The sequence below is a fragment of the Anabrus simplex genome, chromosome 7, assembly GCF_040414725.1.
Source record: "Anabrus simplex isolate iqAnaSimp1 chromosome 7, ASM4041472v1, whole genome shotgun sequence".
Classification (NCBI taxonomy): domain Eukaryota; kingdom Metazoa; phylum Arthropoda; class Insecta; order Orthoptera; family Tettigoniidae; genus Anabrus; species Anabrus simplex.
In genome coordinates this window covers 32,093,264-32,381,621 of record NC_090271.1, presented here as the reverse complement: position 1 = coordinate 32,381,621, position 288,358 = coordinate 32,093,264, and the positions used below count along the sequence as shown (strand labels likewise).

The window sequence follows — 288,358 nt, the reverse complement described above, 5'->3', positions numbered from 1 at the left end:
GTCTAATGAAAAAGATGAAAGCTCTCCATAAAAATCATCCAGAAGTTCAAGCGTAGAAGGCCAGTATAAATAATCATTTATGGTGGGCACCACAAACATGTAATGGAAACAGTTCTGTGTTAATCGATAAATTTACGTCAATTTTGCACCACGTAAAAAATGAGCATAAGTGGTTAGAAAACGGTGAATGGAAATCCTGTGAGCACGATACATTAACGGAGGAGGAAGAGAGAAAGAAAATGTGGATTAAAAGAAACTCAAGTTCATATGAAGTCTTAAAGAAAGTTTTAGACAAATCTTTTTTTAAAAAGATGTAGAACATATAAAACACTACGTTCACACTGGAAGCGTAGAAAGTTATCACAACCTTCGTTTGAAATGCGCTCCTAAAAAGAGTTCATTTCTCGTACAGAGGCGTAAAGCTCAGGTCAGTGATTGCTGCATTGGACTATAATTGGTACATCAATAAATTGACAGCTGGTATCAAAACTCAGTACTCAAAATCAACAGGAGCCTGGGCGATAAAACAGAAATATGAGGCGTCAAGCGATGGATGGAAGAAGGCAATAATGAACAAAATAAATCTCTTGAAAACTAACTATAATAGAACCTCGCCTGAAGATCAAGAGTAGTATAATTGGATGGTTCTGCCGCACCTCCGCCGCCGCACGCCTCCGCCCGCCTCCTCCTCCTCCGCCGCCGACTCCTCCGCCGCCGCCGCCCGCGGGAAATTTGAATTTTGGCGGGAAATTTGAATTTTGGCGCGAGATTTGAATTTGTAAACAAAGCCACGTGCTTTTTGACAGTTGTCATCGACAACAACGCAACGCTAACCTCACTGCTGCCATCTTGACGGGCCTAAACCTCACTAGTGCCAACTTAACCTAACTAGAATGAGGTAAACAAAGCCACGTGTTTTTTGACAGCCACGTGCTTTTTGACAGACAATAACGCATCGCTAACCTCAGTACTGCCATCTTGACGGGCCTAAACCTCAGTAGTTCCAACTTAACCTCACTAGCGCGAGGTAAACAAAGCCACGTGCTTTTTGACAGCCACGTGCTTTTTGACAGATTTGTAAACAAAGCCACGTGCTTTTTGACAGCTGTCATCGACAACAACGCATCGCAAACCTCAGTACTACCATCTTGACAGGCCTAAACCTCAGTAGTGCCAACTTAACCTAACTAGCATGAGGTAAACAAAGCCACGTGTTTTTTGACAGCCACGTGCTTTTTGACAGATTTGTAAACAAAGCCACGTGCTTTTTGACAGACAACAACGCATCGCTAACCTCAGTACTGCCATCTTGACGGGCCTAAACCTCAGTAGTACCAACTTAACCTAACTAGCGCGAGATAAACAAAGCCACGTGCTTTTTGACAGCCACGTGCTTTTTTGACAGCTGTCATCCGCCATCTTTAAACTACAGAGCACCGTGCTGCCCTCTTTCATCACCTATCATCGGCAGTGCTGCCATCTTGACAGACCTAAACCTTAGTGCTACCAACTTAACCTCACTAGCTCGAGATAAACAAATCCACGTGCTTTTTGACAGCCACGTGCTTTTTTGATAGCTGTCATCCGCCATCTTTGAGCACAGTGCTACCCTCTTTAGCTACTTACCTTTGAAATGTGGTGGCGGATAATTTGAAAAATGCTTTTCGACAAGCAGCCATCTTTAATCCAGAGAGAACAGTGCTACCCTCTATGTGGTGGCGGCAAATTGAAAAATTCCACGTGCTCTTGTTTGGAAACAAACTCACGTGCTTTTTCGACAGCTACCATCTGCCATCTTTAATCTATAGAGCACAGTGCTGCCCTCTTTAGCTACTTACCTTTGAAATGTGGTGGCGACAAATTCCACGTGCTCTTGTTTAGTAAACAGACTCACGTGCTTTTTTGTCAGCTGTCATCCGCCATCTTTAATCTATAGAGCACAGTGCTGCCCTCTTTATCGTAGTAGATGTAAATTCGTCACAGCTGTCATCCGCAGTGCTGCCATCTTAACGGGCTTAAACCTTAGTGCTACCAACTTAACCTTACTAGCGCGAGATAAACAAATCCACGTGCTTTTTGACAGCTGTCATCCACCATCTTTAATCTATAGAGCACAGTGGTGCCCTCTTTAGCTACTTACCTTTGAAATGTGGTGGCGGATAATTTGAAAAATGCTTTTTGATAGCAGCCATCTTTGAGCACCGTGCTACCCTCTTTTGTGGTGGCAGGCAATTCCACGTGACAGCAGCCATCTTTAATCATGAGAGCACCGTGCTGCCCTCTATGTGGTGGCGGCAAATTCTACATGCTCTTGTTTGGAAACAAACTCACGTGCTTTTTTCTGACAGCTGTCATCCGCCATCTTGCATCACAAACCTCAGTGCTGCGCTCTTTAGCTAGATACCTTTGAAATGTGGTGGCGGCAATTTGAAAAAAAATCTATGTGCTCTTGTTTAGTAAACAAAGCCACGTGCTTTTTATGACAGCTATCATCCACCATCTTTAATCAATAGAGCACGGTGCTGCTATCATGCAGGCAATTTCATCACCTGTCATCCGCCATCTTTTAATGAACAGAGCACCGTGCTGCTCTCTGTAGTAGCGGGCAATTTGAAAAGTTCTGTTAGCTGTCATCCGCCATCTTTAATCAAGAGAGCACCGTGCTGCCATCTATGTGGTGGCGGCAAATTCTACGTGCTACGCACAGCTGTCATCCACCATCTTACATCGCAAACCTCAGTGCTACACTCTATGTGGTGGCGGATAATTTAAAAAGAAAAATTCTACATCAGTCCTCTCTCGACGCTAATTGCACAAGATGGTGACTATACATGACTCCTTAAAGGTGCTTATGCAAGATGATCGCTATACATAGACGCCCTTGGGATGCTTGCGCAAGATGGCGGTTATACAAGGCTCCTTATGAGGGATGCTTGCGCGAGATGGTGGTTGCTCTTATGAGGCGGCTTAAGGATCCATGACTAGAGACGCCCTAAGGATGCTTGCGCAAGATGGCGGATGCAAGATGGCGGCTATACATAGCTCCTTATGAGACAGCCAGTACTCGATACAACATGTGATCAGAACATTGATTGATGTGTTCAGAACACTGTACTCGATACAACATGTGATTAAAACATTGTGTGGTGTGTTCAGAACACTACATAAGTAGAATCGAACGCTGTATTAGGGGATACCTTTGTTTAGATTGAAACATAACAAGACTAGAATTGAACACTGCACATTGATTGATTGATGTGTTCAGAACACAAAATAAGTAGAATCGAACACTGTACTCGATACAACATGTGATTAAAACATTGTCTGGTGTGTTCAGAACACTAATCGAACGCTGTACAACATGTTAGGGGATACCTTTGTTTAGATTGAAACATAACAAGACTAGAATTGAACACTGCACTCGATGTCGTTACATGCGATCAGAACAATGATTGATGTGTTCAGATCACGAAACAAGTAGAACCGAACACTGTACAACATGTTAGGGGATACCTTTGTTTAGATTGAAACATAACAAGACTAGAATTGAACACTGCACTCGATACAACATGTAATCAGAACATTGATTGATGCGTTCAGATCACGAAACAAGTAGAACCGAACACTGTACAACATGTTAAGGGATACCTTTGTTTAGATTGAAACTAACAAGACTAACACTTCAAATGATTTGCTTAGTACGAAAATAAAAAAATATATACCGCGTAGCTAACTCGTTCATCACACTGCTAAGACGCTTAGTAATTGTGAATACACTCATACGAAAATCAAGAAAGCACACTGCGTAGCCAACTCGCTCGGCTCACTCGCTTAGTATTTGCAACACACACGGATAAGAATGTTCCGAGATACTTACATGTTTTTTAAGGGAGGGTGAAAGATCATAAATTATATGTACACATGTTGTCTCCTCCAAGTTGTAAGATGAAATAGACGCAGTACTGCGAGTTTCCGCTCTAGCTGGCGAACGGAAGTAGCATGATATCTCAGGAAAAAATAATACGCGTGAGCTTGCAAGTCAGACACAATGATGGATACCGCGATTCAAATCCTGGTAACTTATGCCGTCGGGAAGGGTATCCGGCGAGCATCTAGCTGTAAATCCTCGATTCTCGACAGATTCTTAATCCGAGTTCTTTGACGTCAGGAAGGGCAACTAGTTGAAAACAATTATCGAACACGCAGCGCGAAGGCAAGAGTGTGCAGCGATATGCTTGTTTAGACTTGCAGATTACGAAAAGAAACATAACAAGACTTGAGTCTTAAAACAAATTCTTGCGATTTAAAATCTTAGTCAGGAAGGGCATCCAGCAGTAAAACAATAGTTCGTGATTTAATATCTAGCAGAAAAACCCCCGATTCTCGACAGATTCTTAATCCGAGTTCTTTGACGTCAGGAAGGGCAACCGGTTGAAAACAATTATCGAACACGCATCGCGAAGGCAAGAGTGTGCAGCGATATGCTTGTTTAGACTTGCAGATTACGAAAAGAAACATAACAAGACTTGAGTCTTAAAACAAATTCTTGCGATTTAAAATCTTAGTCAGGAAGGGCATCCAGCAGTAAAACAATAGTTCGTGATTTAAAATCTAGCAGTAAAACCCCCGATTCTCGACAGATTCTTAATCCGAGTTCTTTGACGTCAGGAAGGGCAACCGGTTGAAAACAATTATCGAACACGCACCGCGAAGGCAAGAGTGTGCAGCGATATGCTTGTTTAGACTTGCAGATTACGAAAAGAAACATAACAAGACTTGAGTCTTAAAACAAATTCTTGCGATTTAAAATCTTAGTCAGGAAGGGCATCCAGCAGTAAAACAATAGTTCGTGATTTAAAATCTAGCAGTAAAACCCCCGATTCTCGACAGATTCTTAATCCGAGTTCTTTGACGTCAGGAAGGGCAACCGGTTGAAAACAATTATCGAACACGCATCGCGAAGGCAAGAGTGTGCAGCGATATGCTTGTTTAGACTTGCAGATTACGAAAAGAAACATAACAAGACTTGAGTCTTAAAACAAATTCTTGCGATTTAAAATCTTAGTCAGGAAGGGCATCCGGTACAAGACTCTAGTCTTAAAACAAATTCTTGCGATTTAAAATCTTAGTCAGGAAGGGCATCCAGCAGTAAAACAATAGTTCGTGATACTGCGATTTAAAATCTAGCTGTATAACCCCCGATTCTCGACAGATTCTTAATCCGAGTTCTTTGACGTCAGGAAGGGCAACTAGTTGAAAACAATTATCGAACACGCATCGCGAAGGCAAGAGTGTGCAGCGATATGCTTGTTTAGACTTGCAGATTACGAAAAGAAACATAACAAGACTTGAGTCTTAAAACAAATTCTTGCGATTTAAAATCTTAGTCAGGAAGGGCATCCAGCAGTAAAACAATAGTTCGTGATTTAAAATCTAGCAGTAAAACCCCCGATTCTCGACAGATTCTTAATCCGAGTTCTTTGACGTCAGGAAGGGCAACCGGTTGAAAACAATTATCGAACACGCATCGCGAAGGCAAGAGTGTGCAAAGGACAACTCAACAAATTCTTGCGATTTAAACACATTTTTATTCCCAAGAGAATCGAACCCGAGACTACCGGGTGAGAGGCATGCATACTGTAGGCTATGGGTTTGTTCTACTGTCCATGAAGTCGTATCAGCGCAGAGCGAGCAGCGGAATGCGTGTGTTAGCTGAAATTGTACACGTATCTTCCGGCTCGGCCTTGAACGAGGACACTGATAAGCGGCTTGTAACTCGCGAACGTCTTCTTAGCTGAGTACCATTCAAGCTCTTAAAACACAGTACTAATTAAGGTTGTAAAATATTCTGAAATAGTCCTCCTCTGTAGTGTAGTAGTTAGCTGCTACCCTCGGAGGTCCGAGTTCGATTCCCGGCTCTGCCACGGAATGTGTAGCATTTAGCCTATGTAAGTTCCTAACGTAAAATATCATGATTGTACGGAGAGGTTAAAACACACACAGTGCCTACTCCTATCGAAAGAACCTGCACGGTACCGGCATGTATGCTTCTCCTGGTGAAGGAGCATGCACATGGTTTAACGCCACCTATCAACAGCCCTTACTTAATGCTGGCTTTTCGCACACCCCGCCTCACACCATAGTTTTACGACCGGCTGCCCTTCCTGACTAGGATTTTAAATCGCAAGAATTTGTTGAGTTGCCCTTCCTGACGCAAAACTGGCAGTATCTAACCTCTTACACGGAATGTGTAGCATTTAGCCTATGTAAGTTCCTAACGTAAAATATCATGATTGTACGGAGAGGTTAAAACACACACAGTGCCTACTCCTATCGAAAGAACCTGCACGGTACCGGCATGTATGCTTCTCCTGGTGAAGGAGCATGCACATGGTTTAACGCCTCCTATCAACAGCCCTTACTTAATGCTGGCTTTTTTGCACACCCCGCCTCACACCATAGTTTTACGACCGGCTGCCCTTCCTGACTAGGATTTTAAATCGCAAGAATTTGTTGAGTTGCCCTTCCTGACGCAAAACTGGCAGTATCTAACCTCTTACATCATACACTATAGTTTTCGACCGTTTGCCCTTCCTGACGTCAAACAACTCGGATTAAGAATCTGTTTTGTTTTAAGACTAGTTGCCCTTCCTGACGCAAAACTGGTAGTATCTAACCTCTTACATCATACCCTATTGTTTTCGACCGGTTGCCCTTCCTGACGTCAAAGAACTCGGATTAAGAATCTGTCGAGAATCGGGGGTTTTACTGCTAGATTTTAAATCACGAACTATTGTTTTACTGCTGGATGCCCTTCCTGACTAAGATTTTAAATCGCAAGAATTTGTTTTAAGACTCAAGTCTTGTTATGTTTCTTTTCGTAATCTGCAAGTCTAAACAAGCATATCGCTGCACACTCTTGCCTTCGCGCTGCGTGTTCGATAATTGTTTTCAACTAGTTGCCCTTCCTGACGTCAAAGAACTCGGATTAAGAATCTGTCGAGAATCGGGGGATATACAGCTAGATTTTAAATCGCAGTATCACGAACTATTGTTTTACTGCTGGATGCCCTTCCTGACTGAGATTTTAAATCGCAAGAATTTGTTTTAAGACTCAAGTCTTGTACCGGATGCCCTTCCTGACTAAGATTTTAAATCGCAAGAATTTGTTTTAAGACTCAAGTCTTGTTATGTTTCTTTTCGTAATTTGCAAGTCTAAACAAGCATATCGCTGCACACTCTTGCCTTCGCGATGCGTGTTCGATAATTGTTTTCAACCGGTTGCCCTTCCTGACGTCAAAGAACTCGGATTAAGAATCTGTCGAGAATCGGGGGTTTTTCTGCTAGATATTAAATCACGAACTATTGTTTTACTGCTGGATGCCCTTCCTGACTAAGATTTTAAATCGCAAGAATTTGTTTTAAGACTCAAGTCTTGTTATGTTTCTTTTCGTAATCTGCAAGTCTAAACAAGCATATCGCTGCACACTCTTGCCTTCGCGATGCGTGTTCGATAATTGTTTTCAACCGGTTGCCCTTCCTGACGTCAAAGAACTCGGATTAAGAATCTGTCGAGAATCGGGGGTTTTACTGCTAGATTTTAAATCACGAACTATTGTTTTACTGCTGGATGCCCTTCCTGACTAAGATTTTAAATCGCAAGAATTTGTTTTAAGACTCAAGTCTTGTTATGTTTCTTTTCGTAATCTGCAAGTCTAAACAAGCATATCGCTGCACACTCTTGCCTTCGCGATGCGTGTTCGATAATTGTTTTCAACCGGTTGCCCTTCCTGACGTCAAAGAACTCGGATTAAGAATCTGTCGAGAATCGGGGTTTTACTGCTAGATTTTAAATCACGAACTATTGTTTTACTGCTGGATGCCCTTCCTGACTAAGATTTTAAATCGCAAGAATTTGTTTTAAGACTCAAGTCTTGTTATGTTTCTTTTCGTAATCTGCAAGTCTAAACAAGCATATCGCTGCACACTCTTGCCTTCGCGATGCGTGTTCGATAATTGTTTTCAACCGCTTGCCCTTCCTGACGTCAAAGAACTCGGATTAAGAATCTGTCGAGAATCGGGGGTTTTACTGCTAGATTTTAAATCACGAATTATTGTTTTACTGCTGGATGCCCTTCCTGACTAAGATTTTAAATCGCAAGAATTTGTTTTAAGACTCAAGTCTTGTTATGTTTCTTTTCGTAATCTGCAAGTCTAAACAAGCATATCGCTGCACACTCTTGCCTTCGCGATGCGTGTTCGATAATTGTTTTCAACCGGTTGCCCTTCCTGACGTCAAAGAACTCGGATTAAGAATCTGTCGAGAATCGGGGGTTTTACTGCTAGATTTTAAATCACGAACTATTGTTTTACTGCTGGATGCCCTTCCTGACTAAGATTTTAAATCGCAAGAATTTGTTTTAAGACTCAAGTCTTGTTATGTTTCTTTTCGTAATCTGCAAGTCTAAACAAGCATATCGCTGCACACTCTTGCCTTCGCGATGCGTGTTCGATAATTGTTTTCAACTAGTTGCCCTTCCTGACGTCAAAGAACTCGGATTAAGAATCTGTCGAGAATCGGGGGTTTTACTGCTAGATTTTAAATCACGAACTATTGTTTTACTGCTGGATGCCCTTCCTGACTAAGATTTTAAATTGCAAGAATTTGTTTTAAGACTCTAGTCTTGTTATGTTTCTTTTCGTAATCTGCAAGTCTAAACAAGCATATCGCTGCACACTCTTGCCTTCGCGATGCGTGTTCGATAATTGTTTTCAACCGGTTGCCCTTCCTGACGTCAAAGAACTCGGATTAAGAATCTGTCGAGAATCGGGGGTTTTACTGCTAGATTTTAAATCACGAACTATTGTTTTACTGCTGGATGCCCTTCCTGACTAAGATTTTAAATCGCAAGAATTTGTTTTAAGACTCAAGTCTTGTTATGTTTCTTTTCGTAATCTGCAAGTCTAAACAAGCATATCGCTGCACACTCTTGCCTTCGCGATGCGTGTTCGATAATTGTTTTCAACTAGTTGCCCTTCCTGACGTCAAAGAACTCGGATTAAGAATCTGTCGAGAATCGAGGATTTACAGCTAGATGCTCGCCGGATACCCTTCCCGACGGCATAAGTTACCAGGATTTGAATCGCGGTATCCATCATTGTGTCTGACTTGCAAGCTCACGCGTATTATTTTTTCCTGAGATATCATGCTACTTCCGTTCGCCAGCTAGAGCGGAAACTCGCAGTACTGCGTCTATTTCATCTTACAACTTGGAGGAGACAACATGTGTACATATAATTTATGATCTTTCACCCTCCCTTAAAAAACATGTAAGTATCTCGGAACATTTTTATCCGTGTGTGTTGCAAATACTAAGCGAGTGAGCCGAGCGAGTTGGCTACGCAGTGTGCTTTCTTGATTTTCGTATGAGTGTATTCACAATTACTAAGCGTCTTAGCAGTGTGATGAACGAGTTAGCTACGCGGTATATATTTTTTTATTTTCGTACTAAGCAAATCATTTGAAGTGTTAGTCTTGTTAGTTTCAATCTAAACAAAGGTATCCCTTAACATGTTGTACAGTGTTCGGTTCTACTTGTTTCGTGATCTGAACGCATCAATCAATGTTCTGATTACATGTTGTATCGAGTGCAGTGTTCAATTCTAGTCTTGTTATGTTTCAATCTAAACAAAGGTATCCCCTAACATGTTGTACAGTGTTCGGTTCTACTTGTTTCGTGATCTGAACACATCAATCATTGTTCTGATCGCATGTAACGACATCGAGTGCAGTGTTCAATTCTAGTCTTGTTATGTTTCAATCTAAGCAAAGGTATCCCCTAACATGTTGTACAGCGTTCGATTAGTGTTCTGAACACACCAGACAATGTTTTAATCACATGTTGTATCGAGTACAGTGTTCGATTCTACTTATTTTGTGTTCTGAACACATCAATCAATCAATGTGCAGTGTTCAATTCTAGTCTTGTTATGTTTCAATCTAAACAAAGGTATCCCCTAATACAGCGTTCGATTCTACTTATGTAGTGTTCTGAACACACCACACAATGTTTTAATCACATGTTGTATCGAGTACAGTGTTCTGAACACATCAATCAATGTTCTGATCACATGTTGTATCGAGTACTGGCTGTCTCATAAGGAGCTATGTATAGCCGCCATCTTGCATCCGCCATCTTGCGCAAGCATCATTAGGGCGTCTCTAGTCATGGATCCTTAAGCCGCCTCATAAGAGCAACCACCATCTCGCGCAAGCATCCCTCATAAGGAGCCTTGTATAACCGCCATCTTGCGCAAGCATCCCAAGGGCGTCTATGTATAGCGATCATCTTGCATAAGCACCTTTAAGGAGTCATGTATAGTCACCATCTTGTGCAATTAGCGTCGAGAGAGGACTGATGTAGAATTTTTCTTTTTAAATTATCCGCCACCACATAGAGTGTAGCACTGAGGTTTGCGATGTAAGATGGTGGATGACAGCTGCGCGTAGCACGTAGAATTTGCCGCCACCACATAGATGGCAGCACGGTGCTCTCTTGATTAAAGATGGCGGATGACAGCTAACAGAACTTTTCAAATTGCCCGCTACTACAGAGAGCAGCACGGTGCTCTGTTCATTAAAAGATGGCGGATGACAGGTGATGAAATTGCCTGCATGATAGCAGCACCGTGCTCTATTGATTAAAGATGGTGGATGATAGCTGTCATAAAAAGCACGTGGCTTTGTTTACTAAACAAGAGCACATAGATTTTTTTCAAATTGCCGCCACCACATTTCAAAGGTATCTAGCTAAAGAGCGCAGCACTGAGGTTTGTGATGCAAGATGGCGGATGACAGCTGTCAGAAAAAAGCACGTGAGTTTGTTTCCAAACAAGAGCATGTAGAATTTGCCGCCACCACATAGAGGGCAGCACGGTGCTCTCATGATTAAAGATGGCTGCTGTCACGTGGAATTGCCTGCCACCACAAAAGAGGGTAGCACGGTGCTCAAAGATGGCTGCTATCAAAAAGCATTTTTCAAATTATCCGCCACCACATTTCAAAGGTAAGTAGCTAAAGAGGGCACCACTGTGCTCTATAGATTAAAGATGGTGGATGACAGCTGTCAAAAAGCACGTGGATTTGTTTATCTCGCGCTAGTAAGGTTAAGTTGGTAGCACTAAGGTTTAAGCCCGTTAAGATGACAGCACTGCGGATGACAGCTGTGACGAATTTACATCTACTACGATAAAGAGGGCAGCACTGTGCTCTATAGATTAAAGATGGCGGATGACAGCTGACAAAAAAGCACGTGAGTTTGTTTACTAAACAAGAGCACGTGGAATTTGTCGCCACCACATTTCAAAGGTAAGTAGCTAAAGAGGGCAGCACTGTGCTCTATAGATTAAAGATGGCAGATGGTAGCTGTCGAAAAAGCACGTGAGTTTGTTTCCAAACAAGAGCACGTGGAATTTTTCAATTTGCCGCCACCACATAGAGGGTAGCACTGTTCTCTCTGGATTAAAGATGGCTGCTTGTCGAAAAGCATTTTTCAAATTATCCGCCACCACATTTCAAAGGTAAGTAGCTAAAGAGGGTAGCACTGTGCTCAAAGATGGCGGATGACAGCTATCAAAAAAGCACGTGGCTGTCAAAAAGCACGTGGATTTGTTTATCTCGAGCTAGTGAGGTTAAGTTGGTAGCACTAAGGTTTAGGTCTGTCAAGATGGCAGCACTGCCGATGATAGGTGATGAAAGAGGGCAGCACGGTGCTCTGTAGTTTAAAGATGGCGGATGACAGCTGTCAAAAAAGCACGTGGCTGTCAAAAAGCACGTGGCTTTGTTTATCTCGCGCTAGTTAGGTTAAGTTGGTACTACTGAGGTTTAGGCCCGTCAAGATGGCAGTACTGAGGTTAGCGATGCGTTGTTGTCTGTCAAAAAGCACGTGGCTTTGTTTACAAATCTGTCAAAAAGCACGTGGCTGTCAAAAAACACGTGGCTTTGTTTACCTCATGCTAGTTAGGTTAAGTTGGCACTACTGAGGTTTAGGCCTGTCAAGATGGTAGTACTGAGGTTTGCGATGCGTTGTTGTCGATGACAGCTGTCAAAAAGCACGTGGCTTTGTTTACAAATCTGTCAAAAAGCACGTGGCTGTCAAAAAGCACGTGGCTTTGTTTACCTCGCGCTAGTGAGGTTAAGTTGGCACTACTGAGGTTTAGGCCCGTCAAGATGGCAGTACTGAGGTTAGCGATGCGTTATTGTCTGTCAAAAAGCACGTGGCTGTCAAAAAACACGTGGCTTTGTTTACCTCATTCTAGTTAGGTTAAGTTGGCACTAGTGAGGTTTAGGCCCGTCAAGATGGCAGCAGTGAGGTTAGCGTTGCGTTGTTGTCGATGACAGCTGTCAAAAAGCACGTGGCTTTGTTTACAAATTCAAATCTCGCGCCAAAATTCAAATTTCCCGCCAAAATTCAAATTTCCCGCGGGCGGCGGCGGAGGAGGAGGCGGGCGGAGGCGTGCGGCGGCGGAGGTGCGGCAGAACCATCCAATTATACTACTATCAAGCAATGGATCTGTCACTGCCTAAAAACATCGCTCCAATACCTCAACCTTCCAATGACGACCTGATCAAGAAGCACTTCTCACGATTTCACTCGCAATAATAAATGAGGTACCGTACTTCATGTCAAAATAATACATTATCTACATTTATCATACAAACAAGCTTAGGAAACTCTTACATAATTCTACTGTTTTAATTTCACTTTTTCATTTAGAGCTTGAAGCCCACATAGGTGCCATCGGGTTCCGGAAATGTGTTGCTTATGGTGTTGACAACACATGATGGTATGACAACTCTGTTCTTTTTACCAATCGCAGTCCATGAATTTACCCACGAAGTGAACTGTTTGTAACAAATAAAACGCCAAGCTCTATTTGATGGATTTAAAGCTGTCAGTAAACGTTTCCTTGTCATGTTCTTTGTTTTAAAGCTCATGTTATGCCTTGTCATTGTCAATACTTCACGGTCTAAAATAAGCCTTGTAAACGAGGGACTTCTTGTTATACACATAAATTTCTCAGATTTCACTGCTTTTACATTGTCTAATTCACAACAGCATACACTTTCTTCATCCGTATCCATGATGGTACACTCACTACGTTTAGTCCGACTCGTTGGCTGAACGGTCAGCTTACTAGCCTTCAATTCAGAGGGCCCCGGGTTCGATTCCCGGCCGGGTCGGGGATTTTAACCTTAATTGGTTAATTCCAATGGCACGGGGGCTGGGTGTATGGGTTGTCTTCATCAACATTTCATCCTCATCACGACGCGCAGGTCGCCTACGGGAGTCAAATAGAAAGACCTGCACCTGGCGAGCCGAACCCGTCCTGGGATATCCCAGCACTAAAATCCATACGACATTTCATTTCATTACATTTGCACCAAATTCGCGTGCCGGCACGGCCTGTAGTGTTTAGCATATCCATGTCAAGATCGCTATCTGAATGTACATCAGCAAACGTCGTTCGTTCTAGCTCATACTGATACGGACGAATGGTATTTACATCCATTATAAATAAAAATAAGCCCACTAACACTGGCAACAAAAGAACACGGCAGCAGCAGAAGGAGTGCGGGAAAAGACTGCGCGAGTTTACTCCCAACGTCAAGGCTGTCAGGTAGACTCTACAGCGCAGTGACGTCACGACCAGTTACTACTTTCGCACATAACTTGAGAATGGTTGGACATAGAGGCACCCGATTAACGGCATTGTTATTACATTCCCATAATACATATTTAGCAATGAATAAAGAAATATGTGTTTCCTGGAGAATTTGGAAACCACGGAAAATCATTTCGAGGATGTTTGAGGAGGGAATGGAACCCCCCTTTACTCAGTTGACCTTCGGAGGCTGAGTGAACCCTGTCCCAGCCCTCGTACCACTTTTCAAATTTCGTGGCAGAGTCGAAAACCGAATCCGGACCTCCGGGCGTGGCAGCTAATCGCACTAACCACTACACCACAGAGGTGGATGGCTTCCTGCCTGTCGTAATGTCTACCTCTGTAGAATTTGTAATCACCTGATGTATTCATTTATCGTGTCAGAAGCGAGAAGCATTGCATTAAATAGAGAATAATCCATACTACATTTACATAAGAAACTTAAAAAAAAAGAGCAAACACACAAACTATACTGTATGGTGGCCTGTCTCTATTTAATTCTCGATGTACCGTGAAGTGCCTCAGTAGAGCTTAAGAAGCTTAATCACCCAATGAAGAATCGTCCTTAAATTAATTTATTGCGGTGCAAAGTCATGTAGTATTTGCACTATTTCGGGTGCGTTTCAGAAGGCTGGAAGATGTTTCATGTTTGTTAGCATCGTCCATTTTCGTAAGCTCCCCTCTGAATGCATATTAGGCCGCTATTAGCCGAGGCCACTAGTTGGCAGAGTATTTAATTACTGGGCGATCAGTGGCGCAACTTGTCAATAATTGCTCAATATAAAATAAAATTACTTCATGTTATAATTTTAAAAAACAATTTACTTAAATGATATAGGTAATTTTTGTAAGACTTAAAGTTTGCCTGAATGTAACAACGAGCTTTTCTTCTGGAGACACACAGATCGTAAAGTTTGATGGTCTCAAGATTAATTCAGTTATTTTTCCAGGATGAAATAAGAATCAAAGACAAAATTCGGAAATACCGAAAGAACTTTTCCGGTTCTTTGAGTAGACCAGGAAAAATACGTTTGTGTTCTTTATCTTCTTCTATCAGTAAAATATCAATTCACTTATTCTTTTCTTATTGCAGCTGAATCCATAGCTAAAATCGATCAAATGAAACAATATTTTCCATTACAAAACTCTCATCGTCCGATGAACCTATTTTGAAAGCCTACGCGCGACCGTGTTGCATACAGAATAATCACTTCACGCGCATGCAAGCCACTTGCATACAATCGCATCACCAGTTATTCGTGCAGGCGTGCGTCCAATGTAAATGAGCCCTTAGCCGTGCGTTTAGGGTCGTGGAGCTGTAAGCGTGTATTCAGAAGATAGTGGGTCCGAATCCCACCATCGTCAGCCTTGAAGATGGATTTCCGTGGTTTCCCTATTTATACAAGTCTGCAGCCCGTGCACCTCTTAAGGTAAAACATTTTGTGATGTCACTTATGCTTATACATTTAGTCGCGTCACGTCGGATGAACTCCGCCTCTAAGAAATACCGTACTCATGTCACTGCAAGGCCCCAAAGTCGCCCCAAAGTTCACCAGGCACTTTGAAGTTCTGTTAAGTAATTCACTCCACAACGTGTTTCGGAAGTTATGATCCTATGATCCGTCGTCAGATGTTGAAATGGTGACAGACCTTGTTATTCTACTGACAAAAGACTATTTCCAAAGAATATTATAGTATTTCATTTAAGGGCAGGAGCAATGTACTATATAAATACACTACATCTATATTTGGTCAGCAATATTTCACGGATAATTTGATATTTTCTTAAGTATTCATCCCGAAGGCTAGGGTCAGCTCCGCTATCGGCTGACATGGATGGCCTACGCATCACTGAAGAGGCATACTAGAAAAGTGCGGAGTCAGGTAGTTTCCCGCTGCTTTCCTCATCGAGCCAGAAGTTACTATGGCATATGAGTCTGCCAAGCCCATTGAAATGCACTCGACAACGGACCCATTGAGCGACATTTTCTCATTGGGACTGGCTGTAAAAGGCAATCATGCTCGACTTGTGAGGTGAAGCCTCAGAGATAGAGCTGTTAACAGGGAAGACGGTGTCATGCACGGAAATCTATTCTCTACAAATAAAGACGTAACACCACCACGGCACAGCACGACGATCTCTGAGTCCAGATAGTAGGGGGTGTTGGATAGCTCCACCTCATGATTCGCCAAACGGACTTCCAATACACGTTCCACGAAGCATTTCTATAGTTACCGTCAGCAGCAAACCATCAAATACATACCCTGATGAAAGACAAGGAAACCAACCTGGAGGCTCGACTTTTTTACATTAATATGTCTTATGGTTGGTGGGTCATTCAAAAAATCGCGTTACGGACGTAGCGTGACGAAAGTGTAACCCTAGCAAGCATGCAGGCTGTGATGTAAGGTATGGATGGATGGTCAGACAATGTTACCTAGCAACCGTGTAGGTTGTAATGTAAGGTATGGATGGATGGCCCGACGATGTTACCTGCCGAGAAGGTTGTGATACATAGTATTGATGGATGACCAGACAATGTTAATACCCTGTGGGTGGGGGCAGTAGAATGGCACCCACGGTATCCCCTGCCTGTCGTAACAGGCGACTAATAGGGGCCCTAGGTTTTCTCAACTTAGGAGCGTGGGTTGGCAACCACGAGACCCGTAGCCGAGTACTGGCATTGCTTCCACTTACTTGTGCCAGTCTCCTCACTTTCATCTATCCTATACAACCTCGCTTCGTTAACCCTTGTTCTTTTACGACCCAGACGGTATTAGAGCATTCGAGGCCTAGGGAGTATTTCATGTTCACGCCCTTCGTGACATTCGTCCTTCTGTGGCCGATACCTTCATTTCTCGAAGTGTCAGAACCCTTCCATTTTTCTCTCTGATTACTTTCATAAAGAGGATAGTTGCCTAGTTGTACTTTCTCTTAAAACAATATTCACCAGCAGACAATGTTACCTAGCAACCGTGCAGGTTGTAATGTAAGGTATAGATGGATGCCTAGACAATGTTACCTACCAATCGTGCAGGTTGTAATGTAAGGTATAGATGGATGCCTAGACAATGTTACCTAGCAAACGTGCAGGTTGTAATGTAAGGTATAGATGGATGCCTAGACAATGTTACCTAGCAGCCGTGCAGGTTGTAATGTAAGGTATAGATGGATGCCTAGACAGTGTTACCTAGCAACCGTGCAAGTTGTAATGTAAGGTATAAATGGATGCCTAGACAATGTTACCTAGCAGCCGTGCAGGTTGTAATGTAAGGTATAGATGGTTGCCTAGACAATGTTACCTAGCAACCGTGCAGGTTGTAATGTAAGGTATAGATGGATGCCTAGACAATGTTACCTAGCAACCGTGCAGGCTGTGATATGAGGTATGGATGGATTGCCAGACAAATGTACCTAGCAACCGTGCAGGCTGTGATGTGAGGTATAGATGGATGGCCAGACAAATGTACCTAGCAACCATGCAGGCTGTGATGTGAGGTATGGGTGGATGGCCAGACAAAGTTACCTAGCAAACGTACAGGCTGTGATGTGAGGTATGGATGGATGGCCAGACAATGGTACTTAGCAACCGTACAGAATGTGATATAAGGTATTGATGGATGGCCAGAGAATGTTACCTAGCAACCATTCAGTCTGTGGTATAAGGTATGGATGGATGGCCAGAGAATGTTACCTAGCAACCGTGCAGGCTTTGGAACAATGAACTGGAACATAAAGATTCGTGAAATATTATTTTTGTATTCTGTGCTCTCACTAGGCATCCTGTTATAGTAATGAATAAACAATCTAAGTACACAACAAACCGTGAGAGAAGAAGTTGGTCCGTATAAAGCATGTGTGTTGACATCAAAAGTACTGCGTACGACCAATTATATCTCACACTTCTCCTGGCACAAACCTCTACTCAGCATCGCTGACAGGTCCTGAGACGATTTAAAAAAATACTTCTGTACCCGTCTCTGTGAAATTATGCAATGAATTGTTTGTTACCAACTTGTGTTTCATTTATTAAGAGACATATTCGTGATCAGTTGTTTACCGCAAAGGAAAGTAAAGAACTATCTTATGCTAAAGGTTTCTTAAATAAAAATACGTAGCTCTAATTCAGAAAGTATTTTTACGTAAAAAATATATTTACATACAGTCGACGTCTGGAAAATACTCGTTAGAGGAAGGGGAGAAGCGTCAATTAATTTAATACTCTTCGATTGGACGATGGTTCTTTCCGATTAGGATTATGATATACCGAGCGAGTGGCTGGGCCGTTTGAGTAACGTAGCTCTCGGCTTGAATTCGGAAGATAGTGAGTTCGAACCGTACCATCCGCAGCCCTGAAGGTGGTTTTCTCTGTTTCTCTGTTTTCTAATTTTCACGCCAGGCAAATGCCTCTTCCTTCTCACTCCTAGCACTTTTCTATTCCATCGTCGCTATAAGACCTATCTGTGTCGGTGCGACGTAAAGTAAATTGTAAACAAATATATAAATTAGAAATTAAAATATCGAATTATAGCTTCCTTATAATGAATCGTCTCAGTTGCCCCAGTCAAGGCTGCTACTGCAAGAAGAGAGCTGTAATCTTCTTACTGACCATAGAGCGGGTATTTGTTCACGGCAAGGACGCTGCAACTGTCTGCAAGTCAGAGGTTATCATGAGAATTTTACTGACCCGCCTACACTGACAAGTACAAATTGTATTATATCCATCGCGATGACAAATTACATATCTCGTAAACAACAAGCATATCAGCTGCACTTTCCTGCACACTATTAGTTGTCCTCCTGAGAACGTCTTATTACAGCCACTTCACTGTTTGAAATTTTATCGATAGATAGATAGATAAATGTCTTTATTGACGTAGTTAAGGCCATCAGGCCTTCTCTTACACTAAGCCAATTAGTATACACCAGAGTCATAATTAGTACTACCGTAATTAATACTAGATACAGCACAATAAAACACAATCAAAGTATACAACTGAAATAAAACTCCACCCCAGTGACACATGCATACTTACAGAAGCGATAATAATAATAATAATAATAATAATAATAATAATAAAAGCAACAAATGCCAAATGGACGAATTTAGTTCGGAGAGACCAACAATACCTAAACATTGATCACATTGACATTTACAACCGGGATAATTTCAGAAAGTTAATCAAGACATCTGACTCTCTCCAGTCACTAACAACTAAATCACTGCGTCCAGGAGTAGGAGTGAAATGGACTCAAGAAAGAAAAGACATCCATAGCGTTAGAATGAAGGAATACTGGGCTAAGAAGAAGGAAAAAGCTCACTAGAGTTAAGAACCATGTGGTCAATTGTAGACCTAAACGAATAATAATAATAATAATAATAATAATAATAATAATAATAATAATAATAATAATAATAATAATAATAATAGCTAGTAATGACATTGTAATAGCACGATCAGTGAAAGACTAGAACTGCACAATTCACTCGCATCCTACTGTACTTCTTAACGCTCTTTTAAATGGCCCTGTGGTTGGTATTTCTCTGACGTCATCCGGCAAACGGTTCCATTCTCGAGCGGCATATACAGAAAATATGAAGATAAATAAACTTATAATTACATAAAGCCTACAGGACCACCTGGAACATATGTAAAATATCCTGGAATGCAAAACTAAGACACTATAACACAGAAATAAACAGCATTATACGCATCGAAAACCTTGATCACTCTCAAAGTGAGAACAAAGAAGAGAAATACAAATACAATACGGAGAGCTTTGAGTAACGAGAAAGTGAAATAAAAGATAATTCAAGATTAAATATGGACAGTTTACTTTTGATTTCGATGCACTGAACTTTGATGATCAGCACAGAGCAGCGTTGCCAACTTCTGAGATGGTCAGGATCGTACAATAACCCCAAATAGATCGTATTTCTTCAAGAGATGATCGTACGAATTAAAACAACCATTACAATATTCGCTATTTAAGTATCTTTACAACAGCAATAGCTCACTTACGCAGCAGCTTGCTTCTCAGGAAGCTGACTGGTTCGATTTTTGGTTAATATATGAAATTTCCGAAAAGTCGAGTACCTCTGCTGAACCCTTGAACTTACCATTCCATCGTTGGTCGGCTACAGCTGCTGCAGTAGAGCAATATCGGACTCTTAAATCTTGGAGTCGTAGCGGGAATATTTCAGTCACGATCTTAACCAAACGATGGGGTTCAGAAGAGAGCCTAACTACTTGAAATGAGGAGCAAATATGTGCTTACTAACTTTTATTGAATGATCAAAATGCAAAAAAGAATTATGCTATAAAATCATTCATCAAGAAAATTTTAATCATTTTACGTTTCAACGCAGTCACATTAAATTGCGTGAGTTTTATCTTTTACATTCATCGAAGAACTTTCTCCGGAGAAAGGTAGAAATATCACAGATTAGTGGACAGCGAAAACTAGAACAACGAAAATAAAACCTGAAAATCGGGCACCTAATGATCCAAACGATAACTGAGAATTAATCCACACGATCCGTGGAAAATCTGACCTTCAACAAATAGAGTTCCAGATTTACATTTAATTAAGGTTATCCACCAGTCAAATACCCTATCGGATATGGGAACACCCGCCGAATGGACCCTTAATCGAACCAAATTGACTATCAGTTGCTTTGGATAGGTTGCGAAATACTACTGGAAAGCATGGTGTTCACTACAAGTTGACGGCAGCAGTCATAACTAAAAATAATAATAATGTTATTTGTTTTACGTCCCACTACCTACTTTTTAAGGTCTTCGGAGACGCCGAGGTGCCGGAATTTGGTCCCGCAGGAGTTCTTTACCGTGCCAGTAAATCTACCGACACGGGGCTGTCGTATTTGAGCACCTTAAAATACCACCGGACTGAGCCAGGATCGAACCTGCCAAGTTGGGCACTCAGCCCGGCTAACTGAAAATAAGATTCCACCATGTATTGCCATCTCGTGACGCCCTTAAGTTATAGAATAATCCCGATGCTGAAACGTGCATCACCCAAACAGCTGTTCAGAAGGAACCAACAACAATTCGATCGGAGAGGATGTTATGTTACGTCGTTCTGAAGGAACAAAACTGCGAAATGCAGGAAATACTTATTCATCATGCATTTAGAAGAAATGCTAAACACTGAAGTTAAAGAAAAAGTGGTAAATCACTTGAAAAGTGTTCTTATAAAACCAACTTTCAGGTTATAAACGGTTACGTTAAGTTTAATAAACTTACAAGTCCACATGATAAAATAAAATCAAAAATAGCAAAACAATCTAGGGAATTCTTTCCTTTACAACTATGACTACCATTACAGATCAATCTATTTATTGTTTGTCCCAATAAACTACAAGTATATTGATAGACCACAGTCAACTATTATAAAAATGAAAGAACGAAAATTGAAAATAAAATATATTCCCAGCTGACAAATCGAAACCACATTCGTAACTCAAGTCTCACATAAATAAGCTAAGTTTCAACACGCACACTAACAAAGCAATCGGACGTCTGAAAGACAAAACAATTAAACCAAGAACTAAAATAAATACTAAAGTTCAATGAACTCAAACGCGCGTGGCAAACAGCAGTAAATAATCGATCATCGTTATCTCAGTATCCAATGCTGCACAACCCTCACGTTCATGCCACTAGTGGTTTCATAATCTTATGTAAACACCTTCCAGCTGGTAAGGGCTGTGCCGAAACATGGCCTCAATATTACTTTGATAACATTCTTCGCATTACATACACTACTGCAGACACTACCATCGTTCAAGCCACTTCGCAAAAACACCTAGCCTAATACTTGAATATATACAGACGACACCCTAAACCTATCGTCCGGGCTGAGTGGCTCAGACGGTTGAGGCGCTGGCCTTCTGACCCCAACTTGGCAGGTTCGATCCTGGCTCAGTCCCATGGTATTTGAAGGTGCTCAAATACGTCAGCCTCGTGTCGGTTGATTTACTGGCACGTAAAAGAACTCCTGCGGGACAAAATTCCGGCACCCCGGCGTCTCCGAAAACCGTAAAAGTAGTCAGTGAGACGTAAAGTAAATAGCATTATTATTATTATAAATATATCGTCGAGCCTACATAGTGTCTACACACCCTAACAATAACATCTATATACACATACCTTCCTAAACCTATCCTATGATACGCATAACGTCCTAAATCTATTGTCGAGCGGAAACTGGGATGTCTACTCATCCTCTAACATGTCAGGCGAAATCGTAACTTCAAACACACTCTTTGACATTTAGCTGGAAACCTTGTCGAAACTATAGCACACAATGAAACGAATTTTGCCACTGAATGAACGCAAGTCTGGAAATGCAACTAAATCCCTATCTTGTCCATAAACGTGAAATTGAAAATAAATAACGCACGGCTATACAATCCACGACTCAAACATGATCTCGACATACGCAGTGAAGTTTGGAAAAAATAATAATGAATTTCAGCACACGTCTAACGTTACGTGAATATCGCCAAAACAGTAATCATCACCATCGCAAAAATCCACACTGTAATTCTAGGGTGAGGCCCAAAATCGCCAACAATCTCACTATTCCAAACATTCATATCAACGAAATATCCAGTGAAGCGAAATTCTATGAATCTACACAGCCAAACTATACTTTCATAACGTCCAATATCCCATCCCACAATGTTTGCGATTTAATGATAATTTATCGTCTCGTAAAATATGAAATTTACTGAATGGAAATTTGTTAGAACAGTCAAATAACACCAACCATGTATTCAGAATGCCCTTCTATCCTTGAGATCGCGTACTATAACATTAATTATGCTGACTTTACATAAATCGTCATTTGGACTTTACTGCCAAGAGCTACATTCTTCTACAGAAATAGTTTTTGACTGGGAGTTCTTGACTTGAAATCATAACGTGGTCACAAAGCACTCGCTTTGAATCAACCTTCACCCGGTCAGCTGTTCCGGATTGCTAACGGAATTTCAATACCGCCTGCCTCAGAAATATCACATTTAATATACAGCCTGTCTCAAAAATTCTTCACCATCGACAAATATAGCCTGTCTCAAAAATTCATCTTCATCGCCTATCACGGCGGCATTACTCATGAAATACAGGCTTCCTATGCCTTCAACATCTACACGACTATTCTCTCAACATATCATTCCGGCACAATCCATTTCTTCCTGTTTCAAAACCTCTCAAACCTCAATACTCTCGTGACGAACATTTTTATAAGGATGTTTTCATTCATTTTTACTACAACTTTTAGACCTCAAGAACACAATAACACACCGTGATTTCCTATATCACCGACATACACGATGTCACAAAAATGAACTTCCCCCGAATAAATATAACTTTGTCAGACTTCACTGGATTTCGACACGAACGCAAATCTTACTCAACATATCTGTTAAATACACGTTTAACATAGAAAATTTTTATCCTGTTGTAATTATTATTATTATTATTATTATTTCGACAAAAAATTCTGAACTCATACGATATTCGAAATTATTGCATTCACCACGACTACATTATCGTTATCACCTTTCTAACTTAACTCAGTTTGAACAATATCTCAAAGAATTTTAACACATTATTTAAACTTCGCATTTTACAGTTTCTCGGCGTGAATTTTACTGCCATGAAGAGTTTCACACGACGACCAGAAATATCACACATTCGCCTGATCATTATTTAAATATTAATTCGACACACGCACTGAAAATTTTATTGGGACAAACAAATTTTATCTACAACATTAATACAAATATAGGCACAGGCTTGTAAAAGTAGTCATCTTGGAGATTCCGGCTACATCTAGCTAGTTGACCTCGTATTTAGCCGTTCATGTCTACAGTATACATCATCTTCTTATATACAGGGTTACTCACCTAATACGTTACACTGAAATAACTTCTAAACCATTAAAGATGTCATCATTTTGTTTTCATATTCGTACATGGTACGCCGGGTCTTGTAAAATAACGTGCTACTTAGTCTCATGGGGTGATTGACAACCGAGATAGTGATACTAACTCCATATTTTTAAATGGAACGGCACAAATTCATACATCTGATACAGAGGTTCTTCTACGTACAAGTTCAAATATGTAAGTATTTTCAAAATCGGATAATTACTTTTTGAGATATAAGTAAGAACAGCATGCGCTATTTTAATGCTGCATCAGACGGCGTGAAGTCGGGCAAGAACATATTGAGGCACAAGAAGTTTCCTGGAAGTGAGTTCAGACACAGAATGGATACCAGGCGTGTAAGCACCTCGTACACATGTGATGGGTTTGCAAAGTGTGCATGACAGACGAACACATGACAGGACAGAAAGGGTTGATGTGTTTAAAAGGAATAAAATAAGTACTCTGCCTTGAAAGGAACAAAACGAAAGCTATAATTGTCACTGGTTTTAGTGTACAGTTCATACTATTCTATGAATTGAGAAATAATCATAACACAAAACACCGGAAGACCTCTTTCTAGACAAGCAAATGTCCAGAGCTGATCGTGGTGAGATGGCAGCAAAACTATTATTTATGTTTTAGTTTACACGCATTAATCTCCGCAGAGCTCCAGAGCGACTATAGTAGCGTGCATTCGGGAGAGCGTAGGTTCGAGTCCTGCCTCGCCCAACCTGAAAGTGATTTTCATGGTGTCCCATGTTCAACACCAGGCAAATACCAGATAGGTACCTTTGTGACAAGCCACGGCCGACTTCCTTTTCAAAACCTTCCCATTTCCATCCGTGAGAAGAAACGCTCAACCGAGCGCAACCTATTACATGTCAAAACAATACAACTTTAATCTCCCTTGCCCGTTGTGTGTTCGCCAGTCATACAATAACATTGCACACCCAGGGTATGTTACGGTACATCACATTATGTTTACAGTGCATGCCTGGTATCCGTTCTGTGGCTGGAATCAAGGCCAGGAAGCAGCTTGCGCCTCAATATGTCCTTGTCCGACTTCACGCCGTCCGATGCGGCAGCAAAACCGCGCATGCTGTTCTTATTTATATCTCAAAACGTAATTGTCCGATTTTGAAAATACTTACATATTTAAACTTGTACGCAGTTGATCTTTCAGGCCAGCTGGATGAATTTGTGCCGTTCCATTTAAAAATATGGAGTTAGTATCAATATCTCGGTTATTAATCACCCCATGAGACTAAATTACACGTTAGTTTACAAGGCCCTGGGTACCATTCACGAATATGAAAACAGAATGCCGATATCTTTAATGGTTTAGAAGTTATTTCTGTGTAACATGTTGGGTGAATTACCCTGTATATATATATCTTAAAATACACAGATTTTACAATCGCAATCGATTAACAGCGCAAATGACGCACTTTCTTCGCGTTTTAACATGCGACGAACCTTCTTGTTTATTGGCGACTGCGACTGTTTCCCAGGACTCAGCTTTAGTTCTCCCTAATAACCAACCAGGTGTTTCAATAGATAACAAAAATCAGACCTCACTGGCTAGCCTCCAGACTCTCTTTTTGACAATATTAAACACACACAATGTAATATGGAGAGGAAATCAGCTACATACACTGACTGACAGAGCAAATGCAACACCAAGGAGGAGTGGTTCGAAAGGGATGAAAGTTGGGGAAAAAACAGAGACGGCACGGACGAATAATTGATGTTTATTTCAAACCGATATGCAGGTTACACAATGCGCACGGCATCGACTCAGTAGGATGTAGGACCACCGCGAGCGGCGATGCACGCAGAAACACGTCGAGGTACAGAGTCAATAAGAGTGCGGATGGTGTCCTGAGGGATGGTTCTCCATTCTCTGTCAACCATTTGCCACAGTTGGTCGTCCGTACGAGGCTGGGGCAGAGTTTGCAAACGGCGTCCAATGAGATCCCACACGTGTTCGATTGGTGAGAGATCCGGAGAGTACGCTGGCCACGGAAGCATCTGTACACCTCGTAGAGCCTGTTGGGAGATGCGAGCAGTGTGTGGGCGGGCATTATCCTGGGCAGCCCCTGAAGGTACGGGAGTGCCACCGGCCGCAGCACATGCTGCACGTAGCGGTGGGCATTTAACGTGCCTTGAATACGCACTAAAGGTGACGTGGAATCATACGCAATAGCGCCCCAAACCATGATGCCGCGTTGTCTAGCGGTAGGGCGCTCCACAGTTACGGCCGGATTTGACCTTTCTCCACGCCGACGCCACACGCGTCTGCGGTGACTATCACTGACAGAACAGAAGCGTGACTCATCGGAGAACACGACGTTCCGCCATTCCCTCATCCAAGTCGCTCTAGCCCGGCACCACGCCAGGCGTGCACGTCTATGCTGTGGAGTCAATGGTAGTCTTCTGAGCGGACGCCGGGAGTGCAGGCCTCCTTCAACCAATCGACGGGAAATTGTTCTGGTCGATATTGGAACAGCCAGGGTGTCTTGCACATGCTGAAGAATGGCGGTTGACGTGGCGTGCGGGGCTGCCACCGCTTGGCGGCGGATGCGCCGATCCTCGCGTCCTGACGTCACTCGGGCTGCGCCTGGACCCCTCGCACGTGCCACATGTCCCTGCGCCAACCATCTTCGCCACAGGCGCTGCACCGTGGACACATCCCTATGGGTATCGGCTGCGATTTGACGAAGCGACCAACCTGCCCTTCTCAGCCCGATCACCATACCCCTCGTAAAGTCGTCTGTCTGCTGGAAATTCCTCCGTTGACGGCGGCCTGGCATTCTTAGCTATACACGTGTCCTGTGGCACACGACAACACGTTCTACAATGACTGTCGGCTGAGAAATCACGGTACGAAGTGGGCCATTCGCCAACGCCGTGTCCCATTTATCGTTCACTACGTGCGCAGCACAGCGGCGCATTTCACATCATGAGCATACCTCAGTGACGTCAGTCTACCCTGCAATTGGCATAAAGTTCTGACCACTCCTTCTTGGTGTTGCATTTGCTCTGTCAGTCAGTGTATTTTAAACAGATATCTATGCCTTCCCAGTTTTCGTCGGCAGAAGCTCAGGAAAATGTCTATCACCTTCCATTTAATACTCTACTTGAACTACTGACACGAATATATAACAAGTTATTTTGAGAAATAAGCCCCGCACTTTCTTGTAGTCGAGCGACGTGGGTTCCACCGTCCAGACCTTCAGATATAATGTGTAAATGTAGGTGGAGGGGATTTCTTTTATACCCTCTGAGAGGACGCCACCCTCACCATGAAGCTTGGTGGTGCAATCTGCTAATTCCACATCCACTGGACCAACTTTCTTGAAATTTATTCCACAAATTCAGACAGAATTATAATTCATTATGGTATTAATTTTATATTTTCTCCATACTTGTAAGGGGCATAATGAATTTATTTTTGACATGTAATTTCGCGGTCTTTCTTCAGAGATGACCTCGACACGCGTCGCAAATCCGCGAGTATGACGCCAACTTTTCTCCAGGCTTAATTACATTTAAATTCACCCTGGGGATTCTATTTCCACATAATGTTAATTAATAATTTAGATCCTTTATTCCTGGATTAACCATGTCGCCAAAATCTCTCCTTATGGAGGATTTTCCAAAATTGGTAAATTAGTCAGTACTTGATGTCAACCGAAGTATCCCGGCATTTCACGAGATGGTGGCTCTCTTGGCACGGTGAGTTCTGTTCCCACGGGAGAGCGAGACTCTTGAAATAAAACATGGCTACTCTCAAAAAAGTTATTTTTAGCAGAAATAAATATCTTCAATTATTTTTCATCGTAGAATTATGGGTTCTATGCTTCGGGCCGCACGTAAAAATGTACGTTCCGCGGATTACTTATAACACGATAGCTTGGTGTCCCACTGCCGCAACTCCACATTTAAACAGGATCGGGCGGAAAATAAATATATGTCATTGTGCTAATTTGAGAGAAACAGTATGAAGGATACGATTTTTTTTATTTAATTACTCAAGAATTGGGTAAATTGTTAAGTAGTCAATGTGAGATATAAAGTCACTGAAGTGCCTTGCCTCATAGCTGGAAATGGTCATCACCGTCATCATGATCTTCTTCTATGGAACCTCTAGACACATTCTCAGCAGAAGGTTTTTGCCCTTTGATTACACAACTTTGCTTTAGTCATTCTTATGACCATGTTCTCCGGCGGTTTAGAAATATTTACACGTACACGTACAAGTATCCATTCACCGTTGAAGTAATTAGCCTATTCCTATTATGTCTTTCGAGTGAAGAAGTGACAAAACAGAGAGTGCACGTATTTTTCACCTTCTGTAACTTAACCCAAAATCAATCTACTTCAGAGCAGGCTTCAATATCAACATTGACATTGACGAAAGGTATTTTTCTCCAGTTATCGCCAATCTGCTGAAGGCGAATACTATGATCCACTGATTACAGTATAGGCGTGAGACCGCGAAGTAACTCGGAATGAAAAGAGCCAATTCTTCGTAAATTCGAAAGGTCTCTCTATCGAACATGTTATCTATGATAAAGCATGACTCGCACGAATAAAAGAAGGAGCAAAATTTGGCGCATTTTAAAGGGGAAACAAGACCATTTTTACGATACGTCATAGGATCGTACAATAGGCGTACGGTCTGCAGGTTGAATCGTACGATAGTACACAGCATTGAATTATCGTACGTGTACGATACAGATCGTACGCTTGGCATCGCTGGCACAGAGATTCATTGTTCTTTCGCTGCTCATAGAACAAATCAAAAGACGTGCGTGTTCATTTCGTGAACTTGTGGTTGTGCTGATGATTATTGTTTCGAGAGGAAGTACAAGTGAGCGGAGGAAAATACAGATGAGGCTCAACCCCTAGAATAATTAATAATCTAATCTAGTTCCTAACTTCTTCTTGTGAAGCAAATGGCATCCAGGAAATCTCTCCATTCAGTATGTTCTGTAGCCAGGTCTTTTACTTCAACCCACGTTGTCCAATTCCAATCAGTTCCTCTCTAACTGTTCGCCTCCAAGTGTTCCCAAGTCTTCCACACTTCCTTTTTCCTTTCGGATTACATTCTAAGACTGACATTTCAATTACTTCGTCCTGTTTTTCTTAATGTGTATCAATCCATGCCCACTGTCTTCTCCTTATTTCTACATCAGTGGGTTTCTAGTTGATTTCTCTCCATACGTTTTCGTTTGTGATATTGAAGACACGCCGCAGACAGCGATTCACGAACACTTAGACGTAGTGTGTGATTTATTTACTGAACTTATGAACTTATTTGATTCACAGCCCTGATTGGCACTGAAAAATCGGATCTTGGTTTTTCCTGAGAAGTTACCGTTCATTTGTTTATTCATTTTCGTAAAGGGCACCTGAACCGCAGCTTATATAGGTCCAATACATAATCTTATATACAAGTAACAGAATTGAGAGACTGCAGATAATTTTAATTACATACAGGGATGCAAGTTGCATAGTTCAGATAACACAGATATTTTACAAGTTTGTGCTTAAACGTAGCAAATGAAGCACCCTATCAAATATGCTCAAGAAGTTGTTGCCATATTTAGTTGAGTTAATTAAGTCTTACTTTTTCTTTCTTTCTTTCTTTCTTTCTTTCTTTCTTTCTTTCTCTCTTTCTTTCTTCTTTCTTAATCCATTTACTCCCCACGATTTATTTTTCCCTCGGACTCAGTGGGGTATCCCACCTCTGCCGCCTCAAAGACAGTGACCTGGAGCGTGAGACTTTCGGTCGGTGGTACAACTGGGGACGAGGATCAGTACCTCGCCCAGGCGGCTTCACCTGCTATGCTGAACAGGGGCCTTGTGTAGGGATGGTAAGATTGGACGGTATAAATAAGGAAGAGGGAAGGAAGCGGCCGTGGCCTTAACTTAGGTACCATCCCGGCATTTGCATGGAGGAGATGTGGGAAACCACGGAAGACCACTTCGATTATGGCTGAGGAGGGAATCGAGCGGGGGTGGCAGCTAATCACGCTAACCACTACACCACACAGAGCGGACTGTTAATTAAGTCAATGGGAATGTATTGATACCTCTAGTATTGTGTGAATGAATGTTAGAATTTGTCACACATACCGTATTGGAGTGAACAAAATTATTTCTTTATTTATAGACCATCACTGCTGAAGTTTTCTGAGGTAAAGCCTCAAGTGCAAGAGTATTACAATATTTGTTTGCAGCCCTACTCTAGGTATTTTACAGTCAAATTTTTGGAGTGTAATTTCAAGAGAAATCCTGCAAACTGGTTTATAAAAGACGATATAATTTCTTCTTCCAAATAGAGTATAGTAAAACGAATGAGCTATTTGCTTTTCGGACTCGATCCGTGATGTTGTCCTCTGCGCCGCCAATCTTCGCCATTGCGCTCCCTAGGCAGACTAGAACAAAGCGTGGAATGGTAGAGTCCACCGTATCTCACCTTTGTAGATTTTGAAAATTCAGTTGACTAGGTTAACTGGAACGCAATATAGAAATACCCTCTGTCAAGGCCGTACGCAGGGGATAGGGGAGGATAGAGGGGTTCAAACCCCCTCCGAATTAAAAGTGAACCTGACAAATTTATATAGCATATATGGGTTTTGGCTTACAATAAATTAGAAATATTATACAAACAAGCATTTGAAAAATAAACAAGCAAGTTTAACCTATAAAATTTGTGCCAACTGTGAATGTTTCTCTATGAATACAGTTAACAAATTTACTGAAAACATAAATGTAAATTTTAATTTTGGTGAGACGTTCTGATTGTTTGTTTGTTTGTCATGTTCTTAATATATTTTGAGCCAAAAAATCAATTTCAATCAACATAAAGAAATATTTTCATGTTATCGAGCCACAAGAAGATTGAAAAAATTAAACCTCTAAACTTACAGTGAAGCATATTGTTACCTCCATTTTTTAAACAATTCTTTGTGTCGCACTGCACGCACTTGCGTGTTCTACCCACCAAACCGCTAGGAATTTACCTTTCTACTTCGCCCGTTGAGTTGAAAACGATACTGCTCTAAAATTAAAACTTTTCTTTGTGTAAAATCTCTTTTGTATCAAAAGATAATTGTTACTACAGTTTTTGTTTTCGGAAATCCCCGCCCCAAATCATAACCCCCCTCCATGAACACGGAATTCTAGATACAACCTCCAACATAATCTGTGAGATGTATGATGATACGAATGCAGCTAAGACAAAGGAGACGAGAGTCATTGATACTGCAAACAACCAGCTCACCATCTCTGGCAAGCAAATAGAGCAGGATCAGCCAACTGGCTGGCATGTGGTGTAAGAGAGCCCGTGTGGCGTCGGAGAGCCCATGTGACGTATGAGCGCAGAAGGTGGGGAGACGCTGTCGTAGACTGAGACGAAGAGACAGCCTCGCTTTGTAGTGGTGATGGTAGTGGTACAGTACAGTACATAAGTATGGATGAACCGGGCACATCACGGTGCGACAAGCTACCTACCCCTCCGATCTTTTTATCTTTCTGGGAAGATCTATATTTATTTGTTGAAAATGATAGGAATGCTACAGCTAAATGTTTAGTTTGTAGAAAGGAGCTACAATATGTAAAAAATATATAATTTACAACGCCACTACAGTTTGTGTCACGCTGCAGATTATGATCGGTATCAAGGTGAGGAAAGGGTACGTGTAATTACAGAATTTAAAGGTAAATTAAATAACCCTGTCAAGCATTCGATCAGTGAGTCAGCAATTTGACTGAGTTATAAAATTTCATCTTTAATTGCAATGAAACTTAAACCGTTCAGTGATGTTGAATTCGTAAAGGAATGTTTAATTCTAGCAGGTGAGGAGTTTTGTCCAAATATCATTGCAGAGTTAGAAGCTACCAGCTTGTCCGCGCACATGGTGTCGAGAAGAATTCAAGACCTATCTGATGATGTCCAGCTACAATTATTAGAACTGGCAAAAAGCTTCCGGGCATAGTCCTTAGCAATTGAATCGATTATTTCAGAAACCAGTCAAGTATCCAAGTCTGTCATTTTGAGAAAATGGAAAAAACTGCCTAGCATCAGACAAAATGTTATGGTAGGGTTGTTAATATTTTAGTTTGAAAGTATTATATCTCTTAATACTTTCTATCTAAGGAAAAATATTTTTTGCTTATTAACTTTGCTGTAAAAATCCGACAAAAAATTCCACTTAACTGGTTTATGAAATAAACGAGTGTTGCAAACATGTTTTTATGGGATGATTCTTGAATTTTGAAAGGATTTTGTCATAAAACCCATATTTATGGAAATAGAAAATATTTTAATAGGTTTAGACTGCATTGCTGATACAAATATAATTATTAAAAGGATGAAATCAGCAATGCCTGCTCATCATGACAGGAGATCGTTGTGCCTGCTACTGAAAGGAAATGTGGATCAAAGGATCATCTCAGGAATACATGCCCCTTAGTAAAGAGGAATACTACCAGTAAATTAAATCCTAATGTGGATCTAAACAACATGTGAAGAAATTCTGTCCTTTGGACTCCCGAAATGGTTCTCATAATTCCTAGTTTAGACCACAAATCTCACTTAAAGAAACATGTAGGAAAACCAGAAACTGATACCCTACTTAATAGTAAGGAGCTAAATAATTTCTCTGCTAGTGATGATACTATATGTCATGCTGATTGTCAAAGAATTTCAGTTAATGTGTATAATCTACTTTATCTACCTTTTATTTCAGCTGAGGTTAACAATGAACATATGTAAGCGTTGGCTGACTCTGGCAGTTCTCTATCCTTTCTTAATGTGTCATGATATAACTGCTTTAAGTCACCCTGCAAACTTCTTTCAATTCAACCTTTGTCAATAAATTGTTTCACTGCTAATGGATCAACTGTTTCTGTGTTAGGTTGTATTAAAGTCAAAATCCACATTGGGAATTTTACCTGGAAGTTTAAAAGTATTGTTGTGAAGGACTTCTGTTATGAAATGATTTTGGGGGCTGATTTTTTATCTCATGTTGGTTTGACAATTAACCTTCAGGAAGGGGTGCTATTTTTCAAATTTGTCCCTAATACTGTAACTCCAATAATTGGTAGAGACATTGTTGTAGCCAATCATACTTCATTTACTGAAATTGAGGAATAGGTTACGCCTCCTAAAATCAATTTAGATAATCTACCCGAGGTCCAGGCTGATCACGTACGTGCATTATGTGCCAATTTTCCTAATGTATTGACTGATCGTCTTGGGTTAACAAATATTTAGAATAAAAATGGATGTTTCGGGCAAAATTCCAATCCCTTTTCGACTGGCACCCCCACGTATGAAATTATTAAAGGCAATGATTGATGACTTTCTAAAGGAAGGAGTCATCCGTCCCTCAACCTCAGCTTATTCATCCCCTATTTTCCTAGTTCCAAAGCCTCAAGGTGGTTATAGAGCTGTTCTGTATCACAAAGCTTTGAACTAAAAGATAATTCCACAATCTGTTCCACTTCCTGATATTCATACTTGCTTCTCCTGGTTCCATGATGCTAGATTTTATACCTCATTTGATTTGAACCAATCATATTACCAGATTCCGCTAGCTGAAGAGTCAAGACACCTAACTGCGGTTTGTACAGACTGGAACCTCTATGAATTCGTACGTGTCCCACTTGGTCTATCGACAGGTGCGGCGGTCCTCACTAGACTTTTAAATTCCATTTTATCGGTTATTAAATTCTCTTATGTCTATTATTTGGATGATTTAATCGTGTACTCGAAGACGTTTGAGGAACGTGTGCAGCATCTTGAGGATGTCCTCAGTAGACTACAACGTGCTGGGTTAACCGTAAAATTGTCTAAGGTATAATTCGCTAAGCCACAGAGTTCCTTTCTAGGACACATTGTGTCTCCTAATAGGATAACCATCGATAAAAGTCGAACTCAAGCTATTTACGACTTTCTCCCACCCAAGGATGAAAAGGGGTTTGCTCATTTTTTGGACATGGTAAACTTCTTTCGGAAGTTTGTCCCAAATTTTGCTGAGATTGCTGCTCCTCTAAATTCCCTAAGACGTAAAAATACTAAATTCATCTGGGAGCAATCACAGGAAACGGCCTTTGAAACAGTGAAAATCGCTCTTGCTATTGTTCCCATCCTTGCTATCCCTGACTTTAACAAACCCTTCATTTTACAAACTGATGCGTCCTGCTCCGCTATTGCTGGTGTTCTCCTTCAGGAAAATGAATGGAAGGAGACCCATCGCATGCGCTTCTAGAGTACTAAGTTCACTTGAATCTAAGTATTCAGTATTGAACTGGAATGTTTAGCTGTGATCTTTTCATTGGAAAAGTTTCGCTCATATATTGAGCATTCTCATTTTCTTTTGGAGACCGACAATCAGCCATTGTCTTGGGTACTCGATAGGCCCCGTCGTTCTGGTCGTATGACCAGGTGGGCTATTCGAATTTGATCCTTCAATTTCGATATTTGACACATCCGTGGCCCAGATAATGTGATTGCGGATGGCTTAAGTCGTATGTTTGGTGAGGTTTCGGACAATACCAACGAAATTCAAACCCCTAAACTCCATGATTCTTGTATGTGCTCATCTGGGTGTGTTAATGCCTTATTGATTTATTTTCCCCTGTTGTATCAATACATTACTAAGCTCAATATGCGGATTCAGAGCTGAATCCAATCATTGACAGTATTAACGCTAGTAAACCTGTTAAACCATATTTCATCAAAAATATGGTTCTGTGTTGCAAGTCGCGAAATGACCATAAGATGAAAATCGTTTGCTCTCATATTCTCATCCCGGTTGTCTTCAAATACTATCATGATACTCCTTTGGGAGGGCACTTGGGTGTGCTTAATACTAGGCAAAACATCAGGCATTTCTTTATTTGGAAAAATATGGAAACGGAAATGAGAGAATTGGTGAAAACATGTAAGCAGTGTGCTATTAGTAAACCTGTGGTCAACACCCGTGTTGGCTTGTTAGCTTCATCTCATGCAACTCGGACCATGTGGGCCCGCTACCTACAACGGTCCGGGGGCACCGGTTTATGCTCTTCCGCGTTGATGGTTGTACCCGTTTTTTCTGGATCTTGCCGACTCGTTCTACTATCGCTCTCACTACTATTGGTTGTTTGAACTCAATATTTTCATCTTTTGGACCTCCCAAGTTTATTGTTTCTGACAGTGCGAAATCTTTTACCTCTCATTTGTTTAGAAAGTTCTATAGCTCATGTTACCACCACACCATATTATCCTAAGCCTTCATTTAGTGAGAGAGTGAATAGAAACCTAAAATCTGTTCTAATTGCATTTCATATTGACAAGCATGCCAAGTGGGATACTTCCATCCACTGGTTGCAGTATGCGTTTAAATCATCCATCTTCTCCCTGATAACAGTAATCCTGATGAAATTTTGGAAATGTGGCGTAAGGCTAAGCATAGATTAGTTGTTTCTTCCCAAAGAGTTGCTGAAAGATACAATAAAGGTCAGCGACCTACCAAACTCGCCATCGGTGATGAAGTTTTTGTAAGAACGTATCCACATAGCAAGGCCGTAAATAAATTTGCTGCTAAATTAGGCCCTCGTTTCAGCGGTCCTTGCACTATCCTAGAATTTTTAACCCCTGTTTCACTGTTACTTAGTGACCATAATACCAAGCGTATGAGGCGAGTTCACCTTAGCCAAATCAAATCTACTTGAAATGTGTAGATAAATAGGTTAAGATTATCGGTCCAAACCAGTATGGTCTTTGATCCACATAAGATGAACTTCCTTTCCGTTTCCTTAGCTTGGTATATGCTACTTAGGATCCCCATGATGTATTTATTCGAACGAGTGTTCCTGCATGGTTGTTCTAGTTTTTGAAGTGCACTCTTGAAGTCCGTGAGAATTAATATTCTGTTGAAGTGCTGGACGCCGTACGCGATGGCTGAGTTAATAGCAAGTATTTCAGCTGTGAATATTGAAGCTTTGTGGGACAGGGAGAACATTTTGCAAGTGTTGAGTGCAGGACAGTAGTGCGCATACCCGACTCGTTCTTCAGTCTTAGACCCATCTGTGTATATTTGAGGATAACTGCCCCAATATGCATCGATGAAATTTGTTACTTTTTCGTTGATATTTGTATTGGAGATAATAAAATCTGGAAGATGAAATGTGGACGGTTGAAATACTGAAAGTTCATACCTCTGTAAATACTGGAAGCGATGTATCTTGAAGAGAAATGGATATTATGTACTGTAATCTCTTGATGCTTTTGACCAATAGAGGTGTCCGTAGTCTTCTGTTTGTTCCTCTGTCACACAGTGGAAGGAGGGCGCAGTTTCGATGGACGAGCTTTACAGAAGAAAGTTGTTGGCAAGCAGATCTCGTCTTATCTGAAGGGGCATTTCTTTAGCCTCTACCAGTAGTGCGTTAATAGGACTCGAATTCGTGGCTCCGAGACATATTCTGAGTGCGCGGAACTGTAGGACAACTAGTTTTCGAAGAACATATCGCGGTGCGTTGCCGGAAAATATGGAACCATAATCTAGTACAGATCGTATTAACGATCGATATATTAGTAGTAGAACGGATGGGTCAGCTCCCCACCAGACTCGACATAATGCTCTGATGATGTTTAACGTTCGGCCCACTTTAGTTGCCAGGTACTCGAAGTCGATTTTCCATGTAAGTTTACTATCGAGGTATAAGACTAGTAGCTTGGCTGAAGTCAGTAAGGGGTAGGAATATGGCCCAAGCTGTACAGATGGTGATGTTGAGTGGAGTTTCTTTGGAGTGCAGAAAATAATAGAGGATTTTGTTGGGGATAAATTAGGACCTGTTTGAAAGGTCCAGGTGTGAAGTTTCCTTGCAGTGTCATCTAGCCATAAACATGTGAACCAAAGTGAATGAGATGATGCGTAGATACATACGTTATCTGCATACTGTAGAACTTCGACTGTTTGTCTAAAGATGTGATCGAGATCTGCAATGTAGATGGCATACAGTAAAGGACTCAGTATAGCACCCTGAGGGAGTCCTTTTGTTACTAGTCTGGGCCCATACAAGGTGTTATCTTGGGTTCGAATAAAGACTGTCCTCTGAAAAAGTAAATTATATATACCTCGCACGTATATTTCGGGAAGGCCTAGGTCTTGTAGCTTTTCGGAAAGTACTTGTATAATAACGCTGTCGTATGCCCTAGATATATCGAGGAATATGGCGGTAAGGTAACCATGGTTTAGAAAAGTACGTTCGATGTCCGTAGTCAGAATGCTGAGATGGTCGTAAGTAGATCGACTTTGCCGGAACCGATATTGAGAGCGAGGCAATAAATTGTGAAACTCTAACCACCACTCCAGCCTAAGTTTCAATAGCCGTTCAAAAGTTTTAGCGATGCATGAAGATAGAGCGATGGGTCTGTAAGAAGCTTCGTTCGGATCTTTACCCTGTTTTAAAATTGGGACAATAATCTGCGTCGTCCAGTCGTCGGGGAAGATTTTTTAAATTCCAAATATGTGTGAAAAGTAATTGCAATATTTCCTTCACGTTGCGAGATAAGTTAGAAAGCATGCAATAATGTATATGGTCATATCCAGGCGCAGAGTTAGCAGTAGTTTTTAAAACTTGTTCTAATTCATGTAACGTGAAAGGTGATGTAAGAATATCTTGCGCAGGGCGGAAAAGTTTCAATTGTTGACGCTGTTTTTGGGGAAGTGAGGTCGTAGGTGGAGCAATAAGGTCTGAAACTCTTCTGTCCAACATTGAATTGCTTTAGGGGCTGGCGGTTTTTACTTCATTTTATTAACAATTGACCATATTTGCGATAGGGGTGTATCCTTGGTTAGTTTTTCACAATAAGATCTCCAGCTATTCTTTTTTACCCTTTTCAGAAAGCGTTTGACTACCGCATCTATATTGTTGTAATTGAGGAAATTTTCCATTGTAGTTGCCCGTTTTAACTTGCCGAGGGCCTGATTTCTCTTCGCTATCTGTCGACTGCATTCGGAATTCCACCATGGAGTAGGGAATCTTTTGGAGATGTTGGTTTGTTTTCGTTCAGGAATGGATATGGCGGTAGCTAAATTAATGGTGTGTACGAAGGCGTTGTATTTATAGAGCGTGTTTTTTTTTTATGTAACACAGAGTGTATATTTGCGTCTATCAACCTTCTGCACTTGGCCCAGTCAGCGTTTTGAACGTTCCATTTAATAGTGGGTTTGACCGGTGTAGGACTAAATGGTAAAACAGGCGAAATGATGATAGCATAATGATTAGAACCCATTGGATACGGCAAGATTTTCCAATGAAAATCAGAGGAGATATTAGAAGAACAAATGGTTAGGTCGACAGCGGAGGGACGTTGTCCCGGTGCTGGTAAAAGGGTAGCCGATTCATCGAACACAAATAAATTGAACTCATCTACTATTTGTAAGACAGCCTCGCCATATCTATCATTTATCTCGCAACCCCATGTTGTGCTATGTGCGTTATAATCACCACAAAAGAGGAAAGGTGGCTCTATCTGCTGCGTAAGCCGATACCATTCTTGAAGTTAAATTTTTGTTCGTGGTGGGCTATATAATGAGACGAATGTAATATCTTGGTTGTTAATGCGAACTCTTGCGGCAACGGCCTGAAAACTTGCAATCTGCGAGTGATCAATAACTGCTTCTATGTATGGAATTGTACTCTTTATTTATATTGCTACCCCTCCATAACCGTCTTCTCTGTCCTGTCGGATGACATTATTGCCAGGAGTGGTTGTATTAGAATCGTTCTTAAGCCAAGTTTCACTCGAGATTGCTAAATCAATACCTTCAGTGTATAAAACTCTCCGTAAGATCTCTCTATTCGCAAGTAAGGATCGTGCGTTCCATTGAAATATTTTATTCATTATCTGAAGTAAGTATACTTGGGATCATGTTATGTATTATGGCGGGGTTAAAGGCCTCAGGCATTGTAGATTGAGTTTGAATAATGAGGAGCATGATAAGGTTAAATATCTTTCCGATCACATGCTCATAATTTTGGGAGGCTGTTGTCATGATATTAATGATATTATGTGGTTGGGGGGATAGGGATTGTGGGAAATTTGTGTTACAGGCAAATGTGGTGGAATATATTGACCTTCTTGAATTGATGGATAAGTCGGTTTTGGTGTAGATGGGGGAGGAGGTCTCTGGGGCCGATGGAATTGCTGTGGTGTGCGAGATGCACTCTCATCGGCGTTTGTTGTCTTTGAGGAGGCATTATTTGTTGTTGATGGTGCTGTGAGATTAACGGCGAGTTTGTCAGGTTATTTACTTGCTGAGAAACCTGTTCTGGATGCTGAGGCTGCATGTTAGCCGGCGAGATATCCATGCGTGGTACATGTGGCTGAAAGTCAGCTTGAGATGGGACCTCTAATTGTGAAAGAGGAGGGAATTCTTCCCTGCTTTGCCAACTGATAGATGGGGCCATTACAGCAATAGAATAATTCCTGTTATGGTACATATGTATTGCTACTTCATGAGATCCATTATTCTGAGCCATAAGGTATTTGATTTCGGACCATTTCTTGTACTCGGGACACTCCCTATCCGTGGCTAAGTGTGGACCGTGGCAATACATGCATGTTTGTGGTGCAGTGTCAGTACAAGTTCTTACGTCATGGGGTCACGCACACCTACAGCATCGTTGTTGTCCTCTGCATTGCGATACTTAAACAACGGTGACACTGCATCAATGGAAAGATGTAGGGTTGAACTTCGCATCATGTTCCTAGGATATAAATATGTTGAGGTAGGTGTTAGGCACGAAATGTTATGTGGCAGACTGGAATTGGTCGCGTGTCTCCATTGGGAAGCTTCTTTGTAAATCGTTTCGCTTGGGAAATGGGAATAGCACTCTGAATTTCCTTTAGAATTTCGTTTTCACTAAATGTCGTGTCGAAATTTCTGATAATCCCTAGCCTGTGCACAACACTACTTGGAATATAAACATCAAGGAGTTTTTCCTCCAAAAATTTTGATTCAACTAGCTTGTTTGCTGCCATTCCGGATAAAGTCTCGATACGAAGTCTATTCTTCCCAGGAGGTTTAATGTCCAGAACTTGTTGACGGGGAATTATATTTTCACTAAAGATCAGTCGTCCTATTGATCTCGGATATACCTTCCCTATATTATCCTTAGTCTCTTCAACAACAACAAGGAACGGCCCATTATCAGTATTATTTTACCTATTATTTTGACTGAGACGGGATGATGGCGGTGTTGTACCCCCGGTAGAAGTTGCTGGGACAGCTAATGTGGTTTTAAGAGAAAGTGGATTTGATGCATTTCTGTAATTAGTTTTGTCGGAAGAGTTATTTTCATTCTTAGTATCCATATCTATTGAATGTTCCATATGTAAATTGGGATCAGCACGAAAACGCTTAGTTTTAGGGTCTAAATTATGCTTCATATTAGAACTATTATGACTATGTGTACCTGTACTTGATTCTAGTTCTGTTGATAAGTTGTCGGTGCTGACGTTGCTCTCTTCATGACGTCTAGTATGTAAAGGGTGATGTTGCTCCACTGGGAGGGCTGGTTGATGTTGATCTTAAATAACTGATTGAAAATTAAGAGGATTTATTCGTAAAGGTGTTGTAGCTGGATCTGCGTAACAAGTCTGCAAGTTAGAATTAATGATCTGCCCCGTATCGAACGGATCATTCATAGTCCAGTTGATAATGTTAACTGCAGTTCAAGGAATATAAAAATCCTACACTAACAATTAAGTCCGTACGACTGGAACACTGGGTAATGGAAGGAACACTAGGTTATGGATGAGTCACACGTAGCGATCAAGAGAGTTACTGCACTCCACGAAGCTATCCGTTAAATATTGTATTTTAGTGTAAATATCTGTGTGAACACAGAATTCACAATATATTCGCACGAATTTTTGTTTATTGCATTCTTATCTCCGACAGCGAGAGCTTACTGCATATCCGCTGCGGCCATTTTTCAACAACGATTATTGTACTAGTGAACATTTCGGTTTGAAATTTTACCCCTTGCATCTCTTAATTGAAATAATTTGCTTATTATGTGCAATGTTTGGAACATTAACTAGAAAACTTAATTTACTCTTCTGTACATTGAGATAAACCATGGCAGTTCCCTAGTCTGACCCTCGTTCGAGTTTTGCGGCAAGAGAATGTAACATTACTAAGGAACTTGGACACTTTGGCAAATAATTTGAAATCTGTGTAGCGTAATTGATTAAAGTTACAAGAAACGTAGCTGATGTGCATCGCAACGCTTCCTGTTGGCGTAACTATTTACTGGAGCCTCATCTAGTTTGTGGCGCTCCTGGTGGTTGCCAGCCTAAACTGCGATAATGAATATCGTTTCGAGCACGGATTATATGTTGTGTAATCTCTTGGCTGGATGTTGACATGATAGTGGTTTTAGATCAAGTGGTGACTGTAACTCTATGTTAATGCACATAAAATGACCAAAACCCATGCGATACCGTCCATACTGAACATCACTTTCTTTGTAAATGACTAAAAAGCCGTAACGATGTGATGACCAACATGTAGCGCACACACGTTCAAAGTTATTGAATGTCATAACATTGTTAACATGATCATCATACACATGTCGCATGTTGCGCTCATCTTGGCGGAGAAAACAATAATATTTGCGTTGTCGCGTATCAACTGCTTAAGAACACGAGCATTGGCTTGACATACATGGATGCAATCTACATATTCATGTTATCCCATACTAAAGTATGCGCGAATAACGTTTTGCTGTTCTGTAGCGACATCGTCAAAGATCATAAGAGAATTGGGAAGCACATCATCCGGTGATGGTACTTGCTCATGTGCATTAAATTGAAAATATTTCAAACCATCTTTAACCAGATTGTGCATTAGAATTTGTAGAATAGTATGTTGCGAAAACGTAAATATTCTCGAAGCGTATGCCATTTAAAGAAGTAATGAGTGTGAGTAAAATGTTTGTCTTCCCGTACTGCGATGGGCTAGTTATAATACATCGAATAGTAAAAGGAAACAACATTCTACGACGTCTTTGTGTAATTGTACCAGAACTAGGTAAGAGATGTGGCACAATGTCACTAACAGGTAGAGTTTCTTGCAACTTTATAATATTCATGGTAACTGAATAATAATGTAGCCCATAGTAATATATATATGAAACAACAAGTAACTGTCAGTTTATAAGTCACTCTTGACGAGTGAAGTCGTGTACAGGATGGGTGAAGCAACGTTATAAAGAAGGAAACTAAAACTGTTGGATGGAAAGGAATTGTAAAGGCTGCACGGAAAGCTACTCGAGGGGAATACAATCCGCGAGTAGCCATTATTAAGGCACTACGCGCAGCAAGAGCGAGAATTTCTCCAAAGTGTAGAGCAATGTTTTGTAGACGTGCACGAATTATTCCTGAACCAAACCGAAGAGGATTTCTTCTTGCGCTGTTTGCTGGACTAGCAGTGTTAGGGTCTTTGCTGGGTGGTTCGAGTGCTGTAGCAAGCACTGGTAAGGCTGTAGAAGAAGCGAAGTAACAGTTGAAAGAGAGCGAACGTCATAACAAGACAATGGAGGCAATTGCAATACGAGGCAAAGGCGTACACATGAAGCTAGCGCCAGCATGCCCACGTGAACGTGAGAGTGCTGTAATTAACTTAGACAACAGTCGCGGACGTGGAACTCATTACGTTGCCTACGTAAAACATAAATCTAAAGTTTAGTATTTCGATAGCTATAGAGACTTACCACCTCCATTTGAGCTCATACGTTATTTCAGAAGCAGTGCAGACATTGTTTACAACGAAAACCGTGTGCAAAAATTCAATAATTGCATGTGCGTACGATTATGTCTTACGTGTTTATATCAAACCCAGACAGTAGACAAAGAGCATCAGTGTGCACTTGATGACTAACAGTGAAGGAACGTTCGCTGTACATGGAGAAAGACCTGAAACAACCGTCTACTTTAATCTACCGACTGAACTCGTTCATCAGCCACATAGTCTTGGACTTGTGTCGTTTGATAGCTACAATAAAATCTATAATGCGCGTGATGGCGTATACAAATTCTCTTACGATGAGTATGTGCTAACGCTGCCGTCAGGCAGTTATTCAGATGATTATATTCATGACTACATTGAAACTGTGGTAACTGAACTGTATGCTGTTGAGAGTAATAATAATTACAAGTTCTCAATCATTGTGGGTAACATCACTCATAAATGTGTTATTGAGTCTTTATTCAAGATTGACTTCAAATCACAACCTGGTTCGATTGGACTATTGCTCGGATTTTCACTAAGAGAGCTCATACCGAACGTACGTTATGAGTCCGATCGACTATAACACACTTCGATGATCATCATGCAAACATCACTTGTAATATTATTACAGACTTGTAAAGTAATCAACAACCTTCACACGTCCTGCACGACTTTATTATTGAAGAGGAAATTGGTTATACTATTCGTGAGAAAACATCAGTAGTTCTTTATCATCCTGTGTCTGTGAAACACATTAGTAACATCACTCGTAGACTTGTGAATAAACATAATCCGCTTATTATTTTATATCGGTACACGTACGAAGCTTACAAACTTCATTTTAACCAGTATGAAAAATCTATAAAACTCGAAGTACATTCAGGAGACATACTACATGTTTGCGAAGACTCAACGAGCTAACAGATGAGCATAAGCAGATTCTCCTAGATTTAGGTTATACGCTACTACAACAAATTGGAAGAAATGCTATACGTTATGAACACAGTAGAAACTCATGAAGGTGTAGTAAGAAGTGAGCTTCATTCCTATTAACCTTTTACGTTTGGACTCAATAACAATGAAGATACTCGCTTTATCATTAATCTGCAAGATGTATACACACTATCACGCGAAAGCTACCACTATATTGAAGGACGCTTAGATAAGTCATATGGAATTGGACCAAGCATATCGCAACTAAACAACCATGGTCTAACTTTTCTCATTTCTGAAGCGTGTTATGAAGTAAATAATGTGGAAATAGATAGATCGAAGAATATTGGTATTACAAATGCAATGCGACTCTACCGTTCTTATGGTGATGAAGAAAGTTATCTTTTACGAATGGCAGGATGGTGTCCGAAAGCTAATAACAACTGGATGATTAATCAGGACGGTACTTTTTCTGCTGTCGCCATTAAAACATACTCTCGGCTTTGCTGATTATCTTAGACGTATTATAATCAACGCAAAACAAGAGCTAATTCGGATCCGTGATCGAAGTTATTACAATTCTCTTAAAGCAGTAGAATCACCTGTACACACGGAAATTACTCTTCGTCGTATGTTTTAGAGGATTCCACATGTAACATTATCCGATAGAGAAAACTTCGTTTGCTCAAGATTTTAGAAAATGATACACCATTACCTATACGTTTTCGAAGTTGGGAGCTGCATGAGTATCCTGTGTTACCACCTACAAACAAGCATAGCTGGGCTGTTAAAACGTCACGTTTTGCTGAAAAGCCTTTGTATGTTATTCGTGGATTTCAAATGAGTCGTAAATTCCACCAAGAAAATTATAGCTCACAGTTTGGTCACTGTAAATTAAGAAATATTAGACTATGTCTCAACGGAATTACGTATCCCTACGAAAACATGGACATTAATTTTAAGAAAAATAAATTTGGGTTGCTATATGACAAGTTTTGTGAATTCCAATCATCGTATTAACAGAAAGACGATCGTCGGCTATTTTCACCTGAAGAATTTAAAAATAAAGCACTGACTGTAGTTATAGACTGCTCTTATCATGAAGAATCTATAAAAGAATCTCCTATCGATATTCGTTTAGAATTTGAAACATCTGAAAATATCCCTACTAATAAAACAGCCTATTGTCTTATTATGAGTGATTTTAGTTACCATCCACTAACGAATAATGTTACAAAACTATAAGTAAGCATAGCCGTTCATCATGTTCGTTAGTGTGTGTGGCTACACCGTACACTATGGAACGGAGAGGAGAAAAGAGTACACGGCTACAGACAATCGTCTTGATAACAAACAAAACTTGGACTTGCATCCTGTTCGCCTACCAGCGAAACTTTTTTCATGCTATTTGCTTTACGTCGCACCGACGCAGATAGGTCTTATGGCGATGATGGGATAGGGAAGGTCTAGGTGTGGGAAGGAAGTGGCCGTGGCCTTAATTAAGGTACAGCCCCAGCATTTGCCTGGTGTGAAATTGGGAAACACTGAAAAACCATCTTCAGGGCTGCCGACAGTGGCATTCAAACCCACTATCTCCCGGATGCAAGCTAACAGCTGCGCGGCCCTAACCGCACGGCCAACTCGCCCGGTACCAGCGAAACTAATACGCTACATGTTATTTACCTCACTCAAGTGAGTGAGGCTATTAAGATGTTCTATAAAGATAGAACCTTACATCAGATGCCAAAACATCTGACCAGAGTTTACCACAAGGATGTTATCTACGTACGCTGCTCCTATCGTAGATGCTTTTGGGACATCCTACTTCTTCACAGTAAGATGTCAATCGATGAAGCTTCATGCAGACGCCGTCGACGACATTAAAAGCATCAAAGTGAAAATCACATCGAATGCGATTGCGATGGACCTAATCCGAAGATTGTAAACTGAAGGCAGCGTTTGGATGAACATTTTCCCTTCTTTACAGTACCTGATAATGATTCAGAAAGGAACTAAACACATTGATGACATTAAGGTAAGAACTGCATCAACTTCTTTGCGATAAATATTTTGTTTAATTTGAATGTTGCAGGGGGGATTACAGTTTTGGAAGCATGCTACCTCTTCACAGTAAGATGTTAAGGAGTACAGCACCCTTGCCAGCAGCATAAGCAAGACTGAAGTATAACCTGCGGTAGTTTGTTTAATTTTGTAAATAATTACACAATAAATATTTCATTAAATTTCAGATGTTCTACTTACTGCATTCCCTTTCTGTACTCACACCTACCAAATATTTTCCTAGTCGTCCTCATTTTATTTTTATGAAAATGTAAGGCTGAAAAACTTCTAGTTATGAGAATTTACAGAAGCCTGAAGTATTCAGTCAGCATTATGTAAATATGACCGAACCTGCGAAGTTTGCGACGGAAGGTTAGCCTCTCAACCGTCTGAGCCATTCAGTCTGGCAGGGTAAGGTTGTGTGCGCGAAAAAGCCTTGATTAAATTCCAATCCTCTCCGCAGTGCTCATATGGAGTGAGGGAATATAACGCCGTTGATGGTTATTTGATCGTCGGATGGAGACATTAAGGCTTGAACAGACCTCTCAATACTGTCTGGCAGGAGAAGGCTATGTGGCACTACCGTCTTTTAGCCTCTCCCTTCCTACTACCATATATCAAGTCATTCATATCATCTTATTATCTTTCCTGATGAGGTTGACGTCAGGAAGGGCCTTTGGAGGCACCTGCTTCCCCTAGTACACCGTCACTGCATTGTCCTACATAAGGTGTCTCAACAACGCACTAGCCGCCAGCGTCTTGGAAAGGTGTAGCAATCCAACTGATGATCCCACTACTACACTGGGGCGAAACGCTGGTAATTTCATGATTGAGAAAGCCTAAAGAAAAATGTATTCAAAATATTATTGTAAACATTTTTTCAGTTCTCTTCAACCATATCATTTACCACTCTCACTTTCCATGAAAGTAAGTGAAACCGGGCGAGTTGGCCGTTCGGTTAGAGTCGCGCATCTGTGAGATTGCATCCGGGAGATAGCGGGTTCCAATCTCACTGTCGTCAGCCCTGAAGATGGTTTTCCGTGGTTTCCCATTTTCACCCAAGGCTGTGCCTTAATTAAGACCACGGCCGCTTTCTTCCCACTCCTAGGCCTTTCCTATCCCATCGTCGCCATAAAACCTATCTGTGTCGGTGCGACGTAAAGCAAATAGCAAAGCAAAATAAAATCTTAAAGCAAATAAAAATTTCACGAAAAGCTAAATATACAACTCCATAACAAACTGAAACCACAAACGAGTGTCATAGTTCGATTTGTAATCACGTTTTGAAAACAGTGATGAAAATGATGATGATAACAGTAATAATAACAATAATATGTTAGTCATAATTGTTACGGGGTTTCCCGTGGAGCAGAAGAGGTTAAAGAAGGTGCGGGCTGGAATGGGTTAAACTACAATGTCAAGAATACAATTTAAAACTTGAACTGAAGGTTATATTTTCAGAACTTTAAACTCAACAATTTTTTTTTTCATGCCAATATTACAGGTACAAGTAGCAATCATTAAACAAGAACGGGAAAATCCAAGATTCAGAATCTTAACACTTCGGGCTTTAAGCCCTTAGCTTTACATTTCCTGAGCTACTAGCTCAAATTTACAAAAGAGCACAAATTTATACAAGGGCAGAAATCCCCTAATTCAAAGAGCACTTGCTCCCAAAATTACAACATCTAGGCCTTCAAGAAGCATTCATTAATCTTACAGAAACTTTGAAAAAGAGCTAACAGGCTGTCAGTTTTCCAAGCCCACTCAAGGCAACATCAACTTACAATTCCTGGCCTCTAAAGGCACAACTTACAATTGGAAAAGGATTATACAGGGGTATTTAATACCCAACCTAATGGGCCTTCATGGAAAAAGAACAACGGTTAAACAAATGGCCCGAACGAAAAATGAATGGAGGCGAAACTAGCACTCCTAGGTGTGAACACTTAAAACCTGAAGGGCACTAGGCCGATGAAACAGGGGCTATTCCCAAACTACTGAGGTGACTCGTATAGAAATTACATTACCACGTTACAGAATGAAAAAGTTATGAAACGTAGTCACCACAAACCAAGATGAAGGGGAGCTCGAGAGGGTACATCACTCTCTATCCCCGATTTACAGTTAAAAATTTGTGAAGTTTTTACATTTGCTGGCAGTAGTTACTTTTTTAAAAGGAGGTTACATAGTTAACGATTCGGACCTTTCCCTCGGGTTAACCTGCGGAGTTAGCAAGAAAGAAAGATGTAATTATCTGGCCATACCTTGTAGCAGTTCTAGTTACCGACGAAAAGGCCGCCCGCCTCCTGCTTAACATACACACACAGATGTCGATCAATTGACCAAGAAATGAGAAAATCCACAGTTTATAAACCCTCAGGGAAGGTTGGAGATAATTCGCGATTAATCAAGACACACCCACTGAATTTTATTGGTAGATTTCAAAAGTAACACTCAGAATCGGAGAAGAAGCCTGTGATAGGTGGAAAATTAATTACAGAAATTAGTGATTGGTTGGATTTAAAACTGGCGGAAAGAAAACGTAAATATTGCCAACCCAAAAATAAATGAGCATCAAGAAAACTTAGAAATACAAAACTTCTTTAAATTACAGGTTCTTTCACTTCGCACCAGAGTACATCATCATAGTTTTTAGTGGTGTCATCTGGGGAACAGTGTCCTAACTTCTTGATGAATGTCAAACAAAACAAGTAGAAATTCACTCAGGTTAGGAAACTGCACAATAACAAAATTACATCATATTTCTATGGTGACATCTTCAGAGTAAAGTTCTAAGTTCGTGTAGTTTCAGTTTCACTGTTTTGCCACTAGAGGAGGTCGTTTAGGCGCTGAATTTAAATGCGCGGCGTTGGGGAGTACCTCCCAGTACAACAATAATAATAATAATATTAATAATAATAATAATAATAATAATAATAATAATAATAATAATAATGTTATTGGCTTTACGTCCCACTAATTATTTTTACGGTTTTCGGAGACGCCGAGGTGCCGAAATTTTGACTCATGTGAGTTCTTTTACGTACCGGCAAATTTCCGACACGAGGTTGACATATTTGAGCAACAAATATCACCGGACTGAGAAAGCCAACGCCTTGACCGGCGATGACATTATGTTGTCTACTTTGCTCCAAAATCTCGCCAACGCTTTTAGGCCTAATAACTCGCTTAATCGCAAGAGAGAGAATGTTTTCTGTCGTTGAGCAGAATTGTGCCGAAGTCCTGTCCATCGCAAAAGATAGCGAAATATACGTATCCCCTTCTAAAAGTATACTGTTAGAAGCACCGTCGTCTCAATCCTATATACTGCCTGCTCTATGCTATGCGGTTAACATGCCACTCAGCGTGAGCTCTTAATGTCACAAACCTCCGCTAGGGGCGTCAGCTAACGCACCCAGTTTATCTCCGTACCCACGTCGTGTTCTGTGCGTTTGCATCGAGTTTTTATGTGTTTGTCTCTGGTTGTAAAATGATCAATTGTTGTGTACATCTCTGTATATCATAGCAAGGTATCCAAATACTTCAGGTGCGAGGTTCCATGAAATTCCCACCACCCCAAGTAAAGAATTTTGGGGAAATTCGCTAAATGCTATATCAAGTCAAGGATAAACCAAGAATAGTTAATGGATTCGATCCGATTATTCTCCTGTTTGTAGCGTGGATTTTAGAGACGGTGGTAAAAGATAAAGCTAAAAGAAAAATATATTGAAGCCGGAGAGTATGCCTAGTCGGTTTTCGAATTATCCCCATTACATTCAAACCAGAATAATAGCTCCACGAAAGACACGGCGGCGACAAGATATTTCTTTGGAAAAAATCTATGAGGAGACAGGCTCTTCGACCGCAGGAAATACATTGGATGACGAGTACGAAATTCATGTGAACAATGGTGTGTAGATCCAAGTCAATATTCCAAGGAGTAAAAATATCAGCAGTCATCAGAAAATTAAACATCAGAAGTTCCAATCGAGAATTCTGAGACTGCGATAAAAGCTGATGACTAAATATAATGAATTTAAAAGACTACGGACTACGGAAGAAATTCGAAGGCAACCCAGAAATTGATCGTCTGAATAAAGTAAAGGAAGCAGCTAAATATAATGAACAAACGACGCTAGAAGCCCTATTTAGTGCAGTGAGATTGGGTGGTGGATATAATGACACGACGAACGCACATCCTGCGGTGTGTGTTATAAGACGTACCCTGAAATCTGGTCATGAAGAAAGGGTCAGCGAATCAGTGATAGAATTTGTGCGTCCTCTGCTGGTAAATAACAGTAAGGAAACGGCTGAAAAGGTGCTCCATTATTCCCGTCGAGAAAATTCTGAAAAGCTTATGTGTCATGCAGCAGTGGGATGATCTTAATAAAGACTCTGTTCTATAACTGGTAATATTTCATTCAACTTATTTTACGTTTCTATATCTTAAGCCAAGCTCAAATGTGAAATGTTAGTTTCTGTATGTGCGTTATCTTCACAATTAGTAACGTGTGAAGGATTATTTTTCATTTTATATTGGTGTTATGGACGAACTCTCATTTAACCAAAATGTACTGTGGGTGCGGTAAGTGCTGCCATCTGCAATGTTGCTGTAAACGCAATTCTCGCGGCACAGAGCAGGCAGTATTTATAGTGATTGAGACGGCGGTGGTTAGAAGACTTAACGTGAAGAGTAAATTGATTTTGTTTACTTAATTGCAATTGAACACCGTCCCCTCTTATCAAGCATTTGTCGTGTATTTCTTCTTTTTTAGGCTTCCTTTCTATTGGAGAGAAACGTCGCAAGTATATTGTAGTCTCCGAGAATGTTTACATATAATAATTTTAAGTCATATCAATATTCACACAGTTTTAAAAGTCTGCTATTTACGTTAATGAGTACAGCGGAGCGAGCTTTTTTTCCAAACAGCTGAAATTTCAACATGAACCGCTGGCTACAATGATTCTCTCGCAGACGCTGGCGCCGAAGGTACCTCTAGTGTATTATTTACTAACTCTATGGTAATAACATCGTCCTTCTCGAGTAGATCTGCTTCTAACTATTAATGTTCGTTCTCTCTATATAATTTCCCGATAACGTAATTTGAAATCCTGTCACGGTCGCCAGATGAAGGAGATTCCACAAATTATAAAGCGAACAAATCACACAGCCATTTGTTTTACATATAAACAGAACGATAATAAAACAGGCCATCTAGGCAAGGAATAAAAAAGAAACGAAATTATACACAGAGTAAACAGAATCACCGCCTTCATATTGCTTCGTAATATATAGAAATAGAAATATATTTATTTAAAGTTAATTACAAGTAGGACCAGGGGTCCCTTTGGCTGTAACTAACTGCCACTTTAACTTAAATGTATCACCTAACATACAAAATCTGATAAAATAATACATAATAAGCGTAAGATATATTTTCCTACTGAGGATATAAGAATAAGATTAAAAACTAAACATCTAGCAGATTGCAATAATATTTTAAACATTTCATAAACATACACTATACTAACAAGGAAGAGAAGACTTCATAAACGTACACTATACTAACAAGGAAGAGAAGACAAAGAGAAACCTAAGTATTTTAAAGCCGAGGATGAATTAATAGTAAAATTGAGCATCTAAAATATATCCAGGAGATTATGATATTTCGTACTATTTAATTAATTTGGTGAAAATTCATTTACATGGCTTAATAAGTGGAAAGGTAGCGGTATTTGAGAGATTTTTTCTGAGTTCCAACACTACTTTGCTGTATTTCATATAGTTTAAGATCGTTGTATAACTGAGAGGCAGTGACAATAAACAACTTACTGCACTTTACCGTACGATGCTGTGGAACCTGAAGGGTGTTAGCTGTAAATCTATTGTCCCGATCATGCACTTGACTCATCTGAACAAAGGACTTGGTCAAATATAAGGGAGCATTAGATTTTAAATTCTCAGAAGTAAACAGGCAGCTGGGTATGATCGTCTATCTCTGAGTTTCAACCACTCTGCGGCTTTGTAGTAAGATGTTACGTGACAGTCTTTACGAATATTGAAGACGAATCGAACACAGGCGTTCTGAACACGCTGGAGTTTGCTATTATATTTCTCAGAGTTATCGCTGTAAATTACAGCGCCGTAATCTAAAATAGGAAATACCATAGTTTGGATCAACATCTTTCTCACCGAGATGGAAGATACGGTAAGTTTCGTCGAAACTGATGCAATATGCCAGACACTTTCTTGACCAAGTGCTTGGCATGAAATGTCCAGGACAGAGTGTTATTCATTAGAATACCTAAATTCTTAACACATTCCTGATACTTGACTACAGAACCGTTTACAATTACTGGAGGAATATCCCTGTTGAAAAGATTTGATAAGTTTCTTCGATATCCTAGAAAATAGCTAAGGTTTTGTTTTCATTTAATAGTAAATTATGACTTAGTGTATATTGATGTAGTCTTTCTATATCTAGATTTATTTTACTAATACTTTCGACAACACGATTCACAGGAAAATGGTAATGGATCTGTAAATCATCGCATACATATGATGTCTCGTGTGGCGTAAAACTCCAGGCAGATCGTTCATATACAGCGAAAACAAAACGGGACCCAACACGGAACCCTGAGGGACGCCAGAATGTACACTAGACCACTTAGAAAAATTTTGTTTGTCAAATACTACACGCTGAGATCTCCCTTTCAAGAACAATTCAAACCAAGAGAGAGCTGACAGAGATATGCCCATTGTATGTAATTTAGTCAGAAGGAGGTCATGATGAACTCTATCAAATGCCTTGCTTAAATCGAATAGTACCAGGAGTGTTAGTTCCTTTCTGTCCATTGAAAACTTGATATCATCGGTGACTTTGAGAAGTGCCGTCGTAGTGCTATGGCCTGTTAAAAAACCAGACTGAAATGTATTAAGAATAGAGTGAGTATTTAAATACAAAGTGAGTTGTTGGTAAACAATCCTTTCTAATCCTTTACCTAATATTGACAAAATACTGATTGGCCTGAAATGATCAAATTTTTGAGGAGAAGGAACTTTAGGAACAGGTCTGATATTGGCCATTTTCCATATAGCTGGAAAGACTCCTGATTGTAAACAGAAATTATACAGGTGAGCTCTAACCGGAGTGATTATATCCAAACAGTTCATTAGGAGGGGATGTGAGATCCCATCTGGTCCAACAGCCTTGGTATTCATGCTCTTAAATACTTTGACTACATCCTCTGGGTAAATATACGAAAAGTGAAAGAGATCATATTGAGGAACATTTGTATTCATGTAACTATGTATAACTTCGGATATTCTGTGAGAATTGTTCACTGGTGAGATTTTTAAGAAATAATCATTTTGCAATTCTGCAGATATGAATGAGGAAGTATGTTGTGAATTTTTCTTAGCAATACCTAGTGATTTTATAGTTCCCCAGAGAGCAGACGGAGTTGATCTCTTACTGAACAAAGAATGCATGTGTTTGACTTTAGCATCACGGATCGCGAGTTTGGTTTTATTACGCAAGATGCGAAAGGTTTCAAAGTCTTCAGGTTTCCTGTGCTTTATTTTTCCCTTGTCCCGCGCAGAAATTAATTTCTTAATTGTAGACGTTATCCACGGGTTAGGAGGGTGTTTGGCTCGAATTAGTTTTAATGGGGCATGCTTGTCGTACAACGTGGAAATTAAACTATTAAATTTGATGACTTTATCATCGATATTACGCTGAGAACATACTTCATACCAGGGAGCAGAAATGACGTCTTTTCGAAAATCTTCAGGATTAAAACTGCGGAAATCCCTAAATGTGATCCATTTTCTTTCATATTTGGGTGTTGATATCGAGAAGACAGCTTCTAGCATATCATGTCCAGAAAATTCACTCGCTGGGGTCTGCCCAAATTTAAGAAGGGAATCATTACATTTTGAAGCTATGGTATCGAGGTTAGAATGACAATATGCAGTGTGGTATGTGTCATCAAATAGTATTCTAGTCAAATTGCATGAGTCAAGTGCATCATCGATTACTACAGTTTCCGAGGACCCTGATCCAAAATGCCCATTCATATCACCTGCAAGTATAACATATTTATAATGAAAAACACAATTATACATCGCCTCTACAAACTGCTCCATGAAACCAATTTTGGGAGGACGGTAGATGCATGAAAATAATACTTTACCCATAGGTAATTCAAGTTCTAGGAAAATATACTTTGGCTTACGACAATATTCTGCAGGGTAGGTGTGAACTATTTTACATGTTATGTTGCTCTTCACGTACACAGCCACTCCTTCTCCTCTCTTGCCCAATCTATCGTTTCTATATAAATTAAAGCCAGGAATGTTAATCTCTGAGTCCGGAATGGACTCCTTTAAAAATGTCTCACTTACAGCAATAACATTAATATTTGAATCAATAAAGCAGTCAAAAAACTCATCGAAATGTACCTTATCAACTAATGACTGTGCATTTAAGTGAATTATTTTCAAATCAGAGGGATAGATTTCTGACAGATCTTCAATGGTTTTGTGAGTTTCACAAGACTTAAGTTTAGAAGACATGCATGAATTTGGATGGTTACAAAATTCCAGAAAATTAATATTCAATTATAGGTCCCAATAAAATTACATACAGTTTTAGATTACGTGAAGCAAAGTACAGAAGAGAATACTAAATAGAACATACTAATTTAACTTCAACGAGGAGAGATCTTTTTAAGTTCAACAGTATTTCTCACACGGTGTTTAACACCCCCTTGTAGTACCATAATTGTGCCATCAGAAGTCCACACCTGCTTTTCGCCGAAGATGGAAAGAAAATACATCTGTACAAGTAAATACACATTAATATTTTCATTTCATTCGTATGAGGGCAGGTTACCTTTATGAAAAACGAAAATCCCAAGCGAAAAATTACCTGTTACAAAGAATAAAGGAGTATGTTTCACTCATTTTCCCGAGCTGATGATGAGTTCTGCTTTTGACTTTCTTGTTACACAGCTTTACAGCAGGGCGTTTTATTGTTGATGCAGAACAAGCATAAAAGGGGTCAGTAACCAATCGAACCTACGTATGGTTAATTATCGGGTTAGTAATGTTGAGTATGCGCTGCCTTTCATCCCCAAAATTAATACGAGTAAAAACAATTCCTCTGCAATTTCCGTGAATGTGGAAGTAAATAACAGATCTTGCTGGTCAGTGCATTAATATTTTGTAAAACTTGGGTTATTCCTAAACAAAAGGGACATAAATGTATGTGTGGAAAAAGAATGCCAAGAAATTCTTCGAAGGATAGTGCCAGAAATGTAAGAAAGAACAAACAAAAAAGCTACTGTATTTATGGCCATCTAGAGGTATGGAGGTAAAGTCTATTATTATTATTATTATTATTGTACGTTTCTTGTTCATATTTGTATTAAGGCATAATAATTATTTGTTGGGTACATTGACGAGTAAAACATTCAAGCTTTGACCGTGTAGATCGCACTTCAAACCTGCTCCTCCTAAAATTACATAGATCTGACTTAAGAATTGTGCTGCGATTGCAGGTTTAGTAATCTCACCTGTTATATTAATACAACACTTGTGAATATTTCATAATTACAAGGCACAGACGTATCATGTCCTTGCATTGCACGGGTCGGATGGAGAAAACAGTTCGCCTCTGCGTGACGTCATCGGAACTACAGTACGGCCTGTACATCACGAAGGCAGTGACAGAATAATATTTTTGTTCCATATCTACCATATCTATAAGACAAATTGTTTCTTGATACATGCATTTGATTTTCCTTGTTTATCCATTACTACATTAAAAATTACAGTTCAGACTAATCACTATGGCTCGGAGGTTGAAGAAGAATCCCTTTTTTTCTCGAGTGTCCGAAAGCGAGGCCCAACATTATAATTATGTTTGTACCGGGTGGTACACCTGTACGCCGCAATTTTAAATCTTCCACCAATAAATCCTCCTCTACAGGAGAAACTCTGAACTTTAACAACTGTTTCAACTCATAAGTTTTCTCAGAAGATGTCACTACCGTAAATTTTGTGATTACGAAGTTGTCAGTACTGTGTGGAGTTCAACTTGTTTTGTTTTCTATTGATCAAGAAGTGTGGACATTCTCTGATAGATGCCTCTACAAAAACTATGACCATGTACCCTGGTGCGAAGGGTAAGAACCTTATTTGAAGAAATTTTGTATTCATAAGTTTGTTCTTTACTAAATTTCGTTCTTTCATTTATGGGTTGGCAATATAAATCTTTTCTTTCCGCCAGTTTTGAACTTAGCCAATCCAGAATTTCTGTAATTTATTTTTGACTAATCGTGCCTTCTTCTTCTTTTTCGATTTTGATGTGTAACTGAAAGCTACCCAATAAACACCTGTGGGTGTTTCTTAATTATTCATGAAAGGTCTCGAATCTTCCTCGAGAGTATAAAAACTGCTGATTTTCCTATCTCTCAGCCACTTCTTCAACATCTAGCTTAGTGTATGGACGTGTAGCAGGGGGCGGGTAGCGCTTCTTCCTTCGGGAAGCAGCTCTTCACAAAGGTAATGGCCGTTTAACATATTTATTTTCTTGCTAGCTCAGCAGTTTAACCCTCGGGGAAGGTCCGAAACCTTTTTGATGTAACCTATCTGTCCAAAAATGTAACTTTTTCCGTTTTGATGTAAAATTTTCATATAACTTTAACTGTACATCGGGGATAGAGAGAGCTTTACCCTCTCGAGCTCCCCTTCATTTTGAATTTGAGGTGACTACGTTTTCGTAACCGTTCTTCTACTCTTCCGTAATGTATTAACTTTATTCTGTATACGAGTCACCTCCATAGTTTGGGAATAGCCCCTGCTTCATCGGCCTAGTGCCTCTTAGGTTTTACGAAGTTTCATGTAGGAGTGCATATTCACGCCTCCATTCAGTTTTGCATTTTGGGCCAATAACTTAACCTATTATTTTCCTACTAGGTTGGGTACAAGATACCCCTGTTTCTTTGTAAGTGTGCCTTGAGGCCAGTTAATAGTAAAGTCCGTGGTGGCCTTTGATAGGCTCAGAAAATTGAGAGCTGGTCAGCTCTTTTATTTGTGGTAAAAGCGCCTCAGAGAGGCTTGATATTCGAAGGTGGGAGCAAGTGCTCCCTGTTATTAGGGGTTTTCTGCCCTTTGGTAAATATGTGTTTGGGAGCTGAGAGCTCAGAAAGTGTAAAGTGAAGGCTTGAAGCCGAAGTTCTGTTATACCATCAATCTTGTCGTTCCTAGACTTAAATTTTGTTACTGGTATTGTACCTGAGTTGACTTGTTGTTACTTGTTAAAATCTGAAGTTTTATGTGAAAATTGTTTTGCTATTTTTGAAAATATAACCTTTAATGCCATTTTAATCGATATCTCAGCTTTGTGGTTAGACCCATTCCAGCCCGCACCTTCTTTCACCTCTGCATTCCACCGGTAACCCCGTAACAATGTTCATTCTGTCTCATTGTAGGCCAGAAATTGGTGGGTTTTACTTGTCCTTTTTAGCCTTCTTCGGCGTTTCTTGGCTTATAGGTCCTTTCTAGTTTTTTTTTCAACGGCTTTTTATTTACTTCACCTTCCTTCGACTACATTTCTACTGCCCATTCTCAATTTGAATAATCATTAGTTCATCCACATACTTTCTCCAGTAGACTCAATTACATAATATATCTGAAGAGTATCTGACATGAGAGAAAATGAAATGAAATTGAATGAAATGAAATGAAAAAATGAAACTAGTGCGTGAAGAAACCAGGGGTGCCAAATTATGTGCAAGAAAAGTCGAATATTGAAAGGAGAAAATTTTAATGTGAGTGTTTTTGAAGAGGAAGATGTCGCTTACTTCAGGTATGGACCTTTAACATCCGTTGATGTGAAGAGATGTTTCGCAATGTTCTGTCTGCAAACCGACGATTCTTTACACCTAAGAACCTGGAGATGACTGCTGTGATGCACTGCAAAGCCAACTGAGGTAAGGTTTCCGAATTTCAATTTCTGTAACCGTAGTGTGGTTAAGCCAAATATATTTCCAGTTATGCTAATTATTATATCTTTCTTCAGGACGTCTATTGCGGGTTCGATGAATTAATTCTAGGTGGAAAAAGTATTTTATTCTAAATTCTGTAAGCACTCTTTTACCAAACACGGAATTCCTTTTTAAAATTATGTTAATCTAAAAATATATGTCTGACTCCCAAAGTAGTTAATGGGACGTAAAGCAAGGAAAAAGTATTTCACTCATACATTTTTGCACTGCATGTTGCATGCCACCAGAATTTTGGATTTTTAAACAACATATGTAATTAAAAATAATATTATGACTGAATTTGGATTTGTAACTTCGGAGCCCACGTCCGCCTCTGTGGTGTAGTGGTTAGTGTGATTAGCTGCCGCTCCCAGAGGCCAGGGTTCGATTCCCAGCTCTGCCACGAAATTTGAAAAGTGGTACGAGGGCTGGAGCGGGGTTCACTCAGCCTCGGGAGGTCAACTGAGTAGAAGGGGGTTCGATTCCCTCCTCAGCCATCCTGGAAGTGGTTTTCCGTGGTTTTCCACTTCTCCTCCAGTCAAATGCCGGGATGGTACCTAACTTAAGGGCACGGCCGCTTCCTTCCCTCTTCCTTGTCTATCCTGTCCAAACATCCTATCCCCCACAAGGCCCCTGTTCAGCATAGCAGGTGAGGCCGCCTGGGCGAGGTATTGGTCATCTTCCCCAGTTGTATCCCCCGATCCAGAGTCTGAAGCTCCAGGACACTGCCCTCGAGGCGGTAGAGGTGGGTGGGATTCCTCGCTGAGTCCGAGGGAAAAACCGACCCTGGAGGGTAAACAGATTACGAACGAACGAACGAACGAACTTCGGAGCCCAACTAATCACTATTTACACCCAATCCCAAAAAAATGTAGGCTTTTAAATTTTATTTATTTTCGTCATTGACGTTAATATTTCTGTAGCATGGGTGCCAAAAGTACATTTTGCATCAACTATTACTCTTAAGTGTCTAATCGTCGACACACTTTCTAAGAATCTTGTATATAGTAAGACGCAATCCTACATTTCTTTTTCCTGGTAAATGTTACAGATTTTCATCTTTTTACATTAAGAGGCATATGATTCACATCATATCACAGAACAACACGATCAATGATCTTCTGTAGCTCATCCTCATCCTTGTTATTTTCCGTCTTACTAATAAACGGTGTATAACTTTTATACAAGGTTTACACGCCGTTTATGTGAAATTCGTTACTAATAAACCGTGTATAAGCCTCCTGTGTATACATCTGTTATAGTTATTCATTGGATTGCTTATACAGACCAGGACCCTTGTATAAGCGTTGTATAGCAGCGAGTAGCGGAAAAAATCCGAGTGAGCAGTTTATTTTCGTGGTATTTATTGTCTACAGTAATATAATCGTGGTGAAATATTCGACTTATCCATTTAACATTGAAAGAATGGACGATAACGTTGATGATCTCACGATATTTTAAACATAGAAGACATACACCGTTCAGAGGTTATGGACGCTAGACATCTTCGTAAAGTAAAACACTTTAAAGAGACGGAATGGCAATGAATAACTATAAAATAAATTATGGTTGGGCGTATTTTTGTGTAATAATGTGTTACTGCTTAATAGACTTTTGATATTGCGAGTTTATTATACATTATCTGCCCCTACAAAGATCTTTCTCAAATTTGAGTACCGGTACCTATAAAATGGGACACATTCCTCGAATTAAAAAATGGCATAACTTGAAAACCATACGTAATATGATTTCCATACTTTGTAGTTGAATACACAGAAATATGATGTATAAATGCCTAATAGAAACTTTTTTAATCAAACCTGTTGTTTAGCTACAAAACATGTTTTCCTTTCTCCTGAAAAGTGAGGATTTTGGAATGTGTACCCTTTTCAACTCGCCGATTCAATTACAATTGCTTGTGTTTTCCGTACTATCCCAGTTAGGAGCTATTGATCTTTTCTTAAGCCTTTCCATTTCTTTTTCTGGCGTTCATGACACAAGCAAGCTGAAGAAATGTTGATATCAGTATACGCCAAGTTCCAGCTGTCTCACTTAGTGTTGCCACTGCCTTTTCGATATGCCGTGCTACTGTGCGACTTTCCGGAAAGTTTTGCTCGTAGATAACCAGCAGAAGCGATCATAAAGGCGGTGAACGTGCGAAATACGTCAGTGAACTGCAGGAAGAGATTCCTACGCCTTGGAACGAGTGTATACGTGCTGTATAGTAATACAATGCGTATACCTCGTTTATTAGTAAGAAAAATGTAAAACGCTTATACAGGGTTTATTCACTGTTTAATTAAACAAGAGTTAAACAACTGTATAAGGACTTTTTATTAGTAAGACGGTTATAGTTTTATAATGTTTTACCTCATCAGTACACAGCAAACAACTGACCTGATAAAAATTATTCGGTAAGTCATTCATCAAGATGAAAGATCAAAGGGGACCCAGTGCTGTCTACACCAGAGAAAACTACGTTAAAATCCATTCCTCGAGATTAGTCCACACAAACATATGTGGGTTCCGTGAGGCCATGTTAGCGTTTCCGCGAAAACGTACTAAATATATTTTATGGAGGGCCATAACTCACCTGTTTCCTCCTGTAGTGAACATCGCCGATGACTTCCATCAAAATCGTGGTCAAGAATAAAAGTATTGTGCTTCACGATATACCATTTAACTGTTAGTGTCAACATAAGTATGAATGTAAAGGTATCTCTGTCTTCATAATTGAGAATTATTAATCTTTAAGAAATGCTTTTCAGGCTGAGTGTTAATATACATTTCTTTATCTGAAATGCTATCGTAAAGGCTAATTAATACTACTTCTTTTAATAAGTTTGTTTGTAAGTTGTAAAGTTATGATGATGATGATGCTTAATGTTTTAAGGGGCCTAACATCGAAGGTCATCGACCCCTATTGGTTGTAAAGTTAAAGTGAATATATTTCAGTGAAGGGTATTAAATAAATACATGCATACATTTTCATTATACGCTGTTATGCCGATTCAACTCGCCGATTCAATTACAATTGCTTGTGTTTTCCGTACTATCCCAGTTAGGAGCTATTGATCTTTTCTTAAGCCTTTCCATTTCTTTTTCTGGCGTTCATGACACAAGCAAGCTGAAGAAATGTTGATATCAGTATAAGCCAAGTTCCAGCTGTCCCACTTAGTGTTGCCACTGCCTTTTCGATATGCCGTGCTACTGTGCGACTTTCCGGAAAGTTTTGCTCGTAGATAACCAGCAGAAGCGATCATAAAGGCGGTGAACGTGCGAAATACGTCAGTGAACTGCAGGAAGAGATTCCTACGCCTTGGAACGAGTGTATACGTGCTGTATAGTAATACAATGCGTATACCTCGTTTATTAGTAAGAAAAATGTAAAACGCTTATACAGGGTTTATTCACTGTTTAATTAAACAAGAGTTAAACAACTGTATAAGGACTTTTTATTAGTAAGACGGTTATAGTTTTATAATGTTTTACCTCATCAGTACACAGCAAACAACTGACCTGATAAAAATTATTCGGTAAGTCATTGATCAAGATGAAAGATGAAAGGGGACCCAGTAGTATAATAAGCGGGTTCGGCGGCCGCCGCCACCGCCACACGCCTCCTCCTCCGCCGCCGCCCGCGGGAAATTTGAATTTGGCGGGAAATTTGAATTTTGGCGGGAGATTTGAATTTGTAAACAAAGCCACGTGCTTTTTGACAGCTGTCATCGACAACAACGCATCGCTAACCTCACTGCTGCCATCTTGACGGGCCTAAACCTCACTAGTACCAACTTAACCTAACTAGCGTGAGGTAAACAAAGCCACGTGTTTTTTGACAGCCACGTGCTTTTTGACAGACAACAACGCATCGCTAACCTCAGTACTGCCATCTTGACGGGCCTAAACCTCAGTAGTGCCAACTTAACCTAACTAGCGCGAGGTAAACAAAGCCACGTGCTTTTTGACAGCCACGTGCTTTTTGACTGATTTGTAAACAAAGCCACGTGCTTTTTGACAGACAGCAACGCATCGCAAACCTCAGTACTACCATCTTGACGGGCCTAAACCTCAGTAGTGCCAACTTAACCTAACTAGCATGAGGTAAACAAAGCCACGTGTTTTTGACAGCCACGTGCTTTTTGACAGATTTGTAAACAAAGCCACGTGCTTTTTGACAGCTGTCATCGACAACAACGCATCGCTAACCTCAGTACTGCCATCTTGACGGGCCTAAACCTCAGTAGTACCAACTTAACCTAACTAGCGCGAGATAAACAAAGCCACGTGCTTTTTGACAGCCACGTGCTTTTTTGACAGCTGTCATCCGCCATCTTTAAACTACAGAGCACCGTGCTGCCCTCTTTCGTCACCTGTCATCGGCAGTGCTGCCATCTTGACGGGCCTAAACCTTAGTGCCACCAACTTAACCTCACTAACTCGAGATAAACAAAGCCACGTGCTTTTTTGATAGCTGTCATCCGCCATCTTTGAGCACCGTGCTGACCTCTTTAGCTACTTACCTTTGAAATGTGGTGGCGGATAATTTGAAAAATGCTTTTCGACAAGCAGCCATCTTTAATCCAGAGAGAACAGTGCTGCCCTCTATGTGGTGGCGGCAAATTGAAAAATTCCACGTGCTCTTGTTTGAAAACAAACTCACGTGCTTTTTTGACAGCTGTCATCTGCCATCTTTAATCTATAGAGCACAGTGCTGCCCTCTTTAGTTTGAAATGTGGTGGTGGTAAATTCCACGTGCTCTTGTTTGGAAACAAAGCCACGTGCAGCTGTCATCCGCCATCTTTAATCAACAGAGCACTGTGCTACTATCATGCGGGCAATTTCATCACCTGTCATCCGCCATCTTTAATCCACAGAACACCGTGCTGCCCTCTTTATGGCTACTACCTTAAGCACGTAGTAGCGGGCAATTTGAAAAGTTCTGTTAGCTATCATCCACCATCATTAATCAAGAGAGCACCGTGCTGCCATCTTTAGCTAGATACCTTTGAAATGTGGTGGCGGCAAATTGAAAAATTCCACGTGCTCTTGTTTGGAAACAAACTCACGTGCTTTTTCGACAGCTACCATCCGCCATCTTTAATCAACAGAGCATAGTGCTGCCCTCTTTAGTTTGAAATGTGATGGCGGCAAATTCCACGTGCTCTTGTTTGGTAAACATAGCCATGTGCAGCTGTCATCCGCCATCTGTAATACAGAGAGCACCGTGCTGCCCTCTTTATCGTAGTAGATGTAAATTCGTCACCTGTCATCCGCAGTGCTGCCATCTTTAGCTAGATACCTTTGAAATGTGGTGGCGGATAATTTAAAAAGAAAAATTCTACAGCAGCCCTCTCTCGACGCTAATTGCATAAGATGGCGGCTATACATGACTCCTTAAGGGTGCTTACGCAAGATGGCTGCTATACACAGGTTCTTATGAGACGCCCTTGGGATGCTTGCGCAAGATGGCAGTTATACATGGCTCCTTATGAGATGCCCTAGGGATGCTTGCGCAAGATAGCGGCTGCTCTTATGGGACGGCTTAAGGGTCCTTGCACAAGATGGCTTGAGACGCCCTAAGGATGCTTGCGCAAGATGGCGGACACAAGATGGCGGCTATACATAACTCCTTATGAGACGCTTTAAGGGTGCTTGCGCAAGATGGTTGCTACTCTTAGCTTAGAGGCTAACGTGTCGTGCTAGTTCGATTCATTAAATTTAGGGCTTAAATGCAAAATGTTAAATATCTCGAAAACGGTGCATCGTAGAGCAAAACGGACAAAATTTTTCTACCCAATACCTAGGTTCGCAGTATGAGGAACAAGAAAAACATAGTCTAATGATGAGATCAACGGTTCTGTTCCTACTTAGGCCCTTTGGCATTTGCTCTGTTTTAGCTTGTATTGAAGCGAGTCTTCGTAACATGATCAGGTTTAGCTATGGTAGAGAGTATAACGTACCGTGCAGGTTCGATTCATTAAATTTGGAGGCTTAAATGCAAAATGTTAAATATCTCGAAAACGATGCATCGTAGAGCAAAACGGACAAAATTTTTCCGCCTAATACGTAGGTTTGTAGTATCAGGAACAAGAAAAAACATAGTCTAATGATGAGATCAACGGTTCGATTCCTGCTTAAGCCCTTTGGCATTCGCAGCTATCTATTTCCACAAGATGGTGGCTGCTCTTATGAGAAACAAGATGCCTTGAGACGTCCTAGGGATGCTTACGCAAGATGGCAGATACAAAATGGTGACTATACATAGCTCCTTATGAGACGGCCTAGGGGTGCTCGCACAAGATGGCGGCTACTCTTATGAAGAAAGCTAGCTTAGAGGCTACTGCGCAAGATAACAGCTGCTGTTATGCATGTGGTGGAGGGCAATTTGAAATTCTATGTGCTTAATCAACAGAGCACCCTGCTGCCCTCTTTAGCTGAAATGTGGTGGTGGATAATTTGAAAAATTCTTTTGACAGCTATCATCTTTAAAAACAATGGCGACTATACATAGGCTGTTAAGGCCTTATCATTCTCCTCCTCCTCCTCCTCCTCCTCTCCCTCCTCCTCCTCCTTCTCTACCTCCTCCTCCGCCTCTTATGTCAAGGCATAGCTTTATATCGAACAAGTTTAAACCTGCATCGCGAAGGCAAGCGTGTGCAGCGATAACATTATTGTGCATGTTTAGACTTTCGAAACATAAGAAGAGTAGAATCAAACGCTGTACTCGATACGACATGTGATCAGAACATTGATTGATGTGTTCAGAACACAAAATAAGTGATCATGACTAGAATCGAACACTGTACTCGATACAACATGTGATCAGAACATTGATCGATGTGTTCAGAACACGAAATAAGTGATCAAGACTAGAATCGAACACTGTACTCAATACAACATGTGTTTAGAACATGTTAGGGGGTACCCTTGTTCTAAGAAGATCAGAATGAAACATAACAAGACTAGAATCGAACACTGTAATCGATGTTGTTAACCTCAACATATGATCAGAACATTGTTTGTATGTGTTCAGAGCAAAAGTACAATTTTGATGATTTGCTTAGTGTAAAATCAAAAACTATGGAAACACACTGTGCACATATCGCGTAGCTAACTCGCTCAGTAAGCAATATTGCAAAACTACAACTTCAATGATTTGCATAGTATAAAAATCAAAACCACACTGCACCCATACTGCGCAGCTAACTCGCTCGGTAAACGATATAGCCAAAGTATAACTTCAAATTATTTACCTTCCATCATTCGTCTTGTGTGTAAAAATCAGTCGAACAAGTTATCGCATAAACATGGCCGAAAAAAAATCGTGATAGGGTATGGAACCCAGGGGTTACATATTATCAGAAGGGCAAAAAGGATGAAAGGACTCTTCCTCCTCCTTACCGCACATTCCTTGTAGGGCTAATTAGCTGAAGGGCTAATGGGCAAAAGGGCTAAAGGGCTAAAGGGCTAATGGGCTAAAGGGCTAATAGGCTAAAGGAGCAACAACCTCGTCGATCGCTATCAGCAAGAACGCTTGTACTTTGTTAAGTGTAGAAAATTAATCTTTATTTGTAAATGGTTTCATGTTCAGAACAAGGAATGGAACCTAGGGGTTACGTCTTACGTAATAAAATCCCCGAGGTGCGATGAGTTACGTTTTTCGAACTAGTGTTTGGAACACTGAACTTTTCAAGATGATAGCAGAGAGTTTAGCAATGTTCTGTTGTTGGATTTTAAATTCCGCGCTACAACATGCATAAGGTGGTAGCCTTGAGGTTTACCGCCGTAAAGATGGCAAGAGTGAGGTTAACAATGTTCTGTTGTTGGATTTTAAATTCCGCGCTACAACATGCATAAGGTGGCAGCCTTGAGGTTTACCGCCGTAAAGATGGCAAGAGTGAGGTTAACAATGTTCTGTTGTTGGATTTTAAATTCCGCGCTATAACATGCATAAGGTGGCAGCCTTGAGGTTTACCGCCGTAAAGATGGCAGCAGTGAGGTTAGCGACGCTCTATTGTCCTTCAAAGTGAGGTTAGGGTTCGTCAAGAAGACAGCTGTCAAAAAAGCACGTGGCTATGTTTACCAAACAAGAGCACGTGGTCGTGACGTCACGGTCACGTAGTATGTTGCCTCAGCATGTAAAGTTCAATGTCTTCACCTACGTAGTTAACACTCTGCTATGTTCACAAGATTTTTTACACATAACTATTCTTTATGCTTTAAGTTCATGCACATAGGCTATGCTAAGGTAGCAGTACAAACACATGCGAACTTTGTACATTCTAATGGAATAAGTTTAGTACTGTGTGCATCATGGATACATGATGTGTGCACGCATTTAATCTTGACTATACGTAATGCTGCTGCTTTGTTTACAAGATTTTTATACATTGCTATTCTTTATGCTTTAAGTTCGTGCACGCACAAGCGATACTCGTACGCTCTAGCAGGAGAAGTTTAGTACGATATTCGATATATACATTATCGATAGGTGATGTGTACACGCTTTAGAACATAGCTCATCTTTATGCTTTAAGTTCGTGCACATGGGTTTGGGATACACAAAAGCGATTGCTACATGCTCTAGCGGAAGAAGTCTAGTACGATAGTCGATGCATGTAAAATCGATAGGTTATGCTAAGATAGCAGCACACTTACATGATTTTAGCACAATCTAGTGGAAAAAGTTTAGTATGATAGTCGTTTCGTGCAAAATCATTAGGTAATGTGTAAACGCTTTGAAACAAGGCTATTCTTTGTACTTTAAGTTCATGCGCACAGGTTATGCTAAGATAGCAGCACAATCTAGCGCAAGAAGTTTAGTACGAGACATGCAAAATCGATAGGTGACGTGTACACGCTTTGAAGCATGGCTATTCTTTGTGCTTTAAGTTCATGGGTATAAGTTATGCTAAGATACCAGCACAATCTAGCGGAAGAAGTTGAGTGCGAGATTCGATGCATGCAAAATCGATAGGTGATGTGTACACACTTTGAAACATAGCTATTCTTTGTACTTTAAGTTCATGTGTATGAGTTATGCTAAGATAGCAGCACAACCTAGCGGAAGAAGTTTTGTACGAGAGTCGATACATGGAAAGTCGATAGGTAATGTGTACACGCTTTAAAACATGGCTATTCTTTGTACCTTAAAGTCATGCGTATAGGTTATGCTAAGATAGCAGCACAATCTAGCGGAAGAAGTTTAGTACGATATTCGATACATACATTATCGATAGGTAATGTGTACACGCTTTGAAACAAGGCTATTCTTTGTACTTTAAGTTCATGCGTCTCAGTTATGCTTGCGATAGTCGATGCATGTAAAATCGATAGGTTATGCTAAGATAGCAGCACACTTACACGATTTTAGCACAATCTAGTGGAAGAAGTTTAGTACGAGAGTCGATGCTTGCAAAATCATTAGGTAATGTGTACACGATTTGAAACAAGGCTATTCTTTGTACTTTAAGTTCATGCGTCTTAGTTATGCTAAGATAGCAGCACAATCTACCTGAAGAAGTTTTGCACGAGAGTCGATTCATGCAAAATCGATAGTTGATGCGTACACGCTTTGAAACATGACTATTCATTGTACTTTAAGTTCATGGGTATAGGTTATACTAAGATAGCAGCACAATCTAGCGGAAGTAATTTAGTACGAGATTCGATAAATGCAAAATCAATAAGTAATGTGTACACGCTTTGAAACATGACTATTCTTCGTACTTTAAGTTCATGTATAAGTTATGCTAAGATAGCAGCACAACCTAGCGGAAGAAGTTTAGTTCGATATTTGTTGCATGCAAAGTCGATAGGTAATGTGCACACGCTTTGAAACATGGCTATTCTTTGTACCTTAAGGTCATGCGTATAGGTTACGCTAAGATAGCAGCACAATCTAGCGGAAGAAGTTTAGTACGAGAGTCGATGCTTGCAAAATCGATAGGTAATGTGTACACGTTTTGAGACATAGCTCTTCTTTGTTCTTTAAGTTCATGCGTCTTAGTTATGCTGAGATAGCAGCACAATCTACCTGCAGAAGTTTAGTACGAGAGTCGATACATGCAAATTCGATAGTTGATGTGTACACGCTTTGAAACATGACTATTCATTGTACATTAAGTTCATAGGTATAGGTTATGCTAAGATAGCAGCACAATCTAGCGGAAGAAATTTAGTACGATATTTGATGCATGCAAAATCAATAAGTAATGTGTACACGCTTTGAAACATGGCTATTCTTTGTACTTTAAGTTCATGTGTATAAGTTATGCTAAGATAGCAGCACAACCTAGCGGAAGAAGTTTAGTACGATATTTGTTGCATGCAAAGTCGATAGGTAATGTGTACACGCTTTGAAACATGGCTATTCTTTGTACCTTAAGGTCACGCGTATAGGTTATGCTAAGATAGCAGCACAATCTAGCGGAAGAAGTTTAGTACGAGAGTCGATGTGTGCAAAATCGATAGGTGATGTGTACACGCCTTGAAACATGGCTATTCATTGTACTTTAATGTTATGGGTATAGGTTATGCTAAGATAGCAGCACGATCTAGCGGATGAAGTTTAGTTCGATGGTCGATGCATGTAAAATCGATAGGTCATGTGTACACGCTTTGAAACATAGCAATTCATACTGCTGCTCTGTTCCCAAGACTTTTAAGCATAGCTAACCCTAATACTGCTCTTAACGACGTCGAGCTAAGGATTGATTACGTGACCGTGACGTCACGACCACGTGCTCTTGTTTGGTAAACATAGCCACGTGCTTTTTTGACAGCTGTCTTCTTGACGAACCCTAACCTCACTTTGAAGGACAATAGAGCGTCGCTAACCTCACTGCTGCCATCTTTACGGCGGTAAACCTCAAGGCTGCCACCTTATGCATGTTATAGCGCGGAATTTAAAATCCAACAACAGAACATTGTTAACCTCACTCTTGCCATCTTTACGGCGGTAAACCTCAAGGCTGCCACCTTATGCATGTTGTAGCGCGGAATTTAAAATCCAACAACAGAACATTGTTAACCTCACTCTTGCCATCTTTACGGCGGTAAACCTCAAGGCTACCACCTTATGCATGTTGTAGCGCGGAATTTAAAATCCAACAACAGAACATTGCTAAACTCTCTGCTATCATCTTGAAAAGTTCAGTGTTCCAAACACTAGTTCGAAGAACGTAACTCATCGCACCTCGGGGATTTTATTACGTAAGACGTAACCCCTAGGTTCCATTCCTTGTTCTGAACATGAAACCATTTACAAATAAAGATTAATTTTCTACACTTAACAAAGTACAAGCGTTCTTGCTGATAGCGATCGACGAGGTTGTTGCTCCTTTAGCCTATTAGCCCTTTAGCCCATTAGCCCTTTAGCCCTTTAGCCCTTTTGCCCATTAGCCCTTCAGCTAATTAGCCCTACAAGGAATGTGCGGTAAGGAGGAGGAAGAGTCCTTTCATCCTTTTTGCCCTTCTGATAAGATGTAACCCCTGGGTTCCATACCCTATCACGATTTTTTCGGCCATGTTTATGCGATAACTTGTTCGACTGATTTTTACACACAAGACGAATGATGGAAGGTAAATAATTTGAAGTTATACTTTGGCTATATCGTTTACCGAGCGAGTTAGCTGCGCAGTATGGGTGCAGTGTGTTTTTGATTTTTATACTATGCAAATCATTGAAGTTGTAGTTTTGCAATATTGCTTACTGAGCGAGTTAGCTACGCGATATGTGCACAGTGTGTTTCCATAGTTTTTGATTTTACACTAAGCAAATCATCAAAATTGTACTTTTGCTCTGAACACATCAAACAATGTTCTGATCATATGTTGAGGTTAACAACATCGATTACAGTGTTCGATTCTAGTCTTGTTATGTTTCATTCTGATCTTCTTAGAACAAGGGTACCCCCTAACATGTTCTAAACACATGTTGTATTGAGTACAGTGTTCGATTCTAGTCTTGATCACTTATTTCGTGTTCTGAACACATCGATCAATGTTCTGATCACATGTTGTATCGAGTACAGTGTTCGATTCTAGTCATGATCACTTATTTTGTGTTCTGAACACATCAATCAATGTTCTGATCACATGTCGTATCGAGTACAGCGTTTGATTCTACTCTTCTTATGTTTCGAAAGTCTAAACATGCACAATAATGTTATCGCTGCACACGCTTGCCTTCGCGATGCAGGTTTAAACTTGTTCGATATAAAGCTATGCCTTGACATAAGAGGCGGAGGAGGAGGTAGAGAAGGAGGAGGAGGAGGGAGAGGAGGAGGAGGAGGAGGAGGAGAATGATAAGGCCTTAACAGCCTATGTATAGTCGCCATTGTTTTTAAAGATGATAGCTGTCAAAAGAATTTTTCAAATTATCCACCACCACATTTCAGCTAAAGAGGGCAGCAGGGTGCTCTGTTGATTAAGCACATAGAATTTCAAATTGCCCTCCACCACATGCATAACAGCAGCTGTTATCTTGCGCAGTAGCCTCTAAGCTAGCTTTCTTCATAAGAGTAGCCGCTATCTTGTGCGAGCACCCCTAGGCCGTCTCATAAGGAGCTATGTATAGTCACCATTTTGTATCTGCCATCTTGCGTAAGCATCCCTAGGACGTCTCAAGGCATCTTGTTTCTCATAAGAGCAGCCACCATCTTGTGGAAATAGATAGCTGCGAATGCCAAAGGGCTTAAGCAGGAATCGAACCGTTGATCTCATCATTAGACTATGTTTTTTCTTGTTCCTGATACTACGAACCTACGTATTAGGCGGAAAAATTTTGTCCGTTTTGCTCTACGATGCATCGTTTTCGAGATATTTAACATTTTGCATTTAAGCCTCCAAATTTAATGAATCGAACCTGCACGGTACGTTATACTCTCTACCATAGCTAAACCTGATCATGTTACGAAGACTCGCTTCAATACAAGCTAAAACAGAGCAAATGCCAAAGGGCCTAAGTAGGAACAGAACCGTTGATCTCATCATTAGACTATGTTTTTCTTGTTCCTCATACTGCGAACCTAGGTATTGGGTAGAAAAATTTTGTCCGTTTTGCTCTACGATGCACCGTTTTCGAGATATTTAACATTTTGCATTTAAGCCCTAAATTTAATGAATCGAACTAGCACGACACGTTAGCCTCTAAGCTAAGAGTAGCAACCATCTTGCGCAAGCACCCTTAAAGCGTCTCATAAGGAGTTATGTATAGCCGCCATCTTGTGTCCGCCATCTTGCGCAAGCATCCTTAGGGCGTCTCAAGCCATCTTGTGCAAGGACCCTTAAGCCGTCCCATAAGAGCAGCCGCTATCTTGCGCAAGCATCCCTAGGGCATCTCATAAGGAGCCATGTATAACTGCCATCTTGCGCAAGCATCCCAAGGGCGTCTCATAAGAACCTGTGTATAGCAGCCATCTTGCGTAATCACCCTTAAGGAGTCATGTATAGCCGCCATCTTATGCAATTAGCGTCGAGAGAGGGCTGCTGTAGAATTTTTCTTTTTAAATTATCCGCCACCACATTTCAAAGGTATCTAGCTAAAGATGGCAGCACTGCGGATGACAGGTGACGAATTTACATCTACTACGATAAAGAGGGCAGCACGGTGCTCTCTGTATTACAGATGGCGGATGACAGCTGCACATGGCTATGTTTACCAAACAAGAGCACGTGGAATTTGCCGCCATCACATTTCAAACTAAAGAGGGCAGCACTATGCTCTGTTGATTAAAGATGGCGGATGGTGCCTGTCGAAAAAGCACGTGAGTTTGTTTCCAAACAAGAGCACGTGGAATTTTTCAATTTGCCGCCACCACATTTCAAAGGTATCTAGCTAAAGATGGCAGCACGGTGCTCTCTTGATTAATGATGGTGGATGATAGCTAACAGAACTTTTCAAATTGCCCGCTACTACGTGCTTAAGGTAGTAGCCATAAAGAGGGCAGCACGGTGTTCTGTGGATTAAAGATGGCGGATGACAGGTGATGAAATTGCCCGCATGATAGTAGCACAGTGCTCTGTTGATTAAAGATGGCGGATGACAGCTGCACGTGGCTTTGTTTCCAAACAAGAGCACGTGGAATTTACCACCACCACATTTCAAACTAAAGAGGGCAGCACTGTGCTCTATAGATTAAAGATGGCAGATGACAGCTGTCAAAAAAGCACGTGAGTTTGTTTTCAAACAAGAGCACGTGGAATTTTTCAATTTGCCGCCACCACATAGAGGGCAGCACTGTTCTCTCTGGATTAAAGATGGCTGCTTGTCGAAAAGCATTTTTCAAATTATCCGCCACCACATTTCAAAGGTAAGTAGCTAAAGAGGTCAGCACGGTGCTCAAAGATGGCGGATGACAGCTATCAAAAAAGCACGTGGCTTTGTTTATCTCGAGTTAGTGAGGTTAAGTTGGTGGCACTAAGGTTTAGGCCCGTCAAGATGGCAGCACTGCCGATGACAGGTGACGAAAGAGGGCAGCACGGTGCTCTGTAGTTTAAAGATGGCGGATGACAGCTGTCAAAAAAGCACGTGGCTGTCAAAAAGCACGTGGCTTTGTTTATCTCGCGCTAGTTAGGTTAAGTTGGTACTACTGAGGTTTAGGCCCGTCAAGATGGCAGTACTGAGGTTAGCGATGCGTTGTTGTCGATGACAGCTGTCAAAAAGCACGTGGCTTTGTTTACAAATCTGTCAAAAAGCACGTGGCTGTCAAAAACACGTGGCTTTGTTTACCTCATGCTAGTTAGGTTAAGTTGGCACTACTGAGGTTTAGGCCCGTCAAGATGGTAGTACTGAGGTTTGCGATGCGTTGCTGTCTGTCAAAAAGCACGTGGCTTTGTTTACAAATCTGTCAAAAAGCACGTGGCTGTCAAAAAGCACGTGGCTTTGTTTACCTCGCGCTAGTTAGGTTAAGTTGGCACTACTGAGGTTTAGGCCCGTCAAGATGGCAGTACTGAGGTTAGCGATGCGTTGTTGTCTGTCAAAAAGCACGTGGCTGTCAAAAAACACGTGGCTTTGTTTACCTCACGCTAGTTAGGTTAAGTTGGTACTAGTGAGGTTTAGGCCCGTCAAGATGGCAGCAGTGAGGTTAGCGATGCGTTGTTGTCGATGACAGCTGTCAAAAAGCACGTGGCTTTGTTTACAAATTCAAATCTCCCGCCAAAATTCAAATTTCCCGCCAAAATTCAAATTTCCCGCGGGCGGCGGCGGCGGCGGAGGAGGAGGAGGCGGAGGAGGAGGCGGCGGAGGAGGAGGCGGCGGAGGAGGAGGCGGCGGAGGAGGAGGCGGCGGAGGAGGAGGCGTGCGGCGGCGGCGGCGGCCGCCGAACCCGCTTATTATACTACTCGTGCTGTATAGTAATACTATGCGTATACCTCGTTTATTAGTAAGAAAAATGTAAAACGCTTATACAGGGTTTATTCACTGTTTAATTAAACAAGAGTTAAACAACTGTATAAGGACTTTTTATTAGTAAGACGGTTATAGTTTTATAATGTTTTACCTCATCAGTACACAGCAAACAACTGACCTGATAAAAATTATTCGGTAAGTCATTGATCAAGATGAAAGATGAAAGGGGACCCAGTGCTGTCTACACCAGAGAAAACTACGTTAAAATCCATTCCTCGAGATTAGTCCACACAAACATATGTGTGTTCCGTGAGGCCATGTTAGCGTTTCCGCGAAAACGTACTAAATATATTTTATGGAGGGCCATAACTCACCTGTTTCCTCCTGTAGTGAACATCGCCGATGACTTCCATCAAAATCGTGGTCAAGAATAAAAGTATTGTGCTTCACGATATACCATTTAACTGTTAGTGTCAACATAAGTATGAATGTAAAGGTATCTCTGTCTTCATAATTGAGAATTATTAATCTTTAAGAAATGCTTTTCAGGCAGAGTGTTAATATACATTTCTTTATCTGAAATGCTATCGTAAAGGCTAATTAATACTACTTCTTTTAATAAGTTTGTTTGTAAGTTGTAAAGTTATGATGATGATGATGCTTGTTGTTTTAAGGGGCCTAACATCGAAGGTCATCGACCCCTATTGGTTGTAAAGTTAAAGTGAATATATTTCAGTGAAGGGTATTAAATAAATACATGCATACATCTTCATTATACGCTGTTATGCCTTTCAGCGTTCAGTCTGCAAGCTTCTGTGCATTTACTAAATGGTGACACGATCCTCTATTTGTAGCTAGCACTGTGTCCTCATTTAGTCCTTTACCTCTTATCATTAAATCATTAGAAAATTAACCTAGACATCGTCGTATTGATCTCCCTGTACTTGTCTTACCCTCCATGCCGAGTACGTTATTATTCTAGGTAACCTAACCTTCTCCACTCGCTTCACATGACCGCACCACCGAAGCCAGATAATGCCTACAGCTTCATCAGTTGAGTTCATTCGTAACTTACACGTTATCTCCTCATTCCAAGCACCCTCCTGCTATTGTTCCACCTCTGCTGTGGTGGTGGTGATTATTGTTTTAAGAGGAAGTTCAACTAGGCAACCATCCTCTATATAACACTAATCAGAGAGAAAAGATGGATGGGATCCGACACTTGGAAAAATGAAGGTATCGGCCAAAGAACGACAAGGGCCGTGAAGGCCGTGAAAATGGAAGACTCCCTAGGCCTCAAGTGCTCTAATACCGTCGGGTCGGAAAAGAACAAGTGTTGACCAAGGGAGGTCGGATAGGATAAATGAAAGCGAGGAGCCTGACACAAGTAAGTGGAAGCAATGCCAGGACTCAGCTGAGGGCTCCGTGGTCGCCAACCACACTCCCAAATTCGGAGCTCCTAGGGCCCATTTTAGTCGCCTCTTTGTTCACATCTGTCTGTACCAGCGATCATTCTCGCTAATTTCGAGTCTGTTACTTCTAACTTATGAATAAGATATCCTTTGACCCCAGTGCAACAAAGTTGGTTTGAAAACAGAGCGGTGTAAAGATAGTTTCGTCCTGGAGCTGACTTCTTTCTTACAGAATAATGTTGATTGCAACTGCGAGCTCACTGCATTCAATATCATTTACTATACTAACATCCCGGGTTAACACACATTTTAAATACTTGAAATTATCTGCCTGACATTAAATTCTCTTAGGATTCTTTAGTCCTGTAAATTTTCATATCACAGTCATTGCACTCATTTTCATATCCCAAGATATTAGGCTGCAGGCTTTATTTAAAAAAAATACTGCTATATAATTCTAGAGATACAGGAATTGCAATTTGGCGGCACTATTTTATTTTTTGTTCTTCTAGTTTAACATACAGGATGTTACCAAACATGTCAGAAGTAATTGGGGATTGGATAGTAGGCTGCACGCCAGACAACGACAAAATACTACATTATGCAACAAGCCTATAATGACATTGAAATTATGAAATTCGCTCGTTTTATAAACATACTCGTGTCTTAATTACCATTATAGGCGAGTTGCATAATGTACTATTTTGTTCGACGATAATAATAACAACTCTATTTGTTAAACATTCATAAATTTCTGTCGAGATGTCGCTTAATAGTCGAGTTTACTGAACAGGGCGCAGAGCGCATGCTCCGGGTTATTGATTTTCCGTGAATGGATCAGAGACCTTGACAATGTCATATGTTCTCAAAGCTCTGATAGAAGGTTATCATAATCTAGCTTTATTTCAAATACAAAGTGTTTAATGTACAGTTGGTGAAGTGAATTTGCGGGAATGTACCGTGTGGTTGTGGAATATTGGAAGTAGAAGGTGCATTGATGTTAATATGAGTGTCCGACATGTTTGATTTTGCTATCCTTACTTAATTGGTCAAACAGTTGTATCATAATGAAAATCGGAACTCTGATTGGTGCAGAACCTGTATCATAATGAAAATCGGAACTCTGATTGGTGCAGAACCTGTATCATAATGAAAATCTGAACTCTGATTGGTGGAAAACCTGTATCATAATGAAAATCTGAACTCTGATTGGTGGAGAAGTTGTACCATAGTGAAACTTGAACTACATTGAGCCTCATTCATTTTTCTGGTATATAATATTTATATTTCGGCATTGTCGAGAAAAAATCCCTATGAGCATTATGTCCACTACCTTCCCAATCCCTTCCCATCCCACAGTCACTGAAAACCTTCAGTGTGTTAGTACGACGTTAAGAAAAAAAGAATAGCATTTGTGAGCTGTCAAATTAAGGTGCAAGCCTTTCATTGAATATTCATTTTATTTTTACTTAATCCGTATACCTCCAAGATTAGTTTCTCTCAGCGAAAGATCCCACCTCTACCGCCTTAAGGGCAGTGTCCTGGAGCGTTGGTTGAGGATATCACTGGGGAGGAGGACCTGTAACTCGCCCAGGTGGCCTCACATCATATGCTGAACAGGGGCCTTGTGGGGGATGGGAGGATGGGGAGGGATAGGTAAGGAAGAAGGAAGCAAGTGGCCGTGGCCTTAAGGCAGGTACCATCCCCGCATTTGCCTGGAGGGGAAGTGGGATGCCACGGGAAACCACTTCGAGAAATATTTAAAAAATAATGGTCTAAAGTATTATTGAAGTGAATTTCAATTTCGCAAAACTATTTTGTGTACATTTTTCAAGGTCAATGCATTTGCTACGTAGCCATGATTCCCCAAACTTTAGTTAAATACGAGGGTTGGGGCAAAAGGCATGGCAACTTTTTTTTTTCTTGAAGATACCAGTCCGGTTGGAAAATGTGACACAGACAGACGAAACGACAAGGTGTTAACTGAATGTGTGGACAATGAATAGCACTGAAATATCGTAACACACTAATTTATTACGGTAGTATACAGGGCAAAATGGCCTTCCCGGTGCAAAAGAATGACAACACAGTACACATAAAGTTGACAGGACAAACCTGGGTCTAAAGACCCTCAAAGTAGTCCCCTGCTACAGACACCACGCGCTGCCAACGATGTGGGAGTCACTGAATACCATCTGGCTCAGCATTTGCCGCACCATGTGTGAATCGGGTCACCTGTTGGCGCACAGCATCAGTAATGTCCTCTCGTGTTGTAAACCGCCTACCACGTAGTGGTTCCTTAATCTTTCGAATGAGATGAAAGTCACAGGGCGAAATGTCGGGAGAGTACGGTGGGTGCTCTAATTCTTCCCCTCCCCAACGTCGCAGTAGCTGCCCTACACACTCTGCTTTATGTGGTTTTGCATTGTCGTGCAAGATTATTGCACTGTCCACAAGATCCGGACGTTTCTCTCGAACGTCACGTTGTACCTGTCGCACCAGGAAGTCCCTGTACTACTGTGCGGTCACTGTTCTGCCTTGTGGAACAAAGTGGCAAACAATGACACCCCCTGACTTCATACACGACGATCACCATCCATTTGACTGGGGAAGGATTCTGACGGACCTTCTGCCTCCTTGGTGATCCAGCATGTCGCCACTCCGCGGTGTGACGTTGCAGTTCTGGTTCGTACGTCCTGGCCCAAAATTCATCGATGGCGATTATTCGTGACAAGAATTGATCGCCGCCCTGTTGCCAGCGTGCAAGGTGGCCGGAGCATACTGCATAGCGCACCGACCTTTGAACTTCCGTCAGTGCATTCGGTACCCACCGCGATGCGATTTTGCGCAGTTGCAGCTCATTACGCAATATCCTGTGGACGGTGCATTTCTCGATGCCACTTGCCCTCTCTAACTCCAGTAGCGTCCATCGTCTGTCTTCATCCAGGAGTTGCTCGATGACGGCACGTGACACGTGGGTCCGCACACTGACAGGCCGTCCCGAACGTTGCTCATCACTGGTTGACACACGTCCTTGCTGAAACTTTCCTACCCACCGTGCTACTGTACGGTATGATACGGCATTATTCCCAAGGACTTCCACTAATTCACTGTAAAATTCTATCGCATTTATCCCTCGGAGAACGGCTATTTTGAAGTAAACGCGCTGCTAAACACAGGCTACTTCCATCTCGCACGACACTCACCAACTGACTGATTTCACAGCCCTCGCTGCTCTACTACCTGCTATCACAGAGCCATCTCTTGTTGTTCTGCATACACACTATGCCTGCAGAACTTCCACACGACACATATACGTTTATGATCCGTTCACATATCTACAAGAAAAAACGTAGTTGCCATGACTTTTGCCCAAATCCTCGTATTTCTAGTGTTCTTCGAAACAACAACAACAAAAATGATTGAGAAATAATGGTACGGATGAAGAGGGCAGCTTTGAACAAAGAAGAATGGCTGCAGTTTTTATTGATTGAATGATAATAATAATAATAATAATAATAATAATAATAATAATAATAATAATATCTTTTTTACAATTTGTTTTACGTCACACCGACACAGATATATCTTATGGCGACGATGATATAGGAAAGGCTAGGAGCGGGAAGGAAGTGGTCCTGGCCTTAATTAAGTACAGCTCGAGCATTTGCCTGGCGTGAAAATGGAAAACCACGGACAGCCATCTCAGGGCTGCCGGCATTGGGGTTCAAACCCACTATCTCCTGAACTCAAGCTCACAGCCGCGCGAGCCTAACTGCACGGCGAACTCGCTCGGTAATAATAATAATAATAATAATAATAATATTTATACGTCCTACTAACTACATTTTATGGTTTTCGAAGACGCCGAGGCGCCAGAATATTTCGTCACGCAAGAGTTCTTTCACATGCCAGTAAATCTACCGACACGAGGCTGACGTACTTGAGCACCTTCAAATACCGGACTCAGCGAGGATCGAACCTGCCAAGTTGGGTTCAGAAGACCAACGCTCTACCTGATGGATGCTATTCTCACGGAATAATGTTGTTCGTATAACAAGTGATTCATCTGTTCCTTTATAGCTGTACGACCGTTATTATGGACAGACGATCCCGGAATACTCATTGAAATCTCTGAACTTATTCTGCATGCCATCTCGCTGTTTATGTCTGCTGAATATGGCAAATAAACAAACAAACAAGCTGACAAAAATAAGACTTTAGACCAAACACATCTGTAAGTTAACTGAACTAAAACAACCATTTAAGGAGAAGTGACAAAGACAGAGCTTCGGAAGCATCGGAGACAGAAAAAGAAGAGAGGTCACTATCTCACAGCTGATAGCGGGTTCAAGAGTGCCAGCGTGGGTCAGGTCTGAGGCTGGCCAGTCGAAAATAGATCGTCACTGCGTTCATACGGTTGGCCAGCGCTACAATGAGGCAGTCACTTCCTTTGGTAAGTAGATATATTTTTAAATATTCGTATTGGACTGTTATAGACTAAATGTTAAGAAACCAATTAGTGTTCAGATCTTGTTCATCTGATTTCTCCAAGCATTCCTTATACCCATCGGTCAGTGCCTTCTTTCCCTCTTCTGTTTGAGTCTCTTCCGTCTTCAGGGCCCCAGTTCCACTTCAAAATTATGACAATATTTCATCATCCGTTTGTATTATTTCCTGTCTCTGATTTTTTTTTTCCCTAGGAAGGTCTGTCTTCTTAGAATCATCTCAACTTTGTCGCCTTTGGTCTTGTAAAATTTCAGGTCCTCTCAGGAAGGCGGTCAATGCTAATACGTAAAATGCGCTCGTAGAACAACGATCTTTTGTTTTTATTTGGCAATCTTATTGGTTCTCGCTGTATCATTCCTCATTAGATCCGAATCGTACTTGCCCCTCAACTCATAAGCTGCCGAAAATCCCATGTAATATCTCTACTAACTGGTGGACCTGCCCTCTGTCCACCAACTGTCAACTTCTCCGACGCATTCGAATCTTTGACTTGAAGAACGTCCCGGCGCCAAGGAGGTGAATTTTTCAGGATATACATACAATTATTTTGCGAGTTTGCTTTACGTCGCACCGACACAGATAGGCCTTATGGCGACGATGGGACAGGAAGGGGCTAGGAGTGGGAAGGAATCGGCCGTGGCCTTAATTAAGGTACAGCCCCCGTATTTGCCTGGTGTGAAAATGGGAAACGACGGAAAACCATCTTCAGGGCTGCCGACAGTGGAGTTCGAATCCACTATCTCCGGATTGCAGCTATCAAGCTCGGTACACAGAAGTTTATTCTGTACAAGTTGCTTTACGTCGCACCGGCAAGATAGGTCTTTGGCGACGATGGGACAGGAAGGGGTTAGGAGTGGGAAGGAAGCAACCGTGGCTTTAATTAAGGTACAGCTCCAGCATTTTCCTGGGTGAAAATGGGAAACCACGGAAAACCATCCCCACGGCTGCCGACAGTGGAGTTCGAACTCACTATCTCTCGAATGCTGGATACTGGCCGCACTTAAGCGACTGCAGCTATCGAGCTCGGTAAGTTGATAATTAAGAAAGTAATTGATATACCAAATGAACAAAACGAACCCCATGATGCTATAGCCGTAATAAGCGTTATCATGCAAAGCGACCGCTGCTCAGGCCGAAGGCCTGCAGATTACGAGGTGGCGTGAGGTCAGCACAACGAATCCTCTCGTCCGTTGTTCTTAGTTTTGTAGACCGGGGCATTATCTCACTTCAACTGTAATCATGTAGGCTCTCTGGACCTCGAACCAGCACTCAGATCCAGGTAAAAATCCCTGACCTGGTCAGGAATCGAACGCCGGGCCTCCGGGTGAGAGGCAGATAGGCTACCCCTAGATGGCGCATCAAGTTGTTGGTGTAGGGTACTAATTTTTATTGTGGAAGAAGTACTGTATATGATCTGACAGTACGTACGTCTGAAGTATGTAGTTATATGACTGAACTACTGTATGTGTAAAATTGTTTGACGGTGTTGGGACGTTCTTGAAATAGATGGGTGGAAAAGCTGAATAATTGCTTCTTTGTATAGACGTTGCGGGAGAAATATATTAAATGCATTTTCTTGTAAGTGTCAATGTACATTTAGCTTGCATATATTTTTTCAAAGGTAACAGAGAATGATTTAAATGAAGGGTACAGATCTCTGCACATGGTTATGAGGGTATTTAGGGGTTGTAGTAAGGATGTAAAGGAAAGGGCATATAAGTCTCTGTCAAGACCCCAACTAGAATATGGTTCCAGTGTATGGGTCCCTCACCAGGATTACTTGATTCAAGAAATGGAAACAACCTAAAAGAAAGCAGCTCGATTTGTTCCAGGTGATTTCCGACAAAAGAGTAGCATTACAAAAATGTTGCAAAGTTTGGGCCGGGAAGACTTAGGAGAAAAGAGACGAGCTGCTCGATTGTGGTGTGTTCCGAGCTGTCAGTGGAGATATGGCGTGGATGAATATTTGAGTGGTGTCTTTAAAAGTAGGAACGATGACAATATGAAGATAAAGTTGGAATGCAAGAGGAAAAGTTGGGGCAAATATTCGTTGATAGGAAGGGGAATTAGGGATTGGAATAACTTACCAAGGGAGATGTTCAATAAATTTCCAATTTCTTTGCAATCATTTAAGAAAAGGCTTGGAAAACAACAGATAGGGAATCTGCCACCTGGGCGACTGCCCTAAATGCAGATCAGTAGTGATTGATTGATTGATTGATTGATTGATTGATTGATTGATTGATTGATTGATTGATTGATTGATTGATTGATTGATAGATGATATGAGCTTTTAACTTTCTTAATGTCAATTTTTATCAGTACCCCACTGCTCCCAGTTTCTCATTTATTCTAAAGTGTCGGCTGCTACATATTTACATTTAAAAACCCATGACACTACAGCCTTGATGGAGCTTGGCCTAACAAGTGACCGCTGCTCAGCGCGAATGCCTGCAGATTATGAGGTGACGCATGGTCAGCGCAACGAATCATTTTGGCTGTCATTCTTGTTTTTCTAGGCCCGGTTTGCCGTCTCACAGCTCCTCAGTTGTAATCGCGTAGGCTGAGTGGACTTCGAACCAACCCTCAGGGCCAGGTAAAAATCCCTGATCTAGCCGTAAATCGAATCCGGGGCCTTTGGGCGAGAGGCAGGCACGCTAAACCTAGACCGCGGGACCGGGTAGATATTTACATAGCTTAACTGAATGGTTCGTGATGTGGGTTATTGCAGTCACGTCCTAGTTCGTGAACCATTGGCAACGGTTGAGTGGCTTGGTAAGTGGGCCTGCGAGTCGGGATACCAGTTGCTGTAGAGTGGGGGTGGGCATCTCGGACATTAGCCCTCCTTGTGTTCAAACGGCTAGGAGTATACAATCTACTGGTGGTCCCTAACCCGTTAGAGAAGAGATCCTCACTTGGACTATGTGTAAATAATTGTAGCACCCTGCTTCACAGAACTTTCACCGAGCATGCTCTAAATATTTTAAGCAAGCCTCGGATCTATGGGAGTAACGGAGTTCATTCACATTTGACAGGCGTGGGACTCCTTGGAAACAACTCGGCGAACTAAATGGAATTCGATAGGAAGCTATCCATATTAATGGGGCTTATGGAAGGAAGAAAATGGAACTGGCTGTCAGCAAAGAGGATGTGTCTGGGTGTGTTATATGTTAATAGTATTAGGAAAAGGGGAGATAACGAGGAAGAGATTATAAAGTGTACTTGACGGGTGTTAAAATAGGAAGGGCAGAGTGTGGGGTAGGGCTGTTCACTAAGAGCTGTGCTCTCCTAACCACACGGCCAACTCGCCCAGTCGTACCGAGTGTAACAGTCTGCCTAAATATTGACGGGAAGTAGCTGGGGAGTTAAGGTAACTTTCTTCTTTAGCATGTCATTCCTCTGTTTCATAAATTTTCCGATGCTACTGGTACGTAACACACTGGTTCATCATAGCTTTCGAGCTTTTCAGTCCCTACTCTGGGGCACTGATTGGAATGAGAAGTGTACATATTTAACGGAATAATGGCAGAGGAGTGTTAACGGCTGTCTGCGGCCAGCTCTAGAACTTTGGACTGTTAGATTGGCACCGTAGTACTATTCGTTAAAAGTGAGAAAATGTGCAGTTTTTCATTTGATAGAGTATTTTTATATGACAACATTGCTCTTAATAGCTACATTCCTACTGACGTTTCTGTAATGACCTATGTTGACTTTAGTTAGGAAAACTACAAAGTCATTCTTTCTGAGAATCCCGTAGCGAAGCACGGGTACATCAGCTAGCTGTTATCATATATGTATTTAATTACCTGCATTAATGGCACCTTTTCCCACGGGACAACCAATAAAGTTTAAAATGCCGATTTGGCAGGAAATTCAACCCAGGATCCCTCAAAGGCCAGCATGCTAGGCTGTTAGCTACAGAGCCGGATCCTAATTGGGTTATAGAAAGAATGAAAATGGTTTTATTAAAGATATCAGTATCTCAGGAATGGATGCAGTTGGAGACGTTGAATTTGGTGTATGAATTACTTTCCTTTTTTCTAGTGGCTTTACGTCGCACCAACATAGATAGGTCTTATGGCGACGATGGGATAGGAAAGGCCTAGGAGTTGGAATGTAGCCGCCGTGTCCTTAATTAAGGTACAGCCCCAGCATTTGCCGGGTGTGAAAATGGAAAAACACGGAAAACCATCTTCTGGGCTGCCGACAGTGGGATTTGAACCCACTATCTCCCGGATGTAAGCTCACAGCCGCGCGCCCCTAACCGCACAGCCAACTCGCCCGGTGTATGAATTACTAATTCAACTGTTAGCTTTTAACATGTAAAGTGAAGTTAAAATCAACATATTTCTTAAAAGAAACATTTAAAAAATGCCGCCTGAAACGATTGAGATCGGAACCCCACACTACGGCGAGAGAAGCAAGTTCAGTACTCCCATACGGTCTGGAGCTTCTCCCAGCCAAAACCGCTGTACCAACAAACATGAAATAGAGACAGTGTAAGCAAGAGATAAGAAAGAATTGTTATTTATTCGGAGCCTAAAGAGTTGAAAACAGGATTGATTCTTGTTTTTATCTCTATGTGTAAACATGAAATGAATGACGTCTTTTTGTACAAATATTCTTAGAGAAAACTGTCACGAGACTGTTTTATTTCGAATTGGAAGAAATCAAACATTCCGAAGAATTTTCACCCCCTGTGGGTGGGGTCGGTAAAATAACACCCACGGTATCCCCTGCCTGTCGTAAGAGGCGACTAAAAGGGGCCTCAGGGGTTCTGAACTTTGGAGCGTGGGTTGGCGACCACGGGGCCCTTAGCTGAGCCCTGGCATTGCTTCCACTTACTTGTGCCAGGCTCCTCACTTTCATCTATCCTATTCGACCTCTCTTGGTCAACTCTTGATCTTTTCCGACCCCGACGCTATTAGGTTTGCGAGGGCTAGGGAGTCTTTCATTTTCACGCCCTTCGTGGCCCTTATCTTCCTTTGGCCGATATCTTCATTTCTCGAAGTGTCGGACCCCTTCCATTTTTTCTCTCTGATTAGTGTTATATAGAGGATGGTTGCCTAGTTGTACTTCCTCTTAAAACAATAATCACCACCACCACCACCGAAGAATTTTCAGATAAAACAAGTGTCGGTAAACAAGAACAAATATCGTGAAAATGATCATACCAGAGGCAAAATTATGAGAAACATTTATCTTATTCGCCAACCTCCCACTCCCACCCCCTCCGTGGTGTAAGGGTATCATGCCTGCCTCTTTGTCGGAGGCCCCGGGTTTGATTCCCGACCAGGTCAGGAATTTTTACCTGGATCTGAGGGCTGATTCGAGGTCCACTCAGCCTGCGTGATCACAATTGAGGAGCTATCTTACTGTGAGATCGCGGACGAGAGGTTTCTTCGTGCCGACCACACGACACCTCGTACTCTGCACGCCTTCGGGCTGAACAGCGGTCGCTTGGTAGTTCAAGGCCATTCGGGCCTGTTGCACCTTGGGTTTTGGTTTTATTTAGCTAATCCGCCACGCATTGAAGGTGGGCCAATCCAATTTAGAGTTCGTGTCAGTTTCAACCAATTACTGTCACTGACATATTATAGGAATGAAATTATCGCACCTGATGGGCAATTGTATGGAAAATTATCTATGGTGATACACAACTCTCTCAGATTTGTAACCTAATGTATTGTATTTATAAGGCAGTAAATAAATCAAATAAGATGGCAGTTACAGAAAGGTTTTCAGAAGCGACGTTATCAATTAAGTACTTGTAAAATTAAATAATTAATAATAATACATAATTAATAATAAATAAGTAAATAATTCCTATGTTATTTTCATTTCATTAATATTGTTTGTTAAACTCGTAACATTTTCGACCAGATGAAACATAGTCGTTATATTATCCTCCACAACACCCTCTCAAACTAAACTTGGTTTATTGAATGTTTTTAAATACTCTACTTTTTTAAAAATATTCAGTTTTAATACTCCTTAGTGATATACTTTATCAGTGCCAAAGTGTCGCCACCCATTAAAAATTGAAGTTCGGTGCCTATGATTCCAATTACGTGCGATTTTTAAACTACATGTACCAACTCGTTCACGCGCGATAGTTACACGAACACCAAAACACATTATAATATTTATTAGGCCTATATTAGTTAAGAGTTTTACCGACAGGAGGTAGCTATTAGTTGCCCGCCTGGTGACCGTGATCGTTAAGGCGCTGAAGTCTAAACGGTCTGACACCGAGGTTAGCCGGTTCGAGTCCCACTGGTCGAAAAAAAAAAAATCACCCTCAGAATGTTGGCCGGCAGGGTAGGGGAGGTGGTGGTATACAATTTCTAATCACTAGATTGCGTGCCAAAAGCCTGGATTAAATTCCAAACCTCTCCGCAGTGCTCATATGGGGTGAGGGCATATGACGCTGTTGATGGTGATTCGTCCGTCGGATGGGGACGTTCAGCCTTGAGCAGACCCCTTGGTGATATTCGACAGGAGTAAGCTATGTGCCGGCACAGGGTTTCACCATCTCCCTACTATCATATATCACGTCATTAATTTCATCACATTTACTCCTCTGATGAGGTTGACGTCAGGAAGGGTATCCGGTCATGAAAACCCGCCACGACTGATTCATCTCACCTCATAGCCGGGAAACGGGATAAAGGTTGGACCAACAGGTAGCTATTAGTTAAGATTTTACTAATAATGTGCTTATATGCCCTACTGACTACTTTTACGGTTTTCTGAGGCGCCGTGGTGGCAGAATTTTGTCCCGCTGGAGTTCTTTTACATGCCAGTAAATCTATCTACACGGGTTGATGTATTTGAGCACCTTCAAATAACATCGGACTAAGCCAGGAACGAATCTGCCCAGTTGGCTCAGAAAGCCAGATCTTTAAGCGTCTGAGCTAATCACCCAAAATATGATTAATTCTGTGTGATCGACACATGTGTCTGTCTGGCTACTTGGCTGAATGGTTAGCGCACTGGCTTTAGTACCACAGGGCTCCGGGTTCGATTCCCTACCGGGTCGAGGATTTTTAACGGTATATGGTTAATTCCTCTGGCTCGGAGACCCGGTGTCAACAACACGCAATAGTGAATACATCTCTCCACATAGGGATGGCGTGAGGAAGAACATACGGCGGGAATAATAATAATAATATGGCCTCAGCTACCGTGAAGACATTTCAATCTGACGCCATCTGGCTGTCTGCTTGTCAATTTCGAAGTTCTGTTTTACTCTAGCCCTGCTAGATGGCAGACCGAGTAAACCGGTTCTATTTTTGGCCGTCTGTGGCTGAGTTTTAATTAATTTTGTCGGGTAAACAACAAATGTATCACCAGAGATCTTTTACATGCCGACATCGTACGGCATGGAGTGTCGAATGGACTTTTTCCGCCCTTCAAAAATCCGACTACCTCCACAGGGTTTTAACCCGCTATCTTGGGATCCGGAGGCCGACACTCTACCATTGAACCAGAGAGGCGGCAAAACTGGGCCAAGTGCCGACCCTAGTGGTGGTAGTGATTACTGTTTTAAGAGGAAGTACAACTGGGCAACCATCCTATATACTGTACAACACTAATCAGAGAGGAAAAAATGGAACGGACCAGACACTTTAAAAAATGAAGGTATCGGCCAAAGAAAGACAAGGGCAATGAAGGGCGTGAAAATGAAAGATTCCCTAGGCCTGGCGTGCTCTAATACCTTCTGGGTCGGAAAAGAACAAGAGTCGACGAAGGCGGGTCGAATAAGATAGACGAAAGTGAGGAGCTTGACTCAAGTAAGTGGAAGCAATGCCAAGACTCAGGTAAGGGCTCCGTGGTTGCCACCCCGCGCTCCAAGTTAAGAGCCCCTGGGACCCCGTTTTTTGCATGTGGGTGGGGGCAGTAGAATAACACCCACGGTATCCCCTGCCTGTCGTAAGAGGCGACTAAAGGAGGCCTCAGGGGCTCTGAACTTTGGAGCGTGGGTTGGCGACCACGGGGCCCTTAGCTGAGTCCTGGCATTGCTTCCACTTACTTGTGCCAGGCTCCTCACTTTCATCTATCCTGTCCGACCTCCCTTGGTCAACTCTTGTTTTTTCCGACCCCGAAGCTATTAGGTTTGCGAGGGCTAGGGAGTCTTTCATTTTCACACCCTTCGTGGCCCTTGTCTTCCTTTGGCAGATATCTTCATTTTTCGAAGTGTCGGACCCCTTCCATTTTTCCCCTCTGATTAGTGTTATATAGAGGATGGTTGCTCCTCTTAAAACAATAATCACCACCACCACCACCACCACCACCCCACCCACAGAGGTTATCCGACCCCAGTAAACTGGGATAAAAGCCAAGAAGGAGAAGAAATCGACTAATGTGTTTAAGAACTCTCTTTGCCCTCTGAGATATGTGATCTGATAAGCTATGTTTGTCCCGATACGACACTGACACAGACTTGTTGACTTGTCGCAAGAGATAAACGATATGGTACTGTACATCGTGAGCCTTGCCCTATATCGAACCTACGACACGCGTGGCACTAGGTGACACGCGAACACGACTTGTGTGGCACGTCAGACATCCCACATGTTTTATTGTTTCTATCATGCAATCTAGCAACGTAGCATATTTTAACATTACGCTTTAATAAAGAAGTATGTCTCAATTAATTCTATGGGCATATTTTTATACAAATTTTATCAGAAAAGCAAAAATATGCCTTATTCTTAAAATATGATGATGATGATGATGATGATTAAGGGGCGGATTATAATAACCTAAAATTCTTCGAAATATGTAAGCAAATATGACCCAAAAATCTTTAATATATGACAGAAAGAGGAAAAAAAATATGACCTCAAATTATAATTGATTAATTTCGGCCTCTCAATGAACATTTGCCAGTTTTGTTTGTTACATTCAGTTTCTGTTAATCACACAGTTCTTCTTTATCTTCAGATATGACATTACACATATCCTGAAAAATCAAGAAATAATTAGCAACGGATGATGATCTGATAAAGTATTTATCTAGTTCTGAATCGGCAAATTTCTATAAAAATGATGATGAAAATATTCTATTCATTTCCGGCATTGAAACTGCACTGGATGATCATGTGCATTTTCAAATTGTCGAACTCGAACCCTCAGATAGAATGTTTCTGTACCTGAAGGAACTCCGCTCGACGTCACGCAATGTTATAGGGGCAAATTTGAACAAGGCTACGTCCTCCGGAGAAAAATGCTGCTGAAAATTCCCAAATGTTGTATGGTGTTCACAAAGAATGTCAGTTATCTTACAAAGAGTGACAAGAGCACTCTTTGCAGTTTTTCGGATTTTTTTTTTTTTTTCAGCCAAGCTTTTCTCATTGGCTTGGGTTGGGTTGGGACTTCTGCCCTCCACCTGCTGCTGGTTCTTCTTCGACAGTGATTTCATTTCACTATTTCGCTAATTACACACCACTCGAACAAAACAGAAAATTTGTTAACAGCCCTTGATTCCACGATACAAATAGCTACATTGTGTAGAATTGCAGCACTGTCGCAGTTGTTTTTACCTATCAAAACACTTCATTCCGCGAACAAATACGCATTTTACTCGAATGGCCGTCAAAATTAATGATAATAATTGTACCGAGGGTACAGTTTGCCCGGCTGTTTAAACTGCGTGCCTTCTTTATGGCCATCTATGCCAACAGACTTGAACTTGTAAACTACTAAAGAATTTCGTCTTCTACAGTTAGATGGCTCTACCATCGATTTGTTTGCTCCCTCTACCGGACTTTAAACAAACTTGTTTATAGAGTAATATTTATTTTAGGAGATGGTAAACCTTTTTCTGAGGATTCTTTTTAATGTACCGAAGTTGTCAACACTTCAGCTGGTTCCTCCACGACTGCAACTACCTATTAGAGGCTTGTAAATATGTTCTCTAGCCATTTTTTTTATTTTTTGTTATTTGTTTTACGGCGCACCGACACAGATAGGTCTTATGGCGACGATGGGAGAGGAAAGGCCTAGGAATGGGAAGGAAGCGGCTGTGGCCTTAATTAAGGTACATCCCAAGCATTTTCCTGGTGTGAAAATGGGAAACCACGGAAAACCATCTTCAGAGCTGCCGACAGTGGGGTTCGAACCCACTATCTCCCGAATACTGGATTCTGGCCGCACTTAAACGACTGCAGCTATCGAGCTCGGTCTAGCCAATTAAAACCGGGGGTGTGTGTACAGTAATCCAACCTATCAGTTAAGTGTTCTGGAAGCTTCCTCTTACGGAACTGTAAAAGCAGGGCACTTTAGGGCTGCCTGGTCCGAATTGCTCCAGTGGTTGAGAGTGCAACTTGACGGAAGTCCAGGAAGCAGGGGCGATGCCTGCTTGAAAAAGATCCAGGGACACAAGGTAATGGCAGAATTTTACTAAACATGTGATGGCGCCTGCGGATAGTTTGAGGGGAAGGTTTAAGCCGTTTTCCGTTTAATATAATTTGGTAATCTGGTGGTTTAAATGTAGGATTATCGGTTAAGTCTGAGAACTCTATTTCTATTCCCTACTGGGAAATATGTAATATAAGAGAACAAAGAGTGATGACCCTCTGTCGTTTCCCGTTCAACCTTGCATTGGGTAACTAAATTTTTCAACCTCAAAATTTTGTAAATCATCTCTCGGTTTTAAATGTTTCTCCTTTAGTCACCCCCATGTAGTTCAGGATTAGCCTCTGTATTGTTGGGCCATAAACTCACTTAGGTTTATAGTAATTACTAAAAGTAATGCAGGTGTTTCTCCTTCTTGCCTTTGTTTGTGGCCGCTTATTTGTAACCTTTTCTTTTTGCTATTTAGGCTTTGTAGAATGGGCACTTATGCCCCGGTTTATGCGGTATTATCCTTCATGTAACTGTTTCTTGGTTTTGGTTCCCTTTGCGAACAGTGATTCATCTTATTGTGGAGTAATTGATAAGCCCACCATGGGGCACCTGTGTACGAACACTTTAAAGTTGGGTCACCCGATGGGTTGCCCAATGTAATTTAAGTGTATCAAAGGAAACGGATCGCTTCCGCGAGGCTAGCTTATGGTATTTTGGAGCTCAGATTCCTGTGTAATGTAGGTCTACTCTTGTAAACCATTGTACCTGTCCTTCTCTATGTAAATTAACAACCTTGTAATTATCGCAAGTTTTGTACCTGATGTTCGGACTTCTAAGTCCCCGATATTGGTAAAGATGACGAGCTCATTATTACCCTGTTTTATTTTCTATTATTCATTCAGACATTCTATATCTCAATTTTTTAAAAGGAAAGAAAGAAAAGTTCAAATTTTTTTATGTTAAATACTGCTTCCTATTCCTATTTGAGCCACGGAAACTCTGTGGTAATAATAATAATAATAATAATAATAATAATAATAATAATAATAATAATAATAATAATGGACCGCGGCTTTGTTTGCGTGGAAATTCATTTTATGACCATTTATAGAGATTATGAACTCAGAAATATGTATCAGAATTCTGGTTTAGCTTGATTAGTTCATAGAAGAGACTTGGTTGTGTACAAACCATCAACGATAGCAAATCGCTTAATGTGGGCCTAGGACACGACGATCGGGAAGAAAATTTTGTACTGACGCCTCCAAGTGGTGGTGGTGATTACTGTTCTGAGAGGAAGTACAATTAGGCAACTATCCTCTATTAACACTAGTCAGAGAGAAAAAATGGAAGGGATCCGACACTTCGAAGAATGAAGTTATGTTTCACGAACTATTGTCGCGGTTTTCGACGTCGCCGAGGTCCCGCACTTCTCGAGAATTGTGACGGCCTAATTTTCATTATATTGGTATGCGTGGTCATACACCAGTTCTGCCTTGGTGCTTGTCGATTTGGTCTGATTGGATACACTTCTACTACACAGTCTTGGCGTTTGCTGAAACGATACTTGGTGTTTGTGATTATCAGTTTGAAATAAGGAGGCAAACAAATAATATAATAAAATATCGCGTCACATATGGGTGTAAAAAACTCTAGGAAAGAAGTAGTTTGAAACCACACCTTAGGCTCATACCTTTGAACCTACCTGATTATCGTCCATTATGAAGGAAATTCACTAATTCCTTTTATTCTTGTCTCCAGGTCTTGTTCTACTTGTTGCTTAATGTACCAAATTCGCTGTACAGCTACCCACTTGAAACTTCAGAAGAGATAACATCACAAAGGTACGTCATAAAATGGTATATTGATTGAATAATTAAGGCCACGCTCGCTTACTTCCCACTCCTAACCCTTATCTATCGCATCTTCACCATAACAACTATCTGTGCCAGTGCGACGTAAAGCAACTTGTTAAAAACTCGGAGTTTTGATTTCTTCTCCTTGGATTGTGATTCATTTTTCAAATTCCTCTTTGATTCCTTTACCGCTGAAACTGAAAATGAGAGGTGGTTATTGTTTTAAGAGGAAGTACGACTAGGCAGTAATCAGAGAGAAGAAATAAAGAGATCCGACACTTCGAAAAATGAAAGTATCGGCCAAAGAAAGACAAGGGCCACAAAGGGCGTGAAAGTGAAAGTCTCTCTAGGCCTCGAGTGTTCTAATACCGTGGAGGTCAGAAAAGAAGAAGAGTTGGTCAATGGACGTCGGATAGGATAGATGAAAGCAAGGAGCCGGACAATAGTAAGTAGAAGCAATGCCAGGACTCAGCTGAGGGCCCCATGTTCGCCAACCCACGCTCCCAATTTAATACCACTATTATTCTACTACCCCCACACACAGGGGGAGAAAATGAGAGGGAACAAACAGCAGCCTTTCCTCATTCCTTTCTGGACTGTTGCTCCTTTTTCATATCCCTTCATTCTTATCATTGCAGAGTGATTTTTAAACATGTAGATAATCCTTATTTCTCGGTATCTGATCCCAAACACCTTCAGAATGTAAATAGCTTGGTACAATCAACATTATCGAATGGCTTTTCTAGATCTATGAATGTCGTGTATGTACGTGGGTTTGTTCTTCTTAATTCGATCCTCTAAAGTCATACGTAAAGTCACGATTGCTTGACGTCTTCCTAAATTTCTCCAAAAGTCAAACTGATCTTCTCCCAACTCAGCTTCAACCTGTCTTTCCATTCTTCTGTAAGTAAAACGTGTTAAAATTTTGCATGCGTGAGATACTAAAGTAATGTTGCGGTAGTTTTGACACTTGCCAGCACCGGCTTCCTTGGGAGTGGGTATAACAACATTTTGCCTAAAATATGACGATAATTCTCCTGCATTGCATACTTTATATACATATCAAATGTACGTAGTTTAGCCCTTTAATTTGCAAAAAATAATGGAGCTGGTTCACCTGTTTATTAATGAAATATTAGATTGGTATTCTGTATTTATCGCTGAAGTTTATACGTGCAGCAAAGTGTGCCGCTTGTTATATATCTGTTACCAGTATGTTCGTGAAATATGTTGCAGGAAGTTTGGAGAAAATGGCTCACACCACTTTCTGCTCCCCAAGAGCGAAGAGGATCAGGCGGAAGATGTTTGGGACCCAGACGCCAGCGTTGAAGACTATGAGGAGAGGTCAAGGTTAGTCTAAGAATATACAGGGCATGTCCGATAAGACAAAAATAAATATCCATCTTTACATTCCATACAGCAGTTCTGAGATAGCTCTGTTAGTCTGGGTCCACAGAGACAACATCACACCCTTTCGCAAAATATTTAAATAAATGTAAAGACCTCGAATGTTTAGGTCAAGGACACTGTGTGCCGTGACGAAAAAGATCGATTTTTTTTAAAATTTGGTCCTATAAAATCGCCATTGCTTTCTAAATAAAAATATACGGTATATGGTTTATCGAGAGTCCGATATATATGAGTGCCTTTAACTCACCATTTAACAATAGCTCCCTATGTGGGCCAGTAGTAGAATGTCGGAGTCGGGTCCTCAACATCACGGGTTCAACCCCGGCAGAGGTAGTCAGAATTTTGAGGAACGTACAAAAAAATCCATTTGGTGCTCCATGTCCTCGGTAACAGGCATGTAAAAGGTCTCTGATGACACATGTGGTGTTTACGTGATGTATATAACTAAGTCATGAATATCACAAGAGTGGTTATTGTTTTGAGAGGAAGTGCAGCTGGGCAACCATCCTCTATATAACACTAATCAGAGAGAAAAGATGGAAGGGATCCGACACTTCAAAAAATGAAGGTATCGGCCAAATAAAGACAAGGGCCATCAAGGGCGTGAAAATCTATCTAATACCGTCGGGGTCGGAAAAGAACAGGTGTTGACCAAGGGAGGTCGGGTAGAATAGATGAAAGTGAGGAGCCTGGGACAAGTAATTATAAACAATGCCAGAACTCAGCTAAGGGACCCCGTGATCGCAACCCACGCTCCCAAGTTCAGAGCTCCTGGAGTCCCATTAGGTCGCTTCCTACGACAGACTGGGGTTACCGTGTCCGTTATTCTAAGCCCCACTCAGAGTGGGTAAATATCACAAGAGATAACCTTGGTTGAGTGAAACGGAGCGCCGAAATTGGCATGGAGGCGGCCAAAATGGCGTTAAATAAAAATGCGTTTCTACGTAACTGTAATTTCTCTCTGGACTACGTGATAGTGCGGTTAGCTCTACGCACGGCCGCCTCCGTCGTCTTGAATTAACCACGTACAGGAGTCATTTTTGGTGTAGGCTGAGTGAACCTCAAGACCATATGCCTCTCCAAAAGTGGAAATCTCATTTCTTTCTGAAGGGGTATCGAACCCACATCCATTCCGGTAAATGCTAGAAAGCCACTCATTGAATGGTTCTGCCTCTCATGATTGCCTAGTCCGGATAATCGAGTTTCTACTGTTGCTTTCTAGCCAGTCCGACTCTTTTCTCTCCTTAGGTCCCCAATAAGCGAATTTCCCTTGCTCCGACGTTCAAACCACTTGCAAAAAGTGGAGAATAACGTGAGAAAATACATTTCAGAAATACTAATAATAATACAGTCGAACCTCGATATCTCGAAACTTCATCACTCGAATTTTCAGTGTCCCGAAGTAACTTAAATTTCCTCGCCGTTTGTCATATTCTTCACGAATTTCTCGATTTCTCGAAGCAAACATTTCCTTCCTTGAAGCAAAAAAATACTTTGTAACTCGAATTTTGTGCAATACGGCATTTGTGGTTTGTGAAGAACAGTTAACAAGTAAAGAAAGGTGTACAGTGATGCTGGGAGCTAACATGACGGGAACCAAAAACCTAAAACTTCTAATGTTTGGAAATTCGGCGAAGCCTCGCTGTTTCTCGGGTGTGAATTAATTACCGGTCACATGCGAAAGAAAAGAGTAGCGTTACAAAAATGTTGCGAAGTTTGCACTGGGAAGAATTGAGAGAAAGAAGAAGAGCTGCTCGACTAAGTGGTATGTTCCGAGCTGTCAGTGGAAAGATGGCGTGGAATGACATTAGTAGACGAATAAGTTTGAGTGGCGTTTATAAAAGTAGGAAAGATCACAATATGAAGATAAAGTTGGAATTCAAGAGGACAAACTGGGGCAAATATTCATTTATAGGAAGGGGAGTTAGGGATTGGAATAACTTACCAATGGAGATGTTCAATAAATTTCCAATTTCTTTGAAATCATTTAGGAAAAGGCTAGGAAAACAACAGATAGGGAATCTGCCACCTGGGCGACTGCCCTAAATGCAGATCAGTATTGATTGACTGAATCGCACGAAGTCGCGAATGACAAGCTCCATTTACGAATCTCAGCTCTGTGATATTGACAAGAAGTTTCAAGGAGAAGGGAGGAAGGTTAACAGTAACAAACAGAAGAGACTAACGTTTTTTTCTAAGATGTTAATCGAAGTATGTTTCTTGTTTCTCTACTGTATGTACTGTATCCTGTCTTCTAAAAAAAAATTACTGTAATAAGGATCATAATGAAAGTGATGCCGTAAAATAGAGTTTGTTTGTATACTTTTATATACTGTTAAGATATTCAGTATAAGCCCGTAGAAACATATGATTCAAAGCGGCATTCTCTATATCTCGAAATTTCGATATTTGGAAATAAAATTTATCTCCCGAGGTGATTCGCGAGATATCGAGGGTCCACTGCACTTAAATTTTAAACATAAGAGAGTCAAGACTTGTCCTAGCATTCTATGAGAATAACGTATGGAAGTATAGACTTTATCTTATGCATTCCTGTCATTTTTATTTTCAGGAGAGATGTGTGCAACAATGAGGTGGTCAGTTTGCCACAAAATATATCAGCTTTGTTCAACCACAGCTATGAAGTGAGGTACGTACTACACTATTTCAGTCATTTCAAGTTATTATTTGATGGTGTTAGGCTGAAGATGATTTCCAGGAACTCTGCAAACACTTTGGAAAATTATGGACGTCAGAGATAAACTATCGTAAATGCAAAAACGACGGTTTTGAGGTTTTGACTTGTAATGGTCGTGTCTTCTTATGGGTACACTATTGTATGTGTCGCAGGAATGAAGATAAGTTATGTGATACTATCGTATGAGCAAGAGAAACTAGCGATAATCGATGGTAAGTGATCATACAACAGTTCAACCTTAAGCCGTTCGCCACACTTATTATTATTATTATTATTATTATCATTATTATTATTATTATTATTAATTTTACAATTTGTTTTACGTCGCACGGACACAGATAGGTCTTATGGTGACGATGGGATAGGAAAGGCCTAGGAGTGGGAAGGAAGCGGCCGTGGCCTTAATTAAGGTACAGACCCAGGTCTAGGTTCAAGATCCACTCAGCCTACGTGATTAGAATTGAGGAGCTATGTGGCGGCGAGATTGAAGCCCTGGTGTGAAGATGGGAAACCAACGAAAACCATTTTCAGGGCTGCCGACAGTGGGGTTCGAACCCACTGTCTCCCGGATACTAGCTCACAGCTGCGCGCCCCTAACCGCACGGCCAACTCGCCCGATACTCCTTAGTTTACCATGGTCAGAACCTGCCTTAAAAGTAGCAAAACCGGGCGAGTTGGCCGTGCGCGTAGAGGCGCGCGGCTGTGAGCTTGCATCCGGGAGATAGTAGGTTCGAATCCCACTATCGGCAGCCCTGAAAATGGTTTCCGTGGTTTCCCATTTTCACACCAGGCAAATGCTGGGGCTGTACCTTAATTAAGGCCACGGCCGCTTCCTTCCAACTCCTAGGCCTTTCCTATCCCATCGTCGCCATAAGACCTATCTGTGTCGGCGCGACGTAAAGCCCCTAGCAAAAAAAAAAAAAAAAAAAAAAGTAGCAAAATACACGCCTCAGTAGCTTCTTTCTGCTCTTCTGTAAAGTCAGTGAAATGTCACTTACGATAGTTCACCTCTGACCTACAGAATTTTTAAAATTATTTACTCACAGCATGAAACCATTAGCCGTCTCCGTGGCCTTTCACCCGGAGGCCCCGGGTTCGAATCCCAACCAGTTCAGGGATTTTACCTAGACCTGAGGGCTGGTTGAAGGTCCACTCAGCCTACGTGATTAGAATTGAGGAGCTATGTGGCGGAGAGATTGAAGCCCTGGTCTAGAAAGCCAAGAATAACGGCCGAGAGGATCCGTCGTGCTGACCACACAACACCTCGTAATCTGCAAGCCTTCGGACTGAGCCGCGGTCGCTTTGTAGGCCAAGGTCCTTCAAGAGCTGTAGTGTCACGTGGGTTAGTTTTGGTTTTATGAACCCAATGCATGGCTGTAATTGTAGAAACATGATTTACTTGCCTTTCACATAAAATCTGACTTCTGGAGCACTTCAGTAATAATATATTTACAATTTGCTTTACGTCGCATCCCAACACAGATAGGTTTTAATGGCGCCATGAAATGAAATAGCGTATGGCTTTTAGTGCCGGGATGAGTCCGAGGACTTCGGCTCACCAGGTGCACGTCTTTTGATGTGATTCCTGTAGGCGACCTGCGCGTCGGGATGAGGATGAAATGATGATGAAGACGACACATACACCCAGTTTCCGCCTTCCAGGGGAATTAACCAATAATGGTTAACATCCCGACCCTGCCGGGAATCGAACCCGGGACCTGGGTGATCAGAGGCAAGCATGTTAACCATTTAGCCATGGAGTCGGACTTATTGGCGGTGATGGGATTGGAAAGGGCTAGAACTGGGAAAAAAGTGGCCGTGGCCCAAATTAAAGTTCAATCCCAGCATTTGCCTGGTGTGAACTTGGGAAAACACAGAAATCGTCTCAGGGCTGCCGATAGTGAGGCTCGAACCATGCAAGCAACCTGTAAAAAAAAAAAAAAAACCAAAGAGAGAATAGGCAGAAGAAGGAAGAGGAAAACGATGATGAAAGGAACAAGGAGGGTGGGAGAATAAAAATCCTAACACAGTTAATTGAGGCGAAAGGGTATACAGAAGACATGACATGAGAGAAATATCCAGCAATGTCGAACATCAGAATGGAGGAATATTCCAACAACAGCGCAAAATTATATGCATAGTACAGTGAATGATTTCGTCAAGGAAACCAACACTGCGCTGGCTCGAACGATGCGAACTGGCTGACTACTTTCACGCGACAAGTTTTCCTGTGTAACACCTATAGGTTTAACTTGCTGCAAGTACTCTATCAATTTGTTAGAGGTAACAGAATGTATCAATTTTTTTTTTTTTTTTTTTTGCTAGTAGCTTTACAACGTACCGACACAGATAGGTCTTATGGCGATGTTGGGATAGGAAAGGCCTAGGAGTAGGAAGGAAGGGACCGTGGCCTTAATTAAGGTACAGCCACAGCATTTGCCTGGTGTGAAAACGGGAAACCACGGAAAATCATCTTCAGGGCTGCCGACAGTCACTATCTCCCAGATGCAAGCTCAGAGCCCTTACCGCACGACAAACTCGTCCGGTGTATTAATCTTGATAGGATGAATAAATTCTTAATCAATCGAACCAGTACTCAACTATTAAATGTTAATATTATTGGCTTTAAGTCCCATTAACTACTTTTACGGTTTTCGGAGACGCCGAGGTGCCGGAATTTAGTCCGGCAGGCGTTCTTTGACGTGCCAGAAAATATACCTACACGAGGCTGACGTATTTGAGCAGCTTCAAATACCACCGGACTGAGCGAGGATCGAACATACCAAGCTGAACCACTCAGCCCGGCCTCATATATTTAAAGAAACGTCCTCTAGAACGGATAATAAATGATAACCCGGGATGTACACCAATATTTCCAAACCATAAGCTGAGAGATTGTTAAACCGATAAGACTGAGTGACTCACTGTCAACTTTGTGTTTTCTTATTTCAGATGTTCGCCGAAGATCAGATTCGAAGTGGATGGTCATGTTGTGGACGTGAACAGGGACATGCAGCTGGTGCTGAGGTTCATCTGTCTACTCGCTAGAACTTACAACACAGCGTCTCAGGGTATCACTGGATACAGGTACTAGTAGCCTTATTGTAAATAGCTAAGTATGATACGTCTGAGTGGAAGAGCCTACAACAGAGGTGCTCAGCTGGCCGCGCGTTTGGGTAGCCCAGTGCGGCCGGGCCGGCGTGACGTAAATGCGGGCAGCTTACGTAGCAAGCATACGTCACAGTGAAGCGAGAGAGCGAACACACTTTACAGGGAAGTGAAGCAGTCACATTCGATTGTGATTGCGAAGCTCTCCACCACTACTCAGGGAAAGCTGATTGAGGTACAGTAAAAAAAAAAAAAAAAAAAAAAAAAAGATATAGACGCTATAATCGCAAGAAAACCAAACTTTTCAAGATATTCCGGTTTGATTTATACTGAGCTCGATATAAAAAGTCAATTTTATTTTCTTATATTTACACATTAAAAGCCAACGGCCGTAGCCGTGTTGAAACACCGGATCCCGTGAGATCTCCGAAGTGAAGCAACATTGGGCGTGGTCAGGAGTTGGATGGGTTGCCACGCGCTGTTGGTGGGGGGTAAGGGAATGGAGGAGCGGAAAGGAACTGGCCACCCTAGCGCACGTAAACTCCGGCTCAGGAACACCTCTGCGGAGGTTCGGACCTGCCTTCGGCAGAATAACCCTTACCTTACCTACACATTAAAACCTGGCATGTTATAATTTTTGTGTTAAAAATGTACCGTACAAAGATACAGGATGTATGCCTACAAGCTACGATTTACAAGATACTTTGGATTGGACTGACAATACTTCCATTCAAAAAAGTAAAATTCCTGTTACTTATTCAGCAAAACGTAGTATATTTACATAATTCAACAAGTTTACAGTGATGTAATGTTATGTGACTTCCTCTGTTCACTGAATTTCTGAAAATAGTATTTAAAACTTATCAGGCGTCCGATGATAATGACGAGGAGTTTCATCACGAGTGAGGACATAGATATTTACTATCCGCGATGAAAGTACAACAATGTAAATGCATCTACCAAAGAGATATGCCTTTAAAGGATGTTAGGCCTATTCCCGGTAAACATGATTGGATATTTGGTGAGTTTAGCAGATAATTTAAACTCAAGAAACCACAAGCATCTACCTGAACTCCGTAGAAATGTTTCTAAAGCACCTTCTTAAAATATACATGCATTACCATTATAGACCGTTATGCCTTTCAGCATTCAGTCTGCAAGCATCTGTGATTTTACTAAACGTCGCCACAATCCTCTATTTGCAACTAGTGCTGTGGCCTCATTTAACTCTATATCTCTCATCTTTAATTCGTTTGAAACTGAATCTAATCATCGTCGTCTTGGACTCCCTCTACTACTCTTACCCTACACAACAGAGTCCATTAGTCTCCTAGGTAACCTATCCTCCTCCATTCGCCTCACATGACCCTACCACCGAAGCCGGTTTATGCGCACAGCTTCATCCATCGAGTTCATTCCTAACTTAGCTGTTAGCTTGCATCCGGGAGATAGTAGGTTCGAATCCCGCTATCGGCAGCCCTGAAGATGGTTTTCCGTGGTTTCCCATTTTCACACCAGGCAAATGCTGGGGCTGTACCTTAATTAAGGCCACGGCCGCTTCCTTCCAACTCCTAGGCCTTTCCTATCCCATCGTCGCCATAAGACCTATCTGTGTCGGTGCGACGTAAAGCCCCTAGCAAAAAAAAAAAAATCCTAACTTAGCCTTTATCTCCTCATTCCGAATATCCTTCTGCCATTCTTCCCACTTGTGTGTACTACCAATCATTCTCGCTACTTTCATGTCTGTTACTTATGAATAAGATATCCTGAGTCCACCCAGCTTTCGCTCTCGTAAAGGAAAATTTGGTTTGCAAACAGACCGATGTAAGGATAGTTTCGTCCGGGAGCTGACTTCCTTCTTATAGAACACTGTTGATTCAATCTTACTTACTATATTACCATCCTGGGAGAACACACAATCTAAATACTTAAAATTATCTACCTGTTCCAGCTTTGTATCACCAATCTGACATTCAATTCTGTTGAATTTCTTACCTACTGACATCAATTTAGTCTTCGAAAGGCTAATTTTTATACCATACTCATTGCGCCTATTTTCAAGTTCCAAGATATTAGACTGCAGGCTTTCGGCACAATCTGCCATTAAGACCAAGTCGTCAGCATAGGTCTGACTGTTTGCTACATTTCCACTTAAATGAATCCCTCCTTGCCACTTTATACCTTTCAGCAGATGATGCATGTAAACAACAAACAGCAAAGGTGAAAGATTACAGCCTTGTCTAACCCCTGTAAGTACCCTGAACGAAGAACTCATTCTACCATCAATTCTCACTGCAGCCCCGTTGTCATAAATACCTTTGATTGATTTTAAAGCTAGCTGATGTGCCCGTGCTTCGCTACGGAATTCTACATTGTATACAGAATTCCTGGTTAGGTAGTGTACACGTTGTGAGCAAGTTTGTATTAAATTGCATAGCTCTTAACGTTATCCTAGAAACGTGACGGGGAAATCACCAAACGTCTTTTCTCATATGAAGACTGGGTTAGGGAATGTTCATTATATTGGCAGGCCCGCTTGCCTACCATCAATCACAATGTAACCTGCCTGGTTACATCCTCGGAAAGACTGTCTTAGTGGTTTCCCAACTGAAATGAACATAGGTCATTACAATGACGTCAGTAGAAATGGCGTGATTAAAAACAATGCTTTCATATGAAATACTCGTTCAAATGAAAAACCACAGATTTTCTCTCTTTTAACGAACAGTACTACGCTGCCGAACTAACAGTCCAAAGTTCCAGAGCTGAAATGACCAAGCCGCAAACAGCTGTGATCCATGAACACTTTTTTCGGCAGGGCGGGGGTCTAATAGTGGAGAGTACGAGGGCAAAAACCATGCCCTTTTACTAATCTGTTTTCTAGGAGTACCCGATGAGCCAGAAAGTCTCAATTCACTACACTGGCGGCGGAAAAATCTGACTTGGAGGCAAATGTTTCCTTCAAGCCAGAGAAGAAATCTCCTCTTCACTGCTAATTTGGAATAAAATGAATGTAGAAATTAATGAAAGTGAACTGGGCGGAGCTTTTCTTAAGATACGGCTCTTTTCAGGGTTGAATTTTGAGTTACTTAGTGAATTGTGGTACTATAATTTGGAATAGGCCTAAATTTGTAATTCTAGACCAGATCATAAGTGAGCCTCTGCCTTACGTGTGCACACTGCTCATTCAAAACAGCGCGTCAGAGTAGGGGTCGAATAGCAGGAATACTATGATGAGCCAATGTGTTATGTACCAGCAGTATCAGAAAATGTATGAAACAGAGGAATGGCATGCTAAAGAAGATTTTCTAGCTCCCCAGCTCTTTCCCGCCAATATTCAGCCAGGCTGTTATACTCGGTACACAACAGTAATCTCATCTATCGGATTTGAGTATCAGCATAGGAGACAAAGAACATCACTACAAACAATGGTTAATGTAATGTTATTGTCGATCAGTGTTATGTGCTTTCGATATTGTAGGCCTTCACATTTAGTTTTCTTCCAACTCTGAAATGCCACTCATCATAGTCGGTACGGTAAAACTGAATAAAACATAAATGATCAGAAAATGTATTCTCTATAAATTTTGTTATGTAGTACTTTTCGATAGGACCAATAACACAGTTATTTAAAAATTAAATAGTAGGCGCCTTCCACTAAACCACAATTTCATCCAGGGTGAATAACATTGTTTATAACTGACTGTAGTTTTATATTCCCTGACTCTATATACCGATTTCCATTCAATTCTGTTAACCTATTTTCTCGTGGCTCGGCGAAATTCGTGAATATCTCTGTTATCATAGCCGGTACGGTAAAAATGTATAAGACATAAACGACCGGGAAAGTAATTCTATATAACTTTACTTATACAGCATTTATCGATAGGTCTACTAATAATATAAATATTTGAGAATTAAATTTCAGGCCTTCCCCTAAACTACCATTTTACTGAGCGTGAATAAAAAAAATTATAGCCTAGATTGTAGTGGCTCATCCCCCGACTTTACATACCGAATTTCATTACATTCTCTTCAGCCGTTTTCTCGTGATGCGTGGACAGACAGACAGACAGACAGACAGACAGACAGACAGACAGACAGACAGACAGACTGACAGACAGACAGACAGAAATTACTGAAAAGTAAAAAGTGCATTTCCTTGTTAATGTGGACATGACCGATACAGAAATGCCATTCTTTTCAAATTCTCCGCAATGTACAGGCAAAACTCTTAGTTTATATACACTGACTGACAGAGCAAATGCAACACCAAGAAGGAGTGGTTCGAAAGGGATGAAAGTTGGGGAAGAAACAGAGATGGCACGGACAAATAATTGATGTTTATTTCAAACCGATATGCAGGTTACACAATGCGCACGGCATCGACTCAGTAGGATGTAGGACCAACGCGAGCGGCGATGCACGCAGAAACACGTCGAGGTACAGAGTCAATAAGAGTGCGGATGGTGTCCTGAGGGATGGTTCTCCATTCTCTGTCAACCATTTGCCACAGTTGGTCGTCCGTACGAGGCTGGGGCAGAGTTTGCAAACGGCGTCCAATGAGATCCCACACGTGTTCGATTGGTGAGAGATCCGGAGAGTACGCTGGCCACGGAAGCATCTGTACACCTCGTAGAGCCTGTTGGGAGATGCGAGCAGTGTGTGGGCGGGCATTATCCTGCTGAAACAGAGCATTGGGCAGCCCCTGAAGGTACGGGAGTGCCACCGGCCGCAGCACATGCTGCACGTAGCGGTGGGCATTTAACGTGCCTTGAATACGCACTAGAGGTGACGTGGAATCATACGCAATAGCGCCCCAAACCATGATGCCGCGTTGTCTAGCGGTAGGGTGCTCCACAGTTACTGCCGGATTTGACCATTCTCCACGGCGACGCCACACTCGTCTGCGGTGACTATCACTGACAGAACAGAAGCGTGACTCATCGGAGAACACGACGTTCCGCCATTCCCTCATCCAAGTCGCTCTAGCCCGGCACCATGCCAGGCGTGCACGTCTATGCTGTGGAGTCAATGGTAGTCTTCTGAGCGGACGCCGGGAGTGCAGGCCTCCTTCAACCAATCGACGGGAAATTGTTCTGGTCGATATTGGAACAGCCAGGGTGTCTTGCACATGCTGAAGAATGGCGGTTGACGTGGCGTGCGGGGCTGCCACCGCTTGGCGGCGGATGCGCCGATCCTCGCGTGCTGACGTCACTCGGGCTGCGCCTGGACCCCTCGCACGTGCCACATGTCCCTGCGCCAACCATCTTCGCCACAGGCGCTGCAGCGTGGACACATCCCTATGGGTATCGGCTGCGATTTGACGAAGCGACCAACCTGCCCTTCGCAGCCCGATCACCATACCCCTCGTAAAGTCGTTTGTCTGCTGGAGATGCCTCCGTTGACGGCGGCCTGGCATTCTTAGCTATACACGTGTCCTGTGGCACACGACAACACGTTCTACAATGACTGTCGGCTGAGAAATCACGGTACGAAGTGGGCCATTCGCCAACGCCGTGTCCCATTTATCGTTCGCTACGTGCGCAGCACAGCGGCGCATTTCACATCATGAGCATACCTCAGTGACGTCAGTCTACCCTGCAATTGGCATAAAGTTCTGAGCACTCCTTCTTGTTGTTGCATTTGCTCTGTCAGTCAGTGTATATAGATGTACCCTTAATTCTATTATCCCTCAGTACGGCGAACATCTTTTCCCTCGGTACCTTGTCATATACTTTCTCTAGATTTACGAAATATAAACACAGCTGTCTAATCTTCTCATGACATATTTGAATTACCTGGCGCATACTGAGAATCGGATCCTGACAGCCCCTCTGTGGTCTGAAACCACACTGGTTTTCATCCAACTTCCTCTCAAGCACTGATCGCAACCTCCCTTCCAAGATGCCAATGAATACTTTGCATATCCTATATCGTTGCTGTTGACCCTGATTACGATGTCACTCAATGATTCATAAAACTTGTCAACATCCTCTTCTGCACCCTCACATGGTGAATACACTGAGACAGTACTCGTCCTAATTCCTCCAACTGCAAAATCTACCCACATCATTCGCGCATTTACGTGCCTAACAGAAACTATGTTGCATGCAATAGTATTCTTGATGAACAGCCCTACTCCACACTCTGGTCTTTCCCTTTTTAAGACCCGTCAAGTACACTTTATAATTTCCTATCTCTTCTTCGTTATCTCCCCTTTCCCGGGTATCAGTAACTCCTAACACATAGAGATGCGCCCTCTTTGCTGACTCAGCCAGTTCTAGTTTCTTTCCTCCATAAGCCCCATTAATATTGATAGCTCCCCATCGAATTCCATTTCGTTTGCCAAGTTGTTTCCTAGGAGTCCCTCGCCTGTCAAATGAGAGTGGGACTCCGTTACTCCCATAGGTCCGAGGCTTGCTTAAAATGTTCTGAGCTCGGTAAATTCATGAAGCAGGATGCTACCCTACTTACACATAGTCCAAGTGAGGACCTCTCCTCTAACGGGTTATGAACCACCGGTGGATTGTATAGTCCTAGCCACCTGAGCACAAGAAGGGCCATGACTCAGAATATGTCCGAGATGCCCACTTCCATTCCGTAGCAACTGATATCCCGACTCTCAGGACCACTTACCAGGCCACTCAGCCGTTGTCCATGGTTCACGAACTAGGACGTGACTACAGTAACCCACAAACATGAACCATGAAAATATAACAGTGAAAATTGGAATTCATTACTAGGGCTTGGAGGCTGAAAACCTATAAATTGCCTAAATAATACCTAGAAATATTCAAGAAAGGACCTAAAAACTGGCAAAAATGCACGTAAAAGTGCGACCCAATTTCATTCATAATTTCAGTTTTAATTACCTATTTAAAGAAATATAACGTTTAAAAACGCAAAATTCTTGTGCTATGCATCATACAGTGAAAAAGTATACGAGTTAAATACTTGTTTTTTCAGACAGTATACATTTTTAGATTAGCATAATTTTAAAAACGAATTCCATGTTTCTTAAGAAAAAAGTACTTGCAGAATTTAGAATGATTCTTTTTCCACCTAGAATGAATTTAGCGAACCCGCATTGGACATCCTGGAGAAAGAAATTGAAATTAGTATAACTGGAATCATGTTTGGCTTAATCACGCTGGGGTTTCAGGAATTGGAATTTGGAAGCCTTACCTCAGTTGTGTTTGCAGTACATTACAATAATCATCTCGAGATCTCCAGGTTCTTAGGTGTAAAGGATCGTCAGGTTTCAGACAGTACATTGCGAAACATTGAGAAACGTCTTTCTACATCAACGGGATGTTAAGAGTTCATACGTGAAGTAAGTGAGATCTTCCTCTTCCAAAACACCCACATCAAAATTTTTTCCTTTTAATATTTCACTTATCTTGCACACAATTTTTGCCCCTGTACTTTTTTAGCCCTAGTTTCATTTTCTCCATGTCATTTCATTTATATTTCATTTTCTCTCTTTGAGATACGGTTCAAATATATGTATTTACTAGAGAAATGATGTTTAAGAAGTAATGGATGAATTATTGATGTTCAAGAACTAATGGATGAAGTAATGATGTTTAAGAAGTAATGGATGAACTAATGATGTTCAAGAACTAATGGATGAGCTAAAGATGTTCAAGAAGTAATGAATGAATTAATGATATTCAAGAATTAATGGATGAACTAATGATGTTCAAGAATTAATGGATCAACTAATGATGTTCAAGAAGTAATGGATGAACTAATGATATTCAAGAAGTTTTTTCTTTTTTGCTACGGGCTTTACGTCGCACCGACACAGATAGGTCTTATGGCGACGATGGGATAGGAAAGGCCTAGGAGTTGGAAGGAAGCGGCCGTGGCCTTAATTAAGGTACAGCCCCAGCATTTGCCTGGTGTGAAAATGGGAAACCACGGAAAACCATCTTCAGGGCTGCCGATAGTGGGATTCGAACCTACTATCTCCCGGATGAAAGCTCACAGCCGCGCGCCTCTACACGCACGGCCAACTCGCCCGGTATATTCAAGAAGTAATGGATGAACTAACGATGTTCAAGAACTAATGGATGAAGTAATGATGTTCAAGAAGTAATGAATGAACTAATGCCGTTCAAGTAGTAATGGATGAACTAATGACGGTCAAGAAGTAATGGATGAACTAATGATGTTCAAGAAATAATGGATGAAGAAATGATATTCAAGAAGTAATGGATGAACTAATGATGTTCAAGAATTAATGGATGAACTAATGATGTTCAAGAATCAGTGGATGAACTAATGATGTTCAAGAATTAATGGATGAACTACTGATGATTCGAATTGAGAATGGACAGTAAAAATATAGTCGGGAGAAGGTGAAGTTGTAAAAAAACGCGTTAAAACCTTTAAAAAAATCTGAACAAGTACCAATAAGCCAAAAACACCGAAGAAGGCAAAAGGGACAAATAAAACGCACCATTCTCTGGCCTACAATGACCCAGAATGATCATTTAAGACGTCGGACCTTGCTTTCGGGCACTCGAGAAAAAATAGGAATTTTCCTCAACTTCCGAGCCCTATTCATTGCGTGCATTACAAAAATATTTCAGGCTGTAGGTCTAACTCGTTATTGTATTCGTTCAAACTGCAATGAACAGAAACAACTGATTTCGTACAACGTAAATTGAAAATGACGTAGATTTTTGCCCTCTTTCTTTCATTACTTTGTGCATCCATTTGAAAATCGGGTATCGCCGCAGTGATTGACAGTGACTGGAAGAAGTGCGCCCAACCTTCACGGCCTGCGACGAAACCACAACGTCAGTGTGACTGAATAGCGTACGCTCATCGCCTGTCTGCCCGGCCACGTACAGTGCTGGGCGCCCGCGGGACGGAGCACCTCTGATCTACAACACAGTGCCTCGCGAGTTAATAACGGGTAAGTAGAGTATGAGTTATCTGTGGGCGTGGTGGGTGCAGTCCAGTCCCGACAAGCCGGAAATAGGAACTGTGAACGGGTTGCTGAAACTGCACGTGTAAAGTGGTAGGCTGCCGGCCGTCCTCGTAGGATGTTCGTGTCGCAACCTGGTTCACAAAACAATAATACCGGAAATGACTGAAAGACCCTCTTCTCGAGTGGCAGTCCTTGCCAGAGTTATGGCATGTGAAGGAGGAGAGAGGTCAACCGAAAGCCGCTCTGAGCATCCATCGAGTTCTTTTAGTGAGATGTGCATCGTTTCGGATTTTTCTGCTGTCCTGACATTGCGTTTAACTGCTATATTACAAATATATCTGACATGTGCAGTACATTTCATCCGGCCTTAAGTCCATTTTGCAGACTTCCTTGAAATGCTGTTTAGGTCTACCTAACGGACTTGTCTTTCGTTAGTTTCCCGTACAACAGAACTTTGGGGATCCGATGGATATCCATTGTTCTGATATGAACCAATCATCTGAGCCTTCTTTGGCTGAGCAGTGCATGAATACTGAGTATGCCTGCACGTTCTAGAACTTACATGAAAAACCATCCTGCGACAATGAAGATGAAAACTATTCAGCATTTTCCCATGCTTGATGTAAGTTGTCCAGGCCTCACTGTTACAGAGTAGCGTGCTAAGGATGCATGTCTGTTACATATGCATTTTAGGGTTTTCTATCATCTATTGCTCCATACTGTCTTGTTAAGTTACGGGATGTCAGCTGCAGCTTCGGCTATTCACCTTGAAATTTCAACATCCGATGACAGAGTGTTAGAAAGCATGAATTCAAGATAGGCCCTAAGTAAAACTGTCAACCACATCAAGAACATTCCCGTCGATGATAATAAGTGGAACTGCGTATTTTACTTGGGTATAATATTTGTCTCTTTCAGGAAGATGCGTAGATCCGAGAGACGATCTTTGCAGGCGCGCTGCGACAACCCTTGGGAAGGGTTTTACTATTATGCTGAGTAGCAATAATAAGAATAATGTTATTGGTTTTTACATTCCACTAACCACATTTTTGTGGTATTCGGAGACACTGCTCTACCCGAATTTTGTCCCTTAGGAGTTCTCCTACGTGCTAGTAAATCTACCGACACGATCGAGCACCTTCGAATACCAACGGACTGAACCAGGATCGGCTAACCTGAGTAGTATAACGTTACAATGCTAGAGTTACGCATATCTTGTGGAATGTAGCTTTCCTCACACAGAAGCAGAGGAGCTCATGAACATATTGAAGCAGAACTGTATTTCCACTCTTTAGAACATCTGCCGAGATACCATCTTCACTTGGAGCTTTACCGCTTGTAGGAATATCTATTACTATGCTCAGCTTTTCTTTGTTAGCTAATTCATCAAGATCTTCCATGATTGACATCTCTGTGACAGCAACAAATGCAGTAGCAGTTACTTCGTTCTGGAGATCCTGTCCGACTCACCGTTCCAGCTGTCGGTCGTTTCTCTGATGACCTCAGGTTTTTTCGTCCTTGCTGGTGGTACGGCCTATGGATTCCTTAATGTCATCATACATGGTTTTAACATCTCCAAACTCCGTCGTCTGTGGTATATTCTTAAAAAGGTTGAGCCAGAGTTTGTTAGCACAACGGCGAACAGTTTGTTGAACTTTCCGCCTCGCAGCTATGAGAACGTCCCTTGTACTTGCACATGGATTAGTTTCGTATTCGAGATAGGCATTTCTCTTGCCCTGTGTGACCGATTCCATCTCCTTAGCATTGACTTCGTACCAGTCTGTATTTCTATTATCTTTATTTCCATACGCGGGAGTGGTTGAGCTGCAAATAGCACCAGGAATTTTGTACCACCGGGGCTCGATAATTGTGTTAATTTCTGTAATATTCGCTGGTGTGCTTTGGATACTGCAGATATACTTCTGCATTCTTTCCACACTGAATGCATGGGAAGTGCGGATTCGTGTTACACGGTCTTCAGAGCCAACCTTATCTTGCTGATCTCGAGGGACCTGTGTCTTATTCTGCGAGTCAAGATGACGTTCTTAGATCAGTGCGTCTAGTGAGAACAAGGTCAAGTTGATGCCAGTGATGAGAGCGAGAATTCATACACGGGACTTTATAGATTTCTTTGCACTGGAAATACTAGTTAGTCACTCATAGGCCACGGTAGCAGCACATCTCAAGCAGTCTCATTCTTAATACTGTGTAATCCTTGAATGCCCAAGAAGTCAGGCCATGCATCACTGTCTGATTCTTCACGGGCGTCGAAGTCATCCAGGATGAACAAAACTTCGGACTGAAATGTGTGAAATGCAGTGCAAAGGAGATCTTTTTCTCCTTCACTGGAGGGCAGAGTAGGAGCATTTGTACTAAGAATGACGCGATCTCGTGAAGAAGTGCAAAGCAAGTACATGTTAGTTCCCATAGTTGGAGAATCAGCAGCAGCCAGAAGCTTGTTCCTCACGGTGAAACCTACTTTATGTTGCCTTGGTTGTCCTATTTTTGTCTTGCCTAATGAATTCGTAGTTCGTTTTCCCGGAGCATTCCCTTGTCTGGAGCGTGAGTTCCTGGAAGCAGCCGTTGCCCACTTTGTATCTCTGTAGCTTTCTATCAAGTACAGCGGTCTTGCGTGCATCATTAACCTCCTATAGGCCATTCGTGCGTCGGGGTACACAGTCCTAATGCTCCAGGTTCTCATACTAATAGTTATATAATTACGTCCCTTAGTGCTGTCTGGTGTATCAGATCGGTCTGCATGGCTAGAACCCCGTACAACCAGCACCTTGTTGGCTGGGGGGTTGCCCTAACTGTTTGGGTGGTAGAATGCATCCAGGCTTGTGCAAAAAAGGAATAAAAGGGGGCACAGGTGCTTGCGAGGCCTTCCCTTTTTGTGGTTGTGGTGATTATTGTTTCAAGAGGAAGTATAACTGGGCAACCATCCTCTATTAATACTAACCAGAACGAATAAATGGAAGTAGTGTGACACTTTGAAAAATTATGGTTTCGGCCAAAGAAAGACAAGGACCATGAAGGGTGTGAAAATGGAAGACTCCGTAGGCCTCAGAAACCAAATACCGTCAGGGTCGGAAAAGAAAAAGAGTTGACCAGGGGAGGTCGGATAGGAGAGATGAAAGTAAGAAGCCCGGCGCAAGTAAGTGGAAGCAATGTCAGTACTCAGCTAAGGGCCCCGTGGTCACCAACCCACGCTCCCAAGTTAAGAGCCACTGGGATAATTTTTAGTCGCTTCTTACGACAGGGAAGGAATACCGTGGGTGTTAATCTATTACACCCACCCACAGAGAGATGTATGCCACTGAGGCTGAAAATCCCCTTTATATAGCGTCTACATCAAATAACATATTCTGTAGGTCTGAAGATAATATACTAACTAAATTATTATAATATTAATTAAACATTAAATTTAGTTAGATTTAAATTCGGATTATCCTTGTATATATACTAAATCCAGTTAAATTAAAACATACGTATGCAAGTAAAACATTGTTAAAATTTTAGTCTACAAGAATTTAAAGAATAGGTATGATTAAAACAATTGTCTAAGAAATACAGAGTTTCTGACTAAGAAACACAAAGTTGTATGAATATTGAATGTTCACGACCGCATTGCAATCGACATCGACTTTCACCCTATTAGGTCATGTTACGTACAGTTAGTACGTGTTGAAGAGATATTAAGTAAAAAACAAAATGGCCAACCGGGCACCAGTGGGATCCGAACCCACAACCTCCCGATGAATCGATGAAGATTGTGGGTTCAGATCCCACTGGTGTCCGGTTTGCCATTTATGTTCTTTACTTAACATCTCTTCAATACGTACTAACTGTACGTAACACGACCTAATAGGTTGAAAGTCGATATCGAACACAATGTTGTATGTTCTCATTCCAGGAAGACAAACGTTACGGACTGCTTTCGCTGAATACTGTTGGTGGTATTTGTGAAACGGTGAAGGTTAAAGGCGTTAAGGATACGTGATGTCGTACAAACAAAAGAGTTGTTAAACTTAGTGGTACCGAGCGCGTTGGCCGTGCAGTTATGGGCGCGCGGCTGTTAGCTTGCATCCGGGAATCCCATTGTCGGCAGCCCTGAAGATGGTTTTCCGTGGTTACCCATTTTTACACCAGGCAAATGCTGGGGCTGTACCTTAATTAAGGCCACGGCCGCTTCCTTCCCACTCCTAGGCTTTCCGTATCCCATCGTCGCCATACGACCTATCTGTGTCGGTGCGACGTAAAGCTACTAGCAAAAAAAGGAAACTTAGTGGAACGAATGAGGTGGGAATACGAAGAGTAGTATTCCACAGGTTTAAATCCATTCTAACGGTAGAACGGAGTCTTTGTGATCAGAAAGTTGTGCATAGCAACAGCTACTGAGATCGTGCGGCATTCATGAAACTTTAACAAATCGAGTTGTATATTCATAACGCCTGGCATTCGTAACGTAACGAACACATGCTTTTTGCACCCTCCGTTGTTTGATGTTCGAAGTTTCAGATAAATCGGCGTGTTTAACTGAACCATGAACAAGGATCGGGAATATCAGAATTTGAACAAATTGATTTCGCATGTAAAGTTGTATACGTGCGACGTTAAGTTTCAAAATATACATGGATGACACATCGTTTCTGATCACACTTGACGTATGATCAGACCAAGGTAGGTTCTCGCGAAAATTAGAGCTATAGTAGATTTTTAACAGTGCCACTGTAATGGGTATCTACGTATGGAATCTTTGTCGCCGGGAAGGATTTGAGATCAACAGTTTTCAGGAGTTTGGTGTGACCTATGGAAATAAGTGGGGTCGTAGCCTTATTTAATTGGAGTAATTATTTACGTTCCATTCGATCAATCGAGAGATGTCCTGAATAACGTGATTTATACAAGAAGGTGCATTAGAGGGGCTAAAATGGGAGTAAGCTAGTAAGTGACCCGCATACATGTGAAAGGCACTGCTTTTAACGACTTCAGGGATGTCATTAATAAAAATAGAAAAGCATGATGGACCAAGGACTGATCCTTGTGGTCCCCCATATTTTACTGATTCCCAGCTTGGGGATCGTCCATCAAAGAAAGGTATGGCGGATAGAAAAGATGAGAGTGAGTAGGTTGATACAAGTAAGTGGAAACAGTACTGTGCGGTCACTATACCACCTACATTTTTTGGATCGGTCGAAACTGGCTAAGAACTGCCAGGTGCAGAATCCGGCCCTCTTAGACTTGAATTAAGTTTATTAACATAAAAGCAGAGGGAAACGGTCATAAAAATAGCATTAAAAACAAGCTAATGGGGATACAGTGAGTCAAATACTCACATACTGAACCCTTTGGTCCTCTCTGAAGGATACCTACCTTCCTTACCTATCAGCAAAATTCATGAGATCTGTCTCTTGGGTCGTATCGGGTTCTTCGTCACTTGCTGAGGTAAAGGTAGGGTTCAGTAATCCTAATCTACCTACTCAAATGAAAGGTCTTATCCATAAAATATCTGCATTTTTATTTAGGAAAACTTTACTGAAGAAACTAATAATTTGAAATCCATGTATAATTCGGACTCTCTCTTGTCCACTCTACCACAATCATTTTTACACGCCTTTGACTTAACTGCCTGGGCATCCTTACTAGAACCAGTCTCAATTACTAAATAAAGAAAGTAAGTCTGGAAATCCTTAAATTCGGACTACATGTACCATCATAATCATTCTTTATGGTCCAGCCCTCGTAACACGAACTCTGCACTCTGGGTATAATTAAGGCAGTCCAATCGGTGTGTGCCACACAGTGGTTATACGGCATGAACCCTTAATTGAATCGATATGACCTGCGACTATGTCATGGACCGACCTCTAAACTTCTAAGCTACTTTAAAGTTATTGTGGATGATGACCGCGAGGAAAATGATGCTACAGTGGCATATGGCCCTAAAATAAGTCCCTGAGGTTGATGACCCCATGACCATCCAAGTTTCTAAGCTGAAGGCTAAACACAATTAATTTACATCGGTTGATGACATTTACTGCTCAATCAATCAAAGTCAAATAATACAACAACAACAACACTCACAATACCTTGTGGCAGTAAAATCCATTACCCTCGGATATGTCCCCTTAATCGTTACTTTAACATTTAAATATTTCCAGAAAAATAAACTAAGATTTCCAGAATGCATCTCCAAGTTATTCGCTTGCTTTAAAGTTATTTCACAAATACGGTTCCACTGAATTTAATAATTTAATAAATAAAAATGATTTAATGAGATCTTAATGAACAACAAAATATATCTCCACGGACGAATGATTTCTTTCACAAGTCCCTACTCGACGCTTGACGCAGTTATTCAATTCATGTTTAATGTTTATCATCTGGCATTATATAGCTGGAAAAAATGTACATCATTCATTTCCAGTATTTATTATGTTTCATGACATCACACTTTAAATATAACCTAACCCTAGCCATTATTGATACTTGGATAACCCTAATAATCTAGTACAAACCAAAAGTAACTCACCATATTATGTAAGCCGATTTAAGATGTCATATCTTGTCATAACATATCATAAAGTTTGTGCACCCTCACAAACAAAACAATCATCACTACCACCACTATATATTTTGAACAACCCTGAAATTGGCTAACCTCACTCATTATACTCTAACTTTAGGGTTTGAGATATACATTACAATCTCAATTAAATAAATTCACAGTATCTAATGACCTACACGTTATTCTCGGATGAAAGTTTCAACTAGATCCAACAGTTAATGATATCCGCTGCCAAGAATGCAATCTCGTTCAATGCGTAACACACTCTACACGTTCCGTTATACAAGAACTGTCCCCTATAGATCAGCTGGCGGCTTGAAACACACACACGACCCTTCTCTGTCTGTCAGCTTCGACATGAAACACATGTCTTCGTCATACATGACTGGCTTCAAAGAATGAACCCTTTGACTTCGTAAAATAGAGCAAAATACGATATTCTGACCAAACCAATATGCACATAGATTTACTTTTAAATGTCCCACAATAATTGTACACGTCGCAAATTAATACCGGTGTGGATTCTCGTACTCTACTTTCCATCCCAAACATTATAAAATCTTCCTCGGGCTCCCACAAGGGCCCGGCTTCATCTACAGGCTTCCAATCACCTGATTCACGAATCCTATCTCAATTCATACGACAACTCTAATCTCTGTTTCTCAAACTCGACGACTCTCACTAACAAAAGAACTGGAATAAAAATCCTTACAAGAATCCCTGACGCCTAATAACGCACAATGCTTTAATAATGGACAACTTCGCATAAAATGATCTCGTATTTTAAAACTGGATTTTCACGAAAGTGACTGACAAATTTACTGTTATTATTTCACTCAGACACGCTTTAAACGGACATACAATATATTACACTTCATGACAAATTCACCGACATTCATTACTCAACACTACGTACAGCGCTTCCATCCGATTGAAAATGGGTAACCACGGATCCCTTTTGCACCAATTCAATCAAAATTCCAAGTGAAAATTTTACGTCGAATAAACATCTTAATTTGGCATCACAAAATATAGTCAATAAACACACGGAAATGACAATCTACTTTGGACGTGATATCACTTCGAAAACCTCGTCGATCGATTTACAGAAACAGTTCAACCCTCTATCTTTAGCCTCACGATACAAAATGCAGAGGTTTCAACATGGCGTCCATTCTGTAGTTATAGACAGTACCCCCTTTCTCCAGGCATTTTCCCTTTGCCGCCAAGAAAATTTCCGTAACTTTTTCGACTTCAATGAACTGTATTTAAAAGAGTTTTGAATATAACCACATACTTGCTACATTGCTATCGGTAGTGTTCCTGGACATTTAAAATTTATTCATATTAAATTAACTGGTTAAATGACCTCATTTGATAGACACTATATTTTGTCGACTTGGCGTGGGTAAGCTAGACACGCGCATCCATCTGAAATAATCCACAGAAATGGCTTAGCAGTCTCCAATCAGTCTTACTACAGACCAATTGTCTTATAGATAAATACAGGACCCTCATTATATTGCATGTTCTTTCATTTAATTATATTTATTCAGCATAAACTTTCTTCTGTATCCTTCCACTGCCGACACGTGCGGATGACGTCACATCTCAGAGCCTGTGACGGAAAGTAGCTACCTCCTTGCCACGTGTCACTCCCGTGATATCAAGCAATGTTCAGAAATGTAGTAACTTTTCATACTTAAAATTCTTAGGGCACAAAGGTCATGGGTTCAATACATAACATGCAAAGATACTTCAACCACAGTAAAAATCACTTAACTTATCAATCTGTTTCCGTTGTACCTTGCACCATCACAGCATATATATCGTGTTCTGCGATACAATTTTTTTTACCAGACAGTGACAACAGAATTAAAACGTGATCCAAAGTATTTCTTTCCCAAAAAGGACCATTAACTATCTCGAGGTGAAAGTAACCGCTTCCACACAATCAAATATAACAGCTCCCCAGATAACGTCAAGGTTTCATAAAATATCGCCTCGCACAATCCCCATAGAGTCTACACCCCCATAAATCAAAGACGCCAGTGAACCAAGACCGGCAGTAAAGTAAACAAGTTTGGAATTTGGCGGGGTATGAAAGGGGTTTCCATAGTTGCAGAAATAAATAAAAATGAGTCAGAAAGCAAGTAAAATGAGAGCAAAATCCCGAAATAAACATGTTGATCGGCTTAAGGAAGCCGGAAACGATGGCGAGGTAAAATAAGAATAATGACAAAAACAAATTTCATCAAGATACTGAAAATTAACACAGGTTCGATAACCACTCCACACTCAGAGACCAAACACACGAAGTAGTGGGTATAAAAGTGTAATAGCAAGACACGTTACGACAAGAATCGTAACAGCATGACATGATTCAGTCAACGGCTCATGAGCTTGACCTGAGAGCACAGATCAGAAACCTGGGTCATCGCAAAGAGGCCTGACTCACCCAGTCTATACACATAACGTAAATAACTTACACGCTTACACGCCGCATAACCCATCACCCACATGTATAATCGGATCGGTGCCACCTTTCGCTCTTTGCATGAACGAGTACACATTAGCAGACTTAAAAGAAAGGAAGGACAGTGAAATAAGTCTGCAGCAAAAATAAAAGAATAATACACAAACAAGGGATCTCTCTGTAAACAAACTAGCATAGCTATGGCAAGCCGAGAATGACTGGAACAATCATCACCCATAGAAAGGATAAGTAGAATAAATACCTCGAGACTGAAGTAGTCATATTCACGACTTTGAACTTTGAGAGCCATGTTAAATCGTTTATAGTACCATCTCTAAGAGATGAAAGCCACCTCGCAGATCAACGTCTCCACCTTTTCTCAAAACTTATTACAGTCAGACGACCAGAGATAACTTGAATCAAAGGTAAGCTACAAATAAATGCTTGTCAATCCTTCGTTACATGAGATGCCATCTGTCTAATCGGGACGAACTACACGTCAAGTCTGGCATAGAGAATACTAAGCAGCCGTAACAGACTGAACTATGATATCGCAAAGAACGCGACATCTGTAAAATACAAAAGCAAGATATGGAGGTAATGTGGTGCGGCTCATCACAAACCCACGCTCCTAATTTAGGAGCCTCTGGGCCCGTTGTAGTCGCCTCTTACGACAGACAGGAGATATCGTTGACGCATTCTACCGTCCGCACCCACAGAGAGAGCGACTACTTCAGTCTGGTATTTCCTCTTCTTATTTGTGCCGTGCTTCTCACTCTCTTATTTTTCTCTGATCTCAAATACATGGATCGTTTCTCTCTCTTTTTCACTCCACTTCTGCTTGGTGTTGAGAGGGGTAGTAATAAATTTACACTTCCTCTTAAAATAATAATCGTCGTGGTATGTTCTTGAATCTTTAGTAGTGTTGTGTCTAATTACTCCTATCATTATTTACAGTTTTGGTTACATCGTGAGCAGCGAGCCATTTAACTCATCAGACTTCACCACAAATTCAACGGATAGAAGACGGTAAGTACGTAGTTCACTTGTATTCTTCATGTAATAATATGCTTAGGCAATACCTAATTCAGTCACTACCTTGCAGTCATCCATTCTGCAGGCCTGTAGATTGCTTTGTTTCATACTAGACAGAAAGAGACTGGCGGACAAGCTAGAAGATCAGGAGAGGAGGATACTGAGGAAGATATTGGGACCAGTCAAAGAAGAGGACGAATGCAGTAGGTGACCTAACCAGGAGCTCTGCAATTTCGCTGAAAAAATCACAGTCATGGCCAGGAAGGAGGTTTAAACATTTTATGGACGTAACTGGAGGATAAATCCAGCCAGACTGACCAACCGGCTTCTCACCTACTGGAAGAAGTGGTTAGGAAATGATACTGAGACAAGAGACGTTCAAAAAGTGGTGGTGGTGATTATTGTTTTAAGAGGAAGCAGGAACTAGGCAACCATCCTGTATTAAAACAATCAGAGAAGAAAACCTGAAGGGGTCAGACACTTCGAAAAATGAAGGTATCGGCCAAAGAAAGGCAAAGGCCACGAAGGGCGTGAAGATGAATTAATCCCTAGGCCTCCATACGTAATACCATCAGGGTCGGAAAAGATCAAGAGTTGACCAAGGGAGGTCGGATAAGACAGATGAAAGCGAGGAGCCTGGCACAAGTGAGTAGAAGTGGTGGCTAAACAATGCTCCCAAGTGAAGAGCCCATGGGGCCGTTTCTCTCGCCTCTTACGACACGCTCGGGGGAGGGGTTCCAAGAAACCACCCGGTAAGAAGACAACATCCCACGGATGAAGGAGAGAAGGAACAACATGCTAGAGAATGCGTAGTTAATGGAAAAACATCAAGATATACTATAAGCGAAAATATTTAATGTCATTTTCCTTAGTCGGCCCATTCGGAAGAAGAAGCAGAAGAAGAAGTTCAACTGTTAGACTCTCTCTCCTCTAGTTGATATAGGTCTGTGCACTTCACAATGATTTAATTCATTGGAGTCTACTTACGTACACGCCTGCCTTGGACAGACGCTGACTTGAGGTGCGTCCACACCGAGATATTTTCGTTAATTTTGTTAATAAACACTGTTAATGAACAATGTTCTTCAACATTTGTGTATGATAATAAACAAAATAGAGTGTTCATTAACTCTTCCAAGATATTGATAAACAAAATTTCTTTAACTTTTGGAAATGAAACTTTTCATTAACATTTCGTGTTTTCGTTAACATTTCGGTTCGCACATGCGCAAGGACTCAATTAGAGCACGCAGAATCGTAGCGCGGAATACAATGATTTCTTATTTCTTCTAAAAATTGACTATCAAATCGCAAATGATAGTTCTGATATACAGTACTTTTAATTCTGTGTGATATTATTTTAACTGTGTTCTAATATAGTTTCATTTCCATCTTCGCTCCTCGCTGAATAACGTAACCTCCCACAATCGCTTGCATAACATCAAAATACTACTATCCTAACTAGATAGGTTAAATGAGATTTTCTTTATTTCGTACCTTTACCAATTCCTTGATATTGTTGTATAAAGCTTCCAACACCTCAGGCACAATAAGTGAAATTTCTTGTTTTGATACTGTAGACAAATAGGTATATAAATGAAATGTCACCTGTTACTAGGAATCTTAAAGTTATAGCCTAACTATAAAAATAGCCTGTCATTAATGGAGCTGGCTTTCCGATAATCTGTATGATTACTTGCTATTTCAGACCCAATTACTGTCAACAAGTACGGAAAGTCACGTGGGAGCATTTTCAAGGAAATTTTGAAAACCTGCTGCATCATGAATTAAAAGTTCTGACACAAGCGTTCTCTCCATACTTAATTCTACTCGCTTTTCCAGTATTTTTCTTTGTCACACTTCGCGCCTGCGCTTTTCTGTAATTGTACTCACTAAAATAATGAAAGCTGCAGCTGTAAGTATTTTCTTCTTCCGGACCCTATCAATATTGTATCCTCACAAACAGCTATTTTGTTTTGGACACAATGCTGAAGAAGTTTGTTAATAAAAGTTTATTAACATGTGGAGAAATGTTTTCATTAACATTGTTTATTAACTTTGTTTCGCTAACATTGTTTATTAACTTTGGTGTATACTAACTATTAGGCCTATAGAACTGTTTAGTATGAATTCCTAAACGCATGTAATTCATGTGACAGGCAAGGGATGGATCACGCGGCCTTTCTGATTTGCTCAAAAACGATTTCAAAGGCTTTTTAAATCGAATAATCTCACTACAGGAAGCTAAAAGAAGATATTCGTCAGTTTGTGTATGGCAGATAATGAGGAGTGAAAGTGACTATGTGAATAAATCCATGGCATAGGTAAGATAGTGTTCTGACGAAAGTGATTTCACTGGTGTGATCAACACCAACGAATTTCAACAGATTGACTTCAATAAACTTCTTGTTATGCGGTGTCTTCTAAATTACGCCGACAGCATACTAATACTTCGTTTTAAGAAATTATTAAGAAAACCGAGCGAGAAGTGTACCTCAAGGATATGATAGTGAATGAATGTTGAAAGTTTAATGTACTGTAGCTCTCTGTCAGTTTGTATGATTAAATGTGTCTGGGCATATTCGCTTGCATGTTTTGCATTTCTTTACGTCATAAACTTACGAACACTATTTGTAAGTATCCAATCCAGAAATCACACTTTCATATTTTGTAACTACTGTCTGTATATAAAATAATCACTATGAAGTGTATTTTCAGATTCGATGTGATTTATGAGGAGGATTCCAACAACAACACCGAGACCTACGCTACTTTCACTCACAGGTATGTACAGTGTCTATTATTCAGTTCCTTTTCTTAAAGTGGAAACGACTTTATTTTCAGTATCGGCTTGTTATTGTCGTTTGAATAATCAGTCAATGTACTTGTTTGATTCAGCTCGCCCTGATACCCTACCTTAAGCTAACTTTTTTCATTATAAGTTAGGCCTACTTATAATAAGTAACTGCTATGTCCTGCATCTATTGTAACCTTTTTGTTATACGAGGGTTGGAACTTAAACAGTGGCAACACTGCTGTGGAGACGCTATGCATCGGAACCTAACATTGTCCCTGATAGCACAAGTTCGTTACATACCTACCTTACCTGAGAGCAAATGGACTCGCCCTTCCCACAACACCTGCGTGCGCACAAGCGAGAGAAACACAGTCACGTGTGAGCTAGCGGTCTAACGTAACGTTGTCACTATGTTTTCCAAACAGGAACAACGGAGTTGGATCAAGACTGAATATGCCAGAGGTCCTACAGCACGACAGTGTCATCAAGGTCTTCAAGAGGCTTGCGGGGAATCTGCATTGTCTTACAGAACAGTGGCACGTTGGGTAAAAGCCTCAACGATGGTCGGCAAACTGTGGCGGACATTCATCGGGCAGGTCGTCCTACAAGTGAAGAAGAAGAAGTGCATGCTCTTGCCACGTTACTGGACAGTGATCGAAACCAGGCGATTAGTGAGCTCAGAACTGTTACAGAGATTCGATAGGCAGTAGACAGCTCCATTCGCACCATCAACAGAACAGGCTCTGCTAAAGGTATGCTACGACTTCCACATCGCTGGCAACGGGTTATACACAACGCTGGTGACTACATTTAAGGACAGTAAAGGTTGCTAACATGTAACTCTTTTGTACCTGTTGTAAATAAATAGTTGCCACTATTTAAGTTCCAACCTTCGTATTAATCCCTTGGTCTATCACCTACACTTCCCTCAAAAACTAACTGAGCAAGTCATTGTTCTCACCCACAGGGGGGTGTGAGTTTGGAAGGAGAAAGAGATTGCTGTTCGACGACAGCAAGGAATGCATTAGCATCAATACAGCCGAGAAATCATTCCGTCTGCAAGTCGATCCAGTTATCATTACAATACGGGAGACTGGACACGGTAGATAGAAAATAAGAAGACAATGAAGTAATTAGAAACCACTTCAGACGTTGACTATATTCATATTCTGAATCAAGTGACTCAGTCCGAAATATAAGCTATTCGTAGTCCGGCTGTATGTTGCAGGTGGTGGTGATGATTGTTTTTAGAGGAAGTACAATTGGGTAACCATCCTCTATTAACACTAATCAGAGGGAAAAAAGAAAGAAGAGCGATATTATTATTTTAGAAAAATGAGGTTATTTGCAAAAAGGGCGTGGAAGTGAAAGACTCTAGGCCTCGTAAATCAAATACCATCGGGGTCGAAAAATAACAATGGTTTACGAAGGAGGTCGGATAGAAAAGAGAAACGTTTATTTTTTATTGTTTTATTTAAAAGTTGCTTTACGACACGCCGACACAGATAGGTCCTAAGGCGACGATGGGATATAAAAGGGCCAGGAGTGGGAAGGGTTAAAGTGCAGCCCCAGCATTTGCCTGGTGTAAAAATGCGAAATTACGGAAAACCATCTTCAGGGCTGCCGACAGTAAGGTTCGAACGCACTCTTTTCCGAATTCAAGCTCAGAGCTGCGCGCCCCTAACCGCACGGCCTACTCGTTCGGTAAAAGTGTTAACTCAGTGGAAGCAAAGCCAGACTCAGCTAGGGGAACCGTGGTTGTCAACGCACGCTCCCAAATTCATAGTCTCTGGTCCCCCCTTTGGTCCCCTTTTCCGAAAGGCAGGGGATACCGTGGATGTTATTCTACCACCTCCACCCACAGAGAGATGTACGCTAGAAAAGCAAATGGTATATAACTATAATGAAAATGTTCTACGGTGTGTACTTGATAGCCTTCCTCATCTCCTCAGCCTATCCCGAAGATCCACCATCTTCTTGCTGCTGAGGAGGAGTTCACTAATGATAATCCTTATTCTGTGCCTCAGTTGTAACCATAACCCCCCGGGGGCCTACTTCATGGTAGGAGACCGCACAGTGAAGCCTCTGACAGTGGTGTGGATGTTGCTGAACAGGCTGGCCTGTCGCGACTGGTGGGAAGGACGCACCGCGCGGGACGTCGAGGAAGGCGACCAACGGGTAAGGTGAGTATAACACTCCAAATAGTCACCCTTTTAATACTCATGGCTACAAACTAGGTTAAGGATCAGTTCACATACCAACTGAAGAACCACATGCGGTGTTCGACTGTTAGGTCGTATCAAGTAGGCCTACATGCCAAATAGATGTTACTTCTTCTTCTTCTTTCTTAATCCGCCTACCCTCCAGGGTTGGTTTTTCCCTCGGACTCAGTGTCTATCTACCACCACAAGGGCAGTGTCCTGGAGAATGAGATATTGGGTCGGGGGATACAACTGGGAAGGTTGGCCAGTACCTCGCCCAGGCGGCCTCACCTGCTATGCTGAATAGGGGTCTTGTGAGAGGATGGGAAGATTGGAAGGGATAGACAAGACGAGAGAAGGAAGCGGTCGTGGCCTTAAGTTAGGTACATCCCGGCATTTGCCTGGAGGAGAAGTGGGAAACCACGGAAAGCCACTTCCAGAATGGCTGAGGTGGGAATCGAACCCATGTCTGCTCAGTTGACATCCAGAGGCTGAGTGAACCCCGTTCCAGCCCTCGTACCACTTTTCAAATTTCGTGGCAGAGCCGGGAATCGAACCCGGGCCTCCGGGAGTGGCAACTAATCTCACTAACCACTACACCACAGAGGCGGAATCAATCATCAATCAATCAATCAATCAATCAATCAATCAATCAATCAATCAATCAATGATCTGCATTTAGAGTTTCTGCCAGGTTGCAGATACTCTATCAGTTGTTTACCTAGCTTTATCTTCAACGTTTTCAGAGAACATGGAAATTTATTGAACATTTTCCAATCCTAAATTGTCACTTTGAGTCTGGGTACTGTTACAAGCTGGCAGACAGGTATTGGAAAACAAGGAAAAGCCAGAGAGAAATTCCAAGTTTTACGGGAAATGATAAAGATAAGGGATCAGCAATCACAACATTTATTATAATCTTTAAGAAAACAACAATAAATAATTTGAATGATTTAAACAATGATCAAACTTGAAAATCAGGTAGCGTACACATGTCCTTGAGCCAAACCGACCACCGGCTGTGCACATAAATGTGAATATAGATTGAAGCTGATAAAATTCAGAATATCTGAAAATTATATTAACTTGGAAGGCTGGTCCAAGCCAGACCAATATTGAAATTTAACAGCGTAACTGGATATTAAAGACATCAAAAAATTACAAAGTTAGTGGTTTCCGTAAACAATAGATTAACAAAGACTCGAAATTTAATGACGAACTTGAAGCCAGACTTGCAGCATTAACTTCTCTACCAGGGAGATAACGATTGAAAGAAATGGTTGCCAAACATTAAAACTGTCAAATAAATAGGCCAACACTGCAGTGCTATAGACAAATCTTCGAAGGCAAACCAGTTGAGAAAAAATGTCATCTTCCAGAAACAGACATGCTGACAGAAACGTAGATTGAAAAATTCATAAGAGTAAGGCACGAATTTGTGCAGAATGCTAAGTCCAGGCTGGCATTAATGAAATTCAGTAAAATAGAAGTGCCGGACAGGCCAGCTGCAGTAATGTAGAGAGTGCTCGGATTGACATGCCTCGTTCAAACAGGAGAGCAAGCCCAGGTCACGGCCCCAAGCAAGGCGAAATGAATGCATGTCGTCAAAATGCCGCCTCCAAATGCGCGGCGAAACTATCAGCCTGGACGAGAAGTCAGCATAGACGTTACCGCGTAGCTGAGCTGCTCGTTGAGAGTGAGGAGCCGAATCCTGGAGAACATGATGAGTGGCAGTCCTTAAGAACCACTGCAGAAGGTTCCAGATCCGACAAAAAGTAGCGCTGTAAGACTAACAGTAGTAATTACTAAAAAGTACATGAAAAACCTTATAAAAAAAAATACAAAATAACGAGAAAGGGGAAGTCCAGAAAGAATATTAATAATTTCCAATTAATTAATAATATAACAAAGGCAAAGAGAAAAAACAGAAGTAACCAATGAAAAAGTAGAAAGACGCGGAAAAATACAATCTCGGTACCAACTGGAAACAAGTTACCGATGACGCAAACAGTCATGTCAAGGTAATGTAACCAATCAACAGGTGACAAAAATTAAGTATGTCCGCGAAGCGAGAGGAAGACAATAGGCAAGCAGTGCTCGTATATAGCGCTGTTAACGGAGCGGTTGTTTACGGAGCGGAGGCTCCGGGCGCTTTCAATCGGTGCCTCCGGAGAACCTCCGATTGAATTACAAGCGCGTAGTTTAAACTTGGTACGGGAGAAATGAACTAGCATTTTCTCAGGAACTTATAACTTGTCGCTACTATTGTGCGAAACTAGACCCCTCAGTTAATACCTTAATTATTTGGCGATATTACAGATAGCATTCTTACGTACAAACGTAATTATGTATCAGAACCTCCGATTGAATATCAAGTGCGTAGTGTGAACTTGGTACGGGAGAAATGAACGAGCATTTTCACAGGAATTTATGACTTGTCGCTGTTTTTTTGCGCGAAACTACACTCCTTCTTTTTTAAATTATATTTGTTCGGGGCGTCGACCTATGAAGATCTTCTGCCCCTATTTGCACCATATATGAGGAAACCTGCGTGTATTATGTAAATGGCGGTAGGGTAAAGTGTTGAATGTGAGTAAAGGTACGTTAAGAATGACACAAACACCCAGTCCCCAGGCCAGGGATATTAATAATTTACAATTAAAAACCTGATCCGGCCTGGAATCGAACCCGGGGCCGCCGGGTGACAGGCGGACGCGTTGCCACCTACACCGCGGGGTCGGAGTTTATGAGTCATTTGTGCCATGTTTTACAGCGCAGCACTTACAGACGAACCGCTTGAACTCCTCCGTCCGCTCGTAAATAATCATCCCATACTTCGGCACGTCTTTTGCGTTTTTTTACATATGTCCAGAAATTAAAAGCGAATTCAAATTTAACTTGAAACTACTGTATTCTAGCGCCAATATAATGGGAATATTTTCATAATAATAATAATAATAATAATAATAATAATAATAATAATAATAATAATAATAATAATAATAATAATAATAATAATAATAATGAACGAAGTGTACTGCGTAAGTTCTGCACAAGTAGGGCCTGCACTTTTCTGAGAAACAACTGAACCTATTTAGATATATTGTTTGTTGTATCTACAAGGTTTATACCTACAGGTATATGGGATGTGTATTATATGTCGATATAATTACATTTTCTTGATAACAAATGAGAGGATGCATTAAATTATTCTGAATGACTATAGGCCTACGTTCTTTTTTAAGGGGTATTGTATGGAATATCGGTGATATAGATCAATTTTTGTGTATGTAGGTAACTATTTTTATAGGGCGCCTACAATCACGGACGTTAGTTTGAAATTGCAGCCCACTACGTCTTTACACTCGGAGCTACTGTTGCGAATAGGAGGCGGCCTCCTGTTAACCTCCGGAGCTCCGTAACTGCTTTGCCTCCGTCGGTAGTACCGGAGATCACCGGAGGAGCGCTGTAATCGTATTATCCGATTCAATCAACAGGAGGTCCGCTTCCTCTTCACAGCGCTACTCGTATAACCTGTAAAGTAAACTCGTGTCCTCATCCCAAGGTGGTGCAGCTCTTTTCAGGTACACCCCCATTGGAGGTGAGCGTATAACCTGTGACATGATTGCACGTCAAAGGGAACTTATAATAAATCAACGAAAAGTAACCAAACCTAAAGCAATTACGGTAACAGCAACATCAAACTTAAATTCAGACAAGTAGGAGAGGTACCGAAAATAGTGAAAATTGCCAACAAATCGTACGTTCATGGACGCATGAACCAGGTATCGTTCACCTGGCATCTGTCTTACCCGAATTCTCCCACCTGATTGCCACGTAGCATATCACTGCAAATCACATGTCTGCCGTTTTCCACGACCGACCGCGGCGCTTAGCGAACTTTGAGACTTGAACCCCAGTTTTCGTATTCCCGGCGCACAGTCATAGTGCTACCTGCACAATGTCCGGCTACTTGACTGAATGGTCAGCGTAGTTGCCTTCGGGTCAGAGGGCGGTGTCGTCGTGATTGCGAAGTGGGTACCTGAAAGGGATGATTTGGGTTTGACACACATTAATGAATCGAGATTGCGAACAAGTGGGTACCTGAAGGGGATGATTTGGGTTTGACACACATTAATGAATCGAGATTGCGAACAAGTGGGTACCTGAAGGGGATGATTTGGGTTTGACACACATTAATGAATCGAGATTGCGCCCAGGCATAAAGTAGAGGCGCTTAAGCGAGAATATAATGAGCAAGAATATATAATGTTATATATGTCACGCTGCTTATCTAGGTGGATTGTAGCAGCAGTATGCATCACTAGAGGCACCTTCAGTCTACTGAAGTTTTTTAGAAAGCCGATTTAATTATTACCCGAAATACCAAGTTGCCCAACCCGCTTGACTAGAAATGTTGACTTGGATATGAACAAAATTCTAATTTGACGACCTGCAGAAAAATTAACCCTCAGTTGGTAAACCAAGTACCGAGCTCGATAGCTGCAGTCGCTTCAGTACGGTTAGTATCCAGTATTCGGGAGATAGTGGGTTCAAACCCCACTGTCGGCAGCCCTGAAGATGGTTTTCCGTGGTTTCCCCATTTTCACACCAGGCAAATGTTGGGGCTGTACCTTAATTAAGGCCACGGACGCTTCCTTCCCAGTCCTAGCCCTTTCCTGTCCAATCGTCGCCATAAGACCTATCTGTGTCGGTGCGACGTAAAGCCAATAGAAAAAGGTACACCAAGTTCTGGTACACACAATTGGAATACTCGGTAATGCACAAAAGGAGTTAAAAGCATGTAAGAAATAAACCCACTTGTTTCCAAATAAACTGACTATCTCACATCTTATGTATTATTATTATCATAATCAATATTCTAAAGGCTAATTCCTTGTCGATGCAACAACTCACTTCTTTCATTGGCATAATAATAATAATAATACCGGGCGAGTTGGCCGTGTGGTTACGGGCGCGCGGCTGTGAGCTTGCATCCGGGAGATAGTGGGTTCGAATCCCACTGTCGGCAGCCCTAAAGATGGTTTTCCGTGGTTTCCCATTTTCACACCAGGCAAATGCTGGGGCTGTACCTTAATTAAGGCCACGGCCGCTTCCTTCCAATTCCTAGGCCTTTCCTATCCCATCGTCGCCGTAAAACCTATCTGTGTCGGTGCGACGTAAAGCAAAATAGCAAAAAAAGAAAGGACCTATCTGTGTCGGTGCGACGTAAAGCCACTAGCAAAAAAAGAAATAATAATCTATTAAAAGTACAACTCTCGCTAAGCTACCATAAACAACTATACAATAAAAAAAAGATAATCTTCTAAATGCTAAGATTACCTCAAACTAAATTATATTTAAAATTTTCAATAAAAATATTTTTTTAAATATGGTTAGGTTATCTAAAACATCCCAATGTACCGGTTAATGTTAATACTACTAGGACAAAAATTACATATGAGACTGTTTTGAAAATTGAATCTGGGTTATGTATCTCACGTTAACACTAATCTCTTGTTCGCAATCCGGACTGTTCGCAATCAAGACACAACCCAGAGGCTCCGGGTTCGATTCTCAGAGAACTCAACCCTAAATTATGATTTCCTCCGAATCGGGGACTGGGTGTTTGTACTTTCCCCAGTATTCCTGCAACTCGCACATCACACATAACACTATGCTCCCACCCTTGTTGGAGGGTCTGCTTTACAACGGCTGCACCAAGCTACGCATAGCCACACGAAATTATTAGTGGCGCTGCGGAATTCCCGGGTGATAGTATCGTACCACCTTCTACAATGCTCGACGGTCCCATTCACGTAGCCGATCTGGCCGTAGTTTTGCTGCGGTCATGTCTTCCCGTTTTCATTTCACAATCATCTCCTCCACAGTCAATTTGGGCAAATTGAGAAGAGCCAGGTGGATTGCATACTAATAACTAGAATAATAATTAATAATGTTATTTGCTTTACGTCCCACTAACTACTTTTTAAGGTCTTCGGAGACGCCGAGGTAACGGAATTTAGTCCCGCAGGAATTCTTTTACTTGCCAGTAAATCTACCGACACGGGGCTGTCGTATTTGAGCACCTTCAAATACCACAGGACTGAGCCAGGATCGAACCTGCCAAGTTGGGGTTAGAAGGCCAGCGCCTTAACCGTCTGAGCCACTCAGCCCGACTAATAACTAGAGCCCGAATTTCCATGCACTATCCAATCTCAAAATATACATGTACTCAAGCAGTATCATATGGCAAAATATGTACAATAATCTGGAAAATATGCGCTATCAAAATTCAGTTCCTTTTGAAACATTGTACAATAACTGCAGTAATGTCTCCAAATTGTCTTGATTTAACCTGATTTGTTTATCTGTCAGCACATTCTTAAGCACAGAATATGACCTTTCAACGACACAGAAAGTGAAAGGTGCATAACTAAATAAAGATATTTTGGACAAAGTGACGTCAAATTGTACGTCTTTGCATTTTCATCACAACACGTCTTTTATAAGCTCCGTGCGATGATTGTAGATGATGATGTCCTCAAACTGTTAAAGATTGAAGCTGCGATAACAAAGACGTGTGACGATTGAGAGTTCCGGGTAGGAAATTCCAGGATAACGACGGAAGGTTCTGTGCAAAACCAAGTTTGTAAGCGGATATCTCAGTAATGCGGCGTCTCAGAAGCGCGATACAAGTTTTGTTTTGTTCATGTAACATAGAAGAAAAAATGAGCCGTCATTTAGTAATGCACAATTTACGGTTCAGTTTATAACAGTTTTTGTAACTGGGACACCTTATTCCTAAAAATTAAAGAGATCGACGTGGGGCCTTCCGGCTTACGTCAATGTTTACTCAAGCAACAGATAGGCCTAAGAAAGTGCTTGGTTAATGGGTTCATAGCATCTCTATCTTATGTACTAACTTTGATTGCCAGACAGGATGCCTGGAATACATTCTTTGGGTCTCTCAATAACAGACATACTGTATAACGTGGAAGAACGGTCCCAAATTCTGCAAACCGACATTCAGAAAAGGCACTATCGTGCAGGTTAGCGTTATATATGCACCAAAGTCAGAAGAAAAGTCATACTATGGAATGTGAACGTCCAAATATTCGCTATTAAATACAAAATCTTCAAAATATGCATTATGCATAAATTTTCTTCTGAAAAAGAAAAAACAACAACATGCAAACATTCAGTGAAAAAGAACGGTTGTTAGGAATCATGAAGTCATGAAGCGAATATTTGCAAAGTTTGAGAAATGTAACTAGCTTATTTAAAAACATGTATTTGCATGGAAATCCGGCCTCTACTAATAACCATTTGATGTACGAAGTCACTAAATTCCCTTGCTCCACGCATTCTGTATGTATCTCGCATCAATTCAACCACCATTCGTAACAGCAGCTCGGGCTCCAGTGACATGCAGGCTGTAGGGTGATCAGGTAGTGTACACCTAGAAATAAGTCATTTGCTTTTATTCCTATGTATTCTCTGTTTCAGACGAGATATTTTGGATAATAAAGAAGATGAAAGCAGCATTGACGTCGATGGCAAATCCTCGTACGGTCATAGTTGCGAAATGAGGTAAGTATTCTTATTCTAATTCAAATTTGAATTCTATTTCTTAGTCTCATTCCAATTTTAATTCTAATTCTTGTTCTTATTTTCATTCTGATTCTAATTGAACTATAATTTTAATTGTTTGTTTGTCCAAACTTTGTCTCGTTTCTCTACGGGGTCAGGTATGAGATGAAATGAATCTGTCGTGGCGAGTTTTTATGACCGGATGCCCTTCCTGACATCAACCACATCAGATAATTTAATGAGAGGTGGTGGTGATTATTGTTTTAAGAGAAAGTACAACTATCCTCTATATAACACTAATCAGAAAACAATGAAGGGATCCGACACTCCGAAAAATGAAGATCTCGGCTAAAGGAAGACAAGGGCTACGAAGAGCGTGAAAATGAAAGACTCTCTAGGCCTCGAGTGCTCTAATACCGTCGGGGTCGGAAAAGAACAAGAGTTGACCAAGAGAGGTCAGATAGGAGAGATGAAAGTGAGGAGCTTGGCACAAGTAAGTGGAAGCAATATCGGAACTCAGCTAAGGGCCCCGTGGTCGCGTACCCACGCTCCAACGTTCAGAACCTCTAGGGCCCCTATTAGTCGCCTCTTACGACAGGCAGGGGATACCGTGGGGTTATTCTACCGCCCCAACCATAGGGGGAGATTTAATGAGACGAAATGAGTGACGTGATTTATTATAGTAGGAAGGGAGAGCGTGGAGCCCGGTGGCGGCTCATAGCCTACTCCTGTCAAATAGCCCCAAGAGTTCTGCTCAAGGCTTAACGTCTTCATCCGACAAAACAATCACCATCAACAACGTCATATGCCCTCACTCCATATGAGCACTGGGAGACGTTTGGAATTTAATACAGGCTTTTGGCACGCAATCTAGTGATTAGAAATTGTATACCACCACCTCCCCTACCCTGCCGGCCAACATTCTGAGGGTGAAATTTTTTCGACCAACGGGACTCGAACAGGCTAACCTCGGTGTCAGACCGTTTAGACTTCAACGCCTTAACAATCACGGCCATCAGGCGGGCTTTTAATTTTAATTCCACTTATAATTTTCATTCTAATTCACCGTGCAAGTGGCTATGCGGTTTGGGGTCACTCAGCTATCAGCTTAGATTTGTGAGATAGTTGGTTCGAACCTCACTGTCGGCAGACCTGAAGATAGTTTTCCGTGGTTTCCTATTTTTAAGCAAATGCTGGCCCTGTACCTTAATTAAGGACACGGTCGCTTCTTTCGTACTCCCAGACCTTGGTTGTTCCATCGTCGACATGTCGGTGCGAAGTAAATAAAAATTTTAAAAATTCTATTACTAATTTTATATTGATTCCAGTAATGATTCTAAGTCTTATTTTTAGTCTAATTGTTATTCAAAATCTTATTCTAATTGTTCTTATTTTGATCCTTCTTTCTCTTATTTATTAAATGCTTGTCGCTCAGAGGTTAACATTAGGATCATGCTGCCGGCTGGCGAGCGCTGCTAATTCCATGTTCTCGGTTTAAATCTACTGCTCCCTTCTACTTTGGTAGTGGTGGTGATTATTATTGTTTTACGAGGAAGCGCAACTAGGCAACCATCCTCTCTTAAGAGTAATCAGAAGAAAAATGGAAGAGCTCCAATACTTCGAAGAATGAAGTTATCTGTAAAAGAAAAGGAAAGGCGTGAAAATAGATGACTCCCCAGGCCTCGCAGACCTAATTCTTTCGAGATAGGAAGAAAACGAGAGTTGACCGTGAGAGGTAGGATAGGAAAGTTGCAGGTTAGGTGCCAGACACAAGTGAGTGGAAGGAATTACTATCTCAGCTAGGGTCCCCGTGGACAGCAACCCATGCTCCCAAACTGAAAGCCCCTGGAGCCCCTTTTAGTTTGCTCTTATGGCAGGCAGGGTATACCGTGAATGTACTTTATCGCCCCCGCCCACAGGGTTTTTTCTTGTTTTCATTGGCTGACTTCCAGCATGATGTAAAATCGTTTGGGTTTAAAGAAATTCACTCTTTCAACTGAGAAGATTTCTAACGTAGGACTTTCAATCTCGCAAAACAATGATCTAATTCTTGCATGGTAGTTTGTTTGTTTTGTCGACTGGGAAGAAAGCATTTGACAGACTGGTGTATGCTGAGGAAGATTCTGAACGATACTGGATAGGAGGTTGATAAAGTCAGATGGGCCAGAAAGTGGTAGTTCAAGTAGAAGACGATCAAACTGAAGAGATAAGTATTGGAAGAGGTGTGATAGAGGGTTGTTGTATGTCACCGATACTTTTCAAAATATATGCTAATCAGTAAGGCCTTGGGAAAATCGAAAGGACTTGTAGTGGGAGGAGAAAGAATTAAAACCATCAAATATTCTACTGACATGTCTGTGCTAGAAGAAAAAGAAGAAGAGCTCCAGGTAATGATGGAGAATATTGTAAGTGTGGGTAAAGAATTTAGAATGAAATTGAACACTGGCAAGAACAAAGTTAGTGATGAATCAATAGATGGAATAGTATTAGAGCAGGTTCAAGCATTCCAGTATTCGGGAAGCTTGATAACTTCCAGCTGAAATTGTACAGAGAAGTGAGACTCACAATATCCATAGGAAAGAGGGCTTTCTCGAGAGTGAAAGGTTTGCTGACAGCTAGAAGCATACCAATCAAACTTAGGAAGAGGTTTACCAAATGTGGAGTGGGGTGTCTTATGGTTCTGAAACGTGGAACAAAAATATTTAAAAAGTGTTGAAATATGGTTATGGAGAAGAATGGAGAAAATGAAATGGACCGATAGAGTGAGAAATGAGGAGGTGCTGAGCAGGGCAGGAGAGGAGAGGAACTTCATGATGTTGATACATAAGAGGAGTACATCTTGGATTGGTTACATATTACGTAGAAACTGTCCACTACAGCGAATCATGGAGGGAAAAGTTGAAGGAAAAAGAGGGGGAGGAAGAAGGAAGTTTGGAATGCTGACATATGCGAAGAGAGGAAGAAGTTACAAGCAAATGAAGGAAGATGCTGATACCTGTCTAAGGACTGATTTACTGAAATAAGAAGACGTTTGTGACCAGGGATGTGCCTTGTGGCCTTACTACTAACGCCTTCTTTACCACTGCATCAGGAATTCTGCCATCCGCTACAGCAACGATTGCGATCAAGAAGACCAGCAAGTATCATCACCGGGAAACTCATTGCGGATAGATTTACTTTAAATGATAGCGGGAAGAAGGAGTGGTCGTTAAAAACATTGGGAACAAATGCTCACCGTATTGAAGCCAAAAGGTTTTGACCTACCAAGGTACCTTTGATGTCGCCTTAACAAAGGACTGAACTGTAACTACGTTCTGTAGAAATGGGGCTGGATCAGCTCACTAACGACCGAATACAGTTTAAAAGAACATCTCGTCCAACGCTGCCCTCTTTATTCATACTTTGCATTTCCTGATGACTTGTTCAGTCTCTTTCCAAATTTAATTAAGTGGCCGGAAAGCTCGGACTTCAAAGTGTAATTTTGTCTTGTGTCAACTGTATATAATTTGTTATCACAATACGACTAAACAAACTAGCCTTGAGACATGTGCCATATTTCTTTACAGCTGTGACCTGGACAATGAGTCCCTGACTGTAGATGGGATTAAGGTCCACGTGACGCCACACTTACAGAGCGCTCTTCAGCTGCTCTGCTCCGCGCTGCCCACCTCAGAAGAGAACAACGGTCACTTCTCCTTCAAGTAGGTGAATATTTTTGGCTGGCAATGTTCATTTCCTACTCCTTACTTATAAACTTCTTAGGGATTTATCAAGGGTTTCTGCTTGATTTTGATTATAATGCTCTGAAGCGAGCGGCCAATTCGTTACACTAAGATCACATTACTAGGATTTCTAGGATCACATTAACGTATTGTACACTTTACACATTAAAATATGGGTGCAGTATCTTGTACACAATATGCCTGCTTGATTGCTTTATTGCAAACACTTATAAAACATGTCCATAAGAATAAAAACATTCACTCATTAGAGCAGGGTTGCAGAAATTTTCTCTGAATTCAGGAGCCAGCCCAAATGTTTAGGAGCCAGCAAGGATTCCATCAACCTGAAACCTATAAATAATCGAGCTGCGCGACTTAGTGTTGACCTCGGTATTACTTTTTTCCAATCTACACATTTAAACCATCCAGAAGTATTACATTAGGGAGATATTGTAGGACTACCAGCTATAAACTATAGTGTCAGCTTCTTTTGCGGTTCGTTTTGGCCTACTAGGGACTCATCTTAACTCTTAGCTATGGTATTTTTCTGCTTTTCCTTCTTCCAGTATGCTTTCATTTTCTGGCTATGTACCTGCTTCCTTCCTTCCGTCCACTTAGGTCTGGTGGTTCCTGTACTCTTTTTGCTTGTGAGGGTCAGTGGGAAGACATCCTGTAGAATGGCCTGTCGGTACTTAGATCGGTTCTCTGTGGTCTCTAATGGGATCTGCAGTTCCTCTAGGTCTGATTTTACTGAGGTGATCCATTTGCTCTTGGAACTCTTTCCCCTACTTGTTACTGTAAGGATTCTGTTGGTGAGCCTTCACGGTTTCAGGCGGGTCATGTGCTCGTAGAAAATCAGTCACCTTTCCCTCGCACACGTGACTTTGTCTCCCTGATGTTCGTAGAGTTCGTTGTTGTGCCTGATCCGGTAGGTGCAGCTGCATTTTTCAAATTCACAACGTATTGAACATAGACTTACAATCTTGCAGAATAATGATCTAATTCTTACATGATAGTTTGTGACCAGGGATGTGCCTTGTGGCCTTGCTGCTAAGAAACGACTGGTTCACATTCCTTGCAGGATCCAATTCCTTTATCGCAGGTTCATTCAAACATCATCAAATCACAAAAAAATGTTTTTTTTTTTTTCAATGACAGTCTGAATCTTTGATAAAACTCGTCTGACTAATTCCTAGCTCACACAATAGCAGATCTCTCAGAATAGGAAATCTGTTACTGACTGCCATCTCCAACAGTTCAAACAATTTTTCCTTACTCCAAGAATTTTGAACATACAACTCATTTTGTATGCATTCCCACCACTTTCACATTTAGCAAGCTGTTCTCTCAAAAGTTCCGCAAAAATTGAGATCTCATCAACACCATGATTTTCATGATCAGTTCCTTTTGGCCATGCAAAGGTACTAACTACGGTTGTGCAGTTCTCTACAGTTCCCTGAACCAAAAATCTTCCCTTGAAATATCTGCTACTATAACCAATCAGGTTTTCTTTCTACAAATCGACAGCAGAATTAGCAGCTGTGTCTCTTGGAAAATGCCACTAATGGAGGTGTATCTTTATTTGGGCCCGGGGTAGTTCAAGTGATGCTGTTCTGCTTTTTGCATGTCGTTCGATAGTGCTGAGAAATAGCTGCTCCCTCTTAAACAGGAGAGAGGAATTCTTCATGATCTTTAAAAGTTGAGATTTCCGAGCTCCCGTCTCACAGATTCACTGTACTTTCTACTGTATGTAACTATGAGATAATTAGTTCTCATTTTTTCCGTAACAAATGAGGGCCACCTGCGCTACGCGCATCGATTATTCTCTATCGATAGTGCTAAGTCTCTTTTGGTCTCCCCCTCGTTGATATACATCGACGGTCCAGTGCAAAGAAAATTATAGTTATTTTCTTTGGTCTCGCGGTTATTTTCGTGAATATCGTGGCCTGGTTTGAATGTGGTTCAGTGACGTCATATGCTACGGGGCCTTGATTGATGGGTAGGAGAAGAAAGAATGTATAATAAAACAGAAAACTGATTTTAAAAGGGGGCGGGGGGGGGGACTTAGACGCCAGTAGGAAAATTGCAGTCGCCACGGCGACCAATCACCCGGCATTCCTGCACGCCTGCTTTAGAGCACCTCTTCAGCCCAATGGTGGTCTATACATGTGCTTCAAATAATTAGGTAAAATAGCTCACACGAAGAAACTTTATTTTACAGGCAGATATAAGGATACTATCAGGGCACTGATACCTACTACTATTAGACATAGTCATTTTTTTCTCCAAGCACTTGTTCCAACGGTACACCACGGCATCGATGCCGGCATGGAAGAAATCTGCCTCTAGTCCCTGAAGCTACCTTATGCCGGTTTGATGAATGTTTGTATTTGCTGTTGAATCATTTACCACCCAAGTGCTTCTTCAACGGTCCGAACAGGTAGAAATCACTGGGTGCTATGTCAGGGCTATAAGAAGGATGGTCTTGGTGATTAATTTCCTCACCAGGAAAGTGACAGTAAATACTAACAGTTACCGTGACATACTGGAGCGTTTGCAGGTAGCAAGTAGTTGAAACGGCCTGGACTTCTCTCAACAGACGTCGTGTTGCTGCACGACAAAGCCAGGCCACACGCAGATAACATCATGCGTGAATTGTTACAGTGCTTCCAGCGGGAGGTACTGGACGGTGCCTTAGTGTACCGTTGGAGGAAATGCTGAACAAGAAGGGTGATTATGTTGAACAGTAATGCTTATGAGAGCCCTACTGCTGTGTTTCCTTATATCTGCCTGTGAAATAAAGTTTTTTCATGTGAACTCCTGGTACCTTGTATTTAGAAGCTACTTTTTAATATTACTGTATACTATACATACCGTACATATACGTTAATACACATCATACGATGTTATTTATCAACATTATTTATCTATATATAAAATAACACCGAGCTCGATAGCTGTAGTCGCTTAAGTGCGGCCAGTATCCAGTAATCGGGAGATAGTGGGTTCGAGCCCCACTGTCGGCAGCCCTGAAGATGGTTTTCCGTGGTTTCCCATTTTCACACCAGGCAAATGCCGGGGCTGTACCTTAATTAAGACCACGGCCGCTTCCTTCCAGTTCCTAGGCCCTTCCTATCCCATCGTCGCCGTAAGACATATCTGTGTCGGTGCGACGTAAAGCAAATAGAATATATATATATATATATATATATATATATATATAAATTAACATGGCCTGGCTGAATGATTCATCACCGCCGAGCCAAAACTACTCGACATAAAGAAATTAAATTTTGAAGATACGTTTATATTACAGTATAGGTGCTCACTAAGGAAGTACTCTCGGATATTCCATCGCTAAGGAGGTGAAACTTTAAATGACTATATGTATATTTCAAAACTTTACAGTTCACAGACGAGAAAATTGATTTTTGGAATTCCCTTTAAAAATAAAGAAACAAACACGAATTTTTTATTTTTGAAAAATCCACTTAATGGGGGATGCAAAAAATGAAACTTGGAGGTGATTTTTTAAAATGAGTATGCCTCAAAAACTTAACAAGTTACAGATGTAAAAATAGGTATTTACAATCTTCTTTGAAAATAAAAAAAACCGTACTTCTTTCTTTCGGAAAATCCACTTGAGGGGGAGTGAAAAGGACAGAAAAATTTTGAATTCTTTTTATGGGGATACTTATCTCAAAAACTGACGGTGTTACAGACGTGGAGAATGGTATTCGAAATCTCCTTTTAAAATAAAGAAACACGTTTATTTTTATTTTTGACTTGAGCGAGGATCCTGGTCATCTTAGCCCCAAAAGACAATTCCACAAACGTTGTTTACAAAGTGGTACTGGAGTAAATTAAACTCAATTTTTCGGTGAGTTTTTAATATTTGAGGAATTTTCAGATAATATCTTATTGCAGTACTGTATCGAGGAAGGATTGATTACTTTTATCAAATTACGAAATCCACGCGAGCAAAGACGCGGATAACAGCTAGTTATGATCCCAGTCTGGATATAATTGAGTTTTTCTGTTCGTTGTTAGTGAACCTGCTTTGCAAAAGTTACGCTCACTGGACGTACATTTTGCTGGAACAGAAAGAAACAAGCCTCTTCCCACTAGTTGAGAAGATAGTCAACATTTTCAATATCCACGACGTAATAGAGATCTACTTCGTCCGACTCATTGGCTGAATAGTCGGCGTTGAGGGCTTCGGTTCAGAGAATCCCGGGTTCGATTCCAGGTCGGGTGGGGGATTTTAATTCTTCTGGTCCGGGTACTGGGTGTTTGTGTTTGTTCCAACACTTTCCTCTTCATATTCAGACAACACACTGCACTGCCAACCATCACAGAAACACGCTATAGTAATTACATCCCTCCATATAGGGTTGGCGTCAGGAAGGGCATCCGGCCTTTTAACAGGGCCAAATCCACATGTACGGCACAGTTCGCACCCGCGACCCTACAGATGATGGAAGGAAGAAGAGGAAGAAGAAAAAGATGAATAGAGATCTACGTCACTAGTAGTAACTTGTGACTTGATGGAGCTGCAGCTGGAGGTGTTGAAGGATCTCTTAACTGAGAACGCATCTGCCCCCACCTCTTAGTAGACCTTTTCCCTACCATTATTTGCCAACATTTTCATATGTCTGAAAGAGGGCCAGAATGTGAATGGCGCTGATTTACACCTCGGCTCCTACGAATTTATATGCTCGTTCATTGAAATCTACCACTTTTTTAGTATGAACTAAGTACGACTTCGTTCGTTTAGAGAACTGAAGAAGCACGGGCTGGAGTATCCACGTCGTTTGTAGCGTCTCTAAATTGTTTTACAAATTGAAATACTTTCCCTGGAATATCACTGATGAACCAGAGGGATTCGTGATTAATACAATTTTGATATACTTCCAAATATCTCCGGCCTTAACAACAATTATATGAGGGCCATTCAAAAAGAAACGAGCTGGAGGCTATAAAATGAAAACCGCTGAAGGGATCGTAATGCTATTGTCTGCGGAAGAAGGTGTGGTTCCTATAAGGGCACTGAGGACCTGAACTCGCCGCTGGAAGGACATGGGTGCACACCACATGACTACGAGCACTCGTTGATCGTGCACTGCACCCAGTCGTGCTGACAACAGTGAAATGGGGGCTTCAAAGAAGAGAAAAGCGGTGTAGAGCGTTTCCTGATATCAGAAGGAGTGAGGGGAACCAAAATTCATTGAAGAATGGGACAAGGGTACGGAGAACACTGCAAGTCCGTTGCAAGTGTCAAGCGATTCAGGGAAGGACGGATGTCGTTGGCCAACGATGCACGGTCTGGAACGCCACACCGCATTACCAGCAGGTGGATGCCCTCATTATGTAAGACCAGCAAGTTACGATAGGAGCCATCGCCGCAGAGGTCGGAGTGAGCGTCGGGAGTGTTCGCGTCATCATTAAGGAGATATTGGAATTTCGCTAAATGTGCTCCCAGTGGGTGCCTCACAGTATTCAACCAAAACAGGAAGCATGTCGAATGGACCTCTCTCTTGAACATCTTATGCCAAGGAAGGGGATGAGTTCTTGTCACGAGTGGTCGCTGGTGTCATCACTTCGAACCCGAGTCAAAACGACAAAGTCTCCAGTGGAAGCATGCAGCGTCGGCGTGACCCTAAAAATCCAAGGTGAGCTAGAGGAGGCTGTAAGAGGCCTCAACAATGCTGGGCAATACTTTTGAAATAACGGTACAGGTTTTCATTGTATAGCCTCCGGCTCGTTTCGTTTTGAATGCCCCTTATAGACAACCTATTATCAATCTTTTATGTCTCATATGTTTTTACCTTACGACCTTTAGTAAAGGCGATATTCACATACGTAATGTTTTATTGGCAAGTTCTTCATTGACGTTGAAATATTGTTTAGTCCTCATAATAACGAACTAGTTGGCAATAGTGGTAGTTGTTGCCAATGCTTTTTAATAAGCTTAAATAACGTGTGGCCATTAGTACTTACTGATCAGAAAGATACTGAAGAAGACTACTGAAATGACAAAACAAACATCAAAGAAAGCGCACTCGAACAGCCTGGGACTCGAATACTTTGATATCACCGAGCCGGAAGAAGTGATGGTCTACCTACAATGTCCTAAGTCCAGTGGTGGTTGTGGTGATTATTGTTTTAAGGGGAAGTGCAACTACGCAATAATCTAAGTATATAAAGTAACATCTCCTGACTGACTGACTGACTGACTGACTGACTGACTGACTGACTGACTGACTGACTGACTGACTGACTGACTGACTGACTGACTGACTGACTGATTGACTGACTGACTGATTCATCATCGCCGAGCCAAAACTACCGGACATAAAGAAATGAAATTTTGGTGATACATTTACATTAGAGTGTAGGTGCTCACTAAGGGAGTATTTTTGTATATTCCGTCGCTAAGGGGAAGAGGGGGTTGAATTGTTAAAATGAGCATATCTAAAAACTTAAAACTTTACAGACGTAACAATTGGTATTTAGAATCTTCTCTAAAAATAAGGAAACATGAATTTTTTCGTTTTCGGAATATCCCCTTCAGGGGAGTGAAGAGGATGGAAAAGGGGTTGAATACCTTTCATGAGGATACTTATATCTTAAAACTGAAGATGTTACAGACATGAAAATTGGTATTTGTAATACCCTTTAAAAATAAAGAAAGTCACGTTTTTTGTTTTTGGAAAGTCCAATTAATTGGGGGTGAACAGGAGTGACATTGGGGTGAATTTTTAAAAAGACAATAAACACAGTATATCTCAGAAACGTAAATTGTTACAGACGTAAAAAATGGTATTTGGAATCCCCTGCAAAAGTAGGGAAAGGTAGATACGGTAATTTATTTTCGGAAAATCCACTTTAAGGGGAACTGAAAAAGAGGGTGAATTTTTAAAGTTAGAATATCTACAGAACATCTCATAAACTTAGCAGGTTACAGACGCGAAAACTGTATTTTTAAACTCTTTACAAAAATAAACATTTTTTTTCAGAAAAACCTCTTAAGGGGTAAGGGTAAAAGGGACTGAAAAGGGGATTGAATTCTTTTCATTCGGTTAGTGATATCTCAAAAACTGAAGATGTTACAGAGGTGAAAATTGGTATCTGGAGTCTCCTTTAAAAAAGAAATACGTATTTCTTTGTTTTTGGAAAATCCACTTAAGTGGGTTGAGGGAATTGAAAAATTAGTTGAATTCTTTGTATGAGGGTACTTATAATCTCAAAAACTACGGATGTTGCAGATGTGAAAACTGATATTTGGAAACTCCTTTAAAAATAAAGAAACATGTATTCTTTTGTTTTCGGAAAATCCAGATATGGGGGTGGGGGTGGAAGACTTGAAAAATTAGTTGAATTATGTGTATGAGGATACTTATATCTAAAAAACTAAAGATGTTACAGACGTGAAAATTGGTACATGTAATCTCCTTTAAAAATAAAGAAACAGGCAATTTTTGGGGAAAATCAACTTGGGGTGTGCGGGTGAAAAAGGAGTTCAATTATTCTTATGACGAAACATATATCTCAAAAACTGAAGGTTACATACGTGAAAATTGGTATTTAGAATTTGATTTAAAAATAAACACACATTGTTTTGTGTGATAGGGAGAGCGGGGAATCAACTTAATGTGCTTGGGATGTGAGAAAGGAGTTACATTTTTTATGACAATACATATATCTCAAAAACTAAAGAAGTTACAGGCAATAAAGTCTGTATTTGGAATCTTCTTTCAAATTAAATATAAACGTATTCTTTTGTTTTCGGAAAATCCACTTAAAGGAGGGGGAGGGGAGCGAATGATTTAAAAATGAGTTGAATTCTTTGAATGAAGGTACGTACCGTATATCTCAAAAACTAAAGATGTTCCAGACGTGAAAATTTGTTTTTCGAATCTTCTTGAAAAATAAAGAAACATGTATTATTTGGTTTTCGGATAATCGACTTAATGGGGAGTGGGAGGGAATAAGTAAAGGAGTTGAATTCTATTTATGAGGATATGTTTTAGACGTGAAAGTTGGATTTTGAATCTCCTTCAAAAATAAAGAAACACGTATTTATTCTTTTCGTAAAGTCTACTTAGGGGGAGAGGGGTGGAAAGAAGTGAAGAAGAAGAAGTTTAATTTTTTATGAGGATGCTGATATCTCAAAAACAGAAGATGTTAAGACTCGAAAATTGTTTTTCTGGAATCTCCTTTAAAATAAAGAAACGCGTATTCTTTTGGTATCGGAAAATCCACTTAAGGGGGTGAAAATACTTGAAAAAGCGGGCAGATTTTTAAAATGTGTACCGGTATATCCACAGTATATGTCAAAAACTTAACATGTTACAGATGTGAAAATTTGTATTTGGAGTCTCCTTTAAAAATTAAGAAACATATCTTTTGTTTTCGGAAAATCCTCTTAGGTGGGGATGAGGTTTCTTGTCTTTCTACTTGAAAGAAGACTGTTCCTTACACTTCTACTTCGCATGATCATCTTAGCTCCAAAGGGCAATACCGCAAAGGTGGTTTACAGAGAGTTTCTGGGGTAAATGAAACTCAATTTTTCGGTGAGTTTTTAATATTTGAGGAATTTTCAGATATTTCCTTAGTGCAGTACCGGGGAACGATTAGTTTTTAAAAACTTCGAAATCCACGTGAGCGAAGCCGCGGATAACTGTTAATCCTGATGAAAGAGAAAGAAGGGATCCGATACTTCGAAAAATGAAGGTATCGGCCAAAGAAAGGCAAGGGTCACGAAGGGCGTGAAAATGAAAGACTTCCTAGGCCTCGAGTGATCTAATACCGTCGGGGTCGGAAAAGAACAAGAGTTGACCAAGGGAGGTCGGATAAGATAGATGAAGTGAGGAGCCTGACATAAGTAAGTGGAAGCAATGCCAAGACTCAGCTAATGGCCCCTTGGTCACCAACCCACGCTTCCAAGTTCACAGCGCCTGGGGCGTCTTTTAGTCGCCTCTTACAACAGACAGGAGATACCATGGGAGTTATTATACCGCCCGCACCCACTGGGTTAAGACGAAGAGGGGCTGCTCCCCACCGTCGGCTGTTGTGAGAATAGTTTTCCGTCTTTTTCCATTCTCCTGCACTAAGACGAATGTTGGGACAGTTTACAGTATAGGCCACGGCCGCCAACCCTCTCACCTTCTCCACACAACTCCATTACAACGACAAATTATAGGAACATATAGGCCTGGAAGAGAGGAAAGAGACATGGAAATATTTGAGAAAATAATAGATTATACTCATAAAAACAATAATGATACGGTAATAATTGGGGGAGATCTAAACTTGCCTGAAGTTGAATGGAATGGAGCTGCAAGTGAAGCCCATGAACAGAAACTGGCAAATAAGTTAATTTGGGAGGGATGATTTACACAAGTAGTACAAGAACCAACTCGTCTCAATAACTGGCTAGATGTATTCTTGGTTAAACCATGGGAAATTGTTGATAAAACTGAGGTAATTGAAGGAATAGGTGACCATAAGGCTGTAATAATGGATGTAGGACTTGTACCAAAAATGCTTAATAAGAGGGTCACAAAAGACAAGAAATTATACAGAAAAACTAAAGTTGATGAATTTGGGACTTACCTTAAATCACAATTCATTTGTTGGATAAGTGAAGGGAATAATGTGGATACACTTTGGGCTAAATTTAAAGGAATCATTTGGGAAGGAGAGAAGAGATTTGTACCTGTTAAGAAGGGTAAAATGACCTCAGACCCTGTTTATTATACAAAGGAAATAAGAAAATTAAAAAGAAAATGTAGAATAGTAAACAGGAAAATCAAAGAAGGTAGGGAGAGTAGAGAAAGTAGAAAACAGCTAATGAGGGAACTGAATAGAGTGAAAAAGGAAGCAAAAGAGAATTATATGAATGGCATTCTTCAAGAGGGTAATGACCACAAAGGGAAATGGAAAAAGCTGTATTCATATATTAGGAATCAAAAAGGAAAAGGAATCCAAATTCCTACAATGGTGGGAGAAGGGGGTGAACACTATTTAGCAGATACTGAGAAAGCAAACCTCTTTAGTAGGGAATTCCGAGTTTCAGTAGAAGATTGTCAGGACTTGGAAACCGTAACAGAAGATAGAGAGGGAGAGACACAGAGGGAAACAAGAAGCTTCTCATTCACAAATGAAGATATTTTCAGAGAAATCCAACTGCTTCAGCAAGGAAAAGCAGCAGGAAGTGATCAAATTACTGGGGAGGTATTAAAGACAATGGGGTGGTATATAGTGCCTTATTTAAAATTTCTCTTTGACTATGTCATAAATAATAGTGTGTTACCAAAGGAATGGAAGGAATCTATAATAATACCAATTTATAAAGGAAAGGGTGATAAAAGGAAACCAGAGAACTACAGACCAATCAGCCTGACCAGTATAGTTTGTAAAATACTGGAGAGTTTAATAGCAAAGTACATCAGAGGGATATGTGATGATAAAAATTGGTTCATGAGGAGCCAGTATGGATTTAGAAAGAAAGTTTTTTGCGAGGCACAACTGGTGGGATTTCAGCAGGACATATCAGATCAGTTAGATTCAGGAGGCCAGTTAGATTGCATAGCCATAGATCTTTCCAAAGCCTTTGATAGAGTGGAACATGGAATATTATTAAAGAAATTGGAGGGAATAGGATTGGATGTAAGGGTTATACGTTGGATAAGAAGATTTCTAAATTCAAGGGTTCAGAAAGTCAAAGTAGGAAATAATATATCACAGGAAGAGAAAGTCTGGAAGGGAATTGCACAGGGTAGTATAATCGGTCCGTTACTTTTCTTAATATACGCAAATGATTTAGGGAACAATATAACATCGAAAATAAGATTGTATGCAGATGACATAATTGTTTATAGGGAAATAAATAACATTGAGGATTGTTCAGAATTACAAAGGGACCTTGACAATATCCAAGAATGGGTTGAAGAAAATAATATGAAGATTAATGGAGGCAAATCAACTGTTACAACATTTACAAACAGGAGCTTTAAAACTGAATTTGAATATACGTTGGATGAGGTAGTTATCCCAAAAGATGGCAAGTGCAAATACTTAGGTGTGAGATTTGAAAGTAATTTGCACTGGAAGGGTCATGTTGATGACATTGTTGGGAAAGCATACAGATCGTTACATGTCATAATGAGACTACTTAAAGGATGCAACAAAGAATTAAAAGAAAAAAGTTACTTAAGTATGGTTCGTCCATTATTGGAATATGCAAACAGTGTTTGGGATCCTCACCAAGAATACCTAATAAAAGAACTAGATGGTGTGCTGAGGAAAGCAGCAAGGTTTGTAACAGGGGATTTCAGGAGAAAGAGTAGTGTATCAGAAATGTTAAAGGAACTTGGGTGGGAAACTTTAAGTAAGAGAAGGGAGAAAACTAGACTTATAGGATTATATAGAGCCTATACAGGAGAAGAAGCATGGGGAGATATCCGTGAGAGGCTTCGGTTGGAAAATAATTATATTGGTAGAACTGACCACAAGTACAAAATTAGAAGGAATTTTAGCAGAAGCGATTGGGGTAAATTTTCTTTCATTGGGAAGGGTGTGAAGGAGTGGAACAGTTTACCAGGGGTAGTGTTTGATCCTTTTCCAAAATCTGTACAGATATTCAAGAAGAGAATAAACAACAACAGAGATAATAAAATGTTAGAGGGCATTCGACCAGTGCAGGATATTGTAAATAATAAATGTGTGTGATTAAATTAATTCCATCCCCTGGTCTAAGGAGTTTGGACAGCCCAAGTAGGGGACTGCCTGTAGGGGTGAAGTACAGTGGGGACTTCGAGGGCCCTGGGACCGCTACGGTAGCTGTGAAGGCCCTTCAGGAACTCTGAAAAGTGGTGGCAAAAGGGGCTCTGGTTAAGACGCAGCAGGTCGTTATGCTACTTAGGTTCCAAAATGGGTAAAATATAAATATGTAAATAAATTCAGTGTTAATTTTAATCTTATACCAGTTGTATAGTATTATTAGAAGTAATTTCACATACCGTACTGTATATGAGTTGACTATGTTTGTAAGATATTATAAGTAGAATTTTGTAAACAATATAAATTTATTAAGGATGATGTGTGTGTTTAATAGAAAACATTATTAGCGTAAATTGTATAATATTGTATTCTAGAAAAATTTTCTTCGTCTCCTGTTAATTTAAAATTTAGTGCTTGACAATAATGTATTTTAGTGTACCATTTGCCACCGAGGTAGACACCTCATTTGCAAATAAAGAGATTTTGATTTGATTTTGAAATTTCCTGGCCTGAGAGACGCCGTCACCGTCTATGAGGCCCGTCTCCCCCTTCAGGGGAAGAATGAAAACACTTTAGTAAGAGTAACTTATCGGCAGTAACATTAGACTGACGTGTTCTGTCTCTGCTGCAGTCACTGGGTGGTATTACAATTCTCCAGTAACTAAAACCAACTCGTCAAGGACGAGTTTAAAGTATGCTGGAATGAAATTTAGACAAGTCAGTGTAATTCTACAAGGCAGTATAGTTTTATTTTCTGTTTTGTTTGCGTTCTTTTTCCACATGTCCTTTTCTGTGTTGTTCCGAGCGCAAATCAACTTCCATCACAAACCACCTACAGTATGCTTTGCTTCTCTTTCAGAACAGAATACATAACTGATATCGACCTGGATCTCGAAGATTATAATTCGCAAACCATCGCTAACAAAAGGTGAGTGACAATTCATTTTTTTCTAATATTGAAACATTTAATGTAAATGTTAGTGGTATTGTAGACTTCACAACACGGGCAAATCGCAATGAGTTTTAAGATGAAAAGTGGTGATTGTTAGTTTAAGAGGAAGAACAACTACTGGGCAACCATCCTCTACATAACACTAATCATAGAGAAAAAAAGGAAGGTACCCGACACTTGGAAACATAAAGGTATCGGCCAAAGAAATACAAGGGCCACGAAGGGCGTGAAAATTAAAGACTCCCTAGACCTCGATACCTAATACCTTCGGGGTCGGAGAAGAACAACTGTTGACCATTGGAGGTCGGGTAGGATACATGAAGTGAGGAGCCTTGGACAAGAAATCAGAAGCAATGCCAGGACTCAGGTAGGGCCCCGCGGTCGCCAACCCAACCTCCCAAGTTAAAAGCCCCTGGGGCCCCTTTTCCTCGCCTCTTACGACAAGCAGGGAATACCGTGGATATTATTCTACACCTCCAGCCACAGGGGGAGTTTAAGATGAAGTTCAACAATTGCCAATGAAATGAAGCGTGTTGCATAATGATGATATTCACAAACAGGTGTTCTCGGAAAGCTTCGAGATCAAAATAGGGGTCAGACAAGGACATACTTTCCTAACTCCTCTTGAACAATTTACTTGAAAATGGCACAAGGAACTGATCAGCTTGGGTGTCCATAGTTATCTACCTGATCACAAGGTGGAAGGGCTGGCAGCAACTTGCCCGGTCTTTGCAGACGACACCGCCCTGGACGCTGAATATCTGGAAATATTGGCAATCCAGGTCAACTGTGTCCGAAAACAGGCGGCCAAAGCAGGACTCCAACTGTCACTAGAGAAAATTAGGAACTTTACCTGCGTCAGAGAGACTAACAGAAACGATGTCACTAGAACGGGGAAAAAATCAGGAAAGTGGATTAAACTTGCCAGAAAAAGAGATAACGACCTATCGACTGAGTCAAATTGTCGGTCAAGCAGTCTGAAGCTGAAACACTAAACAAAAGTCATCCACCGGGAAGCCCTGTATGCCGTGCGGTGTCTATCACTAAACAGAAAATACTTGATTCAAAATTTATAAGTCAGAGAGAGAGAGAACGTCTCAGGTACTGTACTGGAAAAAGTGGCGGTGACTGTTGTTCTTCGAGCAAGTACAACAGGGCTTCCATCCTCTATTAACACTAATCAGAGGGAAAAAATGGAAGGGATCCGACACTTCCAAAACTGATATCGGCCAGATGAAGAGAAGGGTCCCGAAGGGCGAGAAAATAAAAGACTCTCAAGGCCTCGAATGCTCTAATACCATCGGGGTCGGAAAAGAAAGAGTAGACCAAGTGAGGTCGGACAGTATAGATGAAAGAGGAGCCTGGTGCAAGCGGAAGCAATGTCAGGACTTAGCTAGGGGCCCCGTAGTGGCCAACGACGCTCCCAAGCTGAGAGCCTCTATGGCCCCTTTTAGTGGCCTCTTACGACAGTCAATGGATAGCGTGTGTGTTATTCTACCGCCCCACAATGGGACATGTGTCGTGCAATTGTTTTTGCCACTTGATTATATAATCCGTATTTCTTGTATTGAGTTACACAATATTTATGTATGTTATTATATAGAGTAAATGAACAAATAATAAAAATAAAAATAATGCATTTTATGTTCTAGTTTTGACATCATTTACGAGGATGGACACAAGAGATATGGTCAGAATCTCTATACGTTTTACTGGAGGTTAGTACACACTGCAGAATATTATAATATTTGTGGTAAGTACTAATGGTCTCCTTCACCATTAGCAGTAGGTGAAATGCTCTGGAAGAAGAAACATCGCTAATTGTTGTGATATGTATGACGTACCTAATATTTTGTCTAGCTGATATAAGATCGCTAATAAAGTATACGTCACCAAGTTAATATCAAAATACACCGATAAATCCCAGACATTTGAAATTTGAAAGTCTTGTAGATTTAAATACAAGAGAACAACCTCTTGTTCTTCTTTTTCTTCTTTTGATACCGTCTCTTCACAGAAGTTTGCCTACCATCATGGCGTATTTTTTCCTACTTCATGTTTCTGCATATAGGATGTCAAACTGATTCGAAGGGTCCGTGCAGGATCATCATTCTATCTTGTTGTCTGTGAGCAGTTGATTCAGGTTGGACTTGTAATGGCTGAAGATGTGACCAAAACGGGCTGCTGTCCTGCCTTTTCCGAGGGTTAAGACTACGAAAGATTTTTGATGTGGCAGAATACTTCTTCGTTGGTGATGTGGTCTCTCCTTGAGATCTTGATCATCTACATTTCAAAGAAGGTTCGTTGACGAAAACCTTAGTATCTAGCCTTCGACACCGTAAGGCAGTATCGCTATTTCACGACATCCCAAGTTGCAAATCGTAAGTCACGATTGCACACAAGATGTGTTAATTTTGGGAAGACGCCTATTACAATGCTGATTCAAGTTTTGAATTTTACAACGGAAATTACTACTGTTAAATGTTTTCATTCTTCCCCTCAAGGGGGAGGCGGGCCTCCCAGAGGGTGAGGCCGTCCCTGAGGCCAAGAGATTTGTGGTAGTGACGAAGATGTGTGGTAAATGTGTGAGCTTAGGCGTCCGTGGCCTATACTAGGAATTGTCCCGGCACTCCCCTTAGTGCAGGAGAACGGAAAACCACGGAAAACCATTCTCAGGACAGTCGACGGTGGGGACCAGCCCCTCTCCCTCTGCCGAATACAGAGGCGCAGAGCCACGGTATAGTCGTGGCCACCGCTCCTCTGCTTGGTTGGCCGGTCGGAGTGCGGAGCTGTCGGACCATGGACCTGCCGTGGCCACTCTGCATCCGTCAATCTACGTAAAGTTAGCATATTATGCAGGGGACGTCGGGAAAACACATTTCCCGCAGTCCATTGATCGACTCACCGGTAAGCTATAGCAGCTCGGGCGGGAGTTAATTTACGTTACAGAAGGCCTCAATTGACTCGTTCAATTCCAAGACTGTGTAAGTCAAAGTTTAGAAATGTTCGTACAACCACAGAAAATTGTGTTGAATTGTTCTTTGGGAAAATTAACAATTTTTTTTTTTTTTTGCTAGGGGCTTTACGTCGCACCGACACAGATAGATCTTATGGCGACGATGGGATAGGAAAGGCCTAGGAGTTGGAGGGAAGCGGCCGTGGCCTTAATTAAGGTACAGCCCCAGCATTTACCTGGTGTGAAAATGGGAAACTACGGAAAACCATTTTCAGGGCTGCCGATAGTGGGATTCGAACCTACTATCCCCCGAATGCAAGCTCACAGCCGAAATTGACAATTCTTTGATGCTATACGGTATCGGATAACGATAGTTTTGGGGCTAATATGGTCTTGGAAAGATTGCATAAATAGGAAATCGGATATAAAGAAATATACAAGGGGCGTACTATATTGTTTTACACTTTATTTTTTGTACATCCGGGTATGGTTCACATTTCACTTTTGAACGTGATGACGTGTAACTAGCGACTTGTTCCACCGTTTGGTAGCAGCACACGCACAGGGGCCAACGAATGCACTCGACATAGTCATTTCACAACAACACTGTCAGCGTAGGAACAGACAACATGGAAATCAACCGTCAGGGACAGCGCTATACGACTTGGTTCCTATGGAATGAGGGCGTGACCACTGCAGAAATTCATCAGCGCCTTATGGCAATCTGTTCAGAACATGCGCCGGCATGGAAAAGAGTTTACAACTGGATGGAAAGTTGGAAAACAGGACGCACATCGGCCAACAAGGGAACCAGTTCTGGAAGGAATGAGACAGTGTCAACACCAGCCAACATTGCCCGGGTCGAACAGGCTATCCAAGGAAACAAATGCATCACATTCACGGAAATGGAGGCAGCCACGGGAAAGATGTCATCCATGTGGGTGCCTAGACTTTTGCTGCAGACGAAAAGCAGAGACGTGTGGACGTGTGCAGAGAACTTCCACAACGCCATTATCGAGATCCAGCCGGCTTCATGGCTAGGCTTGTGACTGGTGATAAGACATGGCTCCATTACCATGAGCCACAAACGAAACAACAGTCGATGCAATGGGTGCTGCCACACCCACCATACACTCCCGACTTGGCACAAAGTGATTATCACTTGTTCGCTAACATGAAGAAACCTCCGCGTGATAGCCGTTTTGAGGATTTTGCAGAACGGGACACAGCTGTCAAGGCATGGGTACGCAGCACTCTGAAAGAATGGTTTCAGGAAGGTCTGGAGAGACTGACACATCGATGGCAAAAGTGCATACAGTTACAAGGAGATTAAGTTGAGAAGGTGGACGTAACAACTGATGTGTATTGTACTTCATTTGGGTAGAAAAAATATATAGTGTAAAACAATATAGCACGCTCTTCGTATTTTGCACGTACGTAGTTTCGATGCAGTTTTGGAGCGGTTTAGCTGTTTTGAATTAAGAGGCTTTTCCTTTTGGAGCATTTATTCTGCATGTAAGTAAAAAAGATGATTAATATTTTGTAAACATGTAGCACAGCATCGAGAAAAGTAAGAAAAAGTCAATGAACAACAAATATTTTCTTCTGTATTCGGAATACATTCATTAAAATGTGAAGAACCCAGCTTCGACAATAGGAATAGTGTCTTCCATTGATTCATCATCCATTTCAGGAGGATTTTATCTGCTTCAGACAGCACTTCTTTGTATAACACCTACTTTTACATATTGCGCCACTCAGGTCAAAATGCTTCAACCAAAGGTCCTTGACTCCAAACTTTTTGTAGCTGGATTTATTGCATTAAGATTTTCCCTTGTTTCATTATTGGTTATGGAAGTTATCTTGTTCTCTCCTTTCCCAGGCTTCTACTTTTTACCACACCATCGGGTCTCAAGTAATATTGAGCGCCAATTCGTCAAGAAGGAACAAATTGTATCGCCGGTGAAGACAATGGTGTAATTATTGTATACCAATGAGGTAATCCACCTAATTAGGTGGACTGATTAAGTGGATTCCCTCGTTTGCAAATTTTATATTGTATTGATTAGGTGAATTACTTTATTTTTCTACAATAACTATATTGTCAGCAATACGGAACATGGAAATTATAAACTTATACAATGCTGTATACAAAATGTTTGGGATCATCCGTAGACCATTGATTGGCCGACAGATGAAAACTGAAAAAAAAAAAAACCAGTAGCACTTCAAGTACTGAAGCAGTGTTAAAATATGTTCTTTCTTCGTATTTCTTGCTGAATCATTCCTCTTTCAGGACACTGTAGCAAGAAATAATAATAGATGTTTTGGACTTACAAAGTTTTGAAACAATACGATTAATCACTCTAAAGTATGTTAGAGACTTACTAAGTCCTGGAACCATTTCATAAACCCTGAACTTAAAGAGTTTTTGAGCAGCTCAGGAAATGGATTTACATAGTTTTGTTGCAGTAGTGCTTTTGAATCGAATATTCCAATGGCTGTTACCTCGTTTTGAAAATAAACCCAACTAATATTCTATATTTGTTGGCCTTGGCACAAGGCGCAATCAAATGAAACCGAACACCCGCCATGGCACAGATTCCGCGTGAAAGATGGCAACACTGTTGTTACGTATCGATACTGCCATCGCTGTAGTAGAAGAACTATTTAGTGACAACTCACAGGTGCATGCAGTCGTTGGGTTATGTCTTTGTTGGTGCGCGCACTGGTTTAGTATGTTCGTCCAGCTGTAGAAATGAAGGCACATGAAGAAGAGCAGAGAATTGTGGATCTTTTTCTGGTCGCGCAGCGCTATGTAGACACTATGTAGAAACTGCGACACGCCATAAAAACCCTTGAATGCTGTCGGACGGAGTCATTCTGTTGCATGATAATCTTAGCCCCCATACTTCCAATCTGGCGAACGCTACGCTTCAGCGGTTTGTTTGGGAAACACTTCAACATATTCCACACAGCCCGGATCTTTCATCTTGTGATTTTCATATTTTGGCGATCTGGAGAAAGACATTCGTGGACGTTGGCTTAATTCGGACCAGGAAGTGCAAGAGTGGATGCGGTTGTGGATCCGTCAGCGACCTACCTCTTTCTACAAAACTGGAATTGATCGTCTCGTCTCCCAGTGGAATAAATGTATTAACGCTTTTGGGAATTACCTTTGAATATAACCATTCCATGGTCACGTAGCGGGTGTTCCGTTTTCATTTAACTCCCCCTTCTACATCAAGCAGTACAGAGTCACGGAAACGACGGAGAAATTTGCGAATTGTTCTGTCATAAGATTTATTATTTTGGATAAATATTTCAACTAGAAATATCCATAGTCGCCATTCTGACAGCCAACACAAGTGACATTGAACAAGGGTAGGAATCCAACACTAATAATGTGCGCTCAATAAAAACTCCACTCGAAAATGGCGTGTACACTAACATCTAACCACGCTCACTGCACTGCCTGACCGCGCACTCTATCCCCGCAACTCGGGAACAAAGCCGTCCCAGTCCACTCGCGCGGCAGCTCCGGCTGAAGTGAAAGTAATTTTTCGCTGCCTGTACCTCAACGAGCTAGAATAAATAACATAGAGAGGCGGAAGCGCTGCCTGGGTGAAGCTAATAGAACGAAAGTCCGCCATGTTTATTGTTGTCACACAAGCAAGGGGGCATGGCCTTTAAATGACGAAAAGTGTATAAAATACGCATTTTAGAATCACTGGGGGAGAATTAAAGACCGTTGCCGATAGCTTGAAGCATTAAAGCGAATACCGCCACTTCATCATATTGCGGCACGAGGCCAACATCACGATCAGTTGATTGTAGGGTACCGGTAGTTCGAAATCATCGCACAGTGACATACGAATAGGCCTCGAAATCAGAAAAAGAGCGTTACCCTGCTTGGCTGTTGTGGTTAAGCGTAAATTAGAATAAAAGTGATGGACATAAATATTTATGACAGGAAGCTTTAAAATCATTGGGACCTACAATAGGTTACAACCTCATTCTGTACATATTTCTAAAATTATTGCATCCTCATGAGTACTGTGTTCCTTTCTTAATCTGTTTACCCTCCCGGGTTGGTTTTTCCCACGGACTCAACGACGGATCCCACCTCTACCACCTCAAAGACAGTTTTCTGGAGCGTGAGACATTGGGTCGGGGGATACAACTGTGAGGGACGGCAGCACCTGCTATGCTGAACAGGGGCCTTGTGGGGGACGAGAAGGAAGCGGCCGTGGCCTTAAGTTAGGTACCATCCCGACATTTGCCTGGATGAGAAGTGGGAAACCACGGAAAATCACTTCGAGGATGGCTGAGGTGGGAGTCGAACCCACTTCTACTCTGTTGACCTCCCCAGGCTGATAGAATCCCGTTCCAGCCCTCGTGCACCTTTTCAAATTTCGTGGCGGAGCCGGGAATCGAACCCGGGCTTCCAGGGGTGGCAGCTGCTCACGCTAACCAGTACACCAAAGAGGCGGCCCATGAATACTTTACCACAATAATCGTTTAGTGTAATTATTTATTATAATATAGGGGGGATATCATGTTTCTCCCATTACCATATCATACTGGGATTACTAGCTGAAAGGTAAGCTTGAAAGTTGTCCATTATGAAGTGTGACATAGTTTTAAATCCAAGACAACAGACATCTACAGTAAAGGCTGTATACATTTCAAAAATAGCAGTAAAATGCTGTATTTATCATATTTAGTGTACGTTTGAACGAAATAAGTGTTTTTTTGTGGTTACGTTTTCTTGGTGCTGGGCGCTCCATTTCCTTTATTTGTAAATGTGAATGAAAATTAAATAGGGCTGGAAATGTACAGAGCATAAGCAACTGAATTGAGTGGGATACCATTTATCTCTTTTCGCCCTCACAACGCATTGTTCCGTTAATTCCTTGTTTTTAAACGAAATCTGAAACAAAATTCGACAAATAATTACCGTGGCTATCTGTACTTTCGCTAAGTAAACAATAAAATGGATTTAATTACAAACAGAAATTACAAAAAGGAATCTCGGCTATAATTCAGTAATACTTACTTAAAATACGATATATCCTTGGTTTTATTATTCCGATTAGAACAACCATACGCTGAGCTTACGGCTGGCATTCTTGAAAGCGAGAATCTATGTTTTCACTTCTTAAAACGTAGGGAATTAAATTGGCATCCACGATCTCCCTGTCACCTCAACATATGCTCTCGCGCCAATTCGCTTTGTTTTGACAACCGTTAACATGGCTGCCCCTTATCAACTTGCTTCAAGCAGGGAGCGCTGATGACAGGCATACAGCCCCTCTATGTTATTCTAGCTCGTTGCTGTACCTGCTTCGGACACCATTCTTGTTGTGTTAGCCTGCAACCTGCATACTTGAAATGTGACACCATCACAGTTGTGCTTCCGACCAGGGAGGTAACAGGTGGTGGTGGTGATTATTGTTTTAAGACGAAGTATAACTTGGCAATCATCCTCTATTAACACTAATCAGAGGGAAACAATGGAAGGGATCCGACACTTCGAAAAATGAACATATCGGCCAAAGAAAGACAACGGCTTGAAAATGAAAGACTCCATAGGCCTTGTAAACCAGAAAAGAACAAGAGTTGACCACAGGAGGTCGGACAGGATAGTGAAAGTGAGGAAACTGATACAAGTTACTGGAAACAATGCTAGGACTCAGTTAAGGGTACCATGGTTCCCAACCCATGCTCCCAAGTTAAGAGTCTCTGGGGCCCTTTTAATCGCCTCTTGCGACAGGAAGGGGATACCATGAGTGCTATTCTACCGACGTACCTGAAACTCTCCACTCCTTCAATCCTCCATGATTCTGTTCTTAGGTGATGAGGGGCAGTTTTGATAATTGTCGTTTACGTAGTTTTCTCAAAGAAAATCTGGAGACCAGATTTTTGAGCTTGTTCCTTTAGTACATTTGCCTGTTGTTTCTAGGTAAGATGATCGGGCCATCAGGGGAAGCAAGACGGTTAATCTTGACACCATTCTCTGATCTGCCGATATGCACTTGCTTCAGTAAACCTTTCCAGGCGAATTCCCCGTTATAACAATTATTATTATTATTATTATTATTATTATTATTATTATTATTATTATTATTATTATTATTATTATTATTATTATTATCCTTTGTTCGTAATGCCCAACTGAGGAACGCGATTGAACTTATTTAGCTAATATCGTTGCCTTTTTCTCCCAAAATCTCTTCATCTTCTCGCTTGTGGCTTTTCCTGCGATCTTCTGACCAGGTTTTGTTGGTGGTTGTGCTTGGATGGTGTGTAAAGCGGGAATTGTCGACTAATTTTCTGAACTATTTCCTGAAGATCTTTTCCAACTTCGAGCAGTCAATCGGTTTTTACTTTCGTTGATAGGGCAAGATTCAGAATTCTTTTGGCCAATCTCTGATTATTTATTCTGAGAATATGTCCGTAAAATGTCAAATGATCTTACCTAAATTTGCCTGGTTAGACGGTTTGAGTCCCGTTGGTCGAAAAACCCAACAGAATGTTGGCTGGCAGGGTAGGGGAGGTGGTGTTATACAATTTCCAATCACTGGATTGCGTGCCAAAAACCTGGTATAAATTCCAAACCTCTCCGCAGTGCTCATATGGAGTGAGGGCATACGACGCTGTTGATGGTGATTCGTCCGTCAGATGGGGACGTTAAACCTTGAGCAGATCCCTTGATGTTATTCAAACTATCATATATCACATTCATTTCACCTCATTAACTCCTCTAATGAGGCTGACGTCAGAAAGGGCATCCGATCATAAAGAACTCACTACGAAGATTCATCTCACTTCATACCTGCCTCTGTGGATCCGTGGTAGACTGTCGGCCTTCGGATCCCAAGATAGCGGGTTCAAACCCGGCCGAGGTAGCCGGATTTTTGAAGGGCGGAAAAAAATCCATTCGATACTCCATGTCGTACGATGTCGGCATGTAAAGGATCTCTGGTGACACATTTGGTGTTTACCCGACAAAATTCATTAAATCTCAGCCATAAAAAACGCCCAAGAGAGATCCGGTTTACCCTGTCTGCCATCTAGTGGGCCTAGAGTAAAACGGAACGTCGAAATTGACGAGCAGACAGCCAGATGGCGTCAAATTGAAATGTCTGCACACGGTAGCTGAGGCCATACGATTTAAAAAAAATACCTGACCCCGTAGAAGAATGGGCAAGGATTGTATTATTATTATTATTATTATTATTATTATTATTATTATTATTATTATTATTATTATTATTATTATTAACAACTTGTTGTCTATTACTGTTAACCTAGCATTTGTCCTGCCATCAGATAATTGTGTGTCAAACTGCAGGTGTGAACCCCAGCCCGTGTTCAGTGTGATGGGCCATAAGCTGGCATCACACAGTCTGTTCTGGAATGTGATCAACTCCCTCAAGTGTGAGACGAACTTCGACCTGGCTCCTGATGAAGGTCCAAAGGAAGGCACTGACGAACCACAACTCACAGCACAAAAATCGTAAGTGCGTAATCAACAGTGCGATTCTGAATATTACAGTGCATACTATAATTTCGTAACTCAAGGAATAACATTTACACAGATCTATTTACAGGACCGACAGTGAACGTAGACGGAAAGATGCTCCTTCACACGGCCATAACTTTGAAGTGAGGTAAGTTTTTCTGTATAAGCTGTATGATTTTCAACTCCTGGAGCCAGACCCTGTAATGAATAGTGCGATTGTGTCACTTATACCTTTACTCGGTTTATGCATTTCAGTAATTTGGCAAAATTGCAACCCTGCTGGTGAAAGATGGTGGTGATTATTGTTTTAAGAGGAAGTGCAACTGGGAAACCATCCTCTGTTAACATTAATCAGAGGAAAATCTTAAGGAATCAGACACTTCAAAAGTTGCCAGAGAAAGGCAAGGGCTACGAAGGGCGTAAAAATGAAAGACTCTCTAGGATTCGCAAATCTAATACTTTCGGGGTCGGAAAAGAACAAGAGTTGACCAAGAAAGGTCGGATATGATAGATGAAAATGGAAAGCCTGGCATAGGTAAGAGGAAGCAATGCCAGGACTCAGCTAAAGGCCCCGTGATCGCCAATTCACGCTCCTAAGTTAAGAGCCCCTTGGGCCCCTTTCAGTCACTTCTTACGACAGACAGGGGATACCGTGGATGTAATCTACCGTCCTAACCCACAGGGTGCTTGAGCAATTGTATCATTTTCCGAAGTTTTAAGATGACACTATCCAGCTTTTGTCGAACGAAAAACTGCAATAGGGCATGCTTCACACCATTGAAGATCAACTCAACTGAAGATCCAGAAATTTGGTGATGAAATATGATATTTTTGTCTAGCGTACAGCACAAATTTCACTCCCGACACCACAGGAGTCATAGTTCATGGCACCACGTTTTCTATGACGACTGATTGATCATCGTAAAGACAACAGAAATGTCTTTCTAGAGAATTTCACCTCCAAATCAAGGACTGGGTGGTGGTGGAGGTGATTGTTGTTTTACAACCATCCGCTATTAACATTAATCAGAGGGAAAATGGGAGGGATCCAACAGTTCGCAAAATGAATGTATCGGCCAAAGAAAGCCAAGGGCCACGAAGGGCGTAAAAATGGAAAATTCCCTACGATTCACAAACTTAATATCATCGGGGTCGGAAAAGTTCAAGAGTTAATCAAGGGAGGTGATGTAGGATAGATGAAAATGATAGGCATCACACAAGGAAGTAAAAGCAATGCCAGAACTCAACTAAGGGCCCCATGGTGGTGGTGATTATTGTTTTAAGAGGAAGTACAATTAGGCAACCATCCTCTCTACGACAATAATCAGAGAGAGAGAAAATGGAAGGGACCCGACACTTCAAAAAATGAAGTTATCGGCCAAAGGAAGTCGAGGGCCACGAAGTGTGTGAAAATGAAAGACTCCCTAGGCCTCCACGCGTAATACCGTCGGGGTCGGAAAGAACAAGAGTTGACCAAGAGAGGTCGGATAGGATAGATGAAAGTGAGGAACCTGAAACAAGTAAGTGGAAGCAATGACATGACTCAGCTAAGGGCCCCATGGTCACCAATCCACGCTCCTAAGGTAAGAGCCCGTGAGGACCCCTTTTAGCAGCCTCTTGCGACAGGAAGGGGATATCGTGGGTGTTATTCTACTGACCCCGTCCACCGGGGGTTCGTGGATTGTAAGACAGAAGGGAGAGTATAAATTGACTATGATTACCATTATGTTAAATTGTTTTACTTGATAGGTTTATTCTAGCATATAAGGCAATACAGTAGTTATAAGAAGATTTACTTTTTATCCAACTATTAGCATAATGATCCTTGTATTCCAGGTGCGATGACGAGTCAAAGGGGCTCATTGTTGACGGTATCGAGGTGAAAATAACACCGCATATGAGGGGCGCCATCACGTTCTTGTGTGATCTCCTGAGTATGACTCTTCCAGATGATTCAAACATTTACAGGTAAACTACATCTGAAAATATTCAGAATATATTTCTCGTGTATATGTTAGTCTACTGATTCCTCATAAACATGAATCTTTTCCTTCTACCACTTTTTCCCACACCTGTGGGGTCGCGGATGCGAACTGCATAGCACATGCGGATTTGGTCCTGTTTTCTGGACGGACACTAACCCTATTGAGGATGTACCGAGCGAGTTGGCCGTGCGGTTAGTGGTGTGAAGCTGTGAGCTTGCATTCGGGAGGTGGTGGTGGTGGTGGTGGTTGTGATTATTGTTTTAAGAGGAAGTACAACTAATCAGATAGAAAATGAAATGGAAAGGATCCGACATTTCGATAAACGAAGGTATCGGCCAGAGAAAGACAAGGGCCACGAAGGACGTGAAAATGAAAGACTCCCTAGGCCTCGAGTAGCGTCGGGGTGGGAAAAGAACAAGAGTTGACCAAGGGAAGTCGGCTAATATACCGGTACATGAAAGTGAGGAACTTGGCACAAGTAAGGCGGAACCAATGTCAGGACTCAATTAAGGGCCTGGTGGTCGCCAACCCACGCTCAAAAGTTCAGAGCCCATGGGGCCCCTTTTAGTCGCCTGTTACGACAGGCAGGGGATACCGTAGGTGTTATTCTACCGCCCCCACCCACAGGGGGATTGAGCAAGAGAGCCCAGATAGGAAGGATGAAGGTGAGGAGCCTGACACAAGTAAGAGAAGGCGATGCCAGACTCTGCTAGAGGACACGTGGTCGCCAACCTACGCTCCCAAGTGAAGAGTGACTGGTTCCACTTTCAGCTCACTCTTACGACAGGCAGGGGATGCATTCTACGGACCCTGACCACAGAGTACGTTCCGCTAGAATGTTGACAAATATTAGCAGTGGAGAGTCTCTCTTGGGAAGTGGCAAAGATTGAAAACTCATGATCAGAATAGCTTTTAATATGTTACTCTTTGTTTCAGGTTGGGATACATAGCTACTGAAGAGTGTTTCAACGCCGAGGATTACGCATTAAATTCTACCAACAACAAAATGTAAGTTAACCCTGAGATATTTGGAACTGTTTATTTATAAAATTACAATATAATTTTGCGTTTCTACAGTGTGGTAGTGCTGGTGATTGTTGTTTTAAGAGGAACTACAACTCGGCTAAAATCCTCTCGTAACACGAATCAGAAAGAAAATGGAAGAGGTGTCGGACACTTCGAAGAATGAAGGTGTCAGCCAAGAAAGGCAAGGGCCACGAAGGGCGTGAAAATCAAGGACTCCCTAGCCATCAGAACTTAATAACGTTGTGGTCTGAAAAGAACAAGAGTTGACCAAGGGAGGTCGGATAGGATAGATGAAAGTGAGGAGCCTGACACAAGTAAGTGGAAGCAATGCCAGGACTCAGCTAAGGGCTCGTGGTTGCTAATCTGTGCTTCCCAGATAAAAACTTCTGGGGGCCCTTTTAGTTGCCTGTTATGACACACAGGGGATTCCGTGGATGTTTTATACCGCCTTCAGCCACAAAGGGACGCGTTTAGATACCCATTACATGACAGAAAGAACGGTTTTTTCTTACATTACTGGTACTGTATTTACAGTTGGTTGTCTCATTTAACTTTCAAGGTTCTCGTCCTTATTTGACATACCTGAATCTCCTTAAACTGAGGCGACTGAAGCCAGTTATTGATAAAGGTTACCAATGTACGTAGGTGTCTTTTCTTATGCTGAATATTGGTAGGAGAGGTGGTTTTCTGGAATAGCGATGTTACGCGAAAAGCATATAAATCTGACACATTCGAACTTACAATTCTCACGACCTATAAATCACTTCTTAATGGGTTTTAAAACATAATAAAATGTAAAATGTACTTAAAATGGATAACTGATAGTCCTAATAAAATGTCCTATACTGGATAGTTCTTGCAGTTTCCTTGTTAACGACCGGCACGCTTTTGAAGCCTCGCTGGCCGGCTGTGTTTACATTCCTTATCCGCGGAGTGCCAGGATTTCTCAGCTCGAGATACAGCGTTGTCAACTCTCCGTTTTAACTACTTAGCCACTGAGAGCGAGCAGCGAGACTGGACAGAATTACGTGCAGGTGTGCAACACTGGAGTCCTGACAAGGGAGCCGGCTTCAGGACCGGTACGCTTTTGAAGCACTCTACGTGGACTTTCACTGAAAAAGCTAGCATGCTATTGGCCAAGAGCCACCTGTTATTCGTCACAACAGAGACGAGTGTATACAAGACATACATCTGGTTACTGTCTCAGGGGGGGGGGGGGGTGGTAGCACTGATTAAATTTTGAGTCGTTAACGAGGAAATTGAGAGAACTATAAATGTGAAGTGAAACTGACGATTATTTCCTAATCAGTTTTCTTTATTTTTCTCGTGGAGACTTAAACTGAGGTGGTTTTTGCCCTCTTGGGCTGCTTGTGAATACCGTTGGTGGTTAAGCTCAAATAATACTCAGATTTTAGCTACTAATTCTGCAATGTATTTGGAGTCCTTCGAAGATTATAAATGGTGGACGATATTTCAGTAAATGTAATTTCATTGTAAATGACAGAAGAGCATGAATGGCAGAACAACGTATGCAGGTACGTTCTATGATTTTCTTCAACAATTTCACTTATTCTTGAAGATAATTTAATATATTTTCTTTTACATTTTTCTGATTTTGTATGGATATACATTTCTTATTTTAACGTCCGCATCCATGGCTAAATGGTTAGCGTGCTGGCCTTTGGCCACAGGGTTCCCGGGTTTGATTTCCGGCAGGGTCGGGAATTTTAACCATAATTGGTTAATTTCTCTGGCACGGGGGCTGGGTGTATGTGTCGTCTTCATCATCGTTTCATTCTCATCATGCCGCGCAGGTCACCTATGGCGTCAAATCAAAAAAAAAAAAAGACTTGCATCTGGCGAGCCTAATTTGTCCTCGGACACTCCTGACACTGGCAACCAGTGTAGATCAGTGGCGTCATCTATACGCTGCTATACGAACGTAAGTTCTCAATTATATATTACGACTCGTTTTCTCGTCTTCTAAGTCCAATAACATTTCCATGATTCTATACTTTACCGTGTAGTGAAGAAAAATAAGTTTTTCTATGCTTGTATCGATTCAATGAGAATGTATAATTTGTTCACAGTTTCAAAGCAATTTTATTTTGTAATTAACTCTATGCAAATACGATTTTAAATTCAATTTTTTCAAAATAATGGTATTTTGTTTATAACAGAATAAACTAAAATTCTAATTTTTCTTCAGACACTGTAGAAAACTAAATTTTAAACATATATAAATACTACAAAATTCTGGATGTACACATCATAATGATAACTTCTAATTTTGTAACTCTGAAGTGCTGGCAATTTCTTTAAGATTGACAAATATAAAGCGCTATTGGTATCATTGGCTTAATTTAAATGTTGTGTTCGCAGGTTGGACGTCGTTTACGTCGATGGTACAGTAGACACTAGGACGAGCGTCACTGTCTTTGGCCAGACGTGAGTACCAAACAATGAGGACATCTGCCAACATGCAAGTTTATTATATGTACATTTTAACTTGCCGAATGCCTTGTAAATTGTCTCCATACTTTAAATGACATTGTTCTATAAATGAAATAATGAATTATTTCTGCCAGGACATCCAAAAATAATACGTCTGATAACATATGTTTGTGAATTCACGTAATTCACTATTATTATTCAATGTCTTTAAATACATATAATGTAATTTGCTCTTCCCTTTAATAAATGGTCGTTATTGTTTAAGAGAAAGTGCAAGTGGGCAACCATCCTCTGTTAACTTTTACCTGCGGGAGAAAAGAAGAGTGGTGGCAATGATTACTGTATTGTTTTAAGACGAAGTGCAACTGGGCAACCATCCTCTATACAACACAAATCAGAGTGAGAACGTCGAAGGGGCCCGACACTTCGAAAATGAAGGTATCGGCCAAAGAAAGATAAGGGCCACGAAGGGTGTGAAAATGAAAGACTCCCTAGGCCTCGAGCGCTCTAACACTACTCGGGGTCGGGAAAGAACAAGAGTTGACCAAGGAAGGTCGGATAGGATAGATGAAAGTGAGGATGGTGGTGGTGGTGATTATTGTTTTAAGGGGAAGTACAACTAGCCAACCATCCTCTACATAACACTAATCAGAGAGAAAAAATGTAAGGGATCCGACACTTCAAAAAATGAAAGTACCGGCCAAAGAAAGACAAGTGCCTTCAAGGGCATACTAATAATTTCTATAATTTCGTGTGGATATTTCTAGGCGAATGCAGCCCTTGTAAGGCAGACCCTCTGATGAGGGTGGGCGGCATCTGCCATGTGTAGGAAACTGCGTGTCATTGTGGTGGAGGATAGAGTTATGTGTGGTGTGTGAGTTGAAGGGATGTTGGGGACAGCACAAATACCCAGCCCCCGGGCCATTGGAATTAACCAATGAAGGTTAAATTCCACGACCCGGCCGGGAATCGGACCCGGGACCCTCTGAACCGAAGGCCAGTACGCTTAACATTCAGCCAACGAGTCGGACCTTGAAGGACATGAAAGCTAAAGACTCTCTAGTCCTCGGAAACCTAACAGCGTCGGAGTCGGAAAAGAACAAGAGCTACCCAAGGAATGTCGGACAGGATAGATGAAAGTGATGAGCACAAATTTGAAGCAATGGCAGGACTCAGCTAAGTGCCCCATGGTCACCAAACCATGCTCCAAAGTTCAGAGCCCTTGGGCCCCTTTTATTCGCCTCTTACGACAGGCAGAGGATACCGTGGGTGTTATTCTATCGCCTCCACTCACAGAGGGAGATGAAAGTGAGGATGGTGGTGGTGGTGATTACTGTTTTAAGAGGAAGTACAACTAGGCAACCATCCTCTATCTAACACTAATCAGAGGGAAAAACTGAAGGGATCCGACACTTCGCAAAATGAAGGTGTCGGCCAAAGAAAGACAAGCTCCACGAAGGGCGAGAAACTGAATGACTCCCTAGTCCTCGGAAACCTAATAGCGTCGGGGTCGGAAAAGAACAAGAGTTGACCAAGAAAGGTCGGATAGGATAAGGAGCCTGGCGGAAGTAAATGGAAGCAATGCCAGGAATCAGCTCAAAACTCCGTGGTTGCCAACGCACGCTCCGAAGTTGAGAGCCCCTGGGGTTCCTTTTAGTCGCCTCTTACGGTAGACAGGGGATACAGTGGGTGTTATTCTACCGCCCCACCCACAGGGGGTTGAAAGTGAGGAGCCTGGCACAAGTAAGTGGAAGCAATGCTAGGACTCAGCTAAGAGCCCTGCGGTCACTATCTCACGCTCCCAGTTAAGAATTCTTGGGGCCACTTTTACTCGCCTCGTACGACAGACAGAGGATACTGCGGGTATTATCTATCGCCCCCGCCCACAGCAAGTGAAAGGTATGTGGTGGTAATGCCAGACTCAGATAGGGAACCTACGGTCGCCAACTCACGCTCCCATGATGGGTCCACCTTTAGTCGCCCTTTACGACAGGATGGGGATACCGTGGATACATTCTACCGCCCCTACTCACAGGCGGGATAATCAGTTCAACGCTGCCATACAGCGTTGCTACATTGTGCTAGTCAATTTTTGTAAACATTATGTATACTTACATTATATACTCCTTGTCGGGAGAAACTATTTTCCACCCATTAGAGTAACAATATACACCAACTCATCACATTGCAGACATTTTTTGTGCATGTATAACAACGTGAATATCTTGTATGTAACTTTGCCACCTGCTACTGTTGAAGGTGTTTCCCGTACCCGCTGGGTCCCGAGTTCAGTTTGGACGCTGGAACTCTGCAACCTCGCTCAGTCTTGTGGGGTCTCTTCAGCAAAGTGCGTTGTGACAACTTGGAGACGGATAACTTCGCATATTTTGAGTAAGTATAACAAACCTTATTGGGTCTGAGTAGCTATCGATTGTAAAGTGCTGATTATTGTTTTAAGAGGAAGTACAACTACGTAACCATCATCTATCTAACACTAATCAGAGGGAAAGTATGGAAATGTTCCGACACTTCGAAAAATGAAGGTATTAGCCAGAAACACAAGGACCACTAAAGGCGTGAACATGCAAGACTCCCTAGGCGTCGGAAGAATAATACCTTGGGGGTCGGAAATGAACAAGAGTTGACCAAGGGAGATTGGAGGTGGTGGTGATTACTGTTTTAAGAGGAAGTACAACTACGTAACCATCATCTATCTAACACTAATCACTAACACTAACACTAACACTAAATGGAAGGGATCCGATGCGTTGAAAAAGAAAGTGTATCGGCCAAAGAAAAACAAAGGCCATGTAGGGCGTGAAAATGAAAGACTCCCTAGGCCTTGAATGTTCTAATACCATCGGAGTCAGAAAAGAACAAGAGTTGACCAAGGGAGGTAAGGTCGGATAGATGACAGTGAGGAGCATGGCGCAAGTAAATGGAAGTAATGCTGGAACCCAACTAAGGGACCCTTGGAAGCCAACCCATGCTCCTAAGTTAAGAAGCTAAGTGGCTTTGGGACCTCTTTTAGTCGCCTCTTACGACAGGCGTGGTGTATCATGTGTGTTATTCTACCACCTCCACCCACAGGGGGTACTGTTGTAAGGCCTCATGCCAGTGACTCTTGTGACGATTGGCTGTAGTAGATATTAGTACTGTAGGTAGGCTAATACTTAGTTTGAGGTGGTGTTGGTGATTATTGTTTTAAGAGGAAGAATAACAAGGCAACCATCCTATACAACACTAATCAGAGAGAAAAAATGGAAGTGATAAGATAGTTCAAAAATGGAGCTATCGATCAAAGAAAGAAAAGGGCCAAGAAGGGCGTGAAAATGGAAGAATCCCTAGGCGTCGATACTTAACACCGTCGGGGTCAGAAAAGAAGAAGAGTTAACCAAGGGACGTCAAATAGAATAGACGAAAGTGAGGAGTCTGGCACAAATAAGTGGAAGCAATGTCAGGACTTAGCTCAGGACCCGTTGGCCACCAACCCACGCTCGAAAGTTCAGAGCCCTTGCGGCCCGTTTTTAATCGCCTCTTACGACTGGCAGGGGATCCCACAGGTGGATACTTGGTTTGATTTACTCGTTCTGTTCACATTGGCTTCAGAATGTACGAGTCATTTATCTATTTAATTGGTGCACCAATCTGATGGAGGGAAGGATGGAGCAAAAGGAGTATAGCAAGACCAAAAAAAGAATGTATGATGGACATCAAGAATGGACGATCGTACTCAACAGTAAATAAGTTAGAGAGAATACCTCTTTTGTGATGATGACAATGCTGCATACCAACCATGTAAGGATGATGAGATAAAGAATTTTTTTAAAAATTTATTTTTCTTTATTCCTTTGATCTGTATACCAGGTAAGGAATTAGCGAGTAATTCTTAAAAAAGAAAGGAAAGGGAAAGGAATGCAGTTAATGGTGAAGAATAACATAGATTACATCAAGGAACCAAAGATTCATGTTGGCATTCAGATCACGCTGAGAATGGATGGTACAGGGTGAGTCCCGAAAATCTTGGTGTCTTCCCTTCATGTCACGTGTCGGTAAACGAAACCACGCTCGCCGTCACAACGTTCCTGCCCGCCCATAGAATATCAAACTACTTCGATTAATGTACAATTCGATTTTAAAACAGATAGAAAAACAATTAAACGCCCTGTTGCAGTAAGAGTTGAAAGTGCTCTACCGGTATCTCAACTGGAGACAAGTGTTGTAACGTGTAATGATATTCTGCTTTACTCTCTACAATTCAGCCTCATGAATTTTCAAAATTTCGTTGCGAATTACATTGTAAAATCTACTCAGCACTTAATACGGAAGTCGTGAAACACTTTATACCGATCAATTAGCCTACTGCTGTATAACAAGCAATCACGTTGTACGCTGTACGGAAGCTTATCGCAAACTTTCTGAAGCCGTGATAGCATTGGGTTTGGAGGCTATTGCTCATCCACTCGCCCAGACACGACATGCAACTGGACTGAGTCGACTTAATAGATCGGTCGTAAAATATCTAACTCCTGATCTCAAGTTCAAGGTTTCGATACCGGCTGAGTTAGTAAATTCTTTAATGTCTGTCACAAATATTGGCATTCCATGTAATACACTTCATCTCATTAACTCTGCTGATGAGGTTGAAGTCAGTAACATCATCCGGTCTTAAGATCTCGTTCCGAAGATTCATTTCACTTCATACCGGACCTCGTAGAGAAGCGGGACAAGGCTTCGACATGCACAAATGAATATCATGTGATGGATGGGAATGAACGAAGAAATACAGTATGTTTTTTTCTGTTGCAGCCCTGATCTCCTCCATTTGGACCACAGCAAGAAGCAGGAGGAAAACACAGCACCAGTACCAGATCTCTATACCAACAACCATACGTACGAAGTAAGGTAAGACGTTATATCACAAATATTCCCCAGTAGTAGAGCAAGCCAAGTACTGCACACCAGCGTTTACAGAGGCGTAGAAGCCTACGTAATAACTAGAGCCAGTGGCGCAGACAGGGTTTTTTATCTGGGAGGGCTATAACGACCAACGATGTCTCAATTATTACAAATGGTGTACCATCAAGAAAGCTGTCCGTTAGGCAGAGATGAAATGAAGGATTTTTTTTATGATTTTAATGTTTCAAAGTCAGTTATATTCAAACAATTTATAATTGCTATTCACATACAAAATCTTATTCATATCAGAAACAAAGCAGTTTGTCCCACATTTGGAATCAACAAATAACGTTAATGTAAATTGCAAATCATCAGCTAGGCGACAGTACCGTGCATTGCGTATAACCACTCAACGTATTGTCAACTTCTTAAAATTATTCAACATGTCCCTCGATATATTAGCGCCATCATGCAACAAAGCTACTACATGTGCTATTGAACTGTATATGTACACTCCAGTAACCTGTGCTTTCCGCAGCATGAGATGAAGGCCGTAGCTCTTATTTCCATTGTACCCTGCCGTAGTATTTTAATTGTAATCTCTCATTGTTTTTTAAAAGGCAGTGTATATACTTATCAGTTACGGAGTATTCGGTTCCATGGCTAAATGGTTAGCGTGTTGGCCTTTGGTCACAGGGACCCCGGATTTGATTCCCGGCAGGGTCGGGAATTTTAACCATCATTGCTTAATTTCGCTGGCACGGGGGCTGGGTGTATGTGTAGTCTTCATCATTTCGTCCTCGTCACGACACGCAGGTCGCCTACGGGAGTCAAATCAAAATACCTGTACCTGACGAGCCTAACGTGTCCTCGGACACTCCCGGCACTAAAAGCCATACGCAATTTCAGTTACGGAGTAACGCGTTTCCTCTGGCATCATCGTAAGACAAGCTGTTCGGTACTGTGGAGTTTGTCCACTCTAGCGCTGCCTGGAGGGGTGCGCTTGAACTCGAGGAGTCCTCACACTTGTTCTTATGTTCGTCATGGTACAGTTATCGCATTAGAAGTAATGCTACTGTTACTATAATTAAGTGATATGTCCATATCCGTAAGTTTCCTTTTTCTTCTACCAGAACCATCTAGCTTGAAGAACTCACAGTGAAAACTCAACTTTTTCGTTCTTCATTGCACTTTGCGTAGCGCTACGATCAGTCACTATTTTGATTTGTGATGAACTGGTAGACGGAAGTTATCTTAGTGATGTCATATTGTTGAGTTGTAGGTTAGTTCTATATAGGTGGTGGTCGTGGTGGTGATTACTGTACCGGGCGAGTTGGCCATGCAATTAGGGGCGCGCGGCTGTGAGCTTGCATCCGGGAGATAGTGGGTTCGAATCCCACTGTCGGCAGCCCTGAAGATGGTTTCCAGTGGTTTCCCATTTTCACACCAAGCAAATGCTGGGGCTGTACCTTAAATAAGGCCACGGCCGCTTCCTTCCAACTTCTAGCCCTTTCCTCTCCCATCGTCGCCATAAGACCTATCTGTGTCGGTGCGACGTAAAGCAAATAGAAAAAAAGTGATTATTGTTTTAAGAACACCATTCCTCTATTAACACTAATCAGTGGGAGGAAAATGGAAGGGATCCGATTCCTTGAAAAATGAAGGTATCAGTCAAAGAAAGACAAGGGCCACGAAGGTCGTGAAAGTGAAGGATTTCCTAGGCCTCAGAACCTAATAGCGTCGTAGTCGGAAAAGAAGAAGAGTTGACCAACGCAGGTCATGTAGCATAGATGAACGCGAGGAGCCTGGCACATGTAAGTGGAAGCAATGTCAGAACTGAACTAAGATAGGGTTGCCACGTTTTTATACAAGAAATAAGAGACATTCACCTAAAAATACGGGATTTTCCACAAAAATAAGTGACAGTGTATAAATACTTGAAAATCAAACGTTAGGTACTAATTTTAGTTAGATTATAATTAGTTTCATTAACAGAATAAGATAATTATTGAAATTCATAAAAGAAACTAACTTCCACTCTTTTAACAGTACAATGCATCTGATATCTTAACATTGATGTCTTCGATGAATAACTTGACAATTTACGTAGATTTCGTCTCAAACAGCATGAGCAATCCCGTTAGAAATTGGAATGGAAGACCTACGGAAGAATGAGGCAGAAGACGAGGCAAATAACCCAGAATGCTAGGCTTTACCAGCAAATGGCGAGACATCACGAGATTTCCTTCTTCTGAGCATCCAAAGAGAAAAAACAATCATGGAGCTACTTTGAACTTCAATGGTGCTCAAATCAAATACGGATTTAAAAATATTTATAGAAAAAGAAAGACAAACGCTTGTTTTTACAGGACAACAGGTCATAATATGGGACGCAAATATTTGACCTCAAATAGGGGACAGGTGGCAACCCTAAGCTAAAGGTACCGTGGTCGCCAACCCACGCTCCCAAGTTAAGAGACCCTGGGGCTTAGTATTATATAGGTCTACATATAACGGATTTCACCCATCGTCATTTGTGGTATAATTAATTATCGGTTACACTGGAAAAACGCAGGTTACTTACACCGTCGAAGTCACTACAGCGTTGCGTTCACAAAATACTACTCTCCAACTCCGAGTAAACTCGGAGTTAACTCTATCCGTTCATAAAAGTAAAGAGTTAACTCTACAAGGCGTTCAGAAAATGCATTCGAGTTAACTCAGAGTATACTCTTTTTACTCCGCGTAAATATGTGGGTTGATTTAACTCGACATGCGCAGTAATGCACACATTGGCATACATTGGTGGCGGTGAAAAATATTAACTGCGAGTGTATCCACATGCCAATGAATTCAAATTATTTTCTAGTTGTTGACAAAGAAGGGCGTTATGTATTGAATAAAGAAGGGGATATTTTCGTTTAAAATAGGAAAAATAGGTACCGTGTCAATTTTAATAATCGGCGGAAATAACATGATTGAATTTTTATAAGAATACTCATGTTATGAACAATCAGCTGATTTATTAACCTCAACTTTATGAGATTTCCTTGGGAAATGTATAATACGTAACTTTTTAATATTTTAGATGACCTGAATGAGACCATTTAATTATACGATCAGAAATACCACACAGTGCATTTATAACTCTCACGAAACAGATCTGTACGAATCAGGTGCTAAGAGCCAAATTACAATCAGAAGTTTTTTTTCGTGGGTATTGTTTTCCTCGTTCCCCGATTTTGGATTTAGAAAGTTTAGGGCCAATGACTCTGAGTAGATGTTCGAATGCTGATCCGGCAATCGGAAATGTTTAAATTCAGTTTCGTCGTAGTTGTTAACAACATAATCTTTACAGTTAGTTGTCCTAAATGGCTTATCGTGCACCAGTGCGAAGCCGATGTATTAGTATTCATCATCAATGTAATCAGATTGTTTCTACGAGGTAAAGAAAAATGGATACTGTTTTAAGGCACAACTTGGTGAGGAAAGTAGTAATAACTCATATAGCACGCTGCTATGAAAAACTCGCCTGGAAATTATACATTAAATTCCTCGCAAATGAGGTTATGGTAAAACAAATAACCTTCCTTAATTTATTAACCATATTCTGTTACTCTGTATTCACTCCAAGCGTTCACGAAATACCGTTACTCAGAGTTAACCTTACCAGTTACTCCGCGATACTCTACTCTACTCCAACTCTACTCGGAGTCGTATTTTGTGAATGCAGCCCAGATGGCCCAGCGAGGTAGGATAGAATAGATGAAAATGAGAAGCCTGACACAAGTGGAAGCAATGCCGGGCTCAGCTAGGGGAACCGTGGTGGCCAATCTACGTTCCAAAATTTAAGGCCCCCTGGTCCTCTTTCAGTCACCTCCTGCGACAGGTGTGGTGATAATTGTTTTGAGAGGAAGTACAACTAGGGAACCATCCTCTATTATAACACTAATCAGAGAGAAATAATGGAAGTGGTCCTACATTTCGAAAAATGAAGGCAACGACCTAGGAAAGACAAGGGCCACGAAAGGCATGGAAATGAAATACTCCCTATGCCTCAGGACCTAATACCATCGGGGTCGTGAGAAGGTAGCTATCATGAACATATTTTTCAATAAATGAAACATATATTGATAACGATAGCTGCAGCATCTTTGGCGACCGAGGCCTATGGTAACGACTAATGTGACGTCAATGATGGTACACTTTATAGTTCACCACACTCTGTACACCGATACAAATCCACAGCCGCAGCATCTTTGGCGACCGAGGCCTATGGTGACGACTAATGTGACGTCACTTGCGTCACATATTTTGTCGCATACACGAATTTTCGGATGACCCCTCCCCCCCGTCATGTCAAGAAGAACTCACCAAGTAAGTGGAAGCAATGCCAGGACTCAGCTAAGGGCCCCTGGACGCCAACCCACACACCTAAGTGGTGGTGACTATTGTTTTCAGAGGAAGTACAACTGGGCAACCATCCTGTATATAACACTAATCGGAGAGAAAATTGGAAGGGATCCGAGACTTCGGAAAATGAAGATGTTGGTTAAAGAAAGCCAAGCGCCACGAAGAGCGTGAAAATTAAAGACTCCCTAGCCTCTATATTGTAACCGTATAGGTCGTGGGTGGTGTGGTTGCGATATCTAATAAAGTCGGTTCGGAAAAGAACAAGATTTGACCCAGGAAGGCCAGATAAGATAGATGAAAGGGAAGAGCCTGTCACAAGTAAGTGGGAGCAATGCCAGGACTCAACTAAGCGCTCCGTGGTCGCCAACCCACGTTCCCAAGTTCAGAGCCCCTGTGGCCCCTTTTAGTCAACTCTTACAACAGGCAGGGTATAACCATGGGTGTAGTTCTACCACCCCCACCCACAGGGTGATCGTGTGTACTGAGCCTAAGGTATAACCAGAATGTTTTCATTCCAGCCGCAACGCGAGAAATCTGATACTTCATCACTGGGGATATAAAAGAGGCTCGAATAGACAGCACTGGCAATTTGTAGCTGTTATGTGACTGCATTTTAGTTGTCAGTGTTAAGTAGTTCACTGTGTGGAATCGAACTAACGAACAGTCGTCGTGCATCGTGATTGTTAACAGACTGTGTGTTTGAACCTGTCTGTATGCAGCGAAGTGAAAGTGAGACCTGTCAGTCTGGATTATCGCCCGACGCAGATAATACAAGCAATCCCGACTACCTGCTGTTAAGAGGACAGAGTCTTTTTAAATAGCCATTAATGATGTCATCCTTTCTCAATTATAAATGTGTTTATGTGCTGATTGGATCAAATTACATTAAATTAGACAGATAAAACAGACAGTGTTTTACTCGCAACAATTTTGAAAACATCAGGTTAGTTGTTCTTATAGGTACAGTATAACGGGATTTGTCAATACATGTGTGTTTTTAATTAATTTCTTTCTCGTCGTACCATAAATTACCTTCATTTAGAACTGTGTATGTATGTTGGGTATTCAGCCCGAAGGCTGTTTTGATCCTCCACAGCTCCGCCAACAGCTCATATCACTGAAGAGGCGTACTAGGGAAATGAGGAGTGAGGTAGTTTCCCGTTGCTTTCCTCACTGAGGCAGAAGTTGTTATTACATACCAGTCTGCCAAGCCCATAAGGAATGGCATTACTAACATCGCTCATACCTCGGTCACATTCATATTGTCAAAGCCAAGGATGAGACTGAGACAGATCAATGAAACAACATTACTCTAGACATAGTGCACTGTAAACACTACATTTCGCCAGCAAAGGCATGATGTTAGCTGACAATTTGGCACCACTGTTTGCTAATGTTGACTGTTGAATGTTTTAGGTGTACGCTGGGAGCGGAGAGTCTCCTTGTCGATGGACTGGTGATGGAAGTAACCGAACATCTGCTCTCTGCCCTCAGAATCCTGTGTTTCAGCTCAGGGCTTCATCTCAAACAAGATGCATCCCTCAGGTAAGGAAAGAGTTAAATAATCTAGTCTATTTTCTGAGATGACGCGGTGCACTTCCAACTACACATACCGTACGAGGTGGAGGTAATCATCTTGATGACCAAATCAAAATGAGCCTCGGTGGTTCTAGCAACCCTAATGAAATAAATGTGGTGTAGAAAGTTGTTGAGGTGGTGATTAATTTTTAAGAGGAAGAACAACTGGGCAATGGTGGTGGTGGTGGTGATTATTGTTTTGAGAAGAAGTACAACTGGGAAACTATCCCTTATATAGGCCTAACACTAATCAGAGAGAAGAAATGGAAGGGATCCGACACTTCGAAAAATGAAGGTATCAGCAAAAGGAAGGCAGGAGCCACAAAGGATGTGAAAATGAAATATTCCCCAGACCTCGTAAACCAAACAGTGTCGGGGTCAGAAAAGAACAAGAATTGACCAAGGGAGGTCGGATAGGATAGATGAAAGTGAGGAGCCTGACACAAGTGGAAGCAATACCAGGATTAAATTAAGGGCCCCGTGGTCTCCGGCTAAGACCCCCCTAGGGCCCCTTTTAGTCGGCTATTACCATGGGCAGGGAATACCTTAGGTGTTATTCTAACACCCCCACCCACAGGGGAAGGTCGAACAGGAAAGATGAATGCGAGGAGCCTAGCACACGTAAATGGAAACATTGCTAAACACAACTTGGGGCTCCGAAGTCCTCAATCCATACTACCAAGTTAAGAGCTCCTGGATTTTAACGTTTAGTCACCTCCCACTCCAGTTAGAAATGCTGTGGAAGTATTCCACGGCGCCACCCATTGGGTGGTGGTGCTGGTGGTGATTGTTTAAGAGGAAGTACAAATAGGCAACCAACCTGTATACAACACTAATCAGAGAGAGAAAGAAAAAGGAAGGGGCCCGACAGTTCGAATAATGAAGGTATCGGCCAAAGAAAGCCAAGGACCACGAAGGGCGTGAAAATGAAAACGACGTAGGCCTCGAATGCTCTAATACCGCCGGGGTTGGGAAAGCACGAGTTGACCAAGGAGGATGGACTTTTGCTGCCTGGGGAGGCTGATTACCTTCGATTGAATGGCGGTGTATCAGCCGCCTGGATAAGGAATAGTATAATGTACCGGTAATGTCGAACTCCCGTAAAACAATGGACTAATTTTGGGCATCAACCGATCGTATTGTTCCTTCTGTGTCATAGTTATACTTAGGGATGAGGAAATTAAATGCTGAATACTGTTAGATCTACAGTTTAATGCACTGTAACACGCAAAAAGATCTCAAAATAAAAGAAACACAAGTATATACTTACACCCAGTAACGTTCCTTAAGAGTGGTCAAGCCTCCCAGCCACATATTGGTATGCAGTCCATCAGAACAATTTTCGTTGTGTTTACCTTCCTATGCTAATGTGTAGCCGCAGTCGCTTAAGTGCGGCCAGTATCCCGTATTTTGGAGACAGTGGGTTCAAACACCACTGTCGGCAGCCCTGAAGACGGTTTTCTATGGTTTCCCATTTTCGCACCAGGCAAATGCTGAGGCTGCACCTTATTTAAGGCCGATTTCTTCACACTCCTAACCCTTTCCTATCCCATCGTTGCCATAAGACCTTTCTGTGACGGTGCGACGTAAAGCAACTTGTAAAAACAAAAAAATAAAATAAAAAATGCACCTTATCGTACCGCACTACAGGAACTTATGTTTTGCACCACGAATCTACTCACTCCTACAGTACACTGTATTTAAGGTTCATTTTCCTTTACACTTTTGCATAGCAAAATGAACACAATGTACATTGTACTGGTGGTCAGCATTTCCATGTGCGTCTGAGAGGCGTGACCACTCTTAAGGAACATAATGGATAGGAAGAGCATTGTGACATACGAGGTTTGGTTTCTTCACCAATGACATGTAATGCATTGCAAAGTTCCCTACTTTTTAATTTAATTAATTTTGTGTAGCTATTTCTAGACGGGTGCAGCCCTTGTGAGGCAGACCCTCCGATGAGGGTGGGCGGCATTCGCCACGTGTAAGTAACTGCGTGTTATTGTGGTGGAGGATAGTGTTATGTGTGGTGTGTGAGTTGCAGGGATGTTGAGGACAGCACAAACACCGAATCCCCGAGCCAAGGGAATTAACTATTTGAGGTTAAAATATCTGATCCAGTCGGGAATCGGACCCTTGACCCTCTGGACCTAAGGCCAGCGTGCTAACCATTTAGCCATGGAACCGGACAGGTCCCTCCTGAAATACATGGTTGCTGCACTCGTCTATTTTAGAAAGAGGTGGTGGTGATTATTGTTTTAGGATGAAGAACGAGGATAAAAGACAAATCCAACCGTAAGATTTCAGGCAGGTATGCTAAAGCTAAAAAAGTAATGCATAAATGAAAGATCAAGCCATTTCGCAGCAGTCCATTTCACACCTTGTTTATATGTCTAATTTCAGTCTTTGAATAATAACCTTTTAAATAATTCTTCATTCATTTATCCAGAATTGCTTTAGTAACTTCGAAGTTAATATCTCAATACCACTTTCTTTCTAGACGTAATTTATGTATCCATTTCCGTATATACATTTCCATTGATATTTGAATTTAGCGCGATTTGTTCAGGTCAAGTCACTAGGAGCGCCACCATCGAATTGTCTCCCATTTTAGCAAGGCGAAATCCGTAAGTGTCGTGTATTGTCTCTACTGTATTTGACTATAGGCAACTATCCTCGATATGACACTAATCAGTGAGAAAATTTGGAAGACAACCGACACTTCAAAAAAATGAAGGTATCGGACAAAGTAAGACAAGTCCCATGAAGGGCGTGAAAATGAAAGACTCCCAAGGCCTCGAGTCCTCTAGTATAATCGGGGTCGGAAGAGAACAAGAGTTGAACAAGGGAGGACGGATCGGACAGATGAAAATGAGGAGCCTTGCACAAGTAAGTGGAACTAATCCCATGACCCACGCTCCAAACTTCAGAGCCCCCGAGGCCCTTCTATTCGCTCTTACGACAGGCAGAGGATACCGTGAGTGTTATTCTATCGCCCCCACCCACAGGAGTTTTTTGGAAATAAATCATTCATGTTTGTTTTTGCTCTTGATAACCGCTTAATGAAAACTGTAAAGATACAAAGCAATTAATCCTTTCTTTGTAACTCATTGAAGGGAACGTTCTCTTTGTCTCAGTAATTCTAAATCTTACCAACTTAGATTGTTCATTCCATCATCCGAATCTCTGAACGCTGATAATTTTGTTTCTAAACTTACTAACTTACGTTGAACATAGGCGGGATCCGAGAACTCACCTCAAATTATTCGTCACAGCTGTAATTTGGCATAGAATTACAATTCGTAACGATTACCTTTCGTCACATGAATACAATTCGGAAGAGTTAGGACTAAGATTCGTCACACAATTGCAATTCGTCATAATTATGGAGGGTTTACCGGAATTCATTCAAATTTCGCCGTATACCATTGAGAATCAGTTTACTACTACTATTTTTCATCAGTGGGTTGCGTTCACAAAATACTACCCCCAACTCCGAGAAAACTCTGAGTTCACTCTATCCGTTCACAAAAGCAAAGAGTTAACTCTACAAGGTGTTCAGAAAATGCATTCCAGTTAACTCGGAGTCTAGGCTACTCTTTTTACTCCGCGTAAATATGTAGGTAGATTTAACTCGACATGCGCAGTAATGCATTCATTCGCGGCAGTGAAAAATATTAAAATAGTACGAGTATATTGACAGGGCAATGAATTCAAATTATTTTCTAGTTGTCGACAAAGAAGGACGTTATGGTATTGAATGAAGGAGGTTATATTTGCGGCCAAAAAAGCAAAAGTAGGTACCAATTTAATAATCGGCGGAAATAACATGATTGAATTATAAGAATACCCATGTTATGAACGATCAGCTGATTTATTGCAACTGATTTATTAACCTCAAATTTCTAAGATTGATTTGGTAAGTGTATGATATGTAACTTTGTTTATTTTGGATGACCTTCTGAATGACACCATTTAATTATATTATCAGAAATACCACCAAAACCAAACCCCACGGCACTTAACGCTCTTTAAAGGGCTTTGGCCTGCCCAGCGACCGTTGCTCAGACCGAAGGCCTGCAGATTACGAGGGGCCGTGTGGTCAGCACGACGCATACTCTCGGCCGTTATTCTGGGCTTTCGAGACCGGGGCCGCCATCTCACCATCAGTTAGCTCCTCAATTCTAATCACGTAGGCTGAGTGGACCTCGAACCAGCCCTCAGGTCGGGAGAAACATCCCTGACCTAGCCGGGAATCGAACTCGAGGCCTCCGGGCGAGAGGCAGACATGCTACCCCTACACCACGGGGCCGGCCACATCAGAAATACCACACAGTGCGTTTATAAGTCTCACGAAACATATATGTATGAATCAGGCGTTGCTAAGAGCCAAATTGCAGCCAGTAGTTGCTTTCGTGGGTCTTACAGTTGTCTTTCTCGTTCTTCGATTTTGGATTTAGAATGTTTAGGGCCAATGACTCTCAGCAGACGTTCGAGTCCTGATCTGGGCAAACGGAAATGTTGCTTAAATTCAATTTCCTCGTAGTTGTTAACAACATAATCTACATATCCAGTTATTCTAAATGGCTAATCGTGCACCAGTGCAGAGCCAAGACCGACTACAATCCTCAGACCGTAACATAAAAAATACATGGTGGCCGAAGTAGCCGGATTGCTGGTAATGGCTAACACGAAAATATCACGTACATATTATATAAACGGCGGTAATTAATATGATGAATGTATCATCATAGGGAAAATCACTTTTACACGTATGAAAACGCTTCTCCAACATGAATCACGTATACTCTACAAGAAAAGAGACCAACAAGCTGATTATTTAGAAATTCCAATTCGTCAAATAACGCTTTTTCTTATATTTCACTTCGCTGGATAGATGAAAATATATTATAAAACTTAAAATGATACTTCTAACATCATTTTGAATGTTTCAAAATGAATAAAGGTATGGAATTCCTCGATTTATTCGCTCTCATGAGAACTGTTGTTGTTTTAGTTTTGAAGTGGTGGAAAATTTCTTAAATTTAGCACCCAACGAATAGGAAGTACACCCAAAATAATAATGTTATTGGCTTTACGTCCCACTAACTACATTTGTCACGGTTTTCGGAGACGTCGAAGTGCCGACACTTAGTCCTGAAGTAGTTCTTTTACATGCCCGTAAATCTACCGACACTAGGCTGACGTATTTGAATACCTTCAAATACCACCGGACTGAGCCAGGATCGAATCTGCCAAGTTGGGGTCAGAAGGCCAGCGCCTTAACCCTCTAATGCATGATGACTTCATATGAGGACATCAAATTCCCGCCGAGTATTCGTTTTGTGTTTTATGTTTGTATCATCTGATAGGGCCATTTTAACCAGGAAAATCACATTATACTATTTTTAATTTGATTATTTTTAAATGCATGCATGAGAGGGTAACCGTCTGAGCCACTCAGCCCAAACTCGAAGTGATTATGTTAACCCAATGAACGGCCCTAGTAATGTTAACATAATGTTGACATATGGCATAACAGCACTTCACACATTGATAGTAACCTTAGTAATGAAACGTTCAGACACTAAAGGCATAATAGGTTTTTACTCATTAAAGAACATGAGTGCAAAAACTCTATTGACTAAACATTGATATTTAACCACATGCACGAGCTTCAGTTCGGCGCAGTCTGCTTGAAAACAGATAACCACAGCATGAATCGGAATGTATTGGTAGTGTAAAACTCTACGTTACAAGCCCAGCTAATCCCTCTAAGTCACTATTCCTTCTGTGTAACAGTATACAGATTGCTCCAACTGTGACAGTTATAAGTTTCGTTATACTCCAAGGTCCAGCCAAACATTTCCGCAGGCAAAGCACAGATTATTGTAAAATAAACTTGCATCTAAATCACTCGACACTTTGAAGCACATAGACACTGGCGGAATGACACAATATCAATTATATTCTATCTAAATTAATATTTTTCGAGGAACACGAATAGTTTGGACGTAGAGAAACGGCTTTCCTAACCGCAGACTTATTCTCAAAACGATGTATGCACGCTACAGTTTTGTCATGGACTTCAAAATAATCACGATGTACATTCCTAACCCATTTCTATCTTAACGTTCCATTCTGTAGGAAACTTAAGAATAGTTGTATAAGAGGCATTGCCATAGTTAGACTAAAACCTGGTCCACCTAGTGCACTCATGTTCATTAATGGGTAAAAACACGATCAAAACAAGCATATCCTCACATTACTGCGTATAATTACAGATCGTATGTGTCCACCGACTCATATAAATACATTCGCACACTTACATTCTACAAAGAAACTAACATTTATCGTCAACTTTCAAAAAATTACACAGACTACATACAATAACAACAAACCAAAACAAATCCAGATTTCCAACAGTTCCGGCTACTCGATTCGCCATCTTTGAACGATCGAGATTAGCATTAAGGTCTGAGGACTGGAGTCGGTCTTGGCAGAGCCGATATATTGGTAGTCATCTTATCGTCATCACATTCTTCGTACGAGATAAAGAGTAACGGATAACGTTTTAAGACACAACTCCGTGAGGAAAGTAGTAACAACTCACTGCTATGAAGAAACTCACCTGAAAGTTAGTCATTATAGTAAAACAAATAACCTTCCTATTGATTAGTCATGTTCTGTTACTCTGTATTCACTCCAAGCGTTCACGAAATACCGTTACTCAGAGTTAACCTTGTTAGTTACTCCGCGATACTCTACTCTGTTCGGAGTCGTATTTTGTGAACGCAGTTTCTGAAGTTTCTGTACAGTTTCTACAGGTACTGGCAACTTTCGAAATCTGAAGTATTTTCCATTAATTTTTCCACTGTAATTTCGTAGTATTGTTACTCTTCTGAGTGATGAAATTAGATTTACTTCTTGTTTCAATCGAATCATAGTTAATTTGTATCCTCCATACCTGCTCCCATTCGCAGGGATGACCTTACCACTCCCCAAAAACGTTTAAAGTCAAACTACATATCGGAACAACAGGGTATTGAAATTGCTTCACCTAATTGGAACAATGAATGTTATTAAAATAGGAAATATGAAGGAGCCGTACAAAACTGTGAGGTTATCGTTACGTCGTATCGATCTTCGATATGGAGTTCAACCCGGTTCAACCAAGACCAGTTTAAGACCCTCTACATACCCGACCTTAATACAGAATCAACATGGCCGACGCATGTGTTGAATGTAAACAAGCCTGTGATACATAAACGTAATTTCCGGATTATCGTATTGAATTGCTAAGCTGTCAATAATATCGAACAGAAAACTTTACTTTGGGTAATAGACCAATACTATCTATAACTAGGTTATATTTTACTTTGGGTAATAGACCAATACTATCTATAACTAGGTTACATTTAGATAAGCAATATCTCGAAAATTCAAAGTATAAGCCTTTTCTATGAACTTGTATGGTTCAGGATATCTATATATTGTAACCTTTCCAAGGCATCAGCACATGAACCAGTTACCATTGTTCATAAATATGACGTTAGAATGGAGCACCATCGGTGAGCTTCGAACTCAGCCCGGTTTGTCGAAGCCTCACCCTCCCCTACTAGAATAGTTCGCTAGCTGAGTCGGTATCGCATTTTCGGGTCTGTGGACTGTCCGATGGGGCGGTAAGTCCTTTAGTAATAGTCTCTATAGTAGAGGGAAAAGTTAATTATGAGAGGAATACCATTTCATTACTAATGAGGAGAGAGACAATATCGTGTATAACAAATTTTTACTTATACTAGTGAAACACATTATTTACATGGGTATGTCATACAACACCTTACATACAGTAACTTGGGTGATCTTGACGTTTAAATGTTCGGTAGTCTTTTTCTACACTTCATTATACGTTTAAATATTCAAACTTAAGAAGGCGTTCCCTCTCGAACTATTACACTACCTCAGACTTAGAGAGGCGTTTTCTCTCTAATTATTTCACTCTACACTTATATTACATCACACACATATTTAATCATTATGGACACACCCCGCTGTAAATCTGTTTACCTGCCAAGAATTAATATATTCAATTTGCATCAAATTATGATATAAGTTTGCTAGTATCGTATGAACTGAAATAGGCAATTTACACTCCCAATCCTTTGAAAGTCGCGTTACAACCCTACCTTAAGTTAAACGTTGCCAAATATGCAGTATGATAAACACGCTCATTTCATTAGGATTTTTATCAACACATATATCAGGACATTATTTACACAACGATGTTACCTATGGACAAGCATTTAGCGACTTCAATACCAAACATCATAGACAAAGTATTATAGCACTACCTGCAACAAATGGACAAGAATATATACATTTCACATGCACACAATGGACTACAGGTGACCTTATTCACCTGCCGCTTGTGACAGTAACCTTTACTGTCTCCTGCAATGAACTCAGGACCTTCTGAGACAGGGTATATCTGACCTGGAATTCCCTATACGCTGTGAATAATTAAAGAAATAATTTGGAGGGATCCTTCCTTTAATGCTCATTTGGAATCTCTGCGACGTTGGCTCTATTTAAATTAACACGCGTAATCTTTGTGCCGAAAGGAAAAGAAACTCGCCACTTGTATCTGTTCTATTGCACTGAAGAAAACGCCTTCACTCCCCCGTTTAAAGGGGCTCATAAAACTCCAGCTGTGAGCTGCCCGTGACACACTTCCAAAGAGCGGTCCATTAAGCCTTCTCGGGCAATGGCTTCACGGCAAATAATCTATTCACTTCTTTCAATACTGGCCATCATGGCATCACACAAATCACGGCCCTATATGCGGCCGTAATCAACATATTCACATCGCGATATGCGCCTCGCGTGTCTTAATGACAGATTCCAAGGGAACTTCACATTTCATTTCACAATATATATTATGGCTACAGCCTGTTCAGCCATTTCATTTCCTCTCGGTACATCGACCACGATGCAAATTCAGTGATGATCTCCTGCCACCAGGGTCCAAATTAACTTGCGCATTCGCGAACTAATTAGCGATGTAAGATATATACCCCAATCTCATGCTCCATTCGTTGTTCCAGCAGTTTTAATTTCTAGTAAGGAGGATTTCCTAAGAGCTTGTGAAGTACAAAAAAAATCAGTTACTGAGATATCTTTGAGGACTCCTATTGGCTGTAGAAAGATGATAACTGGAGTCGTTTACGTAGAATATTTAAGCCCTTTTACTTGACAGTACTTCACACTTAATTAATCTGAGGTCCTTAAATTTACGTCATGCATTATCAAACCCTTGTAAAAAAAATGGAAGTAAAATATGGTCGTTCCCAAACCATGAAGAAAGTATTCTATAAAAGACCCAAATAAAAATGAAATTATAATTATTATCCCTCTGAAATGGCGTGCTTGCAGTCTACGTTATATCTAAGTGAAAAATCTACATATTTACAATGGGACACGACCTTCAAAGATATAAATACTTGGAAATGTACTCAGCCTTCTGGATACCACGTTCACAGCTTTACAGGAGGGCACTCCATGGATTTAAACTGCTTGCATCACGTCATCGGCGATGTGAAGACCCATGATGACTTCCCGGCAGGTCATACACATGACAGCGACGTTCCAGACGTTCTCGGCTACCAGGCGAAATTCCGGCAAACAGCTAGATGACTCGTTCACTCCGGTACACAGGCAAAATTCTGGCATTCAACTGGACGTCGGCGTTCACTCCGGCGTTCTCGTAGACATGTAAATGAGGGGAAATTATCTCAAGTGAATGCGTTAGTTTATTACACACCACAATTTGAACATATGGTTGGATTTGCTCAATAGCACGAGCATTCCAACCCAATGTCGGTAATGTCCCAGAAGCCCGACATTAATCCCTTCTCATTTATCGATTCTTCTTGTAGGCAGCGATTATAGGCCCAGAAATTTCACTAGTTTCCCTGGAAACGACAGTGGTTAGGCCCCTAATGTATTAGCATTCTCGTATTCATGATACTAGTTCAGGCCTGTTCTAATGCACTTAGCCGTGAGTCGAGCTCTCAACTGTACTACGGATTACTTTAACGTGGCGCTGTCCTCAATTAGGCCTACACTGAGCCGTTCACTGACTTTCTTGGTAATTCATATTGATATCAAGCACGTTCGCTCCACCCACTTCGCTAAGTACGACCCTATATATGTTAACTGAGCCGTATTAACTTAGGCACATAGGAGGCATCGATGTACGACCTTTTCTACACACGGACATCGGTTATAACGGTTTCGTACCGTTCCTATTTATTAATTTGCGGCACACTGTACACGCTAACATCTCACTCAGAGGATGATTATTTCCACATACTCACAGACTTTAATGAATCACTGTATAACACTGCTCAAATTACAAGATTATTTCTTCACAAACGACTCACACACAAACCACGACGAAATACTAACGTACTGGCGCTACATTGAAAATGCACTGGGTAGTGTCTCCTTCTCAGCTCTTGAATATATAGGCGCGCTACGCTATAGACCCGAATGCTGAGGGTGGGGAAAAAAATGCAATCCTTTCTCACGCGTTGGTCCGTTAATACACAAAGTACAGTGACGAACAGGGTATCAAAATGTAGCTCCTGTATTCCCATCTCCACTGAGTGACTGTTATTAAAATAACTTCGTAGGTTCTGAAGCAATCTTAAAAGCGTCCTTTAGTCTCTGGCGGTGAATGATGACGAGCACAGGGGATTCCTTGTGTTCGCTCTCACGGTTAGGGTCCAACATCTGTTAGTCATTAAGACGCGCCCTTGTTTACAGCGTAGTTACCGCTCTGTCAGTTAAGTACAGCACTTCTCGGTCTCATAATTATGCGTAAAATTCCCTGATTCAAATGAATGTTTGCGCTTAATTATCCATTGGGTATTTTGCGATTTATAAAAATTAACAGAAATAAAACAGTTGAATGCGTTAAGTTGGCAGTGGTGAATAAGCGAGGAAAACAGGGTATAATGTTAGTTTTCATGTTGGATGTACTCTCTGGGCTCAGCTAGTGACCTAGATTCTTTGTCACGTGATAACGCGTATCGTTTCATCTCGCTCGCGGTGGGAGTGAGAAAACTTCGAATACAAGCGCTCTTGCACCGCCTTGCTGCTAATTACCAGCAACTAGAGCTGGGTCGCGCGACTCTGGATATTGCAAATCGAGTCCTGGAGCGGGCAGAAAAATTCTAACTTGGGCAGTTTTTATCGTAGAATGACGCGGAAAACGGCATATTTCATCTCCTGGATATCATGACATACCATAGGTGACGTTGTGAACGGTCACAATATATAATAAGAGTTTTGTCTGTACATTGCTCAGAATTTAAAAATATTGGTATATCTGTATCGGTCTCTACCGCCCACACACCCGCACTCCGGCGCACACACTCACTCATACCTTACACACACTCTGCTACCGTAGACACGCACACGCACATACGCACACACATACATACGCACACACGCACGCATACACACACCAACAGGTCCGTGAATACTTACCAACTTACCTCACGAGACGAGGCCGTGGACGGGCTGGAACAGACTAAAACAGTCTGGGGCTGGACTCGAACCAAATTAAACTAAAGGGAGGAGCGGGAGACGGAAAGAACCCAGAACCCTTCCCGATAAATGAAAGAACGGGGTCAAAATACATGGGGGTTTATTAATGAAAAATAAAGCGAAAGAGATCAAACAAACAAAAATAATAAAATCAAGCTTGAAATATTACTCACGGAGATATGCGTAGAAACTTATCGTGTAGGTTATTCATCCAATCATATCAAGAGGCAGATTGAAAAGACATCAAACATGGCCACACAAGCTTCTTACAATCACAAACTTGTAACATACGATTTACTTCCTCCACATAATTTCATACACGCGACGTATGACACATTCGTCCTCGCAATGAATTAATATCAGTGGACATACATCGGAAGAACTTACACGCACATCAAAATAAAAACATACACGTTACATCTCACACATCTCCAAGTATATGGACCAGTATTCCAGAGAAGAGATCCATCACGCAACAATCCCCCGTTTGAAAAACACAGCATCCCAGAAAGAAAAAAAAATAAAGAATAAATATGGCTGCCATAGTTACGAGGCGAGTAAACAATGCTAACAATGAAAGAAGACTCATTCAAATGAAAGCAACAAACGTAAATATATAATTAGGCCAGCAAATAGCCCGAGGAGTGAAAATAAGAAAATGTAAATAATACTAAAAAAATAACACTGTAAGAAAAGGAGAATGCTGTTAATCAGGCAGGCATACAGCACAACCACACGTACACACACACCATAGAGACCCAAAAGAAATGTATACGGGTAGAATAATCAGTTTTTTCCAGACACATAACGAACACAGAGAGGTCCGCATAACAAGACAAGTGCTTTCATGGACTCATGAGCTCAACACAAGACGCGTAAAATAACAAAGGATTGCCGCATCAAGGGCAAGGCATATCCCCACATAATACACAGTAGCTTCATCGTAACCATCACGCTTGCAACGTATTCATATCGCCTCACCACGGACGAACATGAATACCAGTCATAGCGTCAAACACAACGTCACGCATCAAGAGCTCGGCCATGAGAGAATCGACGAATAAAAATAAATGGTAATAGGTCTCGAACTTCAGACCACATACACGCCAAACAAACACACCACTGACTAAAACCATCCTCCATCCTTACGGGTTTAAGTCACACAAAAAACAGAACACACAAGATCAGAGAAAACTATCAATAAGACAAAATGCAGCATTAACGGTTAAATGTACATAACTAATAAGCCCACGCAACCATAGCAAGCCAAAAAAAAAAAGGGTTACCTTAATAGTCGGGCGTTGCTGAGAGCATTAGGTAGTCACCAAATAGCGACCGAGATAAAGAGCCGGGCATTCAAGCAGATAAATATACTGAAGGAAAAGTAAACGGCACAGGTCAAAGATCTCGTATCTCAAAAAGTACATTGTTGTCTCGACCGCCATGTCGGCTACAACCGTCCTGCGAACTTAATTCAAAGAAAGCGGACACGAGACTGACTAAGAGGGCACTTCGGCTGATGGCCGGAAGCGCACTCTGTCAAGGAGAAAACGAGTCATACGTCACGTCCAGGGAATAAATCGACCGAAAGGTCGATAGCGGTCAAAGAATGTATTACATACAGAGAAGTGCACCACCAAGGGAAACTTGGTGCGGCACATCTTCCCCACACCCCCTCGAAAATGAGTCCTTACTTGGTGATCAGGCAAGAAGGGCTCATTTTACCACGGGCGAAACTTAACACTAAGTGTGTACACACCCTATAACTAAGCGTATCAATTTAACAATAACTTCAGGCATTAAAAATGGACAATAGAATATGAAAACATCTATGCACACGTCATAATTACACCTTATTTTGAAGATATGCAATATAATAAACGTCCTTTCGTTATCAAACACAGATTCATTAAGAATTATGCAGGCGTCAGTGTCCTTTCACCGAGCGATAATTGACTCCAAGGAGAGTTATGGCAAGTCAGGCAAACATATGTATCTGTCGATTAATAATCCAGTGAATTAAACAAGTTCAGATCACAGTACATCAACACACTCCGACCTCTTCTCAGTCACTGAGGGTGGATTTCGAAGGAATTTGGTCGAGCTATCAGTACTATTCTTTTCCTTACAATACAAGTGTTTCTCACAGGGCAATCATTACCTGAAACACAAAACAATATAAGCATACGTGCTTGCAACAAGTCAAAGTTAACTGCATACTATCAAGTCCAATACATCTTAAGGGTGCTAAATAAATCAATGCTACGAACTTCTGGAGTAATACTTTTTTAACATGGAAACGTGCGCCTTTGATTGCACACGGCCGGAGAGATCCTCCACTTTTACCGTAACAGGTCCCAGAAACTCAGTGATCCTTCTGGGCTCAGACCACTTTCGACACAGCTTTTTACTAATGTGATCCATGGTAGAACTGACAGGGAACCTCTTTACCAGGACCAGATCTCCGACGCGGAAAGGCACAGGCATTCTTCCCTTGTTATACTTCTGGGCCACCCTGTCTCTGGCTTTAATCAGTTGCTCGGAGGCTATCTTCCATTTCTCCAGGACATCCAGACGTCGGGAGGGTTCGGAGAGATACTCCACATTCCATTTCAAAGAGAGTGGATCGTTGGGGACCCTGCCCAAAAATAATTCGGCAGGAGTGAACCGGCTGGACTCGTGCATGGCAGTGTTGAAACCTAGGCTGAAAAAAGAGAGATAGCAATCCCAAAGGGATTGGGTGTTATAATGGAAGGCAGACAAACAGATTTTTAGATTTCGATGAAATCTTTCAACAAGGTTCGGTTGAGGGTGATGAGGGCTCAGACGGATATGTTTTATACCCCAGGAGAAGCATAAATTACGGAACTTAGCGCCGGTAAAGACCGAAGAATTGTCAGAGACAAGCGTCCTAGGTGGACCAAAAACTCCGAAGATGTGTTTAGTTAACAAATTCACCGTGACGTTAGAATTAATTTTACGAACTGGGAACAGCCAAATGTATTTAGAAAAACCGTCGATAACAGATAAGATACCCACGTTGCCAGATTGAGATCGAGTTAGGGGTCCAAAGAAATCAATGAATAGTTTCTCACCAGGAGAATTGGCAACGTCGGCGGAATGAAAACCGATCTGAGTATTCTGAGCAGGCTTACATTTTTGGCAAACATCACAGGTTTTGACATACTCGAAGACTTCCCTTTTTAGGTTCGGCCAGTAATAATTCCGGGAAATTTTATGAAAGGTTTTTAACTGACCGAGATGGGCGCCTAAATGAGAATCGTGATAATAATTTAAGATCATGGGTCTCAGATTCTGGGGGACGAAAATTTTAGAAGTACGGTTGTGAAGACTTTTGTGACACAAAAGGCCCCTTTTTATTTCAAAGGATTCCCAACCTTGTTCCTTCTTCGAAAGTCTATCGGCTAGACGGATACATTCATCGTCTTTCTTCTGGAATTCAGACAATTCGGTAAAACTAAAGGGGTAGTTTCGAAGGATGCAGACAGGAAGATGATTATCGGGGCTGCACCCGATCTCGTAATCAGTTGTCTCGCCACCTTCAAACATGCGCGACAAACAATCGGCAACAATGTTATCTTTACCTCTTACATGAACAACAGTGAAATTATAAGACGACAGTCGGAGAATCCAACGAGCAGTCCTCCCTAACCTTTTGACATTGGCAGCCATCCAAGATAGTGCTTGGTTATCAGTATAAATCCAGAAATGTCGGTGTTCGAGGTACGAGTGAAATTTCTCGACACCAAGGACAACAGCCAGACATTCTTTTTCGTACGTGGAGTACCTGGTTTCAGAGTCGAGCAAATTCTTACTGAAATAAGCAATGGGGGCGAGATGATCGTTCTCCAGTCTTTGGTTCAATACAGCAGAGACAGCAATATCACTAGCGTCACACTGAAGGACAAATTCCCCGTTAAAGTCAGGGTTGTGCAATACGGGAGCTTGACAGAGGGCGTCTTTAAGTTGGCAAAAAGCTTGCTCTTGAGCATCGCTCCAGAAGAAACGAACATTTTTCTTTTTCAACGAGTTCAGGGGCGCTGAAATTTCAGAAATGTTGGGGATGAATCTAGAATAAAATCCAATCATGCCAAGAAATCTACGGACAGCTCGTAGGTTCTTTGGTCTGGGAAAATCACGAATGCATTTCACTCTCTCAGGATTAACAGATATGCCGGAGCCGGAAACGATATGTCCTAAAAACTTTATCCTTCTAGAACACAAAGATGCCTTCTCAGGATTGACAGTGAATCCGTGCCTCTTCAACCTAGTGAAAAATTCGCGAAGATGAGCGACATGTTCCTCGAATGTGTCAGAAAAGATCACGACGTCGTCTAAATACGAGAATAAACAAGAGAACTTTAAATCACCGAAGACGGAGTCAAGAATGCGACTCAGCGCTTGGCCGCCTACTGAAATACCCATGGGAACTTTATTAAATTGATATAAGCCAAAGGGGGTGGCAAAAGCCGTAAATTCTCGGCAACTAGGGTCGAGAGGAATCTGGAAATAGGCAGAATTGAAGTCGAAAACAGAGTAGAACTGGGCCTTCCCGAAGGATTGCAGGGCAGATTCGATGGTTGGGAGAGGGAAACTGTCGAATATAACATTGCGATTCAAAGATCGATAGTCAATCACAAGACGAGGTTGGCCATCCTTTTTGGGAATCAGAAAGGCGGGGCTACTAAAAGAAGACTTTGATGGGCTAATGACCCCTTTCTCCAGCAGTTCATTGATACACTTTCTCATAGCGGCGAGCTTGGGAGGGGAGCAACTGAAAGGTGGGTGTCTGACGGGAGTACGATCTTTCAGTTCGATGCAGTACGAAAATTCTTTGGCACACCCTAATTTGGCAGTAAGTACCTCAGGGAAATCTTTTAGAAGATCATTGAGCACGGAGACTTGGTCATTGGAAAGATCGGATGGATCGATAAGGGGAACGCCGTTCGATACAAGGCATAACGGATTATTACCAGAAGGAACCTCGAAATGAAAGTTTTCATTGGATCGAAAGCGAAAGGCAAATGAACAGCTGATAAAATCGATAGATAACCCGGTGGCTAACATGAAATGAGATCCAAGGATGAGGGGAACAGTCAAATCGGGAACAACGTTAAAATTCCAGTCCCAGGAAAAATTGTGAATTTTGAAATGGATACGAACACGTCCGGTGGGACACATACGATGGCCATTGGCAGACACGTAAGTTGCGGAACATTCACTATCTCGAAGATGTTTCAAAGCCATGCCTTCTACCAGAGACTGATTTACGAAAGAACTCGAGGATCCGGTATCCAAAAGGGCATATAGCGAGCGCGAGCCGGAAATAATTTTGGCCCAAGGAGACGCAAAGGGAAGACCACAAACTTTGCGGTTTGAAGAGGTTTGGGGCACCAACGACGGGCCAACTCGTGGGTGCGGGATCAGTTTCCCTGGTTTCCATTGCATCGAGGACAGATATCACGAAATACGCCAACTAGGCCACACTGACAGCATTTTACTGGGGGCTTCGAGTTACACTGCATGAAGACGTGCCCATCTTTCCCACAATTCCAGCATTTAATGGAGCTAGACATCCTCCTACGGGGTACGTTTTGATTTTGAAGACTGCCTGCCATCTTATTTAAAGAGTGAGGAGGTTTTGACCGGTAATCAGAACGATCAGTGCATGACGCTGAAGAGAGCGGTTGGGCAAAGGAGACCGATTTAGACACAGAGCGACAGGCGGTATCAGGGAAAGAACAGGCATCGGGTGGAGGAGGGGGTTGATATAAGTGATTCAGTTGAAGAGTAGACTCGTATTCGCGCCCAAGATTGATTATATCATCCACACAATTTACCTCACATCTCTTTATGAAGAGTTTGTAGTTAGGAGCCAAATTACGGTAAAATGTATCAAATATTTCAGTCTCATGAATGTCAACATCAAGACGGTTAAACAAGGTAAGGATACCAGTCGCATACTCATCAATAGGTTCGTTAGGACCTTGGGTTCTCCGTAGGATCTCTTGTTTAAGAACAAAATTCATGTCTGATAGACCAAACCTAATTTTAAGTTCTTTTGAGAAATCGGACCAACATTTGACTTTAAATTTATTTAATCGGAACCATTTACTTGCACGCCCCTCTAACATACCGGGGATGACAGGGACAAATAGGTCTAGGGACATAGAAGCACACGCAGCGACGTCTTCGACTCTCTCTAAGAATTCGATCACGGAGAAACCTTTTTCTTCGCCGGAAAATTTCAAATTCCATTTTCGAACAACATCAAGCGCAGGATTAAATTGAGATGGCCCACTCACAATAGGCTGAGGAATGCGATTTACAGTATGAACATCGATGCTAGAGATAAACTCATTAGGGCGATTGTTTACAGCAATACCCGCATTGTTGTGATCAGAGTTTGAATGAATGGAATTACCTTCCATAGACGTGCCTGAATTATTTTGCATATCAACACTGGGAGGATTTTCACACGCATTATCTTGTATGTTCTCCATTGTTTACAGATAAGATAAATAATGCAAGAGCAACAGTCAACAATGACAAAATCACAACCAAAGTTATACACAAGATTTAACGAAAGTATGCTGTGAAATAGCATCAATTAATATATATTTTATTCATGGCACAGTATAAATACAAAAAGAAGGACTTAATTTTAAAAGAATCCAGCTCTGCTCCACCGAGAATCAGCCCCTCGGTGAAACTTTCCAGCCACGAACCACGCTCTGCATAGCATCTACCGCCCACACACCCGCACTCCGGCGCACACACTCACTCATACCTTACACACACTCTGCTACCGTAGACACGCACACGCACATACGCACACACGCACGCATACACACACCAACAGGTCCGTGAATACTTACCAACTTACCTCATGAGACGAGGCCGTGGACGGGCTGGAACAGACTAAAACAGTCTGGGGCTGGACTCGAACCAAATTAAACTAAAGGGAGGAGCGGGAGACGGAAAGAACCCAGAACCCTTCCCGATAAATGAAAGAACGGGGTCAAAATACATGGGGGTTTATTAATGAAAAATAAAGCGAAAGAGATCAAACAAACAAAAATAATAAAATCAAGCTTGAAATATTACTCACGGAGATATGCGTAGAAACTTATCGTGTAGGTTATTCATCCAATCATATCAAGAGGCAGATTGAAAAGACATCAAACATGGCCACACAAGCTTCTTACAATCACAAACTTGTAACATACGATTTACTTCCTCCACATAATTTCATACACGCGACGTATGACACATTCGTCCTCGCAATGAATTAATATCAGTGGACATACATCGGAAGAACTTACACGCACATCAAAATAAAAACATACACGTTACATCTCACACATCTCCAAGTATATGGACCAGTATTCCAGAGAAGAGATCCATCACGCAACAATCCCCCGTTTGAAAAACACAGCATCCCAGAAAGAAAAAAAAATAAAGAATAAATATGGCTGCCATAGTTACGAGGCGAGTAAACAATGCTAACAATGAAAGAAGACTCATTCAAATGAAAGCAACAAACGTAAATATATAATTAGGCCAGCAAATAGCCCGAGGAGTGAAAATAAGAAAATGTAAATAATACTAAAAAAATAACACTGTAAGAAAAGGAGAATGCTGTTAATCAGGCAGGCATACAGCACAACCACACGTACACACACACCATAGAGACCCAAAAGAAATGTATACGGGTAGAATAATCAGTTTTTTCCAGACACATAACGAACACAGAGAGGTCCGCATAGCAAGACAAGTGCTTTCATGGACTCATGAGCTCAACACAAGACGCGTAAAATAACAAAGGATTGCCGCATCAAGGGCAAGGCATATCCCCACATAATACACAGTAGCTTCATCGTAACCATCACGCTTGCAACGTATTCATATCGCCTCACCACGGACGAACATGAATACCAGTCATAGCGTCAAACACAACGTCACGCATCAAGAGCTCGGCCATGAGAGAATCGACGAATAAAAATAAATGGCAATAGGTCTCGAACTTCAGACCACATACACGCCAAACAAACACACCACTGACTAAAACCATCCTCCATCCTTACGGGTTTAAGTCACACAAAAAACAGAACACACAAGATCAGAGAAAACTATCAATAAGACAAAATGCAGCATTAACGGTTAAATGTACATAACTAATAAGCCCACGCAACCATAGCAAGCCAAAAAAAAAAAGGGTTACCTTAATAGTCGGGCGTTGCTGAGAGCATTAGGTAGTCACCAAATAGCGACCGAGATAAAGAGCCGGGCATTCAAGCAGATAAATATACTGAAGGAAAAGTAAACGGCACAGGTCAAAGATCTCGTATCTCAAAAAGTACATTGTTGTCTCGACCGCCATGTCGGCTACAACCGTCCTGCGAACTTAATTCAAAGAAAGCGGACACGAGACTGACTAAGAGGGCACTTCGGCTGATGGCCGGAAGCGCACTCTGTCAAGGAGAAAACGAGTCATACGTCACGTCCAGGGAATAAATCGACCGAAAGGTCGATAGCGGTCAAAGAATGTATTACATACAGAGAAGTGCACCACCAAGGGAAACTTGGTGCGGCACAGGTCGTGTCCACAGTAAGAAGGAAATGCACATTTCATTTTCCGTAATTTATATATGTATGTAAGTATGTAGCCTACACGTATCACTAGAAAACGGCTGAAGAGAATTTAATGAAAATCGGTGTGCAAAGTTGGGGAATAAGTCGTTATAATCTAGCAATGAATAATTTTATTCACGCTGAGAGAAATAGTTTAGGGGAAGGCTGAAATTTAATTTTCAAATATTTGTGTCATTAGTGGTCCTATCTTAATGAAAATTTGGTATGCAAAGTCGGGGAATAAGTCGCTACGATATAGGCTATAAATAATTTTATTCACGATGGGTGAAATGGTAGTTTAGGGGAAGGCCTAAAATTTAATTATGAAATATTTATGTTATTAGTGGTCCCGTCGATAAATACTACATAACTAAAGTTATATAGTATTAAATTTTCGATCACTTATGTCTTATACAGTTTTACCGTACCGGCTATGATAACAGAGATATTCATTAATTTTGACTTTTTTTTTTTTTTTTGCTTAAGTCCATATCAGGGCCGCGTCATGAGAAAATTAGTGAACAGAATTTAATGACCATCGGTATGTAAAGTTGGAGAATAAGGAACTAGTCTATGCAATAAATAAGTTCAGGCGCCCTAATATCACAAATTTGAAAGAAAACTAAATGTGAAGGCCTACAATATAGAAAGCTCATAAAATTGATCAACAATAACATTACATTTACCATTGTTTATTGTGATGTGCTTTGTGCCTTCTGTCGCCACTCATCTCCGATAGATGGGTGTACTGCTGCGTACCGAGTTTTTAAAAAAATATTGCTTTATGTCGCACCAACACAGATAGGTCTTATGGCAACGATGGGATAGTAAAGGGCCAGGAGTGGGAAGAAAGCGGTCGTTGCCTTTAAGGTACAGCCCCAACATTTGCCTGGTGTGAAAATAAGAAACCACGGAAAATCATCTCAGCGTAGTAAAAACGTTGGGTTTAACTTGGCACCCTTCAACGGACCAATTTCAAATCAACTGTAGCCTGAAGCCACATCAATCGAGCTCAAGGAAATCTAAGTTCTCAAAACATATGGTGCTGTCCATAATATCATCAATATTCAACCCACTACGGCTGATAACTCCTGTAGTTGTTCTCCTCAAAGTCTTCATGCAACTCCTGTGGCAAGAAGGTTCAGAATGGGATGATCAACTACTCCGGAATTTACTCGATACCTGGACTGACCTATATCAACATATATCAATACTTAATAATTTCAAATATCCAAGACTGGTCTTCAGTGAAGGAATAGTGAAGAATATCGAGATAATTAGCTTCTGCGATGCTTCACAGACTGCTTATGGAGCTGCCGTATACATAAGATCTGTCAACCACAAAGCCGAGGTTCTCAGGAGACTTCTTTTTGCAAAATCTAGGGTTCCACCTCTAAAACAGATTTCAATCCCCCGTCTCGAATTATGTGGTGCCTTAATTTTGGCTCGCCTCATCAAGAAAACGCTTGAAATTCTACGCACTACCCCCGGTGGTGTACTACTTTGGACTGATTCAGCAATCGTATTAGCTTGGTTACGTGCATGTCCTACAAAATGGAAAACATTCGTGGCAAACAGGGTGGCAGAAATTCAAGACACTGTACCTGCCTCCCATTGGCGTTATGTTGGATCACTGGACAATCCTGCAGATCTTGCATCACGAGGAGTACAGCCACTGCTTCTTCAAGACAGTGCACCATGGTGGGAAGGCCCCAGCTGGCTGCGTCTAGACCCTGCATCATGGCCATCATAATCAGGATGCGACACCTCGAAGATCCCTGACCAAAGAATTATAACATGACTTATTGTCATAAAACACGATGATACATTCCTGAATAGATTCTCACCCTTAAACAGATTCCTCAGAACAGTTGGTCAGTGTCTCAGATTCTCTTACAACTGCAAGAAAACTTGCAGTGAGCGCGATACATTACCACTGAAACCACAAGAAGTAAATAATGCCTTCAGTGTCTGCATCAAAATCGTACAATCGGTCTCTTATCAAAGAGAAATCCTCTGCCTCAAACAAGGTAAAGCTATTGATGCAAATCGTACACTGAAGAGTCTGAGCCCAATTCTGGACCAAAATGGTTTTCTTCGAGTCGGAGGAAGACTACAAAATGCACCAATTCCATACGAAGCCAAGCATCAATTTATATTTCCTCCTGAACATCACCTCACCAAACTTGTCTGCCTGAGTGAACATGTAGGATTACTACACGCAGGACCTCAATTACTCATTTCATCGCTGCGACAGAGGTATTGGATACCGAGGATTCGCCAAATCGTTAAGAAATGTATTCATTCGTGCTACACATGCTTCAGACTGAGAAAATCAGCAGCTAAACAGAAAATGGCAAACCTCCCAAGATTTAGGGTTACTCCTACTAGAGCCTTTATGAACGTTGGAGTAGACCCATTCCTAATACGGACAGGCACACGAAGAAGTAAGACAACAGGAAAGGCTTATGCTGGAATATTCACACGTCTTTCGATCAGAGCTGTGCACATCGAAATCATCACTGATTTTACAAGTGCATTCATGGCAGCATTACGTCATTTTACCTCACGTCGAGGTTGTCCTGCCAATATATACAGCGACAATTGCATTGGTGCATCGAGGGAATTAAAGGAATGATAGGAATTAAAGGAACTTCAGAAGTTCTTACAAGATCCGAAGGAAGAGAAAGAAATTGAGAAGATCGCAGAAGGAATATGCATTATCTGGCACTTCATCCCTCCCTCCATTTGAACCTCATTTTGGTGGTGCTTGGGAATCCATGGTAAAAGCATTTAAATTTCATCTTCGAAGAACAATGGGAACAACAATACTCACCTTTGAAGAATTAACTACCCTATCTTCACAGATCGAAGCTTGCCTGAACAGTCGCCCTCTATCCAGATTTAGCGATGATCCGACATATTCATCCTATCTCACTCCATCACACTTCCTTATCGATGAGCAACGCACGGCACTTCCCGACCGCGATCTCAAACCTTGTCCCATCAATAGTCTCTCTAAATGGAGACACATAGAAAGAATGACTCAAGACCTCTGGAATACATGGTATAAGGATTACCTTAACACACTTCAGCAACGTTACAAATGAACAGAAGAGCATCATAGCCTACGTCCTGGTGATCTTGTGTTCATCAAGGATGACAACCTGCCTCCTCTTCAATGGAGAAGAGGATTGGTGGAAAAGGTCCACCTCGGAGATGACGGTCTCGCCAGAGTAGCTACTGTCAACACCACTTCTGGTGCCATGATGCGTCCTATCAACAAGTTGTGTGTATTACCAGAAACGAACTGGGACTGATCATCAAACTACAATTCGCTTGAACATTATCAACGTATGGTTATAAAAATCGTGTTTGCCCTATTTTTGACTAGACCATTTTTGTGTGCATATGTTTCATTTTTTTATTTTTCTGCAAAAAGCCAATGCCTTTTGGTGGGGCGGTATGTTAGGTAAATTTAATCCCTATAGTAGACTTTGTCTTGTAGGTTGGCAGCTGTATAAAATGGCTACATTATTAAAAATACAAGATGTCGGAAAGCTTAGTTCACATTAATTTTAGGGGTACTGTACAAGCTTCAGTGTTTATAGCAAAACCTTCGAACAAGTGATAGGCCCAATAGTGTTGTGTGCATTAATCATTTTGATTACGGTACCAAATTTATTGTTAGGGAAGATATAATATCTATATAATACCCATAGAAGGTGTTGAACCATTTCGGGTGCCACGCAAACTTCGGAAGTTACCTAATAATGCCTATCCTAGCATTCTCCTCTATCAGCCAACATACTTTACTACAAATGAAAGTAAATCAGTCCCGGAAAAATCCCGAAAATCGTGACCAAGAGTTATGATTGTGAGTCGAAAACAATTTTAAACGGCGGTGCAAGAATGACGTATTTATCATAATCAGTGTTTTGGTGCGTTAACTAAACCTAAACCCACTTCTCGTGAGTGAAAATGAGGATTACGTTCTTTACTTTTATAAATTCCAAGAGGACGATGTGCCATCAATTCCTGTGAGTTTTAAGGCGACTAGTGCTTTTGATGTCACGTGTATCTTAGTATCATACAAAAATCACTGCACCAACTCAACAATTCAGGTTAATTTTGGAGAGTTGATATTTTTCGAGAAATTCGTTTGCACGTTTTTATAATGGTCTGTGGTTAATGGTGATATTGCAAAGTATTTCATGTAAGGTTAATGATATTATTTGTTGACATCTATTTATCTTATTTGCTGGCTGGGAGTCATACGTGAAATATGTTTAAAGTGTGTCTGTTTCAACCTGCGTTGATAAAATAATTCTCTCTTCGTTATTTTCCCATTGAAATTACAATTAGACTTACAATATAATTGCTCCATAACGTTCCTTTTGGAGTATAAGTATTCAGATTCTGAGTTAGTGAGTTGCATTTCATGACGTTCGACTTACGATGTTCTTTAGATGACTTCGAAATAAACCTCTCATGTCGCTCACCGATGCCAGCCTTGTTTATTCTGGGTTACGGTTTGATGGAATTATACTTGGTCTTGGTTCAACTGTGTTCGCAACATTAGCAAGTTGTACATAATGTACGTAGGAAACGACATGATCCAACCGGAAAGAAGAACGTAATACATGGTACTATAACAGGCCGTGGACACTTGAAGTAGTTTCTTGAAGCTAAGATAACATCACGTATCATTTTTTATTCCCTCGTAATATTCTCTCTTTCATCCGGACATGTCTTCTTTTTCTTAGACCATTGCCCGGGGTCCGGGTGGATTATTTACAAAACCCTAAATGTCCTCCATTTTTTGTTGTTGTGAACCTGCTTATTTTGGGGGTAATCTGTTTTACTATTTCGGTATTACAAGTATTTTTTATTACGTGACGGCATCATCGATATCGTATCGATATAAATATAAAATGTGATTATAGATATACAGCACATGCGATTCTTCTATGCATGACATGTATTATGTTAATGGACGCTATTTACCATTCTGTATACTGCATGCTTCCCTGTCAGCAGAACACTGCTATCTTAATGATCATGATCCATGATCATTAACACAATGTTCCCACACAAGGACAGCCACAAGTACATGTGGTCTGCAAGAAATCAAAAATCGATTATAGATTATATAATTTGTAATAGTAAATTGGCATATTTAGTCTTGGATACAAGAGTCTATCGAGGCCCTGAATTGGCAACTGATCACTATCTATTAGTAGCACTTATACGTCTGAGGCCTAGATGGTATAAAAGAAATAAACAAACAACTCAAGAAATTAAAACTTCTCACAAGGTTAACGTATTAAGAGACCCCAGTATAAAATGGCTGTACCAGAACAGACTTAATAATCTTTCACAGATGACACCAGTTAGTGACAACGTGGAAATGAAGTGGTCTAATTAGTGTTCAGTTTTAAAGAAGTCTGCTATTGAGAGTTTGGGAGTTAAGAAAAATGCCAGAGAAAAAAGGGTTTAAGAATCTGGGATGAAGAAATTGAAAAATGTATTTCAGACAAAATAAATGCTGTGTGTTATTTTCTTGAAGTTATTAAAACTACTTAACTACATACTCTAACGGAAATTGTTAATTACACTGTAATATTATAAATACAAAATAATATTTCAACAATAATGTTTTTAAACTTCGCTCCAGCTCGAAAGTCTAAGGTGTAAGATAAAAGACTTCGTCCAGTGGAGCGTTATCTGGAAAAGTGCCCATAACACTGACAGCATTTCCTCGCTGGATAGCAATTCCTATCCGCTGTCTCAGGAATTCTGTTGAAGAGGTGTCTCCAGTGATTGCTGTTAGTCGTTTGCCAATATCTGAAATCAGACTTTTAGCTTCTTGACACCACGTCCCCATCGTTTCGACTGCGAATACCACGAAGATGTAGTTGTCCGTTATTGCTCTGTATTTCGCCCTTTTATTGCGCACGGCCATTTCTGCAGCAGAACCAGCAACCTTGCCAGTGTGAGGCAAATGCGATGGTGCTAATGTGTCCACACACGTGGCATCCCACACGAGAGATCTGCCTTTGTTCCATGGGACTAAAGTCAGACCATCAGGACGTTTTCCGTCTGTGCGGCTAATTCCACTCGGTTCTAGGACAGAAGGGACATCGATAGATGTAAAAGCTCTTTTGATAATGTCATTAATTGAACAGTGTCTTGAAAATCGGCCAGCACTCTTACGGCAACTTAAAGCATGGCGTCCATAAACGTCGACTTCCGCTCCACATTTGCACTTATGTGACTGGCATAGTTTGCAGCCAAGGCGTAAACCGATTGCTATTTTAAACGACATGTTATCCATAAGCGTGCCAACATTGGGTGACGGAAAAGCCTTAAGCCATGAGCCCGCTTCCTTTTCCTGGATAGCAAGATGTCGTGTTCGATCAGTTTCTGTTGGACATGACAAAATCAAAGAATCGAAAAAACGGCGGGTATTTATCATATCCCAACTTCTTTGTGAATCTAGGGATACTGGAGGACTCAAGTTATTGGTCATGATATTCCAGTGATATATTGCGTCAACCAGATGGCATATCTCGACATTATCACCGTAATCAGAGAACAGAGACTTGATAAAGTCAGATACTCCATGAGCGGAAGCAAGAAAAGCGGGGATGGAAATATCACTTAATCTACGAATTCCGAAGCCTCCAAATCTTACTGGTAAACACGCCATAGTCCAGTTATGTTCCTCAAACGGTATATTTAGTAGAGACTCGAGACAACTTCTTGTCAAATCATCAGCCTGAGCAAGGAACGAAGGAAATAATCATAGAGGTGTGGTCCGCAGAAAGTAATTACATTTTGGAATAAAAATACAGTTCTTTAATAATAAGTATGCCATGCGAGAATTGATCGCTTGGAGACCATCATACAGCCTCATTAATTCTGTTAGCTTTTGCTTCGCAATTTCCTCCACGGCCTCGACTGTAAGCGGTGATCCAAGCAAGGATAGACTGCAATTTGTTGTAACGTGAATACCGGGAACAATATCTTGAATTGCAGAAATTGTTGTCTCATCTCTCGCGGAACAGAAGTAGATTTCACATTTATGCGGATTAACTTCCAAACCGATGTTTTTACACTCAGTGATAATTTTCTTTAGATCCATAAGTACCGTATCAGGATCACCGCCGATGGTTCCATCATCCAAATAAAATAGGTTAAGAGGACTGTTCAAGTCTGCGATGACAGGCTGGAGTGCAAGACTAAAAAGTAAAGGTCCTGTTGGATCACCTTGCTGTACCCCAGACTGTGACGAAATAATATGAGACCCGAAATACAGGTTAGAAGGGTATCTATATGCTTGCCAAAGGAAAGCATAAAGTTCAGTAATTCTATCCTTTACTGCATGTAACATGGAGTTAAATGCATTTCTGAAGTCAATTTTTACTAAGATTTTATTCGATGTAACATTTAAATGTAGGAAAGTTCGTGCAGAATGGATAATGGTTTCACATCCCTTTGGAATACCAAAGCCAAGTTGGTGAGGATAGAGATACTGGCTGATGATCCCTTTTACTGCCATGCAAGATAATTTAGCAATCAGCCTTCTAAAGGTGTTCCCAATTGCAATAGGTCGAACGCCTCCGTCAGGTTTCTGAAGAGATTTAATACGGCCCCATAAAAGTTTGGGCACAATTCAGAACTGAGTTGCCCTCTTAAAATGAAATTGCATAATTTTGTGATAGATTGGAGAAGTCTTCTCCCGGCATCTCCAGCTGATTTAGAGGTAAGATCTTTGAGGTGTTGAGGACGGATACCGTCAATTCCCGAAGCAGAACCGTTAGAGAACATCTTTATTCCTTCAAGCACCAATTCCGGTGTCACGCTGAGATAATTGTCACTAAGTTCAGGGGGATCGGGAAACGACAATGGGCGTGACGGCGAAGGGTGTTTATCTACCAAGGATTCGAAGGAGGTAAGGGTGCGTTCTGCTATCCCACTTTCTGATGAAAGAATCCTAACTGCTCCCCGAATATCTCCATCTGCTACTTTGTTTTCTGTACAACGAACTTTAGAAGGCGCGGTGTTCTTTTTAGTCACAGGTTCTGGTAGTTGGAATTCTCGTATATTTTCCTTTATTTTAGATACTAGCGAAGTAGCCTTTCCATTAGATTTCTCGGGGACACGAAGAACAATGTATGCAAAAAGCATTAGATCCTGTCAGCATTCCAAAGAGTTCTTGGAAATACATCTTTCAATCTACTTTGATAGTCTGCTTATAAATTTTTTGTCAACTAGTAAATTAGAATATAAAATTGAGTATCACCACACGAGAGCAATATCAAAAAGGGAATTGTGGAAAAAACACAGAAAGAGTTGGAAAAACTTCGTTTCACACCTGGAAAGTTGATATAACAAGACCACAACCACAGACTTATAAAATACTCGAGAAACTGAATAATGATGTAAAAGACATACACATTAATGCAATACCACTACGGAGTGGCTCATTTATTTTCGGAACGTTTGGAGGGGTTTAAATATTGAGCCATTTATTCTGCCAACATCTCCTAACAAGTCTTCGGAAACCATTACAATCGAAAAACTGTAGCTAGTACTCAGAAAATTTAGAAATGGAAACGCATCTGGAGAAGACTCAATAAATGCAGAACTATTCAAGTACTCCAGTGACATCTTGAAGCAAAGATTTATCAAATTCGTCAATTTAATTTGAAATAGCAACAGACCACTAGAGAATTGGCAAAAAGCTATAGTTATTCCTCTTCATAAGGTGGGCAGTGTGATAGATTGTGAAAATTACAGAGGGATAAGTATACTCAACTCAGGTTACAAAATTTACTGTAATAATGTCAATGAAAAATTATTAATGTGTTATGAAAATGTGATTGGAAATGAACAACATGGATTTCGAAAGGGACGGTCATGTGCTGATGCTTACTTTACCTTGAAAATCTTAGTAGAAAAACGCAGGGAATTTAACTTGGAAACTCACATAGCATTTGTTGATTTTAAGAAGGCCTTTGACCTAGTTAATAGAAACAGACTTCTTAATATCTAAGCAGAAGATAATGTCCTACAACAGTTAATAGATAACATATACAACATGTAAAGTGACAACCTTATTGCAATAAAGTTAGGTAATCATCAGACTGAATGGGAACCGACCAGCAAAGGTGTGAGACAAGTTTGTGGACTTTTTCCTTTGTTGCTCATAATCTATATGAATAACATAATGTAGGAATGGAGGTATGAAAGGCATGGATCAATCCCAGTCAGCAGATATCTCACACATCTACATGCCATACTCTTTGCTGATGATGTAGCATTGGTAGCATCATTAGAAGATGATATTCAGTGGTCAGTATTTAATCTCCAGAAATTCTCTTCAAAATTCGACATGATCATTTCACCACACAAGAGCAAAATAATGTCTTTAAGGGAAAAGACCCTATCCCCAGTAAAATCTGTTTAGATAATAACATTTTCGAAAAAGTCAAGGAATTAAATTACCTGGGATAAATTTTATCTTAAAAAGGGGAAATCGATCTCTGCAAAAATAACCAAATTTACCAGAACAAAAGCAATCATAAATCACATCATGAAGCCATCTCCTGTCCAAAAACACACTCGCTTACGTCTTTATAGCACTTTAGCCAGACCAACCCTTTGCTACGGCAGTGAGGCATGGACAATAAGAACTCAAGACATTTTCAGAATTACGGTACAGCACGTGAAATGACGTTCATACGCAGAACAGCAGGCTGTACAAAATGGGATCGTGTAAGAAATGAAGATATGCTTAAGGGACTGAGTGTGAAACCAGTAATCAATTACATCTATTATTACCAAGAAAACTGGAAACGTCACATTCAAAGGATGGAATCTGGAAGACTACCAAAGGAGATCCTACGGTATAAACCAAGAGGAGACGGATCTATAGGAAGTCCAATGAATCAATGGAAAGAAAATGAAAGACTGTAACGGGCCACACGGCCCAATACTTGGAAGGATGATGATGATGATGGATGATAATGATGATGACATAACCTCTCCTGCCCAGATGCCAACCTCACCTTCGCGGGATGAAAAATCCTGTTCTCACTGACGAGGCTCTGTCGACCGAGTCACGGCGGTATAACTGTTACATCAATTACGGAGGAAATGCTGTAATTTCAGCTACCCTAAACCGGAGCTATTTTGCACCTTAGGGGAGTAACTTTGCACCACCTTTGGAAAACTCTTTGTGACGCTCCAGTGGCGTTTGAAGGACTAAAACACTGTTCACGTATGCTGTAAGCGCAGAACTGAAGGATTCGATTCTTATAAACGCCACTTGAGCACCAACAAAAGGTTTTACAAAGATGGTACAAAGTTACTCCCTAAAGTGCAAAGTAACCCCAGTTTACGGTAGTGCATTTGCTGAGAGCTGGCAGCCCCAACAGTAATCTTACTTCCTTCAGGTTACCAAACCTTTGGAAGGACATTTGATTGCTTTCAAGTCTTACAAAAAGAAAAATCCAAGAACGTAACGGTACATACGGCCCAATACTTGGTAGGAAGATGATGATAATGATGACCTTGTAGTCAGAAATGGGCAAAATACTTCAATTCACGTTAGCCAGTTGATTCTTGTATAGAGTTATTAAAAATTGCCGAATATTTTTTCTATACCAGGGCACAATGCAAATGTAGAAAGACTATATTCATGGATCTCAGCACAATCCACTGGTAATAGGAAGCGTTTCAAAGTAGAATCTGTGAACATTTTCTTAATGGTCGAATATAATATAAAGGAATGTTCATGTGTATATTTTATAATATATTTAGACCCGCCAAAACTCCTAAAGGCAACGGAATCTTAAGAAAATTACCAGCAAGGTGTGTAAATTAGTTTCATTGTTTAAATTTTGTAAGAATTAACTGTATAATATGTAAATGGACACATTTTGTTTATGTATGTGAAAACGTGAATATGTATGGCTAAATTCAGACTCTCGGTGGAGGAATTTTGTGTCCTGAATTTTACCGGCTTTGTCCTTTATAAATAGTTTTGTCCTATTCTGTTATCTATTTGTATCTGGTCAGTCCATGTTGTAGTTGTTGTTCAGGTTGTGATGGCATTCAGCTGACTGTACGGTTTGACTGTTTCAGATTGGGTTACTTCAAGAGCATTGAATACTTCATTCCGCAAGAATACGCGGTTAACTCGACGAGCCAGAAAAGGTAAAGTATTCAAAGAATATGGTGGCATTACATTCATTCACTTCCGCCAGCTCGGTATTAGCCTGACTGACATCCACTGGCTAACGCAAGGTTCTCATTAAGTAGGATTTCGCACAATATGCGTAAGTTGATAGTGATATTACACCAGTCTCTGGTACAAAACTTACTTATGGTCTTATGGACAATTGTTTTTTCTCACACATCATAATGTGACAACGATGACAGTGTTTGTTGTACAGTTCACGGATGCATCTGGGTCGTGTGGCTGCTTGTTTCAGCAGCAGCCGTGTACTGAAAACCTTGTAACCAGTGTCGGAGATCGTAATCTCCTTGTCTCCATGCTAGTGTCTAAACTGCGTCCGTGGAGTAGAGTTTACTCCATATTTCTACTCTTTTTCCTTTTCTATACGGAGATCTTGAATTGCTTCGTTGAAGGCATACGTAGTTTCTAGAGGCAGTTGTAAGAGCAGCTCTTCAAGATAGAATATTTATTTTGTGATCCACATATACAAGACTGGAGCGTGAATACTTTGACGGTTTCTATGCTCAGGAGATCCATCTTCGACAGATGAGTTCAGACCATATGTGTGACAATCGGCATGATGTTTCCCTTCTGCAGTATTAATGCCGTTTCCAACGAAAGCCCGTGTAGCTACTTGATGTCCATCATTGCCATGATCGTAGTAGTCGTACTTTTGGTGCCTGGTAAAAGTTATGCCGTATGTTGGAAATGTGACTCCCAGATAAGAGAAATGGTCCGCACTTTTGGATGAGGAAGTCATCTCCATGTGTGGATCGTCCTCCCTTCCTCGTCCTGGTTTATGTGGAGGTCATTTTCTCTCGCCCATGCTTTAAAACGTTCACATGCTTGTTATTGTTGTTCATGTGATCCTGAAACAATTACCATGACATGACCATTTTTTCACTCCCTTTACTATCGTAGTCCAATCCTTATTCTACCAAGGTACTATTTTCATTCCCTCCACACAAGTGAGGTTACTGGCATGCTCCTCTTACTGAATCATCAACAACTGAATTGGTCTGATTAAACTAGGCATGTGAGATGACGTAGGAGATCATTGTTTTAAGGGCAAGTACAACTGGCCAACCATCCTAAATTAACACTAATCAGAGGGAAAAATGAAAGAGATCGGGCACTTCAAGAAATGAAGATAGACTTATCGGCAAGACAAGGGCGACGAAGGGTGTGAAAGTGAAAGACTGCCTAGGACTCGACGTCTAATACCGTCGGGGTCCGAAAAGAACAAGATTTCACCAAGGAAGTTAGGATAGGACAGATGAAAGTGAGAAGCCTGGCACAGGATGGTAGTGGTGATTAATGTTTTAAGAGGAAGTATAACTAGGCAACTATCCTTTTTTTAACACTAATTAGAGGGAAAATATGGAAGCTTTCCGATACTTCGAGAAATGAAGGCAACGGCCAAAGGAACACAAGGGTCAGGAAGGGCGTAAAAATTAAAGACTCCTTAGGATTCGCAAACCCAACACTGTCGGGGTCGGAAAAAGAACAAGAGTTGACCAAGGGAGGTCGAATAGAATAGATGAAAGTGAAGAGCCTGGCACAAGTAAGTGGAAGCAATCCCAGGACTCAGCTAAGTGCCCCGTGGTGGCCAACTCACGCTCTCACTCTAAGAGCCCCGTGGACTCCAACCAACCATGCCCCTAGGTTCACTTTTAGTTTCCTCTTACGAGAGGCAGGGGATACTGTGTATATTATTCTACCGCCCACAGCCACAAAGGGATAATACCGTCGGGGTCGGAAGGGAACAAAAGTTGACCAAGGGAGGACGGATAGGAGAAAGTGAGGAGCCCCGCACACTCAGCTAAGGATCCGGTGGTCGCCAACCCACATTCCCCAATTAAGAGTGATAGTGATGGCGATTATTATTTTAACCCTTCAAACCGGTATTAAAAGTTGGCTAAGTTCTACACTACATCGGTAATAAATTTTAGAAAAATATCACAATTTTACATGCTGTCACAAAAATTGCTATAACTTCTAAATGACTGGTCTGATTTTGTTCAAAATAAGTGGATACGTATCTCATATCATGCAGATGTATCTACATACAAAAGTGTGGCATGTAAAGTAAAAAGTGCCTAATTACCTTCTTGTTGGAATAAAATTCGAATCAACAGGTGTCCATGACCACTCGGGTGAGCATTAACTTATATTACCATCATTACTGTATGTTCATCACACGTAATTTCCTGCTGTGCATAATCATCACCACTAACACTTTCATTATCACTCTGATTATTCTCATAACTACTTTCACCTAATATAAGTTCGAGAGCTGCATTACATAAATAGTTACAGACCATGAGAGGACGCCACCATGTTGTTTACAACGATCGATATTGATGAAACAAATTCTTTTTATGCCAACACAATGCCGTGTTACGTTAGAAGATACTCCCCTGCTGCGAGCCGTGTTAATAGTTGAAGTTGACAACCCACAGATGGCACGCAGATGTACATCTAAAATATCGCTAGCCTGGTCCGTACAGGTATACGTCTAACCGCTCCTGGCTTATGTTTTGTAGGTCCGTACACGTAACGTCGAACCGACTTAAGCGGTTAAGAGGAAGTACAACTAGGCAACCATATTCTATGTAACACTAATCAGAAGGGAAAAAATGGAAGCAATTCGACACTTAGAAAATGAAAGTATCGACCAAAGAAAGACAAGGGCCACGAAGGCCGTGAAAATGAGTCTCCCTAGGCCTCGAGTACTCTGATACCGTCGGGATCGGAAAGGAACAAGAATTGACTAAGGGAGGTCGGATAGGATAGACGAAAGTGAGGAGCCTGACACAAGTAAGTGAAAGCAATGGCAGGAGCCAGCTGAAGGGCCCGTGTTCGCCAACCCACGCTCCCAAGTTAAGAGCCCCTGAGGCTCCTTTTAGGTGTCTTTTACGACAATCAGGAGATACCGTGGATGTTATTCTACCGACCCCACCCACAGGGGTAGAAAATGGAAAAGGTCCGACTCTTGGAAGAATGAAGGTATCAGTTTATTTTAATTAGCTTATGGCAAATGACACAATATATATAAAATAAAATGACAATTTGGGTTGTAACAAACTAAAAACGAAAACAATCAACTGGGCACCTGAAATATTCAAAGTTCTTATATCTAACTTGTCCAGCCACTCTATAGCCATTCTAGAGGCTTCAGCAACGTCTTCCAGCGAACCCAAGTACGCCCTGTTACGACATTCGGTAACAATATGCCGGATAGTCACAGTTAGGTGACGTTCTCATGCACCACTTACACAGCAGCGAGCCACATCTCCCTTGGCTGGTCCGTACTCTGTTAATCTGAATCCGCCCAGCGTGCCATATATGGCACGGCAAACTACACAGTCTTCTTGGACTCTTATTATTGTAACCGCGCGCACTGTATCCAACGCTAAAAGTTACAATTTTATTCTCAAAAAAATCAATCTTGGGCGGATCCAGGGGGCAACCCACGTTTTACTTGGCAGATAAAAACCTACTGGTGGATGTTGGGTATTAAACAGAGACTGTCACTCTTTTGGAGCTACATTGTTCCACTCCTGTCTCCATTCTACTGGAAGCTGATTCCTTCCCGTCGTGCTCCTGCTGAGGTAGTTGGAATTAAATATCTATTACTGAACTGAACATCAGCACTTGGCGACCAGACTGATCTCCTGGTCAATGATACACACACACACACACACACACACACACACACACAAAAAAATCTAATACCAGCCCTTTTCAGAGCCAATCAGCAAAGACTCTCAGTCCTGCCTTAAAAATCCTTCAAATCAACATGGATGACATAAGCAAATCCAAGAGCAACTACCTATTCAAACTGTCATTGGATAAGGGCATTGATCTAATTTGTGTTCAAGAAACGCACACACCTGATGAATCGCATTTACATTCACGAGGACGCATCCCTGACTATAGATTACTAGGAGCTGCTTTTCAAAAATCTTATGGTACTGCAACCTATATTCTTGTTTCCATCACCAATGCTCACCTAATCTCAACAAATTATGAAAATTGAATTTTTAACATCGTGATAAAAATGAATTACTTGACTGTTGCGAACACATACAAACCCCCAGATGTACTATGGCCCGATACTCTTCTTCCAACCTTTGCACATCCTGTAAGTGAAATGAATAGGCATCATACTCATTGGGGATATTCAACTAATGGCATGGGTGGAGAAAAGCTTGCGGATTTGTCAGATATCAATAATGTTTACCTAACCTTAAACTCAAAGGAGAGAGGCATATTCAGGTCAGCGAGATGGAACTCGGATACCATTCCTGACTTATGCTTTGTTTCAAATGATCATAAGGAGGTCAGTTTACCTGCGATCCGTAAAGTGCTCACAAATTTCCCATATAGTCAACATCGTTCTGTTCTCATAGAAGTAGGCCTTCAGATTCCTGTTATAAGATCATCACCACTGCCACGTTGGAATTTTGATAAAGCCAAGTGGTATAAGTTTTCTGCTGATCTTGACAATAATATAAGATGCAAAGTAATCACCGTATGCACCTCCGGAAGTGGAAATCTCGTTTCTTAAATTTACGACTTCCTGACGGGGATTCGAACCCACGTCCTTCCGGGCGAACCGAGCACGCCTTTACCCTCAAGGCCAGGCAGCCCCTAATAATATAAGATGGATTCCACCTAATGTCAATAACTATAGTAGATTTGTTAAAGCTGTATTAGGTACTGCAAAGAAAAATATACCCAGGGGAGTCAGAAAAGAATATATATTTTGATGGAATACATTATGCGAAAAACTTTACAATGACTTTCAGGAGACTGGAGGAACTGACGTTGCTGATGACCTTCCTGATAACTTAAATGAGGCCAGACGTTGTAAGTAGACAGAAGCCATAACGACTGTAAACTTCAAGTATTCCAGCAGAAAGGCTTGGAGCCTGTTAAAGAAGTTAGGAGGAGTGCCTCATACACCTCAACCAAAATCAGTTGTGACACCCAATCAAGTTGTCAGCCGCATTGCTAGTTTGTCAAAAATCAAACCTGACAAAGATCATAAAAGGTTATTTAAAGGACAAATGGCCCACGAGAAAAGACAGTGTGGTGCTTCATCAGATATATCTGACCCTTTTACTGAGGAGTGGCTGTTCGGTCTCGTTTTCGAGTTGTTTACTCATGTTGAACGAGGTCTAGCTCATCCCACAGTCCGCAAAATGTACTTCATCATTAAGTGCAAAGGGAAGGCCAACATAATGTACATTACATATTTAATTTATTCACAAAAGTAATTACACTGTACAAAATATACATTGGGACGCGGTGGTCCATGATGTAGCGCACCAAACACAGCACCGTTACCCACGCTAGATCAAATCTCGTAACCAAAACTCACTGACTCCGGTGAGGCACGTGACTCTGTCTCCCCTACCACTGGGAATGTAGCAGTCTGATTGTGCTGACCTCTGACTGAAAAACAGACACATGGCGTTCAACATACCGCCCACCTAATTTACATATAAATTACAAATATAAATATTATTAAGAACACTAAAAGTTAGCACTCACACTGAAAAAGTTCAATGAAAAAAAAGTAAGGTTTAGCACGTGAAAGATTACACCTTTTCACTATGTACAAGTACAGTTTCAACCTCTTCTTCTCAGTTTTGCAACTGAGCGTTTGAAGGTCCCCTTGGGAGTGCGAACAGTGGCAACTCGCACCTAGCCGTCAGCACCTGCGTGCGTATCTACCACGATCCCTGTCTGCCACACGAGAGGTGGCAAGTTGTCTTCCTTGAGAAGAACCAGAGTTCCGAGTCGAAGTTTGACCCTTCCTGCCGACCACATAGTCCGTTGCTGGAGTTGACATAAGTAGTCCCTTGACCGCCGCTTCCAGAAGTACTGCCTGCAACGCTGAAGTAGTTGCCACCTGGAGAGACGAGAACCTGAAACTGTAAGTAAATCTGGCTCTGGGATGGTTGTGACAGGTTCTCCAATCAGGAAGTGACCGGGAGGCAGGAATGAATAGTCATCAGGACTATCAGACAATATGGTTATTGGTCTCGAATTCAGGCATGCCTCAATCTGGACTAACAACATGGACATTTCTTCAAAAGTCAGTACAAGATTTCCTGCAACCTTCTTCAAATGGGACTTAGTAGACTTTATGCCAGCCTCCCACAGCCCATCAAAATGAGGGGCATGCGGTGGAATAAAATACCACTGTATTTCACATTGAGATGCGAAGTCATCCACTTTCCTCTGATGTAATTGAGATCTGAAGGGGGTGTGAAGCTCCCGTAGCTCGTTTCTTGCTCCCACGAATGTACTTCCATTGTCGCTGTAGATATTCTGGCAGATACCCCGACGCGATGTAACTCTACGCAGAGCAGATAGGAACGCATCAGTAGACAGGCCAGAGACAAGTTCAAGATCGATCGCTTTGGCAGCCATGCAGATGAGTAGAGCAATATTACATTTTACCTTTGTTTTGCTCTTACGAGTCCCTTGCTTAAGGTAAAGTGGACCCCCATAGTCAACTCCGCAGTTCAAAAATGGTCTGTTTGATTCTACCCTGTGGTGTGGGAGCTGGCCCACGAGTTGAGTTGATGTACTTGCCTTCAACCTGTAGCAAGGGAAACACTTGTGTGTTATGCGCCTAATGACGGACTTACCATTAGGTATCCAATATCGTTGTCTAATGGTTGTAAGCAAAAGTTGGGGTCCACCATGCAGAAGTCGCATGTGCTCGCACATTACTAACAACCTGGTCACATGATGATTAGGTGGAAGGATGATGGGATGTTTCTGGCTGTACGGAGCTTGAGATTGTTCCAATCTGCCGCCCACCCTAAGTATCCGGTTTGCATTTACAAAGGGATGAAGAGACTTCAACTTGCTGTCCTTTGTGATTGGTCTGCCAAGTCGCAGATCTTGAAGCTCCTTACCATATTCTCATTCTTGGGCAGTACGAATGATCCTGTGCGATGCCACTTAAAGTTCTACTACAGTCAGACTTCTCACCTGTCTCATTGAAGCAGCAAGCCTGAGGTTGTTCATGTATCTCAGTATGAAGGCCATGACTCTCACCAGCCGTGACCAAGAAGAAAAGCGTTGGACTAAGTCTTCAAGGAAATGACTGACAACAAGTAAGCAAACAGCTGGTTTCCGTTGCTCTGGTACATCAGTGAGTTCGGAAGTTTTCTTCATGTCGCTGACAGGCCAGGTTGACGGTGGCTGGTAGAGCCAGGATGGTCCCGCCCACCATAACAGATTGCCTTGAAGAAGACGTGGTTCAATCCCCCTCGAAATGATGTCAGCTGGATTGTCCAGTGACGCCACATGGTTCCATTGTTCTACAGATGAAAGTTGTTGTATCTCAGACACTCGGTTACCAACAAACGTTTTCCACGATGCGGGCTCTCCTGCAAGCCAAGTTTGTAGAATAGTAGAATAAGTCCAATAGTAGTTTTGTTCAATTTTAGGTTAAGTGCAGTTCTAACCTTATCAATTAATTTTACAAGGAGTAATGCACCACATAGTTCAAGTCTAGGGAGGGAAATTTGTTTCAGTGGTGCTACTCTGGATTTGGAGCTTAACAGCACTACTGTTACATTATCCTTGACATCTATACTCCGTAGGTAAACAGATGCTCAAAAGGCCCTTTCTGAATCATCAGAGAATCCGTGTAACTCATCTCGTTTAATTTCTCCGACTCCCGTCAATCGTCGAGGGATGCGAATGTCGTTGAGTGATGGCAAATGTGCGTGAAACTGTTCCCAAGTAGTTAATAGCTCAGGAGGCAAACTCTGATCCCAGTCCACTTTTGCCTGCCATAAGTGTTGCAAGAAAATTTTACATTTTATTATTACTGGACCTAAGAGTCCCAAAGGATCAAAAATGGATGAAATGCAGGATAACACACTACGTTTTGTCCAGGTTGTGGTCTTTTGGGTGTGACTGGCAGCTACAAACTGGAAGATGTCCTTTAGAGGATGCCACAGTCGTCCCAAGGCCTTAATGATACCCTCTTCCTTGTCATCCAGACTCCAGGGCAGTTGTGATTCTTGGTGCTCAAGAGGTATGTGCTCTAAAAGAGTGGGACGGTTAGCACACCATTTACGAAGAGGAAATCCTGCGCTACTGAGTAGTTCGATTAGCTCTTGTTGCAGACTGAGTGCATCTCCAATGGTATCTGCTCCACTCAGAACATCATCAACATAGAAGTCTCTTCGTAATGTCTCCGACGCTCTTGGGTATTGCAGTGCACCATCGCTGGCTAGTTGTACCAGGCATCTCGTGGCTAAAAAAAAGGCGCTGCTGAGGTACCATAAGTTACAGTGGAAAGTCAATAAATCTGGATAGGTTCATTCGGAGATCAACGCCATACAATGCGTTGTAAATCTTGGTCATCAGGATGAACTAGAATTTGCCTGTACATTTTTGTAACATCTACAGTGAAGGCATACTTATGTGTTCTAAATCTCAAGATGATAGTATACAAGTCTTCTTGCACCGTAGGTCCAACCATCAAGATGTCGTTCCGTGAGTAGTTACAAGTAGTTTTAGCAGAGGCGTTGAAGACGACTCTGACCTTAGTGGTAGTGCTGGACTGCTTAATTACAGCATGATGCGGCAGGTAATATGTTGGCTTATTGGTTTGCGTTGTCTCAGGTTCCATGTGATGAATATCAGCATATTCTGTCATGAATTCAACATAGTCCTTCTTCAAGTCTGGTTGGCGATGTAACCGCTGTTCAATTTGACTGAGACAACAAGTGGCGTATTTAAATGAATCCCCAAGTTCCTCATGGTGTGGTTCGATAGGCAGTCTTACAACATATCATCCGGTACTATCCCTAGTAGTGTTGTTCGCAAAGTGTTCTTCGCACTGACTTTCTTTCTTAGAACGCGGCGGAGACATTTTTACTTCCTCTTGTTGCCAAAACCGTTCGACCTGTAAGGGCAATTCATTGCTGCGCGCAAGACAAGTCATTACGTTCTTGCTGGTAGACTTTAGAGAGTGTGGTGGTATCTTGCCTGATAAGATCCAGCCAAATTCAGTGTCCTGTAGTACGGGATGATTTTCTCTTGTGAGTTGACCACGACGCAGTATGTCAAAAATCACAGAGGCCCCCAGTAGTAAATAACTTCACCTGGTGTACTAAATTGAGGATCCACCAAAGGAATGTCCTGTGGTAGCTGCCAGTCAGACGTGTCAACCTGTACTGTAAGGAGCTGACCAGTTATGCGAGGAAGTATAGCACAAACAATAGGGGTAGTGTAGTCTGTAACCCTGGATGTAACTTGGATTTGATAAATATGTGATGATTCAGTTGCCTTAGTATCACTAATTCCCCTTATAGGCATTGAGTGCCGACTCAATTCAATCTCTAAGCGATCTGCCAAATGCCTAGACATGAAACGCATTTGAGACGCACTATCAAGTAGAGCTCGACACTGATGTGCATTCCCAAGTTTGTCAGTGACCACTACGAGAGCTGTTGACAATAGAACTTCTACATGAGTATAGTTGCCCTTCACAGCACAATAGGTTTTCTGCTGAGTCTGGTTGGTTTCTGATGTTGTAGAAGCATTGTAGGAAGTACTCTGCTCCTTGTGCAACAGAGTATGATGTCTATTATTGCAGATTCGACAATTTCCTGAACTACAATCCTTTAAAGTATGATTAGCACCCAGACAGTTAAGGCAAAGTTTATACTTCTTGCTGAAATCTATTCTATTTCCAACGCTAGCTTCACGAAACCTAGGGCATTTTGTTAGGGTGTGAGAAGCCTTACAAAACTCACAATGAGTTGCTGTTGTGCCAAAGACTTCTTATTGCCCTTATCACCACCATGTTTGGATACGACCTGTTGCTTATCGCTTTGATGTTTTTCGGGATTGATTAGCTCCAGAGTTTGACAACTATTCTCCAAGAATGCGACTAAACACTTCAAGCGAGGGAACTTCTTATCTGAGGATTTAACGTCCCACTGTTTTCTTAGACCGAGGCTGATTCGATCTAGCACTAAGTGAGATAACAAAATCTCATGCAGAGGCACATCTATCTCCATTACTTCGATAGCGCTCAGGTTGCTCAGCAGTTGATTTAGCAACACTCTTAAATCCTTAGCTGATTCTGTTTTAACTGACGGAAGATCTAGCAGTTGCTTAACGTGTAGGTCTACAATCAATTTGGGGTTATTATATCTCTGAAAGATTAATTCCCAAGCTACCTTGAAATTGCTTTCAGTAACAGGCAAGTTTTCAATTAATTTGTGAGGTTCTCCCGATAATCATGATAGTAGATAATAGTACCTCTGTATGTCTGTTAAGGCATGATTTTTAATTACCAGGCTGTGGAAGGTATCTCGAAAGTGAATAAATTCAGAAATAATTCCCGTAAATTTTGGCAGTGAAATTGTAGGGAGTCTTATTTCATGCATGCTACTGGTTTTTGAAGAATTAGATGTTGCGGGGGAAGTTGCACTCGAATTTGCATTCAACAGAGTTTCCATCTTAGATTCTAATTCTGGGATGAGTTCTTCAATGGATTCCCTATCTGCATTATGAACTTCTTTGGTCTCGTTAATATCTAACAGGGTTTGAACATCGTTGTATTCCTCCTTACTTGAACATAGCAGCCTTTGCCTAACTCGAATATCATTCAGATTGGACCTAGCTATACGCTTTATACGAGACTTAATAAGTGCCCTTTTCTTTATGAGACCTTTTCGCTAGACAGGATCCATGGTGAAGGATAACAAGATATAATGGATATATTCTAAAGGACTGGGAATGCCACACTACTTACAGATCAGGAGGATGTATCCTTCCACAGCAGGGCTGAAAACCAAAGAGAACAGAGCGGCTGGGCTGCACTCTGGTGGTCACTTCTGGAACTACTGCTACGGATGTCCACCAATTGTGTTGGCAAGTCTGTATTCGTCCGCGCAAGATGGCGGCAACACGCTCTTCAATCTCGAAGTTTAAATTGAATGAGAACTGTATTAGAACTCAGTTAATCACATCACATGTCACAGTGTTTCATGTAGATTATGGTTGTGAATCACATATACGGCACGTTAGTTGAAGTCACTCATGTGTACTTTACTGCGCAGTACCTAGCACGTGGGTGGTTGTGAGCTTGGCGGTAAAACGAACACATTCGTACTTAATACAAATGTAAACACTTGTAACTAAACTGTAATCACTAATAGGCCTAAATGCGCAGATTATGAGATGCAATATCGTCACTGAATCACATCCGGCCCGGAGGACCAAAATGTTCGATCTCGTTTTCGAGTTGTTTACTCATGTTGAACGAGGCCTAGCTCTTTCCACAGTCCACGAAGTGTACTTCATCATTAAGTGCAAAGGGAAAGCTAACATAATTTACATTACATATTTAATTTATTCACAAAACTAATTACACTGCACCGTACAAAACATACATTAGGACGCGGTGGTCCATGATGTAGCGCACCAAACATAGCACCGTTACCCACGCTAGGTCAAATCTCGTAACCAAAACTCACCGACTCCGGTGAGGCGCGTGACTCTGTCTCCCCTTCCACTGGGGATGTAGCAGTCTGATTATGCTGACCTCTGACGGAAAAACAGACACATGACGTTCAACAGTGACAGCCCTGAAAGAAATGAAGAACAGAAAAGCTCCTGGTTTTGATGGCATCCATCCTGAATTTCTCACACGCTGTGATAAGAATATCTTGCACACTGGAAAGCTTACGTCGGAGTTCAAACGGACTAACATCATAGCCATCCTAAAATCAAGGAAAGCGGCAGGTTGTCCTGAAAACTATCGTCCAGTTGCTTTGATGAGTGTTTGGTGTAAACTCCTGGAGAGGCTTATATAAAACAGGATTAGCCAGCAGATTTTAAACATCCTTCCAGTCGAACAGACAGGTTTTAGACCCAGGCGTAATTTCGTGGACTAGGTTCTTGCTTTAACAACCCACATTGAGGCAGGTTTTGAAAGGAAATTGAAGAGTTGAAGTGTGTTTATAGACCTCGCAGTTGCATACGATACGGTATGGAGAGAAGATTTAATGTACAAGTTCATCAAACGTACGGGATGTAAAACAATCTCAGAGCTCATAAACAATATGCTATCGAACAGGCCGATCCTGTTTGTGATGGATAATAAGCATTGTAAACTTAAAGTGCTCAATAATGGGCTGCCTTAAGGATCTGTGCTTTCCCCTTTGTTATTCAACCTGTATATTTCAGATATCCTTCTACAACCTATCATCAATTTGCTTATGCTGATGACCTTGCTATTATTGCTCAGCAGTCCAATGTGAATGTCATAGAAGAAATCTTAAATGCAGGCCTTAATAATTTGTGTGGATACTTCCAAAAGTAGTGTCTGATACCAAACATCAGCAAAACAGAAACCTGTTTCTTCCACCTCAACAACTGACAAGCCAATATTACCTTGAACGTCTCACTCAAAAGCGTGTCTCTATCACACAAACCCAAACCAAAGTATCTTGGAGTTACTTTGGACCGATGATTGTACTTCAGGACACACTTGACTAAGACTGATGCTAAACTGAGGGCAAGGAATAACATCATCCCGAAACTTGCGGGTCCAACATGGAAAGGTACTGCGTTCACTCTTCGATCATCAGCAATGGGTTAGTCTATTCGACAGCGAAGTACTGTTCTTCTGTACGGCTGAAGAGTCCACATGTTACGTAGATCGACACAGTTCTGGATCAGATAATACGCATCGTTAGTGGTACAGTAGAGTTTACTCCTCTTTCTTGATTACCCGTATTGAGGCATATCGAATCTCCAAGGTATCAGTGAAAGGAACAGAAGGGCCATGAAAGGCTCCGTAGGATTCGCAAACCTAATTCCGTGGTTGCCAACCCACGCTTCCGAGTTAAGAGCACCTGGGGCCCCTCTTAGGACAGGCAGGGATTATTATGGGTGTTATATTACCGCCCCCACCCACAGAGGATTATTATAGGATACCGTCTGCGTAGAGCAGTGCTTGTAAATAGGCAGGTCTCTCGTCACAGCCCCAGGAGTTCTAACGTGGAAGCGTAGGCTGATGACCACGGGACCTTTAGCTGAGTCCTGGCATTCTTTCCACTTACTTGTGGCAGGCTCCTCACTTTAATCTATCCTATCCGATCTCCCTTGTCAACTTTTGTTCTTTTCTGACTCCGACGGTATTAGAGCTTTCGAGGCCTAGGGAGACTTTCATTTTCACGACCTTAGCGGCCCTTATCATTCTTTGGCTGATACCTTCATGTTTCGAAGGACGTGTACGCAACTTCATTCTGTGGGTTCGGCGTTTAAATCGTTTTGTTAATTCATCCATGAAAATGTTGAAGAGTAGTGGGCTGAGACTATTGCCTTGTTGATTCCTTTCTCCATATGAAATTCTACTGACATTTCACCATCCTTAGGAATTATTTCCACCGGTTATTGGTAAACATTCTTCACAACGTTCAAAATTCTCACTTGCACCGTTGCTAACACAAATCGATAAAATGGTCAGATATTCTGTGATTCCAATGACCGATTCGAATCTTCAGTGAACATTCACCATTTATACTGTGTATGATTAGTGTTAATATTTAAACACTGTTTAAATCATTTCAGGAGTGGTAATCCAGTGTTCTTGTATTATATTTTTGTTGTAGGTTGGACGTTCTCTTCTCGGACGGGATAAGGAGATCGAATATGAGAGTCGCTTCAATGATGTAAGTACCTGCTGTTACGTCACTTTTTAAGGAATGAAGATCATGAAGTGAAGTTGCTGGTGGCGGTGATTATTGTTTCAAGATGAAGTACAACTGGGCAACCATCCCCTATATAACACTGTTCTGAAGGAAAAATGGAAGAGGACCGATCATTCGAAGAATGAATTTATCGGCAAAGAAAGATGAAAGTGAGGACACAAGTAAGTGGGTCCCCATTTAGTCACCTCTTACGACAGGCAGGGAATTTTCTAGGGCCAGTCTGAAAACTTACCAGCCGAGCCATTTCTCCTTTACCAACGTAACCACTGTAGAGTCCGACTCGTTGGCTGAACGGTCAGCGTACTGGCCTTCGGTTCAGAGGGTCCCGGGTTCGATTCCCGGCCGGGTCGGGGATTTTAACCTCAATTGGTTAATTCCAATGGCACGGGGGCTGGGTGTATGTGTTGTCTTCATCATCATTTCAACCTCATCACGGCGCGCAGGTCGCCTACAGGCGTCAAATAGAAAGACCTGCACCTGGCGAGCCGAACCCGTCCTGGGATATCCCGGCACTAAAAGCCATACGACATTTCATTTTCCACTGTAGAAATCGCAATTGTTTGAAAAGTTCCATTGTTAGCACCAGTCGGAACTGCGTATCCTGTGGTAATTGGCACCTCTGCCTTCAAAAGGTGGGGCCGTCATGTAGCCTCGCACAGAGTATACGGACGTCGTGGACTGGCGTATTCAGGCTTGCTTTATGAGGCATGCCTACGCACTGGTGGGTTGTTTCAGTTAAAACGCTATTGTCACTTCAAATTATAAATTTGCTGGCAGACGCGCATGACAGTCTTTCATGACAAAGTATACTGTTTCGCCCGACTTGTTTTCTTGCTACTTATAAAACCTATAACCGTTGTGCACCAAATTTAGCTTACCCTTTTGCGAATTAATGAATTCCATGTTGTGCACTGCTCGATGACACCGAGCAGAGTAAAGATAAGTATGCGTGGGGGACAGGACATGACGTCCTCTTCTCTCCGACGGCAGCCCGGCGGCTTGTAGGATTTACTATGTCCACTTTACTTGGAGTTGTCAAATAGTCTACTGCACTCGACGCGAAGAAAGGGTAAGAACTGGCCGAGTGTGGAAGAAAATAGTTGGGCAACCTCTCCTCACCAAAGAAGGATCACTTAGAACTCGTTAACTCATCAGGGTGCACGGTGTAATTGTCTGCTGTTTTCCAGCTCTCTTCAAGGAACTGATGCCGTCACGTTTTGTCCCCAAGAACAAAGATAAGTGTTATACATAGAGAATTTGGTCAGTCATAGACTGATAATTCCTGTTAACAATACATGAGAAATCCCATACAAACAGGGGTTGAAGTGCAGCGTGAGTCACCGCGGAGCATCGCAGATACCTGCTCTCCGGAGTCGTGCGTTTTGAGACTCATTAAAATGTTGATTTAGCTACTTGTTCTTTTTCGTGAGTTTTGAGAGGTAACCAAAGCCAAGTGGTTGTATACCTCTTAATACAGTCTGTCACAACAAGCCCCTTCTCCCCTTCCTGTTACTTTGCTGTGTACCACCTCGGGAAGATGCCCTAGAGCTCTCAGCTGTCAGCATTCCGGAGGCGGAGGAGCTGCTCTCCACCGCCGGTTGTGCTGAGAATGGTTTTCTGTGGTTTACCATGCTCTTGCACTAAGGCTCAGTTCCTACTACAGGCCACAGACCATATCACCTTCTTCACAAATCACATCGCCGACATGATTCCGTACCTGCGGGCATACTTGGGAAAGAGAAAAATCACATAAAAATGATGTGCAGCTTAAGTAGTAGAAAGAACAGACTCTTCCTTTATATTTGCTAGGGACCTATGATTTCACCCCCTAGAAGTATTCTTACTTCTATAGAAAATTAAATCTGAGATGTGTATATTGGCCGGTCAAATTTCGTATTGTCTTTGATAAAGCTCGCGTTGTGTCCAGGTGTAAGGCTGCAATATTGGGTAAAAGTAAGGGAGGTGTCAATTTGGAAATTTTCATGGCGTGTGCTCTACCCGGTGGTTTGTCACTAGCGGGACCTAACCATCCAGACCAATGCTTTTGTCACTAGCCGGAGCTAACAAATCCAGACCAATGCTTTTGTCACTAACCGGAGCTAACAAATCCAGACCAATGCTTTTGTCACTAACCGGAGCTAACCAATCCAGACCAATGGTTTTATCACTAGCTGACCTAACCATCCAGACCAATGCTTTTGTCACTAGCCGGAGCTAACAAATCCAGACCAATGCTTTTGTCACTAACCGGAGCTAACCAATCCAGACCAATGGTTTTATCACTAGCGGGACCTAACCATCCAGACCAATGCTCTTGTCACTAGCCGGAGCTAACAAATCCAGACCAATGCTTTTGTTACTAACCGGAGCTAACCAATCCAGACCAATGGTTTTATCACTAGCGGGACCTAACCATCCAGACCAATGCTTTTGTCACTAGCCGGAGCAAATAAATCTAGACCAATGGTTTTGTCACTAGCGGGACCTAACCATCCAGACCAATGCTTTTGTCACTAGCCAGAGGTAACAAATCCAGACCAATGCTTTTGTCACTAGCCGGAGCTAACAAATCCAGACCAATGCTTTTGTCACTAGCCGGAGCTAACAAATCCAGACCAATGCTTTTGTCACTAGCCAGAGCTAACCCAATCCAGACCAATGGTTTTGTCACTACCGGTACCTAACCATCCAGACCAATGCTTTTGTCACTAGCCGGAGCTAAAAACTCCAGGCCAATGCTTTTGTCACTAGGCGGAGCTAACAAATCCAGACCAATGGTTTTGTCACTAATCGGAGCTAACCAATCCAGACCAATGGTTTTGTCACAAATCGGAGCTAACCAATCCAGACCAATGGTTTTGTCACTAGCCGGAGCTAACAAATCCAGACCAATGCTTTTGTCACTAGCTGGAGATAACCAATCCAGACCAATGCTTTTGTCACTAGCCGGAGCTAACAAATTCAGAACAATGGTTTTGTCACTAGCAGCTGGAGATAACCAATCCAGACCAATGCTTTTGTCACTAGCCGGAGCTAACCAATCCAGACCAATGGTTTTGTCACTAGCTGGAGATAACCAATCCAGACCAATGCTTTTGTCACTAGCCGGAGCTAACAAATCCAGACCAATGCTTTTGTCACTAGCCGGAGCTAACCAATCCAGACCAATGCTTTTGTCACTAGCCGGAGCTAACAAATTCAGACCAATGCTTTTGTCACTAGCCAGAGCTAACCAATCCAGACGAATGGTTTTGTCACTAACTGGAGCTAACCAATCCAGACCAATGGTTTTGTCACTAACCGGGGCTAACCAATCCAGACCAATGGTTTTGTCACTAGTCGGAGATAACGAATCTAGACCAATGGTTTTGTCACTAGCCGGAGCTAACCAATCCGGACCAATGCTTTTGCCACTACCTGGAGCTAACAAATCCAGACCAATGCTTTTGTCACTAGTCGGAGCTAACCAATCCAGACCAATGGTTTTGTCACGAACCGGAGCTAACTAATCCAGACCAATGGTTTTGTAACTAACCGGAGGTAACAAATCCAGACCAGTAGCCTTGTTGCGCGGGATACCAGAGGCTTGTGGGCCGCTTTGCTGCTTTAACTATGGGGGCTTACCTCCCCAGACCCAATTTCCTTGTCCCCAGCCCAATGATCTTGTTACCAGCTGGACGTGGCCAATCCATACAAATGGTTTTGTCACAAGCTGGACTTAACCAATCCTGCCCAAAGGTCTTCTCACTTCCCATAACTAACAATCCGGACGTTGGCAAGCCTGCTGAGTGTTATGTGATGTCGTTCGAGCTGCGCCATTTTGGATCCCTAATCTAACTTTCGCCAGTAGGGTACTCACACGCTCCCACCCGCTACAATAACACATCAAGATACACGACATAATCATAAATACCTACCTCACTTACCTCTCTTCATAAATTGCCGTGAATGGACTGGAACGAACTAAAACAGTTCGGAGCTGGACCCGCGCGTAAATAAAAAGGGGAGAGATGGACAGAAAGGCAATAACCCATAACCCACATGAATGAAATAATGGATCAAAATGAGGTTTATTATCAACACACGATATTAAAATGAAAACAAGAAAATGGGAGGCTGCTTTACAAAGTTACTTACATAACTGCAGGCAAAAGCATATCGAATAGGACCATGTCAATAACCCAGTAGGTTTTTGTATTTCTCGGCGAGAGTGCACTCAGTCGCCCAATTAAATTCAGTACGACCACATACGAATACAGACTTGCTCCAAAAATGCATGAAAATGTGACGTGGAACACGTTACCAAAGGAACCAGAAAATGGAACCACCATGGGATATCATATAAATACGATCCACACACATATCAAAAGTTAGTATTCCCGTGCTCCAAACGGGCGTCAACTCGATGCTAGTGCGTCACAACAACAATGCAAAAGCACAGTTTCCCAAAGGAGCAGAAGCAATATTCAAGAAGATGTTGCCACAGTTACAAAAACAAAACACAAGCGCCAACAATAGAGCAGATAACGGCCATGAAATATGAAACAGCACATCACACAGGCCCAAACAGGCCAAGAAAACGAAAATAGAAAAAAAAATTAAAATTAGAGATACGGAGAGTAGGGTACTATAAACCGCACTCAGGTAGACAGCACAGGCATGCACACATACATACAGACAAGAACAGACACACAATATAAAAATCGACCCAGACTAGGTCGGCGTGTCAAGGTATGCGACGTATATCATGGACTCACGAGCTTGGTTCGAACACCACAGATACAATGCTGGACCGCCGCAAAAGTAGGCAAGGCTGATCCAAATATAATCGTAGCAGTCATAACTTTCCTCTACCCACTACCCGGGGCATCCAAATTGCCTCACGTGGAAAAACATGGATTAAACCCCGTAGCGTCAAATCATACAATATACCAATGCTCAACCATGATTCAAAACGACGAGGAAACTGAAGTGCATGGTCTCATAACCCACACACACACAGACCCAAACAAACGGATAGGCGCGTGTGCACACAAATAAAATAAAATACTAAAACACACAAAAAATAAATTAACTAAGAGCCTACAAAGACAGATCATAAAATACTACGGAAGTGCAATCACATAGAACCGTTCTTGTAACTATGGCACGTGAAATATAATAAAATGAAATACCTGGGAGCAGCACATCCGGAATCTCAAAATATTTACGTCAATCAGAATAATGACTCCCAGCAGAGAGCGGAGCGTTGAAATAAGTAAATCCAAGATAGGAGCAATTAATAGATCAAGAAGCACAATCATAGTACATCACAGTTTGCTCATCATTTTTGATCCTTCCATTGTTGGTGTCACGAACAGACCAACTTAACACTCGGGGAGCGAGAGACAGACTCAATCACAACACAGATGGCCATCTGCAAGGAGAAACTATGAGTTTCAAGTCACATTTTGGTAATGTTATCGCTAATAGCGACAACGACAGTCAAGGAGAAGTAAAAATAAAGGAAGTACATCACCAAGGCAGGCTTGGTTCGGCACAGTACGCAAGTTTTACCAAAACATTTAGCGTATGTATATGTAACAAGGTGTCGGTCCCGCAGTGCCTCTTATCAGGAGGCCCCGGGTTCGATTTACGGCCAGGTTAGGAATTCGTACCTGGATCTGAGGGCTGGTTTGAGGTCCACTCAGCCTACGTGATTACAATTGAGGAGCTATCTGACGGTGAGATAGCGGCATCGGTCTAGAAAGCCAAGAATAACAGCCGAAAGGATTCATCGCTTGGTAGGCCGTGGCCCTTCAGGGCTGTTGCGCCAAGGTTTGGATTTTTTAATATGTAAAAAGTGTTTTACCAGTAAATTGACATCCTTCTGCTGCTCTCCCTTCAGTAATATTCCCTTGTAAAACTAACATCATTAAAATGAATTTAATAATATAATGGTCAACAATATAAATTGTATAACATTTTGGTGGTCCGAATGCGATAATATGTCAATTAAAATCATAATAAATGAGTAAATAATGCTGAACTGAAGAAACTACAATATGCTAAAAATATTCATTAAGCGATTGATAATAATTAATTAATTTTTTGTCAACAGATTATATCATATTCAATAATTATCTTAGTGAAATGAATGACCATTAAAGAAATTAGAAACGCATTTACTATTAAATTTGTTGGGACCGGGCCGTGATCTCTCGAAGGTTGAGAACCGGTGCTCTAGGTGGCCCACTATGAGAAATGAAATATTTTAAGCCCCGCCCTTAAGATAATATGTGCCACTTTGCTCTACAGGCCCAACTGTCAATCCAGTCCACCGCAGTTTGAGCTCAACGGCAAGAAAGTGATGCCTCAGAGCTTGGTGTGGACACTGTACAAGAAACTGGAGTGTGATAATCGCTCATCAAAGGAGGCCAGCGACCCTGCAATCAGGAAAACACAGTAAGTACTAAAGCCAACACTCGCCAAAGAGCGGACTATGTTTTAATTGTTCAGTAAGAAGATTGCAATTAACATAATACAGTAGTGCAAAACTAGAAAAGTTAGTAGGCAAAATATATATGATTTTAACATTCAGCAAGGGAAGTTGACATTGTATGTTTGTGGTGGTTGTGTTTATTGTTTTAAGACGAAGTTCATCTGGGCAACTATCCTGTATTAACACTAATCAGAGGGAAAATGGAAGAGTAGTGGTGGTGGTGGTGGTGGTGGTGGTGGTGGTGGTGATTATTGTTTTAAGAGGAAGTACAACTGGGCAACCATCCTCTATTAAGACTAATCAGAGGGGAAAATGGAAGGGATTCGACACTTCAAAAAATGAAGATAACGACTCCCTTGGTCTCGCAACCTAATACCGTCCTGGTCAGAAGAGAACAAGAGTTGACTAAACGCGGTCGGACATGGTAGATGAAAATTACTGTCACATCCGCTCATTTTCAACTGAGGGGAAGCCTCACACAACAAAGTAGAAGCAAAGTCAGAACTCAGCCAAGGGTCCTGTGGTTGCTAACCTACGCTCCCGAGTTAAGAGCCTCTGGGGTCCTTTTTAGTCGCCTCTTATGACAGGCAAGGGATACCGTGGGTGTAACCTACCTCCCCCACCTACAGGGGAAGGTTTATTGCGGACTTCGGCACAGATCGCTTATTGAGGGCTGTCTTTTACAGATAGTTAGTCTATATACCATCACGGATTTATTTTTTGGCCTTTGTAAGCTCACCAGTTCTTCCGCACAGGAAATGCTTCATTAACGATTAAGCAGTGTAACTCTAAAAAGCACGGGAATGGTCAATTCTTCTTTGACTGCTTTCGATAAAATCGCTACTCTTCAGCTCGCTTTGGTCACAAATTACCCAAGTTTAATCCATATTCACCTTTCTCAGGTGGGTGGTGAAAACCCTCATCAAAATCTATTCGATTAGCTCGCACTAGCAGAGAGACACCTACCACGGATTTTATGGTATGCAGCCTAAAATAATATACTTCAAGACACACGAATTTTTGAACTTACTTTCTTCAGATAAACAGTCGTTTTTAAAAGAGCATCCTCTCATTTTCAACTGAGGAGAAGCAGACATTAATCTACAACCTATGATCATTGTGTAAATTACGTGCAATTTATTGAAATGTTTCTTGTTTTCAGGAAAGGTGTGCCTGTGCCGAAATCCAGCACTGGAGTCAACAAGTCGGCACATTCCTCATCGAACACCCACGACTACGCTGTTAAGTAAGCAAACTGAATTATGATTCACAGAGAGTAAGCGTCACAAATGGTCTTCTCTTTTTGTAGAATGATGTATGATTCAAACGTATTAGTGTTACTATGACATTGTAGACGTAGTAACACTAATGTACACGTTGTCGAAGATCTGTTTCAGGAGGGGATGGGTGTGGTGGTGGTGGTGGTGGTGGTGGTGGTGGTGGTGGTGGTGGTGGTGGTGATTATTGTTTTAAGACGAAGTATAACTGGGCAACCATCCACTATGTAACACAAATCAGAGGGAAAAATGGAAGGGGTCCGACACTTTGAATAATGAAGGTATCGGTCAAAGAAAGATAAGCATCACAAAGGGCGTGGAAATGAAAGAATCCCGAAACCTCAAATGCTCCAATACCGTCGGGGTCGGAAAAGAAGAGTTGACCAAGGGAGGTCAGATAGGACGGATGGAAATGAGACTGGAACAAGTGATTGGAAGATAAAGGTCCCATGGTCGCCAACCAATAGAGGATGATTGCAGAGTTGAACTTCGTCTTAAAACAATAATCACCACCACCACCATCACCACTTCATCCTTACCTACAGAGTATTACACACCGTATCCCCTGCCTGTCGTAAGAGGCGACTAAAAGAGGCCCGACGGTCTCTGAACTTTGGAGCGTGGGCTGGCCACCACGGGGCCCTGAGCTGAGTTCTGAGATTGCTTCCACTTAATTGCGCCAGGCTCCTCACTTTCATCTATCCTATTCGATCTCCCTTGGTCAACTCTGTTCTCCCTGTGGGCGGGGGTGGTAGAATAACACCCACGGTATCCCCTGCCTTTCGTAAGAGGTGACTAAAAGGGGCCCCAGGAGCCCTGAACTTTGGAGCGTGGTTTGGTGACCACGGGGCCCTTAGCTGAGTCTTGGGATTCCTTCCACTTACTTGTACTAGGCTCCTCACTTTCATCTATCCTATCCGACCTCCCTTGGTCAACTCTTGTTCTTTCCTGACCCCAACGCTATTAGGTTTGCGAGGGCTAGGGAATCTTTCATGTTCATGCCCTTCGTGGCCCTTGTCTTCCTTTGGCCGATACCTTCATTTTGCTAAGTGTCGGCTCCCTTCCATTCTTTCTCTCTGATTAGTGTTATATAGAGGATGGTTGCCTAGTTGTACTTCCTCTTAAAACAACAATCACCACCACCAACTCTGTTCTTTTCTGACCCCGACAGTATTAGGTATCGTGGCCTACGGAGTCTTATTTTCATGCCCTTCGTGGCCCTTGCCGCTGTTTGGCCGATACCTTCATCTTTCGAAGTGTCGGATTCCTTCCATTTTTTCTCTGAATAATGTTGTATAATTGTACTTCCGCTTAAAAAAAATAATCACCACCGCCACTCAACCCCTGGGGATGTGGGGAGAAGAATAACACGTTAGGTATCTCCTGGCTGTCGTAGGAGGCGGCTAAAAGGGCCCCCAGGCGGTATGAAAGTGTGAAACTCCCTTTTGCTTGCAAATCTAATGCCTACGTGGTCGACAAAAAACACGAGTTTACCCAGGGAGCTCGGATAGGATAGATGAAAGTGAGGAGCCTGGCACAAGTAAGTGGAAGCAATGTGACGAGTTAGCGAATGGCCCCGTGATCGCTAACCCACGTTCTCAAGTCGAGACCCCCGTGGGGTCCCTTTTAGTAGCCTCTAACGACAGCCAGGGGACACCATGTCTACTATTCTACCGCCGCCACCCAAAGGGAGACATGTGCGACACATTTCGCACGCGAGTCACTGCCAGGGCGTGGGATAATAATAATAATAATAATAATAATAATAATAATAATTCGGATAACATTTTCAAAACAGCTTTAGAAAATCAACAATATGGAATAAAAGTAAATGGCGGCATAATTAACAACATAAGTTATGCGGATGATACAGTCATCCTGTGTGACAATTTTGAAGGTCTCCAACTCCTGCTCAATAATATCAGTGCAGTAAGTGAGGACATGGGACTAAAAATAAATGTAAACAAGACCAAGTTCATGATCTTCAGCAGACGTGCCAATGCTGAGGCAATCTTACAACTAAACAACCGACAGATTGAGAGAGTAACCACTTTTAAATATCTGGGTGCCATTGTCACTGAACAACTTGATCCCGAGAAAGAAGTGAAACAGAGGATAGCAATAGCACGAAAAATATTTACAAAAATGAAATCTTTCTTTTGCAATGACTACTTAAATTTAAAACTTAGACAGAGGATGGTCAAATGCTATATATGGTCAGCCTTGCTATATGGTGTGGAAACATGGACTCTCAAGAACATATCAGTGAAACGCTTGGAAGCCTTTGAAATGTGGATCCACCGTAGGATGCTCAGGATTTCGTGGGTTGCACGACTAACGAACCAAGAAGTACTCAGAAGGGCAAGAGCAAGTCGGGAACTCGTTCAAACAATAAAACTCCGGAAGATCTCTTACCTTGGCCACATCCTTAGAAATGACCGTTACCTCATCTTACAGCGGATTGTACAAGGCAAAATACCGGGTCGAAGAGGTGTCGGGAGGAGGCGAACATCATGGCTTGGAAACATCAAAGAATGGACTGGAATTCACAGTGTTGAAAGACTTTTCCACCTAGCAAGAGATCGTTCGGCATTCGCCACAGTGATCGCCAACGTCAGGGGGACCTGATACGGTACTATGAAGAAGAAGAAGAAGAAGAAGAAGAAGAAGAAGAAGAAGAAGAAGAAGAAGAAGAAGAAGAAGAAGAATATAATAATAATAATAATAATATGATGATGATGATGATGATGATGATGATGATGATGATGATGATGATGATGATGATGATGATGGTGAAGAAGACTGGTGGTATCTAGTGATAACCTGAACTTAAATTTTGCCACGACAACCTGCAATGGATACAATGTTGTTTTGCTTCTTAAAACATAAACCTGTTATGATCACTGCCATGTACTCTTTGCCAGTTCCTTCAATTCATTGCTGATCAACTGGAGACCTCATAAAATGAAACATATACAGTACTTCCTCAGGTTTTGAAGGATAACCTATTAAAAGTTATAAGTCCATGCCTAGATGGTAAGGGAGCGAACCGCTTTGTAGACATTGTAGCAGCGGAAATGCATTCTTATATTGTTTATGTCCTTGGCCAGACAATGTGATATGGAACAAACGCAAATCGATCAAGCTGAAAATGTTCATAAGGAAACAAAGAAAAAAAAGAACATCTACGAAGACTGTTTTCGTTTTTTGCAGGAAATATTTCGCATATTAGGTAAACAGATATTTCATCGTTCGCAGCCTTTTGTTCGGTGCGAGGCAACGATTTATCAATTATCAGCAAACGTACTTTTTAGTCTAAAAGAAGACCTTCGCTTCTTGTGGGAATTAACGAATATTGATTTATTATGGATTTCTTAAGCTGCATCTTGGCAACTTGTAGTGAATTAAGCAGCAAAGTTTTACTATTAATGTCTTAGTTAAAAATAGTTAAAAATAGAAACGTTTCCCTTTGCAAAACGCTAATGATCGTGAATATGTCTTTCACCTTTGGCGACCAATGACTAATGCGACGTCACTGACGTACACTCTCTATGTTTACAAATCCACAGCCGCAGAATCTTTGGTGAACAAGGCCTACGTTAACGACTGATGTTACACAGATTTTTCGATGACCTCCAGCCATAAGACTAATGCTTTTCGAGCCTACCTGGTGGACATGATCGTTTAGGCGCCAAGGTTATATGGTTCGACTCCATGGCTAGCCCGTTCGAGTCCCGTTGTTCGCCACCAGAATGTTGGCCGGCAGGTGGTGGTATATTACACAGTTTCTGTTCACTAGATCGCGCGTCAAAAGCCTGGATTGAATTCCAAACTTCTCCGCAGTGTTCATATGGAGTAAGATGGGGACGTTAAGCCTTGAGATGATCCCTTGGTGCTGTTCGACAGGGATAGACTATGAGACGGCAGCGGGTTTCACTCTCTCCCTTCTTAATATTATATATATCTCTTCATGCAATTCATCTAATTAACTCCTCTGGTGAGGTTAACGTCAGGAAGGGCATCAGATTATAAAATTCGGCTACGAAGTTTCATCTCACTTTAAACCCGGTGCCGTAGAGAAACGGGAAAAGTATTGGACGCACATTCATATTTTCCTGCATTAAACTTACATTAAATTTTATTACATATTATTTCATTTTGAACATTATATCCTGTTTATTCTCAGTTTTTAACTACTGTGATTTCAAAGTAATAGCTGGTATTTTATATCTTCGAGCATACAAATAGAAAGAGAGGCCGCTGCCAGCAGAACACGTCGCCAAGATACAAATCAGCTGATGCTGGGCACCTATCGTAAATTTCGCGGGCCATCGGCGTAAGCGGGGAGATTTCAAGAATTCATTGTCAACAAACCAGGTTTTTTCTACGCAATTTTAATGTATTTCAAACATAAAAAACACGTATTTTCGTTTATGTCGTAAGTGAAGTACACCAGTCTGAAAGAATATAGCAAAAATTCTCATATATTGCTCTGCTTATAATTTATTGCAGTCAAAGATTTGAAAAGGGGAGTAAGATATATTTTCACAGGTAAGGATTAAACTGAAGAGACAGTCTTGATTTCATAAAGTATCTAGGCTGCGAGGGAAAACGAATACAAGTCAGAAAATTACTTGTACTCTTCTCCCATAGATAGATATTAACATGTTACTTGTACCGTTGGGACCAAATTAAATATTAGGTCTAGGTACATATAGTTTAGTTCTGACTTATAACTACATCGTGGACTTATGTTACTTTGAACTTTTTTGACATACTCGTTTTTCCTGGTAGCCTAAATTTATTTCTGGACCTCACAGCACAGACGTAAGTCGCGCACCATGACTACGCGGCTGAGCCGGATGTCCGGAGATAGAAAGTTCGAATCCCGGTGCTGACTGACCATCCTTAGAGTAGTGATGATTTTCCCCGGGTTTTCTAATACTCCTTCCAGGAAAATGCCTGGATAGTACGCCGTTTAAAGCCCCCTCCCCCACATACCTGAATCCTAGAACTTAAAAACTAGTTACACACACTAGGTTATCAGACAAATTCAACAAGAAGTATAAGGGGATGATTGCCAATATGTCCCAAGCCACTCAAATGAAGTAACAACATAATTTATTTAATGTAAGATATAAATGTTTGGGAAGGGGAAATGACAATGTGTGTGTGTGTGTGTGTGTGTGTGCGTGCGTGCTTATTCATGTCTGATAGTGGGTGATAACCTAGATGTTAGGTTGTTCTATGTGCGTTCATACATGATAGTGGCTGATAACCTAGATGTTAGGCACTGTGAAACAATAATTATCATCATTCCTAAATGTACATCTGTAAACTAAATGTAAAGGTCTGTGAATAAGTGTGATGATGGTGATAGCTGTTTTTTTAACGACAGAACCTTGAGGTTATCACCTGCATTAAGTATTGGTAATTTCAAAGTTTCTTTGGCGATAATTATTACAGGTGCAGTGGGGACGATTGCGTTATTATCGGCCACGTTTCTTGATTTATAAGGCTTAACCAGCATGTTATCGGAATTATTAGAAATGCAGGTTATTGGTGTGTTTTGTTGAGTTTATTATTTGCAGCACTGTGAAAATATTTTAAAAATAACTATTTCAGGCGAATATCACGGAGAAAAATTAAACTTGCGAAATTAGGAGATAATTAACTAAAATAGGTTAATAACGTGAGACCTATTCACGTCACCGTGTCGCTTAAATGATTCATAAACACATCAGAATACCACACATATAAAATGATACTTAACACTTTTCATACAAAAAGGAACGGAATATTCCTAGGGAATTACATTTATCACCGTCTTCATTAGTTTAAGTCAATTAATCTTAAGCAGCACGCTTAAATCCGGATTTAAAAACACTCCGCAAAGCTCTACTTATGGAAGACCGCCTTGTTTTGCCCTACATCAGCTGATCGCTCAGAGCTTGATGTTGGTGCCACGCTTGGCCGGTAGAAACATACGGAGCGCCCTTTCTATCTATTTCTATGCTCAAAGTTTTATACCATTACTACTTGTATGTTCCAGGTGTCGTCCAAACTCCGAGAAGCTGATAATAGACGGCGTGGTGGTTAAAGTTACCAGACACATGAATCGAGTACTCAAACTGCTGTGCGGTGTCATTGATATTTATTTCACCATCCCTCAAGACCATGTGTACAGGTAAGAGCCTTGTTTGTGCCATGGATTTTACCAGGTCCCGATTTACAAATAGGCGGACTGGGCATTTGCCCAGCGCGCCAGATTTGAGGGGTGGCGGCCGGCTAATCGAGTAATTATGGCCTGCGTGAATTACGTCTTAAATTCATTGCAGGTACATTACTTTTACTTTCCACTAATTATTGCAATTTTTATTAGCCTATATAAAACAGTTTAAACTATTCTAACTTTAAAACCTGAATTTAATCGATATATGTACATTGCATGAAGAAAATGAAATAACTGCAAACAATAAGAAAGGTATTATTTAACTCGTGCGGGTGCTGGGTGGGCAAATGTAACTTAGTTTGTGGCTTGGCAACCCTGTTAGTCTTATAAGTTATTGGAATTAGGCATCTTTCAGCCGTTGTTGTGGATGCAGGGTTAGGAGCAACATTTTTGGAGACGGATTCAAATATCGGTGATTCAATATTGTCTTCCTCGAAAACAAAGTCATCATCTGGCATATCCAATGTGCCATCCAGTTCGACTGTCACATCGGTATCCAAAATCCTGTCGGCAATTAGACCTGTAAAACGGAGACAAGAACGCAATTCCTGTGAACGTTTGTTTTTCTCTTAAAAGTAAATAAATATATTGATCTACTTACTGCAACCTGCGACAACAGTATTTTTCTCTTCACTTTGCCCCATGTATGGGCAACAAATTTAATGCGACATGCCCTACATATGGGCAACAAATTTAATGCTACCTTTGGTGGCCTTGTAGTCCTAATTCTTACCAAGTCCACGTTGGACTGATAAAAATATAGGTATCACCATCGCGCTGTATTTCCTTTCAATTCACCTCATGTTGTGGTACTAATTTAATATGATGTTGCCCACGCAATATCTCCACTTACATGTTGCTAATTAACTATCCGAAATCGGGGATGGATATACCAATCAAGCGCGGTGGTTGCATGTCAATATTAAGTCAATATCTCAGGGTAAAAACATCTATACATATTCAACAATACTATTTACTTTCGCAAGTTCCGTTGAAGAGGGTGTATAGTTCAATGTGTTACTCATTTACTCCGAAATCCTACCGTAGAATTAATATAAGCCTTTAAATATCATGACTCCGAAATATCAGCCTAAATATATCCTTACAACTAATCTTCCTATCTCTACCTTTGAAAATAAACGCTAGGATAATCTTAAAACTAATTTATTAACATGCCAATATTATAACTAACAAAATAATGACCATCTTTGGTAATAGAGGAAAATAAACTCGAATATCACATATTATCTTTCTTGACAACTCAAATTAACGAATTAACATAATTAAAATTGGGCAGGTATCTTTAATTCATTTGGGCAATTATTATTTTTGCTGTGTGACCACATTTCATCATTTTATTTCATCATGGGGACAATTAGGATTTACTCTTTATTAAAGGAGGGAGTGGTCTTTCTTTCCTTTAGGTCTATTTGCAATATTCTTTGGGATTGGTTTGGGAATTGCGTATTGACTTGTTTATGGCATGAGATAAGTAACTCTTTCCAATTATGGCTTCAAAATGCCATTTTAAGTATCTAAAAGAAATTAATCCTAACCATAAATATTAATTCCAACATCCTTATATATTAAAAATGTGTGCCAAAATAAAATTAGATATCTTCATTTACGAGTGCCATCTCCATGTTCTTCAACCGTCATAACTTGTCAGAATGGTACCGATCAATTAGTTATTATGTGTATTTTCAATTAAAATTACTCCTTCTACTGCCTACTAATTTTACCATTTTCAGGTTAACGCGTGCTCCAATGCTGTATATTCACTATGTGAGACAAATATATTACTAGGCGACTATATCTCTTTTCCATATGCACTTCAAATACATGTAAATTACGATCAACCTATCTCCATATTTCATTTAAGTTCGACCAATTGACCATTTAACCTCACTGCTACACTTAATATTCACGTATCTAGGCCTTAATTCCACTGCTTGCCTCATTTTCAATCGCAACATAACTGTAGCTAAGCATAAATTCGCACCTATTTCCTTCAATCATTTACTTACACAATACCTATTCAACATCTCAAATCTCCAACAACACATTATCATTTCTGCTTTTAATTACTGCGATTCCTCCGCATACAATCAATATCTCTATTCAGCTTCTTTATAATGTCTACCACGTCGCAGTAAAACATTTCTTTTACCTTAATCTCTTTTCATAACATCGCAAGCTGCTACTATTTATTCCAACTCATCGTAAATATGGACGATATCGGCCTCGTTATTCAATCTGGTCATTGGGTAGCCTAGGTTTTTTTATTATTATTATACACTGTACTTTCGCTTTAGGCTAGCTCCATTTCATGTCCAATTTCCATGCAACGAAAAGATATTATTAAATTGACAGAATACATCTTAATTTTCAGTATATAGAGCTCTTCCAAGGACTTTGTCTAACTGTATTTATATTTCTTTTCCTCTAAAGATACTGCTCAGATTCAATTTTATTTTCATAAACTGGTTCTTCCTTGGTTTTCTATGTTGTCTGAATAATGTTCTTTAAATCTTATAAATGGGCTATACGTATAATTTGATGAAAATTTGGCCGTTTATTAAGTCAGTGTAGGCCTTATTTACGAATGCCGTATTCCAACACCTCTTCTTCCGTACAGTATTTGAAATGTATTATGCGTGTTTCCCTGCCGTTTTTACGTATTTTCCAGTAGTTTGTTTCTGGATTCTTCCTTCGTATGGCTCCTATTATGGTTATATTGATTATGTCAGCTAATCTTCTGGTCAGGTAATTGCAATTCACAGTTCGTTTACGACGAAAAATCTTCTTGCCAAAGTAGATAATAATAGACCGTTTTTCAATTTATTATTTTTTTTACGTATAATGGTTCATTTCTCATAGAGTTTCCTTTCCATCTCGCCAGGCACTGCCTCCTAATTGCGGTCAACTTGTCACAAAAAGTTATTCCGTGCATTCTTAACGCTTGAAGCTGATCTGCGCCATTTTTCTTCCGATCTATCTTCATGTCAACTGACGTCAAAATGTAACGTAATGGTACATTACGATATAATTCCAACCCAAAATTCCTTTCCTTTTCAGAAAATAGGGTGTCTTTTTTGTCACACTCTGCAAAACAATTCTGGATGCACACTACTACATTCCACGGATTGAATGACTTTTGTAGTGGGCGTTTTGTTGTATCTAGGTGTAAAAAATCAATTATTACCATACAAGGTTAAAGTAAATATACAGTTACCATTCATAAAAGTGACTATAAGAACGTCAGATTTTACCTGTCATTGCAAGAACTTTGTCTCATCGGACGATTAATCACTGTGCACCTCTTGATTTGCTTTGACGTTTCTAATCGGGAAGATACGTGGTATGTGCGAGGTGTGAACTGCGGTGCAGTAAAGAAGAGCGGCCGCGAGGTTGGGGGGCGGGAGTGGGGTCATTCATTTGACTCGAGCGAGCAGCCCGACTATACGCTTCGTGGCTGCTGGCGCGGCTCGACACAGCCCGGTTGGCTCACGACTGCTGCTTCGCTCCTCCCTACCTTTCCGCCACAACCCGATATTCCTGCGGCACTTTTAAATTTACGACTAATCATTTGTTCAATGTTGTGCTGGGACTGTACCTTAATTAAGGCCACGGCCGCTTCCTTCCACCTCCTAGACCTTTCCTATCGACCTACCTGTGTCGGTGCGACGTAAAGCCACAAAAAAATCCCTTGTAGTCTTCTGAACTCGACAGTATTTATTTGGCTCACAAGACCTAGCCAAACGTTTAATTTTCATAGCTCCCTGAACACAGGCTATACTCTGATCCGACCCCAACGTTGCTATGTTTGTAATAATAATGCTAGGGGCTTTACGTCGCACCGACACAGATAGGTCTTATGGCGACGATGGGATAGGAAAAGCCTAGGAGTTGGAAGGAAGCGGCCGCGACCTTAATTAAGGTACAGCCCCAGCATTTGCCTGGTGTGAAAATGGGAAACCACGGAAAACCATCTTCAGGGCTGCCGATAGTGGGATTCGAACCTACTATATCCCGGATGAAAGCTCACAGCCGCGCGCCTCTACGCGCACGGCCAACTCGCCCGGTGCTATGTTTGTGAGACCAAGGGAGTGGACTTGGCTTGGCTTTACGACCGAATGTCCTTCATGACACCAACCCTATGAAGAAGGATGTGTTTTATAGAATAATTACGTGTTTCTGTGGTGGTTGGCAGTGTACTGTGCTGTGCTGTGTGCGTAATTTTAAGATGTGAAACAGAGCCCCTTGAACTAAATAATACTATTACTGACTGATTGTATGTCCCAAGAACTACTTTTAAAGATTTCGAAGACGCTGTGGTGTCGTAAATTATTCCCGCAGCATTTGTTTTTGCCAGTACATGTACCACCTTGAGGATTCATGCCTGAACACACTGAAATATCACTTCTGCTCTCTGAGGTAATCAGCTCAACTCACAGATGAACGTCGTTACGCTGGTTACTCACTCACCAGCTGCCCATCTATACGGTAGACTATTATTGAATCGTACATTTATTATTAATATTATTATAATTATCAACATTATTATTATTATTATTATTATTATTATTATTATTATTATTATTATTATTATTATTATTATTATTATTATTATTATGCATTTCCGGATATTCGGACTGAATTTGGCTCTTCGTGTCTGGGGCCGAAAATGGCTTCCTACATCATGGACTTAAAATGGCTCCTTGACTTGTATTGCCTATCTTATGTACGTTGCCTAGCGACAGTGAATATATGCCTGTAATCTTGGTGACAGCACGTTGGACTGTCATATCCCAACACATGTTTTCCGACGGTTTTTCGTTCATAACTAACCAACGAAAACGAAAATGGAAAATGCGGCTTCGAGCTGCATTCGGACCCCCTTCCATCTATTTATGTTCAAAATTTCAGGTCACTGCGTGTCATAGATGTGGCTGGGCAGCGCGCGCGAGCGCACACACACACACACTTCCTTTTAGTATTATAAGATTCTTACATTTACTAATTATCGAGTGGTCCAGTAGGTTTTCATTAGCTTGCTGTGTCGAGCACGGCGTTCATCCGACCACTTCGCACTAGTTGTCGACTTCACATCCCGAAAGTCCCAAAAGTCACAATATTTGTTCTGAAAAGTTCCCGTTGTGCGCGTCTTCTGGTCTAGGACCATTTCTTCGAAGTCTTTCTTGACGTTAACGTGCCATGGAATTGTTGTTTTAGGTTTTGGGTCAAAATTGTTAAAAACGCGTCTTATCCATCGAGAGTCGTCCACCAGTGACCGTAGAAGCGAGCCCTGCGTTTGCGCATTGTGTCCGTGTTCTCCTTTATCTTAACTGTAGAATTCTTGTCTGGATTTTCTTATGTACAGTACATCACATTTTAATATTGAAAACATCTCTCAGCAGACAAAGTTGGGGACCCCATTCTACGAAAAACGTAAAATTAAGCAATTTCTTCAATTGTGCTGAAAGTTGAAGGGCTACAGGCCCCAGAAAAGTTTCAAATTGTGAGTCTTGAATAGCTCTATCAAACTAAAAATCACATTTCGAAAAATCACTTCCGGCCTAAATGCAGTTCCAGGAAAACAGTCAAAACTCGCTTGTTTCTTTACACGTTTCTTTTTTATTCAAATCCTAGCAAAATTAACGTATTTACATAATTCTTTCTCTAATGTGTTCCTTGTTTCAGTATCCACAGGCCTGTTTTGATTTTTGGAAAATGTCCACACCGAATGTATTTATAAGGGCTTAAGTGAAACTGTGCATTGACTCACATCAGCGCTCGTAGTAGTAGAAAAAGGCAAAGAGCTAATCTAATCAACCGGATAACGATGATTAAGAAAATGACTGCAATTTTCAGGAAATTAATAAAAATATTTCATACTTTATTATATTTTATTTACCTAAAATTCGTAGCTCATATCCCTAGGATGTTTTCATTTCAACACTGAGTTGCTTGCCTGGAGAGCCAGTAGCTTACAGTGGATTTTTGTAGTCTAGGCCAAGTATGTTATGGAGAATGTTTCTCTCTTTTTGCTCTAACTTAGCGAGCGCACATTTCTGAGTATTTCTTGGTATTTATAGAAAAGTGCCTTTTGTTATATATATGTTCGGGGTGGTTGGGAAAGCAATCTCCATTATTGTGGCCCAGCCGCTATCTAGTCCGTTTGATTGAGTCCACTCACCAAGGAATTCAAACTTATGCACACCGTTTATTATTATTATTATTATTATTATTATTATTATTATTATTATTATTATTATTATTATTATTATTATTTTGTCAGTTTACCGTCCAGGTTTGGTTTCTCCCCGGGTTCAGCGAGGGATTCCACCTCCACCACCTCAAGGGCAGTGTCCTGGAGTGTGAGACATTTGGTAGGGAATACAACTGGTGACAAGGAGCAGTACCTCGCCTAGGTCGCCTCATCTGCTATGCTGAACAGGAGCCTTGTTGGGGGGATGGAAAGATTGGAAGGGATAGGCAAGGAAGAGGGAACGAAGTAGCCGTGGCCTTAACTTAGGTACCATTGCAGCATTTGCCTGGAGAAGAAGCGAGAAACCACAGAAAACTACTTCGTGAATGGCTGAGGTGGGAATCGAACTCCCTCTACTCTGTTGACCTCCCGAGACTGAGTGGACCCTGTTCCAGACCTCGTACCACTTTTCAAATTTCTTATTAGAGCCGGGAATCGAACGTGGTTTTCGGGGGTGGTAGGTAATCACACGAACCACTACACCACAGTGGCGGACCATTTATTATTGCCATTATCATCATGGTTTTATATTTAGCAATTATACACTCATAAACAAACACTCCAATAATTCAGGTGTTAAATTCATATTTTACGTTTCAATGTATTCAACTCCTCGATTTATAAATTAGCTGCTTTACGAATTTTGAGTTCCAGTTTTTCTTTCGAAGGGTGGTGGTGGTGATTATTTTTAAGAGGAAGCACAACTAGGCAACTATCTTCTATATAACACAAATCAGAGAGAAATAATGGAAGGATACGACACTTCGAAAAAAATGAAGGTATCGACCAAAGAAAGACTAAGGCTACGAGGGGCGTGAACATGAAAGACTCCCTAGACTTCGAGTGCTCTAATACCGTCGGGGTCGGAAAAGAACATGAGTTGACCAAGGGAGGTCGGATGGGGTAGATGAATGTGGAATGTGGAAAAAATCCAATGAAAAGCAGCTCGATTTGTTCTGGGTGATTTCCGACAAAAGAGTAGCATTACAAAAATGTTGCAAAGTTTGGGCTGGGACGAATTGGGAGAAAGGAGACGAGCTGCTCCACAAGAAAGTGGAAGTAATGCCAGGACTCAGCTGAGGGCCCCGTGGTCGCCAACCCACGCTCCCATGTTAAGAGCCTCTCGGGTCACTTTTAGCCGTCTCTTACGGCAGGTAGGGAATACCAAGTGTGTTATTCTACCACACCCACCCACAGGAGGTTATCATGGGAAGTCCTGTAAAGTATTTTCATTTGACGTAGGCCTATCTGAAGTAATTTGATTATTGTTTGGTCGGAGGAGCTATACCAGATGAATGGAGAGTTGTTATAGTAGCCCCTGTGTATAAAGGAAAGGGTGATAGACATAAAGCTGAAAATTACAGGCCAGTGAGTTTGACATGCATTGTATGTAAGCTTTGGAAAGGCATTCTTTCTGATTATATTAGACATGTTTGTGAAATTAATAACTGGTTCGATAGAAGGCAATTCGGTTTTAGGAAAGGTTATTCCACTGAAGCTCAACTTGTAGGATTCCAGCAAGATATAGCAGATATCTTGGATTCTGGAGGTCAAGTGGACTGCATCGCGATTGACCTGTCTAAAGCATTTGATAGGGTGGATCATGGGAGACTAAAGGCAAAAATGAGTGCATTTGGACTAGACAAAAGAGTGACTGAATGGGTTGCTATATTTCTAGAAAATAGATCTCAGAGAATTAGAGTAGGTGAAGCTTTATCTGACCCTGTAATAATTAAGAGGGGAATTCCTCAAGGCAGTATTATCGGACCTTTATGTTATCTTATATATATAAATGATATGAGTAAAGGAGTGGAATCGGAGGTAAGGCTTTTTGCGGATGATGTTATTCTCTATAGAGTGATAAATAAGTTACAAGATTGTCAGCAACTGCAACGTGACCTCGAAAATGTTGTGAGATGGACAGCAGGCAATGGTATGTTGATAAACGGGGTTAAAAGTCAGGTTGTGAGTTTCACAAATAGGAAAAGTCCTCTCAGTTTTAATTACTGCGTTGATGGGGTGAAAGTTCCTTTTGGGGATCATTGTAAGTATCTAGGTGTTAATATAAGGAAAGATCTTCATCGGGGTAATCACATAAATGGGATTGTAAATAAAGGGTACAGATCTCTGCGCATGGTTATGAGGGTGTTTAGGGGTTGTAGTAAGGTTGTAAAGGAGAGTGCATATAAGTCTCTGGTAAGAACCCAACTAGAGTATGGTTCCAGTGTATGGGACCCTTACCAGGATTACCTGATTCAAGAACTGGAAAAAATCCAAAGAAAAGCAGCTCGATTTGTTCTGGGTGATTTCCGACAAAAGAGTAACGTTACAAAAATGGTGCAATGTTTGGGTTGGGAAGAAATGAGAGAAAGAAGAAGAGCTGCTCGACTAAGTGGTATGTTCCGAGCTGTCAGCGGAGAGATGGCGTGGAATGACATTAGTAGACGAATAAGTTTGAATGGCGTTTATAAAAGTAGGAAAGATCACAATATGAAGATAAAGTTGGAATTCAAGAGGACAAACTGGGGCAAATATTCATTTATAGGAAGGGGAGTTAGGGATTGGAATAACTTACCAAGGGAGATGTTCAATAAATTTCCAATTTCTTTGAAATCATTTAGAAAAAGGCTACTGCGATGCAGATCAGTATTGATTGATTGATTGATTGACGTAATTCACTAGCTCATTTCAAACGGCGTAAGTAGGAACTCAGAATTGTATTTCAAATTATTTTTCAGGTTCGGCTACATAGTCACAAAAGAGACATTCAAGGCTTCAGACTACGCATCCAGTTCAATCGCAAATAAGAGGTAAGTGGAACGAAAATATCTGCAATGTTTCATACGTGCCCTTTAACACGATGGAAAATGTAATTCTTACTCAGATGTCTGCCAAGTGATGACAAAATATAGATCACTAAAAGTCCTCTGCAAACCTGATCGTTTTATCTCTCTCACGATTAACTTCTTTTAGCAGGTCAAATGTTTTAAAATGTGCGTGTGATTCAAAATATGGACACACTATTCGGTTCAAGATAATTACGGCATTAAATAGCCCTCTCACTCCGATAAATTCAGTGTCAATGTGAACAGTCATGAGACAGGGAGGGCACTTTCTTATTCTTTCCTTTTTTTTTTTCTTCACAGGTTGGATGTGCAGTATTCCAGCTCAGTGCCACGTAGTGACAAAGATCCGATCATCTCTCTGAAATCAACGTAAGTAAGAACAATTTAATGTGCTATTTCCAAACTAAATCATCCTCGAGAAAAGGCGTATTAAATCACGGATGTCAAACCTTGCCGGCCGTAAGCGCAGCGCCCGTGTTGGATATACCTGTGCACGTGGGCGTATGTCTCTTCCCCTCAGTCAACTTGTACTTCCCCACGTTGCTGATCCAATGACACCCCCAGTTTGGCCTACCTCTGTTAGTCTACAAGTACATAGGCTTAAGGATTGACACAGCAATTTGATACTGTCTGACCGGGCGAGTTGGTCGTGCGGGTAGAGGCGCGCGGCTGTGAGCTTGCATCCGGGAGATAGTGGGTTCGAACCTCACTGTCGGCAGCCCTGAAGATGGTTTTCCGTGGTTTCCCATCTTCACACCATGTACTTCTAGAGAAACATAGGTAGGACAAACTGGGGGTGTCACTGGATCAGGAAGGTGGGGAAGACCACGGCCGCTTCCTTCCAACTCCTAGGCCTTCCGAATCCCATCGTCGACATAAGACCTATCTGTGTCGGTGCGACGTAAAGCCACTAGCAAAAATGTTAACTGTCTGTATTTGTGTACATCTGTATCAACATGATGGCTTGAGGAGACGCTACTCTTATCGTAAACTATTTTCTTTTCAAATCAGTCACTATTGATCTGCATTTAGGGCAGTCGCCCAGGTGGTGGATTCATTATCTGTTGTTTTCCTTGGCTTTTCTTAAATTATTTCAAAGAAATTGGATATTTATTGAAGATATCCCTTGGTAAGTGTTTCCAATCCCTAACTCCCCTTCCTATAAACGAATATTTTCCCAATTTGTCCTCTTGAATTCCATCCTTATCTTCATATTGTGATCTTTCCTACTTTTAAAGACACGACTCAAACTTATTCGTCTACTAATTTCATTCCACGCCATCTCTCCACTGACAGCTCAGAACATACCACTTAGTCGAGCAGCTCGTCTCCTTTCTCCCAAGTCTTCCCAGCCCAAACTTTGCAACATTTGTGTAACGCTACTCTTTTGTGGGAAATCACCCAGAACAAATCGAGCTGCTTTCTTTGGATTTTTTCCAGTTCTTGAATCAAGTAATCCTGGTGATGGTCCCATACACTGGGGTCTTACCAGAGACTTACATGCCCTCTCCTTAACATCCTTACTACAACCCCTAAACACCCTCGTAACCATGTGCAGAGATCTGTACCCTTTATTTTCAATCCCATTTATGTGATTACCCCCAATGAAGATATCTCCTTATATTAACACCCAGATACTTTCAATGATCCCCTAAAGGAACTTTCACCCAATCAACGCAGTAATTAAAACTGAGAGGACTTTTCCTATTTGTGAAACACACAACCAGACTTTTAACCCCGTTTATCATCATACCATTGCCTACTGTCCACCTCACAACACTATCGAGGTCATTTTGCAGTTGCTCACAATCTTATAACTTAGTCTATACAGTATGACATCATCTGCAAAAAGCCTTATTTCTGATTCCACTCCTTTACTCGTATCATTGTTATATAAGAAAACCTTTTGTTTAAGTTTGAACAAATATGATGTTTTGTTAGAGAAGCGAGATGGTAGCGGCATAGCATTAGGAGTGTTCTCCTTCGTAATACTGTTCACAGGAGAGTGGAGCATGTTAAAGCCCTACAAAAAACAAGCCTTTTATTTGGTACTTCATTGCTTATAGCAAACTTTAAAGTAATTATATCACCGAACTCGATAGCGGCAGTCGCTTAAGTGTGGCCAGTATCCAGAAATCGGGAGATAGTGGGTTCGAACCCCACTGTCGGCAGCCCTGAAAGTGGTTTTCCGTGGTTTCCCATTTTCCATTTTCACACCAGGGGCTGTATCTCAATTAAGGCCACGGCCACTTCCTTCCCATTTCTAGGCCTTTCCTAGCCCGTCGTCGCCAAAGACCTATCTGTTCGGTGCGACGTAAAGCAAATAGCCAACGTATGTTCTTATACCAGTTGGTCAAAATTAAACTGGCCCGCAAAATATTTACGTTATGACTGGTGTGGAAATGGCCTCATCATGAAAAACTGAGGATACAAAGGTCCCGACTCCGCTTCACTCAGAAACCACCGGCAGAACTCAACACGCCAACGTTCGTTTCGACTCTTCAACGCATGCACAACAGTAAATTTATAAGGATGCCGACACAGGTCTTTTTGGAAAATGTTTCAACACGACGGTCTCTTAATTCACACTTGCGCAGATAAACGGCATTGAGATTTCGTCGGACTTCGTCCCAGGCTCTCTTTCACTCAAATAATATTTCGAATTCTTTTCGGATAATTTCGGTTTTCATTCGCTACAGAGCCCGTTTCACACTAAGTTTCGCATTGCAGACTTTGCTGTCTTGAAACTGTTCCGCACAGGTTTTCCATGAATCGTGCTTCACGTAACAATCGACAGTGTTCTGTCGTGAGCACCATTCCACTTGTCACTAAACACGTCTGCTCCTCTCACACGTAATGACACTCGGAAGATGCGCACGCGCAGACATGTGACGTTGATTGATTGGTGCATTGAAATCACGGTTTGCAGCATTTCTTGTGATGGGCAGTTCATTAAGAAGGGTCACTTTCGCGTGAGTCTTATAAATATTTCCCGGGCAGTTCCATTTTGCCCATCCCGTATGAAATAATATATGTTATATTGGAAGTGGAAGTTTCGGTGAAACTTCAGTGAAACTGACCCCTTTAGTGAAAATGGATTATTGATACAGTTTTGCCAAACAATACATATTCACTAGGGATAGTGTACCATCGCTAGTGATGGTAGACTATACCTTCACTGCCAAGAAGTAAGGAATGTGAACCATGGTGCTGCAATAGCAAGACAGAGTCATACTTCGAAAGTGCATTTTATGAGCTGCAACTTGAAAACCTAGTCATCTATTCTAATATATAAATATATAAAGTTTATTTCTATGTAATGGCTAATCTCAGTAACTACTGGACCGATTCAAAGAAATATTTTACTGATGTAAATATTCAATATCCCTGAGGTACATGGGCTGTATTTTATTTTCAAAATAATTCGAGGTGGGGAGGCCACGGGGGGAGATATAAAAATACTAGGCTAATGTAGGAGAAATATCGAATTTGTCGTACAAGGACAAGACAAAGCTCAATTTAAGCGCCTTGACACAAAGAACAGAACTCGGTAAGTCCTACAGGCCCGAAAACCATGTTTTAAGGCTCTAAAACCAACCGTTATGGAGATATTGGCACCACACTACCCCTGGTCTAGGAATCAGATAAAGAAATGAACTGCCGTAACCATGGCAACGTCATCTCCAGTATTCTTACAGCAGCGTGATTATCCACAATATATCACAAAAACCTAACATGTTACAGACATGAAAACTGGAGTTTGGAATCTCCTTTAGAAATAAAAGAACACAAATTTTTGTTTTCAGAAAATCCACTAATGGGGTGAGAGGGGTGGGGGGAAAAGTGAGGAAGGAGTTGAAACTGAATAGGTTACAGACGTCAAAACTGGTACTTTGAATCTCTTTTAAAAATAAATGAACACACAATTTTTTGGGAAAATCCACTTAAGGGGGTGAAATAATAAAAAAGCGGGCGAATTTTAAAAAATGAGTATCTTTTTCTCCTACCGCTTTTCGCACACCTGTGGGGTTGCGGGTGCGAACTGCGTCGCACATGGGGATTTGACCCTGTTTTACGACTGGATGCCCTTCCTGATCCCAACCCCGCGGGTAGGAATGTAATTACTATTGCGTGTTCCTGTTGTGGTTGGTGATGTGGTGTGTTGAGAGAAAAGGAAAAGGAGAGTGTTGGGTCAGACACAAACAACCTGTCCCCTAGCCAGATGAATTAATCACACGCGATTAAAATCCCCGACCCAGCCCGGAATTGAACCCGGAACCCCGTGAACCGAAGGCTTCAACACTGAACACTCAGCCAAGGAGTGGGCCAGTTTCTAAGATGATTACACCTAGAGTATATATCATAAACATAACATGTTACAGAAGTGAAAATAGGTATTTGTAATCCCCTAAAAAAATGAAGGAACATGAATTTTTTGTTTTTGGAAATTCAACTTAAGCTGAAGATCGAAAATAATTGAAGGAGTTGAATTCTCTTTATGAGGATACTTATGTCTCAAAACTAAGCTGTTAAAGACGTGAAAATCGGTATTTGCAATCTCCTTTAGAATAAAGATACCCTATGTTTTTTCGACTTAAAATAGGACTGTTTCTCACATGTAGAGTTCCATGTCGCATGTTCCATATTTAGCTCTGCCGAACGTCATTTACAAAGAGGTTCTGGAGTAAATAAAATGCAATTTTTCGGTGAGTTTTTATACTTATGGGATTTTCAAATAATATCTTAGTGCAGTACCGATGAACAATTCATTTTTATCAACTTACCAAATCCTCGCAAGCGAAGCCGTCGGAAACAGCTAATATTATATAAAATAGCATGAAAAGTATAAGATATGAAGAGAAAAAATTAATTTGCTGCACTGAAAGTTGCATTTTAGTTTATGAAAAAAAGAAACATAACTGTACATTCATTTATTGCAGCAAGGACGTGCACCATGACACTTAGAGTTGCACAACACATTTTTCTTTTTGCAAAAGCATCTCAGAGTCCGACATTTGTGCTGGCAGTTGCAATGGAAGAATGCCTGGCCCCTTCCTGTCGACTGAGACGTCGCAAATATCCTCAAGGCAACAGTTTTCTCTGCTGGAACTTCCTACCCTGAGATTATTCTAAGAGGGCAAGTACCGAACGGGGACCTGAAACAAGATGTTGTAGTCGCATTTCGTCTTCTCCCTTCCCGAAATATTCAAAACAATCCATGTATTACCTTGCGTAAAGCTGGCTCAGCACACCATCTCTGGTCATCAACCATCAGCCGTTGTGTCGAGGACGACACCCGAGGTCGACCTTGCATCTCCTCTTCCTTGATCGAAGTCGGAAACTGGAACTCTCATTAATAATAATAAATAATAATAATCGTATGGCCTCAGCTACCGTGTGCAGACATTTCAATTTTACGCCATCTGGTTGTCTGCTCGTCAATTTCGACGTTTCGTTTTACTCTAGGCCCACTAGATGGCAGACTGAGTAAACTGAAACTCTCTTGGGCGTCTATGGCTGAGATTTAATGAATTTTTTCGGGTAAACACCAAATGTGTCACCAGAGATCTGTTACATGCCGACATCGTACGACATGGGGTGTCTAATGGACTGTTTTCCTCCCTTCAAAACTCCGACTACCTCTGCCGGGTTTGAACCCGCTATCTTGGGATCCGGAGGCCGACACTCTACCAACTGATCCACAGAGGCAGCTAAATTCTCATTGTACATCCCTTTTCCACTGGTGGCAAACAAATATCTAACCACTTCTCTGCTGCATCCTTTGTACTTTTTCTTCTAAGCACTTGTACGCCTCAGTTCTGTGCTTTTAAATAGCACGAGTTGACTCTTCTAAATCAGTTAGGTAGTATTCATTATTGCCGGGCTGATTTCAACCTCTGTTCCTGTCAGCAGTGCACTGGAGATTATCCTGTAACGTTTCAGTCCCTTTCTCCCTGCTAACACTCACTCGATTAATTATATTTTCAAGGTTGTCCTCAGAGGGATCGTTCGCCAATGCTTCAAGATGTAAACTTGATGAAGACAAACCATGTTCAGCAGGGCATCCAAACATCGCTTCGTATGGAGACCTTTTAATTCCAAAATATACAGAGCTATTCTCCATTAACTGGGCAAACCTTAGTGGACGGCTCCACTCCGCGGTGTTATGCTCCTGCATCCATGTAGTTAGCACATTTTCTGTAATCTGATTTGCTCGCTCTACGCTGTCTTGGCTCCGGCTGTGTCCAGGTTTACCGCGCATAACCTTGAAATTGGGCCACAGTGTAACCGTACAACAGGGTTACAGATTCCATTCAGTATTTATTATTATTATTATTATTATTATTATTATTATTATTATTATTATTATTACTATTATTATCATCATTATTAACCCGATTCATTAGATTTTATATTCTGTTTCTCATCATTTAGACTGTAATAATTAGGTATCACGCATATTATTGTATTTAATCATAGGTTAAGTGAATATGTTTGTAATTATGCTATATATTAGCAAGTGAGATTTGTTGGTTTGATATAGTCATTCTGTGGCTTGTAAATCTAGCCAGATGTGTTGGCAGAGTATTTTGCAATCGAAGCTATGTTTAACTGAGAATGTTATGTGCAAGTAGGTTTTCCGATGACTCATGCAGCATAGTCAACTGTAATCCGCTTGGGTACGCTTATACGACACATGACTGATGACATCAGTGTGTGGGCACGTGATTGCGACCAAGTGTCTGTATTCCCCAGCTACTGTATGTTGAGGTGGAAGGGATGAGCATAGAGTAGGGAAACGAGTCGTCATCGCGAAGTTATAAAAGTCGAGGCAACGGTGGTGAGAGGTATCATATCTAACAGATCATATGTATCAGTCAGATGTATCAAATGGAAGAAGTGGTCTTAGAGTGATGGTCAGAGCTAAGAGTTGTGTTTGAAGAAGTCTTGTAATAATCGAGGTCTACAAGTGGTGGTTGTATCCGAGCAGAGATGGGTACTAGAAACATCATCTTCTTGTGAGGATGGACTTCACAAGATGTTTCAAAAATATTTTCCGATTTCTTATAATATATTGAGTAGACGTAATTACATTGGAGCTCCCTACACGCGTACATGGTATGTAGGCCAACTCCTTGTTATATAAGAAGATAACAGCAGACGGCTCCCGACTTCAGCTCATAGGTTTTCCCAAGAATTTCAAGTTCAACAGCGGTGTATGCAGACATGAGGTAATTAAAGCATCAGACATGTTATGCATTCATAACATGAAGAAGAATGTAATCAGCGGCGATATCACATCTCACTTCAAGTTCATGCCAATAGCGTTTTTTTGTTTAGATTAAATTTTCTTTTTAATATTACTGCAAATCTCACTATATATATTTTTTTTGTTAAATTAAAAGACGTCAATGCTTGTTCATTGTGACGTCAATTATAGTCATAAACTCAGTTTTATTTTAATTATAATAAGTGATTCCAGTTCCATGTACAATCCTCAATTGTGGAAATGCAACAGTAATTTAATATTGTCCTGATCCATATCCCTGTATATTGCCAGATGTGTGAGTTTATCACCTCACGCCTTGAGATAATTGATATAAGAGGTATGCTCTACCAAATTTTGTTGTTTTTATTTAAAAAGCAACTGGCGCTCAAACAAATGTTATGTATATTGTGTGAAGGAGATGAAGGTATAAGAGTAGTGGTTAGAGTAGCAACAACAGTTCAGTTAAGCTGCTCATTATTGTGTTAATGAGCTCTCGACCATTGTCTGACTGCAACAATGAGGTATCACCTAACAACGTAAAAATGCCAATAATGTTATCGGATAGCTCCTCAGCATTTTAGAACTTGAGTGACCTGAGAACAACGAATTTAATGAGATAATCCTGATAAACCATTATGAATGTATAGTCTTCATCTGGTTGCGATTGGAAGTCAATGAGATGAACTTGACATCTGGAATTTTACTATCTGAACAGCATAGGTTTCACTATTCACTACTATTCCTTTCTTCTGACATAAGCTAAATCTGAACATCTCTGTATTTTATATTATGGTAGTTTGACTTTCAGCATTTTATCATTTTATGATTCAGTCGCGTCCACCGTAGCTAGTCGTTGCATGAGCATCATGCAGAATAACATACAGTTCTTCATCATAAACATAGTACTTAATCCTGCCTTCTTCAGTTACAGGTTGTATTAATTTCGTTATTCCATTCACCTCGAGCACTTCATATCTCTTCTAAAACTTGCCTCCTTTCGTCCAGATTTTAGAAATTTAACCTTGCTTGACTCGTACCTTTCCGTGTCCATGAAGACACAATTATAAGACCTAATTCTTGTATATTACATTCGGTTTTCAGTAATTAACAGTAATTTTCATTCCGTTGGGGTGTTGTAGAAAAAAATCGTACAACTAAGTAGTACTGTAGTGTAGTAGTAGCTTATATTAATTACCTTGTTGTTGTGTGATCTTTGTGAACTATCCTAGACAATATTTCTTCCCTTTCATTTTTATAGACAATATTTATTTCCTTTCATTTTTATTTACACAGAATAAGTTATTTTTCCTTTTCTTCCCATTATTCCGCAAATAATGGCTAAGCAGTGCAAGTATAGGAACTGTGGGTGTGGCCAGGCATTAAGAAGTATGAGGGAGGAGTTGTAGAGTTTGAGGGAGATGATTAGGATTCTCTCAGAGGACAGGAGGGAAAGTTGGCCTTCCTCAAATAATTTACAGGATACAGTTGGTGTAAAGGAGGAGAAATGTAGTGTAGTGGAAAGGAAAAGACAGGTGGAACAGGGTCATGGGAGGGAGAAAAGGGAGCAGGAAGTAGCTTCTTCAGCAGTGGGAGAAGATAGGACTGACCAGGAGGGAAGGGGATCAAATGAGGTGGACAGGTGTCTGTGAGAAATCGGTACGAGTCATTGCAGGTAGAAAAACCGAGGGAAGATGAGGAACAGTGAACTGTTGCTGAGATGTGTGAAGTGGGAGGAAGGGAAAAGGTAGGAAAGGGAAATGTAGTGTAGTGGAAAGGAAAAGACAGATGGAACAGGGTCATGGGAGGGAGAAAAGGGGGGAGGAAGTAGCTTCTGCAGCAGTGAGAGAAGATAGGGCTGACCAGGAGGGGAGGGGATCAAATGAGGTGAGTAGGGTTGAGGCTTTCGTCATGGGGGATTCCATCGTTAGACATGTGGGGAAAGTGTGTGGAGGAAAGGGAACCAGGGTAGAGTGTTATCCAGGAATTAGGTTGAGGCAGATGTTGAGGAAAGTAGAAGAGAAGGAAGAGGGAAAGGAGAAGGTGATAGTGTCACGTTGGTACTAACAACGTAAGGCATCAGGTATAAGTACCAACATAGTTGGGGATGTGTGGGATCTGGTAAATGCAGCACGGATGAAGTTTAAGGAAGCGGAGATTGTTATCAGTGAAATACTGTGTAGGAGGATAGTGACTGGAAGGTGATTGGGGATTTAAATGAGACTATCGAGTGGGTATGTAAGGAACTAGGAGTGAGATTTCTAGATCCTGATGGGTGGGTAGGAGATAGTGATCTACGCTCAGATGGCCTTCACTTAAACCGCAGTGGTACATATAAGTTAGGAAACTTGTTTAGAAGGGTTATAGGCAGGTACATTCAGGGAAACGGGGTGGCCTAGGGGGCGGTTTTAAGCGAACAGGGAACTGGAAATCAAGTAGGGATGGTATAAAAATGTTAGTGTTCAACTGTAGAAGCATTGTAAACAAAGGAATCGAATTAAGTACGGTAATTTAATAGATATATACTTACCAGATATTGTAATATGAGTTGAATCATGGCTGAGACATGATATAATGGATGCAGAAATATTCTCACGGGACTGGACTGTGTATCGTAGAGATAGGATAGGAATGGGCAGAAGAAATGAGTGTACATCCTTTCTGTGGACAGAGTAGAAATAATCGAAGAAATTTTACAAGGTTCCAAAGTCATTTTGAAGTGTAGTATGATTATCCATTAGGGCATTTATGTGGTACTTATAGGTAAACCGTAAACTACAGGCTACTGAAAGGACCTTTGGTGTAGTGACAGTTTGTTTTTTAATATTGTTGGAAGTTCAACTTAAGGATAATCATGGTTGTTAGTGAGGTGACTGTCATGTATCTTTACTAATCTGGACTATGGTGAGCAAGTTTCCTGAAGTGATCGTCTTCCCCCTCCCCTCAGTAGTATTATATTAATGGTCGGGCGTGGCTCGATTTTCGGAGGGGAGGAATATGAAACAGGTGTAGAATCTCTGTGAGGTGGAAAGTGTTTGTAGAATATTTATTTGTACAGTAAATCATTTAAGTAGTACTTTCTTATTTGTATTCAATTCAGCTACCTAACCTGTACAGTGTAAAAATATTTTTCTAACATATGTTGGTTGTAACTAGTAGATTATATTTTTATATTAACTGGAACAGTCCAGAAAGTTTGTGACGCGCACTTTTTGAACTGGGTGTGTTGGCCTTTGTTAGTTATGCATTCTAGAAATATGTTCTTACTATTCTGGAAATGGAAGATTCGCGATAGTATATGTTCGAGAAAGTGGTTTAAACATCGCGACCGAAGAAAGAGTTGTGATTGGTGAATACGGGCAAGCTCCTGCGTTCTGATTGGCTACTCCAAGGCCAGGGTCTCCTTTTCAAAGAGAGCTAGACAGCATTTCGTTGTCTGTCTTGAGCCTGTCTGTCTTTGGTCTGCCGTCCGTCGGAGTTTTTACGTCGTGGGTGACTCCTCGCTTTCAGGATGGGCGGCCTTAAGGTAAGCACGGTTACTTTCAAACCCGTTTTAATTTGCATTTAATTTTCGTTAAAGTATCACACAGTAGATTGTCCTAATCGCCACTCTATTAAACTGATGTTTTGGAAAGGTACGTTTAACTTCAATCTAAATTGTAATAGCATATTTTGTTTTTCTTACCTTCAAGATTATATTGTACTACTTGGTTTGTAATTAGATGTGCGGTCTTCGCTAGACTCTTTGAACTTATAGGAAGCTCTTGTCAAGGAACATCTAATTTCTTTGTCTCAAAGAAAGTGTAATTTGTATTTTACAAACTGTGAATCGGTATTTTCCGCATTGCTGAACTTGTTCGTAATTATTTTTTAAAGTCCATTGTTAAATAATATTTTTGAAAATCAAAGATCACCGTTGAAATTTTCGAAACCTGCAGCATCCTAGACATCCCCATGCCCTTGGTAGGTTCCTAGCACCGTTCCACGTTCCTGTTGTGTTATCATCAAGTTGCCCTCACTGACATTTACTTGTGCTGTTTTCGCCGCAGTTCATTACATGATTATGGTGTGTATAGTGTTTGAGGTACCTTGTAATTTAATTTACATTCGTCCCTTTAACTGTGTTTGTGTAACCGCTGAAGTAAAGGTTACAGTTGTAATCTGAACATACCATTCGCCGCCAAACTATTCACTTTGATCATATTGTTCTTGTTCTCGATTTTAATGTAAGATGTTGTACTGTACCGCTACTGCAATCTGAATATCAACATAATTCACTTGTTGCTTTCACGGCCCGTGCTTATAGACATGATATAGGCTTTTGAGCTTACGCCGTATCAAGAAAATAAGGTGAAATTTCGCAGAGAACAGTGCTCTGTGTCATCAGAGGAAAATCTCGAAGATCCACGAGAAAGGCTTCTTAAACAATGAGCCAGTGCTAGTGTCTACCAGCGAATGTAACTCTCCTGGAGGCTGCGTACGGCTCATTGTTTAAGAAGCCTTTCTCGTGGACAGTCGAGATTTCCTTCTGATGACGCAGAGCACAGTTCTCTGCGAAACGTAAAGAATTTCACCTTATTTTCTTGAGACGGCATAAGCCCAAAAGCCTATGTCGTGTGTAGGCCTATAACATAATTCACTTGTATCAGTGTGGTTATAACACTCATGCATGAGCGCACCACACACGCACAAGCACCTTAATTATGTTCTGTCATCATTTTGTAGGTATAGGTTGATCACGGCTACGCTACTGCCATGACTGCTGGTAGTGGTGATTGTTTTTTAAGAGGAAATACTTTCTTAACACAACCCACAACAGAAAACCGTATTTGAGTACTTTAACGTGTTTGGATAACAGTGTGTTCGTAACTAAAGGCATTCTAATCCGAGTACCCAGTTCTCAGTTATTGTTTCTTGTTCCAGGTGTCGTAGAGATCCTCCAGGGAATGAGCTTAGTCTAAATGGCTCCCGTCTAGTGCCACACACAATCGTCTGGAGTCTCTTCAGCAGAGTTCGGTGTTCATCACCGGGGAGTCCTGTACCCCAGGAGCCGGCAATGGCTTCTCCGATGTCAGGAAGTACTTAGAGGGAAGCAGGAAGCAGTGCGATATGTAAGTGGAAATGGGTGCTTATTAAAACGAAATTTTTAAAAGCAGAATATGTGAGTTTTTGGACACACTACAAGCCTCTCAATCAGCAGATGGTGAATGTGGTTATTGCTTGTTGGTGGTGTGGCTGTTTTAAATAAGTGTGATAATATTAGAATTCACATTAATTTGCATTTCAAATAGGAATATGTGGTTAGATATCGCTCTTTCACTACTCCATTTTGGGTTCAAGTATAATTATATTGATCGTTCAACTTCAGCTATCGAGTTGCAGACGTTCTTAACCAAGCGACATATGGGTCACCTGCTTACCAATTGCGCTTCTCCCACTGTGCTAGTGTCTACCAGCGAATGTAATTCTCCTGGAGGCTGCGTACGGATGAATAATGAATTTGTTGAGTTGTGGTGGTCGTCATTTTGTTTTAATAGGAAGTACAAGTTGGCAAAAAATCTACAGCCTGTTTCCAGTCATTCGACCGGGTCAGGAATGGAATGAATGAAATCCCCATCTATAGTCCAAATACTTAGTAAACGTCCTTCAGAGTGACCGGCGGGGCGTGGTCGTGTAGGTACCGTGGGAGGTCTTAGTGCGTTCTCTCTCTTCCATGTTCGCTATCTCTTAACACGCTTGTTGACACGTTGTGTACAACCACTGCGCACAGCGCTTAGCACAATGTGCAGACAAAGACTGGACAACGAAGAGGAGATCCTCGATTGCCCCTTCCACATGCGCGACCGATTACCGCGCAGGACGTTTACTAAGTATAGCGGCAAGGATAGGAACTGTGCCGGCTGCCGAAGCTTGTCGCACTGCTGTGGGGCAATGATTAATGACTGAAAGATGAAATGAAATAGTTCTGGAGAGTGTTGCTGGAATGAAAGGTGACAGGGGAAACCGGAGTACCTGATGAAAACCTATCCCGCTTCCGCTTTGTCCAGTACAAACTCACGTGGAATGACCGGGATTTGAACCACAGAACCCGGCGGTCAGAGGTCGGCGTGCTGCCGCCTGAACCATGGAGGATTCTCTTAACAATCTGAATGGAAAAAAAAATTACACTTGAAACATTTATTTTAAGAATGAATTTCAAAAACAAGGCAAAAATATTAGGGCGAAATGAGCGCAAATATAACAACAACAGACACTTGAATTTTATATGCGCTTGCGTAATCCTCTCTCTCACACAAAGCGAATGACAAGATCAGCAGCGTTCTCAATTTCAGCTAGTATGAGATCGAGTGTGTCCTGGGGCCCTCGTTCGGTCTTACGCTAGAGAGGTCAACGCATTCTGTGAGGATGTGGACCACAGTTTGTTCGACACCACATGAACGCAGGTGGTGTTCAGAGCCCCTGGTCTCCCACTTAGTCACCTTTCACGACAGGATCGTGGATGTTTTCTATCGTACCCAACCACAGGGGTTTGACCAAGGGAGGTCAGATAGGAAATATAAAGGCGAAGAGAATGGCACAATTAAGCAATAGCAGACTCAGGTGAAGGAAATGTGGTCGCCAGCCCTTACTCCAATTTGGGAACTCCCAGTCCCCACTTTCAGCCAACTTGTACGACAGAAAGGGGATACCATGGATGTATTCTACACCACACACCCACAGGAGGAGCGATAAGGTAACTTTATCACACACTTCGTGGCCTACTGTATTACATCACTGCCTTGATGAGGTCACCTACATCATGAAGTTAGTGATTATTTCGTCGTGAATTTCAAAGAGAAATTTTCACATTCTATTGTAAAAGATTTATTGCTATAATATAAAGGAAGATATTTTTACATTTTTAATACATTTCGTACATTACAAAGTAGTCCGCAGTACACGAACTACTCTCGCCACGCTATTGGAGGTCGGGTATGCAGAGTGATTGTGATTGTGGTAGTTTATCTGCTATGTTGTGAATTGTGGTGAATAGCTAAACGCAATGGCGATGGTTTTGTTGTTGTCAATTAAATAAATCATGCAGTTCCTTCGTCAACATGTGTTTCTTTTCACAAATTATATGTTATGATTCTACACAGCATTAACAACCTGTTCCCCTCATTTTTGTACTGAGTATATGTTAAATTACAGTATGTAATGAACTTCTTTGTACTCGTGTAATCTAAGCACTCATTTATTACCCCGTGCTTGAATCTTTCGACTCATGCGATAAAGGTCTATTGTAAGCAAATATTCCATAGATAACTATTCTAATATGTAATTGTTTGATGTGGGCAAAATAGCATCCTTAAGAAAGGCGTACCTTGATTGTGGTAGTCTGCATTTTATGTTCTTCTTACTCCTCCCATCGTTAGTTGAGGCGTTGACATGGTTAAGATGGTAAGTAAAAAAAAAATTAAACAATGGAAATTTAGTTTGTACGTGGAGTAGTAAACGCTCGTGTCAGCGACGTGGTAAAGGTACTAAGCCAACTGGTAGAGTAGATAAATTTCTAGGATTGACCTGTGTTAAGTCTACGATACAGTGACTCTATGGCAGGTGAGGCCAACGAATGGTTCATTCTGATTGGCTCCGCCATCTTTTAGCCAAATGTTCCGTCAGCTGATTTAAAGGTATGTAGCCTATTCCGCACAGAATAAGATCACTCTTTACGCGAAGTACAGGCTACTTGTTTTAACTTTGATAAACTCTCTCCAGCTTTTCCCAACTATTTCTGGGGTCGCTGGAACCATCCAGAATCATTTTGGTTTTGGCCAGAGGTTTAAGACCAGATGCCCTTCCTAACGCCAAGTTATTCATGATGATCGACCGGGATTGGAACCTCGGCCTTCCGGGTGGGAAGCCAGAAGCTAAGCCACTGAGCGAATCACCTGTTCTAATTTTAATTCTACCGAAAGTATGTTTTTATTAAACACACGGGATTATTTAGTATTATTAGTTTCTAAATTTGTGTGAATTTACGTATTTCTGAAGTCTTACGGATTCAGAAGCAGATCCGGAAAGGGTTTCAAAATGAAGTTGGACAATTGCTTGTTTTTCAGCTCTGAAAGTAGCACGTTACGCAAGACGCTCCCAGCAACGAGTACAGTTGTCTCATGCATTGTAATCGTAACAATAATAGCAAAATGGGTTAGTAATTTTATGGAGGCCAAGGCAGTAAATGTCAGATTTCTCTGTTGATATTCGCCGTACCTTTTTTTTTCTTTATCTATTTGCTTTACGTCGCACCGACACAGATAGGTCTTATGGCGACGATGGGACAGGGAAGGGCTAGGAGTGGGAAGGAAGCGGCCGTGGCCTTAATTAAGGTACAGCCCCAGCATTTGCCTGGTGTGAAAATGGGAAACCACGGAAAACCATCTTCAGGGCTGCCGACAGTGGGGTTCGAACCTACTATCTCCCGAATACTGGATACAGGTCGCACTTAAGCGACTGCAGCTATCGAGCTCGGTATTCGCCGTACCGAAAACCTGTACGTAACGAACGTTGATTAGAATATAATTTTCCATATTTTACGTTTCGTGCGATTTTACCGTGTAAGGAAAAATAACGAAGACTTTCAGGATTATATTCTTTTTCACATGGTTCATGGCGTGGGTTACTGTAGTCACGTCCTAGTTAGTGGCCTAGTAAGTGGTCCTGAGAGTCGGTATACCAGTTGCTACGCAATGGGAGTGGACATTTCGGACATATTCTGAATCATGACCCTCCTTGTGCTCACGCGGCTAGCACTATACAATCCACTGGTGGTCCCTAAACCGTTAGAGCAGAGATCCTCACTTGGACTATGTGTTAGTAGGGTAGCATCCTGCTTCACGAATTTACCGAGCTTAGACAATTTTAAGCAAGCCGCACAGTTGTGGGAAGAGCGGTAGAAAAAGAAGAAGAAGGTAATGATAACAATAAAGTAAACTCTTGTCCTCATCCCGAGGTGGTGCAGCTCTTTTCAGGCACACCCCCATTGCAGGTGAGCTGCATGTACCATTTCAACCACATACCAGCCATCCTGCCATTCTTAAATTTCTGGCAGCACCGGGAATCGAACCCGGGCCCCCGAGGACGGCAGCTAATAACACTAACCGTTACGCTACGGAGGCGGACATGATAACAATAATAACAAAGTATTGGCAAAATCGATATTATATTTTACAAGTTTCTGTACGTCGCTCCGACTCAGACAGGTCTTATGGCGACGATTGTACAGCAAAGGGCTAGGAGTGGAAAGGAAGCGGCCGTGGCCTTAATTAAAGTACAGCCCCGGCATTTGCCTGGTGTGGAAAATGGGAAACCACGAAAAACCATTTTCAGGGCTGCCGTCAGAGGGATTCGAACCCACTATCTCCCGAATAATGGATACTGGTCGCACTTAAGCGACTGCAGCTATCAAGCTCGGTGCAAAATCGATAGCAGCAAATAGAATGCTTAAAATACAGTAGATATCGATCAGTATTAACCGAACCGGGGCACAGAATTAGTCGCGCATCACGGGGATCGAAACGCGGGTGATCGGTAACGAAGTCCTGAATACAGATATTCCGGGACCAGGATAACTGCTTGTTTTCACCGGGCAACAAGTGTTATTTTTTCAAACTATATTGTATAGTGTAAAAGGAAATCGTCCTGGTGGTGTTGTGAACAGCCAAGCAAATGGGGAGGAAGAAAATGATGTTGGTGAAATGATGCTTGAGGAAGTGGAAAGGATGGTAAATAAACTCCATTGTCATAAGGCAGCAGGAATAGATGAAATTAGACCTGAAATGGTGAAGTATAGTGGGAAGGCAGGGATGAAATGGCTTCATAGAGTAGTAAAATTAGCATGGAGTGTTGGTAAGGTACCTTCAGATTGGACAAAAGCAGTAATTGCACCTATCTATAAGTAAGGGAACAGGAAGGATTGCAACAACTATCGAGGTATCTCATTGATTAGTATACCAGGCAACGTATTCACTGGCATCTTGGAAGGGAGGGTGCGATCAGTCGTTGAGAGGCAGCTGGATGAAAACCAGTGTGGTTTCAGACCACAGAGAGGCTGTCAGGATCAGATTTTCAGTATGCGCCAGGTAATTGAAAAATGCTACGAGATGAATAGGCAGTTGTGTTTATGTTTTGTAGATCTAGAGAAAGCTTATGACAGGGTACCATGGGAAAAGATGTTCGCCATACTGGGGGACTATGGAATTAAAGGCAGATTATTAAAAGCTATCAAAGGCATTTATGTTGACAATTGGGCTTCAGTGAGAATTGATGGTAGAATGAGTTCTTGGTTCAGGGTACTTACAGGGGTTAGACAAGGCAGTAATCTTTCATCCTTGCTGTTCGTAGTTTACATGGATCATCTGCTGAAAGGTATAAAATGGCAGGGAGGGATTCAATTAGGTGGAAATGTAATAAACAGTCTGGCCTATGCTGACGATTTGGTCTTAATGGCAGATTGTGCCGAAAGCCTACAGTCTAATATCTTGGAACTAGAAAATAGGTGCAATGAGTATGGTATGAAAATTAGCCTCTCGAAGACTAAATTGATGTCAGTAGGTAAGAAATTCAACAGAATTGAATGTCAGATTGGTGATACAAAGCTAGAACAGGTCGATAATTTCAAGTATTTAGATTGTGTGTTCTCCCAGGATGGTAATATAGTAAGTGAGATTGAATCAAGGTGTCGTAAAGCTAATGCAGTGAGCTCGCAGCTGCGATCAACAGTGTTCTGTAAGAAGGAAGTGAGCTCCCATCGGTCTGTTTTCAGACCAACTTTGCTTTACGGGAGCGAAAACTGGGTGGACTCAGGATATCTTATTCATAAGTTAGAAGTAACAGACATGAAAGTAGCAAGAATGATTGCTAGTACAAACAGGTGGGAACAATGGCAGGAGGGTACTCGGAATGAGGAGATAAAGGCTAATTTAGGAATGAACTCGATGGATGAAACTGTACGCATAAACCGGCTTCGGTGGTGGGGTCATGTGAGGCGAATTGAGGAGGATAGGTTACCTAGGAGAATAATGGACTCTGCTATGGAGAGTAAGAGAAGTAGAGGTAGACCAAGACGACGATGGTTAGACTCGGTTTCTAACGATTTAAAGATAAGAGGTATAGAACTAAATAAGGCCACAACACTAGTTGCAAATCGAGGATTGTGGCGACGTTTAGTAAATTCACAGAGGCTTGCAGACTGAACGCTGAAAGGCATAACAGTCTATAATGATGATGTATGTAATGTATGTATATTGTATAGTGATACCAGTGTTTAATTGCTCATTGCCGGGATCAAACCGTAATCGTCATTAACAGAGCACTATACACAATTACCACGGAACCACAACAGTTGTTTGTTTTCACCATTAAAGAGTAGCAGGTCTTTTTTATTTATGTTAGTACCATCTGTAGACTGGTAGAGTATATTATGTTAACATAAATATGGATTTAGGTAGCATAATTTTGCATACCCGTTGCTTAACTAATCATATTGTCTTCTATCTTCTACGTGCGTTTATATACGTACCGGTAAATCATGCATAAAAAAGTACATTTATATGTATAGTTTGATTATTCTGATATGCAGAACCCTGTGGCCAGGAATATGGTAATGTTAATGTTGTTTATTTAAATGTAGGCTAATGTTAAAGTCATCGTATACATTATTCAACACAATAACTAAACTATTTTATGTGAGATGTATTATAACATGCCGCCTCTGTGGTGTAGTGGTTAGCGTGATTAGCTGCCACCTCCGGAGGTCGGGGTTCGATTCCCGGCTCTGCCACGAAATTTGAAAAGTGGTATGAGGGCTGGAACGGGGTCCACTCAGCCTCGGGAGGTCAACTGAGTAGAGGTGGTTTCGATTCCCACCTCAGCCATCCTGGAAGTGGTTTTCCGTGGTTTCCCACTTCTCCTCCAGGCGAATGCCGGTATGGTACCTAACATAAGGCCACGGCCGCTTCCTTCCATCTTCCTTGCCTATCCCTTCCAATCTTCCCATCCCTCCACATCCCTCAGCATAGCAGGTGAGGCCGCCTGGGCGTGGTACTTGTCATTCTCCCCAGTTGTATTCCCGACCAAAAGTCTGAAGCTCCAGGACACTGCCCTTGATGCGGTAGAGGTGGGATCCCTCGCTGTGTCCGAGGGAAAAACCGACCCTGGAGGGTAAACAGATGATGATGATGATGATGTATTATAACATACTGTGAATATTATTATAGGCCTAGCTACCAACACACACTTTCTAACCTCTTAAATGATTGTGAAGTGTTGTATACCACGTGTAAATGTAAATTTTGAAGTCTTAATGTCAGGTAGTCAGACTCTGAATATAAAAAATACAGGCCTATATACACACAGTATAAGCAAAATAAATAACTTCAAAAAACATTGATCTAGTCTCTTCTTTATTGAAATAACATTATTCTCCTTCACCTATCTGCTATTGAGTTCTTGGCTAAAACATGGCGGATGGACTGGACTTGGCCACACTACATATAGAGTCACTGTAGTCCACCAGGTTTGGCATGGAGAAGGTAGTATGCCAGCCCAAGACTCTGGTGGAATTAGGTAACTTATCACCTTTGACATTTGTTGACAATCAACTGCGTATAATTATTTCGTGTGGCTATTTCTAGCCGAGTGCAGCCCTCGTAAGGCAGACCCTCCGATGAGCGTGGGCGGCATCTGCCATGTGTAGGTAACTGCGTGTTATTGTGATGGAGGATAGTGTTGTGTGTGGTGTGTGAGTTGCAGGGATGTTGGAGACAGCACAGACACCCAGCCCCCGAGCCATTAGAATTAACCAATGAAGGTTAAAATCCCCGACCCGGCCGGGAATCGAACCCGGGACCCTCTGAACAGAAGGCCAGTACGCTGACCATTCAGCCAACGAGTCGGACAGTCAACTGCGTGTAAATCTCGTTTATAGCTATTATAATTCTCATAGCGATATTTCAGTTGCCAGAATGCCTCCGAAACCTGTTCCATTCAAAATAATGTCGTTATTGCCAGCTCCTTGACATGACGTCGTTCATACTTATTCTTTGTTTTCATAAATAGGTACCTACTAGTGTGCCCAACAATGGTTCCAGAAGAAGATGTGAAGATAATTAGGGAGGCTAAAAATTTCATGCAATCATGATGACGCCTGGGGATTTTTGTGACTTCACCATGGAAAGCAAGAGATATTTAAATACTCAGCGCCTTAATATTAGCCCTTTGAGCTGGATAAGGATTTAAAGAGCTGAATTTCCCTCAGTTAAGACAAGACAATCATTCAACCTGCCTGCTGTCATTTCTTGATGGATACAGTACTTTTGCATCTATCTCTTGGCACAGGCCAGAGTAAAGTGTAACTTCCACCGAAGTCCCAGTCTCATCCATGGCTGTGACAATATGAAAATTGCTGGGGTATGGGTAGTGCTGAGTAATGACATTCGGAGCACGACTAGTGCATCTGAGTGTTATGAAAGGTGCTGATCATAGGGTCAGTCGTGCTGCAATAGCACTTTCTGACCGAGTGAGGAAACCAATGGCAAACTACCTCACTCCTCATCTTGCCTAGTATGCCTCATATTGGTTCTGTCATTGGTGTTTGGGGTTTCCTTATAACCGCATAACCTTTGGTGGTGCTATTTGAGGATCCAACCAGCCTCTGGGCTGATGACCTAACAGACAGACAATCATTCAACGAGTTAGAACCGTGGAAGGAGCACAACATCCTCAAAATAGGGCGGTTCCATCACGCGATCAGCAACATACAGTCCTTACAACCACTTGCAAGGAGACTAACCATCAGCGAACCGTATAAATGACTTATAGGCCTTTGCTGGCGAGATGTAGTGTTTACAGTGCACTATGTCTTCAGGTATGGGCTATATCAAATTTGTTAATTTCATTGACCTGTCTCAGTCTCATCCTTGGCTTTGACAATATGAAAGTAACTGAGTTGTGAGTGATGCTAGTAATACCATTGCTTATACAGCCAGTCCCTGTTATGAATGGTGTGAAAATATCGCTCATAGGGTCGGTTGGTGCAGGCATTTCAGTGGGCTTGGCAGACTGATATGTAGTAGCAACGGCTGGCTCGGTGAGGAACGCAACTGGAAACTACCTCACTCCTCATTTCCCTAGTACGCCTCTTCAGTGACGCCTAGGCTGTTTATGACAGCTGTTGGCGGAGCTGCAGAGGATCAAACCAGCCTTCGGGCTGAGTACCCAACATACATACACAGGCTATGTTGAATATCTCAGATGAAAAATATCTTGCATATTATCGTGAAAATTGCGCATGAAATACACTGACTGACAGAGCAAATGCAACACCAAGAAGGAGTGGTTCGAAAGGGATGAAAGTTGGGAAAAAAAACAGAGACGGCACGGACGAATAATTGATGTTTATTTCAAACCGATATGCAGGTTACACAATGCGCACGGCATCGACTCAGTAGGATGTAGGACCACCGCGAGCGGCGATGCACGCAGAAACACGTCGAGGTACAGAGTCAATAAGAGTGCGGATGGTGTCCTGAGGGATGGTTCTCCATTCTCTGTCAACCATTTGCCACAGTTGGTCGTCCGTACGAGGCTGGGGCAGAGTTTGCAAACGGCGTCCAATGAGATCCCACACGTGTTCGATTGGTGAGAGATCCGCAGAGTACGCTGGCCACGGAAGCATCTGTACACCTCGTAGAGCCTGTTGGGAGATACGAGCAGTGTGTGGGCGGGCATTATCCTTCTGAAACAGAGCATTGGGCAGCCCCTGAAGGTACGGGAGTGTCACCGGCCGCAGCACATGCTGCACGTAGCGGTGGGCATTTAACGTGCCTTGAATACGCACTAGAGGTGACGTGGAATCATACGCAATAGCGCCCCAAACCATGATGCCGCGTTGTCTAGCGGTAGGGCGTAGGGCGCTCCACAGTTACTGCCGGATTTGACCTTTCTCCACGCCGACGCCACACTCGTCTGCGGTGACTATCACTGACAGAACAGAAGCGTGACTCATCGGAGAACACGACGTTCCGCCATTCCCTCATCCAAGTCGCTCTAGCCCGGCACCATGCCAGGCGTGCAGGTCTATGCTGTGGAGTCAATGGTAGTCTTCTGAGCGGACGCCGGGAGTGCAGGCCTCCTTCAACCAATCGATGGGAAATTGTTCTGGTCGATATTGGAACAGCCAGGGTGTGTTGCACATGCTGAAGAATGGCGTTGACGTGGCGTGCGGGGCTGCCACCGCTTGGCGGCGGATGCGCCGATCCTCGCGTGCTGACGTCACTCGGGCTGCGCCTGGACCCCCTCGCACGTGCCACATGTCCCTGCGCCAACCATCTTCGCCACAGGCGCTGCAACGTGGACACATCCCTATGGGTATCGGCTGCGATTTGACGAAGCGATCAACCTGCCCTTCTCAGCTCGATCACCATACCCCTCGTAAAGTCGTCTGTCTGCTGGAAATGCCTCCGTTGACGGCGGCCTGGCATTCTTAGCTATACACGTGTCCTGTGGCACACGCCAACACGTTCTATAATGACTGTCGGCTGAGAAATCACGGTACGAAGTGGGTCATTCGCCAACGCCGTGTCCCATTTATCGTTCGCTACGTGCGCAGCACAGCGGCGCATTTCACATCATGAGCATACCTCAGTGACGTCAGTCTACCCTGCAATTGGCATAAAGTTCTGACCACTCCTTCTTGGTGTTGCATTTGCTCTGTCAGTCAGTGTATACACGTCAACTGACAAACTGATTAGACAGTGATTTTTCATTAAGTATTTTATAGCACAATTTGTGCCTGGAGCATAATTAGCATAAATTAGTGACTTAAACTGATAAATGGGTTACTCCTTGATTTTGCATGATTTGTTTCCAGTAACATCTGTTTCAGAATGTCGAAAACACTACCTTCTTCTGTAAAATTAACTTTATATGGCTTACTACCTTTTCCACGCCAATGCCTCAGTTATTCTACTACCCAAGTGACAATATTCAACAACTCCTTTAAGACTTAATTTCCTATTCTAATGTTTCCTGCCTCAACTAATATTATGCGACTGCATTCCACTGCTATTATTTTGGAATTAGTGCCATCCATTTTTGTTTCGTTCTCATTCTCCAATAATGCGTCTATACTATTCAGTAATACTCCAGATCTTCTGTAGCCTTAGATCTTGCTACCTAATTTTTGTATACTAATAAAAGGTGCGATTTATTTGATTTCAGTTCGCGAGCTGTGATTGTGTGTTAACGTGATTCCGCAGCAGAAGAAGGAACTTGGACGGTATCAATTAGCGACCCAGAAAACTGAACTTACGTGATCTCTACGTTATGTATCTCAAAGTAGATTGCAGACGATGCACGATTAATGGTATTAATATATTTTAGAAGAACAATCCTTTGTTTTGAATTCCCTTCCTATTTTACCCTTCCCAGGAAACAATATTCAGTCATTACTTGTTCCTTGAGTCTTGTTGAGTACGCAGGCTGAAAGCTTAACAGCTCTGCCATAAGCTGTCATAGTTGGTCTAGGCATCACTGTAGAGGAGTACCAGGGAAGTGAGGAGTGAGGTAGTTTCCCGCTGCCTTCCTCGCCGAGCCAGAAGTTGCTATTACATATCAGTTGGCCAAGTCCATTGAAATACACACACCAATCGACCCTTTGACCAACATTTTCATACCATTCATAACGAGGGCTGGCTGGCTAAGAAACGGCGTTACTAGCGCCTTGTGATAGATGTCTTGTAATAGAGGAAATACGGTGTTGATGGTAATGATAGAGGTGATTATTGTTGTTACAGCTTATCTCTTGTATTTACTATTGACTTTTTGTATTTGTGCTTTGATCCTTTGCATGGTAGCTAGCTACTCTGTGTAACAATTAATGCTTTTAACTTCCTAAAAACCTACACGAACGGACGTTTAAAGGTAGCACGGCTGCACACGCCTGGACTTCCTGTTGGACAAAGCATGCAATCAGTATCGATGGCATCATCACTAGAATAAGCTTTCTTTTCCATGTATCATGTTTCATTCCTGTTATTAAATTATGCTTCAACTAATAAAGAATAATTTAATGTCCTACGAACCAGCCACATGGCTATTTCAATAGGGTCCACTATTAAACAAATCTAGTCCGGCCCCGCGGTGTACAGGGCAACGCGTTCGCTTCTCAACCAGCGGCCCCGGGTTCGATTCCCGGCCGGGTCAGGGATTTTTAATTGTAATTATTAATATCCCTGGCCTGGGGACTGGGTGTTTGTGACGTCCTTAATCTTCCTTTCATCGCACACAACATTCCACACTACCGCCATTCCAATCACACGCAGGTTCAGTAGGGGCAAAAGATCCACATGGGTCGACTGAATGTAAACTACGACAATTGTTACGTGCAATAGTTATTACATGTGGCGTGTGAATATGTTTCTTCATGAACGGGAAAAGATAACCTACAACATACTGAACTTCGGCATTTGTGATGGGCAGGTCACATCATTCTTCAACGTCTACATCAGCACAGCACGTCTGAATTTCAGGCCAGGCAATACTTCCTACCTATTTGCAGTTCACACAGCAATGGATAAGGAAAGTTTAAAACTATATCCCGTGCCACACAACACCAGCAGCACGCGTCACCACTTCTATCACAAACATCTACAGACGGAATGACTGTCGTTTGTTCGCTTTTCGTGGATGTCCTCATCACTAGACATCGGATTTGTATCCGAATGCAAATTTCGTTTGCCGATATGTAGACCTCCAATACCGATAAGGAAGTGCGTTTGAAGGTGAAATTGGACGAATTATTAAGTTTAATAGGGCATTCGCTGCCGGGCGAAAACCTCCTATGTGAAATATTTTAGCTTAGAACTTTGGCCTGTAATGTTCTGTCATCTAAGGTGCAATTTAGCGTGAATATTGTCAAGGCATTCTCGCTCTTCATAATGTATGTGCTGCAGGTCAGAATATTTCCAAAAATATTATCACATTGGAGGTTTCGTCCCGGCAACGACGATATGCATACTTCAAATTCCGGATTTATTGTGGCATGTTTTCAACTTTTATTGTGCCTATTTGAACGTGTTTTACTAGCAACCTTCAACAAAATGTAAAGTAGTTGATACCGTTAACACTTTCGGCAATGAAACGGTTCAAAGGGAACTGGCACTTATCAAGACACACTTCCAAACCATACCAGAATCCGTCAAGAAGCTAGAAACACGAGGGTTGCAGTAGGGGAACAGTGGAGTTCCCAAGCCATAGTGTCAGCATTTTTTTGCTGAGTCGGCACTTGAGGTCTAGTAGTGTAGCTATGCGGGTTCCGACCCTAGGTCATTGACCCCTGGTATAGTAGTTGTACAATGTCGATTTTGCGAATTTGCATAAGAGAGCAAGCCTAACCTTACAGTCGCTTCCCGACACCTAAGAGAGCGAGCCTAACCTCACACCTAACCACATGGAGGAGCCTATCCTCAGTTTTACGGGCAGATGCCCTTCCGGACGTGAATTGTGCAAGATGGCGGCTTTAAAAAGACGGCCTAGGGGCGCTTGCGCCAGATGGCGGCTTTACATAGCCTCTTATGAGACGGCCCAAGGGCTACTGCGCAAGATGGCGGCTATACATAGGCTCTTATTAGACGGCCCCGGGGCGCTTGCTTAAGATAGCGGCTGCTCTTATGAGGAGGACCAGGAGCGCTTGCGTAAGATAGTGGCTGCTCTTATGAGACGGCCTAGGGGCGCTTTCGCAAGATGGCCGCTGCTCTTATGAGACGGGTCCAAGGGCGCTTGCGCAAGATGGCGGTATACAAAGACGGCCTAGGAGCACTTGCGCAAGATGGCGGCTATACATAGGCTCTTATGGGATGGCCTAGGGGCGCTTGCGCAAGATGGTGGCTATGAGACGGCCTAAGGGCGCTTGCGCAAGATAGCTGCTGCTCTTATGAGGTGGCCTAGGGGCGCTTGCGCAAGATGGTCTCTGCACTTATGAGACGGGTCATAGAGAGTAACCTTGTTAACGAACATGACTAAACAAGCATAACTATGACGAATTACGTCATAGTCGTATTATTGTGTAAAGACAATAATGTTATTGTGACATTGCATTCTCTACTTCCCACTAACTACTTTTTTACGGTTTTTGGAGACGCCAAAGTGCCGGAATTTAGCCCCGCAGGAGTTCTTTTATGTGCCAGTAAATCTACCGACACGAGACTGACGTATTTGAGCACCTTCAAATACCGACGGACTGAGCCAGGATCGAACCCACCAACTTGGGGTCAGAAGGCCGGCACCTTAACCGTCTGAGCCACTCAGCCCAAGTACACCCGAAATGATTATGTTAACCCAATGAACGGCCCTGATTATGCTAACGTAATGTTGACACATGGCATAGCAGCACTTCACACAATAATTGTAACATTAGTAGTGAAACGTTTGGAGACCGAGAATGTAATAGTTTTTTATCCGTTAAAGAACATGAGTACAAAAACTCTATTGAGTCTAATTATTGATATTTAACCACATGGACGAACTTCAAGTGGGTGTAGTCTGCTTGATAAGAGATAATCACAACATGAATCGGAAGGTGTTGGAAGTGTAAAACTCTGCGTTACAAACCCACCTTCGCTCAAAGTCACTATTTATATCTGTGTAACACTGTATAGATTGCTCTGTCACACTTATAAGTTTTGTTATACTCCAAGATGCAGTCAAAGATTTCCGCACGTAAGCACAGATTGTTGTAAAATACACTTGCATTTAAATCACTCGACACTTTGAAGCACATTGGCACTGTCGGAATATCACAATATAAATTATATTCTATCTAAATAAATGTTTCGAGGAACACGCATAGGTTCACCTCAGAATTATTCTCAATATGATGTAGCCTATGCACACTACAATTTTGTCATCGACTTCAAAATAATCACGATGTATATTCCTAATCCCCTTGTCTCTTAATGTTTTATTCCGTAGAAAATTTAAGATTAGTTGTATGAGAGGCATTGCCATAGTTACTTAAACCTGATTCACAACCCGATCGAAACAAACACATTCTCACATCACTGCATATAATTACAGATCCTAAGTGTCCACTGACATATAAATACACTTGCTCATTTATATTCTACAAAGAAACTGACATTTATCGTCAACTTTAATGAAATTACACCAACTACATACGATAACAACAAACCAAAACAAACCCACATTTCCAACAAGTCCGGCTACTCGATTCGCCACCTTTGAACGATCGAGAGTAGCATTAATGTCCGAGGATCGGAGTCCGTCTTGTAAAAGGCAAACTGCTAATCTAATCGACCGTATAACGATGATTAAGAAAACGATTGTCATTTTTGGGAATACATAAAGAATATATTCTCATACATCATTATATTTACCTTACCTAAAATTCGCAGCTCTTATCCCTAGCACATTGCTGTCCGTCCCATCTGACGTATAACTGGCCCCTGTGGCCGGAAGGTTTTGGCAGAGACATGGAGTTCTTGCAGGGTATCATGTTGATGGCCATGGAATAACGTGTTATAAGAGCAGTGAAGGAATTTCAACGAAAAACTTCGAATTAAATAAGATATAAAGTATACTTTATATAATAATACTAAAAGTATAGTGTCTAGAAATCATCACAACTGTAAACCCCTAGTGTACAGGTAATTTAGCTTGAATTTCGCATCTTATCAAGTACGCATTTCGGGAATAGATCACGATCTATAGGAGCCGCCATCTTACCAAAGGTACAGCAGGCAGCATGGCGAGTATACAAGAGGTTCGGTTAGATACTACTGCTCCATGCGGAGAATGTGGGAAATCGACCATGGAAGCGGATGTAGCTGTCGAATGTGATGGCAGCTGTAAAAGATGGTATCACAAAGAATGTGCAGGTATCAGTGCAGGTGAGTTCGCTGTTATTAAGAAAGCAAAATGTTCGCTCATTTGGTTATGCAAAGAGTGTAAAGATGACTTTGCCATGATGAAGAATGGGAAAGAAGAGCTGAAGGCAATTTGGGAAGAAATCCGTAACATGAAAGATATTATAAAACAGACAGTCTCAGAGGAAATTAGGAACGTTTTACCGCAATTAAAGCAGAGAGAAATGAGTGAAATTTCGAGCCACTCAAAGGTTCCAGCATACAATGACAGACAAAAGGAAAGTCTGACCAAGAAGAAAACTGCGCCTAAACCACCTGCTCTACAGCTCAATAATCAAACATCAAATGACCTTGAGTCAAGGTTTGATGCCTCATCTGTCAAGCCGGATCACTCCCAGGCATCCGATACCAACATCCAGTTCACTGCTCCGTTAATCAATGACGGGGAAGATGACGAAAAGAAAGATAAGGAGTGTGAAGTTTGGTCGGAGGTAGTTAAACGCAATCGTACGAGTATACCATTTATTAGAGGATCTAAACAAACTCAAGGTAACAAACTTCAAGCGGCAGCCAGGGTTGCTTGGTTATATGTTGGTAGTTTACATCCAGAGACAGAGTCAGAGGACCTCATGAATTATCTACAAGACAATGGGATTAACTGTAACATATCTTGTTCTCAACTGAACACCAAAGGGGCAAACAAAGCTTTTCGTGTTGGATTAGATTTTAACTTCTTAGACACGGTTAACTGTTCAAATTTCTGGCCTAAAGATGTGCTGGTTAGGCGATTTTCTTTTCGCTCCATTAGAAAAACCAGTACGCATTTCGATACACGCAATTAAGCGACAGGATGACCCCTCCCCTCAAGAAATTAAGCTGCTATCTTGGAACACTGAAGGACTACTAGGTATAGCTTATTCAATTCGAGCAATGCTGCAGACGTGTGATGTTGCAATATTTGTGGAAACTTTTTTAACATCGGAATGGAATGTTAATAGTCACTACTCAGCGCATGTTCTAGCTGACAAAGGACCTACCGGAAGACCTAAAGGAGGAATTTCTTGTTTTTTCTCAGATAAATTCTCGCCTTTCGTTGTACAGCGAAAGTCCAAGAATGCTCTTGTAGTGCGCACTAGACTCTGTGTTCTCATTGGTGTTTATTTTCAACCTTACGCCAGTTCAACGGATATTATTGATGAAATTAGCCGCTGTTTGCAAGTGACAAAAAGAGAGGATACAGTAGTCCTGGCGGGAGATCTTAACTGCCGTATAGACATTCCACTTCAGAAAACAAAAGAGGTCAGTAGTTACTTAGAGGAGGAGGGTTTTCATCTACTCAATAATAAGGATCAGAGGACATATATTTGCTACAATGGCATGAGTACGATAGACCTTGTATTCATTAACTCAAAATTAACTCTAATCAGTCAAGTAGTCAGAGCAGAAACAGAGAAAAAACATTTACCAGTTGAGACGAGATTGAAACTAGTTAACTTTTACTCGTGCCCAGAAGTACTACCAACTCAAGTGAGCAGGCGGATTGATTTGTCCTTAATTGGTGACTCAGAAAATAGGATAATTATTGAAGAACTACAAAGTGGCACTCTGTCAGAGGCAGCAACAAAACTAGAAAAGATCATTAAAAAGGCTGTCATCTCCAACGACATTCGCCAAAGAAAAGCGAAGCCTTGGTTTACTATGGCGTGTTTCAATGCAAGGAAAATTGCTTTACAAGCCTTACAGGATGCAAAAGTGCAACGGACAAAGGAACGGTTAGCAGTTTACGCTAGGTTAAGAAGAGATTATAAAGTCATTGTCGCAGAAGCTAAGAAACAGTTCAGAGAGAAGGAAGAGAGACTACTAATTGAGGAAGCGAAACAGAATCCATATAAAGCCCTTCGCCCAAGGCAACCATCATTCCCAAAGAATATACCGATGAGTGTATGGGAGACACATCTAACTGCAATCCTACAGGAGAGAGATACGCGGCCGGTTAACTTTCATTTAGCCCACACGGAGGCTAGCGTCCATTACGAGGAATTCACACTTGATGAAATATCAGATACCATCTATAACCTGAAAGACAAGAAAGCATGTGGCCCTGATCTCTTATTCAACGAACATTTGAAAGCTACTTTCCCAGTATTACAGAACTCGATATCACTACTACTAAACGAATGTATGCGTCAAGGTAGAGTACCAGAAAGTTGGAAACGATCGACAATTAAGATGTTATATAAATGGGAAGGTGATACAGCAGATCCCAATTCTTATAAAGGTATCGCACTGGAGTGTATTCTCTTAAAGACCTTGACTGCTTTAGTTCATAAACGCATTACAGAGTTCATTGCGGACAAACTCCCAGATTCTCAATTTGGTTTCAGGAGTGGTAGGTCAACACTTCAGGCAGTTCAGTGCCTTCAACGGGACATAGAGGAAGCCTTGGATCAACCTAGAGGAAAACTTCATGCCATCTTCATTGATTATTCAAAGGCTTTTGACACGATTGACAGAACTATTCTATTAGAGAAGTTACAAAATATCACCGACCATAGTTTCTATCTTCTTCCACTAATCAAAGATCTGCTCACCAGCAATTGGATAGAAATCAGTGATGGCATTACCAAATCAGGTCCCATTTTACAAACTATTGGTGTACTCCAAGGTGACCCGTTGAGCCCTTTGCTCTTCATTATTGCAACGGCAGACATTACAAAATCGATAACGTCTAGTAATGTCAAATTACTCATGTATGCAGATGACATGGCCTTAACGTCCATCTCAGAGTCTGACCTGCAAAGTAATTTTAACAAAGTGAGTAAATGGGCAGAAGATACTAAGCTGAGACTGAATGAGGATAAGACCGTCTCGATGACTTTTAGGAGAGGAGGCAAGAATGGAACATTTTACTACGGAGACCGGCAGTTAAGATCAGTATCAAGTTTCCGGTACTTGGGAATAACATTTCAATCGGCTGGAAAACAATTTTCCCTTCATGTCAAAGAAAGACTAAACGCGGCCATTAAAGCAATGGGTGACATCAAACTTCTCAGCAGCTTGTCACTGACGACGGCCATAGAGTTGTTTCATCTCAAAGTCAGTCCAGTTGCGTCCTACGGAATAGAAAACATATGGGTGCATCTTACCAAGGCACAATTGCAAAGTTTAGAGAGTGTAAAATCAGCATTTCTTAAAAGAGTACTTTGTCTATCCAAGTACACTCCTTCGCGCCTCGTTTACGTACTGACAAGAGAACTGTTCTATGTAGAAGAGCTGCGTCTGAAGTTCCTGCTTCCCACCACCGCGGCGTATAAGGCACTACTGCAGGAACTTCTTCAAAAGAGGAACAACATATCGGACGATTTTTACCTCAGTGACGCAATGATTAATTTAGAGTGGATGCAAGGAGGTTATAAATTAAGACATATATCAACAAGGCTCGCCGTGCATGGATTTCACCATAAACTGTGTGAATCCATGCAATTTCATGACCCCTGCCATGACTGTAAGTGCAGAAGATGTGGTGAACTCTGTGAGAGATACCATGTACTAAGGTGCAAATTGAGAACAGAATCTCTGAGACACTTTTGTGAATCAGTGTAATACTTGTATTCATGCACATTGTGCGCAATTAAATATTTATTATAATTTAATAATTTTAGGTTCATTCACAGTTATATCTGTCCATTTTAAAGTTTTTGGTGAGATTTTAGATTTCGGTTCATTCTGGTATTGATATCTGTTTGATTCCTCCACCATATATGCCAACAAATCATTACAAATGAAAAACTTGACATCACAACCTATATTTTCAGGTTTACTCGGCGAAATTTTTAACGCCAGGCGTCCACGAGAAAGACTCCAAAAACAGTATAATATCCTGTTAGGCCACTCACTGCCAGAAATAGGGAGAATATTATCAACAGTACTTACATCTAGACCACTGCCTGCTCGATCTGCATCCGATGGCTGCTTATACTGCCTGCTCATTACAACATTTTAACATAGCACTAAATGAAACACTTCGTTTACAAATACCCACAGCAGGTGGCAGCACCAACCGGCTCCTGAACTGTCGGATTGAAATAGCGGGAAATAGGGTAGTACTGTATTTGTTTACAGTGAAAATGGTCTACTGCTGTGTGCCTTTCTGCAAATCAAAGAAAGGGAATCCAGAATGCCGTGGTATTTCATTCCATGACACGGGCTTTTTCAGGAGATCCAGTTGAAGCCATGTTTAGTTCTATAAGAATGGGAGGAGGGTGTAATGACATGACTGACTTCCGGGCTACTCGGAATTCTATAAAAATAATTCTGAAATCCGGTATTTTAATGTCCACCGATGGTGCTAACGTTATGCATAAGCAAAATTCAAAATTTTCTGCCTCAGTATCCTCTCCCGGACTTGACGAAACAGAACCAGTGATGCCCGCTGAGTACGTACTTGATTTACTGGAAGCTGTTCGTGAGCACCCTGAGTCGGTGTGCGTCACTTTGGAAACTGCTTCCCATGCATTAGTGTGTGGTTATTTAGTGCGTTTAATCGAAGAAAAAACAATGCAGCACGTGCTTGAGTAACATTTCCACCTCAGTTAATGCATCCCCGTTGATGACCTTAATCACACAGTCGGATAGAGGAGGCCTGCGCTATCCCCAGCAACGATTAATTGGCCTAATTATGGGGCTACAGAAATTTGTTGAGGCGGCTCTACCGTACTGCAAGAAATCTGCAAGTCTGCTCCAGTCTATAAAAACTATGTTCTACTCTCTTTGTGCCACTGTAAGATTTTAAAGGGTTTTAGTAACAGTAAGCACCAGGAACTTGTGGTGATCAAATTCGTGAAACCTCTACCTATAATGTAGGGAAGTACCATACAGACAAAGTGTCCAGGTTTTCTTGTTCGTCGAAATCTCTTTCTCGAAAAGTCCTGAAGCTATCACTCCCTAGAGCACCACTTTATGCGTACAATTCTTTAATATTTCTGTCACTTTCAGATTTTAAATTTTGCTTGTATGCTTATCTATCTGTATTCACGCGATAATTGGGTACGTCTGGTGCTGCGATCTAACGGCAGATTGTTTGTAAGTCGTGTTACACGTTTGAATATGGAATGAGCAGGCAGTATAAGCTGCCATCGGATGCAGATCGAGCAGGCAGTGATCTAGACCATCTTTGTAGTGATGGGTTGCGACTGGAATCGCGAAGAATCGATTCCATATGCCTGAGGAATCGGGTACCCGATTCCGGAATCGATTCCGAGGAACTAGTAGCACCATCTATGATGCAGATACGTAAACACGTGCAGCACGAATGTGTTCTGTAATGTGAGTTCGTTTTGGTTTATAACCAGGTCTGTTTACAAGCCATGCCTGCTTTTATTGTAGTTTCCTGGAGTTATATACTCTAATGCGACTGTAGTTTCATCAGAAACTATGATCCTCTGTTTGAAACTATACAAATTGTATTAAATCAAAACTTGTACGGGGATTATGACATAATATAACAGTACTCTTTCTACAAAATACAATTGTACTAAGGAGACAACCTTAACTAATGTTAAGCAGTGATGAAAAAAAGAAGTTATTCTGAGAGTTTCTCATAATAATATTTAGTAGTAGTATGAAATGTTCTTATTTTTCTACAACTTTTCCCAGACCTATGGGGTCGCGGGTGCGAACTGTATCGCGCATGTTGATTTGGCCCTGCTTTACAACCGGATGCCTTTCGTGACGCCAACCCTATGTGGAGGGATATAATCACTATTGCGTGTTCCTGCGGTGGATGGTAGTGCTGTCTGAATATGAAGAGGAAAATGTTGGGACAAACACAAACACCCAGTCCCTGGGGCAAGAGAACTAATTGGAGGCGATTAAAATCCTCCACTCTGCCGGGAATCGAACCCGGGACCCTCTGAACCGAAGGCCTCAGCGCTGACCATTCAGCCAGTGACCCCGACAGTGGTACGGTATGTTCATTGCAAATTAAATGCAACGGAAGCCAGTATGTTAGGAAACAAGTTGTATACTTATTAAAAATGTGACTTAATTCCACATATTTTATACGTTTATACTAGCGATAATTGAAAACCACATTAGGAAAATACAGTATGAGCATAATAACAATGCCGATTGCTACACCCAGTGTCGAAATGTGTAATGTGATTTCCAGACTACCAGGGTAAATTGTTATTTCATTATGTGGCATAATTCATTCACGACAACCAGTTACACATTTCACTGTATACAAAAGAAATAGTAAATATTACACGTTCGAATTTACTCCACTTATATACGGAAGACTCACTCTATTGAGTGCGAACGGAACACTCTCGTGACGTCATCAGGAACCGATTCCTCGCATGCGACATTGAGTGCGACCGCGGAGTCGTGGGAACCGATTCTCGCGATTCCAGGCGTCATTCGCGCGCATCACTACATCTTTGCTATCTGAAGCATCAGGTCGTTGCTCACATGGTGCAATAAACGTGTCATTCAACGCATCACTTCCGCATAAATGCATGACACTAGCACTAGAATTATCATTAGACAATTCATCTTCACTCTCCTCACAATCACGGGAAACATATGACAAATTATCAGCGTATAATTCATGTATAATATCACCAGGAGTCAGTCCCCTGTTTTTGTTTACCGGGGCTGCCATTTTTTTTACTAGCATTGATGGATACACGGAAGATATTCGAAGGCAAAAACAAATGCAACTGACGCACTAAAACGGGTAAAACCAGTACTAAAAGAAGCATAGTTTTTCTACCATTTAGGCACATCAACGATAATCTCCAAATAGTTCCTCAATAACCGTTAGATGGCAACAGAAGACAGACTTGCACATTTACGTATTTATACGTGATCGGCTGCAGAGCACCGTGCTTGGAAACACGTATTGATACGTGAGCGGACAGCATTGTGCTAGGATGTTTTCAACATTGAGTATTTTTTACATACATATCTTTATTTCCCAACCATAGTTCATACCGTAGTTTTATTGGCAACAAAGGAAAATTAGCCACTACTCCCCTCCTAAAACTAATTTACTATCTACTATATCTACTCAGTAGCATTCCACACGTGCGAGGATAGCCAGCACACATGCAAGATGCCACCGCACTACAAACTACTCTAATACTACTTAAACTAATTTAAAATAGTTGGCTGGTCGTGGCGTGTGCCCCAGTGAGGAAACTGGCCTTCCAACCCGTAGACACCGCCACCAGCCCCGCCTCGTGAGATCGGATACCTGATCTCACAGGTCCTTGCTGACAATGTGTATCCTCTCATACCTTACGTAGCAGGCCACATGTGGCAGAAACCAATCCAACACGTGGCCTGCCTCCCTCTTATCTCCTGACCAGCCCGATGTACACGGCTCACCTTCTCTGTCCCATTGCCAGCGCACTTCCTTCCCTCTCCTCTTTCTCCACATGCATACATGCTTAATCATTCATTCCTTGGGATGGGTCAGGTCCACCCCTCTTTCTCACCTATTACGTCACGCACACCGCTATCATGCGCTCCTCACATACGCACTCAATCCTACTACAAAGCCTCCTGCTCCACCAATACATAGTTTATCCTTCCAAGCTCCCTTTTAACATACTTTCACAATTTCCTCACTACCAACAATTCCTCCTTCACTTCACTGCCCTCTTCATTCCCCTTATTTTACTTACTGCTTACACATAGACAATCCATTACTTTACATCACCTCCTCAACACACATATAAAACAGTTTATCCTTCCAAACTCTTCTCAGAGTTTTTAACCTTATTTATTCATGTCTTACAGCTAAACAATCCATTATTCTACATCACCGCACTTACAAACATTATTCTACACCATCGCACTTACAAACATACAGACAGTTTTTCTTTCCAAATCTATTTTTGCACTCAATCTTCTCGCAGTTCTTCCCACCTTGTTTACTTATGACTTACACATAAACAATCCATCATTTTACAACACCTCCTCTACACACAGACATACAGATTATTCTTCCATACTCCACTATTTCACATCAACTTCCCACCGTGTTTACACACTTCTTACCTCTTACACTCCATCTTAAACCTTTTATTACTTATTCACTAACTTCTGTCTACAGGTACACATTAACCATAAACATAATGTATATATATACCACCTGGTTATAATTACTACCCTTCTCAATTTATAATAACACCTTGATCTGGGTGGAATCCGTTCCATGCACAAGCTGTTACCCTTTTCCTAATTTGAATCACCTACTACCCTCGGTGCCTGCTCACCTCCCCCTTATTCAACTCCTTCCTACTTCTATCATACTTCTATCAACTTTCTACTTATTACAAGCTCTTTTCATAATCACATCAGTTCTAGAGTTTATGTGCTCGTCTCTTGAGACATTTAGTTATATACTACTCTCTTCTTAGTACACATATCTTATATAGTAGAAAGCTCACATACTACTTCTCCTCGTTCTACTTCCCAGCATCTTGCCCAGGGCGGATAACCATTCCTCTGGGCAAGGTGCTCTCCCTCCTTCACCTAACACTACAGCCTCTTTCTCTTGATCCCATCAGTTTTTAAATTTCCACTCTCTCCAATTTATCAAATCTTTCCTTCTACTAACTACTTCCTACTTCATACAAACTCTTTTTTTAATCACCACGTTCTAGAATTTACATACTCGACTTTGATATCTTTCCAGCAACTTGCTCAGGGCGGGTAACCATACGTCTGGGCAAGATGCTCTCCCTCATTCACCTAACACTACAGCCACTTTCTCTTGATCCCATCAGTTTTTAAATTTCCACTCGCTCCAATTTACTTTTTATTTATTTATTGACTTGTTTTACATGGCGTGGCTCAGGCTATGAAGCCTGCCGTTATGCCAAACCATCTTATATGTGCTACATTGTACAAACTACAGAGTATTAAGATTTCTAATTGAATATTATTAATTATAAAATTAAACTTAAATAATAGTTATAAACAAAAGGTAAATATCTGAGTGTCACAATTAAAAAACAATTAAATACTAATTTCTTAAGTCTATGTACCATTTATGACATATTTTTAAAATACATTTCTACTGTGTATGTCTCTAATTAGAGGCCGGAAGGGAATTCCAAGAGCGTATGGTTGCAGGTATGAATGAGTTCCCGTAACCGGTCATGGGGTAAATTGGGAAGCTCAGCAGCGAAGAGGTTTCTGACCTTGTAGGTATACTGTTCGGAGATGACAAGTTTTTAAGATCCATTTTCAGATAACTTGGTGTGTCTGTACGGAGAATGTTGTGAACAAGCGAAACAGAGTGAAGGTTTCTTCTCTCCGCCAAATAAAACCACGACAGCTGTTCAAGACAAGGTGATATATGACAATACTTGGGCATAGTTAATACAAAACGGATGCATGCATTATAAGCCCGCTGAAGTTTAGCGTTAAGTGTGGTGTTTAGATTGTTGTACATTACGTCACCATAATCGAAGATGGGTAGAATTAAGCTTTGAACAAGTAACTTTCTCGTATTTAGTGGAAGGAGATCCCGTAAACGTTTAAGAGAGTGCAAAGAAAAGAATACTCGTTGGCGTATTTTCGTCGTGTGCTCCGTCCAGTTTAAGTACTTATCAAAAATGAGGCCAAGTTTTTTTACAGTTTCGTTTATTTGTATTGGTGTTGCGTGGAATAGGATTGGGAGAATTTTAACACTTTTCAGTTTGGTATGATTATTTTTGGATCCTACTATGATTGCTTGCGATTTGAATGGATTGACTTTAAGATAATTATTTTTAGACCAGTCTTTTATATTTTCCAGGTCATCGTTTAGTTTGTTAATGTCTAGTTGGATGTCTTTCGGGTTTGTATGTATATAAAGTTGAATGTCATCTGAGTAGAAATGGTATTTACACGTTTTTATATGTTCTGGTAGGTCATTTAAGTACAGTGAGAATAGCAGTGGCACTAGAACACTCCCCTGAACTACGCCAACTTCAGTTTGTTGCCAGTGTGATACTTTCGTACCTGCTGACACGCACTGCTGCCGCCCAATTAAATAAGAGTGCAGCCACGTCAGTGCGCTTGAAGAAAATTTTTGTGCTTGTACCTTAGCTAATAATATTTCCCTGTCCACACAGTCAAATGCTTTACTTAGGTCTAAAAGTACAAGGGTAGACATTTGTCCGTTGTCCATGCCTGCTTGAATGCCATTTGTAACTTTTAGTAGTGCTGTGGTTGTGCTGTGGTTAAGTCTAAATCCTGACTGGTATTTCTCGAGTAAATTGTGTTTGTTAAGGTCATTTGTTATCTGCTTGTGAACGACCTTTTCTAATATTTTACTAAGACAAGGAAGTATGCAAATTGGTCGAATGTCTTCGGGTTTTGTTGGATTATAGATTTTTCTTATCGGTCGTATTATGGCACTTTTCCATATATTGGGAAAGATTCCTGTCATGAGTGAGGTATTTATTATGTGTGTAATTGTTGGGAGAACAATTTCAGAGAGTCTTATAATTAATGTAAAATTTATTCCGTCACATCCTGTAGCCTCTGACTTTATTTCATGAATTGCTTCTTTGGCGTCGTTAACAGTTACATGTGAAAAATAAAATTCTTCTCCGTTGTGTTTTCTTTTCGTATGCTCATCTGGAGTGAGCACATATGACGCTGTTGATGAGGACGTTAGGTGTTCTGTTATTGTTTCAAGAGGAAGTACAACTCGGCAACCATCCTGTGTTAACACTGATCAGAGGAAAGAAATGGAACAGGTTAGACACTTCGAAAATTGAAGGTATCGGTAAAATGAAATGGCGTTTGGCTTTTAGTGCCGGGAGTGTCCGAGGACAAGTTCGGCTCACCAGATGCAGGTCTTTTGATTTGAGGCCCGTAGGCGACCTGCGCGTCGTGATGAGGATGTCAGCTAAATTAACCAATGATGGTTAAAATTCCCGACCCTGCAGGGAATCGAACCCGGGACTCCTGTGACCAGTGGTCAGCATGCTAACCATATAGGTGTCGGTAAAAGAAAGACAAGGGACATGAATGGCGTGAAAATTAAAGACTCTTTAGGCCTCGACACCTAATACCCTCGGGGTTGGAAAAGAAAAAGTGTTGACCAAGGGAGGTCGGATGGGATAGATGAATGTGAGGAGCCTATCACAAGTAAAGGGAAGCAATGCTAGGACTCAGCTAAGGGCCTCGTGGTCACCAACGCACGCTCAGAAGTTAAGAACGCCTCTTACTAACAGGCAGGAGATACCGTGGATGTTACTGTAGCGTCCATTCCAGTGGGTGAGATGGGAATGTTAAGCCTTGAGCAGACCCCGTAGTATTACTAGACTATGTGCCAACAGCGAGCTTCACCCTCCCCGTCTCCCTGTGGGTGGGAGCGGTAGAATAACATCCACGGTATGTCGTAAGAGACGACTAAAAGTGGCCCCAGGGCCTCTCAACTTGGGACCGTGGGTTGGTGACCACAGGGTCCATTACCTGAGTGCCGGGCTGAGTGGCTCAGACGGTTAAGGCGCTGGCCTTCTAACCCCAACTTGGCAGGTTCGATCCTGGTTCAGTCCGGTGGTATTTGAAAGTGCTCAAATACGACAGCCCCGTGTCGGTAGATTTACTGGCACGTAAAAGAACTCCTGCGGGACTAAATTCCGGCACCTCGGCGTCTCCGAAGACCTTAACAAGTAGTTAGTGGGACGTAAAACAAATAACATTATTATTATTATTACTTCCTTTCTTTCTTAATCTGTTTACCCTCCAGGGTTGGCATTTCCCTCGGACTCAGCGAGGGATCCCACCTCTACCGCCTCGAGGGCAGTGTACTGGGGCGTGAGACATTGGGTCTGGGGATCCAACTGGGGACGATGACCAGTACCTCGCCCAGGCGGCCTCACCTGCTATACTGAACAGGGGCCTTGGTGGGGGATGGGATGATTGAAAGGGACAGGCAAGGAAGAGGGAAGGAAGCGGCCGTGGCCTTAAGTTAGGTACCATCCCGGCATTTGCCTGGAGGAGAAGTGGGAAACCACGGAAAACGACTTCCAGGATGGCTGAGGAGGGAATCGAACACCCTTCTACTCAGTTGACCTCACGAGGCTGAGTGAACCCCGTTCCAGTCCTCGTACCACTTTTCCAATTTCGTGGCAGAGCCGGGAATCGAACCCGGGCCTCCGGGGGTGGCAGCTAATCACACTAACCACTACACCACAGAGGCGGACTGTACTTCCTCTCAAATTAGTGATCACCACCATCACCCTTCTTGCACCTCAGTATCATTACCTTCCCACAGCCAGAAGCGCAAGTCACCCATGGATGTCAGATAGCAAGGCAAATATGTTCTTGGACACACCCGTTACTAAAAGTCATACTATAAATAAATGTGTGCATCATTCCACAGAGTGTCTTAGCGGCACCATTGCGGTACATTAGGGCAAAAGTTATACGGTGTAAAAAATTTCGAGGATTACAAAATAATTTTAAACATTAATCTTCGGTACCATTGGTAGGAGGAATTAGAATATGGTTGAAGTGTACCTTAATAACCCTTGAATCATATCGTCAAAATCTTGGTCAGAATGTCGTGGTGGAGCGAGCTAGGCTAACAGAGAAAAGAGCGATCTGGAGGTGATTAGGCCTATTGTTTTAAGAGGAAGTCCAACTACAGCAGAAACCCCTATTTAACGTTTTTACAGGGACCTAATTTTTTAACCTTAAATGGGTGTTTACCTTTGCCTGCATTAACATAAATTGTAGCATCATACATTATTTACAGAGTGACAGCAATACAACAGGGAGACATCTACCCTACACATTGTACTGTAGGGGCTGCCTGGCCGAAGCGGTAAAGGCGTGTTGGGTTCGCCCGAAAGGGAGTGAGTTCGGATCCCCGTCAGGAAGTCGTGAAATTAAAGAAACGAGATATCCACTTTCGGAGGTGCACATGGCCCTGAGGTTCACTTAGCCTACACCAAAAATGAGTACCAGGTTAATTCCTGGGAGCAAAGGCGGCCGGGCGTAGAGCTAACCACTCTACCCCATCAAGTGCCGAGCCTTTACCTTCCACCACTCCAAGAGCCTTCATGGCCTGTACGGAGATGACTGCTTTGCTTTGCTTTTTACACATTGAACTGTAGTTACGGTTTGTGCTTGTCGGTGAATGCAAAACCACTTCGGTTTAAGGTTTTTCTCATAACGTTAACATGATTTTCCATAAAAAGTCGGGAAAAGTTCCAAACTCGCACAAAAACACATTAAAATCGGTATGAAACAGCAATCGGTTTGTTTAAACATTTTCGTGGATATTTTCCAAGCAGCGGTTTGCTGATTAGCACGTATTCCAATAGTCTGGACACGCATATTGAGTTTCATTCTAAAAAGTAGTAATAGCATTATTCCAGAGGCTTGTGGCAAACATTTCTATTTTCTTATTTCAAACGGCGTCACCTAATCTAGGTTTATCGTGGACGTATTATGAAAACATATTTCAAGATTCCTGTAAAATAACGATAACATTTTCACACGGGAACAGCCATTCTGAAATTTAACAAGATGCGAAAGCACATAACCTAACCTCTGAAATTAGTAATGCACACCGCTGTATCTTGAGAAGGACAAGTAACACATTCTTATTTTATTTCAGTACATAGTATTAAAATTAAAGCCTGCAGTGTAATATCTTGGAACTTGAGGTGCAATGAGTATGGTATGAAAATTAGCCTCTCGAAGACTAAATTGATGTCGGTAGGTAAGAAATTCAACAGAATTGAATGTCAGATTGGTGATACAAAGCTAGAACAGGTCGATAATTTCAAGTATTTAGGTTGTGTATGCTCCCAGGATGGTAATATAGTAAGTGAGATTGAATCAAGGTGTCGTAAAGCTAATGCAGTGAGCTCGCAGCTGCGATCAACAGTATTCTGTAAGAAGGAAGTCAGCTCCCAGACGAAACTATCATTACATCGGTCTGTTTTCAGACCAACTTTGCTTTACGGGAGCGAAAGCTGGGTGGACTCAGGATATCTTATTCATAAGTTAGAAGTAACAGACATGAAAGTAGCAAGAATGATTGCTGGTACAAACAGGTGGGAACAATGGCAGGATGGTACTCGGAATGAGGAGATAAAGGCTAATTTAGGAATGAACTCGATGGATGAAGCTGTACGCATAAACCGGCTTCGGTGGTGAGGTCATGTGAGGCGAATGGAGGAGGATAGGTTACCTAGGAGAATAATGGACTCTGCTATCGAGGGTAAGAGAAGTAGAGGTAGACCAAGACGACGATGGTTAGACTCGGTTTCTAACGATTTAAAGATAAGAGGTATAGAATTAAATGAGGCCACAACACTGGTTGAAAATCGAGGATTGTGGCGACGTTTAGTAAATTCACAGAGGCTTGCAGACTGAACGCTGAAAGGCATAACAGTCTATAATGATAATGTATGTATGTATGTATGTATGTATATATGTATGTATGTATGTATGTATTCAAATTAGAATGGATGAGAAGAGATAAACAAAAAGGATTTTCACAATACTAGACAGCGGACAAATGGTTCAGGGAGGTGAGAAAGGATCTCAAACAGGTGGGACTAAATTCAAAAGGCATCTCCAACCGAACAATCGACAAATTCCAGGGATTCCATGACGAACCAAAACTTAACAGAGGGTGGACGGAAGAATGAAGACAGGCTGCCAGAAAAAGGATGCTTAAGTTTTGGGCTGTGAAGAAGGCTTCCAGAAACATGTAACTGTTACCTAACGTGTTCTCTAATGGCCGTAAACGAATATCGTTTACTTCAGCTTTTATTTCTAAGGAGTTGAGAACTGCAGGCATTGCACTTATTGCGAAAACATATTATCCCGAGGTTTGTTTACACGAGTCGGAGTTGAGGACGGAGAACTCAGGCTCGCTCAAGATTGACTCGCTCCCGCGTAGAGAGGAATCGATACGGAAGATGATCGATCGCATTCAATATAAACGCTGGAGTGGAGCAATGTAGAGTGTATGAATATTGATAACGAATAAAAATTAACACGCCCGAATGTACCTGTAATAAGGGATGAATCATTAAAAGGGTTCTCATTGTAACCGAAGGATATTGTACAGATTAATATAGGAATTTTCGAAGGTTATAATAACATTGTCTCTTCTGCTACAGCGGCCGCGGTCGGATGTGTATCTGAGTCCGACATCTCACTTTAGCCCTGAGTGCCCGCGCTTTAAATTCCTCTTCTGCCTTGAATCATCCTTAGCAATATTTTGGCGTCTTTTTCATATGTTCTTAATGTCCGTTAACCAAAACGAATAGAAATGAATATTTGACAATTTTGACATTTCCTTAACGCGGGTTTTGCCCTGTTGTGAACTACGTTAAATCGAATATAAAATTTCATTGCTCTTATGGAATAACGTTCGGGACTGGAACATTCGTCCGTTAAATGCCGGATTACCTTAAATCGAGGTCACGCAAAATCGAGGTTATACTGTAAGTAGCAATACGCTATTTACACTAATCAGACGTAAATGGAAGAGTTCCAACAATTCGAAGAATTCAGCTATCGGCAGAGGAAAGGAAGGGTGTGACAATGAATGACCGCTCAGGTCTCGCACAGCTAATACTTTTGGGGTCGGAAGAGAACAAGAGTTGTTCATCGCAAGTCAGATGGGAAATGATGAAGTAAGTGGAAGCAATTTCAGACTCAGTTAGTCAATATACTACTACTAAACGTGTTCATTCTTCCCCTGAAAGGGGAGGCGGGCCTCTCAGACGGTAACGCCATCTCTCAGGCCGGGAGATTTGTAACGGTGAAGGAGATACACGGAGAAAGTGAGGGGATTTGTGGCCGTGGCCTAAACTAGGAACTGTCCCGGCATTCCCCTTAGTGCAGGAGAATAGAAAACTACGGAAAACCACTCTCAGGAGAGCCGACGGTTGGGGCAAGCCGTGAGGACCAGCCCTTTCCCGTCTCCCGAATACAGAGGCGTAGAGCCACGGTAGAGCTTTGGCACCCCCTCCTCTGCTGGGTTGGCCGGTCAGAGTGCAGAGTTGTTGGACCACGGACCAGCCGTGGCCACCCCTCCTCTGCTCGGTTGGCCGGTCAGAGTGCAGAGCTGTTGGACCACGGACCAACCGTGGCCACTTGTGCGTCGAGACCTACTCTGCAGCCAGTCGACTGAGTTAGTAGTTCCGTGGTCGTTAAATCACGCTTAAAAATTACAACTCCTGTCGGTGACAACAGAGATATGGCCTTGATAAGGAATGACTTGACTTAAGAATAAGTAAAGTGAATTAGTGACCTTCTTGGAAGATAAATTTATACCACAGCCGACGTTCATATTTCTGTAGATGTACAGTATAAGCGTTTCTATGACATCAATTTGCATTATTGATGTGGTATGCATGGTAATCAGCATCATCTAAATATTCCCCGATCATCAGAAACATTTGGCCAAATTATCTCTCCCTATTTAAAAGTACATGAAAATCTTTGTGTGTCTGGCTGGTTCTAATGCATAGTTCACACGTCCAGATGTTTCCCCAAACAACGCCAGGAAATCTTTCGATTTATTCCGCAAGATCTAGAGCAAAACTTACACATAACTATACTGTTGCATACATGTACTCCGTTGCTTCAAAGACAAAAACTACAAATCTCCTCCTTACAAAATAACAATGTAGCCATCAATCAAGAGTCACCATCCTCGGAATAAATTTTGGTAGGACTGCCATCACATCCTCAACCAAACCCTTTTCACAGCATTGTGTATTCGTTCCAAAACCGGAAGAAGTAATCCCACCCATCTATAATCATACATTTCGCCATGGAAGGAAAACGTTATCATTATAAAATTCAGTCTTATCGGAGGAAGAGTGGAAGTTTTCCAAACTTGCATTATGGAATGAAAATATTAACATAAATGGAATTAATATCTAATTTTTCCACAACATCATTCTGCATGAGATGAGTTAAATCTCTCATCCATACAAAACCACGTCATTTCAACAAGTGTTAGCGGAAGCTGAATTTCGGAAGTTAATCTCAAAGTGGAATGTTAGAACATTTTATTGTAGAAATGTATAGAACATCTCCCACCATGTCCACCATGAACACTACCACTGAAAGGAAAATGAAGGTTTACTTTATTGATTTGAATTCATCTGTCAGTGCAAGATCCTAAACTGAGTGATGCTTGGTTCTCACGACTGTGATAGCAATGAGAAAGTTTGATCCCTTACAATCATACATAGAGCAGGGTGGAGATGAAGCTTACTGGCTGGACGTATGTAGATGCCGATAACGATTTGGAGGCTGGTAATGACGTAGTTTGGTTGGATGCTATAGAGGAACCAGAATATTTTGCCAGTGGAGGGGGCTGGGACAATTTCGATAGTGTCATTAGAGGAGCAGGTCAAGATGCAGTGTGGTTGAGTAATATACGTGAACCTGAATATTTTCCGCGAGGTGGAGGATGGGACAATTTCGACAGTGTCATCGAAGAAGGCGGCCAAGACGCAGAATGGCTTGATGCAATAAATGAACCTGAATATTTTCCGCGAGGTGGAGGATGGGATGATTTCGACAGAGTTATCGAAGAAGGTGGTCAAGAAGCAGAATGGCTAGAAGCGATAAATGAACCTGGATATTTTCCGCGAGGTGGAGGATGGGATGATTTCGACAGAGTCATCGAAGAAGGCGGGCAAGACGCAGAATGGCTAGATGCGATAAATGAACCTGAATATTTTTCGCAAAGTGGAGAATGGGATAATTTCGACGGTGTCATCGAAGGAGCCGGGCAAGATGCAGAATGGCTTGATGCAATAAATGAACCTGAATATTTTCCACGAGGTGGAGGATGGGATGATTTCGACAGAGTTGTCGAAGAAGGCGGGCAAGACGCAGAATGGCTTAATGTAATAAATGAACCTGAACATTTTCCGCGAGGTGGAGGATGGGATAGTTTCGACGGTGTCATCGAAGGAGTCGGGCAAGATGCAGAATGGCTTGATGCAATAAATGAACCTGAATATTTTCCACGAGGTGGAGGATGGGATGATTTCGACAGAGCCATCGAAGAAGGCGGGCAAGATGCCGAATGGCTAGATGCGATATCTGAACCTGAATATCTTTCACAGGGTGGAGGAGGGGATAATTTCGACAATGTCATCGAAGGAGCCGGGCAAGATGCGGTATGGCTAGATGAAATAAATGAACCTGAATATTTTCCACAAGGTGGAGGATGGGATAACTTCGCTAATATAATTCGAGATGCTAGAAATGATGCAGTCTGGATGGATACAATTAGGCCACCTCGATATTATCTTATTGATGAAGATGATACTGTTGAGCTTCCTGGATGGTTTGTGGACAAGCTGATGGCTGAACCCACACCGCCTAATCCACCACCACCACCGCGAAAGCCACAACGGCAAAGACGCGACACATGGGGTGAAGTTTATGGTGCAGCGGATTCAGAGACTCAACCAATCATGGACGAATACCTGCAGGCATTGAAGTCAATGAATTTAAGTAGCTTAGATGATGACTTTTCAGATTATGACTATTGAATAACTTCCTTTCGAACAGACAGTGTCATTGAAAAAATGTA

At 41.5% G+C, this 288,358-nt stretch overlaps 1 protein-coding gene across 2 annotated transcripts; it reads left to right on the top strand.

Moving 5' to 3' along the window:
- The first annotated feature begins 78,681 nt into the window (after window positions 1–78,681).
- Window positions 78,682–265,257, top strand: LOC136876877 (uncharacterized). Of its 2 annotated transcripts, none has more exons than XM_067150634.2 (29): window positions 78,682–78,767; window positions 90,935–91,017; window positions 92,266–92,379; window positions 95,012–95,089; window positions 98,090–98,224; window positions 117,191–117,262; window positions 119,987–120,052; window positions 122,093–122,248; window positions 129,776–129,859; window positions 133,426–133,560; window positions 146,228–146,296; window positions 147,973–148,038; window positions 156,634–156,798; window positions 156,893–156,952; window positions 158,641–158,772; window positions 159,726–159,797; window positions 162,198–162,263; window positions 164,529–164,660; window positions 167,079–167,174; window positions 172,998–173,126; window positions 204,585–204,656; window positions 218,355–218,414; window positions 224,751–224,897; window positions 226,097–226,180; window positions 232,264–232,398; window positions 241,453–241,524; window positions 241,861–241,929; window positions 253,751–253,938; window positions 265,088–265,257. In XM_067150634.2, exons 1-28 carry the CDS (start codon window positions 78,747–78,749, stop codon window positions 253,911–253,913), a joined length of 2,733 nt encoding a protein of 910 aa, XP_067006735.2. In that variant the 5' UTR covers window positions 78,682–78,746; the 3' UTR covers window positions 253,914–253,938; window positions 265,088–265,257. The 2 variants fall into 2 exon arrangements, with proteins under 2 accessions (XP_067006735.2, XP_067006734.2); XM_067150633.2 differs by having other exon boundaries at window positions 156,881–156,952.
- Window positions 265,258–288,358: the final 23,101 nt, after the last annotated feature.

Coding starts and splice junctions, on each gene's coding strand:
- LOC136876877 (XM_067150633.2), top strand. CDS start 78,747: ATGAGGCAGTCACTTCCTTTG. Junction 232,399..241,452: donor CCTCAAGACCATGTGTACAG/GTAAGAGCCTTG, acceptor ATTATTTTTCAG/GTTCGGCTACATAGTCACAA. Junction 241,525..241,860: donor AGTTCAATCGCAAATAAGAG/GTAAGTGGAACG, acceptor TTTTCTTCACAG/GTTGGATGTGCAGTATTCCA.